Raw genomic sequence first — 259,425 nt, forward strand, 5'->3', positions numbered from 1 at the left:
TACAGTCAGCTCCTTTCCTAAATATATTGCTGCTTTCTTTAAGAGCTATGGCATTATTTCCCTGTGAATAACTGCAGTGGTCTGTGTACAGTGGGAGGTTCAGTGCAGCTGGGATTAAAATGCTTTACATTTCTGTCTATCTAATTATCTATGAAGAAGCCTGCAGTCAAATTACAGTAGCTAGAGCAATTCTGCTGAGTGCTATTTGTGCGAATGAAATGGAATTTAGTGTTAGAATATGTCATAATGTGTATTTATTGTTGTATTTATTGTTGTAAATATTGTTTATTTCTTGGTTTGATGAGCTAAATTGGAAAACCTAAATCTGACCTAGTTCCTAAATCTATTTTGATACAAAATAGTAGTGAATACTTCTGCTACACTGTAAAAAAAAAAAAATCAACAAAGATAGAATTACTTTAACTGAACAATTTGTTTTGTTATTTTATTATACAGCTCTGAAAAAAAATGAGAAAAAGTGACCATTTAAAATGATGAGTTTCTTTGATTTTACCAATTTAAAAACCTCTGGAATGTAATCAAGAGGAAGATGAATGATCTCAAGCCATCAAACCAAACTGAACTGCTTGAATGTTTGCACCAGGAGTGACATAAAGTTATCCAAAAGCAGTGTGTAAGACTGGTGGAGGAGAGCATGCCAAGATGCATGAAAACTGTGATTTAAAACTAGGGTTATTCCACCAAATATTGATTTCTGAACTCTTAAAACTTTCTAAATATGAACTTTGTTTTCTTTGCATTATTTGAGGTCTGAAAGCTCTGCATCTTTTTTTTTATTTCGGCCATTTCTCATTTTTTTGTGGATAAAAGCTATAAATTACATTATTTTCATTTGGTATTTGGGAGAAATGTACATATATACATATAAATAGCAAAATCAGAAAAAAACTGATTCAGAAAATGAAGTGGTCTCCTATTTTGTTAAAGCAAAAAGTCATTACAGAGATACAGGCAACAATAAATATTAAATTAAAGCAGCAAATATTTGGGGAAATACGGTATAAGTTCCTTTTTTAGTTGCTCAAGATAAAACTCTTTTACACTCTAGAGAAAAATTGCTTAAATTTACTGCAAATCAATTCAACTCTGCTTTAGCAATACATGCTCAAAATTCTCATTTGAACTATAAAAAACTGTAGACTGAACTACAAAAGCCAACAATAACATCAATTATTTTGATTATGAAAGTCTAACAACAAAAAATAGCCCTCACTACAGTTAAACAACCACAGTTCACTGTATTTAAAACCTTAGATCTATCCAAATATCTTCACCCACCTCTAATAAACAGTTACTCCTTCCAGCCCATGCTTTCCCATCCAGCTGGTGCACAAACACAGCGGACGTCTGGATCCATTAATAAAACCGTGTTAGCCTCACTTGCAGCCAGCAAACCCCTTCTGAGAAGCAGGAAGGAACACTATATCTGTACTCAGCGCTGTAGAGGTGAATACTGGGGGTGGTTTAGGGAGAAGGAGCGGGGGAAGAGAGGGGGCAGTACACAGGGTGACAGTGGCGTCAGAGGGGGGCACATTCTGCCTGACAGGGTAGGAATGACTAGTAGTCAGCTGGACTGGACACACCACTTGGTAACAGTGTAAACAAACATCATACCACAGTCAGACAGCCTGAGTCTCACCTCTACCCTTCCCCTACAATCAGAATAAGAGAGTAAAAAAAATAATTGATCCAATCTGATTCTGTAACAAATCTAAATGGAAACTATATAGCTATACAGCTCTGGAAAAAAATTAGAGACCATTTCAAAATAATGAGTTTCTTTGATTTTACCAAAAAAAAGAAGGGACATGAATCATCACAGTTATCTAACCAAGCTGAACTGCTTGAAGTTTTGCACCAGGAGTGGCATAAAGTTATTCAAAAGCAGTCTGTAAGACTGGTGGAGGAAAACATGACAAGATGCATGAAAACTGTGATTTAAAAACAGGGTTATTCCACCAAATATTGGTTTCTGAACTCTCTTGTTTTCTGCATCTTTTTTTGTTATTTCAGGCATTTCCCATCTTCTGCAAATAAATGCTCTAAATTACAATACTTTTGGAATTTGGGAGAAATGTTGTCCATAGTTTATAGAATAAAACAACAATGTTCATTATATTCAAACATATACCTATAAATAGCAAAATCAGAAAAACTGATTCAGAAACTGAAGTGGTCTCTTGGTTTTTTCAAGAGTTGTATGCACACATTGAGTTTTTGTAACTGCATATTTCTTTTAGTGGGATAGTAGAATGAATTTGAATTTTCTTTATGGTGCTCATCATATGCAAAGTGAAATTAGTACCAACAAAAAATGATGTAGTTTTGACCAGAAACCATAAGTGCATTAGTGGTAATAACACAATCTAAAAATCTGTCTGGATCAGCTTCTTTAGCTCCAAGCTGCAGAGATGAAGCTACTGTTTCTAACCACTAATGGAAGCTTTTATTTGCTAATTATGTGGCTTATGCGGTTTCTGAGACTGGAATACTGTCTACTGTCTCTCTATGAAAATGGACAAACACACAGTTGTCTACTGTTTTTTAGTAATTTTGTACATGTTATTTGTATCATAAAGTGTCAACAACCACATAAGTAAGTGGATTTTGAGATTACTTAAAGCAGCAGTTTGCAAAATTGGCACTTCTTGCTCTTGGGCTCCCCCTACAATAAGGAAGTGGAATCTGTGTTTTTAGCCACCCGTAAATGGCACATTTGCATTTTACAAGCTTAAAGATACAAAACTGGCATTACTAGAGAAATAATCACATTTACCTTTCAAGGTACGTTTAACAAAAGTTAGCAGCAGTTAGAAGCATGCTGAGCCAGACGTAGCACCAATAAAGCATTAGCATGATTTTAAGGCTGTTATTTAAAGTGAAAGTGCTACATAATGCTGCTTTCAAGGGAACTTTGACTATTAAGATATGCTGTGGTAATATATGTAATATACAGCTAAACAAGCAAAATGCTTCTACTCACAGACTAACGATTGTGTTGTGATATCAAATGGTTGCTCTCTTGCTTGTACACTAAGGGAGGACCAACAAGCTCAACGTCTCAAATACATTATTATTATTTTTCTAGCTTCAGCTGGAATTGAACATTAGTGGACAGAAACTCTTTAACAATTTCTATTGAAGTTATTTTGCATAATGTAATTATAATACACCTATTAGAAACACCTATTAGAAGGTATATATATATATATAAATATTATAAATAATAAATTATATATATTATAAACAATATTTAAAGTTTTGTTTATATATTATATTAAATTTGAACAGTATTGGCAAATGCATTCTTTAGTAAAAGAGGCAAATAGGAGGCAAATAAGTTAGGGGAATGTTTCTCAGTCATGGTTATGAAGATCTACCTAACACAGTTAGCTCTAATATTCATACCAGACATCCCAAGTTGATTTCAGGGAGGTAACATCGGGAGATTATATGTGACTCGCGGGCATCAGGGAGCCACTACCGAAATGCGGGAGACTCCCGCAGCTTCAGGGAGACTTGGTTTGTCTGTCATACACCCCTGAAAACTTCATCACATAGAACAGATGTGCATGTTTCGGGCTGGGGCTATCATTGGGCATCCATGATTTGGGGTGTTAAGTTTACACAATGCTTATTGATGATATATAACTTTATTACATTACATTAGCTGGATTAGCTTTATATGTCCAGAACAAAACAAAAAAACAATCTAACTTTGGATAATAAATATGTCTTACTATCATAGTTTTGGTTAGAAGAAAAGCATTTGTCTTTGTTTTATTTATTTTTTATTCATTATTCTTCTGCTGTTTCATACGTGTTTTCTAAAATACTGTGTATCAGCCTGTATCAGCCTGGGAGTTTTGGTTTAGTTCCACTTTCCTATACAGACCAAATGTATCACCACTCTAAGATTCTATCTTTGCAGCAGATTAATTATACCACCTGCTTTAAATAATGTGAAATCATTAAGTGGTCTTGTTTGACATGGCATCTATCCAACAAACAACACAGTGTGATTACTGCTTTCTAGCAAGCTGGAAATGCACATTTACTTACTAATAGCTAGAAAGTATGCAGCACACTCTTCACTCTGATTTGTACAGGATAAGAGGTATGCAGTAAGGCAGGATCACAGGGGCATGCAGGGGCGTAGCAGCAAATTCTGGGCCCTGTACACCCTCTATGTTAATGGGCCCCTATCCATGCCAGTAAACAAAGGAAAGTGAGCGAAAAAAAAATCAGGATTTTCATGGGCCCCTCTCCCTACTCGGGTAGTCAGGTCCACTTTTCCCCCCACTACCACGCCCATGGGGGCATGACATAGTTTAAGATGCCTTGGGCATTCTGCTGAGTATAATCCCAGCTGCAGAGCTGCATGACTGATCAAAAAGGCAAGCAAAACAAAATAGCTAACAAGTGTCTCCTAATCCCTGGTTGGTTGGAGTTGGGCGATGTTGTAAAAAAAAAAATCTTAAAATTCTTCTTAAAGAACGATTAAGTTCTTACATAATTACTTTTTTATTTAAACAAACAACACCATTGAAAGAGATGCTCAAGCTATTGTTTTCTTTACACTTGTCAAAAGTTAGTTTCTTGCACTCATAATGTGTTTGAGAGCATCAGTTGTGTTGTGAAGAGGTATACAGTTGGTATACCGTGAATAGCCCTATATCTGAGTAATGTTCTAATCTATATTATGGCAAGACATACTCAACTAAAAAAAAAAAAAAAAAAGAAATAAAGGTCAGTCTGAAAAATGTCAAGAACTTTAAAAGTATTCTCAAGTGCAGTTGCAAAGACCATCAAAAAACATTTTTTTTTTTTTTTTTTTTAGCATTTTTATTTCAATTTTTTCCCATTTTTTAACCAATTTACACGACCAATTATCCAACCCACTCATCAGGACTTCCCCTATCACTAGTGATGCCCCAACACACCAGGAGGGTAAAGACTAACACATACTTCCTCTGATACATGTGAAGTAAGCCACCGCTTCTTTTCGAGCTGCTGCTGATGCAGGATTGCCAAGCAGCCAGCGCGCTTGGAGGAAAGCACAGCGACTCGATTACGGTACATCAGCTCACAGACGCCCTGTGCTGTGGACATCACCCTAGTAATGATGTGGGGAGAGAGTGCCATCTACGCACCCGGAGGGAGCAGGGCCAATTTTGCTTCCTCTGAGCGCCGGCAGCTTGGTGACAAAACTGCATGAGCAGGGGTTCGAACCTGCGACCTCCCGCTCATAGTGGCAGCGTTTTAGACTGCTGGACCACTTGGCCCCATCAAAAACATTATGATGAAATTTCATCAGGACTGCCCCAGGAAAGGAAGACCAAGAGTTGCCTCTGTTGCACGGGACAGTTACCATCCTACCAGAAACTGCATGTTAACGGCACCCTTAGGAAACAGCCCATCTAAATGCTTCAAAGAGTATTTTGGTTTGTTTACTACATGATTCCTTATGTTTCTTCATAGTCTAGATGACCACTGACACACACACACACAAACACTGCAGTCAGACAATTGCAGTACTGTACCCTTTGAAGTTGCATTATTTTATTCCACTCCACTGCCTGCATCATCAAGCATGTTTGCTATAGAATAGAATAGCAATCTCTCTAATTATGTGCACAAGAAGACCCTTATATGAGATGCTATGCTTGGTCTCGCATGTCATCAGATTGAACAGAAAAGCCATGATATTGGCTATTATTCAACAGATGAACCAAAACAAGCAACCTCTCTAAATAGCTTTCAATTTCAATTGTAATAGCAGCCTATTGCATTGCAATATATATTCCAATATGTAAATATATAGACTTCAGTATATACTGACTTAATAATAACAGTCCTACAGTCTTTGATCCACCTATTTTTGCTGCTCTTTTCCCTCCATCTGTCTCCCTCATCTCACGCTCTACATGCTTTGCTTTGCTTTGCTCTGCTCAGCCCCTCCCCTTTCCACTATTCTTCTCCCTCCTCCTTCCTCTGCTTCTTCCTCAATGCCGCTGTTGCTGCTCTCACTCCATCACTATAGCTGCTGCTGCTAGAGGCCAGTACTGGCAGCAGTGGCTGTAATTGATTGCTTCTCTCCTCTCCTCTCCTCCTTCCCACCTTGCTTCATCTCCTGACGTCACCCCACTCCAGTTCAAACGCATTCCCCCACCCATGCTCTGCACTGACAATCTCCCAGCAGCAGCAGCTAAAATTCCACCAAGAGCCGAGCATCTCTACTTATCTCTGTGTTTCTTTGTTTCAGCCATGTCGCTTGTCTGTTGTGTGGTGCAGGGTGCTGTTACCTGGTTCCGTGCGACTCCTATGCAGCTCCCCATCCTGTATTCCATGTCCTCCTGAGGAGACGTAACAGCAGCACTACAAGGCTTGCAGAGATACTGCCTGCAGAACTGCATCGCCACTACTACACAGATATGGCATCGCAGAGCTGGCTAGGATGCATGTGAGCAAGTGAGTGCAAGTGTGTGTGTGTATGTGTGTGAGGGAGATAGTGAGTGAGTGAGTGTGTGAGTGAGTGTGCAAGTCTGCAAGGCAATGTGTGACTAATAAGCCTCATCTACAGCAGTGCCCAGGGTACATCTATGACATACATCTCCATGCCATATTATATAAGAATGCTGTGTTATAAATAGAACAGTTGAAGAAACCAAAGTGAAAGGTGGGTCGTGCTCTCCTTCCCTCCATCCATCCATTTTCCGAGCCTATAGACGCTGCACATGGGTAGAAAAGCCCCTCTGTTTCCCATAGAAACACTTAACATACATGAACAGGAAAAGGAGGGGGTACAACATTGAGAGACGCACAGAGAGAGAGAGAGGAAAGAGAGAGAGAGCTAGACTAGAAGAGTTGAAAGGACAGAGAGCAAGAAAACATCTGCGGTTTTAAAGGGGCCACAGCCGCAGGCTGGATAACACTGTGCTGAGTCCCAAGTGAAAAGGTCTAAAAAAATAAATTAATAAATAAAATAAACACAGAAAGAAGCACTCATCTGAAATGGGGCAGAAAAAAGGAATTTCTCACACATTTTTTTATACTGCAAGACTGCAGCAGAACCTCTGCAGATGTGATGTGGCCTGGAGGGGTGTGCTTAACCTACTTTTTTTTTAAAGGTTTCCTATAAACTACACAATGTAAAACAATAGAAAATATGGCTCAAATACTGGAAATTTCATTTTTCATTTTTTTAAAAACATTAGAATTTTGTACATTTTTTTAAAACAAGTATTAACAAGTAATAATAAGAAACAAGAAACCAACTCAAATGCTTAAGTGCAATTATTTAGCAGTTATCAGATCACAATTAGTACTGTTTACTTGTTGAATTTAAAGGTTCTGTATGTGATTCTTTCTGCTACCAGATGTCACACTAGAGAACCAGCATTTCAGACCAAAACAAATGCTTTGTGTATAGCCACACCTCCCTCTACCTGTTCACGGTTGCGGCTGCTAAACACAAAAAAAGACGAGTCATTACAATTTGGTGACATTGGTTTTACACTGCGTTCTGCGATCTTGCATGCACCATCATGTGTGGACTGTGACTATCTTGTCTCTTGGGCGGGCAGAGCAAAATGAAATGTGGGGAGGGACAATATTTCACAGGGCAGGAATAACGTGCATTTATCGATGTGTTGACTTTGAAACTACTCTATTATGTATTACTTATCATGCCACAGTTAGTTTCGACCCTGCAATGTGATTGGCTGAGAGGCGTTCTATGAGTGCCATTATTAGCCGATAATGCACGGTAACCGAAGCTTTCCATGTATTACTCCGTCAAATACAGGTAACCTAGCAATGATACAAGCCAAACAGCGCAGCCACAAACAGAGCAGCAATAGAACTATTTTAACTCACGGAGTGTTTATAACCGAACAGATCATATTTTCTTGTCCTGTTTAACTCAAAATCTCTCAATAAACAGCGGTAATGGAACTGTGGTATTATTGCTATAAATTGCAGCACAGCAGTGGCAGTATTACACGTTATGGCACGAACCTCAAATATATTATAACTTAAGTAAAAATTAGTTGTTTGCTGCTAAATTAATGTTTTAAATATTAATTATATCATGTTTAGCATATACTTTTATTTAAATATGTCATACTCTATATGTCACATTTTGTGTTTCATTTTCTAATTTGCTGGTTCAGAACATGCCATCAGTATATAATTATTTAAGAGGAGACTGAAGACAGGTAAGACAGCAAGGTTGTTAAGAATGTTAAGGATATTCAATTGAGAGGAGGGGCTTCAGGCATGTTGCTTCTCCCCTTTGTTTCCTTTGAAAACCACTACAAAACATGTAGTTTAAGCAAAAACACTTCAAAAAACAAAAATAACGCCATCTCCAAAATAACCCCATAATTCCCTTAATGGGTTCTGAGCTCATTAGTTCTCAATTTGTTTATCTGCTTAATAGAATTTTATTGACTATAATTGGCACATCTCTGGCCCTCAAGCTGCTTTCCATAATGGTGAGACATAGGGATCCCTGGATGTTTGCTTAATTAGATATGGTATAAGAAACTTTTTAGGATCTAAATGTATGATGTTCTTGTTTGTCAGATAAAGAAGTGCTGGTGAAATTCGAGAAAACGATTATAAACAAAATCATTAATGTATATCATTTTTCAAAGGTAAAATCTAGAAAAGTTTTGAATTTGTCTCATCTGAATCCCACTGAGCATGCATTTCAAATGTGGAAGAAAAATGGAAGAAAAGCCTAGCCCCCCCCCCCAAAAAAACAAGCCCAAACTGAATATGGTCGCCTTACAATGACTGTAATGTACAAATTTATCATAATGCCAACCGTTAAGCTATGTATAAAAAGTTGAAACTAATATATATAATCTTTATAAGTTCATTATGATTCAAGCTAGATGAAGCCAAAGATAGATGTTAGCATTCTTCTTCTTCTTGCATTGTTATATAATCTCAAATTTTCTTTATTTTACATGCAGATTTACATCACTTTTCTTTAAGGCAAGCTGTAAATGCTGCTGCACCCAACAAAAACAACTAAATACATGGTGCAGGTCTGCGATATGCGATCTCCCCAGACCAGTAATTTCAGGCAAGCTGGCATGTTAAAAATAGCCTATCATTATGTAGACATTTAAAATGGTTTAGCCAATCTGCACCACAGTTGCAACAATGTGTTGAGTTCAAAGATCTTATATAAAAGAAAAGGTTATTTATGTAAACTGGAGACCAAAAATAAAGATCATATAATATATATAAACATATAATGAGTTGCAGTGGCCTCTAGGTATGTAAGCAGTATCAAACAAACTTAGTGATTTGGTGCACAGCATTTTACCTGCAGCAGACAATGTGTTCATAAAAAAAAAACAAATAAAAAATAAAGGAGCACAACTTGTGCTTATACCCATGTGCCACATTTGTAAATTACAATAATTGAATGCAGTGAACGAAACTTAAGTTTATAGTATGTTAAGGTTTTAAGTACTGTGCACAGCGGCTTTTGATAATTTCTTTTACCTACAGTACAGTATAACTTTAGAATATTTGGCCAAAGTTTGTGATATATATATATATATATATATATATATATATATATTTTTTTTTTTTTTTTTTGTACCAGTAAGAGACACTTCTTCTCCACTAGGCGGCAGCACTTCCATATGCAACTCTTAGAACAGGTTTCATCGTTGGGACTATTTTGTCTAAAAAAAAAAAAGTGTAGTCCTCCATGTTGAGCTAGTAGTAGTCTTTAGTTTTGTGTACTCCTGTAAGTTTATATGCGTTCCAGTGAATTAGAATTTTCTAAACATGAAGAATTACACTGTACGAGAACATACTAAACACACATTTTTATCCATTATGTCCCCTGAGCTGAGTAAAAAAAGGCATGTCCTTCACTTAATGAAGAATAGCTTACAGAAAGACTCTAGTCTTTACCTGTAGAATTCTTACTTTCCAACAAGGTGAGAGAAGTTTCAAGATGCAAGCTTGCTATTAACACTGACTGCTTAGTTTATAACAATGCATATGAAGAATTTGTTGGATATGTGAGGACATCAACAATCTCAAAGCTATGAGGACATACATGACGCCACATACATGACTTCAAAGGACTAGAGCACTTTTTGACTACATATTTTAAGTCACCTTAATTGATTTGTTCGTTTATAAAAAAAAAAAAAATAATAATAATAATAATAATGAAAAAACATGAATGGTTAACAAATATGTTAGCTTACAAATAGGCCATTGGCTTTAAACAGCATTACAAACGAGTATAATCAAAAATATTTAACCTCTTAATTGTACTTCAAGTGTTCAAAAACCTTTTGAAACAATGCGTCTCTATCAGACAAACACTGCATCAGAGGATGTTGGCTTGAAGGTCACATTCACATTTTCAGCAGCTGCTACCCTTTTCTAACACTTTTCTAACAACAGCAATGTTACGTGAGACTAAGAAATGCATTTTTTTAAATGATTGTAATCCTGTTAAAAATACAGTGACACCAATACTTGCATTTTCTAAGATGAGAGATAAAGATTTTTTATTTTTATTTTTTATTATTAATGACCCAGTCAGGCTTTTTTTTTTAAGATTATATAAACTTTATTTTACAATGCCATTATTGCAACATACTCATATTACAATAAAGGTATTCCAATCATGCATTTTACTGTATCAAATCAAACATTCACAAAAATAAAATCCTTTACTTAAAAGTGAACTTATTAAAACTGAACATTGTGGACATTTGGTTTTCATCTCATCAGCCTTCTTGTGTCAACATCTGTACCGTGGGTATCAAGGCCTGTTTGATTTCAAAGGCCTCAATGATCTCCTAAAAAGCAGAAAGAAATATAAAACACAATCATTATCTTTCAGAACACATACATCTAAGAACAAAACAAGTTGTTAAAGGAGAGCTAGAGTAGCACATATCTGCACCTTAAAAATAAGAGATTTAAATGGATTGGGCAACATTGTTGCAACTTTAGTTAGTTGGTTGGTTGTTTAAGTTCCAGTCTAAAATTATTTCCCTGACATCAGCATAGAATCACGATAAACCATTTACTGTTGACTGCTGAGAAAGTTTTACTGGAGATACACAAAAAGCAGTGCTTTTATATCACCTTGTTTAAAACATCTCTCTACTCCATTAAAAACGTTTCTTTAAAATTAGAAAAATATTTAAACTGTTCTAATCTTATCTGATGTTTTTACAAGCAAAATTACTTTTATTTCTGAGATGAATGGTTTTAAATAATGTGTTTTGGTCACTAAACCATCTTCACAGTACTGTATGTGGAAAACTTACTTTCCAGGTGGATGGGCTTATTGAAATGACACACTGGTGACGGGTGGCATTTCCACTAGGCTCTATCTCACCATCTTCAACAGGAGCTGCAAACAAACACAAATGGTTTAAGAAAAAAAATACTGTGAAGAAATGTTATTATTTCCAAAAAAGGAACAACTGTATTGAGATATAGTACACTCCAACAATTACATAACAGTCTTACCTATGCACGGAAGCTTTTCACTATCCAGATAGATCCTTGCCAGGCCATCCTATGGCAGCCCAAAAAATAAATAAATAAATGAATAAATACAAACTAATGTAACAATCTTATTTCTTAATTTCTAAGATATAATTACGGCTATATTTTGCCCTGTGTTTCCTGGAATCAAAACGTATTGTATCCCTTAAGCCCTGTAAGTTACACGTTTGTATTACTGTGGTTTGTACTTGTTCTCATATATTGTGACACTTTACTCCATAAACTGTTTATGTGCCAAGCCATATGTGGGATTGATCTTGTTACATTTGCTAATCCTGTTGGGCAAGGTTGTGAGTTGGCAAGCTGAAGGGTCTTTTACCCTTATTTGGTTGGCTCATTTCAGCTGTGCGCAGTTTTGACAATGTAATGTGAAAATAAAGGCAATTTTGCAATAATTATTAGTTGTTGTTTCCCTCATTTGTTTGTTATGAACTGGAAGGAAACCAGTCCATAACAAAAGTTTAATTGAATGTGGAATTAAAAATGTCAGGCAATAAGCCAAACAACATACTACAGAAGCACCCCCTACTCATGAGGCTCTTTTCTAACTGAAATTTATTTAATAGCAAGATATAACATACAATTTTAGAGGACAGGGAAAAGTTCTAACTCGAGTTAGGGACACGCAGGTGAGGGGCACAGATACACAAACACAAAACTCACCCTGATAAGAAATGATGTGTGGAAAATGTTCTCTACTGTCCGGGAGAAGGAGGCAGGATCCACAACAAACTCATAATATGAAATGGGGGACTCGGCTAAAAAAAAAAAGACATTGTTAAATAGAAAATGATTGGTAAATTATATATGTCTTTAAAATTTTTACTATTGTTAGCTTCCTGAAAATGTAAAAACTAACGGTCATCAGCGTAGTAACTTCGAAGACACCCCAGAATCCTTTCCACCTCTTTCTCTGTGGCTTCCTGGTGGGATTCTTCCATTTTCTTAAGCTATGATGAAAGAAAAAAAAAATACAAACCAAATCTAAGCTTAAAAAAAAAAAGAATCAATTTTCTATTTAAGACCTAAAAAAAAGGTTCATTCTAACCTGAGTAGGCATCATTCGTTTTGCTTCCTTGCTGGGAGCTTTCCTTTGTCGTTCAACACGCTGTCGTGGTGGTGGAGGTTCAGCCAGAAATGACCCCAACCTTTTTAAATAAAATATAGAAAATAGTTCAAATAAACAAACCAAAAAAGTCCATAAATGAAATTCTTATCACATGTTTTATTATACATACAAGTAATGGAATGACGGCGCTGTTTTAAAACAATGTTCTGCCCTTTTGGAAAGTTTCTGCCAGGCATCTGGAGGCAAATATCCATCTAAGCCTTCTTGATCATCCTCCTCTTCTTCCAAGCGATTAAGACCCATGAAGGACAACTATTTAAAAAAAAGTTAAATTTATACACTGAATTTCCATGTTTGGAAAACAGCCATGTGCTTTAGAATATTATTTCGATCATCCTGGTATGCAGTGGCTCACCAAATGCTCTGCAAATGCAGAAGGGTCAAAAGACGATCCCTCTGCATGGAGCTGGCTGGCTTTTTCCCTTCCCAGGTCTGTGGCAAGAACCAGCAGCTGAGCATCCAAAGCAGCTTCTCGAGCTTGCCTGACTGAAAAGGAAACATACAAAAAAAATCAATACATTTACACACAAATAAAAGTCAGTTATGTCATAAACCTGCCGTCACAATATGTAGAACACACGGTTGGTCAATATAAAAAAAAAAATACGTATTTACCATTAGCAAACAGTTTGTTGGCTTCTTCTAACACATCAATCAGCTTATTGTTGGCAGGGTTCAACATGTCCTCACGATTTTCTGGGAACAACAGTCAGGCATGTTAGTACAAATGACTCAGACTAGATACACAGAAGTGTAAAAGTAGCAGCAAGTTGGCAACACTAAAAAGCACAGCTGTGTAGAAAAAAACACAATTGAGGTGCTCACGCTGGACAGAGTTGATGAGGTCCCTGTACTGGCTTCTGATCTCCCTCCGACGGGCCGGGTCATCATCTTCCTCATGGATCCCTGATGGACCAGCACCCTCATCCTCATCACCCGTGTCTGCTGCTCTCTCGGACCTGCTGCGTCCTCCTACTCCATTGGTATGTGCAGCAGACTCCTCCTGACTTCCTCTGCTCACTCTCCGCCTTGACTCAGACATCTCCCGACAGAGCGGTAGCGGTTCTGTATGTAATAACGGTGGTCAGATTCTTCAGTTGCCTAAATGAATGAACCAAAATAAATTCAATTAGCCTGCGTTTACATTACAAGCCACAAATCCTCCAATCCGATTTGCTCAGATGGGATTTGGCTATCTTGACGGTCCACATTCACAATTGTAAGTGACCTGTATCTGTGTGTAATCTGTGAACTAATCGGTCCCTCAAACGCCTCACATGCGCACATTGATACATATACAAATGTCGCATTCTTCACTAACAACAAAAAATTCATAATTGGAAGACAAATTGTTGCTTTATAAAGGTGAAATTTATGTGTTAGCTGCTTATAAGTGGAGGAAAAAAAACAGATCTGAGTCATATTGAGCAAAAAAAAATGATTTGAGTCACTTCAGCCTGGTAATGTGAATGAAGCCTAATTTAACAAATAGCACATTTAGACAACTCTCTCTAACTTAAGTTAAATGAACTAAATGTCATTCACTAAATTTAAAATAAATAATTCTAATAGTTCTAATGTTTCAGAAGCTATTCTGAGATCTTATGAGTTATAAATTGTTGTTGTTTCATTTAAACCTTCTGTTATGTTCATTTGCCAGGGACAGCAATGGTGTTCCCAGGTCAATTTGACCCGGTGCATGCATGTTTAATTATCCAAAAGATGTCGGAAAACTCCTAACAAGCAGTGTACATATTTAATTACTAACTCTATTACTAATTATTCTATCAATATTTAGTGCCTCTATCAGGTAATGGTTTACTTAGGATAATTCACTCGTTTTTTTTTTTTTTAAGTTTCACTTTTGAAAGACCAACATATACAATTCATAGTTTTACATAACACTGAAACATTACACTTCAATTTTGTTTTAGTTTTTGGTTTTTGCAGGGGGTGGTTGCAAATGTGAGAGATGAATCATTTTCATATTAACTTTTATGTTGAATACACTAATTATAGCAAGCAGAAAAAGTTTCATACTAAAAAATACTTTTAACTAGGGGTGGGTGATATGGCTCTAAAATAATATAATGATATTTCACAGTATTTCTGTGATAACTATACTCTTGGCGATATGACAAAACATCGAAATACAAAAAAATTATTTTCAAAATTATACTACTGCAACAAAATTAAAATTACATTTTATTATTGCATACGATATGACTTGGCACACCCCTAACTGAGATATTTAAAAATACAAGAATTTTATCAGATTTGTAACAGAAGTCAATGATCCACAATGTCATGATACTAACAATAATGCACTCCAGATATCTCCATATTTCCAGGATTAAAGTTAAATAAATGATATTGGACAGATATAATCTGTCTCTAGTAGATCTATAATGGGAAACTATATATTTTTGGAATGTCACAATATTCGAAAAATGTCTGCGGTATTATTGCGTACGACACGATATCGCACACCCCTACTTGTAACTATTTTTTCTAGATCTTCAAACTTTAAAACGGGTCTATTTGACCCGTAGCATAACAGAAGGGTTAACGCTGTGTTACATCAAGTATTTTACCTTAAAATATTAGTTAGCTAGCTAACCGTCATGTTCCCACAATAATAATAAAAAAAAACATAAATGAGCTGATCATGTATAAATTTATCTAAATCAATTTTAAATGTGGCATCAATATTCAGAAATAGCTGTGGGATAAATGGTTAGCAGTTAACAGCCTTCACAATTAAAGAGCATTTAGAACAGTAGTTAAATAGCTAGTTGTTAGCTGTTTAGCTAGCTGGCGATACATTACCCGCTGCTGCTGTTATTAGTGAGCTGAACTGGTGCCGCAGAGATTCTGCAGCTCCCGCGCGGCTAGTTAACACTAGCGCTTCACTAGTGACTCAGACACCACTAAACACATCTGGAAACACATATCGCTAACATTAAATCCATCTACTTTTTAAGATTATAGTTAATAAACAGCTATAAAGTGAGGCTGCTTCCAGAATCCAGCTCTAAGCACTGAGCTAGTTGTGTCTTCGCGGTAAAATAAACACGGAAGTCGGTTTCGTTCCGGGTTTCGTGCAGCGTTCAAGACCCTCTGGAGTTTGTTTCAGAATGTTTACCAAATGTATTATACTAATTCTCTTTGAATCCCTTTATTTATTTATTTATTTAATTATTTATTTATTGTTTTATTTTCGCGTATTTTTTGTTGTTGGATATATTACAACAATATAAATCTTACTTATGTGCTTTTTATAAATGTATATAAGTTATATAGAGAGAGCATGTTTCCACGAGGCTGAAGTTGGTTTGATATTCGCAGCTCCAGATTCGTTTGGCTCGATATTCGCAGCCTCGTATTCCCCGGCTGAAGTTGGTTTGATATTCGCAGCTGCCGCTTCACTGAACCACCGTGAACTAAAGGGAGCGTTCACAAACACCCGCTGTTTATATTAAACACCTCACAGATCAACACTGAAGGAGATAGAATGAAGAAAAGCAGTACATCTGTTTATTAACAATGTAAATATACAATATATTATTAAATATAATTTTGTATATTGTAAAATATTTATTTTAATTACTGAATTTATAATTATATATTACAATAAATAATTAAATATATGATTAATAAAATTATATTTTAAAAGCCATTGCGCTCAAAAAATATGAGGCAGATGTTCAAGTGTGATTTTGAAGAACTTTTTCATGTTGGGCCAGACCAAATACACATGATCTGAAGAGTACTAGTCTTCTACTTTAAGGAAAACCTGGAAGTAGCCTGGCCCGAGCTGATTTTATACTTTAAAATGAACTGGCAACATAGCATACCGATCCATAATGCACAATTTTTTTTATGAAAAGCTGATGTTCCAGTGTGATTTTGAAGGACTTTTTAACCTTGGGCCAGACCAAATACACATGATCTGAAGAGTACTAGTCTTCTTCTTTAAGGAAAACCTGGAAGTAGCCTGGCCCGAGCTGATTTTATACTTTAAAATGAACTGGCAAACTTTGAAAGACTTTTTCATCTTGGGCCAGAACACATACACATCAGATGAAGAGAACTACTCTCCCACTTTGAGGAAAACCTGGAATTAGCCTGGCCCGAGCTGATTTTATACTTTAAAATGAACTGGCAACATAGCATACCAATCCATAATGCACAATTTTTTTTATGTAAAGCTGATGTTCTAGTGTGATTTTGAAGGACTTTTTCATCTTGGGCCAGACCAAATACACATGATCTGAAGAGTACTAGTCTTCTACTTTAAGAAAAACCTGGAAATAGCCTGGCCCAAGCTGATTTTATACTTTAAAATGAACTGGCAACCTGGAATACCGATGCATAAAGCACAATTTTTTATGTAAAGCTGATGTTCCAGTGTGATTTTGAAGGACTTTTTCATCTTGGGCCAGACCAAATACACATGATCTGAAGAGTACTAGTCTTCTACTTTAAGAAAAACCTGGAATTAGCCTGGCCCAAGCTGATTTTATACTTTAAAATGAACTGGCAACATGTAATAACGATCCATAATGCACAAAGAAATTGAATATAAAGCTGATGTTCTAGTGTGATTTTGAAGGACTTTTTAATCTTGGGCCAGAACAAATACACATGATCTGAAGAGAACTAGTCTTCTACTTTAAGGAAAACCTGGAATTAGCCTGGCCCGAGCTGATTTTATACTTTAAAATGAACTGGCAACATAGCATACCGATCCATAATGCACAATTTTTTTTATGTAAAGCTGATGTTCCAGTGTGATTTTGAAGGACTTTTTCATATTGGGCCAGACCAAATACACATTATCTAAAGAGTACTAGTCTTCTACTTTAGGGAAAGCCTGGAATTAGCCTGGCCCAAGCTGATTTTATACTTTAAAATTAACTGGCAACATGGCCTACCGATCCATAATGCACAAAAAAATTGAATACAAAGCTGATGTTCTAGTGTGATTTTGAAGGACTTTTTAATCTTGGGCCAGACCAAATACACATGATCTGAAGAGTACTAGTCTTCTACTTTAAGGAAAGCCTGGAATTAGCCTGGCCCAAGCTGATTTTATACTTTAAAATTAACTGGCAACATGGCCTACCGATCCATAATGCACAAAAAAATTGAATATAAAGCTGATGTTCTAGTGTGATTTTGAAGGACTTTTTAATCTTGGGCCAGACCAAATACACATGATCTAAAGAGTACTAGTCTTCTACTTTAAGGAAAACCTGGAAATAGCCTAGCCCAAGCTGATTTTATACTTTAAAATGAACTGGCAACATGGAAAACAGATCCATATGCACAAAAAAATTGAATATAAAGCTGATGTTCTAGTGTGATTTTGAAGGACTTTTTAATCTTGGGCCAGACCAAATACACATGATCTGAAGAGTACTAGTCTTCTACTTTAAGGAAAACCTGGAATTAGCCTGGCCCGAGCTGATTTTATACTTTAAAATGAACTGGCAACATAGCATACCAATCCATAATGCACAATTTTTTTATGTAAAGCTGATGTTCTAGTGTGATTTTGAAGGACTTTTTAATCTTGGGCCAGACCAAATACACATGATCTGAAGAGTACTAGTCTTCTTCTTTAAGGAAAACCTGGAATTAGCCTGGCCCGAGCTGATTTTATACTTAAAAATGAACTGGCAACATGGAATAACGATCCATAATGCACAAAAAAATTGAATATAAAGCTGATGTTCTAGTGTGATTTTGAAGGACTTTTTAATCTTGGGCCAGACCAAATACACATGATCTAAAGAGTACTAGTCTTCTACTTTAAGGAAAACCTGGAATTAGCCTGGCCCAAGCTGATTTTATACTTTAAAATTAACTGGCAACATGGCCTACCGATCCATAATGCACAAAAAAATTTAATATAAAGCTATTGTTCTAGTGTGATTTTGAAGGACTTTTTAATCTTGGGCCAGACCAAATACACATGATCTAAAGAGTACTAGTCTTCTACTTTAAGGAAAACCTGGAAATAGCCTGGCCCAAGCTGATTTTATACTTTAAAATGAACTGGCAACATAGCATACCAATCCATTATGCACAATTTTTTTTATGTAAAGCTGATGTTCTAGTGTGATTTTGAAGGACTTTTTAATCTTGGGCCAGACCAAATACACATGATCTGAAGAGTACTAGTCTTCTTCTTTAAGGAAAACCTGGAATTAGCCTGGCCCGAGCTGATTTTATACTTTAAAATGAACTGGCAACATAGCATACCAATCCATAATGCACAATTTTTTTATGTAAAGCTGATGTTCTAGTGTGATTTTGAAGGACTTTTTAATCTTGGGCCAGACCAAATACACATGATCTGAAGAGTACTAGTCTTCTTCTTTAAGGAAAACCTGGAATTAGCCTGGCCCGAGCTGATTTTATACTTAAAAATGAACTGGCAACATGGAATAACGATCCATAATGCACAAAAAAATTGAATATAAAGCTGATGTTCTAGTGTGATTTTGAAGGACTTTTTAATCTTGGGCCAGACCAAATACACATGATCTGAAGAGTACTAGTCTTCTACTTTAAGGAAAACCTGGAATTAGCCTGGCCCGAGCTGATTTTATACTTTAAAATGAACTGGCAACATAGCATACCAATCCATAATGCACAATTTTTTTATGTAAAGCTGATGTTCCAGTGTGATTTTGAAGGACTCTTCAGATCATGTGTATTTGGTCTGGCCCAAGATTAAAGAGTACTAGTCTTCTACTTTAAGGAAAACCTGGAATTAGCCTGGCCCAAGCTGATTTTATACTTTAAAATGAACTGGCAACATGGAATACCGATCCACAATGCACAATGTTTTATGTAAAGCTGATGTTCTAGTGTGATTTTGAAGGACTTTTTAATCTTGGGTCAGACCAAATACACATGATCTAAAGAGTACTAGTCTTCTACTTTAAGGAAAGCCTGGAAATAGCCTGGCCCGAGCTGATTTTATCCTTTAAAATGAATTGGCAACATGACATGAAAGCCATTTTGCACAGAAATAATGAATATAAAGCATTGATTTTGAGAATACTAGAACTCTTCATCTGATGTGTATTTGGTCTGAAAAAAAAGTCAAAAATCATACTGGAATATAAGCTTAAAATAATATTTTTTTTGTGCTGCCATGTTGCCAATTAATTGTGCAGTCTAAAATCAGCTCAGGCCAGGCAAATCACAAAATTTCCTTAAAGTAGAAGACTAGTACTCTTTAGATCATATGTATTTGGTCTGGCCCAAGATGAAAAAGTCCTTCAAAATCACACTAGAACATCAGCTTTACATAAAAAAATTGTGCTTCATGGATCGGTATTCCATGTTGCCAGTTCATTTTTAAGTATAAAATCAGCTTAGGCCAGGCTAATTCCAGGTTTTTCTTAAAGTAGAAGACTAGTACTCTTCAGATCATGTGTATTTGGTCTGGCCCAAGATTAAAAAGTCCTTGAAAATCACACTAGAACATCAACTTTATATTCAATTTCTTTGTGCATTATGGATCGTTATTCCATGTTGCCAGTTAATTTTAAAGTATAAAATCAGCTTAGGCCAGGCTAATTCCAGGTTTTCCTTAAAGAAGAAGACTAGTACTCTTCAGATCATGTGTATTTGTTCTGGCCCAAGATTAAAAAGTCCTTCAAAATCACACTAGAACATCAGCTTTACATAAAAACAATTGTGCATTATGGATCGGTATTCCATGTTGCCAGTTCATTTTAAAGTATAAAATCAGCTTGGGCCAGGCTATTTCCAGGTTTTCCTTAAAGAAGAAGACTAGTACTCTTCAGATCATGTGTATTTGTTCTGGCCCAAGATGAAAAAGTCCTTCAAAATCACACTAGAACATCAGCTTTACATAAAAAATAGTGCTGTATGGATCGGTATTCCATATTGCCAGTTCATTTTAAAGTATAAAATCAGCTTGGGCCAGGCTAATTCCAGGTTTTCCTTAAAGTAGAAGACTAGTTCTCTTCAGATCATGTGTATTTGTTCTGGCCCAAGATTAAAAAATTCTTCAAAATTGTACTGGAACAGTGGCTTTTTTGTGCAAAATGGCTCGTTATACCATGTTGCCAATTCATTTTAAAGTATAAAATCAGCTTGGGCCAGGCTAATTCCAGGTTTTTCTTAAAGTAGAAGACTAGTACTCTTCAGATCATGTGTATTTGTTCTGGCCCAAGATTAAAAAGTCCTTCAAAATCACACTAGAACATCAGCTTTACATAAAAACAATTGTGCATTATGGATCGGTATTCCATGTTGCCAGTTCATTTTAAAGTATAAAATCAGCTTGGGCCAGGCTATTTCCAGGTTTTCCTTAAAGAAGAAGACTAGTACTCTTCAGATCATGTGTATTTGTTCTGGCCCAAGATGAAAAAGTCCTTCAAAATCACACTAGAACATCAGCTTTACATAAAAAAATAGTTTTGTATGGATCGGTATTCCATGTTGCCAGTTCATTTTAAAGTATAAAATCAGCTTGGGCCAGGCTAATTCCAGGTTTTTCTTAAAGTAGAAGACTAGTACTCTTCAGATCATGTGTATTTGGTCTGGCCCAAGATTAAAAAGTCCTTCAAAATCACACTAGAACATCAGCTTTAAATTAACCTTTTTTGTGCCTTATGGATCGGTATGCCATGTTGCCAGTTAATTTTAAAGTATAAAATCAGCTTGGGCCAGGCTAATTCCAGGCTTTCCCTAAAGTAGAAGACTAGTACTCTTTAGATCATGTGTATTTGTTCTGGCCCAAGATTAAAAAGTCCTTCAAAATCACACTAGAACATCAGCTTTAAATTAAACTTTTTTCTGCCTTATGGATCGGTATGCCATGTTGCCAGTTAATTTTAAAGTATAAAATCAGCTCGGGCCAGGCTAATTCCAGGTTTTCCTTAAAGTAGAAGACTAGTACTCTTCAGATCATGTGTATTTGTTCTGGCCCAAGATTAAAAAGTCCTTCAAAATCACACTAGAACATCAGCTTTATATTCAATTTCTTTGTGCATTATGGATCGGTATGCTATGTTGCCAGTTAATTTTAAAGTATAAAATCAGCTCGGGCCAGGCTAATTCCAGGTTTTCGTTAAAGTAGAAGACTAGTACTCTTTAGATCATGTGTATTTGGTCTGGCCCAATATGAAAAAGTCCTTCAAAATCACACTAGAACATCAGCTTTATATTCAATTTTTTTGTGCATTATGGACCGGTAGGCCATGTTGCCAGTTAATTTTAAAGTATAAAATCAGCTTGGGCCAGGCTAATTCCAGGCTTTCCCTAAAGTAGAAGACTAGTACTCTTTAGATCATGTGTATTTGGTCTGGCCCAATATGAAAAAGTCCTTCAAAATCACACTGGAACATCAGCTTTACATAAAAAAAATTGTGCATTATGGATCGGTATGCTATGTTGCCAGTTCATTTTAAAGTATAAAATCAGTTTGGGCCAGGCTAATTCCAGGTTTTCCTTAAAGTAGAAGACTAGTTCTCTTCAGATCATGTGTATTTGGTCTGGCCCAAGATTAAAAAGTCCTTCAAAATCACACTAGAACATCAGCTTTATTTTCAATTTCTTGGTGCATTATGGATCGTTATTACATGTTGCCAGTTCATTTTAAAGTATAAAATCAGCTTGGGCCAGGCTATTTCCAGGTTTTCCTTAATGTAGAAGACTAGTACTCTTTAGATCATGTGTATTTGGTCTGACCCAAGATTAAAAAGTCCTTCAAAATCACACTAGAACATCAGCTTTATATTCAATTTTTTTGTGCATTATGGATCGGTAGGCCATGTTGCCAGTTAATTTTAAAGTATAAAATCAGCTCGGGCAAGGCTAATTCCAGGTTTTCCTTAAAGTAGAAGACTAGTACTCTTTAGGTCATGTGTATTTGGTCTGGCCCAAGATTAAAAAGTCCTTGAAAATCACACTAGAACATCAGCTTTATATTCAATTTTTTTGTGCATTATGGATCGTTATTCCATGTTGCCAGTTCATTTTAAAGTATAAAATCAGCTCGGGCCAGGCTAATTCCAGGTTTTCCTTAAAGAAGAAGACTAGTACTCTTCAGATCATGTGTATTTGGTCTGGCCCAAGGTTAAAAAGTCCTTCAAAATCACACTGGAACATCAGCTTTTCATAAAAAAAATTGTGCATTATGGATCGGTATGCTATGTTGCCAGTTCATTTTAAAGTATAAAATCAGCTCGGGCCAGGCTACTTCCAGGTTTTCCTTAAAGTAGAAGACTAGTACTCTTCAGATCATGTGTATTTGGTCTGGCCCAACATGAAAAAGTTCTTCAAAATCACACTTGAACATCTGCCTCATATTTTTTGAGCGCAATGGCTTTTAAAATATAATTTTATTAAATATATATTTAATTATTTATTGATATATATAATTATAAATTCAGTAATTAAAATAAATATTTTACAATATACAAAATTATATTTAATAATATATTGTATATTTACATTGTTAATAAACAGATGTACTGCTTTTCTTCATTCTATCTCCTTCAGTGTTGATCTGTGAGGTGTTTAATATAAACAGCGGGTGTTTGTGAACGCTCCCTTTAGTTCACGGTGGTTCAGTGAAGCGGCAGCTGCGAATATCAAACCAACTTCAGCCGGGGAATACGAGGCTGCGAATATCGAGCCAAACGAATCTGGAGCTGCGAATATCAAACCAACTTCAGCCTCGTCATGTTTCCTCAGTGCGTATAGTAATCAGTTATACCAATGCATGTATGGAGTTTCAGGTAGAGCACGTTAAAAATGCTTATAACTGGAGTCTAAAATCTTTTTTAGACTTTTTGTTGTTTGCTTTTTTTGTTTTGTTTTATTTTAGTACATTTTAATGTTATTGGATATATGAATCGTGAAATTGGCATTTACTTTTTTTGGACTGCATTAAGTACAAAAAGTAAATAAAAATAAATAAGCAAATAAAAGTAAATCAATAAAAAATAGCCTGTCCATTCCTATATCAAAAACTTCGCAGTAAAATAAACACGGAAGTTGGTTTCGTTTCGGGGTCCGTGCAGCATCCAAGACCCCCTGGAGTTTGGTTTCAGAATGGTCATTATTTTAAAATAAGATTTGATTAGATTTGTCCGATTTCTTTGCTTTAGTCATTTTATTTTTTATAAAATTAACTCTGTAACAAAATAAGACTTCAGACCTGTCCCAAAAAAAAAAGTTTATTTTTGACGAACTGGTAAGGCTCACTGTATGAGTAGCAGTAATGCTAGCGATCTGCTGTTCAAAAATCGTTTATTGCAGAAAAACCAAAAAGTTATATGCATATTTTCTTCATCTTTTAGGTAGGAGAGAGAATTGGAAGTAGACAGGCTTTCTTTTTATTCATTTATTTTTTATCTACTTATTTATTTTGATTTACCTTTTGTACTTTGTATAATTCAACAAAGTTAAAACGAAAGAGCAATATGCCAATTTCACGATTCATTTATCCAACAACATAGAAATATACTGGAATATTAGAAATATAGTGGAATTCAAATAAAATTGAATGGCTTGAAAGTATCAACGGATTTAGGACATTTATTATTTTTTATTATATTATTTGTCGAATAATTACCAAGGTGTGTATATATTTATGTAGGTCTGCTCTCTTTTTGTAAACCAGCTCTGGCTCTAAAGACGTGCCTTGCGTAGCTCCTCCTCCCACTGTGAAAAAACAACAGTGCGCATAGTTTCCGGAAATTAGGAAACTCGTGATGGCAGGAGGCGAGGCAGAGAGAGGATGAGCTGCAGTTGTGGAGCGCAGGGAGATTCGGGCCTTTTAGAGAGGATTTTATCAACACTGTGACACTTGGAACTATAATGGACGCGTTAAACCCGGCTGCGGACAGAAGTGTGGAGCAGGATAGAGCTGACAGCGCTGTGAACTGAAGCAGGGAGGATATCTCCGGGTCTGTCCTGGACTACTGACTGTAGCTGAAAGTGTGAGTTCAGTAAGCTAGCTAACGCTGCCTAAGCGCTCGGTTTGCTTCCTAGTGTGGATTTTTTTCGCCTTCAGCTAATATGACACGACATGCTCTGGAGCAGGTGACAGATTTCGGGGATTTTACAAGAGGTAAAGAGCTGAAAGAGGTTTTAAAGCAGTCTTTTAACAGCAGCAGCCCTTCACAGAACTGTCTGTCGAATGTGCGGGTCAGTCCGGATGGCCGACACATTCATGTTATCCAGCAGACTCCCAAAAGTGGTCTCATGACATGTGACAAATATCAAAGAGCCCATCTCGTTCAGTGCCAGAAGCAGCTGGATTTGGTGTTGACACGGAATCTCCCGATTGTTGATGTGATTTATTTTGCTCATAGCTCAGCAGATGATGGCAGTACAGTTCTGGGAGTGATCTTTGAGAATGGCAAAGTTGAGTTCTGGAGGTTTTCTGAGAGGAAATCTGGTTGGAACTTGTTCCACTCTGCCGATCTGTGTAACAGCCCCAGAGCAAAGATTGTGTCTGTCTGCCTGTGTCAGAATTTCATCATCTGGTGTGAGGAGAGACCCCCATCAGAGCTTCAGAGTTCATCAGTCTCCAGCGTGCCTCGTAATAACTTCAGATTCTGCATCTGCAAAAGGACTTTTGAAGTGGATGAAGGAGGTGTCAGTTTGGGGGGGGTGAAAATTGCCCTACACAATAATCCTTGTTATCTGGTTGTCAGTTCTGGAGATCTTGTGTATCTGTTGCCGGATACAAATGAGCATCCCATCATCCCTGTCTCAAAAGTCTTCCTGGCGTGGTCCCCTCAGCACGACATCTTCAAAGTTCACAGTGTGAGCAGTGGAACTCTCCTCATCAGAAATTCCACAGCAAACAAAGAGTCTGACTTTAAGAGACTTGTCACAGACTGCATCGGAATTCTCTCCCTCAACATCACGCCCCCTGACATCTGTGGCTTTTGTCCAACTGGAGCTGGAGATCTCCTGCTCCTCCTCAGCACCGGATGGGTCTGCACTATGCAGAGAGATGGGGTCTTAAGGCACATTTATAAACTCCCCGACAACTGCCTCACTACCTGTGGGACACAAAACAGCCTGAAGCTCTACCGTGACATCATTGCATTAACAGCAGGCAGGATGATGTACTTGATCGATGCTAAGTGTGGCCTGGAGATGCAGAGAATCACTCTGAAAAGGGAGGGCCTTCTCTTTGTGAACTGTTTAGAGAGCCATTCCCCACAGATGCTCTCAGAGTCTGGGTTATTTGTGGTCATCCAGAGGGAGGTGGAAGCAAAACTCAAGCCGTCAGGAGCTCATTCAGAGAACATCAATCCCAGTGCGATCTTGGCCGAGGCTGTGTTTGAGGAGGCTTGTAAATATTACCAGCAGCGAAGTCTCAGCACCACACAGCTCACGGTTGAGAAACTCAAGAAGGGCGGGATGTTTCAGGCACCCATCTCGCTGGCAGCCATCATCAGGGATTACTTGAGCAATCAGAAGATGAAAAGTGCAGGACATGAGAAGCTGTTAAGCTCCCTTGACTCTGAGCTCAAGAGTCTTGTTGCCCTTGAGGACATTAAAACATCAATGGTGAAGGCCTCAGAGAAGAATCTTGCGAATAGCTGTGAGACTCTGGTTCATCAGGAAATCTCTAGGCTGCTGAGCTCAGAGATTGATAGGGAAAACCTTCAGTACCTGAACAGCATCTTCAACTTGTTTCCCACTGAGACCTGGCAGGCTGTGCAGACGGTTCTCCAGCTCAGATGCAATGGGGAGGGTTCGCTGTCTAGCAAGGCTCCAGCTGAGTTGTGGAAGATTGTGCTGTGCCCTGTCCAAACAACGGCTAACTTCACCCACTGCAATGGTCAGCAGTTACAGACGCATGCTCCAGCCAATGTAGCAGTGCCTGTGTTTGAGTTGCTGTGTCACACCATCTTTAAATTCCAGCCCAGCTGGCTGCCAAGGTTTCTGGAGCTGGCACAGCAGCAGTCTGTCTCCTCTACCACTTCTTCCTGGAGTTTCGGAGTAAAGGAGAGCTCGGAGAGTCTGCCGTTATATAAGCGGGCCCTCGCTGTGCTCCCTTGCAAAGGTGCCTACCAAGACCTGGAAGTGGAGCTGCTGTTGTGTAGCCAGCGGCCTAATGCAGTAATGCAAGCCCTCCGCATCCTCATGGGCCTAGGTCAATGGGATCGTGTTACCCAGGTGGCGCAGAGGTTCTGCTGCCAGAGCCCCCTTCTCAACAAAGAGATTTTCACCACCCTGCTGTGTGAAGTGTCCCAGCACAGACACCTGGACCCATACCTGGACTTATTGTGGGCCCTGTGCCCAGAGGACATGACTGTGACTGGGATTCTTAACATTGTGCTAAAGAACCTGCCCTCCTCCGGGCAGTCCTGCACAGGGCCGTTCCAGGGTTCACAGCACAGCAGCCAGCTTACCATTGGGCTCCTGAAGCCCCTGCTGACTAAAGTTCTCCAGCGAGAGACCAAACCCAGCCAGAGGTACGCAGACATCCTCCAGTCACCTACCCACCCGCCCCCTACACCTCCACGCCAAGTTAAAGGTCTACCAAAGGTCACCACTGAGCTGGACATTGACCTCAGTGAGAGAGGTCCCTCTGGGTCTCAAGTCGGCCTCGTCTGACATTCCCACACGCAAATCATCTCACTCACTGTCTTAAGTGACTGTATTTCATGCACAGGATATGCTGGAAACTTACTTACAGATCTTACAGACTGTTGTTGTTGGGTTTAGATATTTAAAAATGTAATGCGAGGCCTTGGAAACTACTGATTGGTTTGTAGTGAACATCAGAAGAGAAGATTTTATTTGAATGTGAATATGTTTTATTGTGCCTTTATTTTTTAACTTCCTCCAATTTTTCCTTTTCTGTTTCATGCTGGCCTTACTAAAGGTGTTGGAAAAGCACATAAACCTTTTAAATAATTTCATTATATGGAGTATTGTATGAAATATGGCCTACAGGTGGGGCTGGACAATAATGTAATAAATTTAGTATATATGGGAATAGAAAATGTTGATATAATGATGATATGATTTTTCAGATATTGCAATATACATTATTTACAGCATTGGTCATTGACGGATGCTCATTACATGGTGCATTACATGAGTTGGGAAATTCATTGTTCAGAGGTATGTACATACAGATATTTATTATAATTGTTCATATCTGTATTAAACATACATAGTATTAAACCATATATATTGTGATACAGATTTTGTCCATATTGTCCAGCCCTACCTACAGGAAACTTTGGTCATGATAGAGCTATTGAACACATTGTCTAATTCCAGGCCTCACACACAGTGTTAAGAAGTGAGGTTATAGGTGTGCTGTTCTGCATACAGCAGCTTAGAGCTACCTGAGGTTCAGTGTCTTGTGCAACTGCAGTGATGAGAGAAAATACAGGCATAAAAACACTTCTGCCAGCTCCTGTCCGTAAATATTTCATTTAAAAACTTGCTGTGAACACTACATTAGAGACATGCAATAACGTGTATTGTAAATTAAAATGTGCATGTGCGGAGGTTTAACACTTGTCCTAGTAATTTAATGAAGGAGTGCTTGTAAATGCTTTTAAAATATAGTTTGCTTCTGAAAACATGACTCTTTTATTGGCACATTGATGTAGAAACAAAATATCAGAAAACACTATTATTAATGAAAAAAATAATGAAATATAATTAAAGACTTGTTGAATATAAGCCATTTTTAAGACTCGTCTGATGTTATTTTTTTATTTTCATGGTGTTCTTACCTTATTGTTGCATATACAGCTCTGGACAAAAAAAAGAGAACACTCCAGTCACTTCATTCACTTCTGAATCAGTTTCTCTTTTCACAGTTTTCATGCGTCTTGGCATGTTCTCCTCCACCAGTCTTACACACTGCTTTTTTTTAATAAACTTATGCCACTCCTGGTGCAAAGTTCAAGCAGTTCAGCTTGGTTTGATGGCTTGTGATCATCCATCTTCCTCTTGCTTATATTCCAGAGGTTTTCAATTTGGAAAATCAAAGAAACTCATAATTTTTAAGTCTCTTATTTTTCCCCCAGAGCTGTAGATTATATATACATCGATCAAGTAAAGCATTATGACAAACTCCTTGTTTCTACATACATTATTTATTTTTTTAGCTAAGCATCAGCTGAGCATGTGGGAGCCCTTTGTAAGTCTATATTTACAGACTAGTCATTTTTTTTCTCTGTATACATTATTATCTTCCTTTCACTTCCTCTTAGGTAACAGAATGCTGCCCACAGAATGCTGTTGTTGGTCTATTTTCAGTCCAGCAGTGACACTAATGTTTAAAAACTCCAGCAGCACTGCTGCATCTGACCCACTTACCACCACCATGCCAGTGTCACTGCAGTCCTGAGCATGATCCACCACCCTAATAATAGCTTCTTATTGCTGCCCCTGACCATTTGAACACAAACATTAGTGCTTCATTAGTGTATATATTTAGCTTCAAATTGACACTAAGGTGTTTTGCTGTTATTCTTGCTGTTACTGTCTGGAGGATTTTACGTTTGGTGACATGCTAACCTATTTATTAGCGTTATTTAACTTTTTTTTTCTTGCTGGCTAAATAAACTAAGCTGTTCCAGTTGCTAATAATCAGCTTTAGGTTTCCCTGTAGACTACAGTAGTTGTTGATACACAGTCATACTTTGTGTCAGAGGCCTGAGATCGTACCACAGGCAATGCACTCTCATGACAGACTCAAACCCACCCCCCACATTCCATAGGACTAAGCAGCAGCAGCAGCAGTTACAGCCCGGGCTCAAATTGAATTTTCAGATAAATTCTATTATGCAGCGAATGTCGGTGACTAACTTCTAAATGAAGCAGGTTTGCTCAGGCTTGTGCAGTACTGCACCGGTTTAGCACAGCTAATTAGATTTTGAGGTTCCTCTTCAGTCATACTTTTTTCCATCTCATGACCAAAAAAAGTGTTTTTGATGTCACAACAACAGTAACTTCTTGAAAGTGTTTTTTATTTTTCTTTGTCATTTTAAGCTCGTTTCTAAGAAGAATTTCTCTTTTTGTGTTGTTTGGTCAACCTAGAGCATGACATCGTTGATTCAGATGTAGACATTTGACATCAGCTTTAGTGTAATTTACCTGTAAAAACTGCATAATGCCATTGAGAAATCACTTTTGGTCACTCCTTGGTTACTCAGATAAACTTTTTTCATAAGAAAAACCTTTAGCGATTCTCCTCAACTGGTGGGTCGGGACCTAAAAGTGGGCCGTGGACAGCTTGTAAAAAAATAAATACATTTAAAAATACATTTAAAAACTATAATTAATGCTCATCTGATTTTGTATTTGTTTTTTATTTGGGGAGTGTTTCTTACTAATTCACTCTGAATGCAAAGAAGTTAAATATGTAATTTTGTGGCCTTATTTATTTTTTGCAGTTTTGCTATTTAATTTTACTGTAGTAACTTTTATACATGTAGTTGTCATGTTCCTCCTCAGTTTCTTGAAAAATGTTTTTAAATTCACTTTGCATGAATATGTATGTTTAAATGAGTTTTTGAAGGCCGTGACTTAATGACCATAAGACCAGGCTGAGACCAGTTGAGAATCCCTGCTTTGGATAATGTAAATGTTAAATGCCTTAAATGTCAATTAACCCTTTAAGGTATGGTGGTCACGGTAAGAAAAAAATATATATATATTCTCACTTTGCAATTGTGTTTAGGGAGGAAATCTAAATCTGACAATTTTGAGTGTATTCTGTGGACGGTTAAAACAGTAGCTCACAGGAAGTGATGTAAGAGCTGTTCTTACACAAAGCTGAGTAAGGAAACCCAAGTAAGGAAATTTTTCCAGCCTGCTGCTACCAGTTAATGCATAGTGGTTATTCAGAGACTTCAAATATGACCTTTAACTTTGCACCTTAGTGTAATGGTTTGTAATTTGTTCATTTCACTAAAACATTTCAGGACATTTTGAAAGAAATTCTCCGTGTACACCTGCAAGAGTCTAAAGATTTTTTAACCACGTGTAAAAGTTAGTAATCTTTATTTTTAAAACTGAGATGAGACGAAACCAGATGTTAACAGGACTTTATTGCAACTCATAGAATGTACAAAATCTAGGTTTGAATATTTTACAGGGCTAATCGACTTCTAATCAATATTTTATTGCCATCCAATACACATTAATGTTCTATAAATACCTAATATTATTTGCTGTAGAGTTACACATAGTGGGTTTATTGAGTGCTCTTATGAGCCATTAATCCAGATGCTGGGTATTAACCTAAATATCAGTCATTACTCTTGCTCTGTTTTTAAGACTACCATGCTTATTGAACAGTGCAACTAGAATACCAGCTGGTGTGATATAAATACAGGGTATCAATAAATTACAGTGTCCTTAAAAAGTCTTAAATACGTTTGTCTAAGAAAAAATTAAAATTTATCTTAAAAAAAATCTAAAAATCTCCATCTCCCACAGGTCTTAAAAATGACAGACAATAAATACACTTGTATCTTTAAAACTGGTTTTCTTCTTGTGCACTGCATTTTACAGTACTGAACCCATGAAGGGACATTGTGTAATTTATTTGTATTTTATTTTTTTCAGGTAATTGGGTCTATTTCTTAGGTAAAAAAAAGTGATGCTCACCACTAACTATGGACCAGATACTATGTGGCCAAATGAGCAGTGTTTTTTCTATTAGTATCTAGTGTTCACCGCTTTTTTTCTTTTGTTTAGCTAAAAACACACTATGTACTCTCAGGACCTTGTATTGCAGTTTCCCAATTTAATATTCAAGTTAGCTTACTTTTTTTTTTTATAAAAGACTGAACTAACTAGAACCAGTGACATTAAGTATTGCTTTTAAGTAGCGTAGATGATGCTGTAGACATGGGGGACTTGTAGGCATGGGCGTTAGGTAACCCCAGATTTGCACTGGAGCCTATTTTCAGTACGACCAGCTCCTTTTTTGTGCGCAACACTGAAAATACAGTTTTTATTCAGTAATAAAAATACATTAATCACAAGCTTACTGTAAAGTCTGTTAACCTAATATTGTTGTGTGTTTGCCTTTTTGTTATTACAAAGTATTTTTTTTGCTGAGTGTTATTAAAGGTCTCAAATTTAATGTACCCATAGATGCCGATATCTTGTATATATGGCTGTGTCTGAAATGTAAGAAATGTTGTCTACTCAGACAAGATTCCCAGAAGGAAGGTACCCAGTTCTATCTGGATCAAAGTTCAGTTATTTAGAGTATTATTTTATTGGGTGAAAATGATAATGGCTTATTACACCCCCAACATTGTTCTTACTAGAGTCAAAAGTGGTTCTTTTGTGCCATTGTTCAAAGAACAATTTTAGGTTTAATGTGTAGTAAATTGGGCCTGAAAGAATTCGGTTGCTGTTAGTGATTCTTGAGCAGGAGAGCTATGTTTGGAATGTCAGCGTTTCGCTAGCTAGCTGCTGACTGCTACCTGATTTGTAGGCTCTTGTGAGGACAGCCCATGACCATGTGGGAGCTCAGGGACTTCAAAACACTGCTTCAATCAGGACAACACATTAAGAGCTGCTTCACACCAGCGCTACACTGTGAGAGCTTCTGGTTCTCCAGAGGAGCTGTGATTAAGTAGAGTGAGCATTAGAACAGATCGCGAGAGATGTCAGTCAGGCCCAAAATCACTGTGACACGCAGCTTTACAGGACAGACTCAGAGGTCAAATTTCACCCAACTCCAGTGAGGAAAACCACAGCACAGGCAGTCTGCTTTGTCATCAGCTATTGCAGTCTCTCCTGTATTGATCGTGTTTCTAATTTAAGAGCACAGCCTCAGAAATGGATGTGGAAGAAAAGTTTTATTGACTGGATGAATGAGAACCAAACACAAGTAGCTACACTGTCCGTAGCATGGATAATTAAACAAAGCACATTTTCTGAAATGATGACATACTGACCTGACTGCATGAAAAACCACAAAGTGCATTAATACAGTTTCAAACTGTCATTAAATAACAATCTAAAAACATTTTAAAAAATGAAATGAAAAACTTCAGTATCTTAAAAGGCCCTCCCTGAGTTTTAACAGCTTTAACAGCTTCCACGCTTATGTTCTCATCTCTCTGGGGAAGCTACGCAAAATAAAATCTTTAAACCACGTCTGGAATGCACTCAATCCAAGAGGCATGCATTTCCCTTTTTCATTCAGCAGTGGAAGCTGGAATCCAGTGTGTGTACATCTCACTCATCAGTCCATTTAGCAATGAGAACTCTTTAAGGCTTTAAGGCTTTTAGCACAGTCACAGTGAACACTACAGTACTTTGTCTTCTCCCTTTCAGTACTGTTTCAGGTTAGCTCTTGGAATGTGGTCCATTACTATGTGGTTCCTTAAAAAAAAAGAAGATATGAGAGTTGTGTTAACAGCCTAAGACAGTGTGTTTATCTGCCAACTAAAATGTGAAGTTTGATGATTTAATCATGTACTTACTCGTACACATCTGTGAACTTCATACGGCGGTAGAACTTGGCAAGTTTGACTGAGAAGATAATGCTGGGAATGAGGAAGACCATGCACCAGCCCAAACTGAACCAAAAGGCATTCTGGACAAGAAGCAGAAAGAGAATATGTTCATTTAATAAAAGGCAGTGGGGTTAAGGTGTGTTGCAGTTAGAAATGCACCAAATATTTGGCAACCAAAATTATTTGGATAAAGGTGGGAAAAATATGCATTTTCTGTTTGGCTGAATAAGCGAACAAGTGGCACACTTTTTTGACTTATCTCCTCGCACTGTCTTTTTCCTGCATCCAAGTTTTGTATCTGTGATTCCATAATGTTTCACAAAAAATCTGTGGCAGCAATCATTGTGCGTATTTTACTAAATTGCTACAAAAAATTGCTAAATGTTTTTTACCAGAAACACTGTATTATGATTTTATGGTGTGTCTGCTGGTATTATGATTGGCCTGTATGGCCCTAAAATAATATCACAATATTTCAGGGTATTTTTGCAATGTAAAATGCAACACAAAAAGAATGTAATGTAGCAATCCATCAAACAATGAAGTGCAGAATATTTAGTGCATCCAAACTGCTAATATTAACAATTATACAAAAATACCTTTAAAGCTTTACAGTAAATAACAGGCTGCTTTCAAGACAGAATAATGTTATCACAATATTAATGTGTCAAGATATATTGTGTATATGATACACCTCTAGCTGAGATGTTACACATGTTCAATATATTTTTTTTAATTGTAGTTTAGTAATTACATTTTTAAGAAATCATAGTTGGAATTTGGCATTCCATCTTTAGACAAATGCTTTATTTTTTTCGTTTTTCTGTTAAAAATTCTAATTTTGTTACAACATTTAGTTACAGCAATCCTATCCCAGGCCAAAATGGAAAAATAAGCAAAAAGCAACAGCAACACAAACTGTATGACTTACCAGTGAGTCTACTAACTGTGCACAGATTAAATTCTCTGCTGTGTTCACAGCCGCTGCCACAGGCCTGCAGCGACCCACCTGCTCAGTGATCTAACACAGGGTACAATAAAACAGTTTAACATGCACAGTATTTCTAAACAATCTTATTAGAGTGTCAGAATATTCAAGAAAAAAAATACTTACTGTAAGGTTTGCCCATGTAGTGAATGCTGTAAGGATTCCCAACTGATCGTCTATAAATTCACTTGTTTTCTGTAGAAGAACGTTTAGTGGTTTAATGTTTAGCAGGAATAATGGTTACTTACTAACCAGGCAACATCTGCTTTCACAGTACTGGTGTTAGAATTTAGCAGTTAGCAGGACTCTTTAAAACATTGAAATGAAGACCCTGTTTACACCTGGTAACTTTATTTCTCTTTATGTATCAGGATGTGTATTACTATCAGGATTATATATGGATATATATGGATATATGGATATGACATAAGTCATAAATATAAACGTGTAAATGCACCTAACATGTATTTAAAGCAGATACAAATCTAAACACTTCTAAACTGCTTCAGGAGCTGGTCTGAGATACATTTGAGCAACATGTTATTGTGAGGTAAACTCATTCCCAGTACAACCAAAACACAGATGATAATTGCTGTACAATGAGCAAATGTGTATATTCTGTCCGAATTTCAGTTTGACGAACTGAAGATGCATTTGTATACCAAGCGTAAACGCATTTGGCTAAAGTCTTATCAGGATACAATCCAAATACTAGTTTCATGAAATGACCAGATGTAAATATGGTCATAGTCATTAACTAGCATATCAGCTTATTTTGAAAAAGCACTGTAATAAATAAAAAGCAAGTGTTTTTATGTAAATGTGTTTTTTGTCAGGTTAACAATCATGTAATTTTAATAGAAGCAAAAAAGAATACAATTTTCCAATCAGAACAAAACATATTCTGATCGTGTTCAACACATTATTATTTAACAGAGTACTGATGACATTTGATGTTAGTGCCTTAACTATATTTAATTTTTCATTTTTTTAGTAAATCACAAATCAAAACTTAACTAAAAAGAAACTAAAGCTAACCCAGACAGCAGGCGACTCCGATCCGGATCCGTTTTTCCTACGGCAGATCCGCATAACAATCACGTCCATTTAGTGGACGTGCTCCAGCTCCGGTTTGTGATAAGATTCCAATAATTTATCTATAATAATTAATTTATAATATTAATCATTTTAGGAGATACGGATCCAGGCCAGTGGGCATATGGATGCAGGTCGGAGGAGATACAGATCTGGGCCAGAGTGGTACGCCTCCGGTCCAGAACTGATCCAGATGTGAAATGAGGCTCCGGATGTGGGTCGGATTTGGGCCATATGAGTAAAGAAATAGCTGAGATCTGGCCTGGTGCTGGGCCGGATTTGGCCCATGTCTGTAAACCAAATCTGTACCGGTTTTGGCCCACCGTGCAAAAGGACACTGGGCCAGAACATTTTGATAATTTGCGCTGGATCCGGGCCAGATCCATTTCACACTGTTATTTGCATGGTGTGCCAAACTTCACATACGTAAGCTAAACACGGACATTTTTGGGTTTAAAAAGAGCAATACTTTTTGTTGTATATGTTGTTGTTTGAGACATGGAATTAGATCAGACAGAGGGAGCATGGTCTGCTTCAAATCGCACAATAAACTGTGATAGCGTAACTGTGATATAATCCCAATAATACACTTGAGATTCATGCTATTAGATTATTAATTAAACTGATAATCTTACTATTTTAAGTGACTTAAGTAAGTTTAAAGAATTGTTATTCTTTCAAAAAACATCTTGATCAAATACAGGAAGCATCTGACGATGAACTTAGAACACTTACCGATTTCAGTACTTGTGTTGCATTGTTGTTCAAAAAATTCTGAGCGTAGCTGACGTTCTGCAGAACATCCCCCACCGTACTCTAGAGCATCAATTTTGGAAAAAAAATGCTTGTGTTAGAAATGTTTATCTTTAATATAGCCTTTCACTAAAAACATAATTAATTGTACAAATATGTAAAAAGGAGCTTAAAAATAGCTTTAATCTGTCTGCTATTTACATTGGGTCCTGAAGGACCACAGCATTATTACACCCAATTTACCTCACATAGATTTAGCTAAAGATAAGTGCTAACAATTTGCAATAGAGCAAGAAAAACACTACACTGAGCTGTGGTACTTCAGGCCCACACATCTGTGTAACCATAATGTCACAATGAAAGTGATGATGTGATTACGGCACACAGTGTTACATGAATTTTACATGAGGTGCTTTCTTAGACCACTGACTTACATTGATCTGTGATAAGTTTTCTCTGATCCTCTCAATTTTAGACTTCAGTTGCCACTGTAATAAAAATAAAGTAAAAGATGTGTTAAGGTTTTGTGTTTCTACATTCAATCTAAATGTAGTTGTAATGTTGTAATGTTGAGTGAACATACCAACAGAGGATTGATGGTGAGATTAATCTGGTAAGTCTGGATGGATCTCAAGTCATTTGCCTCTTTTCTGAGTTCATCTTTAACAGTGATGTTGGTCTAAACAGTAAGTAACATAATATTATCCAGATATATTGCACCATTGCCTACCAAAATACATGTTATAATGTTTAGTTATTCTACAGTTATTTGTTCTTTTAAAGTGTCTGTTTTTTATTGTCTTTGACCTGTGTGTAAATCTTACACTAGGCCTCATTTTCCAAGTCTCCAAGTGTAAAAGTACTGAAGATAAAATAAAATGTGTAAAAAGTAGGGCTGTCAAGACATTTGATTATTTAATCACAGAAAAGATAATGCCTTAAAAAAACTGATTAATTGCCTCTCTTAGTGCCCCTGGCCCATGTTGAGATTAAGACCAGAGTAGCATACAGACATGATATACATATCATATCAAACAGCAGAACGTACTCTATCTAAATAGAGCAGTAACATACTTTTCATATCAATACTAAGTAATTAATTCAGCTCAGAATACAGTTAGCATCTGGGCTAACAAATGCCATTCCTACGGCTGTTAGTTAGCATTAAGTCAATAGCTGCATTCCAGTTTTCTGACGTCAAAAACCAAAGACTCAACTATAGACTAGAGAGTCAACTATAGCCATAAAAATAAATAATAAAATTAGTAAAATAAATAATAAAATAAATGTTACATAAACTACTTAAAACCCAAAATATTATAATATAAGCTGATCATGTATGTCACACATTCAGCACACCACATAACCAAATATTATTGTAATCTTAAAGGCTTACTTGGTTGTCAGCCAATTTATCCAAGCCATCTGCAGTTGAACCCAAATTAATTTTCGAAAAGGTATTTAACTACAAACAGAAAAAACAACATTTTAGTAGTTAGAACATTTCTAGAATAAACTTTTTTTATCTTCTTTAAATATGAAATGTAAATATTCTCATTTTCTGCATTTAGTGAGCAACTGTACCCTCTCAATGATGCTGGTAAAGTTCACACTGCTGGCTGTGGCAGAGAAGTTGCGCAGCTGGCTCTCTGTTCCCGAGTTCAGCAGAGTGATGTTGGGTATACTGATCTGAGCACTCTCAAACGCTTCCATGACCTGAACTTTATACTGTCATGATGGAAAAAAGAGAGGAGTCTAAGTAAGTTTCATTATCTAAAAACAACTGTACAGGATGTCTACAGATAATGCAAGTGCTTACTTTGGACACATTGAGAAGGTCATTGAGGTCAAAAGTCTCTGCCAGATGTAGCGTGTTCCACAGGGACTTGTCCATTTGGCAGTCACTGTTGAAGAGATGCGATATGACAAATCACAACAGCAAATTCATAATGTTTCCCTGATAATAAACAGAAAATATCATATTACCATTACAGCTAATCACTTCAAGCACCAAAGTATCAAGATTATATCTAAATAGGAGCAATGAGAATTCTGTGGATGTAGCACTAGGTCACTAATGATGTTTAGCAACCTGAGTCCAGCAAGCTGCCACTGTTGGTACCCTGAGCAAGTCTACCCACACTGACACACACAAATCCTCACGATATGTGCGTCTGTGCTCACTAGGCCTGCTACAATAATAATGTCATCGACTTGCTCTACAATATATGGACATAACCTCTATAATATTTGCTTAATCTACCTCATTATTATTGCACATTATGTGAAGAAGTCCATATGTCCACTTTGTTTAAATTGAAGTTCTTAGATTTTATTTATTTTATCATTTTTTCAGAATAAATAATCGTTTGTGTTATTATGCTATTATTTTTTCATTATAGCAATGATGTATAAAAGTCTTAAAATGACAAAAATATATTATCCAACACACCTGGCTGTAATATAAATCCAGGTATTTCTATATCACGTCTAAAGATTAATTAGTTAATTAATTATTTTTCTATCATCAGAGCTAAATACTGTAGGTGGCAGATACATAGAAGCAGGAGTGGGTACCCCAGCCTAAGAGAAATCTGACATATATCTACTGCTTAAAACAGTTATGATTACCTTACCTTGTGCCTGAGATATTTGTTGTCCAATATTTTTAAAAATGTTTTGGCATATCATTTTTGGATAGTCACATAGTAATTCACTGTTGCAACAATATTTCTATAGATTATCACCACTACTGTAATGCTCATATGTTTCTCTACAGTGCAACATTTCACAAGTACTGTAATGACTTTAAAAATATCTGTGCCAAAATTATATATATAATTATGTATGTATATGGATGCAGTATTACAGATGCATTTCTTACAAAATGCAATCAAATGCACTGTGAATTCAAACAGGATTATTTAAGGTAAAGACCTGTGATAAGTCTGATAAAACTGCCATTTCACATTTCCGTTTAATTCCAGATCATTTTACACATACACTTTCAGACAAAAAAAAGGTGCTGCTCAGACACATTTTCGTGCACCAAAGTGCAAACAGTGCAAATAAGTACACGTTGATTCTTTCGGTCCAAACATGCACCTTAACCAAAAGTACTTAAGTGTCTGTGCCAGTTTTGTGCTGTTTTTCTGAGTGTAGGGCTGCTACTGCCAGAAAACTGCTTATGCCCTTCATACTTCCTTTTGAGGGTCATGACTCCTTTCATGACGCATTCCTTTCAAATTCCCCCTTTTTTTAAATGAACCAGAGTCATACACACAAAATTATTTTTTTCTAGAACATATATTTACTTAACCTTCTGCTCTTTTCTTCCTTCCTTCTCAAGTTTCCCTAGTTTTACGTATTTTATGTGATTAGGTTACTTAGAATCAGCAGAATGTAAAATAATAAACAACTTTACAAGTTTTATACACTGAGTGTGAATTTCAGTCGTGGATACATGACTTCCCAGCCGGCACTTCAATGTTTATTCATGATCAAATCAACTTCTTATTAAGGATGAATCAAAGATTAATCATTTCTTACTTTTAAATATTTTAAAAATAAAATTAATTTAAATCTTCATTTCACATTTTACACTATTAAAAAGCACAGTTTTTAGAGGGTTTAGTAGACCGAAACATCAACACTCAAAATGCCAATTTGCAGCTAAAAACTTTCTAAAGATTAAATCAGAAGTTAGACAACTGAAAGTTTGTTCACGAACTATACTTTCTAGTTTGTTGTTGTTTCTAATTTTAACACATATATGTAGTTGGTCGTATATATATAATATATAATCCTATGTACAATAAAATGCTGATAAATCATTATAAAAATCATATTTTTTAGACAAAGGCATTACGTTGATTACAGGTTAAAATTTCAATTTAGTTTGAACGTTATAATTACTTTGTAAACCTTTTCACCAAGTTTTTTTCAACATCTCTTCCACACTGAAACTACAGCTGACATTATATAACCCACATTTCAATGTTAAAGGTCTGTCATGTGCCATCCTGGTTATTTACTGGCTTCAAGCTATGAAAGCACATGCTTGGTTAGCAAAAGGGATACATAGTAATCAACAAGAATAACAAAAGAAAAAAAAACATCCTAGACAAGACTATAGTGAACAGAGACTACAGCTGATTTACTTAATATCTGTCATTAAAAGCATTTTAAAGAACTATCTGATTTCATGGTCACATGACTACTACTTCCCCGTAGTCCAGTGCCTGAGGAATGTTTACTTTAGGTCAGCGGTTAAATGTTAGATTTATGTGTTAAATAAGTTGAGTTCCCTTTTACAAATGCCAAAAGCCAATACTGTATATTCCTTTGATTAAAAAGGTCCAACCAACTTCTTTCGTAAGGTGGGTTGTTCTGAAAAAACATTAATGTTTGAAACAGATCATGTTTTTTCTTTGTTCTTAGTCATAATACTAAGCATTGTTTAGTAATAAAAAACTTCTCTTTTTTTAGTCCAGAGTAGATGTTCTACTGGCATTACCTATGGTGTCTGAACAAAGCATCATTGTTCTAGTATGACTCACTTGTATATCTCAGTGACTGTCAGGTTAGCTTTTAGTCCTAGACTTTGAGACAACTGGAGGTTGAATCCCGGAATCAAATCCGGAGTTTCAATAAGCTGTGATAAAAAAAAAAACACAAGCATGCACATCCACACATGATTACAGTTATATAACATTACAAAAACCTTTAGTTAATGTGTTGAGAGTGAATCTGGGTGACTACTTTAGTTAGGTCTACACGAAAATTAATCTAGGCTTATTTGGTGACAAATATGTACAAAAAAAAAATGATTTGCAGTGGTTACCTGAAAAAGTTCCCTGCTCTGCCATGGCACACAGAGGAGGGTGTAGGTATTTCCAAATACGACAAAGAGTATCAGCACTATTATCATGAAGATCCAGGAGAATAAGAAACTGAAGCCCACACCCCTGAAAACAATCAATCAATTTTTTTATATTAAATATATTAGATGTAGTAGATGTTTTATTTGACAATAAAAGTGAGGCCACACTACGCTAAAAGATCTCATGTGGGGTTTGAACTCACGCCATGAGGAAGAGTCCCCCGCAGTTAGCAGTGCTGGAGCGGTTAGTGGGGTCACTCTTGGGCCGCAATCCAGCAGGTCCAAGCAAAAGGCCAAGCAGATTACAGACTACCACCAACAGAATCAAACAGCACAGGACCAACGCAACACTCCACCTATATACACAAACGTATCAAATTTACAACAGTTCCAACAGCTTAGTCCTATATCTTACACTGTAATGTCTAATCAATTAACAATTCAACCAATCAAAAAATCACTTAGTCTGAAAATGTATCTATCTACTCACTACTCAATTAGTAAACTTCAGGATTTCTGATACTGTACCTGATGTACTCTGCATTCTGGACTGTCGAAGTGTACTCTTTTGTGTATCTCTGTCCATCTTTCAGCGAGTCAGAAATACTGGTCAATTGGTCAAGTGGAAGGTCAGTAGTCACCTGTGAGACTTGACTCTTTATGTCTTGCAGCTGACTCTGGACCCCTTTAAAAATAATAAAAGTGTGAACTTCAACTGTTATGTTGCCAAAAAGTAACAACATACACTAAAATGCCAGTCATAGGACTGGAAATAGTACCAATAGTACCTCGAGGAATGTTCAGTGCCCAAAAAAAGACAACCATAATGAGGGTTGATTCCTGATCATTCATGAAACTTAACCATGAGCAAGTGGGCCAGTGTTCAACCTCACAGAACCTCAAAACTTACAGAGGTGTGGGTGTTACAAAGTCGTCCTCTGAGGCAACACTTCATGATTTCTGCAGTGGTCAGTATAAGCCTACATTTAATGAGCTACAATGGAAAATATAGGAAATTCATGACTTCTAGTGACCTGCTTCTGTCACTTATCATTTATACATATTGCTTAGATGAAAAAAACATTGTTGGTTCAGTTTTTTTGTTTAGTATAGAAAGTCTTGTAATTCATTTTGGTTCACATTAGACTCATTTTGTGAGCTACACTGTTTGCTAGAAACTACAAGTGCATGGGATCTATTTCAGTCACAGCCATTATATCATGCAAAAACCTCCAAAAGGCAACTTTATAGGAGAAAATACGTCTTAACATTAAATGGAAGTTGAAAAAAAAAACACAAATAATTAAGCCTTTTAAAGATTTCTCTATTGGTTTAATTATTAAAAATAATGTAATAATCAATTAAATTATTAATTAAATTTAATATTTAATTAAATCGCCTGTTTCGAATTATGTCAAAATTGAAAAAACTGTATAAAAAACAAGATACAAGGCTTTTGCGTCACAGTGACAATATTTTTTCTTTAGTTCTGTTCTACTCTGTTTAAAGGATCAAGTGTAAACATTAAGAAATACACACTTCTCAGAAAAGTACAAGAGACATGCCAAATAGATGGAAATCATTGTTCCTAGGAAAATGTCAAACAATAGGCTACTGCATTCCTCTCCAGTCTTCACTTACCCTGCAAGTTGTCTCTGGTTTCATTTGTCACCACTTGGGGAATGCTGTCAAAGAAGTCTTTCCCCTGTGGAAGAGGACAGTGTGTCACTGAGTGGTCAGAATAAGTGTAATGTCTGAACAAGCTTGAATGCACTAGTAATACAAATCATTTATTATATCGATATTCATTAGGAATAAAACAGCATATATGCACTGAAAAGAGTATTACAGTTGTTTTAGGTCTTAATTTGTTTTCAATTTCCCTATTCAAATTCTAAAAATAATTTAGTTTAGTTTTAGTATGAATTTAACTAGTTCTCCAAATCTCAGCTAAAAACAAACAGTTAATAATACTGCTCATTGTGGTTTTCTTAACAAGAAATACATGTATCTTTAAAAACTGTTTTATTTGTTTTATTTAATATATAGTAATATATATTACATTCTAATACCTGAACGTTCTTAATAATAACAATTATTATGCTTTATAAAGGGTGTAATTGCATGTATGCTATTATATCTTCATTACAGTCAACAGATTTATAAAGTCTTAAAATGATAATGTTGTTTATCGTAATCACTTATAGGACAACATGTCATTTGAATAAATGTAGTTATCATGACAGACCTAATCCTTAATTGACACTTTACTAAATCTCAAGCAGTTTGATTTTAAAGTGTGTGATAAAATCTTACATTCTGTATCTGTGCATTCAGATTAGCCCTCTCAGCCTGGTTCACTGCAGACTGGAGATCAGTCTTGAAGGACAGCTGTCGTGAGAGACACAGTAGAACAATTATTGCAAAGGTAATGCACTGTTCTGTTTTACATAAAGAGAGACAGAAACAGCATGGTCCAATATTTAACAGACTTTCAACTGACTTGGCGTACATTTGTCACAAGAGGGCAGTAATTATTTCACTTTTATTATATGGGGTGTGTGTATGTGTTTGCGTGTGTTTGAAAGGACATTCTACACCCTACATTTGCCAACCATGACAAAAGCAAAACATCCAAGTATTTGTGAAGCCTGATTTTTCTACATGAATAGAAATTACAAACCCTTCCATGGAATTGCAAACAATTGTATAAGCCTTTGTGCTTGCCTTTGATGGGAGAGAACGATCTGTTCTGTATGTTAAGACTGTGTTTTATTAGATGTGCTTTTCATCTAGCATTGCACCTAGTGACTCCCACTGTGCACATACTAAGTAACTGCAGTCAGACAAGCTGAGGCAAAAACACTATAAATGCACAGGGCCTGCAGCATCACACAAATTACATGTCAAGACACAGTGGAATACCTTTTGGAATATTTTTGTTTTCCCATAATTGCTAATGCTGTTGTCCACCAATTGGCCAGTGTATGGGTGTCAGACAAACAGAAATGAAAGCGTATAAAGAGTCTCAAGAGACTACATGGACCACTTAACACACATTATTCAATTCCCCAGTCAGGTTTCTGCTACTTGTTCCACATGACAGGTCCGATTACACTTACATTAAGGCTTGTGTCCAGGGACAGGCTGTCCAGTTGCGACTGAAACAAGTTACAGTTTAAGCAGTTTGGGTTCCGCAGTGTGTCGTTTATACGATTCTTGACTGAGGTCAGATTAGCCTGCAGCGCATTCAGCTCTGCCTGGAGCTGAGTGCTATTCAAGTCCAGCAGTAACAAACTGGTACTGTTAAGCACTGCAACATAGAAAGTTCAGCAAAGTATTTGATGTCAGTAAAGAACAGAATACACAAATACACAGCCTCAGAAGGTTTTAAGCAAACATGTTATAGCCTGTAACAGTCTCAGAATATCATTAAACATATTATATCCTGTAACAGTCTTAAAATGTTTTCAACAGGAGCTTCGAGTGGTCCAGCAGGATAAGCGCTGCCACTATGATCAGGAGATTGCTAGTTCGAATCCTTGCCATCAGCTGCCAGAACCCTGAAAGAGCACAATTGGCCTTGCTCTCTCTCCCCACATCACTTCAAAGTCTGTGAGCTGATGTATCGGAACCAAGTCGCTGCGCTATCCTTTGTGAGCGCAGGCTGCATCAGCAGTTAGAAAAGATGTATCGGAGGAGGCACGTGTTAGTCTTCACCCTCCTGGTGTTGGGGCATTATTAGTGATGAGGGGAAATCCTAATGGGTGGGTTGGGTAGTTGGCCTTGTAAATTAGGGGAAAAAATTGGATGAAAATTTGAAAAAAAAAAAAAAAAAAAAAAATGTTTTCAAAGTGACTTATTACAGCATGTCACAGTCTTGTTTCTACACTAACAAGTTACAGCCTATAACATTTTCAAACTAACAAAATACAGCCGCCTGTAACTATTTCAACATTTTTTCTTGATAAAGGACCCACTATCCAAAAACATGAATAAGGACTGTTGACATTGGATAAAGTTAACATTCAAGTATTTTTTTTTTTTTAGTTAACAAATATTTTTCAATGTTTTTTTTTTACCTTGTGCCATCTTTGTAACAGAGTCCAAGGCTGACATGACAGGGGCTTTTAGACCATTTTGGATTTGTTCGCCAATAAAAAAGCCACTTCCTGTAGAATGAAAAAGAACTGTGTCAGTTTTATAGCCAGATAATTTCATAAGCAGTTAAAAATAAATGTGCCAGTTGGAATTAATAGGGGTTTGTTCAAAAGATCTAACAGCTTGAAGAATGATGGTTAAAAATTTGATTTTTTTGTAAATAAGATGAATAGGTAATATTAGATAGTTAGTTATTAGAGGTTAGTAGAAGACTTAAAACATATTCATAGCAAGAGGCATTTAGAAACCAGGATCCACCTGGAAGAATATTATTACCAAATATTTAACGTACCTGGTACTGTTCAAAGGCTTGTAATAACTAAACATCATACTATCTCATTTACATGTGTCAATTTAAAGCATTTCTGTTTTTTTTTTTTTACAGCATAATTACACAAAGCAGTCACATGCACTAATTACATGTGACTCATGTACAGGATTTTTGACTCACCATTTACATGACATGTGATTTCATCCACAGTAACGAAGCTCTCATTCACCACTTGATCAATTTGCTGTTGAGGTACAACACACAAAAGCAAGATATTTAAGTTTACAAATAACAGAAACAACTAAGAACAAAGCTATCTTATCAACCAGAAGAGCTGTTGACTTCCTGTGTCCGAATACTCTATTAGTCATTAATATTCCACCAGCCAGTTGCTAAACATGAGACAGAATGAGCAAGAATATTACTGCTTGACCTACATCAATAACACATGTACTTGTTTTTAGCATATCGTTGCTGCCATGGAAAATGTCTTAATTTTTGCTGTTGACTTTAGAATTTGAATGTAGCAGTTGATCTTTACATTGTATTTTCAGAATGAATGGTCAGAAAAAATGACCCAAAAAAAAATAAAATATTTTACACTGACTTTTGGGATGAAATTCAGACAACTTGTCCTTTTCCTGTAAATTTATCAATTAAAATGTGTATACATGGCAGCAATGATGTCTGTCTTTTACAAGAAGTTAGATGACAATAGGCCCTTGTCCTTGATCTAAGTTTATACAAATGGCCACATAAAACAAGCAAGTTTGCTTTCCTCCATTAGTGTATTTACCTTGGGAATAGTGGTGACGTATTTTTGTAGATTTTGGAGCGTGTTATCAACTTCAACTACACCGTTCCTCACACCATCTCCTGTGTATTTATTGCTTAAGAACATGCAGACATTCCCTGCACTAAAGACAAACAGAAATTAGAAATGTATAAGAAACGTGCATTATATGGATACATGAATACATGTAGAATTATGTCTACTTTTATATTGTAACTAAGTTATTTTGAAGAGGTAAAAGTTAAGGAAATACAGTGTTTTTCACAGGTGAGTAGTAAGTAGTAAAATCTTTATTTTGTTACGAAAACCTAAGCATGTTTTGTGTCGTGCTCTTAGTACAGGACTGCGCAAAATAGTGAGAGTTGTATTATAAAGCTCACACTAGACTTAATGACCATCAATTTTAAGAAACAAATTAACAGTTCATAATGGCTTTATATGTGTGTGTTAGCTTAACCATTAAGAAAACCCTAAGAATGTATTTACAATACCTAGTTTACATTCATTAGTAAGTAATTCATTAGTGAGTAAATCATTACAGTAAATCAACTGGAGTTCACAGAGAAGTCAGAATTCAAACCTCTGCTCCTCTATGTTTCTCCTCCTCTATGTGTGTATGTTTTCTAGTGTGTGTAGCATTTATTATAGGTTAAAACTGAAAAAGTGTAGAAAAGATGAAGTGGCAAGAACACACTTAGTGTTGACATAAATAGCTTAAAATGATTTCCCTGCCTGTCAAATCTGAACTATTTTTTTAATACTATTGACATTCTCATACATTTCATTTTGATTTACTTTACACCAAAAGAATCTCAAAATGATAAGAGCTTTAGTTTTTACACTAATAAATGATTGACATTCTATGGTTTTTGGAAGTATATAGTTATTTAATTTTCTCTTGGGTTATATATTGCTTCCTTGTAATAAAGCAGAGAGTAATGAGCATGTGTTATTTCACATCCAGCTATATTTGTACTTACAGTATAATTAGAGTGACAAGCCAAGTAGCCCAATAAAAGAATCTTCGCTTGCAGTGGATTTTCCTGGTCTGCTTTTGGTACATCCGACCCCCACAATTGCCGCAGCAACGGCAGCAGGCAAAACAAAAGCCAATTAAAGGCATAAGGAGGATATAGAGGATTCCAATGGCAACACACACCAGGAAGCCTATCTCATACCGCAGAACCTTATCAGACACACACAAACAGATAAAAACATGAGTAACGTGATAAGATTAACAAAAAGTTTATTTGGAGCATGACTAACCATGCAAACTTTAAATACCATTTTCAAAATAAATGCTATATAATGAGTATACCAGTAATAAAATCATATGAATAGAAACCACACAAATACTACAATATAAGATTATAACAACTCAAAACTGTGGAAATTTACACACACACCTATGTTTACAGTACTAACAGTTCCATACAGTTATTTACTCAACAATTTTTTATATCTTATGATGTCTGGTCAGGAGGAGGAAGAGAGAAGATAAACAAAGCATTATGTCAGAGCTTAGTCATCTTTGATGAGCCCTTTTGATCATTCAGCATATGTATTATTATGCTATATTAATCACATGTTACTGTAGAGGGTGTATAAAGGATAAATGTAACCTATAATCAAATGCATACCTGTTGAATCGTCTCAGTTGTGGCTCTTGAGTTGGATATTGTACTAAGCAAATCTAAAAAAGGCAAAAGTGACAGAAGACAATTATCGTGTGCACATATCTAGTAACATATAAATACTAAACAGATTAAAAAGGCTCTGTCTTGATCAAATTTTACATCTTAGATTATCCTTCCACTATCCACTGACTTCAATGCAAACATAAGCAGAACCAGCTCTAAGCTCCAAAAGACACTGAGTGTTCACATAACACGACACAAGTATCATTGTGAACTATCACAGTGATTTAAGGAGATTACAGAAAACAGTATTGTTTTGAGGCTTATGGGGTACAATTATGAAGTATACTGTAACTAGATTTTACTGTTTTGTAGATTTTATGGACACCATTTTTTACAACATTTTATAACATTTGTCTTACTCTAAAATAGAAAGATATAGATAAAAAATATCCAACCTAGTTTTGTAATAATTCTTGCATTTATTTGATTATATTAGTCATTATACATCATAATGCCGTAAAACTGCACCTTTTACATTTCTAATCTGATTCTGACAATATCCTTACAACAGCTCACATTTTAAATAACTGTAATAATTCTAAACTCGGATAGAAAATAATATAATTTAATTTGTATCCAGAGTTTGTTACATATTACACCCTTTCACAAAATAAAATTAAATTTGAGGTATCTAAAAAGTGGAAAGTTAAAACAATTTGCACTAAGAGCAACTTTTGAAAAAAAATACATGAAAATAATAAACAGTAATCTCTACACATGTGTACATAATATAATATCCATATTCCAATATCCTATCAATATCATAAAAAATGTACTTACAAACACTAAAACTTCAGCATAACTTTTTGAGAGGTGTTGCTGCTTTATTAATATCTGGCAGAAAACTTAAAACTGTCACCCTCAGGTAAAATTAAACTACAGGGCTTGTCAACATTTAGATACAGAACAAGAAACACCATGGCACAGGCCTATCATGAGCTGGAAGCTGCCATGGATTGAGTAGCCTCCGCCCAAGAAGGAAGCTTGTGCTCCAAGCTTACTGACACCTTTAAACTAATTTAAAAGCTGCAGCTGACCATCTCTGAAAAAGTTTTAGGGAGTTGGAATAATTGAAGGAGTAAGGGTGAGGCATTCAACCACAAGGACACAGTAACAACTGCTGAACATACTTGATTTTTTAAAATAGTTATCGTGTCAGAACAACTACAAATGTAATAGTTTTACTCATATTTTTGACCAGGTTTGGAAATATCAGTATCCTTATATATTTTTTCAGTGTTTCAGTATTGGTTATATTGGTTACATGTAATTTATTTTAAGTTAAACTTCCTATATGTAATGTATGTTGCAAAGTTCACAATGTTCACAAAGGTAAAGCAGCTTCTGTTCTCCCTTATAACACAAGATGTTCTTGTTCCTCTAGATGCAGTGAGCTGTAAAATCCCAACAATATCATGCATTGTGTTTGACGTAAGAGCCGAAAACCTCTAATTACTTTGTTTTAGTGTTTCAACAAGGAAGTAAATTCAACACTTGACCAAACGCAACACAATAACTCTGTTCTAACCCTGTTTCAGAAACAATGTACAACAGAACTACACCGTTTGTAATTGCTCTGTATCCAAAACATCTCTGCTCTTATTTCCACCTTGAAATAAAACTTGTCATCAGTGGAGAACAGTTTCAACTGTACACATTAGCTATAAATACCACTTTCAGGCAAGCATGATAAAGCACTTTTTCTCAGTATAAATACAGCCATTTTGTGCAGCAAAATAAAAAGAAAAAAGTTGTTCAATTAAAGGCTCTATTCAGTAAGAAGGGTGACATCTGAAAACTCTTTTCTGTGCTAACAAAAAGTGACTTTATAAAGCATTCAAACAGTGCTGAACTGTTTCCATGGACTGAAGACTACATTCTAGCAGCAGAGGCAAGAACTCAGTCCTGTGAACAAGTTCAGAGAGATAATAAATATAAAATGAATGTATAAAATAGCACATAACCTTATTTATGTTGAAACTAACATAACCGAATACATTTTGACGTGAAATGTTTTTAAAAATGATTAAAGCCAGTGAATCAGATGAAACAGGCTTTTATGTTTCAGCTTTAAACTCTTTCCTTTCACAAACTAACTCAAATAGTTTGGGTTTATTAGACCATTAAATCTTTCTTCCGTGGAATAAACAACAGAGTCACTCATCATATGCATCCTCAGCGTCATAAATGGAGCAATTCCAGTAAATGTTCTCTTCCTGCTTTGAATGACAATACAGACATTTTGTCAGAAATTGCGTAGCAGAGGTTTTCAGTGTGGTTAAAAACTTCAGAATATAAGAAATTTCATCACAACTGTGATGACACATTTGAGAGAATGTTAGTAATCAACTCTTTGTCTAGGTTATATACTCTGTGTCTTCAGACTATGAAAAGTTAACATTTATCCAAAAGCAGGTCATTAACATTTTCATTTAACAACTGATTAACTGGTGCATTCCAAAAAAGTCATAAAAAGCTAAATTATGTTTTAACCCACAAGAGCACAGGCCACGTTTTGAATAATGATACAAAATGCAATATTGAATAAGTTAAATTGACTAAGCATATTATTCAGATTTTTTTCTTACTGTAATGAAAATGTCACATGACTAAATATTTTAATGGTAAAATCCTGTTGTAAAATAAATGACACAACAACAATTTCATAAATGGTATTTCATAAATTGCACTTTGTTCTAAAATCATGTCAGAACCAGATCATAAAACATTTAATAAAAGCATTTAGATTGTTAAAATAGAATAGACATGTAGAAGCAAGCACTACTGCAGCACACGGTAATGTATTGTGAAAGACAGTGTTGTAGTGTTGTAAGGAACTTTAAACATCTTTTAAAGAATCTGTCACCTAAACCACCAAGAGCACTTTTTGGTAATGTAGGCTGACCTGGATGACTAGATATTATAAGTCTAGATATTATTTATAAATATTAATCAACATTAATATATTGGCAGAATATAACACAAATTAGTAAAATAAAATTAACTAAATATTCAGTAACTTATATATTAATAGTCTAACAGTTTAAGCTTCTCATCTATTATTGATAGATGGCAGAAAATGTTTCAGCTTTGATGAGTTCTATTTAAAATTCTAACCTTAAAAGTACACTATGATGTCACTGAAAATGGAGACAGGTGTCTGAGTGTCACAGTTATAGTAAAATGCGCCCTCACATTTAGGTTGCTATATAAACAAAGACATCAATTGTGCTTGATGTCTTCCTCTTAGGACATGCTCAAAAATACCAACAGCACCTAAAGGGAACAAAGACATGTTACTATGAACTAACCTTTAGGGAACGGATTAGGCTGGACAGTGCGCAGGAAAGAGTGGGTGATTTGTGACAAAAAAGACCCATCAAGTGACATCTGCTGGACAGTCCCATTTGCAGGCCCATTTATGTCTGGTGGAGCTGCCTTTGCTGGACAGTAGGGATGTGTGGTTGTACATGGCCCGATGAAAAGCAGCAACAAGCTGAATACCCCAAGCAGCTTTCTTCTCATTCCAGTTCCCATTTAGGCAGACGGCAGAAAAGTAAATGCTTTTTAAATCATGCTCCTTTCACACTACTGTAATACTGCGCATCTGTGAAGAAAAATGAGTGGTTTTGATGTTGACATATAAAACAAAACCTCATTAGCATCAATGATGTCACTGTCACAGGGTTAATCACTTTCGTTACAAAGTATGAAGTGCCGCAACTTGTCTATACAAATCATATGCTGCTGATTTTATGTGCATGTGAAAAATATTGTGAATTAGTAAAAAAAAAAAAACGTATATATCTGCCAATACCAATGTACACATTTATAACTTACAGAATCACTAAACATCCTGCTTTAACTTTATAACTTTTGCCAATTGTAGTAGTGTGGCCAGCATTACTCAGTCTTTTTCTGGCATACAATAAATTTGTCTTCAAGTATTGCCGTGCAATATTGGCCAAATCAATAAAATTATGGTATCATTGTGCATCCCTAATTTATATTAGATTTTCAACACACTGCCCACTCATTACTAAAAGTTAACGTTGTGTTATTAAAGTGATGGTTGCCAAATTCTAAACATTAGAAATGCAAAAAAGGTTTAATCAAACATTAGACAAATCAAAGATATATTGAAAACATATTTCTGAATCTTTAGTATGTATGTATGTATGTAACATTTTTTTTTTACAGCTGAGATGGTTATTACTTCCCATTTTTCCCTTACTGGTACCATATATCAGTATATCAGTGCTTAAATTCCCCATGAGTACAAGACAGTCAAATTCTTTATCAAAACATTTAACCACACATGGGGAACTTATACTACTAATACTACTTATATCCTATGCCTGAATTGATAAACAAAGTAAACAAACTGCTAAACCGTAAGAGCTTACCAAAGCTTTTTTAAAATTGTTACTATATGCTGTAGTTTATAGAATAACTCGACAATTAGCTAACTTACTTAGGTACCAGAAAAGTTTAAACCAAATGTTGTTTTTGATCCAATGGCCCTAAACTAATCTAGGTTAGTCCAGGCAAAGTTCTGTTTACATAAAATACAAAGTAAAAACCGAGAAAAAAGAGCAGTTAATGGTATTAGAAGATGTAAAGATTACAGGTAAGGGTCCGTACCTTCTCTATGCTGAAAGAGGTCCTGGTGTGTGAATCGAGCAGGTGTGGCTGACTGAATTAAGCGCTGGTGAGAGAGAGTACGTCCCAAAGAAAGCTGATCCCAGTTCTAGTGTGGAGCTGAACTTTACTGACCAATGCAATTGAGAGTGGTAGAGAGAGAGCGCAGTAGAGGGAGAGAGGGAGGGATCGATGGAGGGAGGGGGAAGGTAGTTTAGCCTGAGAGTTTGTCGGAATGAAAATAAGAGATTGGACGTGGAGATTGCTGCTTAGCAGGATAACGCAGAGTTAATAGCAGACAACTGCTCCATACACCGACACTGTTTTCCTAGACCAATGTTAAGAGAATGCGCTAAATTAAGTCTGCAATTTTTGTTTCCTTCACAGAACAAACAGGAAGAAGGTGTAGATAGATGGTGAAATGGTGTAGGGCGGTTCTCTTGTTTCAGAGCGATACAGACCAAACATGTAACGGCACAGCTCAAATATGCAGGGAGCTGCTCCCAGGAAAACGTTAGATTATTTGAGTGCATTACTCTTAAACAACTGCAATTTAGGCAAAACTTAAGCTAATTAAAATTGACTATTGACTATTTTAGCTCTTTTTTTTTACTTTGGGGAGTCCGTTGGCTGGCGTTAGCTAGCCTAACCCAGCGTAACTAGCTAACTATTTAGTTTATCAGTGTTAGTAATCAATATTATTTACTACAAAGCTTGTGTTGAACTATATAGCTAGGGTAGCAAACGGTTCACGAATCGAAATAAGAAATAACTTACACCAAAAATGGCAGACAGGCAATAAAACAAGACCTGTTAAGACTAACGTTACTTAGCTAACTACTTGTTTAACTAGCTGACGGTTGACTGACTGTTCAAAACAAAATATAACAGCTGTTGCCTAGCGATAACTAGCTTAGCTAACTAACTAACTATATAGCTAGTTACCTAATACTTCTAATAATCAATAAAATGCACTACAAAGCTTTTATTTGAATATATATATATATAGCAAACGGTTCATAATTCAAAAGTAACTTACACCAGGATGGGGCTTAAATGGCTAGCTAGGTTTGTGAACTTTTTAACAGCACCGTACTATAAAAAGGCCTTAGAATAAAATGCAGAAATGCAGTAGCTAGCCAATTTAGCTAGTTACCTAGCTAAATTGTTGACCTATGCTAGCTAGCAACATTTCAAAGCCAGCAGCCATGTTCACAATCTTTCTTCAGAAATCTTTGAAAACTTTGCATTAACAACTGGCACTCTAAACTAAATCTGTTTAAAATATATTTAAAAATCTGTTTAAAAATTGTATTAACCTCACAATGGCCTGCATTCATGTGGTAGTCAGAAGATCCTACTTTTCCTCCTGTATGTCACATTCATGTGCTTTGTTGTCGGTGCTACATAACCAAACTACTTGTTTTCATCTGCTTCTTGAGAAACCAAACTATCAGAGTAGTCAATTTGCTATGGACAAAAATGATAAATACCGTTCTATATCAGGTCAAATGCACATATTGTACAGATTTAAATAAGAGCATAAATGAACACAACAGCACCTTGTTAAAAATATAGAATTATCCACCATTCTGATTTCCTATCGTTCTCCGCTATGTTAAAAGGTTTTAAACACGGAAACTCAGGTATCAAAATAGTTTTCGAATTTCTCACTAGCAATTATGAGTTGATTGAGTGTCCATAAGGAAGTTCCTTGTCGGGAACTAGTATTTACAATTCCAAGTCAACACAGCATTAGTGTCTACAGATTAGTCAGTCACTTCTAGCTTTTGTGTACAAAAAATCTTTGACCTCTTGTAAAAGTTTTCTTGCGTTGTTTACGACAAGGGGTAAAATTAAACAAAACAGTTAAGAGTTTCTTAAGAACACAATCATCTAAGACTAGTGGACAATACTCAACAATTTAAAGGAACAATTTAGGCCTCATCCTCCAATTGTTTTAGGAGGAAATTGTTACTAAGCCAGTGGGATTTTATGATCATAAAAGCAGAGTTGTAAACAAATTTGCAGTTTAAAGCATTGTAATTCTGACATTTCTTCATTAGTTTTAAGAGTTTATTTAATAGAAAAGCATTTGTGAATTCAACTCAACTTTTGGGAAGTCCATGGGTAAATTACACTTGCTTCAGGTTCAGTAAGCCGTAGTAAACTTCCTCATGAAACTTCACCTTTGTACCTGTAAACACTCTGGCTTCATCGTTTATCCAATCAGGAAAAAAGCTGTAACTGCACTCTTAACCCAAAGGTCACCTTCAAATGGCCAATCAGAACACATTCAATAGTTTATGATACAAACAAAATAAAAAGTAAACACTGATTTAAGTGAAAATTCATTTTTTATTAATACCATACATGAATCATCATTGCAGACACTAGAAAAAAATATACTTATCAAACAGCCACTATCAAAGGGGCTCTACAAGAACACAAAGGAGCTTCCCCTTTGATTTGGTGAATAATCCCAAACAAACACTGGACTGTCTGAGTCAGCTGAACAATGTATTTATTTTTCATATAAAATAGCCACACAATTGGGCAGAATACTTGGCTGAATTGATAAGAAGTGAATTATTTTTTCCTTTCCCCCATTACAAATGAGGCCACAATGCAGAATGCCACCTGGTGTTAAGACCTAGTATGGCTTATGTCAAGGGATTTTTTTTAAACCGAAAAGGATTGACTTTAAATTCAGTGCAACAATGTCAAACCAACAACATTGATGATTTCATAGTCTTACATGTCACACATGAAATTAAAGTGTAATTATGTTATACAGGAAAAAAGGACAAAGGCAGCATAGAAATTTTCTATTGAGAATTTGTCCAAAGATTGAAGTTTTTTACATAAGACTATGTATTGTATCCAGACATTATGAAGTGGCAAGATAAAAAAAAATAATAAATACATTATACATTGAAATAAAACTATGATCTACAAGCTGACGTGACTATGGTTAATGCATCTAAAAACATTTTCTACAATGCATGATTAGGTTTTCGTTTTTACATTAAACCGCACGCCCGCAGGGATGCTCTAAAGAAGAGTAAATACAATTACACTTATACAGAACATAGCTACAGTCTTAAATATACAGCACAATTACACAAACAAAATATGAAAAGAATTCTTCATAGAAACAAATACACAAGGGCTGAGATTAAAGTATCTTGCTCATAGCTTCTTGGTCTGTAGCATTTAAAAAAAAAATCCAAAAATATTGGGAAACTAAAATAATTACATGGTGAGTATTTACTAATGGGAATGAGGCATTATGCTTTGCAATTTGAGAACATTTGGTCAGCATTATTTCCATTTTCTGAAGGTTTTGAGCTTCCTTGACAAAACTAAAAATCTGTCACAGACATCAACTTAATAGTTCCTAGAAAGAATATGGGCACTGACATATAGAGTACAGTACAGTGGGAATAGATGTCTGAAACATGCAGTTTCCAGACACACATGCTGTGATAAAACTAACTTTAGCACACATTTAAAAGGAAGTCAACTTGCCTATCTCAAATGTGTAAAGCATAATAATAATAATAAAAATAATAAAAAGCATTATATATATACATATATATATATATAAATCTCTACCATTCTCCAGTTACAGCTTTAGTCAAATTCAACATTTTTTTTTTTAAACAGGGAAGGATAAAAAGAAGAAAATGTACTAGAATTTTGTAAGAAAAATAGATTGAGAATACAGTGACAACAGTGCAAAGGATAGTCAGGGTGTTTTAACTTGCTTATAATTTTACCTTTACAAATTGATATATAAAAATGAAACAAAAAAAACAAATGTAAAAAAAACAAAACAAAACAAAAAAAATCAATAAAACTCCTCTTTTGAGCCTGGGTTCATGGTAGGCAACTTCTGCATATGACCATACTGAGCATGACCAGTACTCCAGTACCATCAAGATTTACACTTATTTATTTATTTTTAAAAGACGTAGTGGTTCTCAACTCCGGTCCTCAAGCTCCGGAACTGTACAGGTTTTTGTTCCAACCAGGTCCTACAAAACAAATAATTCAGGTTTTTCTTTCTTGTTTGAAATAAAGTGAAATCAAATAAGAAGGAGCTGGTTTTGAATCTGAGGTGCGCATAATGTTTATCATCAGATGCTTAAATAAGAAAACAAAATAATATTCAAAAATAATTTTCAAAAGACCCTTTTCTGTGAAGTGAGCACAACAGAAACCGCCATGCATTGTCAAGCACAGCACCCAGAGACCCGAGGTTGGAACAAGAACCCACAGACATGGCTGCCTTCACTAACTCTGCTGTTCTCAAGCTCAGAGAACTCAAACAGACCAGACACTGATTCTTTTCTAGGGCTAAAACTAGATTCTCTCTCTCTCTCAGGCACAAATGCACAGTGAGATCATTTCAGAGAAATAAAAGAATAATTCAAATATCAAATGCAGATGATTAATTCTACAGTAATTTGCAAAAAGCACAATTTCACAAGCTAAAGAAGAACAGAGTCTGGCCAGTTGGGATTCTTCAGAGCAAAGCACTATGGTAGGGAGGCCGGTTCTAAGAACTAAAACGCGAGTGCCATTTCAATCAAACGACGGAAATTTAAAAATGTCCTCTATTTACTGCATGCCTTCCCCTAACCCTCCACAGTGAGGGCTGTGGTCTACTGAGCTGACTGTGAGGTGGGGTTGTCGCTCTTGCTCTCCTGGCTGGAGGGAGCTTTGTTGTTCCAGGGGCTGTTGTTGCCCAGGGCTGGAGAGTTGGTGAAACTGTCCTCGTCATCGATGCCATTGGCTGCATCAAACTGTGTGTTCTCGAGCCGTGTGATCAGTCGCTCATCCTCGTCCCCGAACTCCCCTCCCATCAGAGTGGGCTCGCCCACCACCATCACATCCTGCAGGGGACAGGAAGGGGCGCAAACATTATCCCCGCAACACGGGGTGTTCGAGGATGAAGGGGACTGCACCATCCATCCATCCCTACAGCAACTTCAGAGGGCACCAAGACCTCACAGCTAAAGCAATGTGCGCCCATGCTAACGAAGAAGGCCAGCACACAGAGTTCAGCAATGGCTACCACCTAACGTACCTGGAATCCAACATAACGTTTTAGTCTTTTCGGGAACCATAACCAAGTGTGGCCTTCGAACACATAAGCTGTGTAGACCTGTCTTTGAGAAAAGATCAGCGGTGGGCATCCCTGATCCTTTAGTGCTGCATGGGTTCAATTCCACCTCGGGTCTCCATCACTGGCTGTTTCTGGAGCTCACAAATCACTCTACACAAAACAGGCTCTGATCGACTGTCAAACGGCACAGAAAACCCACAGACCTGCGGCCCTGAAGGACCAGGGACTGCCCAGCATTGGATCATGTCCACTTGTCTATGTTGGGTCTGTCTCTCTTTAAACTTTTCCAATTTCACTTCTCTACATGCAAAGCTCTCAGTCCCACCACCCATGCATGTGCTGCCCATTACCTACAGGTTTGTTTAAGAGAAAAAGTCAAAGATTAGATGCTTACAGGTACCTGGCTGGAGAGCGCAAAGCTGCTGGCTGGACTTTTCTTCTTGCTGTTGCTGTTGTTGTTGGTGCCACCACCTGCACTCACTGTGCTGCCACCCGACATCTTTCTTTTCCGCCGCTTGTTTGGTGCTTGTCTTGCTGGCTCAGCTATAGGCACATTAACATAGATGAGTTACTGTTAACATCGTTAAAGCCTTAAATACATCATATATATATATCAGGTGCTTTACCTGGTGGGGCAACCATTCTTTGCCATTTCTGAAATAAACAGGTCTTTAAGCAATCTCGGGGACTGAGGCTATACGTCTTGTGTCTGGACATTAGCTCCTGCATGGGCTCCAGGATTACACAAAGCTGGGGAGAAAACACAGCAGCCATACTAATCAGGTCTCAACAGACAGACACAATTACAACTGCTTACAGTTTAGAGACTCCAACAGGGCATTATGACACAAATTAAACACAAATACAGATGATGTTTTTCTTTTCCCTCTTTTAGATCTTATAAAGTCATAATGGACCATGATGCTTACATTAATTCCATAAGAACCAATCAAAAGCAAACCGACAGCAGCATTGTGGCCTGTTACATTTCCCAAAGTGTACATTTTACATCATTCTCACCAATCACATATTCTATAGAACATATAATTCAATTGTTTATGGAACAGGTCTAGCTAGACAAACTGATTCAGATGTGCTCCTGCTTGATTGGAATGAAAACCAGCCTTAGTTGCAAAGCCAACACCACTCCTTAGTTACCAAGTTAAACACCACAGGACACAATGGCAAACTTACTCGGAGGTAGTTTAAAGTTGAATTAGATAATCCACATCTTGTAATGTTTTTTGAAAGCTGGTCAAGCATCTGAGGGTCCTGGGCCTGTCAAAACAGCACAATTCACATCTATTTAACACAACGTGTTTGTGATGATATCAGGTAAAATACATTCTCAAACATGCAGTAGCTTGTATGAGAGAACTACTTTGGAAAAAATGCAAATGATTGAGAAAGCAAAAGCTGCACCACGCAGATTTCTGCAAACCAATGTATGCAAACCTACTAAGTCTGATGAGACAGACATTATTTACGCAAATGATTAAAGAGTAAAACTGTAAACACCAGCAACATACCAGCACTATCAGAAAAACCTAGATAACATAATTTGTCTAGGTTATGAGGGGGTCATATTCTTATGACTTACAGTCTAAAAAATAAAACTTTCTTAAAAGATAATAAAGTAGACTGAAAGCACACTCACGTGCATGGCCAGTATGCTGCGTGGTACGACTTCTCGGTGTTGTCGGATGCTGAAGTGCCACGTCTTTATGCGCATCATATCGTCAAACATGAACTCCAAATACAACCTTCCTTCTACACAAACCTGAACAAATGAAAGCATATAGAAGAAAATTAAATAAACAAAACAAAAAAACTATTTTGTAATAAAAACGTAATACTTTCAAATCTGAAATGTATGTAGTTTATTGCAGAAAATCATAAATGGCTTTGGTATTATGCCATCAGAAGATCACAGATCACAGAGAAGTGTGCTTGACTGACACCACAATTCATTTCAATTCATTAACTAAATGCTTAACAGTCATTCATTGTAGTTCAATTCATTACAGAGCCATTTCTCTAGTAAGGACATAATGGTGTTGGTTTTGCCGCAAAAGAATGCTGATGTTTGTGTACATCACAGTCTTCAACAACAGATACAGATCCTCTTCTTTGGAAGGCGGTGGATATTGTTGTATTTGTGTTGTGTTTCCCTTGAACAAAACTGCTGTTCAATAAAATTTTTTTGGAATTATTATAACACCCTCTACCTAAGTATATTACTCTACTTATTTTGTATGTAAACAAAAATGTCTCCCCTGTTGTAATGAAAAAAGTGAGTTGGTACAGAAACTAGTTAAAACATTAGATGAAGGAAAACAAAAATATATTCTATTATAGTTTTAACAATAAAAGATTGTATATTGTTGTTGTTTTACACATTTTGAGTTAAAAAAAGAAAAAAGCGCCAAACAAAGGTTAGGGGTAAGACTCATTCACAAACACTAAGAGTTCAAAGTTTTATGAAGAGCTGATGTACTGATCCTCATAAAGTCAAGAGTCTATAAAAAGACGAGCAGGAGTTTAATGTTCGTAAGTAACGAAAGTTAACTGGAAAGCTGAAGGTCAATTTAAGAAGACCAAGACCAAGAAAACCGCCAGAGAATTTTTTTGTAAGATTGTGAGAAAGAAATCATGCTTTTGATCATTCTTGTGCTTGTGCTGCAGCCAGTGGTACTTGACAATGTCACTGGTAGAGGAAAGAATGTGTTTAATAAAAAAAAAACACCAACTTCTGGAGGCTTGTATTATAACAGAGTAGTAACCGTAAACACATCCTGAAAAAACACAAGCTGTGATCATTCTAAAAAAGGCATAAGACAATAATTCACAAATTTCCTCCATTTTTCCAAAGAAAGAAGTTACCTGTGTAAACATGGGCTTGCCGTTCTGCGTGACCATGGTGCACTGATCACAGTCGAGAGATACAAAGTTGCTGTGGAAGGACTCCTTGGGATGCTTCAGTACATAAAAGAGTTCAGTGGCTCCTCCCTCAAAGATGCTTCTGAAGTAGCGAGGAATTAACGTCCGGCCAATTGCTGCACAAACACAAACAATAAAATATATTAAAAGGTGTGACTAGAAAGATAAAATTAACACATTAATAAAACATAATAAAGATATCTGGTATACAGTTTTATTTGAAGTGTGAAGACATCTTACTATATCTTTTAGGTCCATCTTCCAAACAAAATGTGATAGTCAACATTGCATCATCTTCAAAAAACTCTGTTGTGAAAGCATCCCACCACAGATTGTCACAGTCCTGCTGCAATAAAATAAACAGTATTTTCTTAAACTTAGACCAGTATTGTTACATTATTATCTATCACTACTAACTGGATATAATCAAATTGCTGACTCTGTTTAAAATTGTATTTATTTATTTATTTAGGATGTTTTCACCTATATTCCAATTGCAATGTCCGAATAGTCTTAAGTACCACAGGTTAGTATTTTTTAATTGTGTAATTGCAATATTATACTATTATAATTACATGAGTAGCATATAATAGTATTAAAATGGTAATAAAATCACTTATTATAATTTCTGGGACAGTATATTGTCCAAACAAACATTGTTATTGACATGCCTACTCAAAATTATTAAATTTATTAGTCAGTATAATCAGAAAGACTTTTACAGTAATAATACTCGTCTCACCTCTGTCCAGTTCTGTAGCCGTTTATTGAGTTCAAATATCCTGTAGTCTGTTTGATTTCCATACGGCGTGTGCCTTCTGTGACAAAACATCCACATTATTGGAACTGCATTAATATTAATAAGAACAATATAAAACTGAAATGTACCATGGGGTCAACAAATCAGTGACTGTCAAACTGGGTTAAACTTACCCTATCCCAGGTTCCATGTACGAGGGGGGATACATTGGTGTTGGTCTGCAATGTAAGAGATATAAATGGTCAAGGTCATAAGATGAGGGTTTACAAGCTAATTGTCAGCCATATGTCTTGATAAATGCTAAAACACAACACCAGAATAGAATTAGTAGAATTACTACACTGATATAACCACTTACCCCACATCTCTGTCCAGCATTGTGCCAGGATGAAAAGGGGGAAAGGCACTACCGTTGGGAGGCTCCTTTGGGGAGTACAGCTTGAACGACTTGGACGAACAGCCTACAGTACATGAAAGAAGAAGAGATTTAAATTTCAGGTTTGAACAAGTGATAAACACAACACACCAATAAACAAACATGATACAAAGACTACCTTTGCCTCCGTTGATAATCTATTAACTATTAAACTGTCGTTTTTACTTCTGTTACATTTTAATATATCCACTTACTGAATTTTAATCAAAATAATAAAAAAAAAAACACACGCAGACAAAGATGTTTGCTTCAGCATTCTTAGTTGTGGTCATGCACAATTTCTCAATTAGGTAACAGGCAATTTTTCCATCATGACCTTAATTGACCAAACAACATTAGGTCTACTTAGAAGAAGTAAACAGAGCAGTGATTGATCAGCTTTTTTAGTACTTTGCAGTTGGTTTCTGACCACACCATGTACCGAAGTAGGAGCACTGATTTCATGTGTAAGGCCTGCAAATGAAATGCCCTATTTTCTGCATACAAACAGCATCATGTGACCACTGGGTCTATCTGCTGCTTACTTTAGCCCATCCCCCTCTCTACTACTCTACTCTACTACCATGAACTCCTGCCTGTTAAGCTATGGTTTGCAAATCATTTTTAAACAAATCAGACATACAGAGTCCTGACAGGATTCCTAACCAGGAAACTGGCCAGTCATCAACAAGAAATAAAAACACCTAATATGACTCCTGTATGAAGAAGAATAAGCTAAAACAATGTATTATTACTATTAAACTGACACTGGATGCAGCTGTCTGTTTTGCACCTTCCATAAAATTAAGCAAGTAACCAGGTAAGGGCATAAGGGGCTGATATACCCTTTACCCATCCCCCACAGATCTTGCCAAACATGCAAACATTTCCCTACACCCAGAGGCTCCATTCACCTTAATAATAACCTTCACCACCCACTGGTTATTAAAAGCTCTTCAGGAAATTCAGTCATTCAGAATGAAGCCAGTCATTCGTACACAATACCCAGCCTTAATGTCATATTTGTCACACTATACACCCCAAAACCACTAAGCACGTCACGCTAACCATAAGGAAATTAAGCTCAAATAAAAATAAAGTGTATCCGCTACAACAAAAATAATGTGGCACATAGCTGGGGTGTGCAATATCACATTGTACACAATAATATTGCCAACATTTTGAATATTGTTAACAATATTATACCCCAAAATATTGTGCCATATCACCCACCTCTAACTGTCACTACATTATATACTGTTTAAGCAAAAGAAAAATTCACACTGTTCTCATTATAGAACTACTAGAAACAGATCATATCTATCCAGTATCATTTATTTTACTTTAATCCAAGATATGTGGAGATATATGGAGAATGCAATATTAGTATCATGACCTTCACTGACTTCTGTTATAAATCTAATAAAATTCTTGAATTTTTTAATGTCTCAGTTAGCGGTGTGCCATATCATAATTTTGTTGCAGTAGTGTATTCTTTAAATAATTTTTATAATTCAGTATTTTGTCATAACGCCAAGAGTATCGTAATCACAAAAATACCATAAAATACTGTGATATTATTTTAGAGCCATATCGCTTACCCCTACTTACAGCACAGTAAAAACACATTTTACTTTTTTTAATTGGTGTACACTGCATTAATGTTTCAAAACATGACCACTTCCAAGCTCAAAACACAATGCATTCACAAATACTAACCCATTCAGAGTACTACAGTTTAGCCACACACATTTACAGTGAAGTTATCAGAAAACTTTCGGCATGCAGTTTTTGCATGTGGTTTTATATGCATATTTTACAAGGGACAGATACACCAGATACAGCTTGTTTATTTAAAGGCAGACAAGACTGGATTTCAGGGGAAATACAAGTGTGAAGATTTCAGATGTAAACGAGATTTTACTTCATGACAGTTTTCTTTCTTGTGCAGCTAGGAGAACTAGGGTTGCTGTATATAATAAAAAAATAATTGATTGTGATTGTTGGAATTTTGTGTTTGTTTTTGATTGTAATAGCATTGTAAATGCACTGAAACGATATATTGTACTTCCTTACAGAAGAGAACTTTACATATTCTTTCTGAATTATACTGATGGAATAAGGAACTAAGAACCAGGGCCATTTAACAAGCAGCCTTTCCACATGCTTTGCATTTACAATAATTTAACTTAACAGTCAGCGCAAGTTTGTATGCTTTTACTGCTTTACAGTATCACAGCATTAGGCATTTTACTATTCTTCTTCTTCCTCAATTGTTTTCCTTTTAACCCTAAAATAGTAAAGTACACGAATGTACATGATTTAGTAACTATCTATTTTTCACAGCAACCGTACCTAAACGGAGGGTTTAAAGCAATTAAATGTATAATTTCAACACTGGTGTGAACTGCTCAAAACAACAAAGTAGTTGATACTTTATGTAAAATGTAGCTTTAGCTGCCTTATATTCAAATGAAAAAAAAAAGACACGATGAAGATCACTACCATCACTAAGCTACATGGGGTTACCTAGGTACCCTCATCAGACCCAACATGCTGTAGTTTGTTGTTGTTTTTCCCTGCATATAAATGTACACAGTACATGTAATCTGATCTAAATTCCTGGTTGTACAAGTCCTTCCAATTCTCTTCTCTCACTTCAGTTAAGAAACCTAGCTAGATATGCATCTCCTCAACGGAAATAACAATAAACATTAGCGTTAGATAGTTACCCTGTTTAGGTGAAAATTCTACAGGAACAAGGGGACGACCAGTCCTCTTACCAGTTTAGTTAACCTAACTAAATTAAATAACCACAGCTCTGGAAAAAAAATAAGAGACCACTCAAATGATGACTTTTTTTTTATTTTACCAATTTGAAAACCTCTGGCATATAATCAAGAGGAAGACGAATGATCTCAGGCCAGCAAACAAAGCTGAGCTGCTTGATTTTTTGCACCAGGAGTGGCATAATTATATGCCAAAAGCATAATAATGCAAAAGCAGTGTGTAAGACTGGTGGAGGAGAACATTCCCAAATGCATGAAAACTGTAATTACGAACCAGGGTTATTCCACCAAATTACTTTATGAATATGAACTTGTTTTCTTTTCATTATTTCAGGTCTGAAAGCTATGCATATTTTTTTGTTATTGCAGCCATTTCTTATTTGCTGCAAATAAATGTTCTAATTGACAATGTTTTTTTTTTTCAGAATTTAAGAAAAATATTCTTAGTTTATAGATTAAAACAAGAATGTTCATTTTACTCAAACATTTAGCTTACCTATGAATAGCAAAATTATATTTAGAAACTGAAGTGGTCTCTTAATTTTTTCCAGAGCTGTAGGTTAGCTTTAGCTTAGCTCTCCTGCTCTTCCAGACGGCCTAGTTCAGGCCTAACTGTTACCTCTGTTTCGCATGGTTTAACAACAAGGCTCTTTCTTAACTACTCTTTTTAACTCACACTCAGACTATAACCTCAGTTGTAAGACCTGCGCGTCTTAAAGAAAACTACACACATACTTCTCTAGCTTATGATAGTCATATAGTTAGGTTAGCTAGCCAGGCTATTGCGTTATCTACCGTTAACGTTGTTAGCTAGCAAGCTAGCTAGGGTAGGGTAGCTACCTGTCCAGGAAGAAGTAAGTGTCCGCGCTCCTGCGGCTCTCTAAGCCCGATCACAACCCCTGGAGCCCGAAGAACCGAACCACAGCAGCAGCATTCACCATCTTAAAAAGGCCACGGCGCAGGGAATCACTGTATCCAGTCCTTTACCGATTTGCAGGAGCAGCAGCAACACCAGCCGAGAAGACTGGCCTTCTTTACAGAAGCAGAAAAGCAAAGAGCTTGGGCAAGCAAGCCCCTTTGTTCCTAAGCACAGGACACGAACAATAGCATGTAAGCGCTCCCTGCGAGCTTCACCCCCACACCCCCTTCCTTGCTCGTCTTGTGCATCAAGCCCCTTTGCATTCCCTCCAAGCTAAATCCACCCCTCCCCCCGGTAAGCGTTCAGCAGCGCCGCTTCACACACGGCCCTCCTCCCTCAAACACATTTTCTAGCTGCAGCCTGGATTAGCTGCCTTGTAGATCCAACCATAAAGCCCCAAATGCTTTGGAAAAAAAGATAAGAAAAGATAAGCAATGTTACATCATGCACTACATTTGAGTCCAAGAACTTCAAAATAACAAAATAACTATATAATAAAAATCCATGATGGATTGATGGATACTGCTGCATCATATGGTCATGCCTGTGTATATGTTATACTACAGCTCTGGGAAAAAAATAAGAGACCACTTAAAAACAAATAGTTTCTTTGATTTTACCAAATTAAAAACCTCTTGTACATAATAAAGAGGAAGATGGGTGATCACAAGCCATTAAACCAAGCTAAAGTGCTTAATTTTTAGACCAGGAATGGCAATAAGTTATCCAAAAGCAGTGTGTAAGACTAGTGGAGGAGAACATGCCAATATACATGAAAATATTGATTTCTGAACTCTTAAAACTTTATGAATATGAACTTTTTTTGTTATTTTAGCCATTTCTCATTTTCTGCAAATAAATGCTTTAAATGACAATATTTTATTTGAAATTTTGGGAGAAATGTCTGTAGTTTATAGAATAAAACAACAATGTTCGTTTTACTCAAACCTATACCTATAAAAAGCAAAATCAGAGAAACTGATTTAGAAACTAAAGTGATATTTTATTTTTTTCCAGTGCTGCATATCATATTTAAATGTGACAGTGGACTGTTATTTTCCTCCTAAGCCTGACTGGCTTAAATTGTTTAAGCTGGTTGTCCAGAGCTAAATTCTTGACCAGCATAGGGCATGTTTGCACAAGTATGACGAATAAACTTGACTATGCTGGTAGACCAGCAAGACCAAACCAACATTGCCTTTATCATCAAGCTAGACAACCAGCATGACAAAAATCAAATGTAGCATACAGTATGCTGGTCAAAAGCTGCTTAGCCAGTTTTCCAGCCTAGGAGGTTATGTGTTCACCTGGGTGACCTGCTGCTTTTTAATCATGTTAATCATCAACTACCAGCTTAAACCACGTGAAACATCCTACAAGCAAAAGATGATGGTCTTAAACTGGATTTTGTTATCAAACACTGGTATGAAAATTCCTGCATGGATTAAAATATATTATGAGCACTTTATGAATGATCACAGACCCGTAAGTCATGTGGCACACATATACACAATAAAAAAAAAAAAAGTCTTGATATACAGGGTTTGACATACAGTATTTCCTTTGTGAGTTAAGCTCACAAGCTTTAGAGGGGGCTGCTTAAAAGCATTACAATAACACACAGTATCTCCCCCATGAGCACCAATTAGCATGTTATTGGAACAGACAACCACACTCTTTACCATTATCTCTGCTTTGCCCCTAACTGAACATATGTGGCCAGTGGACAGCTGGTCAGCCTCAGCTGATAATGCCTGACTGGCTGAGGATCACATGTGAGCCTTTGGGATGTGGGCTATGTCCTCTTTAATACAAGCACTGCCTTCAGTCTTCTCTCAATGTGAGGGCAGCTCACCAAGGAAGCAGCTCCATCTACTGGCATAAAAGTGTAAAGACCAAGAAGGACAGATAATGTACACAGCTTTCTCATTCCAGAATGTTGTTAATCAACCAAGCCATGTTTGGTTTTATAGTTTGGCACTCAAGCTAACAGAATAATGTATGAGGTAATGAAAGCTTACAACCTCCAAATAGCATATACATAGTGCACATTTTACATAACTTATTACACATACAAATAATACTATCGTCTTACTGTGTTTCTAAAAAATAGTGGCGTTAAATCAAAAACTGAAAATGCTATGTAGTGCAACTAACAGTTGAAGGTCTCTAGAAATTTAAAATCTGTATACACTTTTAATAAATTGATGGATAATGTTGTCATACCATGTCTAATAACATTTTAAGATTACTCAACATCTTGCAAGCAAGTATCTGATGATTTACAAAGTTTCCTGGTAAGATATTAGTTAAAGTTAATTCTAATATTGGGGTACGTTTTCTATCTCCCAGATTTAAACAATAACACTAATAACATTACAATTTCACTATTAATAATGCAGAATGTTATTTCCTCTGACGATATGTCCAAATTCTAAACACTTTATAAGTATAAAATGCTGAAAATACATCAGCAGTATATTAAATATTTGTCAAATCCCAGCTGGCATTTCAAAGTAGAATAAACGTTGAATCAACATTGATCAACGTAGATGTTATGGTTAAATCAACCTTGAATCAACTATTGATTTTGAAAAGTGAATCAACATTGATATAGCAACGTTGTTTCAAAGTCATACATTCAACCTTTAATAAACCATAGCTCACTAAAATGGGAAAATCCTATGGTTAACAAAGTGTTAAAAATAAACTTACATCACTGCAGTAAAGCTGAGTATAATGAAAGTTACCCATCACTACCAATCTGATTCAACATCTGATCTCAAAAACACTAAAACTATAAAGCTATTAGAACCTAAACACGATGTTAAATTAAAAAGCAGTTAATGCAAATAGAAGGAAAACACAGTTTCATTCCTCCATCCAACTTTTAGAAATTATATGGTGATAAAATGTAAAATGCTGATTCAAAAGGCAGAAGGTTAAGGGCATTATGTTAATTCAACGTTAAAATTGAAACGTTAGCACAACCATTGAACATTAAACATTGATTATGTGCCAGCTGGGATGTGTTCTTGTGATATTCAGTTTTTAATAAATGTTGATAATATGACAATAAGTTGTAAGCATATAAAATTCAGTTTTGAGACATGCCGTGTAGAATCTAGTTTGAGGTAAATACGTGGAGTTATTAGCTCCAAATGGTAAAAAATCAGTTATCATTCAACAGTTAAAACCTTTTAAACTAGGAAAAGAGCTGTCTGATAAGTAAAATCTTTCCAAATATAAAATGTAACTGCAATGCTAGAATGGGCCACAAACATGTAATTTCTTAGCTACATTAGCTCTGTAGCTACATAGCAAGACTAACATATTTGCACAACCCCATTAAAAAAAACTTTCATTTGTATGTATTTATTCTACAGTTTAATTTAATGGATACAGCATGCCTCAATGAATTTTTTTACTGTTTACAAGCAATGATGGTGTAATTGAAGAGGAAAACACCTCCAAATGTATTTCTTCAGGTTACTGATTTCTCGTTTTTGCATTAAGAACTCTCTCTTGTCTGTTTGCATCTGAAGAGGGATGTAAAGTTGCTTCCACATCATTTAGTTCTATTAGAAAAAAATACTTAAAATAACAACCTTTAGACAAGCAAGAGTCTTGCTTCAAAAAGACAGCCCTGAATATACCCTATTTAAAAGCCAATCTCCTTATCCATATGCCAGTGAAAATGTCACTGCTGCTTGTAGACAAACAGCAGTGATGGCTCTAACAGCGCGTGGTTTCCTGATGAAATAAGAACATCCTTCATCTGCTGTGAGTCTGCTTTCGGTTTGAATCTTCTGCTTTGGATAAGAGAAGTCGCCGTGGGGGAAAAACTGTACACCACCCGGCCGCGGCTGACAAAATCTTCCTCCCCCTGATGAGGCTTTCCTCTCTGAGCTCCAGGGGCTCTTTGATATGGTGTGTCTCAGCGGCCCCCAAAAGCAGAAGCTGCTCCTCTCCTCTCCTCACCCCGGCCGCTCACAGCTACACGCCTGGCAGAGCGCGATAATGCTGTGGTGACAGGCGCGGGATGTGAGGGCCATACTAACTACAACAGAGGAGTGACTGCAGTACAAATTCACTGCCTACATGCCAAAATACTCCAATCAGTGCTACAGGACCTTCACTCAATGCCATGAACACACTGTGCACAGTGGTACCAAGGTGCATGCCGCTCTCAGCATCAGCTCCTTTAGTGCCAATAAATTGTGCTTTATTGTGAGGAAATTACAAACAGCCTTGTTTTGAACAACAACAGAACTTAAAAAGCTTTTTACTTAAAAATGATGAGTTTCTTTGATTTTACCAATTTGAAAAACCCTAGAATATAATCAAGAGGAAGATTAATAATCACAGCCATCAAACCAAGCTAAACGGCTTGAAGTTTTGCACCAGAAGTGGCATAACATTTTTCAAAAGCAGTGTGTAAGACTGGTGGAGGAGAACATGCCAAGATGCATGAAAACTGTGATTTAAAACCAGTTGTATTCCACCAAATACTGATTTCTGAACTTCTAAAACTTTATAAATATGAACTTGTTTTCTTTGCATTATTTTGAAGTCTGAAAGCTCTGCATCTTTTTTGTTATTTTAGCCATTTCTCATTTTCTGCAAATAAATGCTCTAAATGACAATATTTTTATTTGGAATTTGGGAGAAATGTTTTCCGTAGGTTATAGAATACAACAAAAATTGTTCATTTTACTCAAACATATATTTATAAATAGAAAAATCAAAGAAACCGATTCAGAAATGTATGTGGTCTCCTAATTTTTTCCAGAGCTGTATATGAAAATATACTTGGCGATATGAAGAAACACTATTTGATAAAAATATTTGATTAATTTCAAGAATATACTGCCACAAGAAAATAAACCATAAAGTTTAATTTAGCATAAACTTTAAACTTTCAGTACAAACAAATAATCTGTCAATTTAAACTTATATATAAAACAATAGTAAATTAACAAACAAATAAGCTACAAACATAAACAGTCATACAAATATATTATAGTGAATGAATTAGACAGAAAGATTAATTATTAGGACTTGATTACTACTATTAATATGCTTACATTATTTGCATTCTGATTATCATTACTGTCTCAATAATGGACAATATGTAAAAAAAAGTTTATTATTTTCTCCTCTACAATGAACTAAAGCCATCATTATTCCATATTTAAAAGTTATATATTCACTGCCATATTAAAAGGCAATAAATCCACTTAAATTATTAATAAGTTTTAATGGCATCTGTCAATAGATGTGATATACATATTAATAAACAGTAAGTTCTTGTGGTTGGTGTGCTGGAAGCAGAAAAAATGGGTACGCATAGGAATCTGAGCCACTTTAACATGGGCCAGACTGGTCAGACTGTCTAGACGACTGGGTAAGAGCATCTACAACAACAGGGTTCCAGAGTGGCCAGCACCTAGAAAAGATGGTCCAAGAGAGGCATAGGCACCTAAGTCTCAATAATGTAATCTGCGGAGACCCAACCTTGTAACTTATTGTACATAAACACTTAAAAAAATGTCTGTAGGCTCAGAATATTCTTCACTCTGAAACATACTACGTCGGCTTGATAAACCCTAAAACAAAGTCTTGTGTGATGCCACAAAATGTGCTAATTACCAAGTAAATCTTTATCGTTTCTGCATTAGGTAGCAGTTAGCAATAAAATGACAAACCTAGATTTCAATGTGTTAAATGATCTGATGCTGACTTGCCACTGTATTTTAAAATGGTCCTATTTGTAAACGTGCTGAATTAAAACAATATTTGGAATACAATCCTATAACATTAACATGTATTAAAGTAAATAAGGCTTTGTTATGGCAATGCTAATATTAAAATGCTTTTAACCACACATATAATCATTGCAAAAATTAAGAGGGGCATACAATCAGACCCACAGATGTCCTAATCACATGCATTAGGACATCAAATAAAATCACATTAATAGGAAATGTTTTGTCTGGATCTGTTTAATTATGGAGTTAATTACTGCCCTCTTGTGTTCACTCAGGAAACAACACTCCACCAGTTTCCACATTAACCTTCAAAACACTGACAGAAGGCCAAATTGTTTAATGCACAACCAGGGAGAATTGCTCTATTAAAGAAATAACATTACTGCAGACAGATGAATCTGTCATACAAGAGCTTAAATCACACACAATTAAAGACGGGGTCAATCAAATGTTTGACATCACTCAAAATACACTAAATGTACAAATATTTGTGGACATCCTTTCTAATGAATGAATGAATGAATGTGGCAACAGTTGCTAACACAAATGTGTAGAAAAGTACATCTACCATAAGAGAACAGGACTCTTTCAGCAAATAAGCATGAACCTATTGGCACCATGCCTAAAGCCAGGTGTGGGCTAGCAGGCGCCAAGCTGTGGAGCAGTGAAACTGTGTTCTCTGTAATGTGGATGCTCCATCTAATTTTGGGATGAGATGGGGTAGTGCTCATTCAACATCTAGACCTCACTTTTATTTCACCTTTAGTTCACTAAGTGCAATCAAATCCTCACAAATGGGCTTTAAAATCTTGAAGAAAGTTCCCTGAGGACAGTAGAGACAGTTACTCCAAAAAAAAAACAGTTCCGAAGGACCAAAGAGAAAAGCTGTTTTTTTTTTCACACTCAGACATCTTTATTACAAACATGTCTACTTATAGAACATGAAGTGGTTCTTCTGAAGAACCATTTGAGCGACCTTTTTTCAAAGTAAAAGAACCAGGTTATGGATTGTTTTTGGTGGCTGCAATAGCTCTGTAAGTTATTGAAGCAAATCCTGATGCCAGAAAACCTTTATATAATAACTCCACCAAAGCAGGAGTCATATCTGGGTCAAATGACCATGTGGTGTGGATCCTCCCAGACATTTACAGTCTGTTCTTACTCTTATTGGACACATCTTATGTGCCATTTACTTTGTGCTTCCTGTGGCTATACAGCGCTGAAGTAAGCTGAAAGCCTACTTTGGACAAGTGCTGAGGCAAGCCATCATCTCATTTAGAGCCAGAAGCCTATCAACCCCCGACTGACCTAGCTTCAGACATGTCTCTCTCTATTAAATTAAACCATAATTCAGCTCAGAGGATGAGATCTGCTTTAGTTCAGCGCCGGCTTTTCCAGAACATCACATCATCGCTGTCATATCATCCTCTTTGTAACTTAGTCAGTTTTTTTACCATTTGAAATGGCAGCTATCTTTATCCTTTTGTGTGACAAACAGAAATGATCCATAGTGATTTCGAATGACAGCTACATTTATTTATGCAACCCCATAGCTTATATGTCACGTTTTCTGTCTCAAAATTGTCCACACATTCTCTACTATGGACAGGTCAGGAAACAGTACAGCCTTCTTCCTTTGCCATGCCTTCGTAATGTGTGTTTTGCATTGTCTTGTTAAAATGCATGGATGAATCAAGCATGTTGCTTTAATATCACAGTGTACAGTATCTGCCTTAACACTGGATGACAGAAGTGCACTGGAACAACCCCACACCAGTTTTTTTTTTTTTTCCCATTTTCTCCCCAATTTACACGGCCAATTACCCAACCCACTCATTATGACTTCCCCTATCACTAGTAATGCCCCAACACACCAGGAGGGTGAAGACTAACATATGCCTCCTCCGATACATGTGAAGTCAGCCCCCGCTTTTCGAGCATTGCCGAGCAGCCAGAGCGCTCAGAGGAAAGCGCAGCGACTCGGTTTTGATACATCAGCTCACAGACGCCCTGTGCTGCAGACATCACCCTAGGATGATGTGGGGAGAGAGCGCCAATTTTGCTCCCTCTGAGCGCCGGCAGCTTGATGGCAAAGCTGCATGAGCAGGGGTTCGTACCTGCGACCTCCTGCTAATAGTGGCAGCGCTTTAGACCGCTGGACCAATGACTCCGGTTTATGGACTTGTTGCTGATAACAGTCTGGATGGTCCATTGTAACCAAAAAAAAGCTGAAATATTGATTTGCTGATGGTGTATCTCTTATGCCTCTGATCCCAGAGAAGTTAATGCCAATTCTGATCTTGATTATCATACGGTTTCTGAATCGCTTTCTGCAAAATTAAGTTTTAAATGCTATTTGTGCATGTAACTCTGTATTAAAGTGCTTAACAAAGGTTTGCCAAAGTAATCCCTTGCTTTAGCTTGCAACCTTGTCCTTTCTGCACTATAAGTCTTCCAGATTCCTTGAATAAGAGAATAATATTATGCAGTCTTGCAGTTTCATGGTTTTATATTAACAAAAAGCATGAATCCTGCTATGTAATATCTTTAAATATATTCATACTGCCTCAAACATTACATTACAGAAATCAAAGAAATGTGCGTAATGCTGGCATGTACTCCACTGCTGACACACTATTTCTTGTTTTTCTGTCTTCAGTTCTCGACTGCTTTGAACATTAACTAGTCTAACATTCGTGGAATTCACTGCCTCTGCTCCACCCAACACTGACATCAGAACTTTACTGCCAGAGATGACCTAAACTGGTTCTAGCTGGTTTGTATTTCCATCTGACCTGCTCTGTGGCTTTATTATACTACAGGCCCATTTAATATGCACTGTGATAAAGCAAAAAGATCAAGCCCAATAATATTCTCCTATCCACATTAAACAAACAAATGGTGTGTACACAGCGTACCGCGTGCCCCCTGCACAGTGGGGCGAGTTTACTCTGTTGAAAAACACTTCACAGCCTCTTAGATAGAGTGTCAAACAACAGAGAGCGGGAAGAGAATTACTCGATCTGAATGAGAAGAGAAATCAATGCGGAGTGTAATATGCTAAGGAAAATAGAACATCTGTCACTGGTAATAATTCAGCTCTCTAATGGCTTCTCGCAAATACGTACAGAGTGTTCCCTAATGTTCGGATCACAGTCATCAGCCTGCCTCGTTATTTGTTACCCGTAATGGCAAAGTGAAAGCTGACTGCTAAAAGACATTTTTCCCTCCTACACCCACCGCTGTGACCTGAGAGAGAGAGAGAGAGAGAGAGAGTGAGAGACAGACAGAGCAAGAGGAAGAGGAAGAGTGAATAGGGGTGAGTAAAAGAAAAAAGAAAGAGGCACGAGAAACAGACACAAAAAGGAAAAAAGTCAAAGACAGACAGACAGACATACGGACTGAGAGAGAGTAGAGATGCAGACTGGGAAAGAAGACAGATGAAGGAGTCAGGAAGAAACAGAAAGAAAAAGACATACTAATATATAGAGGGAGTGATAGAGGAGGTAAGTAGACATAGAAACATGATATAAAAGAAAACAGAGATTTGATTAAAAAAAGAATGAGTGTAGTGAGACAGACAGATAAGATAAAGAGTGAGTATGCATGTGCGTACAAGAAAAAGGGAGAGACTGATAGAGGGAGAGGAGGATGAGTGTGAGAAAAAAGAGAGGAAGAAATAGAGGGAAAGAGAGAAACATGAGAAAGAGAGAGACTGAAAAGGAGAATGAGAGCAACAGGCAAAGAGATAAATAGAGAGACAAACAGGCAGAGAGAGGAATGATAGAATGAGAGACTGTGAAGGAGAGACTGAGAGGGAAAGAAAGAGATGAGAGATGAGTGTGAAAGAGTGAGTGAATAACGGAAAGGGAAGCAGTGAGGGTGAGTGATCAAAATCGAGAGGAAGATAAAGAGGAAACAGTAAGAAATAGACAACAAGGAAGAGATAGACAACCAGAGAGAGACAGACAAGCACAAAGGCAGATTTTGAGAACCAGACAGAGAGGGACACAGATACAGAAAAAGAGAAAGGCAGATAGGCAGAACAGTAAAAGTGATGCTGGTGAGCAGTTTCTGGGGACCAGTCTGGACGGGTTCTGATTTGATGTGCAGGTGTTGGATGCGGGGAAGTTGGAGAAAGCTGTTTAGACAAGCCTCAGTGTGTGTTCTTGCAACAACGGCAGGGTCACGAGGGTTCACAGAGGCAGAGCGGCAGAAGATCCAGAGAGATCAAACTCAGAGCAAAGCAAACAGCTGCTCAGATTCTGCTTCCTCTATCTCAGCATGTGTCTCCAACATCATTCATTACTCATCCCTCTGAGTACTTTCCTTTTCACTCCAGCAATTCTTTATTTACAATAAATATGGCTCTAACTTGTCATCCATGACTATGGATCCCCTGCTCAGTCTAAAGCTTGTTTTCATACCTATAGTTCATTTGCTCTGCTTTGAATCAGACAGCAAGTCTGTAAACTCTGAGCATTTTCCCCCATTTCCCCTTGCAGAGTACATCTAATAGTTACGTCAATTTGAGGTTGGACCATATTTTCTCCGTAATCTAATTTGTTTGGGACCAACTGAGACCACCTCTTGTCAAAGGTCTCGGTGTAGTGTGTGTATTGGAGGCATGAGACAAGTGAAAGAGGAAATCCCAATGAGTGGGTTGGATAACTGGCCTTCTGAATTGGAGAGAAAATTAGATAACATTTAAGAAATAAGAAAAACAGATTAAGCTATCAAAGCAGCATAACTTTAGAATGTGTATTTCTTGCTCCCAGTCTTCACCTACAGTCAGGATGAGTATTTTTTCTCCCTTAACCTCTTGAGACCCTGCATCTCCCAGAAACTTGTGGACATTACATTTCTGCTTCTTTACCTCATGATATATATATATTTCTTTTAATGTTGACCTTTGGCCTCATACGGAGACACAGCCCATACCACCTAGTGGTTACATGGCAACATTACACTTAACTAATTTTAAAAAACAAGGTGGCGTGAATCCCAGTCAAAAGTTTCTACAGCCAATCCAGGCAGAAACATTGGCCAGGTAAAATTCATTCTTATCCAAATTTATGCTTGAAATTAGTTTATTTACTTACTGTAGAAAGCTTCAATTTGGTTTTTAAACTAATAGGGTCCTTGTCATCTCTTAAATGTTAAAATAAACTAACATCCCCACATGAGGACACATAACGTTCAGTACAAAGACAAAGATTAGTTTTTATACTTCTTAGGTCCTACTAATAATGCACACCAAGCAAAAGTCCAGGTCTCAGGAGGTCAATAAAAGCCACATTTTTCCACATACATTTCTGCACAAGCTAAAAGATACAAAACTGTCACTTAAAAGAAAAAATTGTAAACTAAAGCAGTAGAGTAATATAACAGGATTTTATGACACATTCCATATGTGTAAATGTAATGCTAAATCTGTCAACCGGGCAGACCAAGGAAGTCTTGCAATCTGGTAAAGACTTTCCTGGGAATCCCTCGCTGTGTGGGCAAGCATGATGCTGCTGAAAATGCCAGCTAGTAGCCATGCCAGGAGAAGCAACACATGGCCAAAAGGTGACTAACAGCTGCGGCTCCACAAATTTTGCAGGCGTATTTATTTTTTTTGTCAATGAGTGTACAGTAATACGACTCAGGTTACGCAGTGTAACACAAGCACTGTCCTGCCTGCATCACCAGAGATACATAGTGCAGTTTACAGCATGCCAGGTCCAAAGTAGTATTACTAGTGATTCTATTCTCCCGCTTACAGGTCAGTGGATCATGAAGACGATTTTGCTTGATAAGCTGATATATTTTTACCGGTAAAATATATACATAAATATTATTTTATTAACATTTTTTTTCCTCTAGTCTTTGTCCTATTACAGTGCTTCTGATGGCTCGCACATCATGTGCACTGTATCGGCGCGTGTGCATGTCTGGCACATGCCAGCTCTCGCATAACATTCTCTCACCATCGTGCACACGTGACATCTTAATGAGTGCCTGCATCCTCGCTCCTCATTGCTGCCAGAGGCTGCTGACGAGTCAAGGGGAGCTGGTTTTCAGCACAGGAAGCCATTTTGTTTGAGCTTCACATAATGAGACAGATCTGAGAGGCTTGGGGATGGGTAGAGAGATGGGAGGGGAGGGGTGTGTGTGTGTGTGTGTGTGTGTGTGTGTTGCAATCCCACTCACACAGACAAACATGTGCGTGTTCATGCACAGTGCACAAGCAGTGTCAATCCAACACGGAAAGAGTGAATCCGTGCACTTTTCTCTCCTGGCTCGGCAGGCGTGTGCACACCCTGCGCTGGCTCCTGGCTCCTGGCTGCAGCCATTGTGAAACATGAAACAGCCCTGGCTTTGTGAGCTTGCCATTTTAGCTCTGCTTTTCCTCTAATCAAGGGAGCCCATGTGACTTTCTGCATGAAGTAGCAGAGCTCCCACTGATTCCGAGTGCTTGTGTGTGTGTGTGAGTGAGAGAGAGAGAGAGAGAGAGAGAGAGAAAGCAAGGCAGCAGCGAGCACTTTGCATGAGCGTATGTGTATGTGTGTGTGTGTGTGTGTGTGTGTGTCGCACCAAGTGTGGAGAGACAGAGATGCATTAGCGCTGGCTTTCTATTTTTACCATGTTGTCTCCATAAAGCCTGATATTGCCCTAACATGAAAGCACAGTTTAAGCCCTCCAATCTGAAAAAGCACACTGAATGTGGCACATCCACCACTAATACCCCACAACAAAAGGCAGTAATGTGTCATAAAAAAAAAGCAGGAACCAAACTCTGCACCAGGTTAACAGGTATGCAGGAAGATGGGGAAATCCCAGTTCAAGCTTACCTGTCCAAACATGCACCAAATAATGTATTATTACACATCTAAAAACAATTTACTCCAATACCCTTCAATCCATTCACTGGTTGTCCGCACTGATTATAAAATACTCCTGAGCTTTTATTGGTTTGGCGGCCTCATAATATCTTGGCATTAAAATCCAACCCTTCAACCACTTGCAGTCCACTCAAAAGACGATGTCCTGCTGACGGTTCAGAAGAATCAGCATTAGATGATTAACTAGGCACAACAATTATCTAACATTTAAAAGCAACACTATGTAACATTTAACACTTAAAGCGCGATGTGCTGCTCACTGCACTATGTATCTCTGGTGAAATGGGTAGGATAATGCTCAAAATAACTAAGCTAAGAATTCTTATTTGTGTATTAAACTCTAGCATGACAGTCCACATGATTCTTACATGGTTCTTTATGTCTCAATTAACATTTGAGGATTGTATGGGCAGCACAAGAGCAAATGGGAAATACCCTATACTGTAATAGGAAGTATAGTGTGTCTGTCTTTGCAACTCAAGGCACAGCCGACTATTGCACAACAGGGCTGCAACTACTGACTATTTTAGTAGTTGATTAATCTGACAATAATTTTTTTTGTCATGCCCTCTATTTGTACTTCCTACTGGTGAGGCTCCCGATCCAACGCACATTGACTTTAACGTTTAGGGCCCTGGACTAATTGTCACCTCACCATATCATGTTATCTACAGTAGTTTAACTCACCACAGGTTGTACAGAAGTCAGTGTTCAAACTGTGCATCGAGTAGAAGTGTCATTATTTCACCCCATCCAGCAAAGACAGGCTAGAGAATAGGGAAGTCAAATGTAATATGTTTGTGTTTAATGAACACTCGGTGCTGCGCTGCTACTAGATTGTATGCGCGTGTTTCTCTAGCATAAGCATAAGCATAAGGAGAGGCCAATCAGGATGCCCTTTTTCTCACTATGTGTGTGTGTGTCTTGCGTGAGCTCCCTCTCTCACTTGTTCCATCACACATTAACGACTCATCGACAATTAAATTCCACGTCGACAATTTTTAATAGTCGCCCAGTCGATTACATTGACTACTGCACAATGTAACTTTGGTTAAGCCAGGAACAAGCCCATTCAAGAGAACTGTGTAATTCTGCCTATGCATTTAAAATGTATACTGTAACATTGAGATATCCTTCCAGTTTACATTTTAGTGTTTCTTAGCTTGTAAAAATCACGTGTGCAACTAGGATGGTGAGCCTAAAACAGCATTATGTAAGAACTAGTATTTGTTACTCTTGGGATTCCCCTGCACTCAGGAAAGGACATGCTTTTCTGGACAAGCTAAGGAATATAAATCCATCACTGAAAGTGAAAGAAAATGTGTACTGTTGCAGAAGAGTAATATTACATCATGCAGTTAGTGGTATTTAGTGCTAACACAGATGTGCACATGCACAAACACAGCTTGTCTAGTCCATGTAGAGATGTACTGTAATTACTATAGGACTCTCTGAAGCAGATAAGCATGAACCTTTTTGTGATTATGATTAATGGGCTAGAGGGGTATAAACTCTTCAGCACAGAGACATTGAGCAGTGGAACTGTATTCTCTGGAATGATGGTGCTCATCCAAAAATTCTGGGATGAGTTGGAGAGCTGGGGATAAGATAAGGTGGGCATGTGATCATTCAACATCTTGTTCTCAGAAATGCTTCTGCTCCTTTTTCTGGACATTACTCTTTTTGAAGAAACAATGAATGAAAAGATTTCCCAATACTTTAGTCCATATGTGGTGTATTTAACGATACTGAGATACTGTACTAAAATATTAAAATTGTATTCATATTACTGAATAAAAAACCCTGTAAAATGCATCTGTAATACTAATTACAATTTAGATATTTTACAGTATGTTTATGTATTGGTAACAGTAAGATGCATTTTACCTGCATGTTGACCCTGGGGCTACAGGTGGTTTGTGCACTCTATGGAGCTAGTTAAAATCTACAAATTCAATAATGCAATGTGACACAAATGAGGGCCCTCCCATCTGATCTACAATAATGTTATCGCACACCGGGCAAAATGGTGCATTTATAAATGCTACAGACTGTTTCTGAACATGGTTCTTATTTATTACAGCATTATTCAGAACTGGACCACAAAAACAACGGTAGGTCAGATGTGGTGTTAAATTTAATCAGAAAAGGAAGTCAGGATCTGACCAAACGCAATCAGGAAACTAACTGATTACTGATTATGGACAATATATTAACCCAAAGCTAAACAGACATACATGGAACATCTGTGATCCAAGCACCTGATAGTTCCCCATATTGATAGTGCTGCCTGGTGCCCTGGTGAGTACTGAAGAGAGCTTCCCTAGACTGCAGTGCCACCCAATACCCCAAAGGGCATTGGTTTGGCAAGATTTGACTAAATCTCAAATTCCCAGGAACACCAAATGCTTGGAAGGCTCCTCTGGTCCTTAGCCCCCCAGCATCACACAGAAGGCCTCAAAGGGCACCAGTCAAGTCAGTGCTCAGCTTCTCAGTGCTACCCAGTGACCTGAAGTGCACCTTTGAGCAGGTGCTTAGTTCCTCAGCACTACCAGGTGCCCCAAAGTGCACCTCTGAGCAGTGGCTTGGAGGATACTGTTCAACTGGCACTCTGCTGCCCAGTGCAGAGTACCCTGGAGGACACCATAATGCTGCTAACTGACTCTGTAAATAAGGTACAGGGACCAATGGGAGAGGACTATGACAACAGAGTGGTAGAACTACCATCAAAGACCAAGGTCACATGCATTGAATTGGGAGAGGGGCCAAGAAATGCCAAAAGCTGCTGCTAATTGGAGCTCTCATTCATTCAATGATTCATGCCAGATTAAGCTTAATTATAGTTTTTTTTTTCAAAGTTTGTTTAGTAAAAAAGAGTGTCATTTTGGTTCCCAGCCAATGTGGCTCTGCCTCTCCCCAGCTTGTTGCACCTAATTAAGCATGGCCAAATAAAAGTAAAGTCTAAACTACTAAACTCTGCCCTTTCTACAATTTTCTACAGCAGTAAGGCAAAAAGGGCTGTTTATTTCCTGACATCTCAAACCGCAACCAATATAGCCAATGTTAGGCTTGCATGTGAGGTCCCCATCACTGCACCACTTATACTGTAAAAATAAATCAAGAAATTGTGTGTACCAAGAGCACCATGAACTCTACACCATGCCTATAGGTATGCTGGAGGCCCAGGATGCACAGGCTCCCACGCAGCCTGCATGAGCAGAGGAATGTAAACAAAACGACACTTCAAATAGTGCCATGTGTTGGGAGGAGGGGCACGAACTGGGAGTCGAGAAAAGGGAAGGAGATAGCATCGTATTTCCAGCCGAGGTGAATATCGCAATCAGGTTTTATGGAGCGCCGCTGCCTTTTATGGAGCAGTGTAGGGAGAGCCCACACAAAAGCAGCTCATTTCAACATGAAACAACTGTCTCTCCCACTCTCTTTCTTTCCCCAGCTTCACTCTGTCTCGCCCCCTTTTTTCTCCCCTTCTTGTTCCCTCCCTCCCTCACCCAAAAACGAGAACAATCAGACAGGACACACGGCTGTGGAAATTTCCATGACCACACTCATAAAAAATGTACCCTTGTGAACATAATCTTCTTGATTTTAAACAAATGTTATGTGCCAAAATGCTGGCTTGTTAATCCTGGGAGCTGCCAGAACGGCTTTCATTGCTGGGTCTTGTACCCGAGATAAGGATCTCACTCGGGAGCAACTGGGGAAACTGTTTGCATTGTGCTGATGCCACGGAGCCGACCTGCACATCCGTCTAAACTTGCCTCGATGCTACACAGTTTAAAGCCTGCATTCTGATCTTTATCCCACTGAAGGTGCAGGAACAGGAGATGCATCATGGACTGTGCCTCATGAATTCGTTTCGAGGTTCCATGTTGATGCTCACTCAGTTGCTCAGTGAGGCGCAGTGTGACTCATGAACCAATACATGAACCATATGGACTTGGTTAAGAACCCTTTTGAGGGCTTTAAGTAACAGGTAGGAGTGAGTGATGGAGTGACTCAGTGAGAAACAATGGTGCCCAATGGCAAGGCAGCCTACTGTCTGTTTGCCAGCACATCTAATTTACCACAGAACTGCCCAGGCTCCATTACCACAAGGACCATCACATTCCAAGAGTGTAAAGTCTATTCATCAATACCAGTCTGACACATCTATTCATAGATATTTCCAGTGCAAGTCCTCCAAGCTGTCTGCCAACCCCCTCCAGGATGATCTAGGTGTCTTACAACAATCTATCTGCTTCAGTTATTGCTGACCCTTTATCCACAGTTGATCCATCGCCAAAGCTGTCACCATTAGGTTAAAGGATTGCACTAGGGAAAAAGGGCGCCCCTCCTAAACTGTGTAGCGCAACTCCTAGCAGTTTAACGGAACAAGGTCCCTGCTGTGCCCTATATCTCTTCTCAAGGCCTCCCCTTGGTGCAGAGATAACCTATAGACTTATGAAATTTAATACTGCCATTAATCTGAGGAGGTTCCAAATTGAATCTGCTGGCTAGGAGATTCCCCATGTGGACGCTGGCTATTAAATCCAAAGGCCCTCAGATCTCTGGTCGGGTGTAATTTGTGCCATGTCTCCCAAGGCATATTTCCACTTGATTCACACACTGAGTCGTGACCAGCAGCTTTTCTTAAGATGATCCTGACACTGCAAGGCTCTCTTTAGTGTAATCTAATTGGCAAGTACTCAAACGCTTAACTCTTCTATGTAAAAGGAAAAGTGTGTATCCACCCTTTAAGTGGCCATAGTATAATACTATAGTAAAAAGTGAAATCACTATACATTTTGCTTTAATCAAATCACAGGGCAGTGTTATTTGAAGAGCACACAAGCTTCACTAATAATGGTTTTATGTACCAAAATTATTGAAGTTAAATTGACATATTACAGTATATTCCAGGATGCGTGTATGTGGACTCCTGCACTGAATTTGGCAGTGATTTCTCAAAGAGGTCACTTGTTGCTTTGCAGCATTATTTGTAAAAAACAACAACAAGTTTAGCTAGTGACAAGGCCAGTCATGAACATAACCATCCATGGCACTGTCTGCCGTGAGTGGTAATGCCTTCTATATCATATTCCCGGTAAACACGTAACACTGTAGAGTGAGGAATTGCTAATGCAAACTTCGGAGATGGAATGGCCCAACCATCCGCAGCCACAGTTAGGCCTTGCTTAAAAGCTGACAGTAAATGATGCCTTGCCATGAGCATGTTGGCCAGTGTTCAACCCCCACACAAGAGAGCACCTCACAATATGAATGTCCGTCCCTGGTTGTAACATTTTAAGATCAATTTACACACTGCTATTACATGACTTTTGGCATGTCTGTGTATATATCTACAGTCATTGTCTATGCCAGTGGTTCTCAGTCCTTGTCTTGGAATGCCACTGCCTTGCATGTAAACCGAATAAACCTTGTATTGTTCACTAGCTGCATCAGGTGGGATGGAAATAGTAGAAGCTGCTGGTCAATACTGTCAGCAAAAAAGTCTTAATATAGTGAGAGTTTTGACTTTAATAGTTGAACTATTTTTTTGGAAGGAATAATCAAGAGGCATCTACAAAAAGGTTTCCTTGTATATTCAAATTGTTAATTCAAATAGTTAATAGCCTATAATTTGTTCTAATTACCTTTCCACATGTGAGTGGCTCCTCCCTTTCCGTTTCACAGTGCATTATAAGAAAACAGAGTAAGGCACTGCATATATATATGCTGATGCGAATGTTGTCACTGATATACATGTTTATAACTCACAGAGACTAGACACCTCGGTATAACTTTAGAAAAAACTGTATCATTTTTTTTTTTTACATTTTAGCTTTTAACCAACTGTATGTTTACAAAAAAATTAAAGGTGTCTTCTGAGAATTCGTTTTTATATTTGTATTAGTATTGGCCAATTGCAGTAGTATGGCCAGCGTCAGTTGGTCCATTTACAGCATACAATAAATACATCAGCAAGTATCAGTTTAAAACATTAGCCAAATCTTGCCATTTACCGATGCCAATGTTAAAAAAAAAGCAATAATCTTGCTACCGACATAATTTCAATATCATTGTGCATCCCTACTTTGTATGTAAACTACATACATACTCAAGAACTACTTTGTAATTAGCAACTATTACAGCACTGGGATGCTATCATTGTATGAGCTGACATGGTCCTGTAAACACATTTAGAGGAAATGATTACAGTATAAAAATCTGTATAATAAATCAGTTTGGTATATGATATATTTATTTTGGAAGAAGCTATGATTTAATGATTCTAATGAAAAAGAATAGAGATGTGAATGTGTACTAGTTCATTTTTGTAACTGTGAACTTTCACAAACAAAATACATGTTTTAAAATTAACTATGATTGTGAACTAGTACATTTAAATGTGAACTTACAAACCTCAGTCTATTACAACAATGTAGTCACTCACTTGTTTCATACAAATTTCTAGCTTATAACACTGAAGAAGCTGTTTTATAATGTGGGAATTAAATTTCTAGTTTAGCATAGTGAACTTTTTAAAAGACAAAAAGCACATTAAGAGCATTACATCATTCACTTGCTACATACAAATGTCTAGCTTAGCAAAGTGAACTTTACAGTATACATTGTATAATGTATAAATTACACAGTTTGATTCTGTAACACTGAAGAAGCTTTTTTATAGTGTGGGCATTACATTTCTAGCTTAGCATTGTAAACTTTTTAAAAATTGAATTATGACTATTAAAACTATTTTATAAATTTAGTCAATCACTTGCTTATTTCACACAATTCTAGCTTACTTAATTTCTAGCTGTACACTATAAATTGTACTGGTTGATTCTGTATCATAAAAAAACATTTTATACAATGTGGACATTATACAGCTCTGGAAAAAATAAGAAAACGTTTAAAAAAGTATGGGTTTCTTTGATTTTACCAAATTGAAAACCTCTGGAATTTAATCAAGAAGAAGATGGATGATCATATGCCATCAAACCAAGCTGAACTGCTTGAATTTTTGCACCAAGAGTGGCATAAAGTTATCCAAAAGCAGTGTGTAAGACTGGTGGAGGAGAACATGCCAAATTAAAATTAAATAAAAAAAACAGGGTTATTCCACCAAATATTGATTTATGAACTCTTAAAACTCTTAAAAAAGCTCTGCATCTTTTTGTTATTTCAGCCATTTCTCATTTTCTGCAAATAAATGCTCTAAATGACAATATCTTTTTTGGAATTTGGGAGAAATGTTGGCCGGTGTTTATAGAATAAAACAACAATGTACATTTTACTCAAACATATACCTGTAAATAGCAAAATCAGAGAAACTGATTCAGAAACTGGAGTGGTCTCTTAATTTTTTTTTCCAGAGCTGTATTTCTAGCTTAGCATAGTGAACTTTACAAACAGTGCATTGGGACACACAAAAACTATTTTTGAAAGAAGTCGCACATGCTCACATGCTTATTTTAAATAAGCCTCTTTTATTGATTAGACTGTGAACTGTTATAGTGTAATATTGTAGTGTGAAATAATGTCTGCATGACGGTTTTCAGAACGATTTTAAAACCTTTGAGCAACAGCAGCAGCAGCAGCACACGGATGTAAACCAGTCAGAGAGGCTATTCAGGTCACAGCAACATTTCTGCCTCTACACAGGAAGCCAGAGCCCTGCGCTAACATACGAAAGTACCGAGTGCAACCAACTGAACGCTGAAGTGGAACCATCAGGCAAAGCTCCCGCCGAGCCCCCGAACACCCCGAGCTGAAGAATGCGCTCACTGTTCAACTTCCTCTCCGCCACCGCGAGCCACGTTACAGCGCGCCTGAAGTACAGAGCAGCGCGGTTACAGTGCAGAACATAACACGTGAAGCTCCTCATCAGAGCTGCGTGATCTCTGCAGCGCGCGCGCAGCACTTCACAGCAACAAAGCTCGCGCCACCGCGCAGCGCTGGACTGGACCGGACCGGACCGGACTGGTGAGGTGTAGAAATGTGTTGAGGGTCTTACCTGGGCAAGCGCAACCTCCAACAGACATCTTCTCACATGTTTATCTCTGCTCGTAACAGAAAGCGGCTGTGGAGTCCACGCGCTGTGAGCATGGGCTTCCTCTGAGGAGAAGAATCAGTCCCGGGCGAGGGAGGCGGTCAGGAGGAGGAGCAGAAACACAGAAAACCGAATTAAAATGTAGAAAAAACAAGAGCAGCTCAGCTACAACAAGCAGGAAGCACGAATTACGCTCCTGAACGACTCTGCGCTCCGCCTCATTAATATGCAAACTGTGATACTTGTGGGAGGGGAACATATGAGCAAGAGAGACAGAGAGAGAGAGAGCGCAAGGGTGACAGACACGGACAGTGTGACACAGCTAGGTACACATATACACACATACAGACAAAGGCATGCAGAAAACAAGAGGAGAGAGAAAAACAAGGAGGGAGAAATAGAGGATGAAAGAAAAATGAAAGAAAGGAGAGATACGAGAAAGATAGTAGATGGAAAAGAGAGGAAAAAAGTTTGAAAATACGATGGAGTGAGAATAACAGAGAAAGCGAACAAAAATAACAGAAATAAAAAGAAAGGAAGAGAGGTGTAGAAAGGGAGAAGAACATAAAGTGGATGAGGAAGGAAGATAGATAGGTAGAAAGAAAGTGAGAAAGAAATATGGACAGGAAAAAGAGAAGGAATGAGATGAAGAAAGAAAAAGGGAAAGAAATATAAGATAGAAGATAAAAAAGTTTGAGATAGAGACAGATAAGGACATAAGAAAATACAATGGAGAGACTAAAAGGGAGTGAGGAAGAAAAAAAACTGAAAAGAAGGAAAAATAGAGAGAACATAGGGGAGAGAAAGAAGTATGAATGGAAAGAGCAAAAGAGTGATGATGAAAAGGAGATAAACAAATAAATAAAGAGGAGATAGGGAAATACAGGAGTGAGGCTAAAGGCAAGATGGGCAGAGAAATTAATAAGATGGAGAGACAGAGAAAGAAAAAGAGTAAAAAAGACAAAAATAAGGGAGAGAGAGAAAAAAGAAAGATTGAGGGTGAACAGAAAAACAGAACAGAAAAGGCAGTAAGAAAAACGGAGAGTGATGGATGGAGGAAAAGAACAAAAACAAAACCATCAAAAGAGAGAGAGCAAGATTTTTTTTTCATTCTTTTGAAAGCAGCATTGTCAAAATAAGCTAGACAGATTTCAACACACAGAAACACAGGTCATGTGATGCTGTGTTTTTTTTTTTTTTTCATGTGGATGTATTGGCTATTTCTGCCTTGTGCTGCTAAGGGAGATAAACAGAGTCAGTCAGAGCCCAGAGGCACAGAATCATTACAGCCTACTGGAGCTATGGTGCTACACACACACACACACACACACACACACAAACACAGTGCCTCGTCACTCCCTATGGTCTGCCACACGACTCACACCAGCCAGAGTGAGACATGCACTCCATCTCCTGCTGCATTACCGATCTCGCTTGTCCTCCTCTCACAGCCCTCCCTCTACCTTTCCACCTCTGAAATTACAGCCATCTCTCCATTCCTTTACACTGTTCTCTTTGTTTTCCCTTGTCTTTCTTTTTTTCTATTTCTCCACCTCTCTTTCTGTCTCTGCCACGCTGCTCTCGTTTATTTGTGCTGACAGGCGAGCGCTAACGTTAAGAGCTACAGACAGTATTGGTTAAAAATGCAAAGCCCACCTGGAGCGCAGGGCCACTGGAGACTCAGAGGAGCCTCAGAGGAGACACAGGCTAATGAGTAGAGTGAAGGAGAGGGGGTGTGTTACATTCTGCCGGGAACAGGTCTCTAAATGCAATTCGGGAACCCATAAAACAATCACATAACACAATACCAGTCATAATTCTGCATAACAAGACTGTGCTGCTAATTAGCCTGGTAATATCCTAACTACCCTAAAACACCTGCAGTCCGTTGCTCTTTGTCTGCAAGGCTCATTTCCCTCATTTTCAATTCTGCCTCCCTCCGAGGAGCTGAAGCTCAGAACCTCATTGGCTCTCTTTGTGTTCTTTTTCTTCCTTCCCGGGAGAACCGACAGCCCCTGGTCCACCTGGCATCACTCTGCGCTGCCCCTGTGATCGATCCCTTCACTTCCTCCCACCCCACCTGCTCCGCCTTAAAGCCTTTCCCTCCGGCACTTTGAGCCACCAAATCTCACACACCACTGACTCCTTCATAGGGCCTGTCAAGTCTGCTGACTGCTCCTGCCTCTGGAGCTTTAAGAAACCCTGGAGGGGAGTGTGTGTGAGTGTGCGAGCATGTGTCTGAGTGAGTATTAGAACTGAGAGGCTGAGTTACAGCCTCTTGATCTCAAAAACGCACATCCCAGCGAACTGAGATGCGTTTAAAGCAGACCCTCGTCAGCCCTTGTTGCCTGTCACTTAAAATCAATAACCTGACAAAAGAGGCAACACTTGCCTCGGAATGCACCAGGGCATTCTTGTCATGCCGAGGCATCCGGAACATGAACGGGAAAACAAGCAGAGGTGAACTTTTTCACTTTTTGTTAAAATTTTTCAGGCTTTAGGCAAAAAACAAGCAAACTGCACTGTCTTGAATGGTTTGTTTCATGAACTCAACCTCAATTCTGCTTTCTTAAACTTCCTTTTTTAAAGACAGTTACCTTTCAACTGCTCAAGATAACTCAATTCTGACTTGACACAGATTCCCAAAAATTAAACAAAAAACAAAAGGACATGCAAAGTGATATCACAGGAGATTTGCAGCAGCAGCTTGTGTTGGAATGGCTTTATTTTTTTTAGAACTCCAGCCTCAGGAAATGCACTTCACTATTGGCTGCACAATCAGGTCTACTTGCACCATCCTTCTGCCTTTCTCTTTCTCTTTTTCACTCTTGCACACACACACACACACACACACACACACACGGCACAGCACTGAGATCACCGTGGACCGCCAAATCCATTCACCTGCACACAGGAACGCACTCACCTTTCCTTCCAGCCACGTCGACGACCCCTCCGAGGCCACCTGACAAAAGCAAGCATGCAATAAAACACAGGGCACAGAGTCAGAGTAAGCAGTTATAATCAATTCATGTGCAAAACTGAACACAGACATTCCCCACAGGACAAAGATACCATCAGTGTCATCATGCTCAGAACATGATGACAATGACATTGCTACAGTAATCAGCCTACAAATACCCCTCATTAGCCCACCTCTTTCAGCTCTGTCCAAAGCTGCAATGATGTTTGTGGTGAAGCAGACACTGAGTGCTGACGATCTGGAGCTGGGTCAATTAGCCTTTAAAAAAAGAGAATGGACTGTCAGAGAGAGAAAGAGAGAGAGAGAGAGAGGTGATGTTGTACAGAGCCAGAAAAAGAGGCGGGAGAAAGAGTGAGAGAGAGCTCACAGATCCACTGGAAGAAAAAAAGGGGGGAAAAAATATGACGCAGATCCAGAGCAACTTCTCTCCAGCCCGCCGTACCCAGAGAGGGCACTGTCGCCATGGCAACCGCAGAGCAGTGATAGCTCGCTGGGGCACACAAGGCACGGCATTATTCTGTCTCTCACTCGCTGGAAATAAACAGCTCCAGGCAGCCAGGCGAGCACACACACTCACTCACTCACACAGACACATACACTCATGCACACTGGCAGACAGACAGACAGGCAGGCGGGCATCTCGCATTCAATTAACTCCACCAGCCCTGGGCCCCACCATCCAGCCACCTGTGACCAACTCCAAGGGCACATTGGTAATTAAGGGCTGTTCACAGACCAGGCTACAATATAACCTGTTTAAACCCTAGGTTTGTTTATTTTAATTATAGACCTGAAAGGAATGAGAAAAAAAATAACAGAATACAATGACAATTTTAAAAAAAGTTGGGATAGTATGGAAAACACAGTGTTTCTTACATTTACTTCGGCTTTCATTTCACTGCAGACAGTATGAACCTTAGATGTATCAAATATGTATCTATATTCATTTATTTCTGCATTTCAGGTCTGTAACACACTCACATTTACAACTTGATAATATTGCAATTCTTAAAAAAAAAGTTTTGGCACTAATTGATTCCATTCAAAAATGCCAGGTAAAACTTAACTGTGCAAAACATAAGCCTTATATTTACAATGTGGGCTCTGGGCTCGTATGTATCTGGGACAGTTTATTACACCAAGATAACATGTCCTGTGGTCAGATAAATCAGAATTCCAGATCCAGATCAAAAGACAACGTGCGCCCAAAGACGAAAAGGACCATACAGACTGTTATCGGGATTAGTTTTTTTTTTTTTAATTCTCTTTTATGGGGGGTCCTCTGTGATTTTATACCCGCCTGGAACGACCATGTACGTATTTTTCTCAGACATCCTCAGAGATCCACGTAAACACAACAGCGAGTGGAAATGGAGGAGCTACTGAACGCGATCTCATGTGACGGAAAAAGCCAAAAAAACCTCACTGGTCCTCCACTGGTTCTGTTTTTTCAATTGCAGTCTGGATGCAAGAGTTTTATCACTGAGTAGAAGTGTGAAATATTTTTCACAGATGTCCCCTTGAGAAACTAATCCCATCTGGATAGAACTTAAGAGATAGTAGAGCAACCTACCTTCTACAGGAAAGCCAATGCATTTTTCTTCAAAACAATGCAAAACCACATGCTGCAATAATGTATCAACACTGGCACTACTGTTTCGCCTCATGTTATATTACATCATTGACGTCATGCAAAAACTTTGTCCTTTCACTTTTGCCATTTCTCAGTTTTAGCTATTTGAATCTGGCAGCTGTTCTTTATATTATCTTGTCAAAATTTCATGATGATTGGATCAATAGAAATATTCCATGTTGACATTAAATGTCTGCATTGACTTCCACCAGAAGATAGTAAGGTTTTGGAAAGACATTTTGGAAAGACATTTTGATCAACATTACTGATGTGTGAGGATTAGTTCTTCTTCACAATATAAAAAACTCTTTTTTTTGTAAAAATAAATTGCACATCAGAATATACCACATTCCAACACTAAGAAAAACACAAGTCATTCGATTTTACAATAAAATGATGTATTTTTTCAAGGCATTATGTCATATTAACATAATATCACATTGTGACCATCACTTTACATCTACAATATGTACAGGGATTACAGAGATTACCTGGAACAGGCATTAACGTGATTTGAAAAAGTACAGGCAAACAATATAAATACATTACAATGCATTTTATAAAAGGAGCATATTTAACAGAATCCACCAGGCTATGTTACAAGTGTGTGTGTTCTAGTTATTAGAGAATTGTTTTCTTTTTCTTTTTTTCAAAGACAAATCTAAACTCTACAAACACTGGCACTGCCTAAGGGATCCGAGATATTTTGCTGTTTATATGGTTTAGAGATGGAAGAATCAGTTTCCTGCCAAAAGTAATGAGCCAACGCTGTGAAGATCAGTAAAGGAAGTATGTGTGTATGGAAAAAACTTGTCTGTGATTTTCTAAGTAACTTTCGGTTGTACCTGTTTCCAGCAGAAGCAGAAGAATCACCCTCAGCGCCACTTTAATGATGAGAGTATAAAGGAAGGTGACCCATTTTATTGTGCCACTTCTCTCAGCAGCCAGCTGCCGCAGATGATGTCCTGGCCCAATTTAAATAGTCTTCTGTGCATGAACACACACACTCATGGGAGTGTGTACTGGTGGTGGGTGGCTTGTTGGCAGAAACATGCCTAAAATGATGCAGTGCAGCTGTAGTGACTTCAGCCTCCTCCAATAATTAGCATCAACAAGAGAGCAATGCGATCTACTTAGAAGAGAGACATTTATATTTCCATCCTCTGCTGGATAAAAGGATGTAGATGCTTAATTGAATATAAAATGGTTTGTATTAGCTATCATATAGTATGTATTTGCTCAATGTGGCTCAGATCTGATTTTTTAATGGCTGTGTGAGCGTGCCACATACGATTTTTTTAATCAGATTAGAGTCATTTCATATCCGATCCATGGACATGCAACAGGAATGTGAACGGTCAAATGGGAATGCATGCATCTTTTTCTTTTTACACATCCGCTATGTGCTTTTCTCTCGTACCCACACATCTCTTGGTGCAGCTCTGCAGCAAAAGCAAGCCGCCTAGCCTTATTTCACCCCCTTGACCTGAGCATGTACTTCAGGCGACATTTATACACCTATCAATGTGCGCATGTGAGGTGTTTCAGGGAAAAATCGTTCACATTAAACACAGATACAGCTCACTTACATTTGTGAATGTAAACTGTCAGGATAGCCAAATCTGATCTGAGAAAAAATTTAATTTGAACAATGTGGCCTGTAATGTGATTGCAGCCAAAGTGACTCAAATCTGATTTAAAAAATGGATTTGGCATGTTCACACAGCCATGAAAAAAATCAGATCTGAGCCACATAGAGCAAAAAAACGAATCTGTCACTTCAGCCTGGTAATGTGAAAGTAGCCTATCTTTTCCTCTGGCTCTCCCACCACAGGAGCTCTGCTCACTTGCCGGAATTATGAGGAATCCAGCCACCAATAGGACTCCTGGGTTGAGTAATTGGGGGCGGAGACAACATTTTAAATGCAGGAAATAAGATGACTGCCAGAGAGAACCTTGTGTTCTGTTGCTTTCTTTAGTGCCATCCGGTCTCAGTATCCCAGTCAGTGAGAGCCATGTCATGATCCAAATAACCTTCAAATTACTAAAAGATGGCATGGCTATATATTGATACAAAAACATTAATAAAGATCTGGGTGATAATCAGAGCAGGAAACTAGAAATTTAGACTTTAGACTCTCGTTTTATTGTTAAAATCAAGTTTGCTCAGGAGCAACAAGATGTTTTGCAGTGATTATAGAACAATGTTGTTTAGAAAGATGAGACCAGGGTAAAAGTAGTTTAGTGAAAATGCACAAAGCTATGTTTTGGAGGACACAATACAATTATCCGAAGGATACATGTAACAGGCCTCTTTGTACCATGTATGTTCTGTTCATTATATTGACTATGTGCGGAGTCATTGGATTATATGAAAAATTAATTTGCTGCTTATAACTGAGCTTTCCTGACTGTCCTGTTGTGCCACAATTTAAGCTAGTGTCCAAACAAAGAGAGAATTAAGTTTGAATGCAATAAAGAACACTGCTGTAGGCCAAATATTAAGGGCGCAAAGGATTTCTTATTAAATAATTTGCGTTTTTGAAATAGAATGTTTGGGTTCTGGAATGAACAGTGTGTTATGCAACAATGTTTACATTATGCATCAAATCATTGTTTAATATTCAAGTGAACTGGATTTTTATCATGACTTTGTACCAGATAGTTTACAATTTGATATAAAAAACATATCTTTGTCACTACAGCAGCATGCTGAAGATCAAGAGTGAACTGGCAGATAAAGGGAAGTCTGTACGGCTCTCAATGGGTATTGAAAACCCTGCCAAATGCTGTTACCTGAGGTAGGCAAATTCTCAGTTCAGTGCTCAAACTCTACTCTGGCACTACATAATTAATCCATCTGGTGCACTTACAAGATTAAACATTAATTAAATGGTGTAAGATGACGAGAAAAAACACACTTAACATCAAGGCCTAATTAGTCAAAGGATGGGATTTGTCAAGAGCATGTTGCTCCCACAATCACATGCTGGGAAATAAAGCCTAGTGTTCTTACTTAATAGGAACCTGTTGTTAGGAATTGTGAAAAAGGTAAGCAGTGATCAGTGGTAATGCACTTGAGCACCAAATACCTCCACTGCTACTTTGTCAGACTGTAAATTTTGATGAAAACGACCAGTTTGACGCCTTAGTTTTTTTTTAATGAAGCCTTCAAAGACCATGTGTTATATTTGCACAGATCTGCACAATTGTGGTGGTACTAAACACTTCATACAAATATTTTATGTTGATAAAAGCTTGTTTTGGTATTATCACACATTCACAAAATTTACCCCTCTGCTGCTTGCTGCATGAAGTTATGTCTCTGGCAGATATTTATGATTACAAGTGATTAGACAGTAGGTATTGCGTTTTGCCCATTTGATAGACTTTGAGAGAAAGCACACCATTGGACTAGAAACTGGCGATGACTGAGTTCAGGTATAAAGGTTTTGTAGTTTTAGTAGGGCAACAAACTGCCTCAACTGCTGGTGTTAAGAACTGGGGAGCCATCACATCAGTCACCCCGACCCCCGCCCGTACTGATTTGAGAGACACTAACAGATCTGCAATGTGTGTAAAGACATTCTACAGTCGTGTGTTGCCTCGCATGTCAGGGCCTCCAACTTGCATTTTTCAGCAGGATAATGTTTTTCTTTTATCAGACTGCAACAATGTTGGATCCACATAAACACCTATATTCAGAAATATTACAAGAACTTCGTATAAATAGCTCCTAACATGAATTCTTGCACATACAGGTGTCAATAACAACTCCAGGATTCATAGTTCATGACTGATAGTCAACAGCATGTTTAATACAAAAAAAGATGTACAATTAATGTTACATTTTAGAACACACAATATTCTTGAGATTTATTATAGTCGATGTTATTTACTTTTTACATGGGTCAGTTGTAGTCAAGTCTATGGGCATTTAAAGAAAGCAAGATTTCTCAGGTTACTAGATATCGTAAGCCTAAAGCCTAAGGAACACCAAAGCCATCCATATAGAAAAGTGTTAAACCCTGGACTTACAATATCTGGCTAAATAACTGAGAATTACATTTTCTGAATGACCTTGATCACAGATCTATAAATCTTTCATTTTAAGGACAACAAAACTCCCAGAAGTGTGCCACTTTGGCCACGACCTTCCCCCAATAAAGTCACTATTATATACAGCTGTGACGTGTGTGTCTGTATATATAATCTTCTTTCCTTTGTCTATTCCATTTCAGAAGACTCTAGCTCAGTGAGAAATTTCTGGCACTTGGCAATAAGTACATTAATGGCCTCACTGACCAGAACTTCAGGTGGTAGAATTCCAGTAGACTCCACTGAGACTGAAAGAAGAGAGAGAGAAAAAAAAAGAGAAAAAGTGAGCAATTAAAAGTACTAAAAAACTCATTTCAGCAGTAGAACCATGCAGGCTTCATAATTACAGAGAACTTACAAATGAAGTGATCCCGCACTCGTCCTATTTTTACCAAATTCTTTAGATCGTCATGTCTGAGCACTTCTCTGCTGCATGTGTCTAGCCGACTGTTGACCACTTTAGCCACCTGTTCTCCTAAAATGAAAAAAAAAAAAGTCAGTTGTTAGTAAATATATTTTTGCAAATAAATAAATAAATAAATAAATAAATAAATAAATAAAAAGTATCAAAATAACTACGCCGCTCATGATTTTGACTTCGATTAGATTTTTATTCAAAAATCCTACCATTTATGTTCTCCACTTCTATGACTCCAGCTGAGAAGCAGCGCTTTAGTCTCTCAGCCTTTTCTCCTTCAACCGTCTGCAGTAGCGTGATCTCAGGAAGCAACCTGTAGCTAGCTGTGGCCACTGGGGAGAACTTGGCATGATCTTTGCCTGCAATGTAAAAGAAGCAAACACTTATGAAATTCGATTAATAACAATAATCTTTCTCAAGCTATGCTTAAATAAACAGGCTTCATAATTTAAAGACCTATTACTTTGAATATGCAATATTGAGTAGAAATGTGTGCTTTTTTGTTACATTTTGTGATACTGACCTATTCCTTTAACACAGTGCATAACTATGTCAAGCTCTTGTCCTGGCCGAAGTTGTGCCAAAAGGATGTCATCATGTACCGGACCAATCTTAGAATCACCAAACACATCAGCTTGGTTTCCAATAGGTACCCACGTTATGTCCTTTGAATACACTGAAAAAGGGTAATAATAACTTGCTTTATAAGTCAACTCAAAACAGTGAGTTAACTAAGCATAACATCCACTTAATGAGATTTATTAATTAAATACTGCGACTTAAATAACCTTTATAGCAGATGGCATTTGATCATTTTAGAGGGATTTCATTCACATACACTGTACAACAGAAGCATTTTCTATTTCTAAACATTAGGGAATAAAGTAGTGAAAATGCTATTCATCCATGACATGTGGTGTTTTCATATTTTGTTTAGGCTTACACACCTGTACTGATTTGAATAGGACAGTTCGGTGCACAATGTAAAGTAACACAATTTATGGCTTACACCAGACAGCCAGAACTGCAGTTGATCTGCCAGGAGATGCCATGCCATGCACTTCAACTACAAGATATCTCAGAATAGTTAACCCATAATTAGGTTATGTGAATAAGGGTTTGTTAATTCTGTAGACTGAAGTGTATCATACCATTTTCTAAATCATACTAAATCAGATTTTCTAAACAATGAAAAATATGCAGGTTTAAGCAGGTTGAAATAAATTCTCAAGTGAGCCTTTATAAAGATAAGCATGATGCTAAGCCTTGAGTGTCCAGTTTTGTCTGCAAATGGCCAGTTTAGCTGCCTGCAGATTTTTATGCCAGACAAGCAAAAGCTCTTGTGACTGACCAATTGATTAAACACGTAGAATTGGGTGTGCTACTGATGGTTTAGAAAGAAATCCTAAAACCACACCAGCCCTTTGCAGATAAGACGACAACTCTAGTCTAATTCTAGTTTGTAAGTTTGCATTCTCCTATTCCCTATCGAACACGTGTTGGCTAATCTAGAGTTTAATCATAGCACTGAATTATATACAAGTGGCTTTGGACATACTGAACTTCACTTACCCATGTGATTGAGGTAAAGTTCTTTGGGATCTGACGAGTCTTTTGCAGCTCTGGGATTCCTTGTGCATTTAATCTTTAACTGAAGCTGAATTGTATCAATTTCTGTGCCTTCTTCATCACCTAATAAAAAAGAGCAGACAATGTGCATGACAGACTAAGGTTAAAACTATTTAAAAAACAGTGAAGGTTCTTAAATGATGAAAATATATTTAAAACCCCTTACCAGCATTTCTGTACTCAAAAAGACGAGGATCAGCTTTGATGGGTACCAAACCAAGCCTATGGGCTAAAATCTCATCCTGAATGATCGATGTATTGTTGTAAATGAAAACCTTCTCAATTGCCATAGTTGGAACCTGAAGCAATCAGAAACAAAAACGTTCGTGACAGGTTCTTGTTCACCAACTTTATAGAGATGATAAAGTTCAGCAAATGCTGATTCACTTAATCAGAAATACCTCAGCAAGTAGAATCCGACGAAAAGCATTGGCAATGGCAGCATCTATTCCCACCATATCAAACTCCAGAGTGTTTTCATCCATATGAGCAATGTTAAGCCTGAAGTTCTGTGAAAACAGCTTTCAATTTCAAAACTGGTATGGTGTAAAAGGTGCCAACACAAAATTATAGACTAAGCATAATCACAATTAGGGCTGGACAATAACTCAGTATCATTATAGATTGTAAAAGCACAGTTGTGGCTCAACAGTTAGGGCCATTGATAACAAGCTTGTGGGTTTGGTGGGTTTCGTTGCTCCCGGGAGCTGCAGCAATGGATGCCCACAGCTCCGGGCATGTGTTCTCAGAGCATAACTTTGTGTGTCTTCTGCGTATTCTCAGTAGTGTGTATGTGTATGTGTGTGATCACTGCACCATAGGGTTAAAGAGGGCAACACTATGCCACAGAGAGTTGTATTTCTGCCATAATTTACTCAGAATATCACAGTGATTCATTTACAGAGCCCAAAACCTGTATGTAAGTTAGCTAAATAAATACCTTTTTGAATTTCCTCAGGTCCCATGTGTCATCATAACCAGGGTAATTTCCCGGGAAATCTGTGGAATGGACCTGTAAAGGGTTAAAAAAAAGCCGTAAGCCTACATCAAACAATAGAAATACTAGATAACTAGCTAATTAAATAAATAACTAATATTAACCCAGAGTAAAACCGAGATAAACAAACTGCAGCCAGTCAGCGTTAACCCGGCTTTCAGTCTCAGCTTCTCATAGAGATCAGTGCACGTGACCATGTGCGCTAAATATTAATTAACATCATTAATCATTAATAAACGAAAAAGGCCTCCGTACATTTCTAACACCAAATTCACCCAAAATCACTCTGTCACGGATCTCATCCACGTTTCTCATAGGCGCCGCCATCATTCCTGCTCCGCTTGCCTCTTCTCTACTTCTGGTCCAACCAAAGCTGGTTTACTAAGAGCCTACGCACTTCATACCGCCCCCGCTATATCAGAAATCTACTGTTTAACCAATAGAGGGAGCCCGCGAGTGAGTCCTCAGTGAATGGGGTGAATAGAGCTAAAAGGCTAAAACTAAAATATAAATGAGTAATTAATTTCTTCTTAATGATATTTCTCTAATTTTAGAAGTCATAATAAAGTATTTTGTTAAAAAAAATAAAAGAAAACGTACCTTTTTTTTTTTTTTACAAAAATAAACATATTTTGGGCAGCAGAGTTGTACAAAATTAAGAATTAAATTAGTAGAATAAACTTTTTAATTTGAATTTGGATTAGAATTTGAATTGAGACTGCAACCACAAAGCAATTCCATGAAATTCCATACATTCATATTATTGTATGGACCACAAACGAACAAAAACATCCTTTAAAAACAGATTATTAAAATTGTAATAACTTTTCCCACTGTGTTGACCATTAGATGCATCAACATTACCCTATAAAGTACTTTAATAAATTATGATTTTTTTTAACTAAAACATTGTTTATTTTGATTTATTGATAATGAAGATATTGATAATTATTCCACATTAAGATAATGTATGCCTGATTAAATAAATTTGGAATTTGGCACAGTTCTGTTAGACAGCATTACTGCCACTGTGATCTGTCTTATTGTAATATACAGTCAGAGATTGTTTTAAAGATTTAACTGTATTTTTCAAGCGTTAAAATCGTTTGTTCTGTGTTGAGGCAAGTTACATTTCTGGGTATAAACACTATCAAACAGTTATAAACCATGATTTAGCTCCATTTCCAGAATTTCCCTCTGGGATCAATGAAGTATTCATCCATGCATCCATCCATTCATCCATTGGACGCCCTCTGGTGGTGTAACAAACCGGGATCAGATTATTAAAGTGAAGTGATTGTTCTCCTCTCTAGAGATTCTCTGGTCCGAGTTTCAATCCCCATTTCAAAATAAAGGCCCCTCACCACTGAGAAATATGCGTCTCAATTGGATTTACTTATGAATGAATAATAAAAAATGATTTAGTTTTTTTTTTTTTAAGTATTTCTTATTTCAATGCGTTTAAAATATCACGATTCAGAATGTATATACTTTTAGTTTTATTTAAGTTTATTTTGGTATAAGTAAAAACACTCGCGGGTAGTCCTTTATTCTGTATAAACTGTTGTTAGGTGTTTTTGTTAGCGCGCGCCCTTTCCGCGGGACTCCGACTCGCTCGATTAACCGTTGGTTGGTGATCGGAGGCGCGCGGGATAATAAGTAAACAGTGGTCAAAGTTCACTTTTTTGCAGCGTTATATTTAGTTTAACTTTTCGGTCGCTTCTGGACGCTTAGTGAACCAGCGGAGGGCTAAATCCGCGAGTTTTAAACACAAGTGAAGAAGTGAAAGGAGCGGCAGAGGGGATGGACGACAGCTGGGAGACAGACAGAAGTTGTAGTAAAATCAGCGACAGTGAGACACTTCAGGACAAGAATGGGAACGAAGACGAGGTTAGACACCCTCCTGGATCACACCTGTACATTACAGATACTGAGGAAAACGTTTACCTTGATAATTAACCAGCTTTATTAACCTGTCATGTTTAGTTAGGTTAACTTACCTAGCTAGTCAACCTAGTTATCTAACCTACTGTTAACTGGCTAACCTGTTCGTAGCTAGCTAAGCTTGGTAACGTTAGGTTAACGTCACCCATTTGAACCCCAGCCTAGTGTGGTGTGTTTTTTCTTAGTTTTTGTCAGTTCCCCTTTTACTTGTTAAAACACAGCTATGTTAGGAGACAGCCACGTGCTATTGTTTTTCTTTATTTCAAAAGATATTGAGCTGCTCAAAAATGTCATCAACTGAGATGTAAATTCTTTCCGAATTTGTACATTTTATTTTTTTTTATGTACATACTTTGAATGTTCAGATCAATTCACACAAGAGTTTTCTTTTCATTAGTAGTTAGATTAGAGTGTAACGTTATATTCGTTGAAAGTACTTATTACTTTAGTACTAACATGGCTTATTACTGTGACAGAATATATGTACAGCACCAGGCATATTTATTTTTCTTGATAATCCCACCTCTAGAATGGAGACTGCTAAAGCCTTGACAGTTATTCCAGGCTAAGAGTTTGAGTAGAGTAGAGATTGCACTGTAATTCTGACTACTAAACGGTTCAGATTTACATGTCCATAAGTTCATTAGGACTAGTACATATTATAATTCAAGATATCTCTAATTTAGTGTTGAGAAATTGTAAGAAAATAATAGACATCTGTAACAGGTGTTTTTACTAGTAAACATGTAATTATAGGTTAGAGCGCTTTGTCATTGGTAACATATGACAAGTTTAAACTACTAAAACAATTAATAGTTTCCGCTGGTAAAAATGAACTCATTGAGATGAATTAGAATGAGTTTTTACTAGTAAACATTGAATTACTACTTGTTTAAGCCAGATGACAGGATCTGATTCATTGTGTCTTTTTTTCCCCTCTGTCATGAAGCCTTCACTGCCTCTTAGGGAGTTCTACCCTTATATTCGCTGTGCTCTCTGCACCGGATTCTTTATTGATGCCACTACCATCACTGAATGTCTTCATACATGTGAGCCCTTATCATACTGAATTCAATTATGTTACAGAGAGTGCTGACATAGTTTTGTTTGAAATACCTAAGACAAAGCAGTGTTTGCCACGCTGTTTAAACGCTTGTTTGTTTCCTGTTTTTTTCAGTCTGTAAAAGTTGCATCGTCAAGCACTTTTTCTACAGCAACAGGTGTCCAAACTGTGACATAGTCGTTCACCAAACCCAGCCACTCTACAATATAAGGTATTAATCCAGCAAATATCTGTTCTCTGTTCTTGCATTTATATTAGTTTGAAATGTTTAATACTACCTAAAGGTATCTGAAAAATACAGAGTATTGTTTTATTGTTCTCTGCTACCACACTAAGCAGATCCCCTGAGAGGTTGTTATGGCAGTGACCCCTCCTCATTCCTTTGGGGATTAAGCTATTTTGTAGTCATGTTTTTCCATTTTTCCTCAGGGACACTTTTAGGATGTTTAGCTCTGTGTTTGCTGATCATGTAGTGTGTATATTTTTCTAATGTCTGTCTCAATCTTTATTTACTGTAGACCTGACAGGCAATTGCAAGACATTGTTTATAAGATGGTTCCACATTTGGAGGAAGGTAAGATGTTTTAAATCATGCTGCATATGCTCATGTATTAAAGTAGCAGTTATGATTTTATGATTTTGTCTTATTATTATGTTACTTAAATATAATGTTTTTTTTTTCTCTCCCTTAAGCGGAGAGGCAAAGAATGTGTGCATTTTACAAAAACAGAGGACTGGTAATGCCAAAACCAGGTATGCTAATTTTATTGAACTAATGTATAGTGTAAAGTCGTAACGGTTACATGACTGTCTCTACATGACTGCCTATAGAATTGCTTACTGAAATGCTTACAGCGTATTATTATTATTTGTGTGTCTGATTTGCTGTGAATTCTGAACAGTGATTATTTTATTTCCCTCTTTAGTGGCAGTGCCATCCATTCTTCCAACAAAGCCTCTGAAACAGAAACAGAAAGACATGATGCCGCAGTCTGTTTTTACTATTCCTCCAGAACTGGATGTATCGCTGATGCTGGAGTTTGTTGGGTGAGCATTCTTGGTTTTAGGGTTTTGATTTTCAGGCCTGCTGCAAAGGGTCTCACCACTAGATGGGGTTGTCTTATCAGAAACAGCTACCTCATGAGGATTTATAAATGTAAAGTGAACTACAGGATTTTGCAAAAGACATTTGAGAATATTATATGTAAATCTGTTTATCTGTGACAAGATTTCAGTTTCAGTGTAAACCATTTCTAAACATTGCCTTGCCATTGCAAGGTTACTGTTAGTAATTCCAGTTTACAAATATGTGTAATACAGTATTTTACACACATGTCCACAGAGAAATTGTACTGTTTTAAATTACTGTTTCACAGTATTACTTTTTTGTTCCTTCGTCCAGCTTTTTATGTGTGTTGGTTTATTTTTTATTCACAGGGCTGAGAATGGCATTGAAAATTATAAGGTATTTTTTATTTTCATCTAGTGTTTCAAAGTATTCATCTAAAAAAAATATGTGGCTCTGATGATGTTTTCTTTCTGCAGCCCCTGGAGAGAAAGTATGTGCGTGTATCAGGTGAAGCCACCATTCGACATGTGGAACTCTTTATCAGAAGAAAGATGGAATTAAGTCCTAATTTGCAGGTACAGCAGTAGGACGCTTCATGTGTTACTTGTAATCAATTTTGCTAGTAATGTTAGTCCTAGTGAGGAACTAAAGGTTCTTACATTTCTATTAATTGCCCTGACTCATCAGCATCATCAAAAACTTAAGTTGTATGTCTTGATTTAAAATATGTGAAATATTAGAAGTGATTAGAAGTCTCAGAATGATTGCAAAAACTAAAGACATCATTTCATTTTCACTGGTCTTCATCTCTGAACATATTTAGGGATATCTGGGGTGATATTAAAACATGTCACATGAATAATTGTTTAACACAGTATGTAGGGTTCTCCATTCTTTCTGTCAAAATCTTGAAAATCACTTACGAACATGATTGATTCAGAATGAAAAATTATAGTTATTTTTGGATACCCCATCATCATAGAGAAAACCATAAAATGCTTCAGATGTAAGGATTTTGAGTTTAAAAAAGGGCAATTAAATTCATCCTCTTCTCCCTCTGAGCCCAGGGCACCACATTGTCATTTAATTAAGTTTCCCTTATCCAAGCTGTTGATAAGGTGGTGGTATTTTGCTGGCCTGAGCCTGGCTCACTCAAGCACAGTATTGTCTGTCAGCGGTTGTGATTAACAGAGGTTTTATTTTTATCTCAGTAAAAAACTTTTTCATCATTCACATTCACATTCATAAGCATATGGCTATACATAATAAAATTACTGCAGACAGGAAACCAATTGTGTGGCAGAGATATTATAGGATCTAAAATGATCAAAATTTAAATTATAAAATTGGAACCCTATAATCTGCACTATGCTTCCAGTCTATTTTTATAATATTTTCTAGCAAATCATTCACAACACAAATGCAATCAGTGTGTGTTTTATAGCTTTTGAGGTGCACCACCTTTTGCTGAGTGCAATGTAAATTGTTGGTGGCAGTAGATTGCATGTGGCTAAACGGCCATACCTGGATTAGTGGCTTAAGGTAATTTCTTGGCTGTCTCTCACTATCTTCTACGGCTAAGACTAATCTGCACTGGATGGAGCAAAATGTTATAGGGCAGGAATGAAGGACAAGAAGGGGCGGGGAAATGTTGAGTAAAGAAAGAGATTGAGATGAAAAAAAAAGAGGAAAGGGTTAAAATTACAGTATAAATTAGCCTGGTATCAGCATGAATTAGAAACACTGGGAGCTAAATATGATAAACATATTTAACAATAATAACAACGACACATTCATCTTGATTGATTCTTTATTTTCCTCTGCAGGTGGATGTTGTTTGTGGGGAGCATATCCTACAGCAGCGCCAGTCTCTGAGAGAAGTGAGAAGCACAATGGGCAAAAATGCTCTACAAGTAAGAATCTGGTTTAATGGCAGACTGAAACTAAATGTACGACAAATACGCATATATTGCGCACATATACTATACGAAATATTTGTTTCTCACTGGAGCTCCCAGATTAGAGCAGTCAAATAAAACACTCTAAGACACATAAATATACTTTACAATATATACATAAATATATTTCACAAAAGATTCTATTGCCTGGAGTTTCCAAGTATTTATTCCAATTGTGTATATATATAACTTTATTTATTGTTTATTATGTATGGTACATTACCTACAAATGTATGTGTATATACAAATGTACAAAGCTTAAAGTGTACTTCCCTTTTCCTGTATAAACTGCCTTCAGATGGCAGAATAAATGGAAAAGGCTGAACCTTGAAACTTGAAAAACTTTGGAATCTTTTAAAAGCATTTTTAGAATGCTAGTGGGTAAGTGGGATGATACAGAGAGCTTAAAAACAGACATACACAGGTTATAATTGCCTTTGATGGATTAAAAATAAGAAACTGAATCCTTTGATTTTTACTTAACACTGCACAATATCTGCACACTGTAGATATATCTCTCTTGTCCTTTGGTTCTTTGTCTAACCCTTAAAATGTCTGCAAAAACATTATGCTTGTTGGAAGTGAAATCTGCTCTGATTGGACATTTTTTTATTTTATTTTTCCTGCAATCTTAGGATGGAATGCTGGTTTTACAGTTTGGACTTGTGCTTCCTGGGCAGTGAACAGAAGATACTGATGTATCTCAATTATCCAGTCTCTTGTCTACTGTGAATGGAGTAAGGGCTATTTTGAACTTTGTCTTTCTATGTTCTCTGCTGTTCCAAAGCACCTGGTTAAAAACATCTTTAAACCAATGTTGCTCCACAACTGCACATTCTAATAAAACTGGAGCACTTTTCTATGGACATTTTTTCATATTGGAGATATACTTTATTAAACACTATGCTGTATGGGAAACTGGATTAGGTTTTTGTACAAATTGAATGTACTGTGTGTGTTTTGTACTGAAATGCATTTAATGCATTTTGTTTTTGTTAAATAAATATGCTTGGTTAATAGTATGTTTGGAAATGTTCTTATATTATAATGGCACCTTTGACTGTAATAAGATGGGTTAAAGAGCCAGTGCTTAGTTTACCAGCACAGTACAAACTTGAAACGTAAAACAGCATTAAACATACAGTATATGTGCACAAACATGCACAGCAATAAGAGCATTACTGTGTTATAAAATTATGTTTTATGTAACTTTGTATTTTTTCTGTTCATTTTGTTTTCAATTTAAGTTGTTTTTGTTGTTGTTCTTAGTCTGTGTGGCTGTAAGAAGCTATAATGTTATTTGTGTTATTTATAGGAATATAAATAGGTCAGGAACTTAAAGCAGGAAGAGTTTCTCTGGGCTGGTAAGCTGGATATACTCACTCTGTGAAAAAATGTGTATTCGAGGAGAGGTGCAGATATGCAGAAACAAAGTTCTTCTAAAGGATACCAGAAGACTATGAAAGTGGTATCCTTGGCAGCAGTATATTTGCACTAGTCCACTGAATAACTAAATGACAAATCATGAATTAGTGTTTTTCATAAACAGTCAGTAAAGTCAGTAGACAGCATGCAAGATTGTATGAAGCAAGATTCTTAAAGAATTTTAAGAATAGTGACCATTTATATTTTATAACAAAGTAACTGCGACAGTTCAGGGGCATCACAGCTAATGCTTTTAAAGCTAAGATCCATGAAAGCCAGTTTAACTATAGAAAGTAAAGCTTATTTTTTTAGGGATCATATCTGAGTGGCTCCCATGAACTGAAGGAGCAATACACAAAGATTGTATATATATATTTTTTTAATATACACACTTATTATGACCACCTCCTTGTTACACTTAATTTTTATTTCTCAGCTCTATAACCCAGGTAAAGTAATGTATGTAAAGTCAGAGACAGAATCTCATCTGTTTGTGTTGGTCATCCTCTAGTCCTTCATCAGGGCTTACAGGATGCTGGTGTCTGGATGTTTCTGGTTGGTGGACTTTTTCACACATACCAAAACAACACAAACACACCAACACCATGTCAATGTCACTGCAGGATCACATTGAAGAGCAGGGTGAAAGGAGAAAACAGTATGCAGAGAAATGGACTCTGGTCTGTTATAATAGAACTTCAAAGTGCTGAACAATGGACAATGTGGTCTGAACAAAACAAAGTGGCCATAATATTCTGATATGACTGTTTAAAAGCTTTAAAAAACACAAAATATACAGACTAATAGAATGTTTTTATTTATTTATTTTCTATATTACATGGTCCAGTACATGTAATAAAGGTGACATTCGGGACATTAGATAATAATGACACTTTGTGCTCTTTTAAGACATTCTCCTAAAACTATTATGCGGTGTGTGCTAGCTTTGGTCAGTTTTAGAAACGTACTATTTGTGTCTTTCAGCAGTGACAACATGTACTAAAAATACTTCATTTTAAATGTTATTATTAGATGTAAGAGATCACACAGCCTTTTATCTTTGTTATGCTGTCAAACTGAGCTCATGTGGCTTCTTTTGGTCCTGGTGTCTTTGCTAAAACTAGAACGTACAAGAGTCTAGAAGAAAAACAATTCCGCTCTTATGCTGTGGGATGTTTTTGCTTACTTCGAAGAATACTCTCATATACACTGACATGCCAAATGTTGTGGCACAAGACTGTCACGAATCTTTTGCCTTGTCCCATGAAATGAGCATGTGTGGGGCCATCTACAATGAATGTGGATGTGGTTTCTGCCAGAGTTACTTCAATGATAGCCACATTCTGCTAGTTACAATCCTTACCACCCACTGTGTTGTCCACTGTAGGTGGGAATGCTTTCTGTGATGTATTCCCGCTCTGTTATTTTGTGACACTGTGGTTTAAGAAATAATTTCAGAAAAATAATGTCCCCTCTTTCAAACTCACATCACCTTACCGTGAGCTTGTTAACCAGTGTTTGGCCTTACCCACAACATAACACCTCCCAGCTTATACACGTATGGGCATTACCAAGCCAACCTTTTCTTGATCAACTTACATACTGTTATTCAATGACTTTGGCATGTCTGTGGAATTGCTCACAGAGACAGTATTCGAAAATTACTTCTACTGCCTACCATTCACGTCTAGCAGCAGCACATTCTGAGCTTGAAATATTGAGGGAAATAAATCTAATCAACTCAACACAGTGGGCTAAACATCTCTGGTTTCTAGAGAAAGGTAAAAAAAGTTTGACCTCAATGTAACAACAAAAGGCTATGCTGTTTAATTGGATATTGATCTGAATTGATTAGTCTAATTTGAATTAAAATCCACTAGATCCGTCTTCTCTTTTTTCTTTGAAGTCTCCTCAGTCAGTTCTCCAGTGGTCTCCTGTTGAGCTGTTGACTTGGATTTGCTCTGCTCTTCATCTTTCTCTTTCTTAGGATTGCGGGATGAGCTGGAGGAGGAGCGACCCTGGTAGCCAGCATAGTGCATGCTGGTAATGTCGTGGCTGATGCTGGAGTAAGCTATCCCAGCACCAAAATGGGTCTCCTCTCCTTCAAGCAGTTTTCTGTGGAATACACACCAAACCACTGTCACATAAGCTTTACCTTATGACATATGATACAGCATATGTTGTTAGGTATAATATGAACTGCACCATTTCTCATGCAGTATATTCATACTTCATGAAGAGAGGCATTAAGTAGAATTACCTGTATGCTGCAATTTCTATATCCAGGGCCATCTTGACATTGAGTAAATCCTGGTAATCTCTTAGATGATGGGCCATCTCAGTCTTGGTGCTTCTTAGTTCAAGTTCCAGATGATTAATTGTTTCCTAGTTGAAAGGATAACCATTAAATCAGTGTGGCATATCAAAGTCACATCCATGGTGTTTAATTTAATATGGTCAAGTTGATTAGTTTTAAAGGGGCAAATATCTTCTATTGAACAGTTCTATATTCTGTTGGGTCAGTCCAGACTTATTTAGTGTACAGTTGCCCCTGAACTTGTATCTTTGACATTCTGTGGCCGTCTGAACATGTGGCTTAGGGTTAGTTACATGCTAATCCTGATTAGTAGTAAGTCAAGTTTTTTTTTTCCTTTGAGAATTCTGGTTTGTAAGCATACTTGACTTGAAGTAAGCAGATTTGACTCCTACAGAAGTCTCAACGTGACAATGTATGCAGTGCACTCCCAATAGTATGTACATATCATAAAATCAGTGGTGCACGTTTCACTGACTAAGAACTTGGATCATGACCTTGCAAACCTCTTTTGTGGAATCCTCTTTGTCTAGAAGCTGGGAGGTGGAATTAGTCGTGTCTGCCTAATGTGAGCCAAGTTCAGCACCATGGACAGAGCTTAGTCATTTGAGGGTCAGCAGCTTTATAGACTATTTTAAACTGGGGAGAAGTTAAATTGAGTATCTACACAAATGAGCCATATTGTGGTGAGATGAATAAAATTGCATTTTCTATCTTGTTAAAATGGCACTTGACGTGGTGTGGGATATACAAATTAGGAAGTAAAAGAACAATGAACTTCTGACTTTGAGAGGGGCCACACTGTGATAGTTATACGACTGGGTGGGTAAGAGCATCTCTAAAACATCAGGCAGATGTTGTGAGGTGGTACAAAGAAATACAGGCAAAAACAGGGTCAATGACACCCTAGGCTCACATTTGTGGGTGAGCTGACTAAATTAGGCAGGTGGTTTAATGTTGTTTAATTACTTTTTATGTATCCCAGCCAAAATGCTCATGTTTTTTCACTGGGCTTCAAATGGGTTTCATTGATCTAGCATGTCTTTAATAAACATGGGTCCCATCCTTCATGTTTAACCACTCCTGGTCCCATCATTGACATTTCAATTGGGGCCAACATGGAACCTGTGGACCAAACCTTCTGGTTCTCAGTTGGGATACCCATCCAGGCCCCAAATGGAACTTTATAGAACTTAACCTAACCTAAATGTATAAAAGTAATCTACTACATACCTGAAGGCCCGCAGCTTCCGCCATGTGCCCATCCTGCATCTCTCGCATTTGGCGTTCCAGGGACTCGTTGGTTCCTCTGAGGGTCTCCATCTCCACAGTTTTAGCCTGGAGTTGCCTCCTGTAGTCATGCAGCTCCTCTCTGGTGGCTCTGATAACCTCGTTGGTTTTCAGGGCTTGTTCATTGAGATTGGCGAACTTGGCCTTGTACCACTCCTCAGCGGACTGCAGGTTCTTGGACGCCAGCGACTCGTACTGTCCGCGGATATCCTTGAGCGCGGAGGTGAGGTCAGGCTTGGCTGTGTCCAGCTCCATTGACACCTGCGCCGCCTGCATGCTGGTAGTGAGCTCGGCCACCTCCTCGTCGTGCACCTTCCTCATGAAGTCCATCTCATCCAGCAGGGACTCTACTCTCCTCTCCAGCTCCAGGCGCGCCACTGTGGCGTCGTCCACGTCCTTGCGGTAGGAGCGCAGCGCTTGCTCGGCCTCCTCGCGCGCTCTCGCCTCGCCATCGTATTTGGCTCGGATCTTCTGCAGCTCATCCTCCGTTCCGTCCCGCTCGATGAGAGTCCGGTCCCGGTCCCCGCTCGTCTCGTCCAGCTGCGCGCGCAGGTCGCGGATCTCGCGCTGGTACAGCTCGGCCAGTCTGGACGGCTCGCTCTGCTTTTGGCGCAGCGTCACCAGCTCGGCCTCCAGCACCTTGTTCTGCTGCTCCAGGCTGCGCACCTTCTCGATGAAGGTGGCGAAGCGGTCGTTCAGGCCCTGCAGCTGCTCTTTCTCATTGGTCCTGATGATCTTCACTTCACTGTTGAGCGCTGATGTCTGGGAAATGTCCAGGGGGACGATTTCGCCTGAAGAGAGGAGAGACCGAGCGGACCTCCGGTACGAGCCCATGGACAGGCTGCGGGACACCGGCGGCGTCCTGAAGCTGCCCGGCACCATGGTAGTCCTCATCCGAGCGGAGGAGGAGGAGGAACCCGCAGTGAAGCGAGACTCCCCGAACAGTTTTCGGTATGAAGAAGAGGCGGAGGTGGAGGAGGACAGGTGGGCGTCTGAACCGTAACTCATCTTTTCTGCATGCGGCTGGGACAGTGTGTGTATGGATAAGCTTGGAGTGCTCGCTCTTATATAGCTACAGCTAGGCTGCAGTCAGAGCTGAGCTGATGGACTGTCCCGATCCATAATCTGCAGTCCACTAGACTCATAGTTCACTAAAATATTCAGGATTGGATGACCAGAGAAACTCAGCTTAACAGACGCAATCCATGAGATACGTGCATTGTAATATAAGTTACAGTAATGCCACAATCAGACCATTTGTGTGTATAAAAGTAACGCTCAGACTGAAATGGAACCGTCCATTACCTAAGGACTGAACTGCGTTAACCTGCCAGGTGTAGGTGACACAAAACCTTAGTGTTTTTTTAAATATAAAAATATAAAAACGCTTTAAATATTTACCTAATGTTAAGGAAGGGTTTCAAATGTTCTTTAAAAAGGTCGTCCTTGGTTAAATTGTTATTTTTTATGATTTAAAAAAGTTTTTGTGGTGCTTGAACGTTTGGTAACCCTTTAAATTTGTCTTTATTTCTGCATTCATAAATATGTTTATGTATTGAGTTTCAGATCACGTTTATAATACAACAATTTCAAGTTAAACACTTGAATATTGTTTTCCCTGATCACACAACTTGGAAAGAACCCACCTGATCACATGGAATTTTAGGTAACCCGGTGCTGCTAAGTCAGATTTTAGGGTTCTTCTTTGAAAGGATTTGTAAAAGGTTTATGAAGTTCTATAAAGTTCATCATAATTTAATATTAATTAAGGATTAATTATATTTTATATGGTGCATCATAACTTTTTTTGAGTGTTGGTTGAGCCCTATAAGCTCTCTAACCTCTAAGAGAGCTGAAAGACCCAAGTCAAGAACACTCTCGAGGAATGTGACAATATTATTGTCAACAAGTCTACAATCCTATGTGAAAAGCCTATGTGAAATTAAATATAGAGGGTGCACTTAAAAATAAAGATATTTAATTCATTCAGAAAAAGAAATTAAACATTAAACTGATAACATTTTTTTACAAAACAACAAGGGTAAACCACATCATCCATCAACAATCACTGACTATGTTCCTAACAAATTGTGGCGTCGTGTACAGATACCTGTGCACCAGTAGATGGGGATGTTTCTCTTAAGGTGTATAATAAGTAAAAGTGCACTTGAGTTGTAGATATCCTTAATTATATTCTACACATATAGTCGCGCATGTACATAGTATACTATATCGATAGCATGCTAAATACTAAATCGATACAAAATTAGATTTAAAAAATATATTTTTTATTAGTCAAAATTGGATATGTGGACTTTCTTACGGATGGTCTGGATTTTCTTTTTACTAATCATAATTACAGTGGACAGTGCAATTACAGACAGAGTAGTATAAACGAGAGTGAAATTCCATTTATATCAATGGTATATGACTATTTCAAAATCCTGATAATGTCTTTAGAAATCTGTAGACCTGATATAACATATTTGAAATAAGTTTTACTTGTTAAAACTAAGTTAGTGTTGTATCGCTAGTGTTATTTTAGGCTTGCCATAGAGTTGCTGGTCGATGTGCCAGGAGATTACGTGTGAAATATGGCACTGCTTGCTTTAAACTTCACAACAGTGCAAGCACTTTGGCCGCAGATTAGTCGCGTGTGCGCATGCGCATGCGCAGTGTATGCACTACTGCAGCTGTTGCTCCGCATTCACCAGTAACTGAGGAGCGGGAGGTGAGTACAGCTAACGGCGGGGAAACGTGCAGATAATCCCGGCTGGTTTTGTCGCAGACCCGCTAGACGTGTACACTACTGTTTACACACTCACACAGTGCGCGCAGATGTGCAGCGGGTTAGTTTAAGGCGAATTAGGCAGGTTCGTCACTGCGCGGTCGGTCGCAGGAAGCGTTGTTAATGTTAGCTCCGAGGCTAGCGCTTCATAACAAGGAACTGCGGCTACACTGACTGCAGCAGGTCCACAGCCTCCTGCCTGCCTGCACACCTGCAGCCGGACACAGGCGGAGATTCTAGTCAGTTAATCTGTTTTTACTAAAGTCGAGATTCAGTGGGGGTGAAAAGGCGATAACTAGCGTTAAATACCTCCACAAGCCGGGGAGCGGACTCACTGACGCTATTGTTTTACTTCCAGGAAGTTTAACTGGTCAGCTGGAGGAGTTACTGGCCAACATTCACATTGCTTCAGCAGTGTTAATAATAGCTAACAGTCTCTGTGCTGTAGGTTAATTTACACCCAGTGTACACTGTTTGTACAAGTATCTTTTTTATTTATTTAAAGGTGCTAGGCATCTCATTCAGGTGTTTTACAACTAACTAGCTAGCCAACTAACTGTTCGTTAACCTAGGGAATAGTCTACATTAATATAATACCGCTATACCGCAAAATCATTAACGCATCAAGACAGTATCAAATCACTGTTCTCTTAAATGAAGGGTAATAATAAAGGGATAAAGTGTTTTTGTGTTTCTGCAGGAAATGGTTATATGCTGGTGTTTGTTCAATGTAGGTCAGTTCAGTTTTCTGACCATTTGGTGCTAAATGCAAAAGTAGAAAATTGGACATAAAAAACTCATTGTTATATTTTTAAATATAGTGCATTGTAGAAGAAATTAGTTTTTGTTTTTCATCTCTGCCCCACACAACTGTGCCGCACAAATGATTAAAACGCTTTTTTTCTTTATTTTCTGTTTTTGTTCTTGTAACAAAAGTAATTTGTAATTTACCATCACATTTATGTTACAAGTTACAAAGATGAAACAATCTGAAAGGCTGCAATTTAAAACTAGAAAATTTAAGAATTGGATGAAAATCAATTTCTTCTTCACTATATTGATTAGAATTACCCTATTTTCGAGTTTCGCCTCAAACGGTCCAAAAATTAAACTGCTAAAGGTTTATCAATTCAAGTTTCTGAACATTTAAATTTCAGGAAAAGTGAATAGGTTTTCAGTTTGTTTTATTTTCCTCTATTTCTGATTGTAAAGTGCAACAATTTAAAACTTAAACATTGATAAAATAATCATAACGTTTTTCTTCTTTACAAAAAAGAAAAAATACATTTACACAGATATTTCTGTTTTCAAATTTGTTTTTAAACAGTCAGAAAACTGAACCGAGAAATATTACACTGACCATGTTTTGTATGTTCTTAATTAGAAATTGTATATAATTTTTCTCACAGTCTTCATAACGGTTCAAGATGAGTAACGTTACTTCTTGGAGTGATCGACTTCAGAACTACCCGGACCTGCCTGCCAACATGGATGGCTTGTCAATGAAGAAATACAGGCGAGAAGCCTACCACAGGTACACAGCTTACTTTAATGTGTTACAGTTTTTAGAAATTACCTTGTGACCTGTGACCTTGACAGAGTTTCTGTCAGTCTGTACACACAATTAGTTAATAGGAGAGGATAGCAAAGTCTTTCTTGAGTTCCACCTCTTGTTATTTTAAAACTGTAAAATAAAAAGAATAATAATATTAATACAATGGAAAAACAAATTTTGCTTGAAGTTTTAAAGAAATATTTGGTACTCTTTAACTACATACCTTTTTTTCATCTGTTCACAGTAACAGATTTTTTTCTATGCCACTGTATCAGACAACTTGATCAGTTATATATTAATTAACATTAAAATTTTATATTGTCTTTATATGTACAATGTTAGTCTTTTGGAGTTGTTTTATTCCAACATAATAGACTGTTTCAGGACCGGTGGAATGTAATTTGTGTGTTTTTGGCGCTTCAATGCTTTAGGAGTAGTGGATTCATGTTAAAAAGTTGTCATTAAAGAACCTCAAATTTCTTTCTTGACTGATGAATGCTGTCAGTATTATTTGATTGTTCGTTCTCATCATTGGTATGGTTTTAACTTTATTGGTTGTGATTTTATTAAAATGTGTAATTTTTCCATGTCAGCTGAATATGGACATGTTTGCCAAAAAGGTTTGATACATATGAACTTGTTAGGCCAACTTCTTAAATTAAGACTATACTGGAAATATGGACAATCAGTATAATTACAGCAAAATAATAAAATTGAAAAGGTTTCAGTAAAGGTATTTAATGCAGAAATAGATAGAGTTGGATGATGAACATATGTCTAAATATATATTGATATGTTAGTTTGACCAAGTTAATCAGCTAGCTATGGTTTGCAGTTTTGTGGCAGCCTTTCCTGATTTTACTTATACATCAGAAATGATTTAGTCCAAGTTTTAAAAACACTTAAACACCCATAAACGGCAACAACAGGGAACAGAGCACAATGCATTTTTTTATCGTTTGAGCAAATAGTATTAACTGACAAGGAAACAGTCTAAGCCCTTTGTTTGCCCTTTTGTTTATTCATCAGCACTCCAGCACTGTTATTGCTATGCAGTGGCAATAGTTAATTTATATACTGTAGTAATATACAGCACATGTATTCCTCTATTACAAAGCTTACCAAGGGAACTGGCCCAATGTCATCCTGCTATGAGGTACGCTACAGTTTTGTCGTTGACCTGAAATACTGACTTTTGTAATCGATGTATTCTCCACCAAATCATCAGCACCTTTTCTAAAAATCTATTCTAAACAGAGTTCATCTTTACTCACTTGGGCCTATGCTGTGGCCCCAGATACCCATAGAAAGACCAGTTTTTGGTCTTAATGGGAATTCATATGTGTGGAGTATCTCCTTCGTTCTCATCATTACTCTAACACATCATTCCTTCAATTTAATATTTTTGTTAGACATTTACACATAAAATATGCCATTTCTGTCCTGTATTTTAGACTATAGTAAGATTACCTTTGATTCTGCCTTTAATTGGGTGAATTGAACAGAAATATTAATATTGCTGAATGGTTTCTACTTTTGGGTGGTGTGTGTGTGTGTGTTTATTGTTTATATTATATTCATGTTAAAGATATTTAAAGTATTACGTCTAGATGTTTCCCATTTATGATGTTTTTTTTTAATTATTATTATTATTATTATTATTATTATTATTATTATTATTATTGTCTTTTTTTTTAGCATACACTATATGAACCAGTGTGTACAGACACTTTTTTTTTTAAGAGTATGTTTAGCTACTTTACAGTGCACCAGTTACTATAATTGGTCAATTTTGGAGCAGTTACGCATGAGTTGAGCCATCAGGTAGATAGAGGAGTATAAAACCCCACAACACTGCTCTGTGAAGAAGTGGAGATGACATATCTAGAGTGTTCTAGCCTATAGCTCTGGTATAAGTTGAAGAAGCTTTTGAGTGAAGAATTCTAATAAATCCTTACATCAAAGTTCCAAAATCATTTAAGGAAAACACTCCCTATTCTTACCCTTAATTTTAAAAGAGGTTATGTAGGAGCAGGTGTCTGCAGACGTTTGGACATATAGTGTATGTACTGTGCGTAAGGTTGTATAAATATACATACACATTTGGGCATCCTTGATCACATTACATGTGGTTGATTCTATAGAAAACATATCTTAATTTACCTATTAATTTATAGATATTTCTTAGTTTGCACTTTTTTTTAAGAGGAGAAATATATAGAATTTATGCTTTTGACTGTATGTTGTTAATAATTTATTTTTTCTTGTAAATGTAAAGTCTGAATTTATATGAACAATCCTCAAACAGAGTACTCTAGGTAGATTAGTAGGCAGTGAATTTGTTAAATGTTTTTATATCATCACCTTCCTTCTGATTCTGAACATTTCATGTACTTCCTGAAATAAGAATGTATGGAATTAACTGTAAATTATGGTGTTATTTGTAAATCATGTTATCATGGGTAAAGAAACTTTTAAGAATTTTATGGAATATTGCTTGTGGTTTTTAAAGGCTGTTCAGTAGTGAATTTCTATTCATTGTAATAATTCACAAATTTCATCTAGAAACCTCCTCATGTAATAATAACACGTGTGTAAAATAAGTAACAAACAGGTTTTGTTACTTATTTCGGCTAACTGCTAATTTGTCATAACTTGATTTATTTACAAAATTAGAAAGATCATTTTGCTGTGCTCTATTGTTTTTTTAATTACTGTGTTTCTGTATTTTTTTATTACATTCTTTGCCAGTGTACATTAAATGCATTACCCTGTCTTCAGTGCTGTTTAAGAATACCTTTACCTGCTGTTTGTCCACATGAGCCGTGCTTACTTGTTCTAGCCAGTACCCTGACTGTGTTCTTTGCATCCTCAGAGTTTTTGTCAACAGAAGTTTGGCAATGGAGAAGATAAAGTGTTTTGGCTTTGATATGGATTACACTCTGGCAGGTAAATTCTGTGTGTGATCTTCAGTTCAACCATGCATTTAGTGTGTAGAAGATGTATTCTTTATTTACAGTATCAATTTTTATCTTTTTAAATGTGAAATATGTTCTATTTTAGCATTATGTTATATTCTTTCTTACTAGTCCTCCACAATAATAATCTACATGAACCTGTAATTTAATCCATGGAGTCATAGGGTTGTTATCTAGTACTAGACTTCTAAAAGAGTCTGGTGACAACATGGGCATAGGACGTAACAGCTCTGTAAATAGCTCCTATCTCAGAATGGAACAAGTCTAAAGACCTTGACATTTTGAGATGAGAAAATTGCATATAATAATTTCCATAACATCCTAATATTGTAATCCTACTTGCGTTGGGTAGACAGCCTCATAAGCATGAGCTATGACCCATAAACAGGTCCTAATGTTTACAGTGTGTAAGGGTCTGTAATTTTACACCCTGGACTCGGGTGGGCCTGCTTGTGGATTGAAAGTGTGTTTATCTCTAAACTTAACCAAAAGTTGTGATGCAATAAAGCTTGCATAGTAGTTAAAATGCTCATATGTGTCATATGAACCGGACTGACACAATAGCATGAACCTGGTCTTGTGTAATAATGCTATTTATAAAGGAGGTGAGCTGTATAGCTGTAGGCCTTGATTACAGTAAACCAGCCATAAATCTGTTGCCCCATGGGCTGTGTTGCTTGGTTGCACATTGCTACGTGTCCATGATGAGCAGCTGCTGGAATGGGATTTCTGAGGAGTATATTAAGGGGGTCAGGCTTCTCCATTTCCCTTTTGTTATTGCATGACAGTTACACTTTCAGATTGTATGATAGGCCATACCATATTTACCCAGATGAGATAAATTTTCTGTAACAAAAAAGACATTTGTATAGAGTGAGGCTTGTTAAACATTTTGTCCTGTTCCCTGAATACATCATTTGGAACATAACCCTGGGCACAGCTTAGTTAAAATATTTAGCCTAATTTTAAGTCTGTCTTAGCTGATAAGTTGAGTGAACATTAACCAGATTTAATACAGATTTAACCAAAAAATATACAGCTCTGAAAAAAATTGAGACCACTTCAGTTTCTGAATCAGTTTCTCTGATTTTGCTATTTATAGGTAAATGTTTGAGTTAAATGAACATTGTTGTTTTATTCTATAAACTACAAACAACATTTCTCCCAAATTCCAAATAAACATATTGTCATTTAGAGCATTGATTTGCAGAAAATGAGAAATGGCTGAAATAAAAAATATGCAGAGCTTTCAGACCTCAAATATTCATAAAGTTCTAAAGGTTCATAAATCAGTGTTTGGTGGAAAAACCAAATCACAGTTTTAATGCATCTTGGCATGTTCTTCTCCACCAGTCTTACACACTACTTTTGAATAACTTTATGCCACTCCTGGTGCAAAAATTTCAAGCAGTTCAGCTTGGTTTGATGGCTTGTGATTATCAATCTTCCTTTTGATTATATTCCAGAGGTTTTTAATTTGGTAAAATCATGATTGTATTTTTTTACAGAGCTGTATAGATTTACTTAATTTCTTTTAAGGGTTTGCTGTTTATATTGCTCTTTTAATCATAGAACTTTCATACTAAATGATGAAAGGGCAGCTGATGAAGATACCTGGCATTTAATCATCTAAAAATGGTATGCAACATTCTAAATGACTCTGAATGATTAAATATTGCTGGTGAAAAGAATACAAGTGCATCAAACAGCTGCTTATTTGTGTTAAAGTCTCACAAATAAGCAAAATCTTATAGATGTGTAAAATTAAATAGATACATATAAAGAGGTTCTTGTAATGACAGACTGGAACATGGAAGAATTTATAGAAAGACACATATTCATCCTTAACTCAGTTGTTCTGCACTTAAATTTTCTCAACGTTGTTTTCTGTATTTTTCCATCATTCTGTTTACAGTTTATAAGTCTCCGGAGTATGAATCTCTAGGCTTCGACCTAACTGTGGAGAGACTGGTTTCCATTGGTTACCCACAAGAGCTTCTAAACTTTGTCTATGACCCTTCTTTTCCAACCAGGTAATCTGTTTAATAGGTTGTTGTTTCTGTAAATTAATATATCAGTTATAAAGCTCAGTGAGGCTTTATTACATCTTATAAATATTGCTGTTATTCTTATCATTCTTCAAATAAGTCTATTTGAACTTTTTCTACATTTAAGAACGAGGTAAACACATTTCTAATAATTATTATTATAATCAATATTATTTTTTTACAGAGGCTTGGTATTTGATACAACGTATGGCAATTTGTTGAAAGTGGATGCTTATGGCAACATATTGGTTTGTGCCCATGGTTTTAACTTCATGCGTGGGTGAGTAATTTTAAAGTATGTGATATTGGGTCGGTTTCCCGGACAGGGATTAAGCCTGTTCCTATACTATGTTTTTCTCAATTTCCTTCACAAAATATCCCTTTAAAATGCTGTGTAGTCCAAGAACAACTTTCAACCCTGTCTGGGAATCCAGCCCTTTATGTTTATGTTCTTAAGTTGTATATTTGCACATAAATACCGATCTTAACTCTATTGATATCTTATTTGACCATGTTAAATATAGTTAATACATTTTTTCAATTTATGTGTATTAGGCCAGAGATTAGGGAACTGTATCCAAACAAGTTTATACAACGTGGGGATACAGAGCGATTCTACATCCTTAATACACTCTTCAACCTCCCTGGTAAGGAACCTCATCTGATCATTTTTAAAACTGATGCTAAGTATTGCTAATCCACTGAACTATTTACATCATGGGCTATATGCATTTACTTAATCAGTTTTTTTTTTTTTTTTTTGCTTTCCTCAGAGACCTACCTTTTTGCCTGCTTAGTTGATTTCTTCACCAACTGCTCCAGATACACTAGGTTTGTTTATGTTTAGCGCATTCTATAGTTTGAACAGTAATATGTAAATATTTCCTTATGATGATTTTTTCCACTTATGTTTGTGTTGATTCCCGTAGCTGTGAAACTGGATTTAAAGATGGAGATCTCTTCATGTCCTTCAAAAGCATGTTTCAGGATGTCCGGGATGCTGTTGACTGGGTCCATTTTAAGGCAAGAAAACCTGAGAGTATATTCTCAACAACAGCCTTTATTTATAAAAATACATTTTATATTTCATTTATCTAATTATTTATTGGATTATTGGATGTTTAATGTACTGTGTGTCGTATTTCTTAGGGTTCCCTAAAAGAGAAGACAGTTGAAAACCTTGAGAAATATGTAGTGAAAGATGTGAGTAAACACAATGAACTTTTCCATATTAGTAGTGATAGATACTGTTAGCTTATGCCCTTTTTTATATTTGTATAGATCACCCATTTATTATATTTCTCCCTGCACCTCTTTTTTCTCTCTTATTCTCTCACTTCCTCAAACAAGGTCAAGCTGCCTCTTCTGCTCAGTCGGATGAATGAGGTTGCCAAAGTGTTCCTGGCCACTAACAGTGACTGCAAGTACACAGATGTAAGGGTTCTAGATTATGATACATTTGTTGTCTTTATCTACCTTGTTTATTTTTCATAACTCTGTATTCATAAGTTGTTTCTTTATTTTATTATTTTTGCAATTATTTGGTTTGCTATCTGGTGTCAACCAAAGGAAGAGGATGAGTTCCTTTTTTCTTGGTTCCTCTCAAAGTTTCTTCCTCTTGCTCTAAAGGGGATTTTGTGGCTGCTGCTGTCTTCCATTGCATAGCATGCTTGGGGTTAGGACTCCAGATCTCCATTAAACTGCTTTGTATTAGCATCTGCTGTTAAAAGCACTATATAAGGGAGCTTCAAACATCTAAGCAGATTAAGGCACTGGCACTATGACCTGAAGATTGTTGCTGATTGCTTTACCATAATCAGCAGGAACTTGCTGCCCCTAGGTGGGTGGATGACGCCCCCACCTTTCATCACTCTCATTGTGATGCTGGCCGGCACAGGCAATCTGCTGGCTGAAGTATCAAGGTTTTCTCTAAGCGTGTTGGCTGCTTGGTGATGCTGCATTGGCGGCAGTAAAAAAAAGTTGATGGTGAACTTTATGTATCGCCCTTGTCTTAGCAAGTCCTAGAAAGTGGGTGAGTTAATTGGCTCAGCTAACTTGGGAAGAGAACTGGTATGAAGAAAAAAACAAACAGAAATGCTATCATCATTTATTTAACTTTTTCTTGTTCTGTCTTGTTTTTTCCTTCAGAAAATCATGACGTACTTGTTTGACTTCCCTCATGGTCCTACAGTAAGTGACTATTTATAAAAGAACTATACCTATTTGTACACAGCTGCTTACTGTTTTTGTCTTATTTAATTTTTATTATACTAAAGGCTTTAAAAAACTTAAAAGCATGTTAGAGTGACACTATATTTTATCAATGAAATTTCTGTCCTAACATGCAGTTTGTGTAACTTCCAGGCAGGCTCACCTCATCGGCCTTGGCAGTCATACTTTGATCTCATTCTGGTTGATGCTAGAAAGCCTGTGTTTTTTGGGGAAGGCACAGTGCTGAGACAAGTGGATACGGTAATTTGAACATGTGCTTTTATTCACACAAACTCAACAAACCTCTTTGCTTCCAGTGATAAACCAGACTTTAGTGATGATACAGCGATATTGGTACACTAAATGTGGTTTTGATTAATAATTCATTAATTTGCTTTTACAGACCACTGGGAGGCTAAAAATTGGAACATACACAGGACCACTGCAGCATGGAATTGTATACTCAGGTGGTAAGTGCAATTACTGCTTCTGGATGACTCATTCAGCAGCTAGATTCATTCAGTTATTCATTGGCTGCAGCAAATTTTCAGCTTAGGTAGCAGAATTTTTTTTATTCAAGTTTATTCGGGGTTCCTATTCCTATGATTTGAACATATCTTGTTCCCTACAGGTTCGTCAGACATTGTGTGTGATCTATTGGGGGCGAAAGGGAAGGACATCTTGTACATTGGTGATCACATTTTCGGCGACATCCTCAAGTCCAAGAAGCGTCAGGGTTGGAGAACGTTCCTTGTAATTCCTGAGTTGGCTCAGGAGCTGCATGTCTGGACTGACAAGAGCTGTGAGTCTCTGTTTGTTTCTTAGTATCTGCATGTACTGGGGTGTAACTTTGAGGACAAAAATGTTTGTGCCCATTCTATTATTTATTTTATAGAAAAATATTCAGATTTTTCCCTTGTGTGTTGTGTAGATGTGAAAATGGTGACTGAAGACACTTACATTCTCACCACTGCCATATGTGATTAATGCTATAACAAATAGTGATACGTGCTAACAAAATGTATTTAAGCAAGATCAGGAGATACTTTTATTAACTTTACTATTAATGGATTTTTTTGTTTTAATTGTCAATGTTAAAGTGTAAACACACACGATTAATTTGAAATCAGTAATACTTTTTTTTTTTTTTAAACGCAATTAATTATGGCACCAAGTTTGCCCCCAACTTTCGCTGTAATCTGCCCCACCCCTGCCCAATGCGTGTTTTTTTTTTTTGTTTTTTTTTTTTCTTCTTTTCTTCTGGACAGGTTTGAGAATTTGATCTGGTCTTGATCCGACCCAGCTATCAAATATTCTACTTTTTAATTGAGCTAAACTGCTGATAAGCCGCAGTTTAATCGGATATATTAGCAAGATAATATACTGCTATGAACAAACGCTGTCTCTGCTGCTCCATGCTGTTTACATGCGCAGTATATGCAGAAATTCCTGCTGACATCTACGCTGCACATCCCATTAAAACACTGTGTTTGAAAGCACAGCAGCAAATTTTCAGCGGTCTGTGTGAAAGCCGGTTTTGTCATGCATACTTTTTTTCAGCACCCCATGTTGGATTTATCTCCCTCTAAACATACCATACAAGTATATATTAGTATTTTTAGTGACACCACTACTATAAATATATTTGCATTTTGTATTTCTGACATCTCTTCCTTTTATTTACATTTAAATATCCACTATAAAATGTTGCATCTTAAGAACAACAAGGGCAATGAATCGCAGTATTCACAGAATATTGTTGTGATTAATCTACTTACGTTTTTTAATCAATTGACGCCACAATTTTTTAAAACTTCATCAAAGCCATTTAAAGCCATCAGTGTGTGGAGACAGAACTGACCGTTCTGTTCTTTTTTTACAGCTCTTTTTGAGGAACTGCAGAGTCTGGATATTTTCCTGGCAGAGCTCTACAAGTGAGTGTTGACTGTGTGTGTCTGTCTGTGTGTAATTAAGGGAAGGACAAGTGTCATTCCATAAGTCCAAAGCCGTTTGACATGTAGATAACAGAGTGGACATTCCGTTCTATTTTAAGAGAAGCAGCCTGCTGCTTCGTTTACGTTTTGCTCGTCTGTCGCCGTGCTGGCTCACTCTTCTTTCCGTCACTTTTCAGCTATTGCTTCACTCCTGCCCTTTCTTTACAGGCATTTGGACAGCAGTAGTAATGAGAGACCTGACATTAGTTCCCTGCAGAGAAGGATTAAGGTTAGAAACACGATCAGTCTCCTTATCCAAAATGATTATCAGCATTATGTTAATGGACATGAAAATGATCAGTTTTTAGGACTGTGAAGTTTGTGTCTGTTTTCCACAGAAAGTAACACATGACATGGATATGTGCTACGGAATGATGGGTAGTCTGTTTCGCAGTGGATCCAGGCAGACACTCTTCGCATCACAGGTGATGCGTTATGCTGATCTGTATGCTGCCACCTTCATCAACCTACTCTACTACCCCTTCAGTTACCTGTTCAGAGCAGCCCATGTACAGGTGAGTTCGGCCTATTGACATTAATATTAAAATTCTTGTACATTGGGGTTAACAATGGAAGTACATGTAATTAGTGCATACAGTATAATGGGAAAAAATGGTCAAGTTATATAAGAAGTTTCTAGACAGTGAACAAAGATATTAATATACAGCTCTGGAACAAAATAGAGAAACCACTTCAGTTTCTGAATCTGTTTCTCTGATTTTGCTATTTTGTTGTTTTATTCTATAAAATATGGACAACATTTCTTCCAAATTCCAAATAAAAATATTGTCATTTAGAGCTTTTATTTGCAGAAAATGAGAAATGGCTGAAATAACAAAAAAAGATGCAGAGCTTTCAGACCTCAAATAATGCAAAGAAAACAATTTCATATTTATCTAGTTTTAAGAGTTCAAAAATCAATATTTGGTGGAATAACCCTCGTTGGCATGTTCTCCTCCACCAGTCTTACACACTGCTTTTTGATAACTTTATGCCACTTACTTTTGATTACATTCCAGAGGTTTTAATTTGGTAAAATCAAAGAAACTCATAATTTTAAGTGGTCTCATTATTTTCTAGAACTGTATTTAATGTGGAAACAATTTCACATCTCTCCACCATATGTACAAGGAATGTCATATTTTCAGTATAATTTCTTTAATTATTTTTCATCACTCCCTGTTCTGTTTGCAGTAAAATAACTGTAAATAAACAGATATATTTTAGTAACATTTGAGCCATTGTCCTCAAGCTTGTGTATTACATTTACATTATTACCACAAACAAACTGCTTCAGAGTTCTGTTAAGGCTAGACTGAGATCACCTCCTCTTAAAAAGTCTTGGTTATGTTGTTTTGGTCTACACCAAATGCGATTACAGCATTCACACCTGCCAGAACTATGCACATACTATAGTCGGATATGAAAATATGGTTTGTTACCATGTGTTCCTTATGTGTTATTTTCTTCTGCAGATGCCTCATGAGTCCACTGTAGAACACACTCATGTGGACATCAATGACACCGAGTCACCCATGGCAACACGCAACCGTCGCTCTGTGGACTTCAAAGACTACGAGTGCAAGAGGCACCAGCTGACACGGTCCATCAGTGAGATCCAGCCTCCTCATCTGTTCCCTCAGACACCACAGGAGATCACACACTGCCATGACGAGGACGATGATGAGGAGGAGGAGGAGGAAGAAGAGGAGGAAGAATAGACAGGTTTTAGAATTAGTATAGAAACATGGTTAGAAATGTTATCAGGTTAGAAAACGGTACATTCACCAGAGCATTTATTATCCATAGATCAACTTTATTCTTGGATAAAGAGAAAAAAATAATTATTTTTTTCCTGCTGTATTATTCAAGATTCGGTTATATTTTTAGAATTGTAAGTGTACATTCATGGCTTAAAAGCTTTGAGGGTGCCTTCTGTTGTTCAGGCTTTGCTTTATAAGTGAGATTCACTTTGGAACCCACAGTGGAACTCTCACTGACCAAACTCTCTTTTTTTTTTTTTTTTTCCCCTCCTTCCACCTCTCATGATCCGTGATAACATTGCAAATGTTCCAGTTTGTTACCATGCCAACTGCATGATACTGAGAGAACAAATACGACTTGTATAGTACATTTGCCTTATTCTTAGCAGAACCTTAAAAATAATAGCTGCATGCAGTGACATTTCATGTGGTGAGGAGTGAGATTTTGAGCCTCCCAGAATTAAACCTTACATGCATGATGGGAACTGTGCTCTATTCTAGACCTCCATATCTCACACAGTTAGCCAATGCCTGCTGTAACCAGTGTTGGGCCTGTGACATTCAACAACAGGTCAGTCATTAAGGTTTTTGTTAAGCAACTGTATCTATCCTAATTGATTTAATTGAGCTGTTAGTACAGCTGTATCTTTCTTGTAATGTTTATTTCCATTAATGGAAAGTGATATTATGCATAAAACGGTTCTTCTTCTACATTACAGTTATGTTTTTTTGTTTCTTTCTCTTTAAAAAGCTAAAAAAAAAAAAAACAATACAATTGAGATAACTGCCATATTAGATATCCGTTCTGAGTAAAACACAGCCACACAGTTTGAGTTACTCAGCAGCTGTGCTAGGAAGGCAACTGCATCAACGCAAAAATCTCCGCAGCCATAAATGAGGAGTGCATGGCATTAGTTGCCTGCATGCAGATGCAAGATTACCTCACTGCTTCACAGTGTATTTTGATTATGCATCATCATGCCTTAAGCCATGTAAAGTACTATAAAAGGCGTTTAGATGTTTAGATATTCAGCTGTTCAGTCTAATGCTGAATCTGATTTTCTGTTCTACCTTCTTTTTTTTTTTTTTTTTTTTTTGGAAATGTCCAACTGCTGGATTCTCATTGTGTTCTTTTTCCTGATGTGCTACTGCAGTGCTGCTTCTCCCAAAATAGTCTATCCTGTGTCTATCCTGGACTAGTGATTAGAATGATTTAAAAAGGCTCTACTTTGACCCAATTTCTTTGTTTTTATTGCCTGCTAGTCATGGACACTTGTAGACCAAATGGGACACAATTTGTGTGTAATCATTCAGTTTTGATTTATTGTACTTGACTCCTGATTAACTTGGTTCTTGATCGGCCCTCGTCTCACGCAGTACTGCTTGTTCTATATGCATCGAATATATTTATGCAGATGTGAATTTGACCCTAACATCAACAGCCACATGCTGACGTTACAACAGGAAATTATAATAATTAAGCAATATAAATCTGTTGAGTGAAAAATGATTTGAATGAAAAACGCAGATTAAATGATCTTGCCTTGCTCTTGCTGTTCCTTTGATATGCTGACTGCTGTACTGTATATATATCCAGCCATACAGTTGCATGTGTTCTGTGCACTTTTGAACAATCTCATCCATCAGTGTTGCTGATAAAAGGAGACCTTATTTTTCTGACCTTTGGTGATTTGGTTTGCTCTGGCAGCTGAGAGCAGGAACATGGCCACAATCAAAGACTGCTTTACTGTTATGCCTGTTATGTGTGGGCTTAGCAGGCCTGTGAGTCACACTGGCTTGTAATTGTTTCATTACATAAAGGAAAGGCACAATTATGCCTTTCTTTTCAGATTTGTTAAAAAGGTGTGATCTGTTTTGGTTATTTTGTTTGTGGGTGTTTGGTTTGGGATGTTTTTTTTGTTTGTTTGTTTTTTTTTTTTTTGCATTGATTACAGTGCAAATGTGTAGAGTGAAATCATAATTTGTATTATACAATCCACTAAGAACAGCCTCATCTCAGAAGAGGTATTCATTAGCCTGCAGATCAAGATCTAGATCTAGACTGCACTACCGATTGAACCCTGTTTATATTTGGTCCTTTTATGACAATGTTTGCATCTGTTTGCTTCATCTTGAGTTTTGAGAATCCGGATTATATCTGGATATAGTTAGAAATGTGTGTAAATGCTGCTAAGAAGCATTCAAATTGTATGCAAATGATAATTCTTAAACCACTCAACAACAAATGCTATAGCAGTGCAAACACATCCCTTCCTTCAAGATGCATTTGGCAACTGAAACAATCCAGATACTAGTCACATTGTGTGACCAGGTCTAAACAGACCTGAATAGATCTGAATAAAGCCAAGCCAAGACATGCAAGTGTAAATGCACCTCCTAAAACTGATAGAAATTCAGTTGCTTTAACCACACATGAGACCTTTGAGCCACGTTAATGCTGTGTAAACACATCTGACCCTTCAAGACACATTCAACATGCATAAACTGAATTGATATTTGATTAGATATATTGGTTTATAGTCTACATTAAAATTATAGATATAAAAAGGGGTTTATAGAGGATTATAGACTGCTCACACTGTTAAAGTGCCTCTGAAGAAGCAGGTGCAGGGAGGAGGCTAAGAACAAACAGCAGGCATATAAAGATATGGCAAGAGCCTAGTCATTTTTTTCCTTTTTTTTTTTTTTTTACAATTAAGTGTTTTTTGTTGTTTTCTTTTAAATATTGTGTTTTACAAGATATTGTCATTTTTGCCTAGGTTTAGGCAAAAAAACAAAAAGAAAGAATGTGTCATGGATAACGTTTATAATCTGTAATCAATTACTGTAGAAATAAAGACTATTTCTCTTATGCCTTTGTTTTGATCATTGCTTTTAAATTGTCTTATACATTTTGCAAATAATAGTGTGAAACTATAAATGGTGACTAACAGCTACCTTATCAAATCCAGAGTGTCAGAAGTTTGGGGTTTCAGACGAGGGCCAAAGGTTTGTGACTCTGACCACAATTCTGCAACAACCAATGCAGATACATTTGGGATGTCTGAACACACACATCCGGTCTGGTTACTTGTTAAAAACAGTACAGACAGTCATGTGTTCAGCAACAGATCTTGTTGAACAAGTGTCCACTTGTGGTTCCAGCTTTCTGGAATCAGCCCTGTCCTTCTACTCATCAGAACTATTACACAACCTTTCTAACTCCTGCTTTTTCTCTTTCTTTCCTTTCTGCTTTCTCTCTCTATCTCTTTTAAATGTATGGGGATGCCCTGTTCCTGATGTTCCCATCCTGGCTCTCCACTGCCCGCTGTGTTGTACTCCAGCTCTGCAACCCTGCACTGATTAACATTAACACACTCAGTATCTGTTTCTATATTAGCCATAGCTCTATAGTTTGTGCCCATCACATTTTTATATTCATAAATTAGTACCTTTTATTTTAGCTAAAGTTCACATTAATTCTCTGTACTGTTGTTTTGTTCTGTTATTTGTTTGTACTGAGCGGGTCAACCCGAGTAGGATGGTTTCCTCTGATTGAGTCTTGGTTCCTTCCAAGGTTTCTTCCTCTTAAAGGGAGTTTTTCCTTGCCACTGTGTTACCATAAAATTGGCATCTCTGTGGTGCTGCTCATAAGAGGCGTGGACCTGTTTTTCTCTGTGAAGCTGCTTTGTGACAACCTTTGTTGTAAAAAGCGCTATAAAAATAAAATTGAATTGAATTGAATCTTCTGAACACAGCCTTCAGACCTACTAAACCTGGCAAATACTGAGAAAGCAGAATTAGGTGCTTAACCCCTTTCTGTATACAGGCTACAGGTGTGGGTGATACAAAACCCTTTTTTCTGCAGTAAGATAAATCATTTACATTCTGAAAATTTGATGGCTTTGAAATCTCTTACAGGACACTTGGAGAAGCTGTCTGTTCACTCTCTACTCCACTTAATAATTCTAGATCAGTAACAGAAAGCAACCTAAATTATGCATGTTCGAAAATAGACGTAAAAACTAGACAAACATAACAAAATTAAATATTTTTTGTAATGATTTTAGTCATTATATTTTGACATTTATATACTATATTTACTTAAATATTTTCTATTACAATTACAATTGTGCTTTGCAGTAATGTTCCTTATCAAACATGAAAGCTTTTTATGTAATGCTTGAACAGAAATCCATTAAGATTTAGTGGTGAAATGTCAGGCAGACAATTGGGAAAAATCCTGGCCTGTTAAGGGGTTAAGTACAAATTTGCTTTAAAAATCACTGTTGATTCGCAAAATGTTTGAAAAGTTACATTTTATATTTTGTAAGTGTTCTATACCGGCTTATATACGTGCCCAACGACTAACTGTATGCCCAAGCCAAGACCCATTTAAAAACTTTATTTTAAAAGGTACTGAACAAATGTACTGTACCGCATGTTTGGGGGGGTGCATGCGAACAGTGTGTGTGGGCTGCAGCTCCACCTGGTGGCCATTCAAACAAACAGCCTGTTAAAAAAGCAGGCAATAAAAAATTAAACAAGAATGTATCATTAAGCAGTTGTCAAAACAGGATTTTTTTTTATATAATAGAACATTCAACTTCTTTATATATATATAGATTATATTTTCTTGTTGATGATAAGTATACAATACAACTCTGTTCTCAATGCCTTTACAGCATTTCTAAAGACATTCAAGATTCTGAATAGCAGCAATATACTGTATGATGGACTCGAACCAATTGTTTGAGCACCACATTTCTGAAGACGTTTCCTCTGTTCCATCTAAGGCGAGCCATGACAAGTTTACAATCTTCAGGACACACCGTTACTCTCAGAAAAAAAAACTAGAACCTTTCTTTACAGTGTGAAATGGACTACAGAATGAGGTTGGAAATACACTTAGCTCACTGAACACTCTGTTAATGTGTACAATATATAGCTGACTCATGGTTCAAAGAGATTCAATGCTAATGTTTCATCAGTAAAAAGAATCTATTTCAATAGTCTTCATTCTTTGTCTGGCTGTTAAGAGCCACACTGTGGCTTTGTTTACACCTGGTCACTTCTTGCAGCTTCAGTATGAGTAATGTATCTGGATAAGGCAAATTCACGATGTGTAAACGGACCCAAAACAGATTTAAAACGCATTCAAATCTGATCACCCAAACCACTTCAGGATGTGGTCTGAGATTAAGCATTTGGTTGAAATGTTTTTAGCATTGTAACATCATCAGTATCTTTAAGGCTATATTCAGACAGACATTAAAAAGATTGTACAGATTGAGCAAAAAACACATAAAATATATATTTTTCCCAAATCAGAGCAACAACACAATTGGATGGATTTGGATTTGTTACTGCAGCAACCTATGCAGATGCATTTGTGAAGACCAGACACTTGCAAATAATAGTGTGGACAGATCTTAATATTAAAGAAACAGATACTAAATACACAAAGAGACCAGGTGTAAACAGGGCCTACGTTCCTTACCCTCATAGATCTCATCTAACAATGTTTAGCCTCTACCCTCAGTCATCAATCTGTTAATTGTCTCCTTAATTGTGTCCTGTTTGCAAGAGCACTTGAGAGTGAGTTTTGTGGGTTATTTAGTTTCCTGATTGTCCCTGCAGAACTGATACACTATTGCACAGGTTGCTACATAAATACTTAAGACTGAGAACCTAGCTGAACCTCATGTGATACTCCACTAGAGCACTCCTCAAACAGAAGCCCTTGAAGAGTTGAGTCATCACTTTTGTACAATGTAACAATGAACTGAAATTCTGAACTAAAAAAAAAAACAGCATACCTCCAGAAGAGTTTCCCAATTGAGGTGCAGACATAATAAATACATGTATGATAAGTACCTTATTCCCATGATACTGAATTCAGACTGTGGAACTCAGTGGAATTATATATAATCTAGAATGTTATGAAGCAAGAACTTACGTTTTCTGAAAATGCAACATAAAAAAAATATGGTAGAACTGTTTAAACCAAACAAAACAAATGAACAACATTGTTTTAAAACATGGTTTAGCACATGATTAGACACTTCAAATCAAATCAAAGCTTATTGTTAACAAAAAATGGTCCACCAATGTTCATACAAAAACCCGAAGAAAAAGTTACATGGTGAGATATATACAGCCTGTACTCAGTATAGTGTAAAATGTGACACGGTACCTCAGATTCTAAAAGTATGGTAAAAAAAAAAAAAGAAAAGAAAAGAACGTACATGAAAAAGGCCCTCACATGTAAACATACTGAATGTCTTTGTACTGAAAATACTTTACGTAGCACTTAATGTATCTATACACATGTAAGACACAGCCTTTGCACGGTTGGTAGGGTGGTGGGGAGTTGGGTATTTGCATAAAAGTGATAAAAGTGACATCTGGTGCTGCTGCTTTGAATCGTTATGCTTAAAGGAACACAGCACCCACATATTTAACACTGCGTCTTCAATACTACGTCCGCATAATTCTCCATCTTTGGTCCTAACACTCGTGTTTCTGGTCTTGAGTAGCCTCTATATCTCCACGGCTGGCTATGCTGGAAAGGCTTGGTGGTGTGGCCATGGCTGTTTCTGTGGAAAATGCATAGGGCTTCGCAACAGCTGTGAAGACACTGGAATCCGTAAGCGTGAACCTGCATCTGATGATAATGTTCAGAAACCTTAGTGTTTAGTTTAGCATTGATGGTAGGGACACACCGTAATGCCATTATTTGGGCTGTAACCAAAATTGAACTTGCAGGTTTTTAATGATTTTGCCATTTTTGGACCACTTCCTAAATTATAAATTAGCATTAAAGTTTTTTTGCCTGTTTTTTCAAAGAAAACTTAAGTTGTTTAATATAAATTCAGTATAAAAATGCTTTTTTCGGCCCCATACATTGTTACTTTTTTTTATATATATATATATATATATTTTAATATTTAGTGCATCTGTAACTGATGGTGTTGGTGTTCTGTCTTATTGGCATAACTGAGCACTCTTAAAAGGTTCTATTTTAGCTCCTTGTATGGCATGTATACATAAAAAAGTAATAAAAAGACATACTAGTTCCTTCTAGACACGGTTGCTCTGAATCCTTTCCGTAAGCATCAGTAAGCAGATCTGTTTACCAAAGCAATTTGGACTGAGGCAGGAGCGTTGGTCTATAAACACTGTGATCAATCTCCCTGATTCCAGTGAATGTCAATAGTCAGGTCAGAACAGCCTAAAAACGAACATTTAAATAATTTAAAAAAGGTTAAGCAACTAAAGAAATTCCCCACAAGGGTGTTAATCGTGCTTGTAAGTACTGTATAACAAGGCTCTTTTCTATGAAACGCTCACAAACGAACCCCGTCGAGCACTGTGTTAATAATAAATGATGACTGCCATGCCTACCTTGCTCTGTCCAGAGCACTCACAGCTTTTGTTCTAAACAAAGAACTGAGGTAAGGAAGCTTCCATTTTTCATTTTAACATCTGCAAATCTGCACAAACACCCAAATGACAAATGAGCCCCACTCCAGCTCAGCAAGCTACTCGTAACTCAGCATGTCCTTCAGGCCTCTTCTATTTCTCTATAACTGGATGTGAGTGCGCTCTGTCTGATCAGAGTACAGGTGAGTGAGTGAGTGAGTGAGTGAGTGAGTGAGTGAGTGAGTGTGTAGGTAAGTAGGAAGAGAGAATGGTCGTTCCTAGTTCTGCCTGCAGTATATTAGCACGTCCCACGTTGTGGTGTCTAGTATTTTAATGTGCCCTCTGTCCCTCAGAAAGCCTGTGATGAAAAGTAGAAAATCAGAGGGCTCATTTTATCCCAGAGAAGCTGCCCAGTGAAAGCTTCCCAGCTGCTCAGTAGAGAAAAATAAATCCTGGAGTAGAGCTCTCGCGTTCCTTTAGATGGCTCCATCGCCGTGCGCACTGTGGTTGTTGGGTTTGTGAGCACAGGACGAGTTCTGCTGCTGGATCAGCAGCGAGGCCGACTCTACTACTGGTCCGTCCTGGTGTTCAGTCAGTGTCAGCTCGATCTTAGTGAACTCACTTTCAGTAGACTGGGGCGTCTTGTCCATGCGGGACGCCATGAGAGCGTTCTGATACTGCTGCCGGGTCACCTGCCACACAAAGCAGAACCCAACAGAGCTTTATTTAAAAAACACATCAATATTCACACATAGCTTTTATCCATTTTATTCATTGCCATGCAAACGTCACTTCAGTATTATTGTTACTTTCAGCCACCCAAATATCTGTGACCCTGTTTACACCTGGTCACTTCATATTGTCGCTGTCCAAGGAAAAACATCCAAAACAGCACCTTTACAGGGAAGATATAGTCAGGTATTTTACATGACATATACATGACAAATAGAGGAAAAGTTGAAATGCTCTGTAAATGATGAGTCCCACTAGGGTTGCACCAAATATTCCGCAACTAAAATGATCGGTTCGACAAAAACAGCACTTTCGTGGTTGGCCAAATAACGTATACCAAACAAACAATAAGCAAGCAAGAGAAAAATGTTTTTAGGGTATTTCATTTATGCAATGCTCCTAAAAAAAAAAAAACACACATGCTTAACTAAATAATATTTTGTTAAATTTTGGTTAAAAAAAAAAAAAAAAAAAAAAATATATATATATATATATATATATATATATATATATATATATATATATATTATAAATAAATATATATATATATATATATTAGTACATCCCTTATAGCTATCCAAATATCTGTGACCTTGTTTACACCAGGTCACTTCATACTGTCGCTGTCCAATGAAAAACATGCCTCACCAAAACAGCAACTTTGCACGGGAGAGATAAGACATTCCTAACTTTCAAAAGAAGTCAATGTAAAAAGAAAAAAGTTTATTTCAAGTAATTCTGGAGAATTTCAAGTAGTCCATTTAGCCAGTGTAAGTTTAAGTGTAAGTCTGTGGGGTCCAATTGTGTAGACAAAAATGGAGTGCTTGTTTCTTTTTCATTAGACAGCTTCTATATGCATCTTAAATGTCAGGATTATTTCTGGATAAGATTAAACCACAAAAAAGGTGTAAATGCACCAAAGACAGATTTAACAGATATCAATCCCATCACTCACTTCAGGAGGTGCTCTGAGATGCATTTGAGGCTCTTTTACAAGTGTAATGCTATGTAATACACATTAGAGTTGTAATACACATTGTGGATTTTACAGGCCCATATTAGGCTTTTAAATTAGGCTTTTGTGTAGAAAATTACAAGGTCAACAGACAATTTATACACAATTTATACATGTTAAGTGTCTTGTATAATAATCTTATAAGATATGTGGGTGTAACTGATTTAAGGACTCATACAGGTTCTGGTCTGGGGCTGCCCTATGATACAGTCTGAGGTACAACTGGCTTACCTGAACTGCCAGTGGATACACCTTTGTAAAGTATTCACATTTCTCTTAATATAAATTTTCTAGTGTCTTCATCTAATCTGGTAACATTTGTCAAATATGAGAATCTCAAGATGCAAACCTTAATGTAGAGCAAGTCAGACGCCGCTCTAACGGAGTAGTCCGGCACATAGATCTGCAGGAAGGCATTAAGCTGGTTGTTGCTGCTGCCCAGGGTTGGGGTGAGAGCTTCCATGCGGTCGTTGCGGTTCACAGAGTCCGAGTGGTTGAGTCCGAAAGGTCGCGGAGGTGACTTATTCTCTGTGTAGCAAACAAAAAGTTGTAAGGTCATCTGCTGGTGCTGCTGTGGGCTAAACAACCAGTAGAGATGGTTATCATTCTGTCCATCAGGGGCTTGTAGTATAAGGACCACTGAGAGATGGAGGTCCAGTACTGGCCTTGTGAACTATACTGTTTTGTGTTTTGAACAAATTTTGCTTAGACACTGAATCCAGGTTTGTCTCACGGCTAAACACTTTTCCCACACACACAAAAATGACAGTCAGTGGATTTTTTCTTCTTAACAACTTTTCCAAGATGTATCTTAGAATTTATCTAGATTAAATGAGGTTCCATCTCAACAATAGTATAATCCAATATAATGGTTACTAGTAATGGATAACCTTTTACCACAGGCATGGTTAGCACTTGCAAGTTATATTTCATAGAATTAAGAGCATCACAGGAACCACTAAGTTGGTGAAATCCAAATAAAATGAGTTCAAATGCAAAATACTAAGAAAAAAAAAGAGAAAACGTTTTGAAAGGGAATTGATTTTTAATCAAAATAAGATTATGCTTATTTATATTATATTATTACTAGCTTGTAAAAAAATGTAGCTGAAGTTCTAATAAAATTCTAATTCAACAAAGTACTCTTCCCATGATCAGTCAGAGTGACAGATATTTTGGAAATGTGGTTTTTAGTTATGTCTCATAACAAGCAAGAGAAAGAATGTCAGTAAGCTGAAAGTGGGAAAGGGTAGCATTAGGAATCAGGAATGACTGAGAAGAAGTATCAGGGAGGATGAGCGAGAGCAAGAAAGGAAGGTAAGGACGAGTGTGTACCTGGAGATCCCGCAAGTGACTCTGCCCTGCTCACAACGAATGTTCGAGACAAGGAGAGTGGAACTGGAGAATTAAAATGTAGAAAGGCGAAAACACAAAGAAAGAAAAAGAAACAAACTTTAAAAAATCAACCATTTACAGAGCAATAGTGATTTAGACATAGGGGAGCATGAGGCACAACCTTCATTTTTTAAATATATCAGTGTTAAAATATATTATAATATATATTATATTATATATATATATACTTTAAATAGGTTCAGAACAACTTCAGGGTTTCTTTATGCTACTTTTCCATATTTTTTCCATACTTTTCCATATATCATACTTTTGAAATATTTTTAATCCACAGATTTAGCTATATGGAGCTATATGTAAATGAAACATTTTATTAAATGTCCTTGACATTACTCAAAAAATGCATATCTCCATTTGTGTCAATTTTTACAGAATTTGAATACAACAGTTGTTTCCCTGGACCAATTATAATTAAATGTTTCTAAATGACTTGGCTCCAACTATAAGAATTATAAGAACAGTTTGGGAGATACAAGGTTCTTGAGTGACAATAATGATATATCTGTATTGCACCAGTGAATATTTAATACATATATGTTCTATTTTGTAGTTATATCAGTTGTGTCATTATTCTTATTTATTTTGATGCAGATATTTGTATGAATATATGTATATCTGAACCTGCATAAACCTGACAGATATTTTACTACCCAGAAATGAAGGGTGTGCCCCACCCTCTCCTACAACCAACAGTGTTATCCAAAAGCTTTTCAAAAGACAATAAAGAAAACAAGTGATTGGTGAAAAACATGCACAATTTGATGTAATCATACAAAGATACAGACCCACAGTAGAATAAATCCGTGCATCTGCCACAATTAAATCGACCAAACCCAGGCCAAGCTCAATGCCGAACAGTATAAATGAGTCTGAGATCAGCTGACCCAGCTGTCAGCAGGACTGAATGGCAGGTGTAGAAGGCTGTGTGTAGAGCTGAGAGGCAGAGCTCCAGGGCAGAAGGCATTACTGGAGAAGTGAGGAGTCAGCACCACCTCAGCTCACAGCTAGCACTTGTGTTGTGTGTGTGTGTGTGTGTGTGTGTGTGTTTGAGTTACATCATTATACAGACCTGGTGATGATGTTAAGGCCATCATTCCATAATAAGAAAAGGGCCCAGCTTTAAACTTCATTCCCTCCTTGCCGGCCTCAACCTCCACCTTCCCCTGAGAACGAACAGGAGAACCTCATTAGTGTAATCAAGCACAAATGTTCAAGCTTCAGATGTTCAGGACTATTTGAACTGTTTTACTCATGAATATACACTCATTGTCACAGAAACATTCATATTCAATTTCATAGTCTTCGGGGGAAGCTCATGAGAGGGCAGCAGCATGCAGACGAGCACCGTCCTGCTGAAACTGTGCATCAGAGTGTGTGTCTAGTAAAGGTAGGGTCACTGGTTGCAGGACCTCATAAATGTAACCCTTGACTGTGAAAGTTCCGGTAACAAAAACCTGGCATTTTGTGATCAGGCACTGTATGTAATTGCAACCCACACACCACGACACCAGACCACCAGGCCTTCTGACATGTGACAATAAACTGTTGATCTTGGCTTTGACCACCTCCACCCACAGCCACTCCACGACAACCCACCAAGTTTTAATCTTGTCAGTTGATTCCTTTTGCATGCAACTATTTATGTAATGATGAGGGTAAACATACTCACACACTTACATTTCTTTCAAAAAATTACCAACACTTGGCAAAAATGTTAAGATACCATAAAACCTCAATATGATAATATTTATAATATTATCAATCATTTATCCTTCATAATAAAATTGCCATTTAGAAGGAAAAATGAATTAAAGGCTTTAAAGGAATGTTAAGCTTGGTTCTTTATTATGATAAAATAATTAAATAATAATGTGATTATATACTTTAAAAAAATAACAATAAACTTTTGACAAACAAATTTTGTAATACATTTCCTGGCCCAAAAAAAAGGTTGCCACCTGGTAAAACTAAGCAAATGTCAGAATGAGGTCAGCTGACTACCTGAATATACTGAATATAGACCAGGCTATTCTAACAATGGATTTTTTCTTTCCTGATGGCACGGACATATATTCCAAGATGACAATGTCAGGATTCATGGGGCTGGAATTGTGAAAGAGTGATTTAGGTAGCATGACATCACCATTTTCACACATGGATTGTTCACCATAGAGTCCAGACCTTAACCCCATTAAGAATCTTTGGGATGAGCTGGAGAAGACTTTGCTCAGTGGTCAGACTATAACATCATCAATGCAAGATCTTGGTGAAAAATTAATGCGACACTGGATTGAAATTAATCTTGTGATATTGCAGAAGCTTATCAAAACAATTTTACAGCAAATGCGCGCCGCAATCAAAGCTAAAGGCGGTCTAACCAAATATGAGAGTATGTGACTTTTTTTTTTGGCCAGGCAGTGTATATTGAGATTTATAAAAGGTATTAAAATATACACAAGCATATTTAAATATTCTAAATAAATAAAGCATAAATAAAATAAAGCCAAAGTTAATTTACTGGCTCATTTATCTAAATGAGCAAAATAGAAGTCAGCAAAACTCATTGACATACATACTGAACAATAAGTCGATTGCATAATTACCGTGACAGGCCTCACTCAGCCCGGTCAGTTTGTAAAGTCATGGCTTAGTTAAATGTACAGTTCATGGGGTTCAATAGTTAATCGGCCTGTAGGGCTACATACTACACATTCTACACAGGAATTGACCCAGAGACTGACTGAGCATATGCTGAATACACAATTCATATACAAGTGGACAAAACTACCATTCCTGAGCTTTAGATACACTGCAAGTTAATTAACCTGCATCAATAAGAACAATATATTGCTATCTTTATTTTTGTACAGCAACAATGTTAGCATTATTGTCAGATCGCTTCTACTTCCTATCCTCATTTCTGTGAAAAGTTAACTGACCAGTAATTCAAGTGTGATTAACAGACAAAAAACTGGATTACTATATTCTACATAAAATTTTAGAGGATGCAACATCTCATAAAACAAAAATATGCTTCATATATCTGACCACTTTTCTGATAAGTCATAAGGCAGCAAGTACGTCAACTCAAAAAGTGATGATTATTGACATGGGGAAAATGTGTTGGCCTGAGTTAGCTCATTGTCAGCAATTTAGCCAGATAAGTACTGCATTAGCACGGATGAGATAGTCCCGGCTTATACAGCTTGTGTGCTTTATCATGAATTATGTGTGGGATACGGGAGAAACTGCTGGCGTATATGCAGGGCTTGAAGTGGTACCGATAGGCACCGACAGAGAAGCTTTATAAATGAGGAGACCCTTCAATAAAAGAAGCTAATTAGTTTGCGAACAGAAGAGGATCAACAATATTTAACATCTCTGGTAAAGGCCCTCAGTGTGGAGATCTGCGTAAGTACAGAAGCTAGATCAAGCCGAAGAAACATGTTTATGATCATTATTTATTTCAATGTTATTTAAGTTTATAAAAGTTATTAGAAATGTTCTTGAAACTATAATTTTACATTCAAGTTTGAATATTTTTGTCTTTCCCCTTTTCATACAGATTTGTCTGTATGATAGACATGCAATGATATATCATATCCTGTAATCTTATGTACATGTAATCTGATGATTTAAATTAACACACCATTATTAACAGTTTACTTCATGGTTTCTTAGACAGTAACCAAAAGAGAATATTTATTAAACTTCATACATAACTTCAACATCGTTGTCCACCAATTCACTATTGAGGTATCTGTCACTCATCTAGAATGATCATTTGTGTGCATAGAGACCTGTAACCATTAAGTTATTGATTTTTCATACAATACAATATCTGGACATGTCCAATAAAAACCATGTCCACATCTCCAAAACAGCAATTTTATAGGAGAAAAACAAAACCCTCTTAACTTTCAATGGAGGTAAATGTAAGTTTATTTTAGGTAATTTTGGAGAATTTCTACTGGGCCATTTATCAAGAAATTTTAACATGGTGTAAGAGACTGTTGTTCATCTGTGTGTTCATATTATGACACTTGTTTTTCTTTGGACAGCGGCAAAATGCACTATTATACCTTTTATATTATCATTTTATAAGTGGCATAAAATGTTTAAAATTCCAATAATTTCTAGAACAATTTATCATCCAAACAAAAACATTTATTGTAACATGCCTATGTATAAATTACCAAACTCATGCTAAACTGTGGATTATGCACGCCTTTACTGCTTAGAAACCATGTTTGTAGCTGACCTGTAGGATGAGGATGAAGTAATCCACAGGCTTGTTGCGATGGAAAAGATAGTGCTCTAACATCTTCTTGTTTTTGTCGTCATACTTGAGCTCCTGGATGACGTTGGGATGTTTGAGCAAGCGCAGGAGGATCTTCTCAGACATTTGAGCAGGACCAAACGGCTCTACCTCTAGATCCAAAGAACAGAAAGCAAGAGGAGAGGTGATGGATATGAACAAATCTGTAATTTCTTTTCTAACTATGCAAACACCAAAATCAGTACCAGTTGCCAAGAAACGCAGGGTAGCCAGCAGAAGCTGTGGTGATATTTTGACCCCAAGATTGTTGTCTGTCGGCTTAAAAGCGGAGAAATCTTGCTTCCTCTCTCGATGGGCGATCCTCTTTTTTGTCTTGTTGTCAGCTTTTTCAGAAAACAGAAAGGCCATGTTAAAAAAGCAAATGGTGCATACACTGTACAAAAAATATGTTAAAAGATTTTTTTTAGTTGTTATCTGTCACATTGAATTTAAAATTCTAAGGGCCCTATCATACAAACTGCACACACTGCCGCAATGCTAATTGCTATCTAGCACCCTGTCGACAGTCTCATTTGCCTTTTGTGCATTTAGAGCTGTGCATGCCTTATTTTTTCCAGCCACACAATGTGCAATTGATCAGTGGGGTATAGATTGCTTAAATAGGGTCCTATGTGTAATTAATGGTCAGAAGTGTTCCAAATACATCAATTATAAAAAAATACATTCTTTAAATGTAGAATAACTGTATTTTTAAATTATTTCACTGTTCATTTACAACAAGTAAACTGCAAAAACCTATGACTACAATATAAACAACACAGCTCTTTTGCAAGAAGCAAGAAGGGTTTTATATATAGTCTCTAAAATGAAGGACTTTAAAAAACTGCCATCTAAAAGCTGTTAAAACAGGCAATTTATCTTTTCCACTACACAGATTTATTTCATACAATCACATAACACATTTCATGATAAATATGAAATATTACAAATATAAGGACGATTATTTTAAAGACGTACTGTACAGGTCAGTCTCATCAAGAATCTCAGACTTGATGATCTCCTCAATGACATCCTCTAACGTTACAATGCCCAGAACCTCATAGAAAGGGTCTCCTTCGCCTTCGTTGTTCACCCTCTGCACAATAGCCAGATGGGATTTACCTGCCAAAACAAACACACACACAAATGTTAGCTACATGTGGTATACATATGGGAATCAGCTCTGCGGCATGAAATTCAGCCATGTTTAGTGCAAACCAAACACTGCTGTTCACGTACGATCCAGGCTTTTTTCATTTAACTCATTTAACTTGATATCCATAGAATTTCAAATCTAAGGATTTGGGGGTAGACATGCCTACAGGGAGCTTTCTGAGAAACGCTGTGTGAGAAAGGAGGAAACTGATGATAACAACCAAGAAACCGGTCAAACAATACGCTCTCAGATTTAGTCACACAACAAGCCATTGCGTTTTCTTTACAAATCTCCCATGGTTCCACATCTGTTTTCCCAAGACCCCCTCTATAAGCTGCTTAAAAAAATTCCTGCCCAGCACTGTCAACCAAAACGTTAAAGAAAATTCTTTTCCTGTTTCTCAGCTAGCGATCATTTAAAAGGAATTTTCCAGGGACAGAGCTAATATTAGACCTGAAATGAAGTTTCCACTGCAGTTAGGCGATGCTCTCACTGATGTGACAATGGGGCAACCAGAGTCTCCACATGAATCCAGGCTAAATGGCATTACCAATTAAGGAAACCCTTTACACTGAGAAATGCAATGCTATCACTCAAGACTAGGCCTGTAATCAGTGTCATGTATGGCTTATCAATATGGCTTAACTTGTTTGGTCTAAAGAGAGTGTATACTGTAGGTCTACTGTAAGTTAAGTTCTGAGAATTCATCAGAAATGGCACAAGCTCTTTTATAAGACGTACTCAGCATCTGTTTTAGACCTATTAAGTAATTCTTCTGAGAAAAAGAGAAAAAAGACATTTAACACTCCAGCAAAGAGGGAACATTGTTCCAAAGGTCCAAGAAATGCCCACGCACAGCTGTATAGGTTTTTAGGGCAGTTCCTGCATAAAAGACACATTCTAAGTTCAAGCACTTAGAGTTGAATGGTCTCAGCCAACATGCTGATGTGGGTTCACATGGGTGGAACATGAGCAAGGTAGGTTCCAGGTGGGCGTGGGCTCTGAGTGCGTTTATACATGTGCTGTGTCCCAAATGTGCCCGATTGTTACAGCCTATCTTAGTCTTACATGGTTCCCATCTAGACCAATGTTTAAATCATCCTGGTCCATGACTGACAATTATAGTGAGGCCAATATAAAACTGTCAAATCTCATTAAGGCCCCACATAGACATGTTGTCTGGGCTGATTGTTCCTCTACAGCAGGGGTGTCCAAACTTTTTTTGTTGGGGCCAGAAGGAGAAATATATTTGAAGTCACGGGCCACAGACTCTGTAATAAAACAAATAATGAAATATACCACTTTAAATAATACATTTTCCTAATTACTTTCATTTACACATCATTTTACTTGACTTACTATCTTTATCTTTGACAGTGTTGTGTAAACTAAGATTTTTCAAATTGATTCATGAGGTCTCTTAATATTAAACTCCTTAATCACGGCAACTTTTAGACTCTTTGGCCTGTTTTTCTGCGCTACAACTGAATACTCTCTTTGCTTTTAGACGCTTTGGCCAGTTTTCTGCTCTAACACTGAGCAGCCTCTCCGCTTTTAGACTCTTTGGCCAGTTTTTCTGCGCTAAAACTGTGCACCCACTCCGCTTTTAGACTCTTTGGCCCGTTTTTCTGCTCTTCAACTTCACTCTCGCCGCTTCTAGACTCTTTGTCCCATTTCTGACACCTAGCGTTCAAACTTTGAATCTCACATTATAAAAACCTGCTTAACAGCGGGCCAACTTTCATTCTATTTCTAAAATACCTCGCGGGCCGCTCCAAAAAAGGAAACGGGCCATAGTTTGGACACCCCTGCTCTACAGACTAACAATATTCTCAGCAGACATGATGAGACTTTACAAAGCTGATGACTTTATAAGCGTAGTTCATGATGAGAAGAAAGTATCAATTTAACAAAATAAAATAAAAATAAAAAAGTCAATTGCTTTCTTCAACAACATCTTTTCAAAACCACAACTCATGATTAGACAATGACCACCAAACATATTCCAATAAAAAATAATACAGGGTCTGGCTGTTTACAGCATCCAGGCTGTATGACAAGACCTGTGACACAGACCTTCAATTATGTGTGAAACAATTTCACGCAGCTTCTCAGCAAAATTACAGCCTAACATCCATCAGCTCTAGCTCTTACAGAGTTACTACATAATAAAGAATGACATGACAGAGCACCACTCTCTGTTTTAAGACCCTTCCCTGTAGAATACACACTCTTATATATATCCCACCCTTTCCCACCTTATTTATGGAGTAGGATTCTTCTCAGATTTTTTCTTTCCATAATGGAATTTCCCTATAAATAGTCACAGGGGCTGTGGGTGGCGAGTATGTGATGCCTCACTGGAATATTTTCAGTGTTGTAAACATAATTTAAGGCAATGGGAAATGCGTCTGTCCTGCCTAAAACTTTTTAAGATCCTTAAGTGGACAGAAAAACACGTATTAAAGTAGTTAAATGTTAATGTATTATCCTCAGATGGGCACAAACAAGTGTTGGTACGTCAACAATTGATCTTCATCAAGAATACGTTTTTTTGTAATATTTCTGTAGTATTTTTGTACAGTTTTAGAGATAAAATAGGCAATGAGCACCATGCATAGATTTGGCCAGATCATTTTAAAGCACCAGTCCTTATGATTTTTTAAAGAAGTACTATTCTTGAGTTGGAATAAAACAAATTATTCTATTAAATGTCATCAGTATCAGTTTAAGAAAAGTCCAGATGACAAAAGTTGACAAATCTACATTTAAATAATTGATGCCCAAAAAGCAGACTATTTAGGATAGACTTCTTAAGATAAGGCATTTTCTTAGTTCATGAAGGTCATATAGAGGTCTGGAAGACCAATAAATCTTTGCAGCATCCCCACCATGAAACTTACTGATAGATATTTTCTAATCTAAACAAGGCTAATGTATTCTGACCTACCGGTAAGTCCTGGACACTGATGGATTTAAAAATAACTTTTTTGGCATGAATGAGCAAACCTATTAAAGATACAGATTATAAATTAATAACACATACATGACTGGAATTTGCAGTATTTAACTTTTTTCAGCACATAAAAACTGTGCCAAATGTTTCTCAGGTTTTGAACATAAATACTCATTAACCCTGTGAATTCCCAGCAGTGCTTACTGGATTACACATTCCAACATGGCAACATTCTGTAAGCAAATACCATTCATTCCTGGGATGATTTTTTAATTAATGGATCTAAATAGGCCCAATATCAAAAATTGTATATATAACCATGCATAATGAAATACATAGGGAAGAAGAAACAGAAGAACAACATCAAAAAAGGAGGAATAGAAAGGGTATTTTGGCAGCTGCAATAATTTTTTTGAGAACATAAGAAAAAGGTTGTAGATGTCAATTTGTTTAAAAAGAAAAACGTTACAAAGCTAAAACATTCAGGACAGCAGTCAAACTCCCCAGAATTTGGCCACTCTCCAAAATCTCACAAGGCACACAATCTTTCAGGAAGTGACAAAGAACTAAAAAACATCTGAAGAATTTAGGTAATTTCAAAACACTGGGCACTATTGGGATCCATGAGAGAATTGCACAGCAGACGCTACTGCTAGTAAAGAGGAGTATAAATGCTTGTTTAAAGGGAATAATGAATATTAAATGGACAACTTTAGCTGATACAGGTCCTGTTGATTCGGGCGAAAACAATCACCGTTTTTAAGTAAGAACCTCATACTAACTGTGAAGCATGGTGGTGGTAGTGTAATGGGGAAGAAAACCTAGACAATTTCTGCAGATATGAATGTAAGGATATTTATCTGTCAGAGCAAGCTAAAGCATCGTTAGGGCCATGCAACAAGAAAGTAATCCAAAGCACACATACAAATATGCCTCAAAATGGCTAAAAACACTTTTAGAAAGGTCTAGTCAAAGACACACCTTACACCATGTTGAAATGAACAGGCAGGTAATGTAATTCACAGTTCAATCTTGAAGGCCTACAAAAGGCAGTGAGCTGAAGCAGGTCTGAAAGGATCCACAGTGCTTGAAATTTCTCCACGGCACTGTAAAACACAGAACAACCACTACAGAAAGAGTTTGGTTGTATTTACTGCTGCTAAGGGGGTTGTAACCTGCTTTTGAAAGAAACGAGGTAATCACCTTTTTACACTCAGAGGAACTAGGTGTTGAACATCCTTTATTAAATACATAAAAAGTCTCAATGTTGTGTATTGGTTTTCAAGATCCCTTTTATGCATCATTAAACGTATCGCAGTTCAATTTCAAAGTACTGAAGAAAGTTGTCTGATCAAGTGATGAGTTTAACAACAATTATTATGGAAAATATAACATTTGTATATAAATTAAGTCAATAAGTCAATTAAGTCAATTAAGCCAAACTTTGGGTTTAGGTTTCTGTCACATATATCTCTGTCAACCTGGTTGCTGCTGAGGTAGTCAACAGCTGTGGCCCATCTGTCCTCTGTTATGACTGACAACACTTTACACTAGCATGTTGTAGCTGCTAGTCTGGATCACTTTACCTGTCTCAAATACTCACTGCCATGATAACCCCAGCTACAATCAAACCACTGAGTATGAATGTGAATACTCGAATGTTGGAATGACTTAAAATGTCAATGTTCAGTGTCTGTCTTGTAGTCCTTCTGGGCTCTGAGCTCTAAGTCTCAATCAGTCATCTTTGGTCACGGAGCTCTTTACAAGGATGCTGAGGCTGTGGAAGGCTGTGCATGCCTACTATTGTGTTCCATACTTGGGGGAATGGGCAGCAACAGCATGTTTTCTTCTCCATAAAGAAAAACATGCTGGCTTAAGTTCTGCTGTTAAAAATGCTTAAAATCTTTCTGAAATTTCTATAAAGGTTGGTTTTAGCTGTAATGTTATTTAGCGTGCAGACTCTGCACTGTAGCATGTGATAATTTCAATAGTGAATTTGATCTGAAGTAGTAAATGCTGGCCCACCAGATTACTGCAAAGTTTCCCCCTGCGATCAGGCACATGTGGCTGCTTTGGCCCATAGATCACCTCCTGTCTTTTGTTTTCAGTAAACAGAAGTTGAAAGGTATGCAGAGTCATGCCGAATACAGAGGGGGAAATGCTTATGTGGGTGATAATAAGTCCTTTACACAGGAGATGTGGGGCCTTCTAAGACAGGCTTTGTTGATGGACTCGAGTTTGACACTGTAGAACACGGACCCGCCGATTGTTGCACAAAGCTGTTTAAGTCCACTTCCTGTCGAGCCAACGTTTGTGGAATGTTGGACTGTTTTAGACTCACGATAGGCTGGCGTTTAAGTCCACAGGACAAATATGCAAACACCTGTTTGAGTAACCGAATACAGATGCAACATAGCACACATACTGATAAATAAGACAGATAGCACTAAACTACGATTAGCTGCAAAAGGGAGCTGTTGAAGTTCAGATGTTCTGAAGATCCTTCATCCTTATTGGTCTCTTGGTTCTGACTAAATGACAGCTGTGAGATATTTAAGTAAAATCTCTGGCTATGTTTAAGATGAATAACCTATTTTCAGCTGCTTACAAGCAACAAACAGCAGCAGTGATCCAGTTACCACACTCCCTGCTATGCAATGTCCTCCTACAGACCACTCTTCCACTGCTCTGAGATGGAGGTTTTATTAGTAACTAGATTGCAGTTCCTACAGAAACTGCGAGTGTGATTGCAGTGCTGGCTGGTATCTGCTGTGGTGTTGCTAAGGTGTTGCTAAGTGGTTGCTAAGGTGTGGCTATGGTATCCGTGGTGGTTGCTAAGGTGTTGCTAAGTGGTTGCTAGGTGGTTGCTAAGGTGTTGCTAGGCGGTTGCTAAGGTGTTGCTATGGTATCTGGGGTGGTTGCTAAGGTGTTGCTAGGTGGTTGCTAAGGTGTTGCTAGGCGGTTGCTAAGGTGTTGCTATGGTATCCGGGGTGGTTGCTAAGGTGTTGCTAGGTGGTTGCTAGGGGGTTGCTAAGGTGTTGCTAGGCGGTTGCTAAGGTGTTGCTATGGTATCCGGGGTGGTTGCTAAGGTGTTGCTAGGTGGTTGCTAGGTGGTTGCTAAGGTGTTGCTAGGCGGTTGCTAAGGTGTTGCTATGGTATCCGGGGTGGTTGCTAAGGTGTTGCTAGGTGGTTGCTAGGGTGTTGCTAGGCGGTTGCTAAGGTGTTGCTATGGTATCCGGGGTGGTTGCTAAGGTGTTGCTAGGTGGTTGCTAGGTGGTTGCTAAGGTGTTGCTAGGCGGTTGCTAAGGTGTTGCTATGGTATCCGGGGTGGTTGCTAAGGTGTTGCTAGGTGGTTGCTAGGTGGTTGCTAAGGTGTTGCTAGGCGGTTGCTAAGGTGTTGCTAGGGTATCCGGGGTGGTTGCTAAGGTGTTGCTAGGTGGTTGCTAGGGTGTGGCTAGGCGGTTGCTAAGGTGTTGCTATGGTATCCGGGGTGGTTGCTAAGGTGTTGCTAGGTGGTTGCTAGGTGGTTGCTAGGGTGTTGCTAGGCGGTTGCTAAGGTATCCAGGGTGGTTGCTATGGTGTTGCTAAGTGGTTGGTAGGTCACTCCTAAGCTGTTGCTAGGCGGTTGCTAAGGTGTTGCTATGGTATCCGGGGTGGTTGCTAAGGTGTTGCTAGGTGGTTGCTAGGTGGTTGCTAAGGTGTTGCTAGGTGGTTGCTAGGTGATGTATATGCATAAATTAGATTAAATGGTGTTTGCACGTTGCTACGCAACGTGCAAATACATCAATCAGCTATGCACGCTAGGTTGCTCTGGCCGTTCGGGGGTGTCCAAACTTTTGACCCGTGGCTCCATTACACACAGTACTGGGGCTCTGGGGTGTCCAAACTTTTGACCCGTGGCTTCATTACACACAGTACTGGGGGGCCGGGGTGTCCAAACTTTTGACCTAACGCTGTTTTATCCCATAGCTGCTCCATTACACACAGTGCTGGAGTTCTAGCTACCTGTCCTTCGATCTAGCTGCCGTCCTCCGATTGGCCCCATTCATTCCAATGGGGCCACTTCGTACGACAATCGTACGAAATCCGTACGTCGTAACTTTTCGTAACGCATATTTTCGGAAAGAGCTCAATAAGTTCTACAGGTCCTCAATTGGTTTCATCTTCGTATTTCAAAAATTGCGACGTCCACGGGCGTGCAAAGTTCTGCCCATTCATTTTCAATGGGCAAAAAAACGCGTACTTACGAAGTTTTTACGAAAAACGTAAGTCCGATCGGAAAGCTGTATACAAGCCCACCATTCCCGATATGGACGCACGTTTTCTCTTTTGAACGAAGTCGATATTTCGAAAACTGCGGCACTAGTTAACCGGACAAAAAACAGGTGGAATAATAATAAGAACTAGATTGCAGTTCCTACAGAAACTGCGAGTGTGATTGCAGTGCTGGCTGGTATCTGCTATGGTGTTGCTAAGGTGTTGCTAAGTGGTTGCTAAGGTGTGGCTATGGTATCCGGGGTGGTTGCTAAGGTGTTGCTAAGTGGTTGCTAGGTGGTTGCTAAGGTGTTGCTAGGCGGTTGCTAAGGTGTTGCTATGGTATCTGGGGTGGTTGCTAAGGTGTTGCTAGGTGGTTGCTAAGGTGTTGCTAGGCGGTTGCTAAGGTGTTGCTATGGTATCCAGGGTGGTTGCTAAGGTGTTGCTAGGTGGTTGCTAGGTGGTTGCTAAGGTGTTGCTAGGCGGTTGCTAAGGTGTTGCTATGGTATCCGGGGTGGTTGCTAAGGTGTTGCTAGGTGGTTGCTAGGTGGTTGCTAAGGTGTTGCTAGGCGGTTGCTAAGGTGTTGCTATGGTATCCGGGGTGGTTGCTAAGGTGTTGCTAGGTGGTTGCTAGGGTGTTGCTATGGTATCCGGGGTGGTTGCTAAGGTGTTGCTAGGTGGTTGCTAGGTGGTTGCTAGGGTGTTGCTAGGCGGTTGCTAAGGTGTTGCTATGGTATCCGGGGTGGTTGCTAAGGTGTTGCTAGGTGGTTGCTAAGGTGTTGCTAGGCGGTTGCTAAGGTGTTGCTATGGTATCCGGGGTGGTTGCTAAGGTGTTGCTAGGTGGTTGCTAAGGTGTTGCTAGGCGGTTGCTAAGGTGTTGCTATGGTATCCGGGGTGGTTGCTAAGGTGTTGCTAGGTGGTTGCTAGGGTGTTGCTAGGCGGTTGCTAAGGTGTTGCTATGGTATCCGGGGTGGTTGCTAAGGTGTTGCTAGGTGGTTGCTAGGGTGTTGCTAGGCGGTTGCTAAGGTGTTGCTATGGTATCCGGGGTGGTTGCTAAGGTGTTGCTAGGTGGTTGCTAGGTGGTTGCTAGGGTGTTGCTAGGCGGTTGCTAAGGTGTTGCTATGGTATCCGGGGTGGTTGCTAAGGTGTTGCTAGGTGGTTGCTAGGTGGTTGCTATGGTGTTGCTAGGCGGTTGCTAAGGTGTTGCTATGGTATCCGGGGTGGTTGCTAAGGTGTTGCTAGGTGGTTGCTAGGTGGTTGCTAGGGTGTTGCTAGGCGGTTGCTAAGGTGTTGCTATGGTATCCGGGGTGGTTGCTAAGGTGTTGCTAGGTGGTTGCTAGGTGGTTGCTAGGGTGTTGCTAGGCGGTTGCTAAGGTGTTGCTATGGTATCCGGGGTGGTTGCTAAGGTGTTGCTAGGTGGTTGCTAGGGTGTTGCTAGGCGGTTGCTAAGGTGTTGCTATGGTATCCGGGGTGGTTGCTAAGGTGTTGCTAGGTGGTTGCTAGGTGGTTGCTAGGGTGTTGCTAGGCGGTTGCTAAGGTGTTGCTATGGTATCCGGGGTGGTTGCTAAGGTGTTGCTAGGTGGTTGCTAGGTGGTTGCTAGGGTGTTGCTAGGCGGTTGCTAAGGTGTTGCTATGGTATCTGGGGTGGTTGCTAAGGTGTTGCTAGATGGTTGCTAGGTGGTTGCTATGGTGTTGCTAGGCGGTTGCTAAGGTGTTGCTATGGTATCCAGGGTGGTTGCTATGGTGTTTCTAGGTGGTTGCTAGGTGATGTATATGCATAAATTTGATTAAATGGTGTTTGCACGTTGCTACGCAACGTGCAAATACATCAATCAGCTATGCACGCTAGGTTGCTCTGGCCGTTCGGGGGTGTCGAAACTTTTGACCCGTGGCTCCATTACACACAGTACTGGGGGGCCGGGGTGTCCAAACTTTTGACCCGTGGCTCCATTACACACAGTACTGGGGCTCTGGGGTGTCCAAACTTTTGACCCGTGGCTCCATTACACACAGTACTGGGGGGCTGGGGTGTCCAAACTTTTGACCCGTGGCTCCATTACACACAGTACTGGGGCTCTGGGGTGTCCAAACTTTTGACCCGTGGCTCCATTACACACAGTACTGGGGGGGGCCGGGGTGTCCAAACTTTTGACCTGTGGCTCCATTACACACAGTACTGGGGGGCCGGGGTGTCCAAACTTTTGACCTAATGCTGTTTTATCCCATAGCTGCTCCATTACACACAGTACTGGAGTTCTAGCTACCTGTCCTTCGATCTAGCTGCCGTCCTCCGATTGGCCCCATTCATTCCAATGGGGCCACTTCGTACGACATTCGTACGAAATCCGTACGTCGTAACTTTTCGTAACGCATATTTTCGGAAAGAGCTCAATAAGTTCTACAGGTCCTCAATTGGTTTCATCTTCGTATTTCAAAAATTGCGACGTCCACGGGCGTGCAAAGTTCTGCCCATTCATTGTCAATGGGCAAAAAAACGCGTACTTACGAAGTTTTTACGAAAAACGTAAGTCCGATCGGAAAGCTGTATACAAGCCCACCATTCCCGATATAGACGCACGTTTTCTCTTTTGAACGAAGTCGATATTTCGAAAACTGCGGCACTAGTTAACCGGACAAAAAACAGGTGGAACTAGATTGCAGTTCCTGCAGAAACTGCGAGTGTGATTGCAGTGCTGGCTGGTATCTGCTAAGGTGTTGCTAGGTGGTTGCTAAGGTGTTGCTAGGTGGTTGCTAAGGTGTTGCTATGGTATCCGGGGTGGTTGCTAAGATGTTGCTAGGTGGTTGCTAGGTGGTTGCTAAGGTATTGCTAGGCGGTTGCTAAGGTGTTGCTATGGTATCCGGGGTGTTTGCTAAGGTGTTGCTAGGTGGTTGCTAGGTGGTTGCTAGGCGGTTGCTAAGGTGTTGCTATGGTATCCGGGGTGGTTGCTAAGGTGTTGCTAGGTGGTTGCTAGGTGGTTGCTAGGTGGTTGCTAAGGTGTTGCTATGGTATCCGGGGTGGTTGCTAAGGTGTTGCTAAGTGGTTGCTATGTGGTTGCTAAGGTGTTGCTAGGCGGTTGCTAAGGTGTTGCTATGGTATCCAGGGTGGTTGCTAAGGTGTTGCTAGGTGGTTGCTAGGGTGTTGCTAGGCGGTTGCTAAGGTGTTGCTATGGTATCCGGGGTGGTTGCTAAGGTGTTGCTAGGTGGTTGCTAGGTGGTTGCTAGGGTGTTGCTCGGCGGTTGCTAAGGTGTTGCTATGGTATCCGGGGTGGTTGCTAAGGTGTTGCTAAGTGGTTGCTAGGTGGTTGCTAAGGTGTTGCTAGGTGGTTGCTAAGGTGTTGCTATGGTATCCGGGGTGGTTGCTAACGTGTTGCTAGGTGGTTGCTAGGTGGTTGCTAGGCGGTTGCTAGGTGGTTGCTAGGTGGTTGCTAGGTGGTTGCTAGGCGGTTGCTAAGGTGTTGCTATGGTATCCGGGGTGGTTGCTAAGGTGTTGCTAGGTGGTTGCTAGGTGGTTGCTAGGGTGTTGCTAGGCGGTTGCTAAGGTGTTGCTATGGTATCTGGGGTGGTTGCTAAGGTGTTGCTAGGTGGTTGCTAGGTGGTTGCTAGGGTGTTGCTAGGCGGTTGCTAAGGTGTTGCTATGGTATCCGGGGTGGTTGCTAAGGTGTTGCTAGGTGGTTGCTAAGGTGTTGCTAGGCGGTTGCTAAGGTGTTGCTATGGTATCCGGGGTGGTTGCTAAGGTGTTGCTAGGTGGTTGCTAAGGTGTTGCTATGGTATCCGGGGTGGTTGCTAAGGTGTTGCTAAGTGGTTGCTAGGTGGTTGCTAAGGTGTTGCTAGGCGGTTGCTAAGGTGTTGCTATGGTATCCGGGGTGGTTGCTAACGTGTTGCTAGGTGGTTGCTAGGTGGTTGCTAGGCGGTTGCTAGGTGGTTGCTAGGTGGTTGCTAGGTGGTTGCTAGGCGGTTGCTAAGGTGTTGCTATGGTATCCGGGGTGGTTGCTAAGGTGTTGCTAGGTGGTTGCTAGGTGGTTGCTAGGGTGTTGCTAGGCGGTTGCTAAGGTGTTGCTATGGTATCCGGGGTGGTTGCTAAGGTGTTGCTAGGTGGTTGCTAGGTGGTTGCTAGGGTGTTGCTAGGCGGTTGCTAAGGTGTTGCTATGGTATCCGGGGTGGTTGCTAAGGTGTTGCTATGTGGTTGCTAGGTGGTTGCTAGGGTGTTGCTAGGCGGTTGCTAAGGTGTTGCTATGGTATCCGGGGTGGTTGCTAAGGTGTTGCTAGGTGGTTGCTAGGTGGTTGCTAGGGTGTTGCTAGGCGGTTGCTAAGGTGTTGCTATGGTATCCGGGGTCGTTGCTAAGGTGTTGCTAGGTGGTTGCTAGGTGGTTGCTAGGGTGTTGCTAAGGTGTTGCTATGGTATCTGGGGTGGTTGCTAAGGTGTTGCTAGATGGTTGCTAGGTGGTTGCTATGGTGTTGCTAGGCGGTTGCTAAGGTGTTGCTATGGTATCCAGGGTGGTTGCTATGGTGTTTCTAGGTGGTTGCTAGGTGATGTATATGCATAAATTTGATTAAATGGTGTTTGCACGTTGCTACGCAACGTGCAAATACATCAATCAGCTATGCACGCTAGGTTGCTCTGGCCGTTCCGGGGTGTCCAAACTTTTGACCCGTGGCTCCATTACACACAGTACTGGGGGGCCGGGGTGTCCAAACTTTTGACCCGTGGCTCCATTACACACAGTACTGGGGGGCCGGGGTGTCCAAACTTTTGACCTAACGCTGTTTTATCCCATAGCTGCTCCATACACTCACAGTACTGGAGTTCTAGCTACCTGTCCTTCGATCTAGCTGCCGTCCTCCGATTGGCCCCATTCATTCCAATGGGGCCACTTCGTACGACATTCGTACGAAATCCGTACGTCGTAACTTTTCGTAACGCATATTTTCGGAAAGAGCTCAATAAGTTCTACAGGTCCTCAATTGGTTTCATCTTAGTATTTCAAAAATTGCGACGTCCACGGGCGTGCAAAGTTCTGCCCATTCATTTTCAATGGGCAAAAAAACGCGTACTTACGAAGTTTTTACGAAAAACGTAAGTCCGATCGGAAAGCTGTATACAAGCCCACCATTCCCGATATGGACGCACGTTTTCTCTTTTGAACGAAGTCGATATTTCGAAAACTGCGGCACTAGTTAACCGGACAAAAAACAGGTGGAATAATAATAATAATAATAATAAGAAGAAGAAGAATAAGACTTAAGAAGAACAATACTGTGATTGCATTACTGCAATCACACTAATAATAATAATAAGAAGAAGAAGAAGAATAAGACTTAAGAAGAACAATACTGTGATTGCATTACTGCAATCACACTAATAAGACTTAAGAATAACAGTACTGTGATTGCATACTGCAATCACACTAATTATTACATTTTTTTTTAAGTTATCATAAAGCTCTAAAGCACTGGAATGGCCACTCCTGAGCTGTATTAGTGACAGTTAAAGTGAGAATGGCATTAGAAATGGCAAAAATCATGGGACAGTAGTATGTCAGTGGACCATGAAGTGTTAATATTAGAGAATGTCTTGGAAATGCCCACTCCTGTATAAGTTGTAAGGTGTTATCTGTGAGTGAAGCTGAAACCTGCCAGTGTACACAGGGCAAAGCAACGTGAATTATAGGAGTTCAAGTGAACTTTCTGAAGGATTAACTATTTCTCAATCCACAGTGTCACATATATACTGGGAATATGGGAATATGTCACGCAAGGCATTACACTCACAGTGGGCACTGCAGTGGGAAATAATGATTGTGACCAGCTGTGACTGGCTAAAATTGTCCATAACCAACAGACAAGTGACTCTGGCAGAAGAAAATTACGGTACATCCACATTCAGTGCATGAAACTCAACATGAATAACCCACAGGTTAGTATAAGTTATCTAATACTGCAGAACCACTGGTGGCTAGGTGAATTATACAAATATTACAACATTGACTGATTATGATTATTTTCAAATTTTAAACACTAACCCAGGTTTACCGCTTCATGCATTGTAAGTTCAGCTTAGTTTATTAGCGCTCTTTGCATGAGGCATAAGGCCATAATTATGTGCTTTGCACTTGAAATCAGTTGTAGGTGTCTCATTACAGGAGAATAAAGAAGTGGCTTTGCAGGAAACAGGCCTTTACAACTTTGGGCTCTGTGATATTAGAAAACACTGACGTTGCAAAGTTTTTTTGTGTGACAAATATAGCAATACCAAAAACCTGACATAATAATGCAATCAGTGTATCTAAGGTTTAAGTAACATGATTGATGTAGGTTAAATGTAATATTCCTTGTGAGATATGTCATAGAAAACGAGAAACCTTTTTTTTGTTTCAAGCAGCAAAAAGTTGTGGCATATTGTGTTTGATATCATTTAACATGACACCTGAAATTGTACATGCTGTGATGTGATGTAAAAAGAATGTATTGCACAGTCATATTACAAAAGTTCAAATTCAGCATCAGCAAAAGAACATTTCAGATGAAGGATAACTACAAAAGAAAATGACTTAATATCTTTTCAATTACAAAAAGAAAACCCCTTGAACAGACCAGGAACTCCCTTAAAATATGTGAGCAGGGATGGCTAAGAAAGCCACAACAGAATACTGTTCAAGATTCCACAACACCACAAAGCAAACCTCAAGAACAGAATGACAACATCTGCTTTAACATACTTTTTTAAAGACGCCTGAGCAATTTTTACTTAACAGACCGATGTACTCTACTTTTTGCTATAATGCAAAAATGAATAAAAATAAAAAAGCATTGTGAGAAAAAATGAAGTCTCATCCATCACCACCACTGTGTAGTCAGTGGTACATCCTCATCATGTATAGCCTCCACTCTAAACTAGCTCATTTTTCCCCATTAATGACATGACTGCTGATATGTGTGCTGACAGGAGCAGCAGGACAAATTCTTAAGTCCCCAGAAAAATGTCTTCTGCTCTGATGCAACCAAATGAGTCAAAATCAATGGGACATTGCTCCCATTAACATGTAGTTAGGACAAACTCTTGTGTATACACTTATTTATAATGTACCTACTGGAAATTATACAATTTCCTAAATCAGTTCTCCCAGTGGCTGATATAATTGAAGTTTCTATAAAATATTCTAGCGCACATTCTCATCCAGTTTTACTGCAACACAGACATAAAAGTTCACAGGTGGAGGACCACTCTACGTCAAGCTACCTCACCCATCACATCAAGATGCTGCGGAAAAGCAGAGAACACATTCACCACAGAAAACAATTTAGAGTTTTGTGGAAAGTGGGTTATAGAAGCAGGTTTAGGGGTAGGCGATAGGGTAAAAAATATAATGTTGCAATAGTTTTTTTCTGATATATTTGAACACTATCAAAACATCAATACAATTTAGTTTTATTCAACATGTTTTAAGAATTCTGACGACAGTCAACATGTCGATAAGATCATCTAATTTTGTTAGATTACCCAAATGTGGAATGTTTTTTTCTTTTCTGAATGTTTTGTAAAGTGCTAAAAACAAACTTCTAAACTAAAAGTTAGTCAGAAATGAACGACACTGGGGAGTTCAGAAGTTAACCTGCAGTATCTTTTACCTTTCTTGAACTCCTCCAGCATGGCATCCAGCTTCGTATCATTGAAGACGAAATGCAGAGGGTGGCTGTAGAACTTGGTGATAGTTTTCAGTGGGGTGCAGTCATCCGGGTCCACAAAAGCCAAGTCTTTCACAAACAGCAGGTCCACAATATTGCACCTCTCCCCCTCAAACACAGGGATGCGCGTGTAACCACTCTCCATGATCTCGGACATGGTATTAAAGTCCAGGATGGCATCGCCGATGATCATGAAGCAGTCACGCAGAGGTGTCATCACATCCTCCACAGTCTTAGTCCTTAGCTCCAGAGCACCCTGGATTATGTTGAGCTCCTCCTTTACCAAGTCATTATATGGGTCTGTGACCCTGAGCATCTCTAGGAGCTTCTCTCGGTTGTACACGGTCCCGATCTCCTGCCCCAGGACGTGGTCCAGAAGCTTGCTGACCGGATAGGATGCAGGGAAAGTGAGGATCATGAAGAACTTGGTCAAGAAGATGGTGTTCGCCCCAACTGCGAGTCCATGCCTCGAGCAAATTGCTTGAGGCATGATTTCCCCAAAAATGACAATGCCAATGGTGGACGCCACCACCGCAATCAAGCCGGACCCTGCGATGTCATCTAGGAGAATGGTCAAGGTGGTGTTGACCAGGACATTCCCCAGGAGCAGGGAGCAGAGGAGGTAGTTACCCTGACTTCTCACTGGCTCTATATACTTGGCATAGTTCCTCTCCCTTTCTGTCCCGCAGTTCTGGACGATCCTGAGCTCCATTGGGTCCAGGGCCATGAGTCCCAGGTTGAGGCCACTGAACATGCCGGACAGGCACAGGAGCATGGCGATGAAGATCACCTGCAGCCAGAAGGGCAGGAGGAACTTTCTCTCCTCCACCACCAGCACCTTGGTGTCGTGGCCTTCGTGGTACACCCAGATGCTCTCGGGGCGCATCTCATCGTCCTGGGTGGCGATGCACAGGTGGTACAGCTTGCTCTTCTCGGTCTTGCGCAGAGGCTTCACGTCAATCTCGATGACGCCGGACGTCCTGCGGTTCACTTCCACGCTGGGCAGGATGATGATGTCGCTGGAGCGGATGCCGCAGGGGTGCAGACCGGGTGCGTACCCGTAGTCGGTATTGCGCTGGTGTTCCGTGAACGCGATCTTGGACCACGTCTCGTTGTTGATGTTTTGCCCGTAGACGCGCAACTTGACGCGAGAGCGCTCGCTCACGCGCAGGTAGCCGTTATCCATATACGACACCTCGTCCGTGTCCTCCAGCCGGAGGCCGATGATGACGGTCTCCTCCTCCTCCAGCGGGGCCGCCGCCTCAACCGTCGCCGCGGCCCGGGGGTGAAAGCAGCGCGCGGGACAGGCGCCCACCACCAGAAACACCAGAGTCAATGAGCGGACCGGGCTGAGCGCCGCCATATTAGAGGTGGGCAGCGGGGACCACCGCTTTGCCATGTTGACAGCGGGCACGTTCGGGCTGAATCCGCATCAGAGAGGAGCGCGCGCAGCCTCCTCCATCCTCACGAGCAGAAGTGATAAGGCCGGCATGCCTCGCTGCCTCACTGTGTGCCTCGCTGCCTCACTCTGCCTCTGCGTCGCGAGGACACGCCAGCGCGCTCTAATGCGAGCCCCGCCGCTGCTGCTCAGCTCCGAGCGGCCCGCTGACGGACACTCCGTCCGACCAATCCGCAGCGGCGGGGGCACGGCAGGGTGGGCGCAGCGCGCGGCCCCCGCTAATAGCGCGGCGCGGACAGGCCACGGCGGGCGGGGCTTACAGAGCCGTACTCCGGTCAGCTGTACCGAGAGCTGCTCTCAGTGGCCAGTCAGCGGCCAGCATGGGAGGCCCTAGAACAGGGGAGCGGTTCTCAGCAGCCAACGGTGTTGTACTATTATTATTATTATTATTACACCAGGCTGTATTCCCGAACCGGGAGAGACTGATAGAATCAGGAACACAGGGAGTGGAGTTTCAGCAGAAGAACAGACTGTCCCATACTGCCATTCAGTACAAATACAGCAATCCACCCAGGACTGAAATCAAACTGACCCCAGATTTATTTATTTCATTATATTCATTCATAAAAAATACAGTCATTCGTTTTATTGCATGACTTTAAAGGCTGCACGATGTTGGAAAAAAACATATATACAGCTCTGGAAAAAATAAGAGAAATCCTCAGTTTCTGAATCATTTTATCTGATTGTTATTCATAGGTATATGTTTGAGTAAAATAAACATTGTTTTGTTCTATAAGGTACAGACAACACTTCCCTCAGATTTTAAATAAAAATATAGTCATTTAGAGCATTTATTTGCAGAAAATGAGAAATGGCTGAAATGATGCAGATGCAGAGCTTTCAGACCTCAAATAATGCAAAGAAAACAAATTAATATTAACAACGTTTTAAGAGTGAGAAATCAATATTTGGTGGAATATCCCTGGATTTTAATCACAGTTTTTATGCATTTTGGAATGTTCTTCTCCACCAGTCTTACACTGCTTTTGGATAACTTTATGCCAAAAACATTCAAGTTCAGTTTGGTTTGATGGCTTGTGATCATTCATCTTCCTCTTGATTATATTCCAGAGGTTTTCAATTTGGTAAAATCAGAGAAACTCATCATCAAGTGATCTCTTATTTTTGGGCACTTGAGAAAACGTTGCAACCTACAGAATAAAAATAGATACCCTTGTTATTTTTACATAGATGAGAGTTGTTTAAAGCCAACATTGTACCTTGCATCACATCTATTTAAAAAACAAAGGCTGTAAGACAGTAAAACAAAACTACACACAGTATAGAGTTAAACCCAAGGTTAACAACAGGTTAACAGATTTTAATATTTTCATTTAATTCTCATCTAAGTAGAATCTCTGTTGCTTAAGCAGAACTACCATCCATGTTTCCACTTTAAAATGAATTAGAATAAAGACTTGCTGCAGTGTAAAGTACCTTACAAATCAATAAATGACCTATTACAACAAACAACCAATCAAAATATATAACTTCTTCACTGACACAGATAGTATGTACTGTATAAACAGCATAAAAGGAGTATAAGATCCCATGACGTTTGAGATCACTCCCTTGCACCCAAGATAGCTCATTAAATGCTTGATTAGATGCTGCTGTAGCTCTGCAATTTTGGCCATTGGAGACCAGGATTCATGATGTTCTGTGAGTCTACAGATGGAGCCAAATTCATTACAGCACTAAAAATAACATATATTCAGATGTATAGTTTGCAACAAAAAAAGAAGGAAATAAAGTTATTTGGACAGTAGCAGTTAACATGGACAGAATTACATGCTTCCTTAATTTAGCCTCTAGTCAAGGATGTAACTAGCTCAGTCCATATTACTGTTATTAAATAATTAAAACTAGGACAAATGTATGTTTGTGTGTATTACCTGAAATTAGTATATTTTTTGTATACATGATTTTTCTTTGTTTTAATAAGTTATATTTTGGGAAACATTAGGATTTTAAAGATTTGTAATAGAATTACTTGTAAATAATTACACAATAACTGATCAATTATAAAACAAATAATAATAAAAAAAGCTAACCTCATCATCGCTACCTGACTGCTTTATCACAATAAAGCTTTTTAAAATACCTCTCCTCTTTCTTTTTGTTTCTCCCAGCAGAACCTTTCCAGCTGTAACTGGATTGAACTATTGAAAATAACCAAAATATTGAAATTCCTCATACATTTTAACTGGAAAGAATTTAGTAGTGCCTTACTACTAAAATAATGAATTAATTTTAAGACACAATTTAATCCTTTTGCAGGACCTGAGCCTTTGTAAAATTAGTAGAGCTACATAAACTGAACAAATACATTTTCATATCTCCCAAGACCATCCTACTCCTATATGATCTATTTACCATTAAAAAAAACCCACGAGGACACAAGAAATGCCTTAGTGTGCAGGTCTGATATGGTTGTGTGTGCCTAAAAGCTTGTGCCCACATAGTTTTGTAGAGATAAGTGAAAACCTTGTAATGGAATCCAAAGTTTCCTGGGAGTAATGAACAAGGCTACATTCTAGGACAGACATCTGCTTGACCTTGCTGAAGAACTGCTGATATTGCATGTGCTTTTTGAATATAACTCATGCTCTACAACGAGTGTATAAAAATTCATTCATTTATTCGTTTTAAGTAGAAAAGGAACATAAATTAACATGTACATACATTTCAATTGTTATTTACATAGACATTTAAATGTTAAAGCAGTGTTATCTTACACTGTCCAGTTTTTCATAAAGCAGCATGCTCCAATAAAATCTAATTGTTAGTGTAAAATAAAACAAACAAACAAAGAAACCTAAAGTGATCTCGTACAGTGAGGCCTCATGATATGCAAAGCCGAATGCCTGTTTGAGAAGTAAAACAATGCAAATAAATGAGACATGCACGCCTGATGATGTGATCTTCACTGAAAAAAAGAAACAAACCAAGATCCATAGAAATGGCTGAGCATTATTTGAGTAAATGTCTTAGTTGTTCCTGAAGGTTTTTGGAATGTTCCACACTGTGGAAAAAGATAAGAAAGGAAAGGCATGGTCAGTAGTTGCTGTGGCTTAAAAAAATAAACAATACATGAACATAGTGATGAGTGAATGTTAGAAATATACAAGTAAGTAGTAAAGTACTTCTGTACTCTACCTAAGTATTAAAAAGTTGTATCTGTATCTACCAGAGTATTTTATTTCCTTTTTATGTCCTGCATCTTTACTAATCATTTTAAACACACATTATCACTGCCAAAGCAGTAGATGCTCTGCACTGTCACCAGGTTTGATAAAGCTGCTCATCATAGAGCGAATCAAGAAGACAGTGCTGCTCCCATTCTGCTTTTCACTCTGCAAACATTCTACTATAATAATATCAACATAACACCCTACTGTATGTACCTACTTACTTTCTATAACTGAGTAGTACATTTTAGGATAAACAATTTAACATATTTAAATACAAAAAATGTTCAATACTTCAATAATTACACTTGTGTGGAGCTTAAAGAACATGTCTACTCAAGTCACTTATACATCTCTGGTAAATGTGTGGATGTTGTAAATGCTGACTTACTTCTTTTGGATGGCTTCTTGCCTAAATGAAAAAATAGTAATGAAGATTATTGACCGTGGATTTTTCCTGATTGGGGATACAATGTCAGTAATCAATCATTCAAGAGAACATACATCTAAATGAGGTGCATTAAATATAACCGTACTTACTGATACTGTAAATGAGTGGTGATTATGGACATTTTCCTCAGACTCTGTAACACAAGCACAATATAAGTCTAAATTCATTTTACAAATGCTTCACCTAAGTGCTGGGCGGTATGTTGGTTAAAAACTGGTATTCATTTTTCACATACCGCTATACTGTAATGCCTCTAATGGCTTCAATAACATATTGTAAATTGATATTAAACTTGAGCAAAGGGTTTGAGAATTATCTTTTTTAAATACTTAAACATGGAGTATTTTAGGTCCATTAATAGTGTTTATGGAAATATTTAAAATATTTAGTTTAGTAAAGAAAGCTGTGTTAAAGTTGTTGGTGTATCTCTTTTTAAGATCTGATGTTTATATTCTTCAGCTGTTTTTCTGCTAATGCAGTTAAATTTCTTCATATATTGTGTAATTTTTGGGGACAAAGTAAACCAAATAGTAATCAAATGCTTTATATAACATGTACTCTTAACAGTACAGTAAGTCACAAACCTATTTAAGAGCCCAGTCATGCAATCAATCAATCAAGCAATAAATAAATAAATAAAAACTGGGATATACAGTGAAACCGTCAGAATCTTAAAAAACACCATGATATACATCTTTGGTCGTACCGCCCAGCACTACTTCACACACAAGTAATATAGTTAGCTATAACAACAATATATGTAAGCAATAAAAGCCCTCACATCTTCAGAGTGCAGGATGGCATCCTCTTGAATGACCATGTTTCTAGCCGCCTGCCCCAGCAGCTGAAAAAACAGTGAAAAACAGAATCAAACAGCAGAACAGAGACAGTATATTTACCTATAAACAACAACAAAGTAGATTTCTCTATTTATAATTAAACTCCATGTATTTTTTTATCTACTATCCCAGTTCACTAAAAATGCAGAGTTTTGATCTTTTATGTTGGCTGTCAAACAGCTTCCTTTAACGTAGGTTAGTAAACATATAAGACTACTTAAAAAGGATACGTTTCTTGGCTTTTTACCAAAATGAAAACTTCTGGAATATAATCAAGAGGAATATGGATGATCACAAGCCATCAAACCAAGCTGAACTGCTTGAATTTTTGCACCAGGAGCGGCATAAATTTATCCAAAAGCAGTGTGTAAGACTGGTGGAGGAGAACGTGACAAGAAGCATGAAAAACTGTGATTAAAACCAGGGTTATTCCACCAAATATTGATTTCTGAACTCATAAAACGTTATGAATATGAGCTTGTTTTCTTTGCATTATTTGAGGTCTGAAAGTTTTGCATCTTTTTGTCATTTCAGCAATTTCTCGTTTTCTGCAAATAAATGCTCTACATTAAATGACAATATTTTTACTTGAGATTTGGGAGAAATGTTGTCGGTGGTTTATAGAATAAAATAATATTAATTTTACTCAAATATATACCTTACTTTTAAATAGCAAAATCCGAGAAACTGATTTAGACACTGAAATTATCTCTTAAAGCTGTAGCTTTAGCTAGGGTTAGCTAACCTAACAAACCTTCAGTAATAGAGGAAGCTATGCAGCTAGCTACGCTAAGCTAACACTAGCAGTGAGCGCAGCGTGTCGTTCTGTCGCTCTATAAACATTTACCTCTTGGCTGCGAGATCCCTTTAACACCTGCCGGGTCAGAGCGATCACGTCCCCGCTGCAGGAGCCCACCTTCTCCGACAGCAGGCCTTTAACTGACTGACCGAAGCGGGGCTGCGCTTCTGAAGAAGCCATAGCTGAAGAATAGCTCCGCTACGGATCACCCTGAGGGCCAAACAGAGCAGATCGGCCACACAGCGATATAAAGATGAAAAAGACTAATAAATGTAAAAGTGACTGAAGGCTGTCAACTATAATCACTTTTATCACACCAACCATGTTAACTGCATGTTGGATTATATAATACATTCAATTTTATTTATTTAGCAGAAATTAATAGGTTTAAACTATTGGCCTTAAATTTGCATTATGACTCATTCTATTGAAATTAATTAATTTCTATGTTTCTAGTCTTTTCATTTTTTTTCGATTATTACACTACAGAAACATGGTAGGGTTACATTTATTTATATTTAAAAATCACAAAAGAATACATTTTAACAATTAAACTTCCTCGCCACCAGTTTAGCAATATATTTTTAACCAATTAGCTATATAGTGTTCCAAGAACGACTGAGCACTAAATTTGAATGTAAGCATCATGTTTTTCTACTATTTTACCTGCAGAAATCTACAAGACTATGAAATACATGATTTGCAGTACAAGTTATATTAGTGTGAACATGCGAGGCTGGTATATATGAGGTATAGGTATGGATTAGAGCTTAAAATGACTTCCACATGATAACATTTGCTTAACTGTGGTAATTGTATGGTGAATATTACCTGCTTGTAATATATTTGTTGCTTAAATTATTTTATTAGCAGTTAGCAGTTAAGTAAAGTAGACATAAAAATTGCCTTATTTTATATATTCCCATAAATATATATATAGAATATACCATAAAACCACAATGTTTTTTAGAATAAGTATTATTGTTAGTTTGAAAGATCAGTTGTTTTCTTTACATTTTTTCTGATTATATTAGTACACTTGTTCCTATTTCCACTTTTGAATATTATATCCTCAGCCTGCATCTTGGTACTTTGGTCAGCTTTGATTTAAAGTTGCATTAAAGCTTTTCAAAAAACAGAGTTGTCAACAATTTAACATTCCCACCCAAAGCCAAGCAGTCCAGACCAGGCTGTGTATATTCCTAAATTAAATACAGACCAAAAAAGTTAACTAAATTTTTTAATAAGAAATATGTGTTAAACATAGCTATAGATAGATAGATAGATAGATAGATAGATAGATACCTTCATATCTTTTACAAGACCTACAAGACAGTTTGAGCAAAGATTCTAAGTTAAGCAGTTTTTCAATTATTGGTCCTGAAAGAATAATGAGAAATATAAGTAAAATAACAATAAAGGTCTTTGCTTTGCTTTAAATACAAGCAAAGTTCTCTTCTTTAGGTATTGTGTCACTGGTGTTACCCCATAGCAAATCATTATTATTAAAATTAAGATGGTTAAGTAAGGTGGTTTCAAACTAATATTAAAGCCTTTTTTATCAAAAGTGAAAACATCAGCTATTTAGACAAAAAAATAAGATGCTAAAAGATGCTACAAACAAAAGAATAAAGCATAGATACTGATCTACAACTATTTATAAGAATTTATTGAATGACCTCTTTTATGATAAAAAAAATGCTGATTTCAAACTTCAGAAACAATATGGAAGATCATCATACATTTACATGCATAAGAAATGACTTAAAGATTTCTCAAAATACCACTTGTAGCATCTTATTTTTAATATTCTTCACACACAGGTCTTCTCACTCTTCAATAAGTCAATATAAAGGCCCAGTTTTGCTGTTTAAGCCTTGAATAGCCTTGAATGATATGCTAGTGCTCAATGTTGAGTCTGTTGTTAATGCTTCTAAAGCTTTTTGTGAATTTGAGCTGACATTGACAGTTGGAGATAGCTGAGGTAAAACTATTTTCAGGTCAAGGGGGTGACATTGAAGAAGAATTATAAAAACCCCTTCAGCGTTCTGACTGTGTGTGCAGTGCCAGGGACCTGACTGCTGGATGTATTCGTAGCTGAGACACTAGACAGGTTCCAGTTGTCTCAGGATGGCGTGGTTTCTTTGTAGTTGTGTATTTGCAGCACTAATCCTTGTGGTTCTTTATCTGAAGAGGAAAATGAATGGGTTCCTGGTAGATGATGGTCGGCGAAGTCCTCCAAGTCTCCCTTCTCTCCCTATTATAGGGAGTCTGCTGAGTCTGAAGAGTGACATGGCTCCACACCTTTTCTTTCAGCAGCTGCAGAAGAAATATGGAGATATTTATTCGCTTATGATGGGCTCCCACAAAGTTCTCATCGTCAACAGTCATCACCACGCTAAAGAGGTGCTGCTTAAAAAGGGGAAAATATTTGCAGGAAGAGCACGGACTGTAAGTGATTTCTATATGATTTTCTTAATAAAAGAGTCACAGAATATAATAATTTAATTTACATTTTAATGTATAATTGATATACTGTGTAAATACACTTGTTATTGCTTACTGCTAACCTGGGTAGGGTTTTCCAAAAACATCTTACACAAAGAGTATTTCAAGGTGGGCCAGAGAGCATCCTACTGAACTCTCTCTCTCTCTTTCTCTTTCTCTCTCTCTCTCTCTCTCTCACTTACTGTATCTGCCTTTTATCTACCACATATCATTTGGGAATCACCTTTGTGCTAAAATGCTTTTGCATGGATTGCTTTAAAGCACTTATGCTACTTTATAACTCACTCTGTTAATCACTTTGTTTTTCACCTTATCACTAAAAGTTAAATAACACACTGTACTTTGTATAAAATTTGTATTAAATTGGGTGGTGATCCTGATAACAGCCAGATTCAACATAACATTTTGATGGTCTTTGGGACTGCACTTGAAGATACTTTCAAAGTTCTTGATTTTTTTTATTGACTGACCTACATTTCTTCCAAGTCATTTTTTCTTTACTTTGTTAAGTAGTTCTGGTCATAATATGGATAAGGTGACTCTACCTCATAAAGCTGACTGAGAAAATCCAGCCAAGGTGTACAAAGCAGTCATCTAAGCAAGAAGTGCTTCTTTGAAGAATCTGAAACATAAAATATATTCTGGTTTGCCTAACACAGTTTTGATTGCTTCATATTTGGGTGACTTTATTAGTCATTTACGATGCAAATAGCGAAAAACACTGCATCCAAACCTTTGACTGGTACTGTATGCTTAAGATTCACTTAGAAGGCAGTTTTTGAGTCTTAAAAAATGTTTTTTAAATAAAAGAAAAGGAAAACATATAAACAGATTCTGTTCATTGAAATTCATTTACATGCAGTGCAAAAATATATCCTATTCCTATAGTATCCTATAGGAATTTGAAACATTTTGTCATATCTACTCTTTTAAATCAGAAGTGTCACCAGCTGTAGTTATTCCAGCTTTTATTAAATCAATTTTGGTACTTGTTATATCAAAAGTTTCCCCAATAAGGAAGAGCTGATTAATGTTTTTTCCTGTTTTTTTATTTCCTATTCAAAACATTTAGTGTATCTAGAATGTTTACTGAACACAGTGGAGAGGTTTGAAGTCATGGGCCACTGCACAATTCCAGAAGCAGGTTTTCCCAGTGGAAAATGCTTCTTAAAAGCTAAAGGTTTCCTTTCTCTCTGAAGGTCACTACAGACATCTTAACAAGGGATGGGAAAGACATAGCATTTGCTGACTATAGTGCCACATGGAGGTTTCATCGGAAAATGGTGCACGGGGCTCTCTGCATGTTTGGTGAGGGTAGTGCCTCTATCGAGAAAATAAGTGAGTGTCAGTCATCTTACACCAAAACACTGTATAATAATGAAGCTCATACATTCATACTAATCCACTTACTCTTACTACTCCTGTGCTTTCAGTTTGCAGAGAGGCGAGCTCTATGTGTAAAGTTCTGACGGATCTGCAGAATTCTGCGGTGGATATGGCCCCTGAGCTGACCCGGGCCGTCACTAACGTGGTGTGTTCCCTGTGCTTCAGCTCCGCATACAAGCGTGGAGATGCTGAGTTTGAAGCCATGCTTCAGTACAGCCAGGGCATTCTGGATACAGTGGCCAAGGACAGTTTGGTGGACATTTTCCCATGGTTGCAGGTGAATAACTACACCATCATTTTCGTCTCTGATCTCTGATAATTAATCCAAAGCAGTGCAAATCACACATATTTTTGTAAAAAGGGTTGGATGTATTTATACAATATTGGAATATTGATAAATATACATTTAGTTAGTTTGCCACATTTTAGAATTTACAGTATATTTAAGAACATTAACTCTATATCTAGTCAAACATAAATCACAATATTTTCATCCCCTATAGCAGCTTCTTTCATATCTTTTTCATCTCATTTCGTTCTTTGCGAAAGGTATTTATTGGGTCGTCCTACACAGCATGCAAAGATTCTGTAGATAGTTTAAGTTGTCTGTAAAATGTCAAAATGCTTTAACATTCGCATCCAGGACATGCTGGATTCATTTTTAACTTCACTTGCATGTGCAAAATTGTCAATGCTGTCACTGGTAGCAACACAGCCCAAAGCATGGAAAAAGTGGAACAGTGTACCACCCTCCTGACTCAGCTGAACTTTCATGCAGGCTCTTTAAAAGTCTTGTAGGGGTTTTGGTCTTCCAAAGCTCATCTTGACCTCCACAGTTCCCCTGAATGACAATTTCTGTCTGGACATTACAAACCTATTTGCATGGGTTTCTGTGATAATGTGATAAAGGGTTATTGGATCCCCACACTTTAAATTTTGATTCAAGTGGCCAGAGCATCCGAACTGAGACCACCTGTACAGATCTGATTGTAAACAAATGTCCAGGCATCTCCTCATGTGGTTTGGAACCGTTTTGAATATTGGTTTCTGTCCAGACTATTAAAAATAAAATCTAGATACAAGTAGGATACTGGTGCATTTCAAAAATCGTTGAAAAGATACTATTTTTCAGTAATTTAGTTCAATAATAAAAAAAAAACTCAATCTGCTGTAAATTGAAATCTGCATCTCCATAAAAGTTGTCAGCAGAGGGAGTCATGAAGTGCTGTAAGATTTTCTGGGAAAACACTGCACTGACTTTAGACTGATATAATTATACATAAGACAGTGGATCAACACCAGCAGATGACATGTCTCTCCAGACCATCACTGATTGTGGAAACTTCACACTAGACCTCAAGCAGCTTGAATTGTGTGCCTCTCCAGTCTTCCTCCAGACTCTGCTCCCTTGATTTCCAAATAAAATGCAAAATTTACTGATGGTTAAAGACGGTTTGTTGGAATAGTCAGTGATGTGTTTCTTACTTCCCTCTGCTGACAACATTTATGAAGATGCAGATTTCATTTTCCAGCACACTGCCCATGCTGCCAAAGTACTAATTGGTTTTATATAATATTCAAATTTTCTGACACACTCATTTTTGAGTTTTTATAATAATTAATAATACAAAAAAATAAACACTTAAAATAGATCACTTTGTTTGTAATACATATTATATATGAGTTTCACATTTTGAACTGAATTACTGCAATAAAGTAACTTTTTAAGGACATTCAATTTTTTTGAGATTGACTAGTATATCAAAAACATTGGCCTGTCGGTCCGAACTCCTTCTGCCTTTCATTTTTAGATTTATCCACAGTTTCATGGAGGAGCAAATGTTTGTTGAATGTAAGTAGGAGGTTAGTAGAATTAGAGTCAAAGAATGTAAAGAAAAGGCTGACAGTGACATACCTCAGGTCTGACTCTTTAATCAAGGTCTAAGAACATCATTTATTTACTGATATAAAATATGTTTTAAATTAAACATTAAAAAAACATTTAAAAAAATGATTAAATCAGTTATAAAAATCACTATAATTGTTAAATATTGAAGCTTGTTTTTACATCCCTATCACACATATAATACAAGTACAACCCGCATAAACTAATGCCTGTTTTTCTCCTTTTCTAAAAGTTTTTCCCAAATGAAGACCTCAGAATTTTGAGGCAGTGTGTTTCCATCAGAGACAAGTTACTTCAAAAGAAATATGAGGAGCACAAGGTGAGGATTTGTGTTGTTAATAAGATTTCTTTCATTCCTGTATGAAGAGATGCATTCATCTACAGTATTCGACCCAGTTCACTGATGGATTTCAGCTTATTTGAGGTGTGTCTCCCTCTGCAGGCGAATTACAGTGATAATGTGCAGAGGGATCTGCTGGATGCTCTGCTGAGAGCCAAAAGCTGCTCTGAGAACAACAACACCAGCACTCAGGATGTGGGCCTGACTGAAGATCACCTGCTGATGACTGTAGGAGATATTTTCGGAGCTGGGGTGGAGACCACAACCACTGTCCTGAAGTGGTCCATCGCTTATCTCATACATCATCCTCAGGTATAGGTTACATTCTTTAGAAATAATAAGACCATCATTTTTCTATCATAAGTTTTATGGGGATAATAGTGAATTATCTTTACATAAATAGCTAGGAAATAAATATAAACCACTATTTTATACAAAAAAGGCACCAGACACGATTTTATTACTCCCGGCATGCGCTAATATAGAGTCACTGGTCGGTTTAGTTGCTCTTTATTAGAGCAGATGCTTTATATCTTTACTGTTGAATGAAAAATCTTTTACTTTTTTTTGACACAATGTGAATCTGGAATTGTATATGAATTTGTGTATGATTGTTTAGAATGGACAAACACAAAAGTTCAAAAATAAAACTTAAAGTTTTAGCCGCTTCTGTAAATCTTTTTTTTTTTTTTTTTTTTTTGGAAATACAAGATATTATGTAACTATTAACTGCTAATCTAAGAAGAAAGTTTATTTAGTGCAACAGTTATCTACAATTTTTATCTGCTTTTTAGGTCCAGAAAAAGATCCAGGAGGAGCTGGACAGTAAGATTGGTAGGGACAGACATCCTCAGCTTAGTGACAGAGGAAATCTGCCCTACCTTGAGGCCACCATCAGAGAGGTGCTTCGAATCCGGCCGGTCTCTCCACTCCTCATCCCTCATGTAGCTCTCTCTGATTCCAGGTAACTACAAATCACTATTAAAAACTACTTTTATTTACCCTATAAACTAATTATTTGGCAAGCATTGTAACTGTAACTGTAGCAGGAAGACCTGTGATAAAACTGAGAAAACAAAACTTTCTAAACAATTATCCAGAAACACAATTTAAACAAATATACAATTAGGGGTAGTTAATCCAAATTTAGAATATTATATAAGACCAATTGGTACTTTTGGCAGTGTGGTGCAGTTTGCCAAGTCCTGCTGGAAAATGAAATCCGCATCTTCATAAAAGCTTTCAGCAGAGGGAAGCATGAAGTGCTGTAAGATTTCCTGGGAAAAAACTGCACTGACTTCAGACTTTATGTAACAGAGTGGATCAACACCAGCAGATAACATCTCTCTCCAAACCATCACTGATTGTGGAAACTTCACACTAGACCTCAAGCAGCTTAGACTGTGTGTCCCTCCACTCTTCCTCCAGACTGTGCTCCCTTAATTTCCAAATGAAATGCAAAAAGTACTGATGGTTAATGATGGCCTGGAAAGCCAAGTCATCTGCTGGTGTTGATTCACTGTGTTATACTAAGTCCAAAGTGGGTAATACATCAATATAATATGAGTTTAAAATGCTGAACTGAATTACTGAAGTAAAGAACTTTTCAACGATAATTTGTAATTGTAATTTTCTGAGATTAGCACAAGTATATCTATGCACCCATCCATCCATCCCTATTGTGACTTTTAAGAGTTCAAATGCATACACGCATACAATGTTCTTTAGTGGTGCAATGTTAGAAAAAACACACATGCTTATATGTGATGTGATCTGCTGAATTACAGCATTGGCGAGTACACTGTACAGAAAGGGACACGGGTCATCGTTAACTTGTGGTCTCTGCATCATGATGAAAAAGAATGGAAAAATCCTGAACTTTTCGATCCAGGTAAAAATACGTCAAATATCAAATACAGATCAGCTGTGGGTGTAATATGTGCGATCATCACTGGATATAAAGTTATGCATGATAAGCATTTTTTTTTTTGATCAGGGCGATTCCTGGATGAGGAAGGGAATGGTCTGTGTAACCCATCACTCAGTTACCTGCCCTTCGGTGCTGGAATCCGTGTGTGTCTTGGGGAGGCTCTGGCCAAGATGGAGCTCTTTCTCTTCCTGTCGTGGATTCTGCAGAGGTTCACTCTGGGGGTCCCCGCCGGCCAGACTCTACCAGAGCTGCAGGGCAAGTTCGGGGTCGTCCTACAGCCACAGAAATATAAAGTTGATGCCAGACTCAGACCAAGCTGGGAAAAGAACATACAGTTTCAGCAGTGCAAACAGCTTAAATCAGTCTAATTAGTTTTTTGATGTATTTTGTTTTTTTTTTTTTCATACTTTTTCATGAAAATTAAGACTTTGATTAAGACTTCATTGGTAAGATTCCTGGATAGGGATTGAGCCTAGTCATAATGGAAAATCTCTATTCAAATATGCTGCAAAGTTTAAGACTAGGCTTAATCCTTAAGTCTGGGGAACTGCTCCAAAAAGACTTGGTTATTAATCTAAATTATTTTGCAGAGGTTTGCAAGTATTGTATATAAAGTATATGGTAAATAAATATAGTTTCTGTGGGGAAAAAAGGTACACAGATGAGTCATAACATTAAAACCATCTTCCTAATACTGTGTAGGTACCACTCGAGAGACGTTTTTTAAAATTAACATTTGGCTAGACACACATCAATGAGCCTCGTCACTGATTCACTTATTGTCCTTCCTTGGAACATTTTGGTAGATACTAACCACAGTGTACTAAGTATACCACAGTCATCTAGCCATCACAATCCCACTGTCAAGCAACCTTGTTAAGATTCCAACTGTCTGGCACAGTATGTGCCAGTGAAAGGTAATATTGTAGCAAGATCATCATTATTGTTATCAGTTTTTAGTATCAGCTTATTGGTGTTAATATCTCACTCTCTGACAGAACACAACTGATTAGTCATAAAACCACAGAGAGGTGCAGTAAAATACATTGACTTACCAACGATCTTTTACAGTGGCACCTGTTAAGGAACGGGATAAGCAGATTTAGTAGCGTGTGGTTTTATTGTATCGGCTGATTTATTGTATCGGTTGATTACAAATGTATACTGATATCTTTAAAACCTTGTTATTGACATTCATTGTGAATAATAAAATATTTTTCAGTTTAAGGTATCTCAAAGTTCAGAATGTTCTTACATTGTGGCTCAACTCCCCCTCAAGGTGTTATCTTGAGTGAGGTTGAACACTGGCCTGCATGCTCATGGCAATGCAATGTAAATTATAAAGTTTGAACAAGGCCAGATTTTGGCTTTTATTTCTGAAGTCAAATTTAACCTTTTTTTCAACCTTTTTTGCTGCATGATAAAAAAGAAAATTCATTGTTTTCGTTTTCTATTAAATATTAACAAGTTAGGGTGTGCCATCTTGTAATAATATTGGCAACATTTTTAAATATCTTGAACGATATTATACCCTGGAATATCATGCCATATCACCCACCCCTAAATATCACATCAGGGTACTACTTTTTTTTTTTTTTTTTTTTTTACAGTTTTTAGCAAAAGAAAAAATTCACATGGTTCTGTCCAGTATCATTCATTTTACCTTAATCCTGGATATATGGAGATATTTGGAGTGCATTATTAGTATCATGACATTCTGTATCATTTACTTCTGTTTCAAATCTTGTATTTTTTTTATATCTCAGTTAGGGGTTTGCTTTATCATATTGTATGCAATAATAAAATTTAATTTTCATCTTGTTGTAGTAGTGTATTCTTGAAATAATTGTTTTTAATTCAGTGTTTTGGTATATTGTCAAGAGTATCGTTATTGCAAAAATACCATGACATATTGTGATATTATTTTAGGGCCATATCGCCCACCCCTACTACCATGTACTCTTTATTTTACTGCAGTACTGGATAAAGAGAATGTATTATTAATATCATTACAAGTTGATTTACTGACTTCTGTTAAAAATCCAGTATTTTTCCAGTATTGTGCCGCAATAATTAAACCAGTTTACACAATACAGCATATCAATGGCTGTTTATTGATAAACAGGTATCTCCAAACCAAGAGAGAGATAATGTCTTCTTAACTATCAATGAAAGTCAATCAAAAAGAGTTTATTTTAGCAAATGTTGGAGAATTTCTATTGGCTCATTCTTAAACATGTTTTGACACAGTGTAAGAGACAGTTCAAATGCATCCAAATATTTGCTAAACTAAAAAAGAAAAAAAAAATAGAGATACTTGTTTTTAATTGGACAGTGATGATATTAACTTTTGCATCAAAACAACTCGATGGCTTTAAAAGTTATTTTATTTATAATGCACATTCTTTGATACTCGTTCATTTGGCTGAGGCTTTATACAAAATGTTACCCATAGCAGAAAATGCAGTTAAAATGCAGTTATAAAAAAATGCAACTACAGATACAAAACTAAAATATAGTACCAAGCCTCACATCAGAGCTAAACATGAAAAGCAATTGGCTTCTAAAGCCTTCGTCACCTTCAAGCACATAAACTCACTGCAACAATTTGAAAAAACAGTGCAATGACACCTTAAATCAGGCAAAAACAAACAAAACAACAAATGAATCTCATTCAAATTGTAAAGACTGACTAGTTCTGATTTCTCCCTTGAACCAAGATATATATTTTTTTGGTCTCAAGACGTCAGAGTAGGAGGGAAACGCCTGGCACTGAACTCACTGTGGCACTGAACTCTTATCAAGATAATTTATGCAGATTGGACAGATTCAGGCACTATTCTACAGAGAATGACAAAATGCACTTCTAACTCAGCACTAAATGCTTCTGTCTGCATGAGGATTCTGTACACAGGAATTACATCTTTAAACATTCTAATGGGTGGCAGGACTACAAAGTTTTGTTTTCATTTGTTTGCAGAACCGGCGTTTCCTGCAAACACTGCCCGAGCAGGATCTGCACGCTATCTGCAGGCTGATGTTTGTATAAGAGAATTCTTCATTTACTCAGACAGACACCCTAGCCTGGCACTATCTCTGCGGCTGATGGCCTATCTGTGCCCTTTGAACTGAGGACTATCTAAACGCCCTGTATTGCTGGAAGCCTCGCTGATAATTCACACCAAAGGTCAAACAAACACATGACCCTGACAGACAAGCAAACCCAAATCACTTCTCTATCTCTCCCTCTTTCTCATATACTCTCTCTTTCACTCTCTCACTCACTCCACAGTGTAGGAATGCAGGGGAGCAGCTCTTAGCAGTCTCGAGTGCCACAGGAGAACAAAAAGTGGCTCATCTTCATTGACATCTTTAATAGAAGGACATGAATTACAGGACATAAATAAATGTACTATGGAAAATTCATTATATAAATTCTATAAATATAAAGTATTAAGATAGTTATTTTCTGGCTATGAGGGATCAGAAATGGACATTAAATCTCTGTATATGTGGTCTTGTTTTTTTTTTTAAGTAGGAAAAAGGAAACTACATCCTAATAACTATAAGCAGGCAAATGTGTAATCAGTACCATAATACATGCCAAGCTTTAGTTTCAAATACTGAGTGTGTTTACTTGCACTTTATAATCTGATTACTATGCAAAAGTTGAAGTTTGACAGTAATTCAATTACGATAATCAGATTTTAGCTTTGCAACCAGTAAATAAACTCTCAGAATAAAACAGAAGCCAAACATCACATAAAACCCAAACTTTTAAAAAGTTCAAAGCCTTCAGGTTTTGAACTGCTTTAAGTGTATTTTGTTGCCATCTTGTGGATGATGTGTTAAATGCTGCTTGGTGATTTCAGCTATCATGCTCTGTTTTCATGCATGCACAGACTGAGAAACCTGAGAATACTAAAAGTAGAGTAAGAGATAAAAGTATACATGGGTTAAGAAATCTGATGACTAGAAAACAGCTCTCTTTAAAATATATATTTTTTTACATCTGATTTTTAGACTTTATTCCATGTAAGGAAACAACTACAGTAATCTAATTATAAATGTGCATGTAAACACACTCAGCGTACTACATCATGATCTGGGAGAAAACTGAGAAATGGCATATCTTAAACGACTTATTTAACAAACAATCTACCCATTGCAGAAGTTCCTCATGGCAAAAAAAAAAACATTGTAGCCATTAGCACCTCGCACTCACAATCTGAATTTTGAAGTAGTATCTATCACCCTTACTGGCCTTAGATTATTATTTACACAGGAATCTCATCATGAAACATACAATATTCCATTAAGGCATATGACAGATATGAAAAATCAACAAAGGCACCTAAATATGCAAGCTGTGTCATTACCAAACACATAATAAATGTACAATATCTGCAGTCCTCACTTAAAGCACCGCTGAATTAACTCCAACTTACTTAACAGTATTCAATATGATAGATAGCATTTAGATAGATAAAATATAATCCTTTTTTTTAATAAAGCTGACTCCATGTGATGGAACACACATACATACACACATACTGTACATACACACATACACACAAGGAGACTAACGAAAAGCCTGCCAAATAAAAAGCATATTGCAATTTAATCCAATAATAATCAAAATCATGAAAGTAAAGGGAAGATTAGACTCAGCTTAGTGAGCTAAGAGTAAGTGGTAGAGCAGTCTACCTGTGCTGCAATACAGTATGTCTAAAATGTAGATCAGAGACGTCAGCCATGTTCACCTTACCATCTAATTATTTCTTTGGATTAATTTGACATAGATCTGTTTTTTTTTTTTTTTAAACAGGGATGTGTTGAATTCAAAACCACCTCCATGCCTTTTGTTGCATTTTGGTTTGAACACATGCGCTTAGTGATGTCCAAGTCCTTACTAGAATGCGATTTTGGTGGGAGTTGCTGTTGTTAGATTGCAGCAGTAATGTGAAAAATGAGCAGTAATGTGCATGAACATATATAATTGTGCACAGGCGCAATCTGTTCACGTTACAGAGACACTGGGGTCATTTAGAGCATGACTCACAAATCCTGCTTGTGGAAAGCTACTGTTCTGCAGGGTAACTCTCCATTCCAGATCTAACACACACTGGAATGTGTAGCTCTTCAGCAGCACTTTTCCACCAAAAGAACTCTGGTTTGTGAACCAGTTCTGTTCTGGCTTATAAGAACGTTGGTGCTTTTCAACAAACAAGCCCTTGTTTCCACCAGTTTTAGTGGACCCTGGTATACTTTGTTTTTTCTGTTTAAAATTGATTAACAAAGCATGTAATGTGAACATAGCCTTCATCTCCAATCAGAAAGATAGGAGGTTCGATAGCATGTGCTGCTCAGACAGACTACATAGTAGCCCAAGTTCTGATGTTTGGTAGACTGCTCTGACATTGGAGAGGCTGAGAGGAAATGTGTAAAATGATCACCTCAGCCTTTGTCTTGCATTCATGATGTGCATAATCTAGTCCCTTTGAGAGTAGCAAAGAAATGCAAGGCATGCTACATTTAGACCATAGGGTGAAAAGGAAATTGTAAATTTGATTAAATTAACATTCATATTTTGTCAACAATCTAGCTAGGCTGTTTACTGCTTAGATTTTAAGCCAGAGACATATTTTCAAAGAAAAATAAGAGCAAAAAAGTCTACCAACAACAAAATAAATCATTTAGTTAGTGCAACCTCGTGCTAGACAGGAATCAGTTAAGCTACTTATTATAAGGTGTGTGACTGCTGTGGAATTCACTGTAGGCAACATTAGCTCTTCTTTTACAATTAAAAGAGTAGGCTTGTTGTCCACCACTATCCATGATAGTCGCTGGGTAAATTTAAACACAAAAAAGTTAAGTAAAATAATTCACTGGTACAGGCACCTCATTCATAATTGTACACAAAAGTTTTAAGCCTAGTAAATCAATAATTTTCTCTCCATAGCAGCTTCGACCACAGCCTTTCTTAAAGGGTAGGCTATATGCCAAAGATTGTTTTTGCTAGATTTTCACACTGATCTAAAAACACAACATAACATGTATACTTCCAACATGTATGGCTAAAGCAACAGTACAAAACAGTGAGAAAGTAAAGGGAGAGCAGTCCTAAATGGGGTCACTGTTGTAAGTGGTGGTGCTTAGCTTTGGGGGTCTGTATTGTTGCCATGGTGCGGACCCTCCTGTTCATTGATGGTGTGCAAATGGAGGCAGATTGGGGGTCGTTGCTGCGGAGGCTCTCTGGGCTCAAGGCCCCTCACTGGGGCACCAAAACCCTGCTCCTCATCCCTTGACTGTTGAGGGCTATTATTACACGGGTTGCAGCTTTCACAAAAGTCCTGCTCCCTTAAACCCTCTCCGTCCAGAAGTCCCTCAAGCTCCTTCATATCATCCTCCTCCTCCTCATCTTCCTCCCCTGGTCCACGGTTGCACACACACACCTCGATTCCTGAGTCACCTGTAAAGCGCCTATGACGCCCTGGAGTCCTGTCCTTGCTTTCAGGACAACTGTCCGGCTGTCCTTGCTCTGCAGCCTTTGAGAGCTCTTTGTCACAGCTGCCTTGCTTCGCCATCTCAGGAGAAGTGGCTGATGCTACCTGCTGCTGCTGACTATCCTCCTCAAAGCTGAGGTAGGGCTTGTGGGCATCTCCTGTTGGGCTGTGCACAGCAGGGCAATGAGACTCTTCTATGCAGTCTCTGGTGGAGCTGCTCTCTGATACGGGGATTGTGGGGCTGGGGCTGTGTTGCGATGGGCAAAGTTCATCCGTCTGTTCGGGGCTCAGAGCATCGCCGCCCGGACCAGACTGAGAGGCACTGTATGGAGGTGGGGGCGAGGGGGGTCTGTTCTCCACCTCCTCATACGCAGGTAAGAGGTAGCTGGGAAGAAACCCTTGAGAGGAAGAAAAGGATAGGAGGGAGGAAGAAAATGTTAATAAAATGATAATATTATTCAGTCCAAATTCTAGTTCTTATTCTGAGTAGATTTAAAAAAAAACAAAAAAAAAAAAACATAGTAACTAACATAGTATTACTAAAGGAACTATACACCGCTAACTGGTATGTTGGTATCAGACAGCACTAGGTTTATGGTAGTTGTTTAAGGACAAGTCAGGGAACTCACTGAAATAGAAGGGCAGTGAGGTGTAGTTGTGGACCTCTCTGTAAGCAATGAGGTTGATTTCATGTTGACGCTGTTGCTGCTGCAGTCGATGCTTAGTGCGACGATGGTGACACACACAACAGCAGCTGAGAATGATAATGACAGTCCAGACCAGCCAGAACCCTAATGAACAGAAATGAATACACATTAAAATGCTTTAAGTACAAAAAACATCACATTTGTTTTACACTGCAAAGAACTATTAAAGAATGAGATGCATGAATCTAAATATTACAACGTTAGGATATATAGAGTATGTCAAGCCAGTTTAGAATAAGCTGTACTGCTGTGTATTAGACATACATTGGATTTTTAATACAACACCGAAATCCCAAATTGAAACAGGCCCAAATCTAAGCTAAAGTTCAAATTCAAGGTGGCTGTACATAAATTAAAGCATCATCCATTAAAGCACAGTAACAAATGCAGCAAAGCAGATTTTTAACCACTTGCGGGGAACAAGACAGGTTTGGAGTGGGACAGGTGTAATTTACCATGATAAAATAAATCATGTTTTATCAAAATCACAGAAGAAATATTAATGTAACAATGTTTGTAAATTAAATAAAAACAGAATTCACTCATTTTTTAAAAGGTTTAAAGGTGTACATAAATTCTCTTAAGACTGTCCAATATTTTCCCAAGTTGTCACCTACCATAAGAATGACACATCATAATCAATATTTTACACTTCCCCCTGGCATCAAATTGCAAGGGAAGAATGTTCAGATTTTTTGAAAATGACATTAATAAGCCAATGGAAAAACCAGTGTGGGCAGGCATGTTGTGTGAAACTTTGTCCCAAATAAAGCACAAGACACTTCTGGCAAATGGGCTCTACTTCTCCAAATAAAGAAACCAAAGACATCTGTTTACAGGAGCTGTTCTGATCAGGTTACACCCGAGGCAAGTTTGTCTTGACCAGCTGCATTAGCTACAATGTGGCCAGAGAGAAAGATAGAGATAGAGTGAGAGAGAGAGAGAGAGAGAGAGAGAGTGCGAGAGAGCCAGAAAGAGTGGTGAAACCCCCCCCCCCCCAAAGTGCAGTCCTTGACTCAGCAGGCGATATGCCATATTAACCGTAGAGTTAAGATTAGTTCCCAGTTATTAAAATAGAAGCTACACCAGACAGACAGTGCGAGCAAGAGCGTAACTTGATAAGACAGTACCACTGCCAGTGGGTGTGAACTACAATGTCAAAATGAATCAGCCACACAAAAGCAACAGCTCAGCTATGGATAATAACGCATTCAGTATCAGATTCAACTGTACTATAACTTATTCTTAAAAGCAGTACATCAGTACTGAAACATTCTGTGTTAGAATAAGTCATTAATATGGTACAGGCACAGGCAGAATTTCAGTATAACAACATAGGAGATAGTTAGGCTGTTTTGACCCCTACAGTTTGTTTGCACTGGTGTAATCCAGGGGATGATTTTGTAAATTTGGTACAAATTTTGCCAAAATTAGCCACATGCGAAATGTATGAACACTCTTATTGGCCAGATCTTTGCATCACACCAAGAGGTTAAATCCACTAACAAATTTAACCAAATTGTTAAACCAGATACATTTTATAATGATGAACTACATTTTTGCTATTCCAAACCTGACTTGCGCAAACTCGTAAATTCTGCTTTGTTCGCAACTCTGCAGAAACTTATGATGAAATCCAGAGGATTTTCCCCTATCACATGTTATTATTTTTCTATTACAAAACGATAAACAGCCACCTAACCTAAGTTAAAGCTCACACTGCCACTGATCATTACTGTGAAGTCTGCACTATATACACTGCTATTCTTGCTAATATGTGTATAGGATATAAAAAAATAATATAAATAAAAATAATCAAATCTATGGCTTAACCAACAAAACACAGAGTATATAACACAATGTGTAAGTGAGTGTTCACACAATATCACCTTTAGACTTCAGATAAGAAATTAAGTTAGATCCTAGCTGATCCTAGACACTGACCCTAGATCAGCACAAGGTTTGATGACAGAGGTTATATAATTCTGACACAATGTCCTGGGAATTTCTTGAAGTGAGTGTGAGGTCATTGTTTAAAGTATTCATGAAACATACGTGTTGAAAAGAATGTTGATATAGATTATCATTAAGTTTTGTCCTCATTACAAACATTTAGTAAAGACACACAATATCACTGACTCCCTGGCCAAGACACCAACGTAAATAATTTCAGTTTCCAGGCAAACTCTCTGAAAAACTAAAAAATTACTCAGCATATACAAAGGTTCAGAATATATGCACCATGTCTGTCAATTCCAAGCAGGTAACTGAATATAACCCAACCACAAAATAGGCCAACATATTTACTTTCATTATACCCTTTATCTGCCCCCAACCCATCTGTTAAAATTCCTACAGCATTGAGGAATCCAGAAGCAAACATACTTGGCTGGGGAACTCCCTGTTCAAACATGACCTACATCTCTAAAAACATACAGTATTTTCACCTTGTTCTGACCTGAACCTGAAAACATGACGAAGCAGGTGGTACTTACACCATAGCTCATAGTAGTAGCTGCAGCACTGAGATTCTCCACAGCAGTGGCCTGACTGACAGATGTAGCTCTCGTTGTTCACGCCAACACAAAACAGCTTACTCTGAAAAACAAAACAGAAAGTAAGATGCCGATTATTTTCAGGAGTCATTAGTGACTTAATGAACTTTGTTAGAATGTGTGTTTATAAGTGACTCTGTGCTGCACTAACTGCACTGTCCTCAACAGTCACATTCTGTACTGTCCTTGAAAGATACGGTCCTTCAAATTCTCAATGAAAAACAAAGATCTAGAATTTCTCATTGAACCAGAATGTGTGCAGCACCAGAAACTGTACAATTAATGAAACGTGGCTTTTTTATAAAAAAAAAGGTATAACCCAATTTAATACACTCATGACCGAAACAAACAAAAAGGTTGCAACCAGAGGAAAGTGTCAGAATGCAGTGCTATTTGGATGGAAGGTAAAAAGTTACAAGGAGCAATAAATGATTAAAACTTCTAACTGATATGGGCAACATTTATTGACCCACACATAGTAATATGTAACGCAACATGCCAGATGTCTTGGCATTCAGTTGTAATGGTGTGCAGCTGCAAAATTTAAGGTATCGCACCGCACATCATGACACCAGGCCTTCTGGATGTGTGACATGCGATAAAACGCTCATTTTGACAAATCACAGTGCTCTCACACATGAATTCTTTGGTTGGCTTTACCAAGACAAAAGCAAAACAGCAGCAGGTCATCTTCAGTGACAAGTCTTGTTTTGAATGTGTGGAAGGGACCAAAGAATTCATGGTACGTGTTAAAATGCATGTTGAAATATTGACGATAACGAAACATTTATAACTGTCATAATTGAAACATTTATTTAGTGAAATTATTGTCAAGCCCTACTAGGAAAGCAATAAACAGATAAACCAAGGCTCCACTCATCTGCAGATAAGCAATAAGAAGAGAATGACATTCTTATAGATTTTTTTTGGTAAATGCAACCAGCGATTATGAGTCCCTTCCAAACAAGCCCAGAATCAATGCTGGGTGTGGACTGATGTACTCAAGACAAGTGTAAAAACACTCATAGAAAGGCAGGCCAAATTTTTATTTCAGTGTACAACAACATTCCAGCAGAACAACATTTGGAACAAAAGCCATGCTTCACACCCTAGTCAGAAACTAATTTTAGTCCCAAGCTAACACACTAGACAAAGCTAACATTCTAGTCATAATACATCAACACAACATCATACATCATGCATTAATAAAAGTAATACAATTTTAGTAAGCTGCATTTTTACAGCCCTACAGGACAAAGTAATAGGGGGGATGCAGTCAACGTGAAGCTCAGTGAGTCCCGGCATCAAACATGGCCAACAGAGCAACAAGTAAGAAGTACCTGTTGGAAGCCCAGAAAGAGGGTCATAGCGTATTCTTGAAAGAAGAATTCTCAGCTCAGAGAGAGTAATGTTATACACACACACACACAGGACTGGAGAGCGAAGGAAAAGACAAGCAGAAGGTCAAGTCCAAGCTATTTTGCACTGGCATATAATACAGTGTGATGTGAACTGCCCTGTCTGAAGACTGGTCTCGTTTTAAACACACACACCACCAGCACAGGCTCCACAACATTTGGGTCATAGAGAGCCATGCCAGGGAATGCAAGTAAACAGGATGACACAGGCAAGCTGCTTCTCCCTGTCACTCGCCCAGACACTTTAACACACGCAACCACTGTAAAGGCATTTTGAGATAAATTAGGCACAACCAAATGTCTTTACAAATTACACAGTATTTTAGTGACAGAGATAGATCATGAAATAATGCCCTTAAAACAGCAATGTCCCTTCTGTTAAGCTGTTTTTTCTTCATTTCTATTTTTAGGCAGTTTATTAATGGTATCCAGGACCTGATGTATGCTGTGAACTGCAGCATACGTCACTTGCTGAGTGCTTCAGATTATTTAGAAAGAACAGCTGATATAAATAAACAGCAAATCTCATTTCCATAAATGTCTTTTCTATCTAGTTAACATTTACTTTAGGTTCAGTGCAATGTAATAATAAGAATAAAACTATAGGGTAGACAAAAAAGGCCTATACTGTCCAATAAAAAAAAGACTGTCAAATTTGCCATGTTCCCATCCACCAACATTGGGACATTTTTGCAAGTGCACATAAAAATACCTGTTTTGGTGTTTTTTGGTCTTTTTGCCAAATATCCCAATAAAATATATATTTTCCCAATTAAAAAACACACTAAAGGAACATATTTCTTACTATAGAAATAATGATGGCCCTTTTCAGGAGTGCATTAGATCAAAAAGGTGAGGGATGGCTGTTGTGCAAGAAATCTACAAATCAGTCACTGAAATTGATTAGTTTTGGCAAGATTGTGAGATTGTAATGAAATAAACTGAAGGTCAATAAATCAAACTGATGTTTACAACATTTTTCTACATACAGAATTATTGCATAATTGTAAAATATCACTGTACGTTTAAAGAATCACACCCTTAATCCTGAGGGCAGGAGTTCATGAACATTTTATACAGAGGCACGATCTCTGCCAAATTTTTGGCTGAACTAATCTGCAGGTGTACAACTTTACTTTCCAGTCCCACAGGTACACAAGCAAGGCCATAAGTACATATCAAGGTTGGCTGTTGTATGAATCACTTTCACATCTGGATTTTTTAATTACTTTATGTGGGAGCTTCTCTCTCTCAGATATATACACTTAAATTTTAAACCACTGCTACTGCCTGTCAGGGTTTTTGTTTTTCCAGTTTGGATGTTAGTATTTGAAGTTTAAAAAATGTGGGATTTAGGATATGAAAAGTTGGAGTTATGTGGTATGTGTTCATTTTAAACATAGAAAATAACACAACTTGGGAATGTACTGTATGAAACAAACCAATGTAACATCAGATATGTCTATTATTCAACATTCCGTCAAACATTTATTAAACATTCAAACATTTATCTAAAATTAATTCATGTTATTATTGTGTGTGTGTTGGCTAGGTCTTAATAAGCCCAACTATAATAACACACTGAAGCAACTCCTTTTCCCCCTCACCTACATATTGAATTAAATCAAATAAAATGACAATGCTTCCTTCTGAAGACAGCAGTTTATAGGCAACCTACAAAGCCTCAAATTGATATTTTAGTATGGTGACTTTATTTAAAAGCCCACAGAATCAATCAATAATTCTCTAAACGTTTCTAGCAACAAAAAATTAATAATTTAAATGTATATTGACGCAATTTAAACACTATCCAAACAGATCTTAAAGTGAAAACGATCAAAGTTCATACTTGAGATATAAACTTACTCAACAGCCATAAACATCATCATCATACAAACAAAGCAAAATAGCGGATAACAAAGCACGTCATTAAACTAGGAGGAAATAATTATGTGACATTGTTTAAAGGTGGTCGTTTAAAAAGACTGACAACAAAAACAGGTTATATAGCTACTTACTAATCCCACTTAGCTTGAATTTGCTGTAAATTTTAACAACAATATTTGTGTTTTTATATTTTAACATAGATGAGAGATTGTTAACGTTCATTTACAAGTTCATCTAACTAGCCTAGTTAGCTTGGCTAGGCTAACCTAACCTAGCCATCCAGGTGTTCTGTCGAGTTGCGCTACCCATCGATGTGTGTTTCTTACCAGCGGCGCGCATGCGCGGACAAAAGTTTTTAAATATATTTTCTTGTTTCATAGAAATTTTAAATAGTTATATTACTTGGCATCATTAAACAACTGGAGTCTCTTGTCGTTATCTGTCTGAGTTTTACATTTATTTAATGTGTAATAAATGTCAGTCAATATTTATAAAATATTAATAAGATAATAATAAAAAAATGAAAAACAGGTTATTTTCACACCTGTTCCCTTAGTTAACTGTTTTACAAATATCATACCGAGACTTCTGTAGGGAGCATTTTGAAATATGGTGCTTTTTCTGGCATTTTTAGGTTTAAGTTAACTATACACCAGGGTAACAAGGTTTGACAGGTTAGCACCACTCGTCAGAACACCGGCTCTCTGTAGTTAAGTTAGCTAGCTAGCTAAGCTAGGCTAGGCTAGATGCCAAACAAACTTTTACTCAATTAGCCAGGTTAGCTAGGTTACTTTTGTTAGGCTAACAACTCATAAAGTAGATAAATAACAATCTAGCTAATTAGCTAACTAGTTACCTAAGTTACCAAGGTTACTTAGCTAGTGTTAATATTGATAGTTATATTCCCAATACTGTTCAGCTGCCAGTCTCAATGTTATAATAAAATTACATAATAAAGCAGTCTTGGTTGACTAATGACATTTTTTTAGTTACTACACAACAGTAGGAAGGCTAGCTAATCTAGCTAACTAGCCAGCTTGCTAATGCTACTCGTTAGTTAAGCAAGCAATTTATCTTAGCCTCTGGCTCACCGAACCCAGCTCCAACACAGAGGAGTAAGAAGCGAAGTTAGCCGAGGAATAACAGCCTCAGCCCCGCTGCGCTTTACCTCGGGGAGCACTGTCTCCGCTGTCGCCGAGCTGACGGGTCCGACAACCGCGTTCATGAAGAACAAGCCCATTTTCAGCGCTGTATAGTCGGTCTCCCACATCCCACACCTGGTCGTAGCTGTCGGCTCATCTGCGCTGCGGTATAACATTTAGCTCACAGGCCAGCCAGCTTTGTTTTATTTCTGTTTTTATCTTCTTCAACTAATTAGCCTGCTAGCTACACAACTCTGAAGAAAGTAGCTCCACTTCCAGGCACCGCCTTCTTCATACTTTGCTATTGGAGGATTCAAGGGGAAACTTCCCCGGCGTCGCTGCAGGAGCGGCCGCGCACTGGCTGGCCGAGCTGTCACTCCGCAAACAGCTGCAGTGCTGTCAGCGCCGCCGGGGCTCGGCTGGGTGTGACTTTGTGAGCAGGCTCTTTACATTTGATAGCAAAGAAGTCAGGTGATGATCAGTTAAAGGGACAGGAAATGCATTTTTCAATCTGAGGCACTGAAGAGTTGTTTTGCCTCGAATTAAAAATGAAAAAGGGTATTTTAGCTGATGTTTTTTTTTTTGTAGGATTTTTTTTTTATGTCAGCGTTTTGCTTGTGTCTCTGATTAAATTCACAGTTTACATCAGGTTGATTCTTGATGTATTTAAAATAGATAATGATTGTTTTAAAATTATTTTTTAGCATAACAAAAAAACAAAATGAAGTGGAAAGTCGTAAATACGGCTTGACATGCTTTAGAGTGTTTTTTGGTCGGGTGGAAATGGACGCCACTAAGAAAATTCTTTTTTATATATTATATTATATGTACAAATTGTAGGTGTTTTTATAATACATTATATGTGAAGCAGGTTGTTAAAAAACCTACCTACAAACCTAATAATACATAGAATGTATTCACGCATAAAACCAATATATGCGCACAAGGCAACAATTTTTCGCTGCTCCTAATTAGCTTTGTTGCTAAGCTCAAGAACAACCTGTACAGCTTAAAACTTTTACAGATTACCAAAAAAAATAAAATAAAAAATACTGGCAGCCGCCATGACCTCTTGTTACTGACACGTCATGTGCTCATGTGCTCTCGTAAATACGTATATTTCTTACACTTGAATGTAGCATTCATTCCAAAAGGGCCCATGATGAGGTATGTGCCACAGATAAAGTCCCTAAATTGCATATACTGAACATCCTGAGAGCATCACAGGACAGTGTGTGAATCTGTGTTCTTTCATATCACCTTATTTACAGAATGTAGGAGTGTTGATTTAGTGATGAAGATAAAACTTGCCTCTACTATTATATAGTATATCGCCGTTTGTCTTCTATTTTCTTCTTCTTCAGGTCTGTTCTAACCGTTTTAACAATTAAATTGCTTTAATTAAATACTGCTTACTGAACATATCTGATTACATTTTTATTTTGGCATCAAATGGGTCTGGGCTTGTGTGGGTTAAAACAAAAAGGGCCTAATCTTTAAAATTCTTCTGACTATTCTTTTTACGATTTCAGAATACATTTAAATATTTTTCCCAGCTAAATCACTTTTTGTTTTTTTACTTTTTTTCATGTAATATCTTGCATGCATTTACCATGTCATGGCAAGCTGCACGACAGGGTGGACAGTGACAGGGTGGACAATATTAGACTCAGTGGGAAAGGGGGTGGCAGGGAGGCCCTTCTTGTGGTGGAAAAAAGTAATTGAGTGCCCATTAGGGTGCTCTGTCTTCTAATAAATTATGATATGCCCTCTAGATCATGAACATTTAGATAATGTGTCTTAATAAGTGTTCATCTCTGCAGTGACCTTCTGCCCTTCAAATAGGAAACTGTGCCCTCTACAGGACCCACCTGTGTACGTCTACCAAAAGGTGGCCTTTCTAGTATAGAACATGCAGTGGATGTAGTTCTGTATTGGATTAACTTTCTCCTACAGGTGAGAAAATATGATGAAGTGCCCAGATAGGTGCCCTTCTAATGAAGAAGTGCCCAATAGTAGGAGCCATTTTATAAATTTTTGCCCCTACCTTCCACAAAGCCCAAATCTGCCACTGGCCACTGCCACTGATGAAAACATAATAAAAAAACATTTGTGTTATTTCACAAATTAAAATACTTAATTCAACGTATCCAGGAAGCACTGTAGACATGGTAAAAACATACCCACATAAATTAAAACTGTATAAATGTACAAAAAGTACTTTACAGTGAAGGTTAACATTTCACATATATATTCTATATAATGTATATTCTATATTATGTATAATAATGTGATCATTCAGAGTAAATCTTGAACAAACAGGTTATTTTTTTTAAATATGCTGCACAAAAGGCAGATTTAATAAGCCCTAATAACTTAATACAAAATATATTTACTAAATGACCCCCATTCCACATATTATTGACTGTCTTTACTGAGGTAAAAACTCTTGAAAAAAACTTGTCTAAATATGTATCAAAATGTGTCCTATATTTAGAGAATACTTAGTTTCATACTCTCTTAATTATGTATTGGAGTACGTAAAGCAATACTCTAATAGCTCTTGCTCAAACACATGTCAGTAAGTCATGATGAGCACTGAGTTGTAGGCTACATTTCAGTGTCCTTGATCAGAATGTGTTCCCTGTATTATGAGTGCTTCTATCATTTTTGTGGGCTGACGTAGATGAGAGTAATCTCTGAAGTGTACATGTTTGTCTTTTAGAAACTGTTATTTTGACAGACACAGTGATGCGCTCATACCGAATTTAATTCCTAAAATGTATCTTTTTTTCCTTCTCTGGACTCCTGCTCATGAGGCCCTTTGAACCTTTCAGCCAAGTTAAAAAGGAACAAAAGCAAACAAATCACATTGTTCTTTCAGGAATTTTTCTTGTTCAATGCCTTTCATTTCTCCCTTTTTAGGCACTTCTCTCATTCAGAACAGAGAAGTCAATGGTTTCTTACATCTCGGCTTGACAAGTTAGGAGGATACAAGCTAATCCCCTTAATCTGTCTATTCTCCCGCGCAGTGCCAAAGGGGGAGTGGGACCTGGCGCAAGTAATCCTATAGAAAAAACAATAGGATTAGTCCCCGACTCTTGGAGTGACAATCAGGTATCTACTGACTGATTTGCAAAGTAGGCTCGAGTTTCTTCAAATTTGCTTTTTTTCCCCCCTCCTCTGGGTAAAGGGTGCCTTTCACTAAGTGCTGGTGGGATTTCATGAGGAGAAATGCTGGAGGTCTGTGTGAAAGACATGTATTCTTCAGGTCCAGCGTCAGCGTGGTGACTGACAGCTCCTGGCCTTCTCCCTAGCAGAGAAGGTGGAGAGGTTGGGCAGCATGGTGGGCTTAGGCTGGCCCCACCTCTTTACCCTCTGATTCAACCCTATTCTGATTCAAAGCGCTTTGCCTTTAAAGAGAGGCCTCTGACAGACAGATCAAACTGATTTGTTTTTTTGTTTTTGTGTTTTTTTGCATAGTGATAAAGATAGTTAAATGAGCTAGAAAATGAGAGAGATTAAATCTGCACAAAAGGTGTTGTGGCTTTTTCCTTTTTTCTATTAACCTTTTATTTCCCGTCATCAAAACAAACACTGGTTTGTTTACGTGCTAATGTATATAAACACTAGTGCAATGGATTGGGCACATGACAGAATCAGAAATAGGATCTATTACCATTAATACTGCCAATACCCTCTGGTGGCAACACAACCACAAAAGGAAGATACATCCACCCCCATGCTTTACAGTTGGCAAGTTGCTCTTTTCATGAAATGCATTTCCCTTTTCTACAGACAAAACATGTTGAATTATTGTTTTGAGTAATTTTTTTCCTCTGATTGATTGCAAGAGATGCTGCACAGTGAAATGGTTCACCAGCCTCTTGAAGTAACTAAGCAATTAAAGCTTAATAATAATAATAAAAAAAATTATAAAAATAATAATAATAACAAAAAACATTTTTACAAATGTGACATGTAAATGCCTTTTTGTATACAGTCAGGTCCATACGTATTTGGACTGTGATAATAAATAAAGGAAAGCAATGAGAATGAAAAATATATAGATACTTTATTGATCTCAGAGGGAGGACATTCTGGAAATGTGAGGACTTTCAGATTTCAGTTTTAATTTAAGGGGTAAAATATTGCATTAATAGTTTAGACATTACAACCATTTTTTTTACCTAGTACCTCTATTTTCACAGGCTCAAAAATAATTGGACAGTTGACCGGTAAGAGAAATTTTGTACAAAATCTAAATATGCACCAACATACCCTTTTAAACCGGAACTATGCTCAAGTGATTAGTAAAAAATTACTTCATTGTGCAGATTTTTAGTTTTCCAGTGCAGTGGGTGGAGCTAAGCTGCTGTTTGATTGGCTGATAAATGTCTATTCTGGTGGATAATAGGTCTCAATCTGTGTTAAGAAAACACATTATGCACAGTGCATTGGATGCAGGGTCTGAAAGGGTTGAATAATTAAAATATAGATGTTTTACTTTAAGATACAAATCAGGAATAGAATGTTCAAATTGAACTAATAGAAACAGACTGACAGAAAGGATTATCAGGATAGGAACTTCAGCATGGTGAAGAAAATAAAGAGTTCATGATTTAGAATTAATGATGGGGAGTGTCCTTGGGAAAGAGCACATGGTGACATATGTGTCACAGATGCTTTAAAAGACATGGATGTTCCTTGGAACACACTGTACTTCACTTTAACATGTGACATGCCCAAGTGACGTATACAGAACATCCCTTGTGCAACACAGAACAGTTTATGATTGTGTCATCACATTCTAAAAAAACACTTTAAACTCTAAACTCTAAAAAAATTGTTGTAGATATATGACCAGTTCTGAATCCATTTCTAGAACCCAATATTGAAATACACATTATAAATTGACTTGTCACGTGTTACAGTGCGATTTAAACATTTAAAGAAGTAATATGACCATAGTAAAAACAAAGCATCTCGAGGAGGAACTCTATGTTTGGTTATGTCCATGGGTTCCAGAGTTCAGTCACTGACTGTAAAATACCTGAAAATTATTTCACGGTGTAAAAAAGAGACAGTAATTTAATTATATTTATTTATTTATATCACATCTCAATAGCTAAATTTTAAAATCAGAGAAAAATTTACAAAAATGTGTCCCAATACATATATTCCAAAAAAAGGCAAGAAAGAAAGAAAGAAAGAAAGAAAGAAAAGGAAAGAAAGGTAGAAAGAAATTTCGAAGGAAGTCCTAGGCACATGTCACCCCACTGCTTATTGAGCTCCATTGGCTACCAGTTGATGCTCGCATTAAATTCAAAGCTCTTACAATCGCCTACAAGGTGATGACAGAACAGGCTCCTTCCTACCTGCATTCACTAGGCTTATGCTACCTCCCGGCCGCTGCGCTCCTCCAATGAACGTCTCCTCGCTTTACCAAACAAACATTCACACAAAGCAATCCAGACTGTTCTCATACAGAGTTCCCCAATGGTGGAACAAACTACCTTCCACTACCATATCAGGAGAATCTCTCACTATCTTTAATAAACTCCTGAAGACAGAGCTCTTCAAAGAGCACTTACTCTCCTAACACCTCTAACACACTAACTACTTTTAACCTCATATCCTTCTTCCCCTCCTTCACTCCTCTATCCTATTATTTCCCTTTGAACTCCTTTAGGCCCTATATAAAAATGTTTTTACCTTTAACTTCTGTTACTTTTGTACTTCACTATTGTAAGTCGCTTTGGACAAAAGCGTCTGCCAAATGTAATGTAATGTAATGTAGTGTAAAGAATATTTAGTCCATAAAGGACAGCAGGTAAATAAATAAATTAATAAATATTTTTAATTAGATTTTAATTAATAAATAGTTTAATTAGATAATGTTTTGTCACAATTTATTTACAAACATTCTGTTTATATATATGTTTTTGTATGTATATGTTTAGGGTATAATATATCATATTGTACACATGTATTGTGAATTAAATTTTTATATCATGATAATAGCAGTATACTGTATTAAAAGCAGGCTGTTATTTACTGTAAATTGATGTATATATATATGTGTCACAGACCCTTTAAGAGCTGTGAATAGTAGACTAAACATCCTGAGAGCATCACTACAGGACAATTTCTGAATGTGTAGTCATGTGACCTTATTTACAGAATGCAGGAATGCTGAAGATAAAACTAGCTCCTTCTAAAATATATTTATTTATATAAGTCTGTTTCAGCCATTTTAACAATTCAAATGCTTTAATTAAAGGTTTTACATTCCATATAACCAGTCATGACATGATTTCTACAACAAATATTAAAATGTTGTTGAGCCATTTATGTGCTGTATGGATTTCAACAAGGGCTCTTTTTTAACACAGTAAGACAAAATTATTTTTAATTTAGTCTTAATATTCAAAAATGGGTTTGGGGTATTATGGCATTTTTAATATTAATGCACTAAATATTCTGGATTTTAGAATCTTGGTAGATTTTGCTACATTGGTTGTATACAGCTCTGGAAAAAAATAAGCGACCACTTTTGTTTCTGAATCAGTTTCTCTGATTTTGCTATTTATAGGTATATGTTTGAGTAAAGTGAAAATTGTTGATTTATTCAATAAACTACAGACAACATTTCTCCCAAATTCCAAATAAAAATATTGTAATTTAGAGCATTTATTTGCAGAAAATGAGAAATGGCTAAAATAACAACAATAAAAAGGTGCAGAGCTTTCAGACATCAAATAATGCAAATTATAAAGCTTTAAGAATTCAGAAATCAATATTTGGTGGAATAACCCTAGTTTTAATCACAGTTTTAATGCATCTTGGCATGTTCTCCTCCACCAGTCTTACACACTGCTTTTGAATACATTTATGCCACTCCTGGTGCAAAAAATCGTCCACTTTATTATTTTCCAGAGGTTTTTAAATTGGTAAAATCAAAGAAACTCGTCATTTTTAAGTGGTCTCTTATTTTTTTACAGAGCTGTATATTACATTATGTATTGGTTTAAAAGTTTACAGATTGTTTTGTTTGCATGGAACATTTGAAATTTTAATTGTTTGCAAATTTGCAGTGCTCAATTATTATATACCTGCGTACTTGCACTGTCTGTGTGAATGACATCAGTCATCTTCTCAATACGCAACGGCAACTGGTGTATAATGTAGATCGATATATCACGTGATCATTACAATATAATCTAAATTCGGAAACAACAATATACATAAAACAAGAGTTAAATATATCACAGTTATATAAATATCTGTATGTGAAGAGTTGTGGATGTGTGTGGATTTTTTAAGGAGTTGTGCACGTGCTGAGTCTGACCTTTAGATGGCAGTATTGGTGTAGAATTAGCGCGCGGGGCTGTGAGGCGGCTGAGTGAGCTGCAGGATATTCCGGGGTGTGTGTGATTAGACTCAGTGACACCCGATACTCCACCACAGGCTAATGCAGCCCGGGAAAGGGCATCATCCTGTAGGAAACAGGGGTCACCTGCTCTCAAAAGGAAGTCCTTGATTCCCTTTAAGTCCAGTGAACTTGGCCAAGCAAAACACGGTCTTACTTTTAACTTATACTCATGTTACGCTTCCAGTCTTCTGAGAGGCTGAGGAGTCGTGCAGGTGAATGCAGGTGAATAATGTGTGGAATAGGGGTGGGCTAGCTTTAGCATTCAGTACTGACTGCATTCATTAAACGTTTGGGAACTATTTGGCAAAACTATTTGGTTACTCTTACTCTATCTCAACCTTCTGAAAATATACTGCCTGGCCAAAAAACTGGATTTAACTAAGTCAATTATCTGGGGTTTCTGCAGTTGGTCAGGTCTAGGTTCAGCAACAGTATGTGATAAAAGAATGAGGTCAGCTGACTACCTGAATATACTGAATATAGACCAGGTTATTCCATTAATGGCTTTTTCTCTTCCACTTCCCTGAAGGCACGGGCATATTCCCAGATGACAATTCCAGGATTCACCGTGCTGGAATTGTGAAAGAGATCATTTTCACACATGCATTGTTCACCACAGAGTCCAGATCTTAACATCATGAGAATCTTTGGGATGTGCTGATGGAGAAGGCTTTGAGCAGCTGTCAGACTCTACCATCATCAATGCTGCAAGACCTTGGTGAAAAATTAATGCAACAGAGGATTGAAATAAATCCTGTGACATTGCAGAAGCTTATTTAAACAATTCCACAGAATGCTAATGCATGCCGCAATCAAAACTAAAAGTGGTCCAGCTAAATATTAGAGTGTGTGACCTTTTTTTTGGTGGTAATTTTTTTTGGGTGTCAGGCAGTGTACAAGCAGAACTAAGCAGAACTAAAATGGCCTATAAGTTCCTAACTGCAAGGTATAAACATGACATGGTGGATAGTGTTTCACCTGCTAAATCCTTTGCTTCCCTGTCTTCCCACTATTCTTCCAACATCTGCCAGGAGAAATACAGTGTAATTAAAGCTTTGAAGACGCAGACCAGCACGCTGACCAGCTGCATCATTACCTCTGTCACACTGTATTTTCCTGTCTGAATTTATAGAGCGGTCTGTGCTCAGGTCAGTCTCTGTGGTTTGCCCTCTTTACTCTTATCATTTTTGTGATGCTAGAGCATGTGTCCAGCCCAGGAACAGATGCTTTACAAACAAACAAAACAACTGGAGCTATGAATTAAAACAAATTAGATCAAAATGTCCTCAAGCCTTATTTTATGGCCAGCCATGTATTTCCCTCCACTCCAGAGAACCCTGTTGTATGTGTTTTACAACACTGGTAGGTTTGCTGCAGTTTGGGTTAGGTTTTCAAACACAATCCAAATGTGTTTTAACAGGAAAACCACCAAACTGTGCTGGACACTGTCCCCCAGAACTGGACAGGCTGAAGGGTCTGAAAAACTGGGCACAATAGATGTTCTACAGTCAGAAATAGAATAGGGGAGAATGGAGCACAAATCAATGTAAGGTAATTAAACTATAACTGTTTTTTGTATGTAATCAAACAAATTAAGAGAGATGTCAAGTATTAATAAGGCCATGAAATGTGTATGATTATGAACAACTATGTGAGAGTTGGCATTTTGTGTCCATGAGCACAAGCAAAATTCACATGTTGAACATGCATTTCTGGACAAGCTGAAAGTTAGAGAAACGTCATTAAACTCATTTCCCACAAGATATCGTTTTTTCGTCTTATCAATTACATAGTGCAGTTAGCAGCATGGTGACCCCAGAGTTGCAATGGCAAAGATGCTACTCTTCCTATTGCAAGTCAGTTACAACAAGAATTTAAAACTGTTATTACAAAGTAAAAATGGTATATTTGGATGGAAAGACACTTTGCTAAATGTTATTTGAGAGTTTCTAAAGTTTTCACTCTAAAATAATACTTTCCTGTCAGTGAAATTTAGATCTGCACAGAAATATAATTATTTCTGGGAAGAATTCTTATATGCTTGCCAAACACAGCCTCATTTGTGGCTCATCATACAATATTGCTATTTTTAGCCAGTGTGATTATGCATACACAATTTAGAGCATTTTTCTAGTTTTGTTTCTGGACAGGAGGAGGTTAATTCCATGAACCCTTGAGAACTGCTAACCCTATAGGGGTATCTGATACAAGGGCCAGTGTGAGTGTGTGAATGTTCAGCCTGTGTGCAGGAGGGTCCAAAGGTGTGTCATATAATCCCTCAAAACCCTCTTTCTACAAGGTGCCCCCAGACACTCCCCACACCCTGTGAACCCCAAGGACTCGGTGACCGCGCTCTCTACGTTCATCACATCCACTAAAGACCAGGAGCTGGTTACTCATGCTCAGTTCCCTGTGGGCCTCTTAAACCTGACCTTATCAGGGTGTATTCTTGTGATTAAGTGACTTCAGATCTGTCCTTGGACCAACATCTGGACGTTGCACAACACGTTTAGCTTTACGTCATTCTGGAATGTACCACAAAAATTGAGAATTTCAGGACCGATCAGCCTTAAAACCCTTCCAGTAACATGAGTATCTGTGGAGCTCTTTGTCATCTGATCCAAAAAACTAGAACCTCATCTGAAAGTGATTGCTTTAGGTGCCATTTGTGTGAGATATACTGTAGGTAAAGTGGCCCATTGCCACCAGCTTCGTTTTATCTCGAACAAAAGGCTGATTCAGCAGCACTTATATGGGAGGTTTTTAACCACAAAGGTCAGATGAGACAGGTGGGACAAGACAGGAAAGAAAAGTGGAAAGGTCAGAAGGGCAGTTGTGGTTGAGGAGTACTGTGGAAAGAAAGGAGAACATGAAAAGGTGAGAGAGGAGGGAAAGCGAGAAAGACTGACTGACAAAAAAGAAGCAATAAAGAGAGGTGGTGAAACAGAATGACTTGTGATGTGTGATGTCGAGGTGCAACTTGCTCTTCAGATCTGTAGAATTGTCACCAATTTAATATGCACTCATTGACAAATAAATAAATAAATAAATAAAATAAAATAAATAAATAGATAAATAAACAAATAAATAAATAAATAAGTAACACCCGGAATAGAAGTCTTTTTAAAGTGACAGTTTGTATTATTTTGTTTCTTAACTGAAAGCAGAAGCATATCTGAGTGAAGAAGGGACAAAATATTGTGTTTAATGGTACCAGTGTGCTGAAATGACCATCCCTGCTAAGCCTAATATATTTATTCTAAAAACTGGGGTGTCGGGTCGCTTTTTGTGGGAGTTCTTCTGACCAAGTCATGCGTCTTTACGTTTTTACATCACACATACATTTTTCCGCATGCTCGGTGCAATTACCCACTCTCACCAGAGAGGGCCCTAAATCCCAAAACTTAAGGACATCAGCTTTAAGGGAAGTCTTGCTTCCTTCGCTATCAGAGGCTACTTTTGGGTAGTGTACCTCTTGGTGAGAGGTCCTTCATCTGCTAGACATGTCTCTACCTTGCACTTAAAGACATTTTGCCCAGTAGATATTCTTTAAGGAGGGTGCATTTTTAAACTTAGAAAATCCAGTTGGTTATTTTCTAAAATGGGACCAGCTGGGATGCCAGTTTTGCAACATATGATTGTGCATGATCTACAGGGGAAGCTGCAACATCTGTGAACAAATGTGGCACAGGATGCCGTTCAGAACCTGTATGCCTTCATGCCCAACAGTATCTCATCTTGTGTCCATGCTAGAGGTGGCATGTTTCATTTGCTCTAGTATTATAATCACTTACATATATTATCATTACATTCACACATTTAATGTCCTCCTAACTGCAGTATTATTATTTTTTTTTTGTCAATGACTGTATATTACTGTGGCTGGCTAATTTACACATATAATATAAACTGCAGTAAAATCCGTCATCGTACATGTGCTTTAGTGCCCATTTCCATTTCAGCCCAAAAGCAGAGAATTATTATTTATTTAGCTGACCACTGTTTTAGGTCCCAAGGGGCCATATTTCCTGCATGACTGTACAATCTCTGCACGGAGGTATAGGCATTCATTTTATCCCCAATGGCAAAATCAGCTAATGGATTGTCCCACATTGAATGTGATCTAATTTATTCCATCACCGCCCATAAATTGCCCACCCCTCCTTGAGATTCCCAGCACTCAGCGTCTTCCTGTTCCGCGAAGCCACTATCCAGCTTTTTGAGTAGATGTTAAAGGTATTAAAATGATAGTGTAAACAGTGATTCATTCCAATTATAGGGTAAAAACATGATGCTTTATGATGCTTCAATTATGAATAATGTATTGTTTTATTACAATACTCCAAATCAAAAGAACTGATTGCTAACGTCATGTAAAAAACTTTGCATCTCCAAAAATGCAAAATGAAAATTTAAAAGAGAAGGATAAAACTGTATTAATGTATTAAAATATAATATACAACTCTGCCTGGAAATGATTTTCCCTTTAATGGAAAACCTCTATTGAAAATGCTGTGTAGTCCAAGACTGTTTCTTTATGTGCAAAAGAAAAACATGGAAATACAGCTACATTATACATTGTATACACATTAACACAATGCCGACCAATGAAAAACAAGTATCTCAATATTTGTTCAATAACTTGAACACACAACATTTTTAGCAAAATTCTTAATGAATGGACCAACAGAAACTGTCTAAAATTACCTGGAATCTATTATTTTTACACTGACTTCTATCGTAACTTAAGAAGGTTTTACCCCTTTAATGTAAAGTTGCTGTTTTTGAGATACATGTTTTTCATTGGAGAGCAACGATATAGATTTTTGTGTCACCACGTCATGAGCTATGTAGATTTTCCACTGGATTTTTCCATGACACGAGATTTGAAATATGTCAAACTGCACAGCTTTCAAACCCTGTGTTTTTGTAGTCATTATGTTTCTCTATGGTTGAGGTTTTCCGCATAACCCTGTAAGAGAAAAGAAACATGACTAGAGTGTTAAGGGGCAACACCTTTCCTCTGTCAGAGTCAAATCCAGGGGGCTTTAACATCAGAGCGACGAGACATTTGTTTTGGGGTGGCCTATGGATTAGCCGTGTCAGTGCAGGCCCTTCCTCACTCACTGGTCAGATACTTCTGTGCTGTAAAACGGTACATTTAGAGCACAGCAAGAACAGACGGCCCACTCCTGCTTACCCCTCTCTCTCTCTCCTCCTTACCCTCCGGCACATGTCTGTGCTCCAACATCATGACCACCATGAATCTCATGGCCACCCACTGTCATTAAGCCCACACCTTCCATCCAAGAATGCAAGAATACTTTTCTTTCAACAAAACTTAAAGCAGGGGTCTTCAAATGTTCTGATGTGTGAACTAGATATTGTAGACTTTAGAACTCAATATATAGCTACATATCTTCATATGTTCCATTAACTTGCTTAAAATATTTGGTAGCAGTACAACCACAAACTTTTGTTTTGTCTGGTTAGCTTCTTTTTTCCCTTGTAAATGCACCCGCATTCCAATTACTTCTTAAACATTTGTCACACATTAAAATAGAGAATTACATTTACAAATGCCACTTAAAACAGAAACCCTATGTTAACCCTGTCTAGAAGCAGAGACATCCTCTTCTCTGAGCTCGGAGGTATCTAGGTTGGATCATCACACAGTGGAAACATGTATTGTTGTTGTTTGATAATCAGTATATCTGATCTTTTTATGGAGGAAATGGATGCTGTGTGCTCCTGGTAAAGGACCATCCTGACTGTTATCAGCAATAAATTAAAACACAATTGTATAGGGATGTGTCAGTACACTTTTGTGATGGTATCATTAATGCAGAGAAGTACACTGAGATCTTGGATCAACACAAGCTGCATTCAAGACTGCATCTTTTTCAGTGACAGCCATGGATTTTAAACAAGACAATCCAAAACCACATGCTGCACACATTACAAAGGCATGGCTGTGGACGAATAGGGTAGGGGTGCTAGAGATGTGCCATATTGTATTGTATGCAATAATATTGTAATTTCTTTTAAATATCGTGAACAATATTATACCCTGAAATATCGTTCCATATCACCCACCCCTTTTTATAACATCATGGTACTACTTTTTTGCTGTTTTCAGCAAAAGGAAAATTCAAGCTGTTCTCATTTCCCATTATATATTTACTAGACATATATTATATCTGTCTAGTATCACTTATTTTACTTTAATCTTTTATATGTGTAGATTTTTGGAGTGCATTTTTAGTATAATACTTTCTAGATCATTGATTTCTGTTACATTCTGATGTAAATTCTTGTATATTTTTATATCTCAGTTAGGGGTGTGCCATATCATATCGTATGCAATAATACAATTAAATTTTTACTTGTTGCAGTAATGTAATCTTGTAAAAAGTCAATGTTTTTTTTATGTTTTGTCATATCACCAATTGTATTGTTTTTGCAACAAAAAAACATGGAATATCATGATATTATCTTAGGGCCATATCGCCCACCTGGATTTGGTACTGAACTGTCCTGCCTGCAGTCCTGATCTGTCCCACAAATGGGACACAATTTGACCTGAAACACTTGACTGCTTGGAATCCTTGGTTTTATAAGCATCTTTAAGTGTTGTGAGAAGGAATGACAACAATACAAAGTGATAAATGCTTATATATACAGCTCTGATAAAAATTAAGAGACCACTTCAGTTTCTGAATCAGTTTCTCTGATTGTGCTATTTATAGGCATATGTTTGAGTAGAATGATGCAGAGCTTTGGACCTCAAATAGTGAGAAAAGAATCATAAAGTTTCATAAAGTTTTAGGAGTTCAGAAATCAAATATTTCTTGAAATAACCCTGGTTTTTAATCACAGTTTTCATGCATCTTTACATGTTCTCCTCCACCAGTCTTGCACACTGTTTTTTGATTATTTTATGTCATTCCTGGTGCAAAAATTCAAGTAGTTCAGCTTGGTTTGATGGCTTGTGATTATCCATCTTCCTTTTGATTATATTTAAGAGGTTTTCAATTTAGTAAAATCAAAGATCAATGTAGTTGACCAGACAAGAAGTTGAAGTAAATTAAATAAATAGCATGTTTTAAATATTTGCATTTTTTAATAATTTATTTTATATTATTCATGGTATGTATTTGTTTTGTCTGTAGTCTGTCTACTCGCAGGTAAAAACAAAAGTCATTTGTTTGATACTATCAAATTAATTTAATACCCAAAACATTTTTTTTCCTTCTTCACATAATACGAATCTGGCAGCTGTTCTCTGTAAAATCTCATGATGAATAGACCAACATAAACGCTCACACAATGATCTTATTAAACCAGTACAAGATCATTTGTCATTATATTTTTTCAAAAAATCTAAATTGTATTACACTGCAGGCTTTTCTGAGTTTAGACGCGGTGGTGTTTTGGTTGGTGTGCAGACATTTTTTTTTTTTAAATCAATATTTTTTATTGATCATTTTCAACAACATCCTTGTCATGAGACATCAGTGGTTAAAGAGCTACAAGTTAGAAACCCTGGGTTTTTACTATGTATATAGTCTAAGATCTTTATTTGTCAAATGATGCAATCAAATCCCAGGTGGCATCCATCCAGAAAAAAAGCTGCAACAAAAAATGCTGCTTCACAATGTCATAAAGAACTGTGAAAAACTCAGGACTCAGGAACCACGAAGCCAGGCCAAACCTCATCTAACTGACCCACTGTTGAAAAATATACATTTCCAACACAATAGAAAAAAATAGCATGTTATTATACTGTATATGTTTCAGCATAAATCCCCACAGGACATTCTGGCAGCTCAGAGCAGTGTTTGTTTTAGAAGTCCCACAGGTCACTGGCAATGTGTTAAGTCCGTTAAGACTCAGGCCACAGAAGGTCGTGAACCCTGCTCCCACCGCTCCCTCTCAGTAGCCAGTGACACAGATAGCTGGAGAAATGACAACTATCTGCCACTATCTGCCCTGCCAATGCAAGGCCATGAGAGACACAGATATTTCTGATGGTGTTTCAGAAGTGTCTAGTTGAAATCTCTGAAGGTCAAAGGCCAAAAGAACTGCTGTTAGAGCTAAAAGGATATGTTGGATTTGTTTAATGTGGGCTTGAAACCCAAGGTGCACTTTGAGAGGACCTGTGTCTTTGTGTAGAAGTTGTGCTGCTCTATCTTCTGGGCCTGAACCCCGAAGTTCTAAAGTCCAGTGAACACAGGGCTGAGGACAGGGCAGCATACAGGTGTGTGGTGTTGAAGCACAAGCTATACACCGGGCTGCTGGTGGTGGAGGTGAGCTGGAACATCTGGAACAGTCACAGAGAGATGTGGAAAAAGTCAGTTTCAGTAGAACATATCATTACACAAATAAAAAACTTATTCCAGAATAATATGATCGCCTCCTTGTATCTACACTTACTGTCCATTTGATCTGCTCATCTGACCTTATAGGAACACTTTGTAGTTGTACAATTACAGTCTGTGGTCCATTTGTTTCTCTACACACTTTGTTAACCCCTTTTCTCCCTGTTCTTCAAGGGTCAGGACCCCACAGGATAGACCACCACAAAGCAGGAGTTATTTTGTGTGGTCAGTCTTTCTCAGATGGATAAATATTTAAGACCCAAAAAATTTAAGACCCAAAAATGTAGTCGTATTTTCTTTGGTAGAAAATAATTTGTTGTATTGAAAATCAAAACTTGCTAACCTGCTGTTAACATTACTATGTTATCTAGCTCACCGCTAACCTTAGTTCTCTCCCTGGTAACATATCTAACTCCCTGCTAACGTTACTATGTTGGCTAGCTCTCTGCTAACCTTAGTTCTCTCCCCGATAACGTAGCTAACTCGCTGCTAATGTTATTATGCTAGCATGGGAGCTAGCTCACTGCTAATGTTACTATGTTAGGTATTTCTCTGCTAACCTTAGTTCTCTCCGCAGTAGTGTAGCTAGATAACTCGCTGCTAACGTTAGTATGTTTGCTAGCTCACTGCTAATGTTAGCTAGCTCTCCGCTAGCCTTAGTTCTCTCCACAGGGATGTAGCTAGATAACTTGCTGCTAACGTTAGTATGTTAGCTAGCTGACCGCTAACGTTAGCTAGCTCTCCATTAGGTCTTTTTCCTGTAACATTAGCTAACTCACCGCTAAAGTTAACATGTGTTTTCCCACCGGCATTAAACGCACCGTCTGAAAATGTAATACCTACAGCAAATTTACAATAAATTTAAGACCCTAATTAACGTGATTTTAATTTAAGACATTTTAAGACTTTTTAAGAACCTGCAGGAACCGTGGATGACTTAAAGATGACCAACATAAACTGTCAGGCAACAGATGAGCTTCTATCTATGTAGTGACATCAACAAATATGGAGATGATTAGTAGGAGGATTGTCTAATACAGTGGAATATGACTGTACACAGTGTTTAAAAACTTCAGCATCACTGCTGTGTCCCACCACCCACATAATACCTGCTTTGTGGTCATTCTTTAGGGTCCTAACCATTGAAAAACAGTGTTATATGTACTGTAACTATAAAAACATACTTTCATACATGCTCCTATATAGTAAGTACAGATGGTAAAATATACAGTGAGTATAAAATCAAGGAGATGGTCATAATATATAATATTCAATATAATATTGGCTATGTATATACATGCTTTTACCTGCAAACAGCGAGTTTGCCTTTTGTCCCACAGGCGCACCACTCCATAATAGGAGGAGCCACTGGCAATCATGTGATTCTTATCAGTCTTGATACAGTAAAGTGCACTGTCATGGGGTTCCTCCCACTCCATCACGCACTTGCTGTAAAGAAAGAAGTAAATTAGTTTAATATGCAAATATGCACACTTGTTGAGTTTATCTAAACAGCTCTGCAATCAAAAATCCCTAACGTTTTTTTTTTTCCTTTTTTTGTTTTTTAAGTCAACAATCTGCAGTGAGTGAGCAAACCAGAGGCTGGAACTGCATTCATCCGTTCAGCACAGTCCATCTCACACTTGGCCAGTTCCTAAGCTCAGGGCCAAAGCCACTGTGGCTGCTTCTCTGTGGCAGCTTAAAGACAAGTATCTTATTTGAATTGTCAAGGATGAAACCTTGTTTACGGAAAGGGGCTCTCCTGTTTTAATGCAGGCTGAGAATAGAGGTGGGAAGGTTAGGGGAAATATCTGCGTGAGCACTAGGCCAATAGAGATCAATTCTCCATTAATGGCGGTAATGAATAAATCATGGGGAGGGATTGTGACTGGGGTGTGCGGCAGACATCAGGGCAGCAGGAGCATGCAGAGATGTCTGGACTAACACTCGGTGGGGTGTGTGTGCACCATGCATGTGGACACACACATACTCTTAGCGATCAATTCAGATTCTGACCTCCCAACCACCTACTGGTTGGGTTTAAAGAAATAGCTTTAGCTGCTTATATGAGCTCACTTTCAGCAATTGCCTTCAGGAAAGAATTAAAAACTTATAAATTTTCAGCTTTCTTTCTTGACACAAGCTGATTTTACCATTTTTTTTGGTTACACTTCACAAGAATTAACAGTACCTACGACAGTGATGAACATTGTTAAATGGTTAAATAATTAATGTCTCAATAATTAGTTGAGACATTCTGTCATATGTAATGTTAATTCACGTACTCTTCTTGTAAAGTGTTTCCAAGTTTTGAATAAAGAAAAAAAAACTGACACCTGCAAAGCTGCAGAAATGAATAGAAAAAGCTAGTATTCACCAGGGGTATAAGATTCTTAAAAAATAAAGTGAAGTATCATGAAATTAAGCTTTGTAATACTATACAGAGTTTTTATTTATTTAAAAGTTTACATGTAATGATTGGGGTCAGACAGACGTACATTTTGTAGTATGTTTAAATGGAGCGTATCTTCAGATTGAATAGTTCTGACAGTCTAAAAAATAATATTTATTTCCTGCATACAAGGGTGTTTTTTTAATATACCACGTAATTTTTTAAAATATTTTTCAAAAAAAAAAAAAAAACAGAACATATACACCTGTGCAGTTTATCCCACGTTACATGTTACAAGACAGTGGTTCATTTGATGTTGTGTTTAAACCCTGTCCACTAGGTAGCACTAGATAGCATTGTTGTGCTCTGTAGTTAGATTAAACTTTTATGATTGGATAAAATGTAACCTCTGCTTTTACTCTTACTACTTATCATTTTTCCCCCAAACATTTCATTGAAACATTCACAATATATGGTCTTGTTTACAGTATCTCAATATATTGCAATTTATTTAATCATAATTCTTGCCAATAGAAAGACATATATTGTATGGGCAGGTTCTTGGCAACACACAGCCGTAGTGTGCAGTGTGGACAATTAGAACAGTTCTTAGCAGTTCTAATAATAGAACGAGTCAAGAAAACCTAACAATTTGAGACAATAAAACAATATGTTGTCATTGTTCGTTTCACACTCACACCTGTCACAAACAATTAACACAGAGTATGTTTTTAACTACCCTCTTTAGACTGATGAGATGACAACCCACTCTGAGTCAGGACTGACCACATATTGGCCCCTGACTGGTCACACTGTGAATTATTGATATCTTAAGAGGGGACATTTGCCCCTCCCCAAACTCTCCAGGGCCCTCTTTCAATCACCTCTGATTTGTGTTACTTGACTGCCCATATGCGATTGTGAGGGTCCACCCCCCCCCATCCCTCCAAAGCCTGACAAGGGGCCCAGTCTGCCTCACAAGCAGCCCACTGATCCCCACAGCTCACCCCGTTGCCCTGGAGATGCACAGCGCCACATCAATATGGCCACCGACTGGTGCAGGCTTGGGTGGGTCAGAGTCCTACAGCGAGAGTCCCTCTCAAAGAGGGGGTCCCTTTCAGTCACCCACTGGAACAATTGTGTCCACAGAGCCAAGAGGAGACTCAGGCCTGGCTCCTTTTTTGTCTAAATGGTGCTCTATGCACAGGAGGGCTTATTAGATTAACTGAGAACACTAATCTTCCTCGCAAGCTCTCAGAGAGAGACCCACAAACTAACTTTATTACTCTCTCCCAACAAGCCTAGCTTTTTTCTGACAGCACTGAGCACTGCATGCGCTAAGTCCGATTTAACCTGTGATGCGGTCATGGAGTATTATTGCTGTTTAAGGCCCACTAATAATGCGATACAGCCAGCGGTCTAAAACAGATATAAACAAGTATAGCAGCTTTCATTGTTATCCTTTGCTATTTATTAAATCTGCTAAAATTTGCAACTATAACCTCTATTATCTGCTACACCTGTATCATACGGTTTATTACCAAAGACAATACATTTCCAGCACTTAAAAAAAAAAAGAGCAAAACTAGTGACCTCACAACATACTGCACCTACTGATGTCTATTATAAGTATGTTCTGAGTCTGCTTCCATAATGGTTGCAAAACCGACTAATTATGTATTTGTATTGGCCGATTGGAAGCCAAAACATGCAATCAGATGATATTACTCGAATTACCTTATTCCGAGAGCTGATCAAACTAGTTTTGAGCTTACAGTTCCAGCAACTACGCATGTTTGGGATATCTCAAGCACAGGTTGCTGTTGTTGCTTGTTTAATCGATGGATGAAACTTTAAACTTCTGTAATTTTGTTTCGTTTTTTTTATGAACTTACCACATGAAGGACAGGAAGTGAATACTTTTAACACTGCTAACTGGATACCACTCTCCAGAGTAGTGAGGTCCACATTTAACCACGGCTAAAGGTACATCAGCAACAGTTGGAAAACTGAAGCAATTGCATCCAAATTGATTGAGAATTTAGAGCTAGATAAGCAGCCTTTACAGCTGTGTTTCCACTTTGAGCTCCACAGTGCAGTTGGAATACGGAATTCATAGACTCTTTCAGCTGGTGTATGGAGTTTGACAGTGTTTTAAATGTGATGGATTTCAAAAAGTACAGTTCATCTTGCTCTTCAGAGGAAATGCAGAACATTGCAGAAGTCTGGCCCAATGATGCATTGCCAAATTTGATGGTAAAAGCTAATGTGACATCCTGCCCCACCCTCAATTGGTATTTGCAATCGACTGATTTTACTGCAGTCCTGATTATTCCATCTATAGTCTTTGTGTTTTTATGTACTTCTACTGCACTTGATAATTAGCCCTATGTTACAGATATCGGAGACAGATATGACACTGGAAACTGTACGGAATATATTTTTTTCCTTCTTTACTACACTCCCACTGCACGTACCTAGAGCAGACACGCAGATCCCAGTAGCGGATAAAGGTGTCATATCCACAGGTGAGGAGCTGGAAGGGCGACTCATACACAATATCCAACACACCTGCACCTCTGCGGAACCCGGAGCCGAGACAAGACACCAGGTGACACCTGGGAGAGAGGGAGGAGAAGAAAAAGCACGAGAAGTTACAGACTATACCACTTTCCAAACACCATGAAAGAAAGCAAAGGCATCAAAAATTACAAGGAGAGGCTTCAAAGTGGACTCCATCTCCAAAACAAGCTGTTACAAGGGATGTTGCTTTACACCTGCGTTTGTTTAACACATTGGATTCACTCCTAAAGGTTGTCTCAAGGTCTTATGTCTCAGTTAACACATTAGTGTGGACCAATTCATCAGTTGTCATTTCAGTCCCAATGCCTTCATTTGGCCGGTTAATCTCTCATTACCTCTAAATCCCACTATATTCCCATATTTCCAACATCCATAGAGCACACAAAGGATAAATTAAGTCCTAGGAGATGGAGGGAAAAAGTAAACACCTAGCTGAATGGCCTGAGAAAGCAGATTAGGAGTGGCGCTAGGCTCTATTCTTAGATGTGTATGGGAGAGAAAAAGGAGGGGAGAGAGAGAAGAGAGGGACCGAAGAGGAGAAAGAGAGATAGAGAGGGTGGGGGGGGGGGGGGGTCTTGGTGGTGTAGGAGGAGGAGGAGGAGGAGAAGGGGGGTGCCTGTGTTAGCACCACGCTCCTATGATCACAGGCTGAACAGGCCTGCTGCGCCCTCCTCGCCCCCAGCCCACGCTGCCGAAGCCAGATTATTGTAGAATAACAATTTCATTGTTGCCGTTTAATTCCCTCCATGACCGTGACTGTGTGCGACTTGTGGACCTTTGATACCTGGTCCCTAGCAACTATTTAGAGGATCCCAATGGCCATAGCGACCGCCCCCCACGTTTGGGGTCTCCTGCGAGCTTGTTCGCCAGGGGCAGACTGGTAATCCCCAACCTTCGCTCTGTGGGGACAAGGGGGGTCTTATTAGACACAGGCTCTTTAAAAGATAGGCCTCCAGAACTAAAGGCAAAGCCCCAGTGGGCCTAAACATAAACTGCCCCTTCGGCCCATGGGTGTCTGTGTTAAGCAAGAACCCAACACCCCAAGAATCTTTTACCCCTCACAGCTAAACCAGCAGATTATTAGGTACCTAGCACTGGAGGTAGAGGAGACACAGACCAAACAACAGAACCGGTCATCCCACGTCCAAAGAAAACAACACGCACTCCTTGGAGCAATTGCAGCAATTCACATTTTGCACAGTTTTATGAACTGCCTAAAGAAAATGTGTAAACTCGGGTCAATACGGCGCATCCGGTGTCTGCCTGGCCCTCTGCAAATGTCAAAGCGTGAAGCGAGAAAAACAAGCATCGTAAAAGAAGTCCTCACATCTGTGCTCTGATTTTAAAGCCAGTAATAGCACTGTTCCATGCAGAGGAGCAAACACCAGGATTCTTAAATTGTTAGGTCACAGGTTTTATGTGTGCCATTTTTTTCCTTGGGAGGACCTATGAAGATTACAGGATGGAGGATAACCATATAATCTTTCAAATTGCTGCATCTGCATGGCGGCCAGCCTTGTTCTTTCACAGCCAGCCCAGCATCTGATCTGACAGCGTCACAAAGTATGTCGGGAAAGCTCCGAGAGCTCTGCAAATGGCAGGTGAACTGCTCTGCTAGCTCTGTGATGATGATGACAGGGAAGAGAATTTGAGAATTTGACTAAAAAAAAAAGAGCTTTAGATTATGAAACAGCGGCTTTGGTTTGTACAGAATGTCACATTTAGGTCAAACACATACTCCTTTCTACTACATAACAGTGACAAACACCAGTAGGCTTGTGGTGGAAGCTTGTCTTGTTACGAATTGAAACTGACTCAATTATACAAGATAATAGAGCTGCATGATACATTTCTTTAGTATCGTCATTGAGATGTGCACAAACACAACGGTCACATTGCAGGACGAACAAAGTCACATAAAGCAAATTAAACCATACATTTTCCATGACATCTATATCAGAGAGAGATTAGGGCTGTCGAATATATTAATTTTACATTTTGGAACTAGGGCAGAACAATAACTCAGTATCACGGTAACTAATATTATTTTGAAAAACACATTTCCAATATTTCAATATACATTATTTACAGAATCAATTCGTGAGTGACGTTCATTACAGGGTGAATTACATGAACTGGCAAGAGTTCTTCAGTAGTTTGCAGGTACAAACTACAAATTGTGAGTATTATTGGGAGTTTACTTCTGTGGCTTTTAGCATTATTAACATTATTAACATAATAATTTTATTTTATTGACAGAGATTAATAAAAAGATTATGATATAAATTTCAGCCATATTGTCCAGACCTAGTTGTATTTCTGATTTCTAGAGAAATATGGTGAGTAAAATATCACAATACCATTTCATTAATCATAAATCAGGCCACACTTTTTTACAACATGCACCATGTAGTACAATCTCTCTCTTGCCTACAAACTCTCAAAAAAAAAACACAATCAACAATTAAAATCTATAGAAAATAGAATTGAATCTATAGTTGTAACTATCTGTTGGCACAATGAGAATATATTTACTTTTTTCCAATACCCAGGATAGAGTAACACACACAGAAGACATCCACAGGAAAGCCAAAGACCTTGCAGCTCTTCTGAACAAGCATAACCAAAGAGCAGAGAGGATTAGGGCTTTATCATGTCTTATTTGACTGCTTTGTGCCGCTTGCTGGGGGACACGTCTAATGTCCAGACTTGTGGGGGAGTTAAAAGGTCACACGCAGACAAGTTAGGGGCATTTGAGATGTGCAACCTGCTAAAGAGATCACACAGACAAAATTACCAGCAAATGCAGTGAGACAAACTAAGAGGGGAAAAAAGCTTTATATTCTAGGCTCTTTTTAAAGCACTCCTCAGAGACTGCTGACCTCCCCCTAATCCTCTTTGACCCCTGGATACATGTGAGCCAGAGCTGCAAAGCAGTAAAACTGCTAAACTTGTCTATATTTTTGTTATGTATGACAAGAACCGATATACTTTCAGCTGTATACATTTGCTGATTTAATGTTATGCTTCTTTTTGTTTCTATATCTTCTCCTAACAGTTCCAGAACAGTCTTAATAAAACAATGTGACAGGCAGTCCATCTGCTTTTATGTTCTGATATTGTACAAGGGCTGTTAAATACTAATTCAGCACTATAAAGAATGACATGTGTTAGTGATTAGTTGTGAGTTATGGTCTCAGGGCCATGAAGGAAAATGGGGGGGCTGGCCTCTTCAACAGTCCATACTTTCTCTTTGGCCATTTGGGGCCACACACACACACCTTCTGAAAGGGACCTTTAATGAATTGATGGATTCTGAAAAGGGGAGAGGCTGAGGACATTTCTTTGGGTATTGGAAGCACAGAAAAGGTCATTTTGCACTGACGCTCTTGTAAGGTTAAGTATAGAGGGTAAACTGGCACAGGGAAGCTATGGGAAACAGTCAGCACCCTGAAAGGATGTGAGACAGGTACATAAAGAGTCCTGCTGGGGTTTTCAGCGCCTAAAACAAACAGAAATTGCATTGCGCCGCCTGCTCGTCAGCCAATTTAGCCAGGAGTTGAAATAACCGCCAGCCAAGACGAAAGAAAGAAAAAAAAAAGAAAGCCCAGCATGGAATGTCAGGGGGCAGGACAATGGAGACTTTTAAATGTCACACGCGTTCTCTTAAAAAACAATGAGATTGCAATTTGTAAAACACAGCTCCTGCCAGATCCAGACATTTAACCCTCTCTTTCAGGGAAGAATGTGAGGAATTTCAGTGCAATTGTGCGTTTCTTTGATGGCTTTTCTCTCTGTTTATCCATGACCGAGGGCCTCATGAAAAGTTAGGGGTGCCTTTAAAGCACCACTTGTGTGGGACTCTGAGTGATCACAGGTCTCTGGGCCATACAGATGAGCAAGACAGAACAAGAACAAAAAGAAAGGAAGATTTCCAATCAAATATATCACCGTGAAATCATAGATCATAGAGGACATCTGTATTTTTTTACCATATTCAAAAAAGCGCTGCTCAAAAATATACAAAGACTATAATGCTTTGATGGGCGCTTTTTGCCCATGATTAAAACTAGGGCTGCACAATATATTTTTTCAGCATTGTTAATGCAATGTGCACAAAGTCAAATAAAAGATGTGCAATGTTACATTTTAATTTAATTTGAATACTTTTTTTGCTAATAACTCACATTCACATTCAATGTCATTTTCCATGACAAATATAAACCCTGAAACTTTGAATACACAGAGGACATTATTAATTTCAAAATACTGTACATCACAGAACAATCAGATATTGTATAGTACCGTATTTTTCACTCTATAAGGCGCACTTAAAATCCTTTAATTTTTCCAAAATTTGTTAGTGCTCCTTATAATCCAGTGCATCTTATGTATGAATTTTGCCGGTCAGGTTGTAAGGAGCAGTAAAGCCACTCTGCTAAAGTGCAGCATTACACAGAAGTTATAGTTTAGGTCTCCAGCACCAGGGCTGGAGTAGCATTAGCATTACCTGCTAACAGCTAGTTTCCTGTTCAAGGGTAAGTATTATTGGCCTGTAGCCTGCTTCTAATCCCGACTAGCACTGCTGGAGCGGCATTAGCATTACCTGCTAACGGTTAGCTACTAATACTCCATCCTTAGTGCTGGAGAAATTCGAGAATCTAAGCTTAGTGTAAATAAATGGAAGTGCTTTACTCACCCAAATAAACAGTTTTCAGGACAGAAATCTGAGTAGATTAACATCCAACGCTCGTTTGACTTTAAAAGAAAGTCTTCTTTTATTACAGTTTTGTTTACTCCACCACAACCCAGCGGCGTGACTTACTGTTTTAGAAGTTCCTTATTGTGTCTCTTAAAATGTGCCTTATAATCCGGTGTACCTTATGTATGAAAATAGACCAGACCATAGATGTTTGTTGATAGTGCGCCCTACAGTGCAAAAAATATGGTATATATATTTTTTTCCAGTAACGTGGAGCCCTAATGCAACGCAACATAATTCAATATTATTGTCTGATACCTAGGTCATTACATTTAGTGGAGACAGATGTATCACCATGTGTTTGTTTGTAAGCTAATCATTAGTTTTGTCTTTTTTATTTTGCTCACAGGATGGAGAAAAGAAAGCACAGTCTTTTCTAACTGACAGCAGGATCATCTTCATCTCTCTCACAGACACCCTCTCTGTTGCTCACTCCTTCTGTCATACCTCTTCAGTCTGTTTTCCCACCAGCTGGTCAGCTGCGCTGTTCAGGCATGAGGGTGCGAGTGATCTTGGCCTGTACATGTCTCCTGTATCATCCCCCTTTCCAGTCAACACGCACTGTTCAAAAAGGTGCCCCCATCTTTTGTGCGCACGTTAGAAAAATGTCAGGGGCACTTGTCTTCATCCGCAAAGTGGCCATTGAGGTAAGCAGATAAACAAAAGACAGGAATACAAGAGCGCCAAGTGTTGTAATCACACCCTCACAACGCACAGCTGTGTGGAACGCTTACATTTTAATAGGGAGTGCGTACTCACCGGCCTATGTCGCATGAGATAGCCGACTTAAAAAATGCACAGTCAGTGTGTTTAGTTGTTTACTCTCCTGATAAGGCCTAAGCTACTTGTTTGTACTGCAAAAATGCATGCAGTACCATATTTAGGAAAGCCTCTGGAATGACCCGGGTTTTTTCGTCACCAATGTGACTAAATTTAGGACAGCCGTGTCAGAATTATACAGGGGCGTTTAAGAGTGTGGCGACATTTAATTTGAGGGATGTATCTGAGCAGATCTTCTGTGGGGAGCGATCACACTCATTTTTGCTATGCCACAAGTGTTTTAGGAGGGAACGAAACTCATTTGCTGGAAAAACATTTTGCTTTAGCTCTGCCCAGTCTATAACTGTCTTACTAACAGCATGGAGACGTGACAGAAAGTGTGTGATAAAGCAAGGCTTGACACCATTAACATGATTTATTATTTACTGCACATGCAGTCAATCAGCCAAGACCTGTATGAGAATACACTGGAAATATACACAGACATGCCAAAAGTCATGGGATAGCAGTGTGTAAACTAATAATAAGGTTTTGCCTCAGGGTATGGCTTGAAAATGCCCACATCTGTTTTTATGGTCATGGTATGGCGACATGAGAATGAGGTGACATAGGTGCCTGGGTGGGTGCCTGATAGATGAGACTTTTGATTTCTAAAGTTCTGAAGGCATTTCACACATCTCGAACAACAATGTCACGTATGTATTGGGAATGTGTCAAAGAAGGCATTATCACCCACAGTGGGCAGTGCAGTGGGTGATAATGATATTGACCAGCAGCTTCTAGCTAGAACTGTCTGTAAAAACAAACAATGGATTTTTGGCATATACACTAATATTAAAACTTGAGGCTGAAACAGAAACTGAACACAATGAAACATTTAAAGGAAGGCTGAATACCGAGTGTGAAGTTTGGGCCTGCAGCCACTGCTGAAAAAAATCATAACATTAGAAGAATCACTGCCGTATGGCTTCAATAATCTAAGCCCTGTTTTTTTTGGTTATTAGGTTGAACGCTGAAAGTGCTGTGTTTTTTTTTTTTTTTTTACATTTTGGCTGGCACATATTTTTGATTTCCAAATATTCTGTGCATCCCTACACATCCAGTCACATCCACATTCAATGCGGGAGGCCCCATACACATATCCCACAGGTAACTGCAGTGTTCCTTAGCTTCCATGGGACAAGATTGTAGTCTATATCCCATTACATTAGGGATGCAACGATTAGTTGATATAATCGACAATGTTGATTATTTAAATTTGTCGACTACAAATTTCATTGTCGACTAATCCTTAATTTTAACAGTACTGCATTATACAAAGTGCTGGGGACAGAAGTGCAATGAGTGATGGGTAAATGGCTCACTCACATAGTTTACACTCAACTTCTGGAGTCTGTGTCTCCAAAAGTGCCCAAACATAACAGATTACACATTTAACCACTAAATATCAGTACTTTACAAGTTTAAACAACAACTAAGCCTCATGTTAAGCTGTTTCTATTGTTTTTAGAGATGGAGGACATCATTGACTAATCGACTAATCCAAAAAATAATCATTAGAGTAGTCTACAACCAAAATAATCATTAGTTGCAGCCCTATATTACGTATGAAATTTCAGTGTACAGTCACCCAATTAGAGTAAATGCACAGAACCAGCCAAACCTTTATTTACTTGGTTTAATAATGTACTAAAAGGCTAATGAACATGTGTTTAATATTTAAGATAAAACTGCAGCTACATCTAACGCTGTGAAATGTGTGTTGTTTCATAGATTAAAAAGTTAGTCAAATTGCACAAAATAAATAAATGCCCTGGATGCATTTTCATTGTTAGCCTAGTATGTTCTGTTGCAAACAAAGAACTTAAATTAAGCGCTGAGATACAAAATATTATAATAATACCAAGTTAAAAACATCTGATGTGATGTTTCGACAACAATCATCACCCCGTCTGTGTTGTGACCAACAGGCTGTAATATTGTTTGTGATCCCTGCTCTGACGTCTTGCCTTTATCAGCGCAACTGTAGCCGTGCTAATGTGTTTTTTCATGTTGGTAGTGGCTGTCTGAGGATTATGCTGGTGGTCTGTCTGGGAAATGTTTAAAAAGGCAGCCACAAAAACACGGACGCAGACACAGACACTCACACAGACACACATACAGCCCCCATTCTACCCACCCTCCACTCACGGTTGTTTTCTCGACCCCCTTGTGAGTGGTGGCTTTGTGCTCACAAGGTGCACCTGATTACCAGACGGGAACACATTATGGCAAGACACATCTAAACCCAGAGCAGCAGCACAAAGATGAGGAGAAAGAGAATACATGCATATAAAGAATATAATACACATAATGAAACAGGTCATGAAGTGTTACTGAGATCAAAACACACATTGAAAGTACGAAAAGATCCCTTAAAATAACTCTGTTGTTCATATGTAAATAGAGTCACAGCCCTCTGTCTAGAACCAACCACACTTGGTCTCCTGTGTGACAGGACCACGTCAGCAATGTGCAGTCCCAGTAAAACATGCCTGTAGACCAGCTACCCAGCTAATGTCCATCAGCCTGACACCAGCTATCCACGCTTCACAGATCAAAACTCAGGCCCTGTCCTTCGCTCACCTAATTCTTGGTGAAATTTTCTATCTCTCCTCCTCCTTTGTAATATGCGATTCCCAGGGATATGCATGCTGAATTGCACCTCCTCCTTCCTAGTAATCTCTCGCTTCTCGAATTTCCTTGTCATTTGGTGCCGGAACCCACCATTTTTTTCTTTTTCCTACTTAATTTTCCTTTCCCTAGACTGACAATGTGTAAGCAGGCTGACTTCTGTAGGTAAAGCAGGGGAATTACAGAAACCAGTCAGGTTGTATCAGGTTTAAGCCAGGCCTTTCATGATGGGAATTCTGAAGCCAGCTTTGAACTTCTCAAAAAAAGCACGGTAAGCGAGCTCAGGGGATAATGAACAACAACTATCATTATGATATTTTTCTGCTTTAGCTTGTGCGGGATCAATTAACTTTACAAATAGCAAATGATCTGGAGACTTAAAGGCACTTGTCAGTCAATTATACTGGGTTTTAAATCTTTTTAAATGGTTTTTATAGTATAGCTGGGAGGACAAGTGAATTGTGTTCAAGATGTTTTTACTATTTGATATAACGTAACTATGGCGGCGGTTCTTTACATTGTCTCCATTCATATATTTATGAAAAAAAAAACTTTTCTTGTAAAGTTGCACATATAAATTTATCTGACAGGTATGATGCTATATGAGCATTGTAAAAGTAACAGATATGAAGTTATAAAGTTGAGAAGTTACCTCTCTGTATCCCATATTCGAAGAGGATCAAAGTCTTCACAGCACGCAGTTCCAGTCACAAAAGTGCTGTTGAGACAAACATTTAACAAGATTAATAAATGAGCCACTACTTTCAAGACTCACAGACACTCATAGACTCATAGACACCAGGTATCCTTACAATTACAAACAATAATGGAAATTCACCAATAGACAAAAATAAGGTTTCTCATAATTACCAGAATAAACATCATCATAATATAATATATATAATATAACATAATAAATATAATATATATAATTTCCTTATTTTTAAACGATTGACCAACAATTTTACAATTTCTGGTATTTTGTAATTAAACTTGAGGATGCACGATAATAGAAAAAAATTACATTGCAATATTCTTCTGCAATATATGTTGTGATATTTATTTTCTTTTGTGTCAAGACTTCATCAGAAGTTATATAACTCTTACAATACAAAGCGCCAAAAAACAAAACAAAACAAAGAAAAAAAACACCAAACTGCAACAGATATTTTTTTCTTTAGAACACTTTAGAACACACTGGAAATAATCAACATACAGCTCTTGAAAAAATTAAGAGACCATTTCAGTTTCTAAATCAGTTTCTCTGATTTTGCTACTTATATAGGTATATGTTTGGGTAAAATGAACATCGTTGTTTTATTCTAAAAAATGCGGACAACATTTCTACCAAATTCCAAAGAAAAATATGGATTTATTTGCAGAAAATGAGAAATGGCTGTAATAACAAAAAAGATAATGTAACGAAACAAGTTCATATTCATAAAGTTCAGAAATCAATATTTGGTGGAATAACCCTGTTTTTTTATCACAGTTTTCATGCATCTTGGCATGTTCTCCTCCACTAGTCTTACACACTGCTTTTGGATAATTTATGCCACTCCTGGTGCAATAAATTTCCAGAGCCGTATAAAACAATTTAAAAACGAACACCAGCACAAGCATTGTTATTGTTTATTTTACAATAGTTAATTATTGAAATTTCTATACTGGGACCAGTCACACAAACGAAAAGAAAATAAACGTAACTTTTAGAAATGTGAACAGAGTACGAGAAGGTTAGCGGTAAGTTAAGACAGTCGACTTTGTTCAAAGATTCTTTCCTTGCGATGCTGGGGGGTGGCTAAGTAAGAGAAACAAAAACACTTTGGTGCCCCCTTTGATTTGGATGACAGGTTAAAATTAGCTGGAACAGGTAAGGAGGTGTATGGTAGGAGGGTGTGTGTCTGTGTGTCTGTGTGTGTGTGTATGTGTGTAAGTGCATGTGTGTGCACCATGGTTTTGACCTGCCTGATAGTTAGGGATTAGGGCCTCCTGGACAGCTGGGATTGGCAGGCGAGGCTCCAGGCCTCCACCACTCCCTGCATTGTGTGTGGAGGTGAGCTGCACAATGGGACTCCCACACTACTGAGCACACTGGAATGTGGTGGCTTTAGCGCACAGGTATTCCTACTACAACGTCCTGCTGGGATGGGTTCTTCCCCCCCCATATCCCAATTGGCTTCTTAGTCTTATTGCCGACCAAATGAAGACAAAGAACAGTCTGTGTGTGTGTATATATGTGTGTGTGCGAATTTTCTGGTCTATGCAAGCCAAAACTACACGTAAGCCTAATATCAATTTGACCAAAACCTAAAGCTAATGTATCGAGATTGTTGAAGTCACATAAAACCACACTGCCTACAATAAATCACAAAGCTTCTTAGAGCCTCTCTTTCTCTCGAACATACTTTCATACCTCCAGAGAACTCCCGAGCAGTGGGCTCTCCGCCCCCACACCAAAGAATCAGGCTCCACAATGGAATACCAGTGTGGCCTCAAATTAACAGCCAGCCTGTGTGAATAAGCTCTGTAGCGCCTGGGGTCCAGCTCCAAACCCCAAGCACAAAAACAGAGAGAGAGACAGTGACCCTACATCACGGTCAGCGAGAACTGAATGAGGAGGCGTTCAGGGTTTTGACGGCACCTTTCACACTGGGGTCACAATAAGACGAGGGCTATAAAGTGCAGTGAGGAACGACGGCTCCCAATCAAGAACATTTTCCAGCAGTTTTCAATGTCTGTGAGCAAAAGACCAACAAGCCCAATAGTCAGCATCAGTAAACCGCTTTAATTTGCAGCATTTAGCCACAAAAAAGTACATTGACCAACATATTTCACTTTCTTCAAAGATGTCTATGTATTTTTCAAGTAGAGAATGCATAATCACATAGTAAATACTAAATATTAAATAGCATGACTGCAGACTGAACTGCACTGACCTGCCTCATACTGTTGCATACCCTAAATACCTGCAGTGCCTTCCAGAAGTGCTGGACCAGTGAGGTCAATCACATTTTTTCTGCTGTAGACTTAAAACATTTGGATTTGACATTAAAATATTAATAAGATCAAAAGATCCACATTTCAGCTTTAATTTACAGGTATTTACATCTGGATCTGATACACCGTTAGGTAGATAGCACCTTCTGTCTGAACCCACCCATTGTTCTGTGACTGTAAGGTGTGTTTTGTTGACCAGGTGTGTCCTTATGCATTAATTATTCAAACAGTAAACAGCATTCCAGATTTGGGTTTTGCCTGTGCATTTATAGTTAGAGGAGTAACCAACATGCAAACAACAAGCAACTGTGAAGCTGGAAAAATCAATCAGAACCATTGCACAAACATAGTCCACTGCCAGAACAACTGTTTAGAATGGGCTACAGAAGAAAGTCATCACTGATGTACTAAACAACAGGTGATGAACAGGTAGACCAAAGAAAAGGTAGTGAAGGTATCACAATCTATTGTTCACTGAGAATTCATAAACAAAAGATAATGATGAAAACCACTAATAAGCAAGAATAATAGGAAGGCCAGGTTGTACTTTTCCAAAATGTAAAGAGACAAGCCTCTGAACTGATTATGAACCGATGAGACCAAGATTAACATTTACCAATGTCATGGAAAAGCTAAAGTTTGGAGAAAGAATGGATCTTCTCATGATTTCAAACATGCCAGCTCACTGTAAAACAGTGGAGGTAGTGTCATGAATTGGGCTTGCATGGATTAATCTTGCAGGGCTCATTAATCTTCATTGATGTACAATGAGCTCAGATGTCTACAGAAATGTTTTCTCTGTGAATCTAAAGAAAGATGAAACCAAACTGATTGGGAGATCCTTCACCATGCAGCATGATAATAACCAAAAACACAATGCCCATAAAGGCATCACAGAAGAAGAATACAGAAGGTTAGTGGTGTCAAAGGGTCACAGACTTGATGCAGTTACTTCAAGAGAAGGATTTGCAACTAAATATCAAGTCTTATTCACTTTAATTTACTGGTAATTGGGTGGGTTCAGGCAGAAGGTGCTGTATCAGATCTAGATGTAAATACATGAAAATAAAAACTGAAATGTTGATCTTTTGTCTCATATTCAATTTTTAATGTCAAACCCAAATGTTTTCAGTCTACAGCAGATATGAAGGGACCAGCCTCACTGTTCCAATGCTTTTGGAGGGGAGTGTATTTGTACGCAAAAGGTAAAATTATAACACTTCATTGCTTGGTATCCCCTGTACCAAAACATGTTTAAAGTGTTGTAAGAAGGAATGGCAGCTTCTTTACACTGTGTTAAATGCTTTACCATTTGTGGAATGTATTGCAGGCCTGAAGTTCAGGACCTGATGTACTATAGATTTGACCAATGAAAGGAAATGACCTTTAATAGCAAAGTTGTAAAGCATTATCTAAAAGAGAGGATATGGAGAAAAGTCCAGCAGATTAAAACATCAAACTTCTTCTGAAATCTGTGCTAATCTAAAAACACATCATATGAGCACCATTAACAAGAGAATCAAGTGAAAGCCGGCGAGCAGAAGAGAGGGAACCGGCGTTCCTCCCTCTGATGGTTTCAGTTAGTTTCTTCATTGAGGGCCCAAGCGTATTGGCAAAGACAGCCATGGCAGCTGTCAACCCGGTTAGCGGTGGCCCATCAACCATATTCAGCTTGCTGGGCCAGTGCTGGCATTTTAATTACTGTTGGGTAAACTCATTTGCCCCAATGAAGGCCGTGTGTCCTAATAGAATATGCAGGCTGCCTGACCTCTGAACCAGTGTGACACAAGATACAATAGGGGCAAAGCCAAGCTCTCTCTTCCCAGCCCTTATTACTCTCTATTACTTCAATTACTCATCCCTCACTGAGTCTGATTGTGAAAAAAAAAACACAAGGGAGAAAGCGAGTGAGAGAAAGAGAGAGAAAGAGAGAAAACGAGAGAAAAACAGAACACCACAATTAAATAATTTTTTGTCCTCCAGACAAGTTCTGATTGATCTGAAAGGGAGTCCCAGTGATATTATAGCTGTAAAAGGTCAAAGCCTCTCTCTCGCCTAACGTGCCCCCACCCTTCTCTCGACCTTACACCCACCCCACCTCAAATCGAAGAGTAAGCGCAGCTTCCCGACACTTCCCCCTTTCCCCTGCTAGCCCCTCCAAGCGACACCCCCCCCCCCACAACCCCCCCCATCCAACTCTAACCACTCTTCTAACCCAAAAAACACAGTGCGCCTCAGGATCATTAGAACATGTCGGGGGTTCACTGCCAACACAACCATTTTGGTAACCTAATCAGCTGACATCATTATTCGAGGTACTGTGTAGCATGAAATTAGTGCCGGGGTCACACAAACTTTAATTCAGCCCCTGCTGGGAGAAGAACTCCAACAGTAACAAGATTGTTAGGGCCAAACCAACACAACCAACCGCACAAATCGGGTCAAGACCACTGCAAAACACTGCGATACAGACCACTGTGACCCTGACAAATAAATGAACACTTACACTAGTTTAAAAGTCAAATATAATGCTTTTTAAGACCTTTTTTAGACCACAATAAATATAATTTAGGACCCAAAAGTTTAGTCATATTTTCTTTGGTAGAAAATAATTTGAACTAAAACCTTAGTTCTCTCCCCGCTAATGTAGCTAACTCACCGCTAACGTTACTATGTTAGCTAGCCCTCCGCTAACCTTAGTTTTCTCCCCAATAATGTAGCTAACTCTCTGCTAACGTTATTATGTTAGCTAGCCCTCTGCTAACCATAGTTTTCTCCCTAGTAATGTAGCTAACTCACCGCTAATGTTATTATGTTAGCTAGCCCGCCACTAACCTTTGTTTTCTCCCTAGTAATGTAGCTAACTCACCGCTAACGTTACTATGTTAGCTAGCCCTCTGCGAACCTTAGTTCTCTCCCCAGTAATGTGGCTAGATAACTCACTGCTAATGTTAGTATGTTAGCTAGCTCTCTGCTAATGTTAACTAGCTCTCCGCTAACCTTAGTTCTTTCTCCAGTAATATAGATAGATAACTCTATGCTAACACTGGTATGCTAAAGTTAGCATGTGCTTTCCCACTGGTATTAAACACAGTCTGAAAATTTTATACACAATTTAAGACCTTAATTACCCAGATTTTAATTTAAGACATTATAACCCTTTTTAAGGACCTGGAGGAACCCTGAGAAACATGTAAGATCTTCTAATGTTTAGCTAAAATATGCTTATATTAATTATGATGTCATTTATAATATGATATTTGAAAGACAAGGTTTAAAATGTAATAAGATAAAAAAAAAAAAAAAACGTGATTTCAAACAGATGTTGATTGTAATCATGATTTTGTATAAAAGCAGCATCAAAGATTAGGATAGGATTTCCAGGATTTTGTCAACAAATGTGGGAAATTTTTTAAATTATTAGAAACAACAAAGATTTTCATATTTCTGCATAATAACCACTAAACCAAAGTGTAATGCAAAAAGCAAAGGTGCAAGCTGAACATCAGTCTTCAACCTTTAGACAGCCCTGCATTAACAAGTCATTTAACCATGTCTAGAATTGGCATCAACATCTCTGGGCTCAAAGGCACCTGAGATGAACCATCACACAGTTGAAATGCTTTAGTTTTTAAAATATTTTGGAATAAATTAATTCTGTGAGTTTCAGATCAAAGATAAGAAGGTGCGTTTGCAGGAAGAATGGAATAAAACAAAAAAGTGAAATATGCAAAACCATTCAAACATTTTTTTCAGAATGTGCTGTAGCCCTAAAATGCAGGAATAGATAAATATTACTGAATAAATGAAGTTAATTAATTACACAAAATATGAAATATCTTGGGTTCATAATGTCTGCAATGAAATATAAGTCAAAATAAAATTGTAAGAAACACTGCTTTATAATTACTATAAATACTGAATTATGTGATCATAGTAGTCACTAAATATAAACCCTGCAGTGTCAGGGCTTAATTCATTAAAAGAAATGATATTATTTCACCCCACTCTGAATCCCTACAAATTTAGGGGTTACAAATGGGGTTCAAAGCGAGTATAAACCCAGCACATCAGTCTGTCTTTCAAGTGTGCTAGCTTTGGGCCAGGAGGAGGTTGTTCATTTGTTCTGGTTGACCCCTGGCTTTGTAAGAGGGGATGTATCTAGTTTGTAAAAGTGCTTTCATCTCTGCCTCTAAATATGTTTGAATTGAAAAGGGTTATGATGTATTTATATCGCTCTGAAAAGGACAATAGGCAGGGTCTCCCTCGCTCTTTCTCTCCCTCGCCCTCTCTGTGTCTGCACTCCCGCCCTCTCCCCCCTCCCCACTTCAACTCACACCCGAGTTCACAGACCTTTTGGCTTTCTGTCCATGTCCCCTGTGTCTGAGGTCAGAGGAACATTCCACACACCGCCTTTTGCTTAGCTGGGTGGAACAGCCCCAGATCAGTTTGGACAAAAATATGAGAAACCTTACAGCCTGTTACACACAGACACACACACACACACACACACATTACACATTGGTCTTATTGCTCCAGGACATCAGTCACCTGTCTCATTATGACATATGCAAGGTGCAACACAAGCCTACAATGCTGTGGGTAATTGCTAAGCCACTTCGGCCAGCACTGTTATTTCCATCTGGAATTTACAATCACATTTTTTGAATGTTTCTTTCCATTTGGGGCTGCAGGCAGCTCGGGAAGATCTTTCGATCACATGATTGTCCTTCTATAGAGAGGGATTTTGGACTGTTTTAAAATAAGCTTGCCTTGTGCAATAACACCTTTTTTGTTATTGTTACAAAACTACATGAAATTAGGCTTGTCAGAGTACTTTTGCACAATATATTGTGTACACATTATTGTAATTTGTAAAGACCAATTTGTAGCATAATAATGCAGTTACGGGGATATACAGCTCTGGAAAAAATAAGAGAACCATTTGATAATAATGATGGGTTTCTTTTACCAAATTGAAAACCTCTGGAATGTAATCAGGAGGAAGCCATCAAATCAAGCTGATCTGCTTGATTTTTTTGCACCAGGAGTGGCATAAAGTTATCCAAAAGCAGTGTGAAAGACTGGTGGAGGAGAACATTCCAAGATGCATGAAAACTGTGATTAAAAACAAGGATTATTCCACCAAATATTGATTTCTGAACTCTTAAAACTGAAGAATATGAATTTGAGGTCTGAAAGCTCTGCATCTTTTTAGTTATTTCAGCCATTTCTCATTGTCTGCAAATAAATGTTCTAAATGACAATATTTTTATTTGGAATTTGGGTTGGTCTGTAGTTAATAGATTAAAACAACAATGTGCATTTTACTCAAACATATACCTATAAATAGCAAAATCAGATAGATTGATTCAGAAAATGAAGTAGTCTATTAATTTTTCTAGAGCTGTGCATTTTAAGTATTCTACATAAATACACATAAAACAACTACAACTGTTCTTGAATAACTTTACATATCTGCTCAGTTTTCTTACAGGGCTCTAATATTTAATTTAGCAAAAAAAAAATAGTTATCAAGTTATGTCCATATATTGTATGATACGTTCATTACAGGCTGATTTAAAATAAAAAGAGTTATTCACAGTTAATTTCAGTTCGGACATAACTTTAACTCTACACAAAAGTATAAAAACTCCTGTAGGACTCCTTCTTCTTCTAAAGGGAAAAATGCTTTTTAGAGAGTACCAGAAGTTTCCATCTCAAATGCACCTAGGGAACACCTGTATGTGGCATGTGCCTAATGATCTGCTTCTGCAAAGCCTGCATAGAAGGCGCATATTGACTGCAATTATTCAGGACACCACCTGCAGTCAGAGGCTATAGCTCCCATGCAGTGCTTTCAGTAGTAAGCGCCCTGTATTTAACGTGTGGGAACGCACATTCTGTCCGTTATCGCTTTATTGTTGCAGCCTCTTTCTTTTCTTTCTTTCACTTGTTTTTTTTTTAAACTAATTGAATTCTTGACTCCTAAGACACAGCTCGCTCTGCTAGACTTGAGAGAGGGAGAAAGAGAGAGAGAGTGGGACGAGAGGCAGAATGAAAGATGTGAATTTCAGAGTTTTTTTTTTCTTTCGACTCTTTCTCTTTTTTGCGCTTGAGTGGGGTGGAGCAATGGGGGTGAAATTGGGGCGGGGTGGGGTTGGGGCGGCATAGAGGCCTGAGTCTCCCTGTACTTTGATACCGAGGGTCAGAGGTCATGCTCCCTCCGTTTGCCAGAGAGAGGCGATTTGGGGGCGGTTTATCCAACAATCATTTTCTTTGGAAAATTTCAAAGGCAGTACCCCTGCAACATCTTTGTAGTTGTGCTTGACCAACTCTAGACAAAACAGGCTCCCCAAAAAAGGGCCCTTTCTCACCTCTCCTTGGGGTTGCTTCTCTCTTCGATGGCTCGCACCCCCTCCCCCTCTATCTCCCTGGCCTGATCAGTGGACTCACTACAACTGTTGAGATATTGTGTACTCCACACTTGCAGACACACGCAGATCCACTGTCACAGGCCATCCTATCGCATGCACAGCTCGCTGAGAGACGTGCATGAACCTGCACAGTCCAGTCGATATGAACTGAGCACTTAAAGATGCTACAAAATGCATGTCTCTTCCTGCTCACTTTACTAATCAATGTTAATCACAGAGCAAGTATATAAACACTTTGACATAATTCAACAAACATGACCTCAGCATCTAATCATCACATACATTTAACCATAGTTATGAAATTATTAAAACATTTATATTAAATAAGTATTCATCATCATATCATCATAAAACTGTTCCTGCTTCCACAACAGTCTAAGTGACATTCTGTTGGCAGCAATCAGTCCTTCAGATTCGACCTCCATTGGCTGCTGTTAAATAAGTATTAAGTATTAATGTGGTACAGAGTCAATTTCCAAGAACAGTGAAACACAAAATTAAAAGAGCAATATACCAGAACAATGTACCTGCAAGCTGGAATTCAGAGAAATGTATGCTTTATTCATAACTTGTAAGTAATCTGCTGAACATTTTAATTAATAATACTTTTGAGAGTTACAAATGACTGTTAACCATGTTACTTAGGTACTATAAAAAAAAACCTTAATCCCTTAATCATTACAGATTAATTGAAAGGTTACACCTTCTTTTCAGTAATATGCTTTTAATTAACATGTTTTTTAGGAAAATGACAGATGTTTAGGGGAAAAAAAAACGTTTTTTTATAGACAAATTTGTTAAAATAATATGTCAGAAATAGGGGTGGGCAACATGCTAAAGGTTTGTATCATGATATTTAAAAACATGTTTGATACATGATATATTTATCTAAATATTTTTACATGGCTACTTAGTACAGTGATATATATCTCTGCTGCATACATTTGCTCTTTGCTCTACAAAGCAATAACAACAATTCTAAAATCTAACTGCTATTAATTTTAGTGTATATTGACAGATTATACAGCTCTGGAAAAAATAAGAGACCACTTAAAATGATAAGTTTCTTTGATTTTACCAAATTAAAAAAGATTGATGATCACAAGCCATCAAACCAAACTGAACTGCTTGAATTTTTGCACCAGGAGTGGCAAAAAGGTATCCAAAAGCAGTGTGTAAGACTGGTGGAGGAGAACATGCCAAGATGCATGAAAACTTTGATTAAAAACCAGGGCTATTCCACCAAATATTGTAGTTGAACTCTTAAAACTTTATGAATATGAACTTGTTTTCTTTGCATTATTTGAGATCTGGAGCTCTGAATTTTTTATTATTTCAGTCATTTCTCATTTACTGCAAATAAATGCTCCAAATGACAATAGTTTTATTAGGAATTTGGGAGAAATGTTGTCCGTAGTTTTTAGAATAAAATAACAATGTTCATTTTACGCAAACATTTACCTAAAAATAGCAAAATTGGAGAATCTAATTCAGAAACTGAAGTGTGTTAATTGTTCAGACGGTTACTATAAGGTGTAAAAGGTGGCTTGTGTTTTCAAAAGAGGCTCAGAAGAGGTTTTAACATGACAGTGACAAATTATGAACATCTTCAAATTTGTCACTATCAGGTGAACTAACAAGTAATTTCAGCCTGTGTGAGACCAAAGGACACTTTGAGAGGAGGAGGATCCGAGAACAAACGATTTGGTGTGGTGAGTGTACACACATCGGCTAGAGTTACACACTCTCGGACAGAGCGCTGCAGACTCAACAAGCCCTATCTTGTTAGCAAAGGTCTAACGTGTTTGACATTACAGGAAACAATTTGGCTGACTATCAATCACAAACTCACCGATGCTTCCTTATAATTCTACATTCACCCGTGGTTTAAAAAAAAAAAAAAAAAGGATTAAGCAAAAATGTTAAACTGAAATACAGAAGACAGGACTAAAAAAGGCTCTATTAATGAAAGCGAGCAGATATGTTCTGTTGTGTTCTATCTAATGTGACCTTTTACTGCTTATCAAGATACAATGTTTCTAGACTTCAAACATTTCCTACACTGGTCACACATTATTATAAGACCAGAGTTACATGCTGCCTGATTCTATTACACTCACTTCTGTCAATATAAATGAAACTCTGTGAAAATAAATCTTTACCAGTTATCACAATACAGAAACTGCATTTACATGTAGAACTCAGCATAGAAACCCCTAAACTTAAATTATTGTATTACAGAATTATCCTCAGTTTAGTGCTATCTTGAAATCCCACAACACAACTCTAGAAAAATAATTAAAAAATAATGAGTTTCTTTGATTTTACCAAATTAAAAACCTCTGGAATATAATCAAGAGGAAGATGGATGATCTCAAGCCATCAAACCAAACTGAACTTCTTGTATTTTGCCCCAGGAGGGGCATACATTTATCCAACAGCAGTGTGTAAGACTGTTGGAGGAGAACATGCCAAGATGCATGAAACCTGTAAACAAAAACAGAGTTATTCCACTAAATATTGATTTCTAAATTCCTAAAACTTTATGAATATGAACTTGTTTTCTTTGCAATATTTTTATTTGGAATTTGTGGGAAATGATGTCCGTAGTTTATAGAATAAAACCACAATGTTCATTTTACTCAAACATATACCTATAAATAGGAAAATCAGCTAAACTGATTCAGAAACTGAAGTGGTCTTGTCATTTTCTCCAGAGCTGTATTTTATATTATAGATTTTTATTCCTACTAGAATATCACAAATTTTACCTTTTCAGGCGAAGGTTATAACGCTTTCAATTTAAAACTGGCTACATTTTGTAGCAATTATGACAATAGAGTTCTGGTTGTTTAACACTTTTTTGTTTACTACATAATGTCGTGTGTTCCTTTAAAATTTTAATATCTTCATATTAATCTACAATGTAAAAATATATATAAAAATAATAAGGCAAAACATTGAATGAGAAGGTAGTTCCAAACTTTTAACTAGTACTGTATAAAACAATTACATATACACAACAGTAATTGGCATATTTTTCACAAAAATGTCCCAAAGGAACTTTTTACTGACCAAAACATTACTTTTGAAAGGGTTGGATAAATAAATGTATATTAAAAAAATAAATCTTAATCCTAAAAAATCATTTTAAAAGAATGATTAAAAAAGTACACAATTTTTGATTTTCATTGCAAACAACCATCAAACAAACAAACGACTGCAATCCAAACGGTCAACGTGCTTAAGTGCCAATTAGAGCAGCTGAAAGACTTGAAAGAGTTGCTTTCTCCACAGAGAGCCACATCAACTAACTGGACAAGTTATTCCAGGATCTAAAACAGAGCCTTCAGAATAAAGCATATGCTAATCAGAGGCCATTAGTAGCAATCAGAGTCTGCTTTGAGACTGCAGCAGATGAATCCACATTGGGAGCGGGTGACTGAAGCCTGACATGACAGACAAAATCTGGACTCAGACGGGAGGGACGCAGGCTTGGCTGAGAAGAAGGGTGGTGGAACTGGGGGGTGTCAAGCCCAAAGGATCAAGATCACAAATTAAAGATTATTCCACCTGCTTTTACTTCTGCTCTTTTTTCTTCTGCATGATCACTGTCTCTTTCATATGAGACAGCAAATGGACAGAGCTAGCCACTGAAGTGAAATGAGAACAATGCAGGGGGCCAGAGCAGCCATTACCTTCACGATGGGAGAGAGGGCTCTTTTTGATCGTCCTCACAGTTAAACTGAAACCGCCAGCCATATGACGCCATTATGAGAGTTCCAGGGGTAGTGTTTACAATGCAGCATCGGCTGCTGAATGCTACCAGTTATCTTCAAAGTTCATATCCTTCATTCCATTCTGCAAAGGACTAAGACTTCTGAGACTGACAAAACTTCAGAAACATAAGAGTTTCTGGGTTTCTGAGCACATGATGCAATACTGAACAGAATAGCAGTGTGATCCCCTGCCTGGCAAAAAAAACCCCAAAAAACTCAACTGTGAAAAGCAATTCCAGAAAAAAGGAGAATACAGAGTGGAATTCATCATCTTCACGGCAAAGAGTTACAGGACGAAAGAGAACCAACCTGGGCCTTTTTCTACAGATGATGTCCCTTTAATGAACCTTGAGATTATATTCAGTGGAAAAACTGACAAGAAGGTGGACCAGAGGGAAAAAGAGAGTGAAAAGGACAGAAAGACAGCAGGATAAAAGATAGTAGACGGTAAATACATAGACAGAAGAGGAAAGAGAAAGACATACTGATACACGTCAGTAAACAGTATTTTAACAGAATAATGGTTGCAAATCCTTAGCCACAACTTTATTACATTAGTGTTATTTTGGACTTTTTGTTACATACAGCTCTGGTACAAATTAAGAGACGCAGTTTCTCTGATTTTGCTATTTATAGGTATATGTTTGAGTAAAATGAACATTGTTGTTTTATTCTAAAAACTACGAACAACACTTCTCCCAAATTCCAATTACAAATATTGTCATTTAGAGCATTTATTTGCAGAAAATGAGAAATGGCTGAAATGACAAAAAAAGATGCAGAGCTTTCAGACCTCAAATAATGCAAAGAAAACAAGTTCATATTCAAAAAGTACTGAGTTCTGAAGTCAATATTTGGTGGAATAATCCTGGTTTTTAATCACAGTTTTTATGCATCTTGGCTTGTTCTCCTCCACCAGTCTTACACACTGCTTTTAGATAACTTTATGCCACTCCTGGTGCAAAAATTCAAGCAGTTCAGCTTGGTTTGATGGCTTATGATCATCCAAATTCCTCTTGATTATATTCCAGAGGTTTTCAATTTGGTAAAATCAAAGAAAATCATCATTCATAACTGGTCTCCAGAGCTGTATAAGGCTAAACTACGCAGAGAACATAATTGCAAACTTCTGATTTGAGGCCTAAAAAACACTTAAGGCACTTAAGTCCTGAACTACACAGCTTTCTGAATAGAGATTCTCAACTAAAGAGGAAAATTAGTTTAGAATTAGGCTTAATCCCTGTCTGGGAAACCACCCCATAGAATAAAAGCACTGTGTACTATCTGTGAACTAAGTGTGTCCTTTTAATATATGTATATATAATATATGCAACAAATCACAGATAAATTATCCATTCTGATCGCTCCCCTATGGTTTGGGATGCATATGAACCAAAGACAAACACTGTGCCACAAGAGCCTGAAGCAACAGACTGTGTTTACCCTGACAAAAGAGAAGTCACTAACATGAACAAACAAACTGTGTCAAAATAAAAGTCACTAATACAACCCAAGATGGGATCAGATATGAAGCTGAGATCTGTGATTCTTTACACCATAATTAAACGCTCTAAACATGAAGACGATCCTCATCAGGCTCACTTGTCTTGGGTACACTTCTACAATTTTATGAATATCTAGGTATTTTTTTAGTAATCAACAATTATTTCAATAAACACAGTGCTTTGTATGCTACAGTACGATTTTGCTATTGCCTGTGTAACTGCAGTTAACATAGGAAAGAACAGGAAAAATTGTAAAATACCATAGAACATTTTAAATGGAAAAAAGATATACAGAAATAAGAAAAAATAATATGTAATTTCAGAAAAATAAAACTAATTTTACACGGCCCAGAACATATAATAAAATCTCCAACACATCAGTGTCGGCAGCACACCCACTCTTCTTCTTCTCTTTCTCTGACTGCTCTCCCTCCCTCTTCTTTTCTTTAGGATCCTGTCGTTCACCGCTGTGCCTCCTGTCTCACTCCCTGTCCTTTAGATACCTCAGGCGTGAAGCTGGAACAATTACATTTGCAACACAAGGGGCTCCCTTCTCTTCCTCACTCAGCTTCCCAAATTAAAACACACTATGTGCAATCACCGTTTTGTAACCCCCATTACCATTCTCCACCTTCAAGATATTTCAAAGCTTAGGGGACTGAATTATTGGAAATTACACAGAGTCAGGCATGGGTTATTGCAGTTATGATGATTCTCACTATTACGTAAGGCTGTTAGCGTTAATCTAACAGAGAAGATCGTTTTGAGAATGAATCTCATGATCTGACCAAACAGTGGTCTGTACTGTTTCAAATGAATATATCATCAGCATTATTCAAAACCTTTAGCTCTGACAATTTTAGTTTTACTTTTTGTCATTATTTAAAGTTGGCAATAAATTTTTTTAAATATAATATAACAATTTCATGATGAATGGACCAACAGAAATGTTCATATTTTTTAAGCAGGATTTTTACTTCTCCAGTTTCCAATTATATTGAACAGCGTTAGGATGACAACGATACCAAAAGTAGAACTGTTGCACTTACAGCAATTATCTCATACTTTCAGGCCTCATTTTCATTTATCTGGCTTAAGCACAGCAGCAGAAAATTATCATTTTTAAAATTTCCAAATTTGTGTTTCATCCCTGTTGCCACATCACAAACAGACATGTTTATAACCAAATAGGCCTGTAGGTTAATTGACACCTTGATTTCTGGCCATTTTAATTAACTTTCCCATTGTCAATTTATTAGAAAGAGTGTAGTCCATTATTTGGGTGCAGCAGTCTGTTTCAGAGGCCTGCTATTTCAGCCATCAAATTGGAGAATTAATGACGTGGATAATCGTCTCTTATTCAGAAATCTAAATTCGCGGTTGAGGAGGGAGGGCACTGGGGTTTAATAATTCAGCTGAGCGGCTAAAACAGCATTGAAGCATTGCATTTGTTCAGGTGCCTTTCTTCAGCTACACACAGCCTGTGCTGCAACAAAGGGCGAAATAGAAGAGCCTGGCAAAGGCCTTTAGTCATGTCCCGGGCAAGATGTTTCCATTCGTTCAGAGGCACTGCAAAGGTGCGCTCGACAGATCAGCTGCCCGACACACAGAGGCAGGTGGAGGCTCAGTGCTAGTGTTACAGCTTCATGCGGCTGTGTGTCATTAAGTGTGTGGGTGTATACATGGCTGAGCAATCAAAGGCAGCAGCGGTGAAGGCGACCCTGCTCCGACATTATATCCTGCCAGTTTTCCCCCTTTCGTCTCACTTTATACCCTACTTTTTAACCAGATCGTCACATTAGGAGAAAATGACTTTGCTCACTGTATCTGTCTGACTTCTCTAAGGGCAAATATTCAGGTCTTTTGTCCGTAATACCCCAGGCTCAATCAAGGCTGTACTAAAAGGATATATGCAATATGGTTAACCAGATAAATCTACAGCAATAGTTAATAAGAATTAACAAGTTAGGAAATTAATTAGAAGGAAAATCACATATGCTGCACCATGAGGGGGCACAATTCTGCTTTCTAACCATTAAGAGCCAGGTTCTCATTCTCCTCCATCTGCATTTCAGAGGTGTTAGCTAACTGACTTCAAAGCAACGGCATGGCAATAAATTGAAGAGTACATATAAAAAAGGCTCTGGCCACCTGCTTTGGAGATCCCTGTCTCTGACCATTTCACCCCTCTATCCATAACGATGGCCTCCACCCCCTTTCCTAAACCATCTAATACATTCTTTATTTGGACAATCTCAAATTCACCCTGATGAAAGTGGGTAGATGCTGGGGGTCTAGTGAAGATTTACACTGACAGCAGCATTAATAAAAAAAAAAAAAAACAATAAGGATGAATTACTAAATACCACGGTTCACAAATAAAAAGAGATCATAAAAAAGTATCATGGGCAACTAACTCTGCAACGTAGTCTAATATAAATGTTTTAGGTTTTTAATAAGAAACGTATTAAATCAACCGACACATTTCTGCTTCAAATGAAAGCATCAATCTTGTTTTTAGCTCCTATTGTTCATAAAAAATGTAAATTAAAATGGCAGACGTGCAAATGTTGGTGGGGTATATTGTAACAGACTTAGTGGCTGATGGAACAGCTTCAAATACAAAAAACAAAGAAAATTCAGAAGAATTCTATGCTGATTTCTACATATCATCAGGATAAAACTGAAATATATATATATATATAATATATATTTGATTGGGGAATATGGAGTGATCATATTGTTTTCATTGGTAGGCTACATTGTAACTAACCTCCCCAGTGAGGAGGCTGAACTTTGGCCAGGAAAGTTCTCCATGCAAGTTTTGCTTGTCGTAAAAAATGGTGTTAATGTCAAAACACTAACAATAATAATACAATAGTTAACACTCTGTAATTAAGTCCATAATCCAAGTCCACAAACAAATCATAAACAAAGTTTATAAGGGTAAATTTTAAATAATTAAATACCTGATTTCAAACTAAAGTTACCAAATATTATAAGAAAAAAATGAAAAAATAACTAAAGAGCTGTGTATGAACCTGTTAAACATATATTATATATTACATTTTATTACAGGGGTTAAAGTTTACCCATTTCATTTGGAAAAAATGTTGTGGATAACACCTCAGAACTAATACAAGTGCGGGTATTCCCTAGTCATCCCCTGAGAACACTTGATCACATGATTAATGTACATAATGCTATCCCAAGACTTTTGGCATGTTATTGTACAGTCCATTAGAAAAGTTGAAAAAACTAATAATCATAATTAGAGAAAAAAAACATTTGCTCACCATAAAGAGGGACTAATGGCCACAGACCACACTCGGTCATCGGTAGGCATGGTATGAAGACGCCTGCCGAATGGCTTTGGAGTTAAGGCCCACAGCTAAAGATAAATTAATAAACAAGATGTAGTCACACACTGATCATACCTAACAAAATTAATCCATTTTATAACTTCTAATTTAAAATAGTGTCAGAAAGAGTTGTATGGAACATAAAATAAAAGGGCTACACTGTAAACTACAAGCCTACCTTAGCAGTCCTGTCTCGTGAGCCACTGATGATCAAGTCTCCTTTGCAGTCAATGCAGTTTACTTCCTGCTCATGGGCATAAAACGCCACAGATTCAGCACTTTTTCTGTCATGAACAATTATCTTCCCATCCCTGCGAGAAGATAAAAACATTTTAGGCACCAAAACTGTTATTAAGTTCATAAACCTAGAGCAAGTTATCACTAAATTTACATCAGTAAACCATGTGTCCCATATAACTTTCACTAAAATATCACTAAATCACAGTATTATATATATATATATATATATATATATATATATATATATATATATATATATATACAATTTACAGTGCACAATATTTGTTTGTGCCAAGCACTGAAATGTTAAAAAAAAGAGTGCTTTACCCTGAAGAATATTAACTAAATAACAATTCAGAAGCTAAGAATTGATGTCTTAAAATTAAGTAAGGATGCACCGAATACTTGCTAACAGAAATTATATTGCTGATTATGGCACTTTCAAACTTGGTGCAAATAAGTGAAAATTCTGAACAATATTGTGCTTTGTTGGTATGTCTACTAAAATGTTAAATACAAAAAATGTTCAATGATTATAAAAAATATTTTTAATTGTGGTTTTGTTGCTGTAATTTAAAGGAACAAAAATATATTGAGGATATATAATTTATGAAAATGGTGAGAAAAGGGCCAAATTTAACAAAAACCTTCAACCAGTGCATTGATTGTTTATTATTCAGCTTTTGGCCAAATGTTTTATTTGCAATACCTCAATGTTTCAGCGCACTGTTACAACCTCTAGCCTTAAACACACTTTTTTTTTTTTTTTTTTTTTTTTTGAAAAGTCTAGTTTACTAAAATCAAACAAACCTGAAAATATCAGTGTTTCTGTATTTAGAGTAAGCTAATTTCTGAATTATTAAACAAATAATTACCCTCCAGCACTGACAAGATGTGCGTCTGTCAGAGTAAATCTACACACATCCTCTTCGTGTCCCGAAAACACACCCAACCTATTATGCTGAAACCTCCCCCCTCCAGCACCCCTGAGATGGTACGCTCCAATGTCTGCTGCCTGAGACAGATACAGCACATCATCATCCAGCTGTATCCACGGCAACAAGCTGTGGGGGAAAAATCAAGGAATGGAAATTACTCCTACACATGTAGCTCAAACTGGTTTCTAAGGACTTAGATGATGTAGTGTCTAATAAAAAGCACACTGATTCCTGATATATGCTGGCAAGGTCAACAACACACACACAATCACAATTCTATTTCGGTATTCAAAAAATGTTTCTCATGTGATACAAGATAAAAATATGTTTCAGTGTCCCTTCTGCCTTTCATTTCTCCTTCAACTGTGACCGCTGTGGACACTAATCATAAAGTAGATAGATATGGTATGGAAACCCAACAGTGCAGCAGGCTGTTTAGACTGTTTAGGCTGTGAAGAAGCTAAATTTAAAACATCCATTCAAACATCTACTCTTCCTATTCTGTAAAAGGAAACTCAGTTATGAAGATCTGGTGAAGTGGACGTGCCAGTGCTGTGAGTTCAGTGCTCACAGGAGTGGTTTGTGTACCGGGTAAACCACGACAAGTCATGTCGACCTGTATGCTTCACCGTATCTTTAGAACCAATCCGATCCTCTTGGTGAGGATATTCTGGTGTTGCTTTCCTTTTAACTAATTATAAAGAGTAGATGTATGAACGTTTACGAGGGTCTTTAAAATGTAGCTCGGGATGCTGAGCAGTCCAAAGAGTAGTCTAAATTAAGTTTAAATTAAATGTAGCTCCTCCTGTAGAAGGTGAAGGCAGGAAGTTAAATAGAGTTCCTCAACACTGCGATTGTTTTGTGAAGTGTTTAACAGTTGCTGTTCAAGTAAAGTACCAAAAAGTCCAACAAAATAAAATACATGGCCCCCTCCTTGCAATCTCCACAACATCTTCGTGACTGCATTATTACTGTGAACAAAAATAACAGGAACTCACTTAATCTTCCATTTCAGAAGGACATCTTTTCGACAAACACCACGACTCCAATTCTGGGATACCTTCACTCTGTCTTTTAATGGAATGCCAGGATACCTGATAGGATTAGTGAAAGACACGCTTTAACATTTACCACTACTACTGAGATGCACAATAAGAAATTGATTTACAATGAATTTTAAAATGTGGGGACATTATTTGAGAACCACGTTTATGAATTCAAAAGAAAAGTGCATTGTTGACATGAACTGTGATTAATTGTAGGTAACATTGTAGACTAATATTAGATACATAAAAATTATGTAGTAAACAATAAAGTGTTTGGCCTCCACAATCCTCTGACCTAAACCTGATCAACTAAAAGATCTTTTAAGGATGAGCTTGAACTTTACAGTGTGAAGAAAAAGCAGCAACTATTGTTCAGCACTCTTTTTTAAGAGACGGTTAAGGTTAATATGGGTGATTATAATCCGTTTTTGTATTTTTATTGCATACTTATTATTATTATTTATTTATTTATTTATTTATTTATTTATTTTTATTGTTATTAGCCATCTACACTTGTAACACAAAAAAATGACATAAGGACAGAGGGGTCCGGTTGTTGAATCGCAACAAGCAAATCTTCCTAAATTTCCAATCATGCTGTTGGACTGTATTATATAATAATAAGTTGTGTAGCTAATGTAAAATTATAGACATTTACTATACTTACTTTTCGACTAATTAAAAATAAACAAATATCATAAATCAATATATATTTTGAAACGTTTTAATTTTATTTGAATCCCACTTTTTTCTGTTTGTTTGTTTGTGTTCTCTCGAGTTGTGCTACCCTGTCAAACCGGGCTATCCTAGTGTTTATTTAAACGTGAACGTTGGGTTTTGTTATATACAAAAATTAATTTGGGAAAATAAAGCCAGCTAATGTAAGTGTTGAAATAAACGTTTTTAAGATAACGTTAGGCCACAACGTTGCTAACGTTAACATAATGTAATTCCTAACGTTTTCTACAGCACATATAGGTTATATTATAAATTACTGTGAATAACTTTAGACACATGTAGAGATGCTAGCTAAACAGGCTGACATGCTACACAACATAAACAAGACTGAGCGCACATCTTAGAGAATTGCAAGATACGCTGTTTCTAGTGAAAGCTGGAGCTTTTCCTACGTAACTTACGTAGCTAGCTGCGTGATTCACAGCCATGTACCGTGTTAGCCAACTAGCGGACTAAGCTAGCTAGTTTTGCACGCTGTTATATTTAGTAAAGCGCTTACAGGTCCAGTCCTAGTCGGGTCATTCCTGTGTTGATGAAGTCTTTCGCTATCCTCCTCCAGACCGCATCGCGGTAGGTGAACTGCTGGCTCCTCCTGCACACCTGAGCGAGGCGACACAGAGACCTGCAGTCCAAGAAGGACAGGACGAGGTACAGAACGTCTTCTGGCAGCTGAAACAGAGACATGGTGGCTCCGTCTCAAATCCAGCGCCTCGCTCCTCTTACTCCTCACAGTGACTTTAATCCGACGTGTTTTAACGTCTTTACAGCGAACTGATTTGTTGGGTTTAGGAAAAGCTTTACAGAATCCCATCTTTTTCACAGCGTGTAAAATCAGTCAGTGGTGGGAGCCATTCCAGTCTGAAGTGGGTCACGTGGTCTGTGTTGTAAGCAAAGTAAAAATAAATTCACTTCGGCTTGGAATATTTTTTTTATCCTGTGTTACAGCTTTAGGCAGAAAATCATGACAACACGCAAATAAAATATTAATAAAAAACATTGATTTAAAAAAATGTCAGTCCCAGTTTTTGTTCAGGCAGAGCTTGGCAATATACCAGTATTTTATCATTTTATCATATTGTGATACATTTCTAGCACAACCTGCTGCATAATCTCTACAGTATCTCTAAATAACATACACATTCCAGAACATCTAATACTACTACTGCTGACATTTCTCTGTACATTTATATTTTATAAATATCCAAGCTTCTTTAATATATTTGCATCTTATTTTTTATTTGCAGTTTTTTTTTATTCATTTTAAAATGTCTAGCTGTGGTCTCCAGTATGAATGAATGCCCTGTGAGCGTTTTTTTGTGCGAAAAAATGCTCCGGTGCTTCTGTAAAGCCCTGCTTAATTTTACTAAATTAGTGGTCTCTGAAGAAAGACAGGATTTCAGTTCTTGTACATAAATATTCATACATGCAAATATGTCACTTCTGATTGGCTAACAGCACTGCAGCAGAGAGCGGGTCCTGCCTCCACCCACCGTCAATTTTAAAGCTTTAAAACTCAAAGGACAAAATGTTTTCAGAGATACAGTCTTAGTTATAAATATATAGCACTGAGTGATAGGTAAAATTAACCCTTAAACTTTGTTTAACGTCAAACTCTCAGCGCTGCGCCACTCTCCCAATGGAGATTGAATAACAGTTTCATATGCAGCATGCATATACAACTCACAGAGACCTATTGTATTTTACAAAGAACAAAAAAAAGTGGATTTTAGCAAAATGAGACCTTTAAATGAGTATTTTATCATTAACATTTTAATGTAACGTTATAATCATTTTGGCTTTTCGAATTTTTATGTTATTCAAAAAAACATGTTCAGTTCAGAGAATACCTTGTAAATTTTTTGAGTTCCCTTAACTTATGATATGTGATAACTTGTTAGAAATAATACTTTTTATTTAACTGGAACACACTGTTTCATGGTTTCAAATGTGCTTTTTAACTGGCCTTTCCTAATAATGACTGCAAGCAAACCATAGGCTTCACAAGCTAGGCAATGTTAAATGTTATTTTAGAGCTAAAATCTCTTGGAGCGCGCATTTTGTTTTTAGCTTAAAATGTTGAAACGAATTTGATATCTTTAATTGTGTATAAATGTATATATATATATATATATATACGTATATATATATATATATATATATATATATATATATATATATATATACGTATATATATATATATATAGGTTTAACACTGAAAATCAATTAAAATTCTAATCAAAAGCTGCTTTGCAAATTAGTGTTTCTGTATGACAAAAGCTGTAGGTCAATAGCTTGTTCTTTTTACTCCTTCTCAGCTCTTGTCTCTTCTTCTTCTATAGACTTGACTTCTCTGAAGACATGCTCAGTAGCTTGTGGAATGCAATTTTGTTCTTTTCTTCATTTCAGCCCTTTTCCAACTCCACTCCGTGTCCACCCCTCACTTTGGCTCCACCAACTGCATTGATGTTTTTCTTCTTCTTTAGCTGCTCCTTTTTGTATGGCAGGCCTTTTTGACTGGGGATTCCATCTTATGTAAGCATTCAGTGCTTGTCATTGTAGGACATGTTTTTATATTTGTTCCACAATGGGTCCATTTGATCTTAGGTTATGGTATGTGATTGTCAGAAATGTGTCTACTTGATAGCTGCTTTTGTTAGGAAAGAAGTGGAAGCTTGACCTCAAACTATTCAAGGTGGTGACCAAGTAGTTTAGTGCACTACTGACCTTCTGAGCTAATCCAAGAAAAACATTTCTTTCTTATTTTTAAAGGCCCGTGTCTAGCATTTTTTTGCCTCTTAAGGTCCACTTATAACTTTTGTGTTTCGTTTATGTACCAAAAAAACAATTTCAGTAGAAACATGCTGTCAAGCTTAAACCTTCCTATTTAAGCTGTTTTTACCATTTTTACATAATGTGAATTTGATAGTTCTTGAAAAACAGTAGATCAACAGAAATAGTCCAAAATGACTTGGGATATAAACATGTTTTGTTTGTTTTGGTAAATATTTTGTTTTCTTCTCCTGTAATATTACTATTTTGAAGATATTATGTTTCTGGTCAGCAGATACAGGATATTAAAAATTAATATGTTGTTTTTTGTAACATCACATAATGAATTCAAAATGAACTAGTCTTGCAACTTTTTAGAATCTTTTTAAAAGTATATGTATCATACATGATATTGGCCATTTACAGTTATATTTTGGCTTCAAATTGTGTTTAATAATGTAATGCATATTTCTATTAAGTATCATATCACTGTAATTGACAAAATCACTAATTTACTTATGAGCACAAATTTTATACAAGACTTATTAGTATTAGTACTACATAATATACTATAATGGAGAGTATCACTTTTAGTTGTGTACAGTGAATATACAAAAAATGCACAGACAGTATTTGTTTTCTACCTGTATAAACATTGTCCATATTAAATATGTTTTAATAGTCTGTAGACCCTACAGAACATTTAGACATGCAGTGTAGACATAAACAGTGTAATATAACAGTGCATATAGGATCAATATGCAACATTAGGAATGACCATGTCCTCAATACTCAGACTTCTCAAAAAATCATTTATGGTTGACTTTCCAGCTGAATTGACAAGACTAAAAGGAAATGAAGAAGGAGGGGGAGCCTCCCCTTTTGATCTCTTTAGAGGGGTGCAGGGTGCTCTGTGTGACTGGCAAACACATTTAGCCCATAATTGTTCAGAACATTCTGACAATCAGTCTTAGAAATGCATGAGCAAACAAAGATTACGGATCCAATTGGAAAAGTCAACAGGTCTTCCGTAAGTTCCATTTCTAAACAATCAAACTGTCGGAACTCATCTCCTCTTTAATCAGTGTTTGTGTTTCAATTATGTCTCTCTGATTGGCTGCTGGCTTGCTTATAAGATGCACAATCTTGTAAACACCTAAAGAGTCTTGGTTTGTTTGGCCTAAATGTGAATTTCAAGTTCTTAAATGGCCAATGTTCTGAATCATTCTTAACCATTTTCTGATGTGGTTTTGTTTTATTTGTTAATTTTATTTAATTTATTCATTGTTTTTCCAAATTCTCAATCTTCTTCTTTGTTTACCTGAAGTTTCTAAATTCTAAATAAAAATAAAAAAATCCACTGTTTGTTCAGTCAACAGACTACTGGCACAGGTACTGACTTTCTTAAGGCACTTTAAAGTTTTTATTCATGTAGTTTCCTGAATTGAGCTCCTATTAGCTGGAATGATTTTATGGTTGGGGTGAAGCAGAATGGGAAGGGAGACTGCTTAGAGGTCTGGGTCGTCCCATTCTCTCACCCAAGCATTCTCCAGGTTCAGCAGGGGGCCTTGTACAAGTCTAAATTGCTCCCTAAGCAAATTAAGAAGGTAGCTCTGTTTGTTTATCTGGGGTTAAGGATGATGGCTGCAGCTCAATAAAATGGATGAAAGCAGTTTTGCGTCCCCTCTTTTTCACTGGAATTGCACCTCATTTGCATGGCATCACAAGCTACACAGAAGGTGTGATTTTTCCCACAACCTGCTGGATCCCTCTGGTTTCTACAATTTTATGGTTACTGAGACAAATTTAACGGGAACCTCAAACCAGATAATACAGGACGACCGTGGCAAATCATCAAGCCCTGTTAATCAGTAGTGGCCGTCCTAAATGTGAAAACTACAGGGAGTCTTAGGTGTTCTTATGGGGGAAATCTTATGTACTGTTGCAATAAAGAAATAAAGGTAGAATACAGTCAGAAATGTTGAATTTTTGGAGGTATTTAGAATTTCAGAACTCCAATTCTTACTCTCTATCACTCACTCTCTCGCTTTATCTTTCTCACTTTCTCTCTTTCGCTCTCATTTCACCTTGATTAAATATGTTTAAATATGTTTAAATAATTCCTAAGTAAAAATAAATGACAGAAAAAATCCTCTACAGGAAACAAGCTTAAACCTAAAAAGATTTTTAGACCACAATTCCCATTCAATTATTAAATTTAACATTTTGACAAAATTAACCACAACATATCTAATGTGCCATTACTTTTGCTCATGCTCTGTGTTTTCTAATGTTCTATAATGCAAATAAACGGGTATCTCGCTTTAGTATGTGCAGAAGTGCATCCCTGTAGATGATGTTAGTTTATCTACACTTAGAATATCAAAATTGTCTGAGGTTTTTTACATAAGTGGCCAAACTTACAATAAGACTATATATAAATACAATAAATACCATACCAGCATAATAATATACACATATATGTTAGCGGTGTAAGAAAATATCAATATATTAAAGTTTTATGATTTGATGATCTGATCATGTTTTTCTATAATGTATCAGTTTTTTTTATACCACAGAAGTTTTACAAAAATTGATTAAACAGTACTTTATACTGTGACACATATCATACTGCAAAACTCATGACATGAAAAAAAAAAAAACATCTGAGCATTTTAAACAAAGAGCCACGACAGCTGACATTAAAACAACAGTTATGACTGTATTTAGCATATTGCCACTGTAGAAATATTTCAAAAAGACTTGGTAAGTAAGTGTTAGTCGTTTCTATGTTGATGCAATGCAGAAGACTTTTTTTTTTAATCAGGGGTATGTGTGTTCATTTGTCAAAAACAAAATATACTACCATTGGATGAAATAAATAAAAAATGCATCATGATTAGTGTCACTTCCCACGTCATAGAGGAAGCCTATTACAAATCAATTCTTCATAAAAGTAAATCAGGTGAACTACTGGTGGAACGGAACAAATCCATTCACATTGACTGGAGTTCATAGAGAAGTAAGTTACTAAACCTACAGAATGTCCTTCTTTAATTTTATGCTTCTTACCAACATTTCAATAAACACCAGTCCTCTTACATTTCACTATAGTTTATTTTATCTATTCTACAGCTCTTAGACACTACTTAAAAATTATGAGTTTCTTTTATTTTACCAAATTGAAATCCTCTGAAATATAATCAAGAGGAAGATGGATTATTACAACCATCAAACCAAGCTGAACTGCTTGAATTTTTGCACCCGGAGTGGCATAAAGTTATTCAAAAGCAAAATATTAATTTCTGAACTCTTAAAACTTTATGAATATGAACTTGTTTTCTTTGCATGTTATCCGTAGTTTATATAATAAAACAAAAATGTTTATTTTACTTATATATACATATACCTATAAATAGCAAATTCAAAGATACTGATTCAGAAATTGGAGCGGTCTCTTAATTTTTTCCAAAGCTGTATAGTTGTGTAAAAAACAGTTGCAGCTGTAAAATATTTTCCAGGACTCTAATGTCTTTACTAATACATCATGTTTATTCTATATTATTTATCTAAATGCTCAGTTAAAACATTTCCTGCAGGAGAGCAGATTACAAGTCTTTCCACATAAGCTCCAGTAGAAAGACTTGGAAAAGCTGTGCCTCACAGAGTCATGCTGAGCTACGGGCCTTTCTACAGGTTTGACCCCATCACCCCAGGTCAGTTCCTAGCATAACATGAGGCTGACCACATGGTGGACTGACCATAAAAGCTGCCAGGTTTTACTAATATACCTGCAGACATTCACAGAATAGACACAGAGCTGAAGCGACATATTCTAATTATTAGGATTTTGAATTATTGAATGAAGTCATATTACCGTCTAGCGGTTGTATATAACAGCCTTAATGTGGTAAAATGTTCCGCTGGTATTAGCGGGCGAAGCTTTAATGGTCATGTTGATTTATATGTATTATGTCATCTATCTCATGGTGTCCGTATTTCAGTGATCATTTTATTAAACAGAATGATTACTTTGCATTAATATGTGAGGGGCTGGAAGAGAGGAGCCATTAAGGAGTTTTCAGTGAGCTCTTCTTAGTGCAGCGCTCTGTGGCAGTATGCAACCTCCATAGTTCTTCTAGTTCTCTTTTGCTAAAGCCTATTATCAAAAAACTATAAATGTTACAAAAAATAACTTAAGATTTTAAGTTGTTTACTATTTATCATATTTATAAGACTACACAGAAATGATATTGTCCTGACTTAATCACTTTATAATTTCATTTGCATGTAATTGTCCACCCTGTGATGGAAAGATGCACGACTCCGTGGACAATTTAAGTGAAAGTTGGCATTTAGTAAAACATGATTGACCTAGAGTTGCAAACTTTTTAAATTGTTCATGTTGAAATTTTTCTAACATTATTTTAATTACATTGTTATTTTACCATAACTACCTCTACTAATTATGGAGACAATATAATGGATATTAGGTGAAACTAATATTATTCATTGCTGAACATGCAGAAAGTGTCTTTAGTCCACCCAAATAAAACAGTATGAAGGTTGTGATGTCACTGATGTCAAAGGCGGTAATCTCAAGGTAAAAGGGTGAGCTAAAAATGATTTGCTACATATAAACAGCTTACCGTAATTGTTTTGTCTACATTTTTGGTAAAACATGTTTACAACTTTAATTAAAAAATGCACTTTATTTAATTTTTAATACATTTATTATTCAACTTAAACAGGAAGCATCATGGAAATCTACAAAAAGTTAAAGTGAAGAAGTATTTTGAGTAAATATTTAAAAAAATTATTGTTACACAACATTTGTATGAAATTTAAACAACTATGCTCTGGCCATACACACCCATATGGGTAAATATCAATATAATTAATGTGTGGTTTACACAGTATTGACCTATAGTATATGAGTTTTCTATGCTTTTATGTCCTGATCTTGGCTTTTTTGGCTCCCTTTAGGCCCCTGCCTATAAACCGCACTGCCGTCCTCGAACAGAACAGAGACTCGTCCAATCAGATTAAGCTACAGGGTGTTAAAGGTCTAAGATTAAAGAAAAACACCTGTCTGATGGTGAGGAGCCAGGGTTGAGGAACTCTGGTGTGTCCAGTTCAACCGGAGAAGAGACCAAACAGCACGGGACCCCTGTAGAGACAGCCCTACTGAGCTGTTGACCTGTGCTGGGCCACTCCAAACACACTGATAGGGTGGGGTGGGGGGGGATGCCTTTACATGCTACCTTCATCTCTTGCCCCTCCAGCAGCCAGTAACCAGAAGGGTTACACAAACAATAGTGTGGTATTTATTGTGATAGAATTATGGAATGGTAAGCTGTTCAGTTCTAGACGGCTTTTGGCTGTATGCCCTTAAAGATGGGAGTGCTAAAAAAGGGTTTAGGCCATATTTAATTGGCCTAAAGAACAGCTACTCAGGGCATGGTAAATGGGATGTGTGGTCTAAGGCTGCATTCCATTTAAACTTCCTAGTTCCAAGTAGGTCGAATTTCCTAGTCTGAAAATTGGGAGAGCCTTGTCAACCCTTGCGAGTATAGAATCCAAGATGGCTGCTCTGCACATCAACAGTAGTAAAAAGCAGTAGTAATATATTGTTTATTAGCACACTTAAATACTTAACATACTTTAATAATTTTCAACGTCTACCTGTGGACATGTTTTCACGCTGTTTGAATGTTAAACAAAATACAGTGTAAATGGTTGTTATCAACCAGTATTGCTTAAAATGCTAATCCAGGACCATGCTAGCAGTGATAACCTGAATGGCACCATACAACACTGGTAAATAAGAAAAAGTGTTAAACTAATTGTGGTAAATTCCAAAACTTTTAGCAAACTGTTTTTTGGATTTTATTAATAGTGAAGTTAAATTATTTCAATGTGTGACTGGAACGGCGGGCATCCAAAGTTATTACAACGTAGCATTAATAGCGTAAAGAACCTCAATGTAATGTATAGGTTCTCTAGCAAATAAAAGCTTTATTATCCTAGAGTTCAATCCTAAGACTTTTAGGCATCTTTAGCTGTTTGAGTGCTGTTTATTTTTATTTACCTAATTTACCACAGTTTTCATATTTATATTATTTGTCAGGATAAATCTAAAGCATTGAATTTATGAAATACACAGTACTGCAGCGCATGTTGCAGAATTATGTTAGCGCCTCACCTTTTAACCTGTGTTTAAACTTGACGCAGGCATGTGCAGCTAAGAGCAGTTATTTAGCCTCCCCATAAAGCTGCCACAGCAGAGTGGCACAAAAGTAAACCAAAGAGCATAAAACAAAAAGAATGTTTGAAGAATGAAGAGCCAAGTACCAGTATCCTAAGGTAAATTTATTACACATTTTTAAATAAATATTTCCATCCTTAAAATTATTTTACACATCCTCAAATAAAAAATATATTTATATATGTATAAAAAACAGACAGACAAAATGCAACAGAAAACAAAAAAGGCTTTCCTACGTTTCTTACAATGCATTTATATACCTTGAATTTACAGTTTAAACCATGGTAGGAAACGTGTGATTATCAAAATGTAGCTGCCACAATTTATTAACGGATTTAAAGCTGTGTTCGCTTTAACTGTGTTTTTTTTTTATCTCAAGAGCGTTCCAGAGCCAAGAACCAGAGAGGTTAATCAGATGAGCTGGGTGTCTTATCACCGGGTGGTCGAGAGGTGCCTTGGCTGTACGCGTCATCGAATTCAGCCGTCTTTTTTCAGTGCATTCTCTCAGGCCCTTCAAGTCCCCATGAGCAGCAATATATGAAGAGTATAAATTACTCTAAAACGGTCAAAACAAAACAACGAAACAAAATCAAATAGAGAGGAGATGAGAGGTGAAGTCCACACACTACTAAAATGTCAGCTCTCCCATCTGACATGTATCTCAAGTCATGTGCTTCGCTTTCCTAAAACTTTACACAGGTCAGTACTAAAAGTCTGGAGTACAAAAATAGATCTCTTTTTCCTTGTTTTTTGTCTTTTTCCTTAATGTATTTTTTTCTAAAAATCATTTAAAAAACAAACTAAATTATTAGGTATATTAATGCTCAGTACAAAATTTCTTTTATGAGTCCAGAGGGTGAACAGAGGATCCTGTTCATTATTACGAGATGGTGTTTCGTCTCTCGCTCACTCACTGTCTCTATTTTTCTCCTTCTTCACTCCTCAGCGCTCGCCTGAGTAACGGGTGCGTTTAGTCCGTCTGTTGAAAGGGTAATTGATGAAATCAAAGGGCCTGTGCTCTGCGATGTGGTGTCCTTTGGGCAGCCGCTTCATGAAGTGGACTTCCCGCTGGTGTTGCCTGGTTTTGGAGCCCTTGCGGGGTCTTCCTTTGCGTGTGAACGCCATGTACCAGCCCTCGTACTTTACGTTCTGGAGAGCCGTGTAGTTATTCTCGAGCACAATCTCTGTGAATATGCAGTCCTTCCCTTGACCATTTTTCTGAAAAGAAAAAAGAAAACAGGAGATTTAGAAATGTGCTTCTTTTTTTCAAGTCAAAAAACGTAAGGTATTCCACAGAAAGTCTGCCCCAGTTTAGATGTGAGGTTTCCCCACATGCACACGGCATATGCTTAAGTCATTATAGTTCAAGATCAAGAGAGAGAGAAATGACAGTGGTAACCAATGACTTTCCCCCCCTTCGGTAAACACCACGGCAGATTCATCCTCTGAGATAAATCGTTTCTTCCACCTTGAGCTGCTCACAGGTCAACAGTTTAAAGCTGTCTATTAAAGACTACAACCTTTTCATACATGCTTTAATTTTACCTTACGATAGGCTAAAGAAATCTTACTATGATCAAAGCAACACTGCACATACATCTTCTCACTGGATGCTTTAAAAGAAACTAAATATTACTGGGATAATAGCAATGGCCCTAATCAGTGTATGTGTTCTTTTTAAAAAGGTCTGATTTTTATATCTAAACTGACACAGCATTAATGGACATAATCAGTTATTATGTTCTACAGAGGCCCTCCTCTCAGGAAGTGCATCAGCTCTGTGCCATACCAACAGAGCCTCCTGAGCTCAACCTGCCAAATCCGCAACACGTCAACACGTTAATGTGGCAAACCGTCAGCGCAAACCTCTCTCACACCTTTAAACAAGAAGGGCCATTAGAAATAAAACCCATATCCTATCAAAAGAAAAAAAATCAAATTATATCCATTAATAAAAATCAACAACAAATAAAAAACTCTCATGCAGGCTGTCGTTAGGCGGCCAATATGTCAGATAGCATAAGATCAGGGGTGCCAAGCAGATGGTCCACCTGGCAGGGTGCTGGGAGGTGGGGGCCGAGTCTCCATCCCACTTTATTACCATTCACAGCAAGAAAGAGGCACAAATCCACCCTGGAACAAGAGTGCCCGGCTAAAAAAAGGAGGAAAGATCCTATTCCTTACACTCCATATCCCATACTGCAACCCAGGAAAGGCCTGGAACAAACTGTAAGCGTTTACCAGACAAAAGAAGAATGCGTCCGTGGAAGCTTTATATTTGCTTACGACTTTTCACTACCGGATGTTGTGTTTTTACTATCATAATACTTCATAGCATGAACAGCGGGAAATGTGCATTTCATATCACAGACTAATGCTCATTCTTTAAACACAGAATTCATTCTATGCCTCCTTTTCAGTCCAAAATGGCTGCTTATCTGAACAATACATCCATTAAATGCCAAACTGCCGATATTAATATCTGTTGCATCTGGATCTGTGACCAGTTTTTCTTCAGTATGTGCTTTTTTGCTTACCTTGCCAATCAGCTTTCCTCTTCTGTTCATGCAGATGTAGAATCCTGTCTCTGCTCCTTTAATTCTGACTCGACTGCCGAATGTGTCTGTCTCCACAATCAGCTTTGCTGTAACATAAAAAAAAATACTTATTAATTTCAGAAACAATAATTGTAAAAGATTTAAGATTTGAGTTTACATTTTGTTTTGCAAGGAGCTTTTTGATTTTAGCATGCACGCTATAAGCAGTCACACATGCACACATACATACACACCCACAAACCCACAGGGGCTATTTCTCAGGATTTATGCAAGACTAAATTCTTTCAAAATGATAAAAACAGGTGGACCTCAATTCTTTGAAAAAGAGAGAAGCCATCCTGGCGAAAGCTATTTAGGCTATTAAAATATTATCCTGCTTTTTGTATAATGTACACAATCATCTTCATCATATCATATAATGGATTATACACCCTTCAATACAAAATCTCGAAATGTAAGAAGCTGAAAAATAAAGATTTCAAGCACACATAAGTGAACAATTATTAACTATATAGTATGTTAAATCTACATCTTTCTCAAAATTAAGATAAAATGAAATTACTGTTGATTTCATTTGAAATTTAATTTCAATAGGTTCTGTATTTTCCACACTATTTTATTCTGAATCAGAACATTCTTAGAAATGCAGCAAGTCCTTTATGCAAGTGTCATGAAAAGATGGTTTCTACGAAAGTCACCCTTTCAGATACATGTTCTCCGTGCCAAGAATTAGCACTCGCGGCCTCTCTTTGATTCAGCTCCCATGCTCTCAGTGATCGTAAAGAGTTACGGTTCAAATGGAGGGGGTCAGATAACCTGCTGGTGCTGAGCCTAACCACAAGCCCACAAGCTGCAGTCAGGCTTTGGCCCGAGCTAACAACCCTGCTGTCTCTGCAACATGCTCAGGTGACATGGATGTCACCAATGCCATACAGGGCCAGAGCCAGCGTTTCCTGAAATACCTCAACAGGACTGGTAATTACAAGGCTTTCTGATGTGTGGAAGCCACATATGAGAAAGCTGCAGCTGGAGCTGATCCAAGAGCGGACATGCTGTATTTTAAAGGGGGCAGTGGAAACTTGTGTTTCAGCACTGTATAATTACAGGAAAACTAATAAGGGTATAAGCAGGTAAGAAAAAAAACAAATAAATGCATAAATAGTACAAATATTTATGTTCATAATTTAAATGATGGGAAAAACACAAATTATCAGTATTTGCTTCAGAATTATGGGGTCTATATTTCAGAATGGGAAAATATTGTAATAAAATATATATAAAAAACGAATGTAAGCAATGCAAATCTTCCTGAAAATCCACAGATTTTCATTTTTATCCTAGAGCTAGTCAGAAGAGGAAGGAACGTTCAGGAAATGTTCAGGAGGCTGGAGTAAGATGAGTCTTAATGGATCTTCCAGACTCGCGTCTCTCTCTAGAGAGTCACCTTCAGAACAATCTAGAGCCCATTTAACATTTTTTTTTACACGCCACAACTTTTTTTTACAATCTTTTTTTTCCTCCACGGTTTATTTTTTTTTAAACCTCGCAATTTTAACCAACTCAAGCGCTTTTGTCACTTTAGCCTCTGAGACAAACAGGTAAACTACGGAAACCGCAGCCGTGTAGCTTATTAGGCTAAGCTGAGGTAAAAGTAGCCTAATAATAAGCAAACCAAAGAAACTAGCTTATAGCCTATAATATTAAACCGCTAACAGCTAACACACATGGGGTATATATAGGTAACATAAAGCTGTTCTCACCGTGTACGTCTCCATCATCGGCCATGGCGTTGATCTTTTTGTTGGCGAGGACTTGGACGTGTTTGCCGCTGGTTCTGCTGTAAAGCTGGTAGGTCCGTATTAGCCTGCGGCTCACTCGGTCCGTCACCCTACTTTGCTCATTCACATGCTGTGTAAAATTAGGCGGGGACTGAATGGTTACCTGTCAGAAATTAAGTACGACATAATCAATAACTGCAGAATTGCCTCATTAGGCTTTGGCAGAGGCCTATAAATTAGGCGCACATTAAAACAACTACACAGAGTGACCCGGCAGCAATAATTGCATGAAATTAATAAATTAATGTAGCGCACATGCGGGCGCTTTAAATCAACACAACCCAACACTACACATACATTACACACATTAAACTAGCGTGTATAGAAAACATCAAAATATTAATATCGTCATAATTATAATAAACCATGTAAAATTAAAAACAATGTTGCATATTTTATATATCAATTTAATAATCAAGTGTAATAATTTAAAAAACAGCATAATGACGTGGAAATTGACGTTATAGGTTAAGGATGCTTAAAAGTTAGCTAAAGTTGTCAGCAGTCACTCAGTGCTGAGTAAAGGTAGAGAGTCAGTGACCCTGCGCGCGTCACCTTGGCGCGGTACCTGCGGGCTGCGGCGCGTGCACGGCGAGAGCCAGCTGACAACTAACGAAACCAAATCTGCACACACGCGGGCGCGCGCACTTTTTTGTTTTACCTCTCTTTTTTACTGGCTTACTTTTGTGTGCATGCATATAGCTTACATGTGGGCTAGTCTATTTTATTAGAATATGATTATATGTACCAGACAAAACAACACCACTATAGCCTTTAATATTGTGCGTAGCCAATAATTTCATGCAATTTAAGCTCACAATTCACCAAACAGGTCATTCCACACATAATTACACATCATGCAAGCAGTAAAATGTAAAAGAATTTGTAGTGAATCTTCCACATACCTGAGCATAGTAGCAGAACGCAAAGAGGTGAAGAAATCTGTAAAATTTAAAAGAAAAAAAGAGAGAAACTGAGGTTAATAAAGTTGTCACTAACAACCCGTTGTGTTTGCACATTTTGTAAATAAATGTGTGAAAAAGGACGCGGGACGCGCAGGATACTCACAGATAACTCAATCGTGATGGGATGAGTCTCATTGTGGATTGAGGTGAGCGGGCCGCAGAGATAAAACTCAGCGCACCAAATTAGCGCGTGATGTGAAGGAGAGATAACAGCTCGGCAGCTCTTCCTCTGGAAACAGGGGAGCTCCTCTCGGCGAAAGTCTGTGCGTGGACATCCAAAAGCGCGGAGGCACAAGGCGACAATCCGATCAGCAGAAAGAAATAGGGAGAAAAAGTGTCCGGGAAACTGCAGGGCGACGGAGCTCCTTTTAAATATGTGTATATATATAAAAAATTGTGTGAACCGAGACCCGTCTGTTTCTCTTCTTTCTTTCTGTTCTTCTTGTTGTTGTTTCTTCTTAGCAAGAAACTGTTGTAAGTGCACTTAATGCAAAAAAATAAAATACAAAAAAGGGTCCGTAAAGTAGCCTATAGCCTACAAGCATTACAGTAAGTTACAGTATAAGCAACTACTAGCCTTCTATATAGAGTACAGGCTGCAGGCTATATGTTGTCTCCCAGCGCAAACAAGCTAGTTAAAGCCAAGTCATGCCCATCAGAAATGACAGTAATAAATAAAAATGGTGTCTCTCCGCGCTGAGTCTCTGAGTAGATAAGCTCCAGAGGGGAGTCCTTGGACGCGTGTATGTGTCTCTGCTGTTTGCGCGTGTGAGTGAGTATGTGTGTGCGCGCGCGTTCCCGTGCTAGATGTCAGGCAGCAGCAGGAGCAGGACGGTGCATCCCGTGCTGATGGTGTCTCTCTTCAGGAAAACAGTGGTGCTCAGAGTCTGTGGCCTCCTCTCTTATTCTCCCCTCCTCTTCTCCCACTGCCAGGCTCCAATGTCAACCCCACTCGCGCTTACGGCCTTGGTTCAAATGGTAGGTTGGTCCTGAAGGAGCAAGCCCCCTCCTTTTTTTTCTCAGCAGAACAAAAGCGACTGCCACCCCCCCCCCCCCCCTCACCACCACCACCACCACACACCTCCTCCTCCCTCCCCCTGAATTTAAAGTATACTTCACCTGAGTTGAGAGGAGAAGCACTACTACATAGCAGGACAACACAGATGATACTGATGAAAAATGAAAAAAAAAAAAAAAAAAAAACCACTAACACTGCTCTCACTGACTTTCTTTTTTTAATACAGTTTAACAACCTTCATATGTTATGCTACTGTATAGATTTAGATTGCATCTATATGTATACAGCCACACTTGAAAAACAGTTAAAAACCAGAGCTACTATCTGTGTGTGAAAGAGAGAGACTGAGTGTGAATAGACTCTGGCATCAATCAATATGCTAAAAGGTCTATAAAAAAATCCACTAGAATCTAAACCCCAACAGAAAACAAGTTGACTAAACTAACTTAGCTAGTTAGTTTTGGGTCTGGATCCGAGGCATTTTTTTTTTTTTACATTGGCTCACACACACACACAGCACCCCCCTTCCCGCCCACCACAGCCACAGCAGCCCTCGCTCCCTTGAGACTTGTGTATTGTCAAAGAGAAGTGTGAGACATTAAAAGGATTACAGACGATTAGCGTTTTTTAAAACGTCACCCTTCTTTAGCCGCTCCCTGAAGAACGACACACTTTTCTCCCATCTTCTCTCAGTCTCCAAACATGCTGACTATTCTTGGTCAATGTTGCAATATAAAAACACTAAAAATACTTTAAATTGCGAGTGCTAAAAAGTTAAAGGCGTAGGCAATGTATAAGCCAGGTAGGCCAAATCACAGCGTTTTCTTTAACTCTTTAAAGTTATCATGCCTAAATGTAGGTATTTTTAAAGCCAACAAAAGTTAACGTTCTCAAATTAATCATCTGGTTTTTGACTATTTTGAATCCACATTTAATAATAACCGTACTCCACCCTCTACATCTGCTGATGGCCCGTCATTAATTAGGACACTTCCAGTCAGAGCTTCTAAGCGTTTTGCAGCTACAGCTATTCAGTTTGTTAAATAGCCCAAATGAAGTATGGTCGACGCCCACTGGTAACTTGAGCTGTTGAGAGATGAAGGGTCAACTATTTGCAAGTGAAACTGTTTTGATCAAGAGCTAGCCTACCTGACAACTTAGGTGAGTAAATAACGATGTAATGCAGGTCCTAATGTCAATAATTAATTATGACACACATACACATCATCAGCTTCTGGCTAAGCTTAGCTGAGTGTGTTGTTAAAGTCGTGAGATAATCAGCAGGCTAATCAGGTGTGTAACAAAATACCTATCTGACCACTTCGGGTCCTGTGTAGGGACCCTCTGATCGCGAAAGCAGGATTGATGGGAAAAATGCGCGTTTGAATCACAACGAAGCATATTGTGTAATTACCACACGAGGGCGCCACCAAAGAATGGCGTTTCAAGGACCTTATAACTTTTGATTTATAGGCATACTGCAATTTACACGTGATAGCAAGCCAGAAAACACATTTTAAATAAATATGTAGGTAGATATACAGCTCTGGAAAAAACAAAAGAGCACTTCAGTTTTTCAACCAGTTTCTATTATTGTGCTATTTATAGGTGTATGTTTGAGTAAAATGAACATTGCTGTTTTATTCTATAAACTATGGACAACGTTTCTCCCAAATTCCAAATATATAATCATTTAGAGTATTGATTTGCATAAAATGTCTAAAATAACAAAACAAGATGCAGAGCTTTTAGACCTCAAATAATGCAAAGAAAAAGTTCTTTGGATACACTTTATATTTGGAAGGTTGGTCAGGACAAGTGGAAACCAAGGATGCTGAGTGAGTTCAATGAAATCCAATAAAGCCCACCAACCCCAACACAGTTCTACAGTGGGAACTCTTGAATGGCACACTCAAACCAAATAGGTAAACTAAAGGGTCCACACATGTTCACTTTTCTCCTGCTCCACTTTTCTATCATGCTTCAGAGCATTTCTGTTCCCCCCCTGCTAGAATTATTTTGTTATTTATTTCTTATTTTTCTCTTTTTCTTATTTTTCCTTTGTTGTGATTTGTGCATCGCATTGTGTGTTGAGGTGGCTCAGTATTAATGGCCCATTAAAGTCAACAGTCTGACTCCATGGCTGAGCACTTCTGCATGGCCTAAGGCAGCACTGGGCTCCCCATTAACCCCACATCCAGCTCTCCGTCGCTCACTGCCTAACCAAGCAGCAGGATGACTAACATGGGAATGAGTCGCTGCTGCTTAACCCAATGGTCAGTGGGGCAACCCAAGCAAGAAAGGGGGGTGGGGGGCACTGAAGATACGTCTTTGGCATAAACACCTTACCCATTGAGACTGGGTTTAGCACACTGGTTAAAAACCCTGCTGTATCAAAGCAGAACAATATATGATCTTGGCCCAGTTTTCCAAAAGCATTGTAGCATTAACAATTTTTTGTCTTAGACAGAGTGCAATGAGTGTTTGTGGACATTTTAATTTCTTTGAATCTATTGTTTAAACACATTTATTGCCAGTATAATTTATTATGTATGTTCTGTAGAAAAAATATATTATTTCATTGTTAGCTATAAACACAATTATATATTGAACTGATTACATTTTGTGTGTACATATCTCATTATAATGTGGAATTAGTCTATGCTTTATGACTTGTTTTGTGGAATGAATGTGTATTCTACAGTCTTTTGAAAAGAGGTTCTTTAATGGTTCTTCAGCAAAGGTTATGGGTTTACAACTCAAAGAACCCCTTGAATGCTTAAATGGTTCTCTGCCTGATTAATGGGTTCTTCCCTATGATGGAAAATTTCTTTTGAACTAAAAAGGTTCCCCACTGTTATGAGGCAAAGAACCCTATTCAGGCTTGTATCTCCAAAATGGTGACTTTACAGGAGAAGGAAAATATCTGCTCTTTCAATAAAAGACAATGCAAAAAAAACAATTTTGGAGCATTCTTATTGGTCTATATATTGGATTTTTACACAATGTAAGGAGAACAATTCCCAGATTCAAAATACAAATTAGACAGTTTTTGATGAGAGTGATCATAGTGTGGAATACAGTGTGGAATAAATACATTTTAAAAATAGTGTTCTGTATAGTACTTGATTAAAGTTGGCGCTGTATAGAACCATTTTAGACTAACAGGCCTAGAAAAGGGGATTTTGCCTATTAAGTGACTGACTTATTTGAAATGCAGACTACATCACTATGTTAGCAAACTAGCTACCATGGTCCAACATCGCTACCACAGCATTAGTACATTTACTATTTATCACACCTTATCCCACATTGCTATTGCGCCATTGGCATTGCCTGCCTAACTTAGTTAGAATTAGCGTTACCTTCACAAGGGTAACACATAACACATAAATGACAGGGTTTCAGATATAAAAGTTGTAGTGTAACAGCATGCTGTGCTTGAATATGCACAAGGATCTGTGTCTGAACTTCTCTTATGCTGGAATCATTCTACACAACTATTTTGTCTTTTACAAAGGTGACTTAACTAGATCAGAAATTCTTGTCTCTCTTGGATATATGTTTAACACTGATTGGTCCGTTTTTTATCCTTCCGTGAGATTGTAGTCCCTTGAAAAGGACAGGCAAGAAATTTAGTCATGTTAATTTATTCGCTATGTGATGCTGATGGATTTGTGTTCTTAAAACGGGAAATAAAATTACTGTCAACCTATTTTAGTTTAATTTTACACATCTAATAGTACCAGATACACTTTTCTATACCACAATTTCATATTCTAGAACCCTCAAGTTGATAGTGTGCCACAATCTATGTTCATAAAAAAGTTGTATACATTACTCTTATGTATATATCTTAAGGGTCTGAGGACAGCTCTCAAGTCCTTTATCAGGCAGGGTCACAACAAATGGCACCAAAAACATTATAGATGTCATATTTTACGCCACAGGAGAATATGTTTTGGTCTCAGCCTTCGTACTGGTGAAATTACATTGACTATTCTATGCTGCCAATGGCCTTATGGCAAAACTAGGCTTGTCTAATTCTTCTTGTTTGAAAATGTTTGATATAACCCATACAAGAGGGTTGTCATCACCGAGAAAAGCAATTCAAATGTTTTTTTTGAATTATTTTTATAAAATCTCTGCCTTTACTGACAAAACTACTTTTTAGGAACATAACATAATAGAATGAGTACAGTTCTACTGGTTTAGAATTGGTAGGGATTCTGTGGGTAAATGTAAATGCATATGTACAGTCAAGCACATTTCTACTTCTAACACTGACAGTGTTGACAACCATGTCTAATGAAGGCAAGGTGTTACCTGGTATGTGATTTCTGAATAGCTGAAATTTTTGTTTGAGGGTAGTAATACACTGACAGTTTTTAATGCACAGGAATTTATTTTATGTTTGAATTCAAACCATTTTCATCAAATTCATAATACAAGATGATTTCTGGAACAAGTTTGTTCCAAAATTGGGTTTTAGTTTCAGGGAATTTAACAAAAGTATATGAAACAGTTAATAATATTGGTTAATAATTTTGCTGAAATAAATGAAGTTAAGACTTGTACACTGCAGTCACCTCTGGTTTTAAGGAGCATAATGCCACACACTGTCTTGAGTAGGATAGAATGAGTGGCATAAAGAGGGACAGACAAGCTGGAAACAAGTTGGGAGAATCAGTTTTGGTGCTGAAGCAGAGAAAGAAGAAGATAGAGTGATTATTTTTGAGTAAGACAGAGTGGGAAGAGAGAGAAAAAGGAAAAGAGAGAGAAAGAAGGGGGCAGGGCTGGAGAGAGACCCCCGCGGTGCTTGAGATGGATGTCGATGCTCCTGGGGTTAAGAGGAGGGCAGGCAGGCCCTGTGCCTGGCTGCAGGGAGTGGGCTACCTGCTGTTCGCCTCTGGGGCCTGATGGCTCTTCCAGAGCGGCCTAGTGTGGAACAGGAGGGGTCGAGGGGCGGAGGAGAGGCTCCCTGTCCCGGAACCCAGCGCCCGTCAATCCACCCGCTTTCAGCTGCGTCGCCCATGACGTCCAAACGTCTTCCGTCGCCCAGCACCTCGCCGCGGTAACGCTCGACAGCACCTACTTACAGTCAGATACATCAGAGAGCAGCGCAAGAGAGCCAGCAGGACAAAACACACCCCAGGGAAGAGGACTCATTTGAGTACCAATGCTGCACTGTGCCGACTGAGGGGCAGCGCCATTGTTCTCACTTTTAAAGTGTCCTTTCAGAAGGCCTCAGGGTGATGGACAGGCGTCACAGCAACACACACCGGCAGAACAAACCCAGAGTGAGGGACATGTTAATTGGAGGGAGGGAAGGAAATGGATAAACAAACACACTAATGGTGAGGAACCTCGACAGCAGAGCCGCAGATTAGTACAGAATGCAAAGAATGCGATTGGCCCAAACGCGAGCAAATGATCTTCAAAGTGAGGCCATAGTGATTTGATTTCATGGAGCCATTCACATCTGCTTATGTATGCATGTGTGTGGGTGTGTGGTGAGGGAGTCTGCAGGAGTTAAAGCACAAATACGCAAACAACCCAACAATAACCCTTCAACAAATATCAGTGGCTCATTAGGCCATCATGATACTATTACCACCCAGAGCCAGAAAAGAGCTTGGGACAGTCAAGAAAACATGGTCTTTTATTTCGTTGTAGACAAAAATTATTTCATGTTTGTCTGGTCAACTTCATGTCAGTCAGTTGATGTCAACAGATAACTGGAATCACCATTTGGTGGCATCCATGAAAAGCTGAGCCTTTGGGAAGAAAAGATGTGCAGAGGATTTTCAGTTTGTCACCAAATTTTTGTGAAAATTTTTGAAAGCAAAGTTTCTACAATGACAGATTGAAAGGGACTGACACATTTCGATTCAAGGAATCTGGAGGAATTTCAGTACATTAAGGGCAAGCATGCACACCTAAGCTAAACAGCAATGATCTCCAATCTCTCAGACAGCATTTCATCAAGGTCGATCATTCAACAGTAGCTAATACGATCATACCAACAAGGAATAAACCTTTGTCAATCACTACAATAAAAAGTTACATTCTGTAATGCCACTAAAACTATATGTGCAAAACAGGTGAATGCTAACTATGTACAGAGGTGGCATCGACTTCTCTGGGCATGGAGGCATCTATGAAGACAACGCGCATTATGATCAAATGAATCAGCATTCCAGTTTTTTGGGTAGAAATGGCACTGCGAAAATTAACCATCTAAACTGTTTTCAATAACTCCGAAGCCAGGGTCTGTATGAAATTTCATGTACTGACAATTCTGTGATCTTAGCACTGATGCATAAAAAGAAGGTTGACATCTTAGAGAAACATGTGCTGCCTTAATGACAACATATTTTCCAGGGATATACCATGTACTGTAAATTATAGTACAGGTACTGGAGTAGCTTGTCTGAAGTCCTGACCTGTCCCCAACTGAAAAAAAAAAAATCAACAATGACAACTGTGAACTGGGATAAAATAACGTCGAAAACACATTTTCCCAAATACCATACTCTCTACAATGAAATAAAAGTCATTAAAAAAGTTATTCCCCTTTTTCATAGTATTATAACTTTTTTTCTGATATGGAAGGTCTTTGTCATAGAAAATATACTGCACAGGGCTTCGCTAAACATGATTAAACACAAGATCTCAGTTACTTAAACGTTATATAATGATGAGAGAAAACTGAGCTCAAGAAACAGATTTTCATCCATCGGGCCTCACCTGCTTAGTACTTGGGGAGGGGGGGGGGACTTCACACACTTTTTAAAACTCAATCATGTAATAAAAGCTGTGAAATCGTTTGGCCACCCCATTAACGAGCAGTCATTTTCCTTGTTCTTATCCCTCTGTAGCGACAGCGCTAGAGTAACACTCCTTCACAAGTACAGAGCTCGTTAAATAAGTACCTTCTAAAATATTTAGCCATATGGAGGAAGGTCTTTCCCTGGCATCTACTTATGAAAATCTCTGGCTGCAGATACTGTAACGTATTCCCATACTTAACTCCGTGGTTTTTCATAGCCCCACTGGGTTCACCCAAATATACCTTTCTTTTCACTGGACATATGTTTGTAATATGTATACCATATGAACAGGTTGAACAATGTGGTTTTAGCATCTACGCATTCTGCCGCTGCTGAAAATTGTTTTTTAGCCCCCTTGTATTGCTTGTGTTCCAGCTCAGCTGCATCTGAACAATCAACAGATCAATTTGTGCAGACTGTTATGAGATCATTTGCTATGTACCGTAATATCAATTCATCATGTAAACAAATCTTTTACAAAAATTAGGCAATTTGTGGTTTGTAGAACAGAAGGTTCAGTATGGGTTGAGGTAGAAGTCCAAATGTGCACACTTTGTTGTGATTTTTACCCATTTTATTATTTTAATAGAATTTGTGTGTGTGTGTGTGTGTGTGTGTGTGTGGGGGGGGGGGGCTCTGTATCTTGTCTAGGGGCCGTGGCCTAAGCTAATGAATGGTTGGTGGCTGTACTCCATATGACAGGCTGCTGCACAGCTCACTTTCTGGGTGGTAACTTAAAAAGCAGCATCATGCTCTGTTTAAAAGCCTTGCACGGCAGCAGGGGTGAAGGCCAACGGGTAGCCAGAGATCAGGTCAGACCCACCACCTGACACTAAGACTAAGACACACACACACACACACACACACACATACTATCCCTCCCTCTCTCTCATTCCCTTCTTCTTGCAATGCCATGCCATATGCATGTTCTGCTCTATTATCCAGCTAAATTCCATGAATTACTACAATGCAGATCAGAATTTTTACACATAGGACAGGAACTAGTATTACATTCCATGATTTTTTTCCATGTCTAATGGAAACTAAAGAACACTGACCCCTGGGATGTGCATGTGGGGCCTTCTGCTTGCATTGAATGTGTGTGTGATTTCTGCACAGACATTTTAGCCAGACCCATCATGATCATTACCATCCACTGCACTGTCCACTGTGGGTAATAACGTCCCATTCAATCGGCACCCGCCATCAGGCATCACAAGATAGTACCTCACAATGTATACAGGTGTGGGCATTCCCAAGCCACTTCTGCTATTCCTTGAATTTTGGTCAGTGTTTTAAAACATACTTATACATACTTCTCTCAAATGTCATTTTCAACTTTCAACTCTGATACTTAGAATATACATTTAAATTGCTATAGAGTTTTTTCACTTTATTTTAAAGGTTCTGCACACACTTGCATCCACATTTTACCCCATCTATCTCACTAAAAGAACCACTTACTAAAAAAGTAATTCTTTTTCCAAAGAACACAATTTAATAATGCTATTTTTAAAGAGTATATAGTGAATCCTTTTATCAGGTTAGGGTTGTTTTGTTGAAGAGCACCTAGTTAACATCATGCTAATACAGCTCTTGCAGCCTGGTTTTATCATTCAGTTTTAGGATGATTTGTTTCGTGAAATAAGCCCCGAAGAGGAGCCCGCAGAACCTGCAGTAGTTCCTACAGTAGTAGTTCTCCAGCAGCACTGAGGAGAAGAAAAGCGAAATCTCAGGCAAGGCAAGGCATTCTTGACTTTGTGGCTCCTGTGGCTGCAGGAATTTACATGTCATAAACATGAGTGATGTCTGATGTGACTTCGAATTATAGGCCAGAGGCATTTTTCCTTGGGATTAGTTCTTGATGACATTCTATTGGACATCATTCAGCCGGTATGATGAGCAAATGGGGATATGAATAAAAAGAGCTCTTATACTGTAATCATCCTGCCTCAGCCTACACTCCTTACACCTCACTCTGTTCACTCTCACTCTGCTCTTCAAGCTAAGGACAACACTAGGCCCTACATATCCTTCTTTCATTATTTTTCACACGGCTGGCTCATGCGCAGGTCTGGGGTCCATTTGTGAGAATGTTGTGTTGGACTCCCTCCAAATGTTGCCCCAATCTCAGTGCACTGACCATTTACACTCCCCCTGACTTTCTGCTGGGCTGCTTTTTACATCTTTACTCTGCTAATACAATAGGCATACATGATCAGCAACACACACACACACACACACTTGCAGAGGCAGAGGCTGTAAAAACACTGGCAGGTCACCACTTCTTGATATTAGTAGTGACTGAGGAGTGACTGAATGTCTGAGACGGCTATGGGCAGACTCGGTTTACGGTGGTGTAACTCCCTGGGCTTAAGAGTGACATAAAAAAGGCGCACTGCCTCGCAAGTGCGAGGAGCAAGCGATGAGGGTAAACGATTCTGTGCGGGCAAAGGTGAACGCCACCCTTTGTGTAGCCGGAGCAGACCTGGGGTAGAAGCGTGGGAAATTGTTCCCGCTAGCTGGCAAATGGCACAGCGCAGACTTGCGTGGGTTTAAAGCCACAAAGTGACGGAAGCTTTTCGCTTTCCCCCAGTGTGCTATAGTGTGGCGAAGTGCAGGGCTCCAGTATGAGGTAGCGCTCAAAGTATTTCATTGATTAAAATCCCAAATGTGTCCGAAGATCCCATTGAACACTCACTCGCACTGTGGCTGTCCATCCTGCCTTCTTAGGTGAAGAAAAACCATATTTGTGATTATATACACCTTCATTTT

General features: G+C 37.7%; 14 protein-coding genes and 1 long non-coding RNA gene across 24 annotated transcripts; 4 read left to right on the forward strand and 11 right to left on the reverse strand.

The window, feature by feature from the left end:
* Positions 1-10,614: 10,614 nt before the first annotated feature.
* Positions 10,615-15,811, reverse strand: nsmce4a (NSE4 homolog A, SMC5-SMC6 complex component). 2 transcript variants are annotated; one of them, XM_007249475.4, is made up of 11 exons: positions 15,551-15,811; positions 13,547-13,786; positions 13,337-13,417; positions 13,077-13,207; positions 12,831-12,973; positions 12,641-12,740; positions 12,452-12,542; positions 12,256-12,350; positions 11,554-11,602; positions 11,349-11,434; positions 10,615-10,871 (listed from the first exon to the last, which is right to left on the reverse strand). In XM_007249475.4, exons 2-11 carry the CDS (start codon positions 13,761-13,763, stop codon positions 10,800-10,802), a joined length of 1,065 nt encoding a protein of 354 aa, XP_007249537.1. In that variant the 5' UTR covers positions 13,764-13,786; positions 15,551-15,811; the 3' UTR covers positions 10,615-10,799. The 2 variants fall into 2 exon arrangements, with proteins under 2 accessions (XP_007249537.1, XP_007249536.1); XM_007249474.3 differs by having other exon boundaries at positions 13,547-13,822.
* An 8,638-nt stretch (positions 15,812-24,449) lies between these two features.
* On the forward strand, positions 24,450-28,451 carry LOC103041861 (HPS6 biogenesis of lysosomal organelles complex 2 subunit 3). Its single transcript, XM_007249476.4, has one exon. It carries the CDS (start codon positions 24,800-24,802, stop codon positions 27,359-27,361), a length of 2,562 nt encoding a protein of 853 aa, XP_007249538.2. The 5' UTR covers positions 24,450-24,799; the 3' UTR covers positions 27,362-28,451.
* Positions 28,452-32,576: 4,125 nt separating this feature from the next.
* prom2 (prominin 2) lies at positions 32,577-53,380 on the reverse strand. The gene is made up of 24 exons (XM_007249469.4): positions 52,546-53,380; positions 51,213-51,508; positions 47,842-47,894; positions 47,182-47,387; positions 46,205-46,325; positions 45,589-45,652; positions 45,059-45,148; positions 44,099-44,289; positions 43,293-43,367; positions 42,618-42,681; positions 41,505-41,661; positions 41,180-41,332; positions 40,938-41,061; positions 40,654-40,748; positions 37,914-37,998; positions 37,679-37,822; positions 37,491-37,559; positions 36,678-36,773; positions 36,529-36,582; positions 36,077-36,157; positions 34,373-34,441; positions 34,190-34,279; positions 33,226-33,338; positions 32,577-33,124 (listed from the first exon to the last, which is right to left on the reverse strand). Exons 2-24 carry the CDS (start codon positions 51,436-51,438, stop codon positions 33,073-33,075), a joined length of 2,472 nt encoding a protein of 823 aa, XP_007249531.3. The 5' UTR covers positions 51,439-51,508; positions 52,546-53,380; the 3' UTR covers positions 32,577-33,072.
* A 1,500-nt stretch (positions 53,381-54,880) lies between these two features.
* Positions 54,881-89,442, reverse strand: ldb1a (LIM domain binding 1a). Of its 4 annotated transcripts, none has more exons than XM_049481189.1 (13): positions 89,370-89,442; positions 89,140-89,178; positions 86,178-86,278; positions 61,735-61,837; positions 61,550-61,594; positions 61,359-61,434; positions 60,857-60,962; positions 60,560-60,732; positions 59,334-59,456; positions 58,871-58,954; positions 58,303-58,426; positions 58,077-58,219; positions 54,881-57,443 (listed from the first exon to the last, which is right to left on the reverse strand). In XM_049481189.1, the coding sequence occupies exons 3-13, from the start codon at positions 86,203-86,205 to the stop codon at positions 57,213-57,215; spliced, it is 1,236 nt and encodes a 411-aa protein (XP_049337146.1). In that variant the 5' UTR covers positions 86,206-86,278; positions 89,140-89,178; positions 89,370-89,442; the 3' UTR covers positions 54,881-57,212. The 4 variants fall into 4 exon arrangements, with proteins under 4 accessions (XP_049337146.1, XP_049337145.1, XP_049337147.1 ...); XM_049481188.1 differs by having other exon boundaries at positions 58,071-58,219; XM_049481190.1 differs by having other exon boundaries at positions 54,881-56,582; positions 58,071-58,219; positions 89,370-89,432.
* A 5,176-nt stretch (positions 89,443-94,618) lies between these two features.
* polr1c (RNA polymerase I and III subunit C) lies at positions 94,619-98,357 on the reverse strand. The gene is made up of 9 exons (XM_007249462.4): positions 98,227-98,357; positions 97,915-97,986; positions 97,376-97,483; positions 97,141-97,273; positions 96,918-97,037; positions 95,869-96,021; positions 95,555-95,704; positions 95,286-95,402; positions 94,619-95,175 (listed from the first exon to the last, which is right to left on the reverse strand). The coding sequence occupies exons 1-9, from the start codon at positions 98,299-98,301 to the stop codon at positions 95,057-95,059; spliced, it is 1,047 nt and encodes a 348-aa protein (XP_007249524.2). The 5' UTR covers positions 98,302-98,357; the 3' UTR covers positions 94,619-95,056.
* A 1,190-nt stretch (positions 98,358-99,547) lies between these two features.
* pcgf6 (polycomb group ring finger 6) lies at positions 99,548-105,027 on the forward strand. Its single transcript, XM_007249461.4, has 10 exons — positions 99,548-99,861; positions 100,865-100,964; positions 101,093-101,189; positions 101,497-101,552; positions 101,672-101,731; positions 101,905-102,025; positions 102,416-102,443; positions 102,524-102,622; positions 103,874-103,960; positions 104,641-105,027. Exons 1-10 carry the CDS (start codon positions 99,775-99,777, stop codon positions 104,686-104,688), a joined length of 783 nt encoding a protein of 260 aa, XP_007249523.3. The 5' UTR covers positions 99,548-99,774; the 3' UTR covers positions 104,689-105,027.
* Positions 105,028-106,226: 1,199 nt separating this feature from the next.
* On the reverse strand, positions 106,227-110,674 carry inaa (internexin neuronal intermediate filament protein, alpha a). Its single transcript, XM_007249460.4, has 3 exons — positions 108,978-110,674; positions 107,691-107,815; positions 106,227-107,545 (listed from the first exon to the last, which is right to left on the reverse strand). Exons 1-3 carry the CDS (start codon positions 110,040-110,042, stop codon positions 107,287-107,289), a joined length of 1,449 nt encoding a protein of 482 aa, XP_007249522.3. The 5' UTR covers positions 110,043-110,674; the 3' UTR covers positions 106,227-107,286.
* Positions 110,675-111,671: 997 nt separating this feature from the next.
* On the forward strand, positions 111,672-127,243 carry nt5c2a (5'-nucleotidase, cytosolic IIa). 2 transcript variants are annotated; one of them, XM_007249458.4, is made up of 19 exons: positions 111,672-111,765; positions 113,232-113,356; positions 114,495-114,533; positions 116,253-116,326; positions 118,271-118,388; positions 118,588-118,683; positions 118,959-119,050; positions 119,177-119,234; positions 119,333-119,426; positions 119,553-119,606; positions 119,754-119,837; positions 120,552-120,593; positions 120,768-120,875; positions 121,018-121,084; positions 121,246-121,416; positions 122,497-122,548; positions 122,777-122,837; positions 122,947-123,123; positions 124,084-127,243. In XM_007249458.4, exons 2-19 carry the CDS (start codon positions 113,250-113,252, stop codon positions 124,327-124,329), a joined length of 1,740 nt encoding a protein of 579 aa, XP_007249520.3. In that variant the 5' UTR covers positions 111,672-111,765; positions 113,232-113,249; the 3' UTR covers positions 124,330-127,243. The 2 variants fall into 2 exon arrangements, with proteins under 2 accessions (XP_007249520.3, XP_007249521.3); XM_007249459.4 differs by lacking the exon at positions 114,495-114,533.
* A 3,213-nt stretch (positions 127,244-130,456) lies between these two features.
* cnnm2a (cyclin and CBS domain divalent metal cation transport mediator 2a) lies at positions 130,457-156,901 on the reverse strand. Of its 2 annotated transcripts, XM_007249457.4 has the most exons (8): positions 155,267-156,901; positions 140,253-140,396; positions 139,481-139,618; positions 139,218-139,387; positions 136,026-136,119; positions 134,879-134,941; positions 133,893-134,071; positions 130,457-132,488 (listed from the first exon to the last, which is right to left on the reverse strand). In XM_007249457.4, exons 1-8 carry the CDS (start codon positions 156,720-156,722, stop codon positions 132,273-132,275), a joined length of 2,460 nt encoding a protein of 819 aa, XP_007249519.1. In that variant the 5' UTR covers positions 156,723-156,901; the 3' UTR covers positions 130,457-132,272. The 2 variants fall into 2 exon arrangements, with proteins under 2 accessions (XP_007249519.1, XP_022540439.1); XM_022684718.2 differs by lacking the exon at positions 134,879-134,941.
* Positions 156,902-159,405: 2,504 nt separating this feature from the next.
* Positions 159,406-162,289, reverse strand: borcs7 (BLOC-1 related complex subunit 7). The gene is made up of 5 exons (XM_007249456.4): positions 162,114-162,289; positions 161,209-161,271; positions 160,517-160,560; positions 160,368-160,388; positions 159,406-159,810 (listed from the first exon to the last, which is right to left on the reverse strand). Exons 1-5 carry the CDS (start codon positions 162,243-162,245, stop codon positions 159,759-159,761), a joined length of 312 nt encoding a protein of 103 aa, XP_007249518.1. The 5' UTR covers positions 162,246-162,289; the 3' UTR covers positions 159,406-159,758.
* A 1,424-nt stretch (positions 162,290-163,713) lies between these two features.
* On the reverse strand, positions 163,714-165,198 carry LOC125802962 (uncharacterized). Its single transcript, XR_007440006.1, has 2 exons — positions 165,119-165,198; positions 163,714-164,384 (listed from the first exon to the last, which is right to left on the reverse strand). It is a non-coding gene; the product is annotated as an uncharacterized LOC125802962 (long non-coding RNA).
* LOC103036160 (steroid 17-alpha-hydroxylase/17,20 lyase) lies at positions 164,196-171,951 on the forward strand. Of its 2 annotated transcripts, none has more exons than XM_015605840.3 (8): positions 164,196-164,516; positions 165,773-165,911; positions 166,007-166,236; positions 168,098-168,184; positions 168,308-168,517; positions 169,000-169,169; positions 169,993-170,096; positions 170,202-171,951. In XM_015605840.3, the coding sequence occupies exons 1-8, from the start codon at positions 164,196-164,198 to the stop codon at positions 170,501-170,503; spliced, it is 1,563 nt and encodes a 520-aa protein (XP_015461326.2). In that variant the 3' UTR covers positions 170,504-171,951. The 2 variants fall into 2 exon arrangements, with proteins under 2 accessions (XP_015461326.2, XP_049337419.1); XM_049481462.1 differs by having other exon boundaries at positions 169,006-169,169.
* Positions 171,952-172,504: 553 nt separating this feature from the next.
* Positions 172,505-184,788, reverse strand: wbp1la (WW domain binding protein 1-like a). 2 transcript variants are annotated; one of them, XM_007249452.4, is made up of 4 exons: positions 184,377-184,788; positions 179,844-179,946; positions 177,271-177,432; positions 172,505-177,039 (listed from the first exon to the last, which is right to left on the reverse strand). In XM_007249452.4, the coding sequence occupies exons 1-4, from the start codon at positions 184,524-184,526 to the stop codon at positions 176,291-176,293; spliced, it is 1,164 nt and encodes a 387-aa protein (XP_007249514.3). In that variant the 5' UTR covers positions 184,527-184,788; the 3' UTR covers positions 172,505-176,290. The 2 variants fall into 2 exon arrangements, with proteins under 2 accessions (XP_007249514.3, XP_022540438.1); XM_022684717.2 differs by lacking the exon at positions 184,377-184,788 and adding an exon at positions 181,244-184,349.
* A 14,448-nt stretch (positions 184,789-199,236) lies between these two features.
* On the reverse strand, positions 199,237-235,295 carry fbxw4 (F-box and WD repeat domain containing 4). 2 transcript variants are annotated; one of them, XM_022684715.2, is made up of 9 exons: positions 234,901-235,294; positions 233,616-233,711; positions 232,555-232,743; positions 231,618-231,750; positions 231,374-231,468; positions 214,009-214,074; positions 205,036-205,176; positions 201,474-201,615; positions 199,237-200,108 (listed from the first exon to the last, which is right to left on the reverse strand). In XM_022684715.2, the coding sequence occupies exons 1-9, from the start codon at positions 235,083-235,085 to the stop codon at positions 199,974-199,976; spliced, it is 1,182 nt and encodes a 393-aa protein (XP_022540436.2). In that variant the 5' UTR covers positions 235,086-235,294; the 3' UTR covers positions 199,237-199,973. The 2 variants fall into 2 exon arrangements, with proteins under 2 accessions (XP_022540436.2, XP_022540437.2); XM_022684716.2 differs by lacking the exon at positions 232,555-232,743 and having other exon boundaries at positions 234,901-235,295.
* Positions 235,296-243,524: 8,229 nt separating this feature from the next.
* On the reverse strand, positions 243,525-249,686 carry fgf8a (fibroblast growth factor 8a). Its single transcript, NM_001291263.1, is given in 5 exon segments — positions 243,525-244,656; positions 245,976-246,082; positions 247,757-247,937; positions 248,740-248,776; positions 248,903-249,686. Coding segments are annotated over 5 exon segments (633 nt in total). The 5' UTR covers positions 248,935-249,686; the 3' UTR covers positions 243,525-244,380.
* Between the last annotated feature and the right edge of the window lie 9,739 nt (positions 249,687-259,425).

The sequence above is a fragment of the Astyanax mexicanus genome, chromosome 7 (assembly GCF_023375975.1).
Source record: "Astyanax mexicanus isolate ESR-SI-001 chromosome 7, AstMex3_surface, whole genome shotgun sequence".
In the NCBI taxonomy this organism is placed as follows: domain Eukaryota; kingdom Metazoa; phylum Chordata; class Actinopteri; order Characiformes; family Acestrorhamphidae; genus Astyanax; species Astyanax mexicanus.

What these genes read in the sequence shown, in the direction of transcription:
- nsmce4a (XM_007249475.4), bottom strand. Translation starts at nt 13,763, where the DNA reads ATGTCTGAGTCAAGGCGGAGAGTGAGCAGAGGAAGTCAGGAGGAGTCT. An exon ending in AAGTTACTACGCTGATGACC is followed by an intron (nt 12,351 to 12,451) that starts GTTAGTTTTTAC and finishes TTTTTTTTTTAG; the next exon opens with CCGAGTCCCCCATTTCATAT. An exon ending in TAAGCCCATCCACCTGGAAA is followed by an intron (nt 10,872 to 11,348) that starts GTAAGTTTTCCA and finishes TCTGCTTTTTAG; the next exon opens with GAGATCATTGAGGCCTTTGA.
- LOC103041861 (XM_007249476.4), top strand. Translation starts at nt 24,800, where the DNA reads ATGACACGACATGCTCTGGAGCAGGTGACAGATTTCGGGGATTTTACA.
- prom2 (XM_007249469.4), bottom strand. Translation starts at nt 51,438, where the DNA reads ATGGGAACTGGAATGAGAAGAAAGCTGCTTGGGGTATTCAGCTTGTTG. An exon ending in AATCACATGTCATGTAAATG is followed by an intron (nt 45,149 to 45,588) that starts GTGAGTCAAAAA and finishes TTCATTCTACAG; the next exon opens with GAAGTGGCTTTTTTATTGGC. An exon ending in CACAGTTAGTAGACTCACTG is followed by an intron (nt 33,339 to 34,189) that starts GTAAGTCATACA and finishes CTTCTTGTCCAG; the next exon opens with AATGCCTTTTGGTTCAGTTT.
- ldb1a (XM_049481188.1), bottom strand. Translation starts at nt 86,205, where the DNA reads ATGTCTGTTGGAGGTTGCGCTTGCCCAG. An exon ending in TACATGGAACCTGGGATAGG is followed by an intron (nt 61,435 to 61,549) that starts GTAAGTTTAACC and finishes GTTTTGTCACAG; the next exon opens with AAGGCACACGCCGTATGGAA. An exon ending in AAGAATGGTTGCCCCACCAG is followed by an intron (nt 58,220 to 58,302) that starts GTAAAGCACCTG and finishes ATGTGCCTATAG; the next exon opens with CTGAGCCAGCAAGACAAGCA.
- polr1c (XM_007249462.4), bottom strand. Translation starts at nt 98,301, where the DNA reads ATGATGGCGGCGCCTATGAGAAACGTGGATGAGATCCGTGACAGAGTG. An exon ending in GTCGGATTCTACTTGCTGAG is followed by an intron (nt 97,274 to 97,375) that starts GTATTTCTGATT and finishes TGATTGCTTCAG; the next exon opens with GTTCCAACTATGGCAATTGA. An exon ending in TTTTGAGTACAGAAATGCTG is followed by an intron (nt 97,038 to 97,140) that starts GTAAGGGGTTTT and finishes CTTTTTTATTAG; the next exon opens with GTGATGAAGAAGGCACAGAA.
- pcgf6 (XM_007249461.4), top strand. Translation starts at nt 99,775, where the DNA reads ATGGACGACAGCTGGGAGACAGACAGAAGTTGTAGTAAAATCAGCGAC. An exon ending in CTGATGCTGGAGTTTGTTGG is followed by an intron (nt 102,026 to 102,415) that starts GTGAGCATTCTT and finishes TTTTATTCACAG; the next exon opens with GGCTGAGAATGGCATTGAAA. An exon ending in ATGGCATTGAAAATTATAAG is followed by an intron (nt 102,444 to 102,523) that starts GTATTTTTTATT and finishes TTCTTTCTGCAG; the next exon opens with CCCCTGGAGAGAAAGTATGT.
- inaa (XM_007249460.4), bottom strand. Translation starts at nt 110,042, where the DNA reads ATGAGTTACGGTTCAGACGCCCACCTGTCCTCCTCCACCTCCGCCTCT. An exon ending in CGGAAGCTGCGGGCCTTCAG is followed by an intron (nt 107,816 to 108,977) that starts GTATGTAGTAGA and finishes CCTTTCAACTAG; the next exon opens with GAAACAATTAATCATCTGGA. An exon ending in ATAGAAATTGCAGCATACAG is followed by an intron (nt 107,546 to 107,690) that starts GTAATTCTACTT and finishes TGTATTCCACAG; the next exon opens with AAAACTGCTTGAAGGAGAGG.
- nt5c2a (XM_007249458.4), top strand. Translation starts at nt 113,250, where the DNA reads ATGAGTAACGTTACTTCTTGGAGTGATCGACTTCAGAACTACCCGGAC. An exon ending in AACTGCTCCAGATACACTAG is followed by an intron (nt 119,235 to 119,332) that starts GTTTGTTTATGT and finishes TGATTCCCGTAG; the next exon opens with CTGTGAAACTGGATTTAAAG. An exon ending in TTGACTGGGTCCATTTTAAG is followed by an intron (nt 119,427 to 119,552) that starts GCAAGAAAACCT and finishes CGTATTTCTTAG; the next exon opens with GGTTCCCTAAAAGAGAAGAC.
- cnnm2a (XM_007249457.4), bottom strand. Translation starts at nt 156,722, where the DNA reads ATGGCAAAGCGGTGGTCCCCGCTGCCCACCTCTAATATGGCGGCGCTC. An exon ending in TGATGAGACTGACCTGTACA is followed by an intron (nt 139,619 to 140,252) that starts GTACGTCTTTAA and finishes TTTCTGAAAAAG; the next exon opens with CTGACAACAAGACAAAAAAG. An exon ending in CCTGCGTTTCTTGGCAACTG is followed by an intron (nt 139,388 to 139,480) that starts GTACTGATTTTG and finishes CTTTGGATCTAG; the next exon opens with AGGTAGAGCCGTTTGGTCCT.
- borcs7 (XM_007249456.4), bottom strand. Translation starts at nt 162,245, where the DNA reads ATGGCTTCTTCAGAAGCGCAGCCCCGCTTCGGTCAGTCAGTTAAAGGC. An exon ending in AGGGATCTCGCAGCCAAGAG is followed by an intron (nt 161,272 to 162,113) that starts GTAAATGTTTAT and finishes CTGTTTTTTCAG; the next exon opens with CTGCTGGGGCAGGCGGCTAG. An exon ending in ACCACTCATTTACAGTATCA is followed by an intron (nt 160,389 to 160,516) that starts GTAAGTACGGTT and finishes TTTTTCATTTAG; the next exon opens with GCAAGAAGCCATCCAAAAGA.
- LOC103036160 (XM_015605840.3), top strand. Translation starts at nt 164,196, where the DNA reads ATGGCGTGGTTTCTTTGTAGTTGTGTATTTGCAGCACTAATCCTTGTG. An exon ending in AGAAATATGAGGAGCACAAG is followed by an intron (nt 168,185 to 168,307) that starts GTGAGGATTTGT and finishes CTCCCTCTGCAG; the next exon opens with GCGAATTACAGTGATAATGT. An exon ending in GTAGCTCTCTCTGATTCCAG is followed by an intron (nt 169,170 to 169,992) that starts GTAACTACAAAT and finishes GCTGAATTACAG; the next exon opens with CATTGGCGAGTACACTGTAC.
- wbp1la (XM_007249452.4), bottom strand. Translation starts at nt 184,526, where the DNA reads ATGTTATACCGCAGCGCAGATGAGCCGACAGCTACGACCAGGTGTGGG. An exon ending in CGGAGACAGTGCTCCCCGAG is followed by an intron (nt 179,947 to 184,376) that starts GTAAAGCGCAGC and finishes TTTGTTTTTCAG; the next exon opens with AGTAAGCTGTTTTGTGTTGG. An exon ending in CTACTACTATGAGCTATGGT is followed by an intron (nt 177,433 to 179,843) that starts GTAAGTACCACC and finishes TCTGTTCATTAG; the next exon opens with GGTTCTGGCTGGTCTGGACT.
- fbxw4 (XM_022684715.2), bottom strand. Translation starts at nt 235,085, where the DNA reads ATGTCTCTGTTTCAGCTGCCAGAAGACGTTCTGTACCTCGTCCTGTCC. An exon ending in CTTCTGAAATGGAAGATTAA is followed by an intron (nt 232,744 to 233,615) that starts GTGAGTTCCTGT and finishes TTTCCCCCACAG; the next exon opens with CTTGTTGCCGTGGATACAGC. An exon ending in CGAATATGGGATACAGAGAG is followed by an intron (nt 205,177 to 214,008) that starts GTAACTTCTCAA and finishes CCTCTCTCCCAG; the next exon opens with GTGTCACCTGGTGTCTTGTC.